Below are 252,901 nucleotides of genomic sequence, written 5' to 3' on the forward strand. Positions count from 1 at the left end.
CATTGCCAGTGGATCTGTGTGCAGATTGAGAAATACTCACAGGCCAGTCTCACGCTGGCTCCCGTTAGGCCTTTCTTACCACCGGGGTCCCTCGGGTCTTCCCTGCACATGAGTCAGGTCGTTCTAGCAGCCCGGACCCTTCCCCATGGCTTTCTCAGTGCCGAGGTCGCCCCATTAGATTCCCACTGGTCAGCCACTCATCCCATCTGGAATTGCAACCTTGGGCAAGAAACGCTGAGTTTTCCCCATGTTTCCTTCCAAGTTTACTGCTTCAACCTGACAAAGTCATGGTTTTTGCACAGCCGCCACACCCCACAATTGAGTTCACCCCCTCAGGCAACAAAGCCTGGCTTGGTGCTAGAAAGACTGGGAGGCTTGGGGATGAGGGAAGCCCAGGCAGTGAAACTAGACTCCAACGCTTCTCGACTGAAGCTCTAGAAGTTTTACAAAAATCAACAATTTTCAATTTCTTGTCTGTATGTGGTCAATTATCAGAGCCCCAAAATGTTTTTTTCCCCCCAAGGAGGAATGGCCGACCTCTTCACACTGCCATAGCCGGATCTCCCTGGTACCCTTATTGTCTACTCTTGAATGTCTGAAATATTTGACACACACACACACACACACACACACACACACACATTAAAGGATGATAGCGGGGGTAAAATTAGGTTTCCTCAAGCAAATCTAATTTCAAGGAAAAACATAAAAGTGAAAACACTTTAAAAAAAATGGAAGTCAATTGCTCAAGTAGCTATTCTGTGGAGGATTGATTTTTACCATCAATATTTTTCAGCACAGAAGCTACAGTTGGCAAGCGCAGCCCCAGAGCGCAATGCGGGGTGCATGCATGCATCTAGACGATTCTACTAGTAAATTTGCACGCGTGTGGCATGCCAAATACTTTAGGCAGATTACTTTGAAATGATTCCAAAAATTTTCAAAGACTACCCATTCCATCTAAGTATTCGAAAATAAAAAATTACCTCATTGGTCTAGAATTTGTAACTTTATCACCACCTCCCCATTTTTATTTAGGGAGAGTGCCTGAAAATCCCTTTCATAAATAAAGGCATTAAGTAAGGTGTTAATTCACAGATGACACCATGGTTCTTTGAATATACCTAAACATGAAGAAAATTTATATTGTTTTGTTTCCAATCCTTTTCTTTAAAAGAAATCATGTTTCTCTTCACTGTCTGGGATAGACTTTGTAGTCTGGGAAATGTATGCATTCAAGAATATACAATGACTAACCATTGTTGGAGAAAACTTCTCACAGAACCATGTTCTTCAATGCCTAAATGCCTTATATTTTACAAAAAGGAATAATGTATCTTATATTTTTAACAGTCCAACGATATCTAGGAAACAACTTTACCAACTCTTAAGTTCACAAATATTTTCAATCATTAGAATTTAACATTTGAGGGTCAAAAATAGTTTCTTCAAATCAAAGAATGTTAGAGCTAAAAAGGAGAGGGCTCGTCTAAAAGCAGTCCCAGCTGAAAATTATCACAGTTAAAATATCATTATAGTGCAAATTATTAATTTCTTAACCCCAGAAGAGCTAAAAGACTGATGTGCAGTACTAGCCAAGACAGAAGGGTTCAAACATTTGCCTTAATGACCCATTTATTAACATTCTTGAATTTCTCTTCATCTCCAAAACAAATATTGGTATAATTATAATGTATTATTAATTTACTGGTTGTATTACATGATGACAATAGCATGCTGTAAACCCCTCAAACATACCATATGTTCACATGACCTAAGTCCCAAGGACAGGAAAGTGGGAGCAGGTTAACAACATTTTGTATTCCTCTGGAACCGGTTGGGGCAAGAACTTTTATCTGTTTATGTTGCTGGCTGGCTTCTCCCAGAGTGCTCAAATGTTCCTTCCTTCAGCAACCACGCCCCCTCGTCCCATCTGCCTGCCAGGCCCACGTCAGGACCCCGAGCAGTCCTCACACGTCCCCAGTAACGTGGACAGCCTGTCTCTCCCACTTGACTGTGAATTTCTCAAGCCTCAGACCCTCCACGGCCTCCACATTTTTAGCAGAAAGCTCCTGGCAATCTCACAGAAAATTCCCAGAATTTTCCTCCACCCAAATCCACCTGCTGTCTGCATCTCCTCTCTTCCATCACTCCTGTCCCAATGAAGGAGTCCTTCCTAGCTAAGGCCAATCCCTCCGTCTGTGTTCGGACTCATCGGTTCTCCCTCCTGGGGAGCTCCTCTCCCCACTCTGCAGCCTCTCCGTCCAGTCGGCATTCACACGCACTTAAGCCTCCCACCTTACGCCAGTTCTCCCTCTGCCCTACTTTCCTGTTAACACCCTCTTCCCCTTTACAATCTAATTTCTCAGAAGAATTACCTACAAACACAATCTCCACTTGCTCATCACCTCCTCAACCCACTGAACAACATGGCCGTCGTTCCCACCATTCCGCCAACACTGCTCTAAGTCAAAGCCAACGCCCTGGTCCCCAAACGCAGGCAGGTCTTAAAACTCGCACCAGAGCGGAAACACTTCACACTTTGCCCTCCTTACCTTCTTGAAACAATCCGTGGCTTCGTAACACCCCCGTGCCTGATACTGCCATCCACTCTGCCAGGATTCATCACAACTCCTAACATCCGTACAGAACTACAGATTTTGTACAGCATTTCCACACGTGGTACATTATTCATTTAATAAATATTATGAATGAATGTGTCACTTGAGCCTCACGACCCCATGTTTACTAGGTAGGTGTTACTTCAGAGATGAGAAAAATCAGTCCCAAAGTAATTTTGTTACGGTCACACAGAAAGGGTCAAAATCAGTACTCCCATCCATCTCTCAACTTCGAAACCCACGATCGCTCCAATACTGCTATCATATGAACAGTTAAAAATATTCGAGGTTCCACAGCTAAGAAAAAATGAGCCATGACCGATTATCTTGCTGAAATACCAAGAGCCCAATAATAAATAATGTCACCTCTGGGGGGGGGGGGGGACGGGGAAGGCTGGCTAAAATCTCTCCGATCCTCTTTTCATACATTATCTTAAGCATCTATTAAATTGTTTATACTTAACATTTCCAAGACTCAAATAGTATCCTCACAGCAGACATCCGGCGAACACTTGAAGACATTCGCTTCAGTAGTTGATCAACTGCTGCTATAAACAACATGTGTAAGTCATCTCTCCCCTTCTAAAGAAAAAGTCAGCAGCTGTTTGCTAAAAAAAAATTTTTTTTTTTATTGTGGATGAAGACATTGCCAACTCACATATATCACTTTTATTTGGAGTTTTTTTTTTTTTTTTTTTTTTTTTGCCTTGCAGTGCTCCTGAGAAATTCAGAAACGCATTGACTTTAGCTCTATGAAACACAACCCAGTATTATGACTGGGTTGTAAATGTCCCACATTTAGTTATTTCCCTAGAAATCAAAAGACAACTGATCAATTTTAAGTAGATAAACCTTAATAAGTTAAAAAGTAAACAATGGCAAATAATCACAAATGTCAGAACATTAAAAGTACCATTCATTACTTTTTCCATAGGAATATATAAAATATCAGTTATACTTGATATTTACAAAATTAAAGATATTTTTTGTTGATGGAAAATACTTTAAACATGATATATGAAAAACTTCACTAGCTTTAGAAATCAAGTTCAAATGCTTTAAGTCTTTGACTCATAATAGCACTTTCTCAATAATTCTCAACATACCCCTGTCCCTGAAGACAGTTTATTTTTCACCTAATGAATGAATAAGTATTTTGAGAGTCTTTCCCTCCCTTTCAATTAACCATTCAAAGGTTAAAATAAAGTGGAGGCTTTATTCGGAGGGGGGATATTTAATGTTTTAACTGGATGATTTTAAGGAAGTCATTTACTTGACCCATGTTTTCGTTTTTTTTTTTTCTTTTAATAATGGCAGAAACTAAAACTCAAACCACCATATGATACAGAATTATACTAAAATCAAATTCAATGTCTGGCTGGATTTTCTATTATAGTATTAGCAGTTGAAAACCATTAGGAATGTTGTGAAAAACTGTGGCAGCTAAAGCAAAATTCAACCACAAATTCTAGTAAGTTTGTTGAGAAGTAAACAGCAAAATCACTGTAGTTAAAATACTGCAATAAAATTCCCGTTAGCAATGTCCTAGTGCTGACATTAGAATTATATGCTTCATCACTGTATGGTTACTAAGAAGATTCTTTGAGCAGATGGTTCATCTCTGACACAACTTAGCTGTAGAAAAGTAGATGAGTTATGTCTGGTTTAGATCAACGAACACTTAGCATGCATACCAGAGAGCTATAGATTCAGTAATGATACAACTGAAACATTAGGTACTACAGCTTTAGTTCAAGGTCACATAATTAAATAGCAGCCATGTAAGGTCATCCTGTGATGTTTAGATATGCAATCAACCCATAACATCTTTCAAACTTATGTTAAACTAATGGGTGAAGGGAGACAGGCTGTTCTGAATAAGGAAATATTCGAAATGTCATAAAAGGCATATAAAATATGATGACATGCTAAATACCTACTAAATTTTAATTTTTAAATTAAAAGAGAAAAAAATGTTTGCATGCTCTATTTCTCCAAAATGAAGGATCATGTGTCTTCTTTTTTAACTTACAAATTTTTATTTCAGATGCTTCACACTGAAAAGAAACTTTAATGGCAAACAGTGAATAATTAAGGGTGGCCAGCGAAAGTTTCTTTGAAAAGATCATATAAAACCTAAGAGTAATAATTTCATAGAGAAATAATAATGGGCAAAACACACAAGAGGCAGTTTGACAGTTCTAATATAGAACTGGTATGACAACTTCCTTTAAAGTATACTAAAGAATGACAATGTAAATAAATTAACTAAGGAGACAGGAGATGTTATGAAGTAGCGATGTCTCGGTTATTAAATTCTTCATAAAAATCAGTTTTACTCATTGATACCTAGACTTCTCTTCTAAATACAGTTAGAAAGTATACAGTAATCACAGCAAAATTTACAAATAATCAAATTTAGTCCTGGCCAGAGCCAGGACTATTTACATATTTGGATTAGTATCATTTCCACCTTTCTTTGTACCCAGATGTTTCTGTTTTAAAAGCATATTGAAATTTACAAAATTTGCAAGAAATGTATTTAAATGTACAACTTCAACAACTAATACGAACATGACATCCTGATTAAATTAAGTTCCAACTCAGGATTTTTTATGATGGGTTCTTAAAAAATAAATACTCCCTTACTCTTAAGTTCCCAACACCTGATGCTAGTGTTACTGAAGTAATGTCACTGCCCTCAGTGACCCTGAGGATGAGAATGGCCAGTTTCTGGACTGACATATTGCACCTCTCATACTGACACCTCAGAGAGGGCCAGGAGGTGTCATGTTTAGGGATATTGCTAATTATAGTTCCATAAATGCAGCTGTTATAACACTTACATAAAAGTTGTGCACATGTGTGTAGGAAAACAATGAGTTTTAAGATACCTTTAAAAAGAGACCTTATGTCTTAAAACAAAAACACAGACCCACAATATGTACTTGACAATAAAGGGAACTGCTAATATATGCAACAACTCAAATGGATCTCAGGGGCAACATACTAAGTGAAAAAATATGTTATTCTCAAAATGTTACATACTATGATTCCATTTTTATAGCACTCCTGAAGTGACGAAATCATAGAGATGGAGAGCAGTTAGTGGTTGCCAGAGGTTACGGCGGGGGCTAGGGAAGGAGGTGGCTGCGATTATAAAAGGGTGTCATGAGGGGTTCTTGATGTATCTGAGAGTAGTGGTGGTCACATGAATCTACACATGTGATAAAATTGCATAGAACCAAATACACACATTCCACCCCAGGACAACTGTGTACTACCTCCCAGGGACAGCCTTGCTCTTGGCCTGTCTACCTACGCAAAGTCCTCTAAAGATGATCATGGTACACTTCAGATCAATTTTCTCCACTATGCAGGTAAGCCACTACTATTATTTTCTTCTTCCTTTTCTTTTTTCTTTTTTTCTTTTTTGGTAAATCTCTGAATTATCTTTAAAAGACAAATGACATGTCTTCAGTTTAAATGAACTTGAAAGTCAGAAAAGGAAATAAAGAGTGAAAATATACCTAGTAGTATTTTTGTCTTTTTATTTTTCTGATTTAAGTTAAGATTAAAAAGCAAATGTTTCTAGCTTAAATTAGGTCAAATGAGAGAAGGAAAAAAGCAGATAATATAGCAAACACTTTATCTTGTGACACCTGCAATTCCTAAAAGCATTAACGATATATTTATTAATTTTAGAGAAAGTACAACTGCAAACAAATACATGACTTTTTCCAAAAGGCCACTTTGTGATAAAGTACATAAATATAGTGTTCATGGTTTCTTTAAAGTGCTATGTATGTCTTCTCTGGCTTGAGAATCATCTACTGTTTTAAAAGGTCTTTCAGCACAGCTCCAGCACTGTTGTCAGGTGACACTGGCAAAGGTTTAAATGTGGGTAACACATCTGAGATGGGTTTCAAAAGAAGATGCCCAGGCCCGCCAGGCCCAAGTCCAGCTGGGTTAATAAGGGGCACAGCCGCGGAGCGGGGAGCCAAGAAAGGATTCAAATCGGTTCTTCTACCAGACCTGGATTCTGTTGTATCTAAACAATAAAATACAAATTATTTAGTCTCCTATATGTTATTTAGTCAACACTATACATGTGTTTTAGGATCCCAGATTTCGCCCCCCAATAAATTTACTTCATACGCTGCTGGGTTCTGAATCTGACAAGCAGGGCCTGTGAAATACGGAACCGTGAAAGGACAGGACAAGAGAAAGAAATGGGAGAAAGGAAAGGGGAGAGAAGAGTATCTGAGTGTAGAGCTAATACTTCACATTAATAGTGTGCAACACATTTTGTTGTTTTGTATTTAAATATCGATTATATAACTGATAAATTTCATTTACTATTGAAGGGGAACAAAAGTTTTGCCTTTTGGGATATCGATATTTAAGCTGGTTATTAAGAAAAGACTTAGAAAGAACTTCGGTCCTCTCTGCCCTTTCCTGCCCAAGGGATTCAGAGGGAAAGACGTACTCCAGGAAGATCTGAGAGTGCGCGCCCTCAGCAACCTAATTTTAATTGAGTATTGTAAACAGGAGGGCTTCTAGCAGGGGCCTGTTGGGAATACGCCCCGTGCTGCAATGCTTCTGGGCTGCCTTGCAAGAATTTGCCTGCCACTATGTTCTACTCTTCTTCGACCACCTATAAATCGCACACTCTCACTTTCAAAATCTCTACCCACCGTCTCTTTCCATTTTCCAACAATGTCATATATAGCCAATGTTGCCTCACTGCCTTTGGAATCTTCATGCTTATGTGAATCAAAAGTTTGATTTTATCCTTTTAATCTGTCTCTGCTGATCTTCAGCTAGAAGATCTTAGAAAGTGGGAGGAAACTTACTCCATTTTTTAGTCTCCACACTATAATAATACCTTTTAAAAGTGTTTTCTAAGTTATAAGGCAAACTCTATTAACTATTTACCTGTAAAAGGACTTGAGAACTTGATTTTCCCCCAAATAGTCATGATGATCATGAAAAACACTGGCACCCATATTTCAAGGATAATAAGACTTTATATTAATTTACCAAAAGAAAATAATATATGCATTACATTACTTGATCATCTTTTAGACATTCAAAGGTTTGAAAACAAGTCTCAATTAGATATCTTCTCTATAAAGTTAGGCTTTACAATTAGTTCTTATTGGAATAGGTCATTGGTTTATGTCCTAATATCTTAGTGGATGAACTGTGTTCTTATCACCCACTAACAATTTCATCGTTAAGAGACCAGCAGCCCCTCAGAGGCGCCCCCTTCAGCACTGGGAATCTCAAATAAGGAGCCAGCAGAGTGAGTGCGGTCAGCACTAACATAATGGCCAGGTGGAGAGCCAGAGAGAAAGAGCAAATGGGGCGATCATTTTACAAACATAACCAATGTGCCGCATCCTTGAAATGAATAATAAAATGAAAAAGAAAAAAGAAAAAAAAGAGGCCTCTAAGACAAAGAAAGCACCGAAACAAATTAATCAAATCTACTTACACAATTAAGTACCCCTGGGTCCTCAAGCTGTACTCTCCTGTGAATGACAACTTCTCAAGCTGAGAAAACTTATGATGATACTTAGTAAGCTCTTAGGCTAGCCACACAACTTCCAAATTCAGGATTAAAAAGACTCAAATTGCCTTTTTTTTCATGCAAACCCTGTACTAACTGAGAACATCAGTGGTTTTATCTCAGATCAAGCTGGGCACATGACCTGATACCTGAATGGGGGAGAGCAGGAAAGAGGGAGGAAAGCTGAGAGGGGGAAGGGATGGAGAGCGGGGTAAGGGGGTAAAGAGAAGGGGAGACTCTGCCATAATGAATTTTGGAAACTGGCTTTAAGATGCGGCAACCTACTGTAACAAGAAAAAAGTGTTTTTAGGATGGTCTACGCCTGTAGATGAAGTTAAGACTTTCCACTAAATTTAGCAGCTAAACCTCTTATCTAAAGAACAAATAAATGTTACCATTTTCTCTTCCTATAAAAATTCATGAAAATAGAAATATTTGTTAAAATGACTAAGCAAGTTTTTAAAATTTCAGAATGTAAATTATTTAATGTTTTATCCACATTAAATATCTAATGTGATATATACTTAAGCGTATATAATAACATAGATATACCTTTACAGTCCAATTAGCAAACAAACGTGTTAGTCTGAATTAATATATGGAGATTTCAGGAAAAAAAGAGACTTTACAATAAAGAATCTATTTATAATTTAAAGGACAGACTTAAATTTCAACTGAAGAAATTTTACTGCATGCTAATGTAGGGGATATGAACGTAAATAAGACCCTTACAGAAGCGAGGGACGGAAAACTGTGCACGTATGCAGAGCCGCCGAACCATCTCGACATGCAAGGATGCTTCGTAAATCCTGGATGTCAGAGCCAGGTTACTACACTACTCTTGTAAATATTATTAACACACCAAGGTTTGGTTATTGAGTATAACACTCAGATTTTCACAGAGAAAAACTCTTGAACTATAAACCACACTTCTAACTCTTACTAGCAATAAGCACCATTAGTGAAGAAGGAAGACGGGTGACCAGGCAAAGGCCACCAGTTCACCACCACTGCCAAGAGTAACTCAAAGTGGCTTATCCGGAGAGGGAAAAATTACACCAATAGGCAAAGGGAAAATAGTTTCCTACTGTTTAAATTAATCTAAGCCAATTAAAATATCAGGTTGCTACAAGAATATATGAAGTCAAAATATAATGCCTTATTGGAATTTTGGAAGAAGTCACACAGCACATTTTCAAAAACACTAACATTCAAATTTTTAAATTGAAGAAAAAATAAATAAATTTTACCTTTAAAATTTTCTGGTACATTTGTATCTAGTTTTCTCCTTGTTGGTGAATCAAGAGGTTTCATATCATAAATAGAAAGCTTTGGTGGTGGAACAGCTGGATGAGATTCCGTTTCTAGAAATTTGACAAAAAGTTCTGAAAAAGACTAAGAAGAAAACATTTGGAAAAAAAAGAAAACATTTTAGTTATATTAGGCATGTATTAAAATTATATTCACTACAACTTAAAAAAATACCAGCTATTCTAATTAAATATTAAAAACTAATCATGCCATCTGAATCATTTTTTTGAATCATTTCTTTATAACTAAGCTTTATGAACAATTAAAACTGCAAGTGCTTCAGTTATGTAGACATTATGCAAAAACTTTAACTTAATTTTTGATGATAGCGCTTTACAAATCTATACTCAGAATCAGCTACCTGATAACACTTAAGATTTCTTGCCACAAATGACACTTAAAACAGTAAGTCTTAAATTATTTTAAGAACTGTTTACATAGACATACATGAAAACTTACAGGGACAGAAAACAAATATTAAACAGTCACATTTTTCTAAAGTAAACCCAGTAATGACTATAGCAAAAGCTCAAAGTAATTCTATCAGATTAAAATAATGTCGTGTAGACCTTTCTTTTAAATTAAGTTTTCCGCCATCCAATTTCAAATAGGGTTTATCTTTAGCTAGCTGAGGGTTAAGTCATCTATCCTTAGTTTCCCCTTTTGAAAATAAAGAAACTCCACATTCTCACAGTGCTACTCAAGTCAATTGATATTCATCTTAAACCTACTAACATAACAGTCACTATATTTTCATGCTTATTAACTACCTCCTTCTACAAAAATGGAATCATTGAGGACAGGTACTTTATCTGATTTGTTGCTGCATTACCAGTCCTTAGAACAGAAAGGTACACGGCAGGTGCTCAATAAGTATTTACTGTCTCAATGACTACATATAGATAGATACATGCAAAATATAAAGTTGCTATCTTTAAGAATCTCATAATTTAGTAGTAAAACAAATAATTGTGTTTCTGCAGCATCACGATCAAATACAAATAAAGGAACAGTTAATACTTTGAAAAATAAAAATAAATTAAAGTTAGTGCTAGCTTCAGCAGCACATACACTAAAAATTAAAACCTATATTCAATAAACTTATTAAAACTGCTTATTATCATTAAGCTAATCAAGTCTTTGGATCTTAATTTCCATAACTTCAAAATAGAAGGGCTATATAAAATAACTTTAAAAGAAATCTGATTCTTTGCAAATGAATGCAATGTACAATCATCTCACCATTCATAGTCAGTAAAAATAAAATCAGCACTTACACTATTAAGCATAGATTGTTGATTTGGTCTCAGAGGTGTGTTGGGGACACTTTTTGATCCTCCTCCAAGCCACCCAGTCATCCATCTGGTAACACCGCCCTGATCTTCGTTCAACAACTGAGAAATTATTTTAAGACAGAAAAATATTATCAGTACAAGATATGAAAAAATATAAACCATTTTTTACATGATTTCAAATGGTATCAAACCATGCTTTTCAAATCCAATTTCTAGTAAATGATTCCTACTGACGGAGGGTACAAATACAATGAAATGTCATCCCAAACACTATCTTGGTAAAAATTTGAAAACTGTCATGTCTCAAAATTTAGCATTCTGATAAGAGAGGTAGCTTATATGTTACAAAACATTTAAACTAATATTATACAAATTTAGAGTGTTCCAGTCAAGATGGTGGAGTAGGTAAACACCGTGCTTGCCTCCTCCCATGACCACATCAAAATTACAACAAAATTGTAGAACAATCAGCCTGGGGAACCAAATGAAGACTAGCTGAATGGAAGTCCTATAACTATGGTTATAAAGAAGAAACCACATTGAGACTGGAGGGAATGGCAGAGATGCAAAACAGGCTGGCCACACACGTGTGGCAGTTGAAAACTGGGACGAATAGCTCAGCTACAGAGGTACCCCCTGAGGAATGAGGGGTCCCAGCCTCGCACCAGGCTCCAGGGGCCGGAGAACCAGTGCCAGGAAGAGGAGTCCAAACAACATCTGGCTGTGAAAAACTGGGGATTCTGTCTGTCCAGGTGAGACCAAAGGCTGCTGGAAACCCAGGTGTCGGCTGGACGAGCCTGCACACAGACTCACTGACTCACAGGCACTCACTCGAGGCTCCAGTAGAGGGACAGAGGCTTGGGAGTTGTCAGAGACATACAGGGAAAAACTGAGTTGTATGGATTCAGGGCAAAGGCTGGAGGGACAGCCACCATTGTCCCTGTGCTGAGCCCTCGTCCCACACAGCTGGCAGGCAAGTGCTATATTTCATGTGTTGAGCCCTCCCTGACGACGGCCAAATCTATATCAGCATTAGCCTGGTGAACCCCACTTGTGCCACCATGGTGACTCCCTGAAACCCTGCCTCACCCGACTTGCACACTGCCTGAGGCTTTTCAGTGGCTGAGCCCTATGGGCAGCTGGTAGGCAGCAGCAGGCCTCAGGGTACACTGCGACTTTTGCCGAGGTGCCTCAGACCCAGCACCAGTGGCACCCAGCCTCAATTTGCAGTGCCATCTCTCCCACGCACTTCCAGGTCCCACACAGGCAGCTATGAACCACGGATCAACTTTGTAGCTCCTCCGAGGAAGCCTCAGCAGGTAACAGGCAGCAGCTGACCTTGGCCTGCATTGAAGTCCCTCCCAAGAGGCCCCAGAACACACCTGGAGGCCAGCTTCAGACCACCACAGAGCTCTACCTGATTAGCCCCACAAGTAGCACCCCCAAAGGGTGGTCTCCCAGCAGGGAGCAGAGCTCGCTGGAGCAATCCCACTGTCGGATCAGCCACAGCACAGGAGCTCATACACTGTGGGTGTGGCCAGTCAACCTGAAGGTCAATTCTACACACTATCGTGTCAACAGCAATCAAGGTTCAACTACAACAAGAGGGCATACACAACCCACACAAGGGAAACTCCTAGAGCACTGGGTACAGGTGATCAGGAAGACTGCACCGCTGGGCCCCACGGGGCACCCACTATATAAGGCCACCTGGCCAAGACTGAGAGATATAGCAGATCTAATTAATATATAGAAACAAACACAGAGAGGCTGAGCTTAGTGACAACTTCAACAAAGAGACAGTAAGCATAAAAAAGGACACAGAAACCATAAAAAGAACCAGTCAGAAATGAAGACTACAATAACTGAAATGAAGAATACACTAGAAGGAATCAACAGCAGATTAAATGAATCAGAGGACTGATTCAGTGACTTGGAAGACAAGGCGGCAGCAAACACCCAATCAGAACAACAAAAATAAAAAAGAATTTTAAAAAATGAGGATAGTTCAAGGGACCTCTGGGTCATCAAGTTTAACATTTGCACCATGGGGTATCAGAAAGAGAAGAAAGAGAGGAAGGGATTGAGAACCTATCTGAAGAAATAATGAATGAAAACTTCCCTAACCTGGCAAAGGAAATAGTCTTACAAGTCCAGAAAGCACAGAGAGTCCCAAAGAAGATGAACCCAAACTGATCCACACCAAGACACACCATAATTAAAATTCCAAAGATTAAAGACAAAGAGAGAATCCTAAAAGCAGCAAAAAAAAGGCAGTTACTTACAAGGGAGCTCCTCTAAGATTGTCAGCTGATTTCTCAACAGAAACTTTGCAGGCCAGAAGGGACTGGCATGAAATATTCAAAGTGATGAAAAGCAAGCACCTACAACTAAGACTACTCTAACCAGCAAAGCTATCACTTAAAATTGAAGGAGTGGTAAAGAGCTTCCCACACAGGAAAAAGCTAAAGGAGTTCATCATTGCCAAAGTGGTATTACAAGAAATGCTAAAGGAATTTCTTTAAGAAGAAGAAAAAAAAAGAGATAAAAAATATGAATAATAAAATGGCGATAAGTATGTACCTATCGATAATCACTTTAAATGTAAATGAATTAAATGCTCCAATCAATTAACTATCTAGCTGAATAGTTAAGAAAACAAGACCCATACATATGCTGTCTAAAAGAGACCTACTTCAGATTGAAAAGATATACACAGACTAAAAGCAAAGAGATGGAAAAAATATATTTCATGCTAATGGAAATGAAAAAAAAAAAAAAGCTGGGAGAGAAATACTCATATCATACTCATATCAGACAAAATAGACTTTAAGAGACTATAAGAAACAAAAGACAAAAGACATTACATAATGCTAACGGATCAATCCAACAAGAGGATATAATCCTTGTAAACATTTATGGCCCCAACGGAGGAGCACCTAAATATATAAAGCAAATATCGACCAACATAAAGGGAGACATCGACAGAAATACAGTCATAGTAGGGGACTTAACACCCCACTGACATCAATGTATACAGATCTTCTAGACACCAGAATCAAGAAGGAAACAGCGCCCTTAAATGACTCACTAGACCAGATGGATTTAATTGGTATTTTTAGAACATTTCACACCAAAGTAGGAAAATTTACAATCTTTTCAAGTGCACATAGAACATTTTCCAAGATAGATCACATGTTAGGCCACAAAACAAGTCTCATTAAATTTATGAAGACTGAAATCATATCAAGCATCTTCTTTGACCACAATGGTATGAAACTAGAAATCAGTCATAAGAAAAAAACTGAAAAACGCATAAACATGTGGAGGCTAAATAACATGACACTAAACAATGAATGGTTTAACAATGAGAACAAGGAAAATGGTCAAAGTTACCTTAAGACAAATTCAAATGAAAACACAAGTACCCAAAATCTATGGGATAGAGCGAAAGCAGTCCTAAGAGGGAAATTCATAGCAAAACAGGCCTACTTCAAGAAACAAGAAAAATCTCAAATAAATAATCTGACCTTATACCTAAAGGAACTAGAAAAAGAACAAAGCCCAAAGTGAACAAAAAGAAGAAAATGATAAAGATCAGAATGGAAATAAACAAAATAGAGTCTAAAAATACAATACAAAAGATCAATGAAATCAAGAGCTCGTTTTTTGAAATGACAAACAAAATTGATAAACCTTTAACTAGAATCATAAAGAAAAAGAGAGGACACAAAATAATTAAGTTAGAAATGAAACAGAGTGACAACTGACACCACAGAAATACAAAGGATTATAAGAAAATACTATAAACGATTACATGCCAACAAATTGGACAATCTGGAAGAAAGAAATGGACAAATTCCTAGTAACATAATAATCTTCCAACAGTAAATTAAGAAGAAACAGAAAATCTGAATGGACTGATGACTACTAATGAAATAGAATTAGTAATCAAAAAACTCCCAACAAACAAAAAAGTTCTGGACCACACAGTTCACAGGTGAATTTTACCAAACATCAAAGACAAATGAACACCTATCCTTTTCAAAGTATTCCAAAAAATTTAAGAGGAGGGAAGGCTCCCAAGCTCATGTTGTGAGGCCAGCATTATCCTGATTCTAAAACCAGACAGGACACTACAGAAAAAAATAGAAAATTAGAGGCCAATATTCCTGATGAACATATATGCAAAAGGTGTCAGCAAAATATTAGCAAACCAAATTTAGCAATACATTAAAAAGAGCATACATCATGATTAAATGGGATTTTATTCTTGAGATGCAAGGCTGGTTCAATATCTGTAATTCAATTAACATGATACATCGCATAAACAAAATGAAGAATAAAAATCAAATAATCATATCAATAGATGAAGAAAAAGCATCTGACAAAATCCAGCATCCATTTATGATAAAAACTCACAGCAAAGTAGGACTAGAGGGAACATACCTCAACATAATAAAGGCCATACATAAGACAAACACACAACTAACATCATACTCAATAGGGAAAAGCTGAAAGTGCTTTCCTTAAGATTAGGAACAAAACAAAGATTTTCACTTTCACTACTTTTATTCAATATAGTATAGGAAGTCCTAGCCACAGCAATCAGACAAGAAAAATAAATAAAAGGTATCAAAATTAGAAAAGAACAAGTAAAACTCATTATTTGCAGATGACACGATACTATATATAGAGAACCCCAAAGAGTCCACAAAACTATTAGAACTAATAAATGAATTCGGTAAAATAGCAGGATACGAAGTTAATATTCAGAAATCAGTTACATTTTTATACGGCTATAATGAGTTTCAGAAAGAAAAATTAAAACCACCTCATTTACAACTGCATAAAAAAATTTTCTAGGAATAAATTTAACCAAGGAGGTAAAAGACCTGTATTCAGAAAAGTGTAAGACATTGATGAAAAAAACTGAAAATACATATAAATGGAAGCATATACCATGCTCATGGATAGGAATAATTAACTGTTAAAATGTCTATACTACCCAAAGCAATCTATAGATTCAATGTAATCCTTATCAAAATACTAGTGGCATTTTTCATAGAACTACAGCAAATAATCCTAAAATTCATATGGAACCACAAAAGACTCTGAATGGTCACAGCAATCTTGAGAAAGAAGAACAGAGTTGGAGGTATCAAACTACCTCGCATCAGATTACACTACAAGGCTACAATAAAAACAAAAAAAAACAAAAAAAAAAACATGGTACTGGCATAAAAACACACACATAGATCAATGGAACAAAACAGAGAGTCCAGAAATAAACCGATGCCTATGTGTCTACGGCCATGCCACCCTGAACAAGCCCGATCCCATCTGATCTCGGAAGCTAAGCAGGGTTGGGTCTGGTCAGTACTTGGATGGGAGACTACCTAGGAAGACCAGGTGCTGTAGGTGTAAAAAAAATATTTTTTAATAATAATAAGGGACTGCAATCTGTGAGGTCAACCAAGGGTTGCCTCACCTAAACACAAACAAACAAAAAAACAAAACAAAACAGAAACCCCCGATGCTTATGTGGTCAATTAATCTATTATGAAGGAGGCAAGACTATACATTGGGGTAAAGACAGTCCATTCAATAAAAGGCGTTGGAAAAATTGGATAGATATGTGCAAAAAAACAAAACTAGACTATCTTCTTTACTATATACAAGAATAAACTCAATTAAAACTCTTAAAAGAAAACATAGGCATTAAACTCTCCACCATTACTGTTAGTAATTTTTTCTGATATTATCTCCTCTGGCAAAGGAAACAACAAAAAAAATAAGCAAATGGGACTACCTCAAACTAAAAGTTTTTGCACAGCAAAGGAAACCATCGGCAAAACAAAAAGACAACCTACCGAATGGTAGAAGATATTCCCCAATGATACATCCAATAAGGGTTAATGTCCAAAATTTATAAAGAACTCATACGACTTAACAGCAAAAAAACGAATGATCCAATTAAAAACTGGGCAGAGGACCTGAAGAGACATTTCTTCAAGGAGGACATACAGATGGCCAAGAGATATATGAAAAGATGCTCAAGGTCACTAATCATCAGAGAAATGCAAAACAATGAAATAGCACGTCACACCTGTCAGAGTGGCCATCATCAATAAGTCAACAAACGAGTGTGGGCAAGGATGTGGCGAAGAGGGAACCCTCGTGCGCTGCAGACGGGACTGTGAACTGGTGAAGCCACTACAGAAAACAGTATGAAGGTTCCTCCAAAAATTAAAAATAGAACTATCTTATGACCCAGCAATTCCACTTCTGGGTATTTATCCCAAGAAATCCAAAACACATTCCAAGATATATGCACCCCTATGTTCACTGCAGCTTTATTTACCATAGTCAAGATACGGAAGCAATCTAAGTGCCCATCAATAGATGACTGAATAAAGATGATGTGGGGCATGTATACAATGGATTACTCAGCCATAAAAAAATTTGAAATCCTACCCTGAGAGATGACATGAATGGACCTAGAGGGTATTATGCTGAGTGAAATGTCAGAGAACAAACAAAACAGAAACAGACTCACATATAAACTTTTAGTTGCTAGATTTGAGGTGGGGGGGCGGGCATTGAGAGGGCTGAGTGAAAAAGTTTTAGAAAGGGATTAAGAAGTACAAATTGGCAGTATCAAAACAGTCACTGGGACCTAAAAGTACAACATAGGAAATATAGTCAATAATACTGTAATAACTACGTATGGTGCCAGGTGGGTACTAGACTTATGAAGGCGAATCACTTCGTAAATTATATAAATGTCTAACCACTATGCTGTAAACCTAAAACTAATATACGATAATACTGAACGTTACCTGTTACTGAAAAAAAATTTTAAATATAGCCACTTAATGCTATGAATGTCCTATACGGGCTAATTTAGCACCATCCTACAAATTTGGATATGCAGTACTTACTAATTTCCATTTTGAATTGTTTTTTTGACTCACATGTCAGAAAAGCTAAATGACTGACCCAGGGACATAGAGCGAAAACATGGAGGATTTGGAATTTGAATCTGAATCTATCGAATTCCAAAGCTCATGCTCTTAGTCACTATGAAGTTACTCAACATGGCACCTTTCACACCTCCATATCTTCATATGTAGGACTGTTTCTGCCTCAACACTCTTCCTAACTTCTACTTGGCTTTCAAACTCACTGCAAACATTACCTACCTAGGAACAACACTGAAGTAAAATTAAAAAAAAATAAATATATCAACAGAGAAACACAAATCAAAATCATGAGATGCCACTTCATACACACTAGGATGCTATTACCAGTTTACAAAGAGAAGAAAAGAGGAGAAAATAGAGAAAAGAAGAGAAAAAAGAAAAGAAAGAAAAAAGAATAAGTGTTGGCGAGGATGTGGAGAAATCAGAACCCTTACTCACTGCTGGTGGGAACATAAAACAGTTCAGCAACTGTGGAAAACAGTATAGCAATTCCTCAAAAAATTAAATACAGAATTACCATATGACCCAGCAATTCTACTTCTGGGTTTATATCCAAAAGAATTAAAAACAAGGACTCAAACAGACATCTGTATAGCCATGTTCACAGCAGCACTATTTATAACAGTGAAAAGGTAGAAGCAACCAAAGTGTCCATCGCTGATGGACGAATAAACAAAATATAGTATATGAATACAATGAAATATTAATACATTTAACATACTCAAAAAGGAAATATTGACACATGCTACTAAATGGATGAATCCTGAAGACCTACGCTATGTGAAATAAGCCAGACACAAGAGGATAAATATCACACGGTCGCCAGTGGCTGGTGAGGGTCATGGGGAGGAGAACTAGTGTTTACAGGATATTGAGTTTAAATTGGGAAGATGAAAAAGTTCTGAAAATGGATGGTGATGACGGTTGAAACAACAATGTGAATGAATACCACTGAACTGTACACTTAAAAATGGTTAAAATGGTAAGTTTTTGTTAAGTTTTATCACAATAAAAAATAAATTTTAAAAAGCAAAAAAGAAAAAAATTACACAAATTGGATAAATCCACTTCTTCACTGTAATAGGAAATGATTCCATTTCCACATTATTAAAAAATTGTATTCCAGGAAAAGTTATATAATATACAAGGAAAGAAAATTTTATACAACACCACTGTTTTGGTTATAACTGCATTTAGAATGGCTCACATTGTCCACTTACTTGTTCCATTTCCTCCCTTTTGATACCCAGGATGCTTCCCATTAATCGTAATACTTCATGACGCTTATTTTTCGGCGTGTGGAAATGTCCAATGAAGAGATTTCTCATTAGGACTCTACAAAAATGAAGGCAGAAACTGCTCAACTAACTCAACAAGTTATCCCAATACTTGGTGTACCCAAATAATAAACACTAACCATATAAATATTTCATTGTACTTAAACAATACTTAATTATAAAAAACACTAAACGATATTTTCAAGTAACTTTAGAAAAAATCTCGACATGTCTAACTAAGAATACTTCAAACAACCCAAAATGTATAGCTTTTAAAACATCACTTATTGGCTATCCACTTTCTTCAACCGAATAACAACTGAGGTGGTCCTCATCAGAACTGCTCAGTGCCTGTCTGGGTTGATGTCAACCTTCAGGAGACACTTCAGATTTTTCCCTCCCCACCTTAAACAGCAATGACAGTTTGTGTGCTTAATGGTCATGCTTATATTTCTCCATTAGCGTTTATTAAAAATTTGCTAATAATATTGAAATCTTTAAAATATTAATGATATATTTCATATATATCTAGATGTCAGACTTCATACATGAGCAAAATATGTTCAATTAAGGACAGTAAAGAGTGAAAAAGAATGGTAAGAAAAAACTTTTTTTCTAAGTGTGGTGGTGATGTTTTAACTCTTCCATATGGTTTTTAAAAAAAGAATTTGAGCTGGGAAAATCTATTTAAGCAAGAGAAGAGGAATTATTCTACTGACCCCTCATTAAAACTACCCACAGCTCATCACTATGTAGGAAAAAGAAAAGGCTTTTTAAAAACTCAATCACATATAAACATCACATGCAGAAGTTTTTACCATAAAAGTAATCTCCATAAAATACATAAAAGTTAAAAGGCAGAGCATACTTGTCCACTTTTCCTTCTGTGCTATTTACTAAGTTCATTAATTTCTTTTGTACATCATCCAGCATTTCTTGTCGGAGCTCATCTGTTATAAAACATGTGAAAAAAGACAGTCATTAACTGATTAAAATAGCACGAATGAATACATAATGAGATTTAAGACATCTTTTCCGAGAATTCTGAATACATGCACTTATTCTAATTAGGAATATTCAATTACTTCCACCTCTTCTTTGGTTCAGGTAAGCAGGCTTTCTGGTACATAGGTTACCCGGAGGCCAGAGTATGCATTAATTCACATGGTTTACCCTCAATAATCAATCCTTTAACAGAAAATTTAAATACTAGAAAAGAAAAACAAATAGGTTTCCATTGTCTTCAGAAACTTAATAGCAAAAAAGAGATTTTCACCACCGCTTCCTTGCATGAAACATTTCCACAGCCACCCTTTAATGGAAGGAAACAGAAAAGGACAATTTTAGATTTTCCTTTTTCCATTTTCCTGGCTGTACTCCGCCTTCTGGTGAGCTAAGAAAGTATCTAACACAACTAAGGCCATGGCTCGGGGTGTAGCTGATAGGGCAAATTCTGGGGAAAATAAATTGCAAAATACAATCCATATTACTGGTTCTAACATACTAATCAAGACACTACAATTTAGGACGAAGGATGTTTGGACTATTTTATTTTAAAATTCTTATTTAAAAAGGAAGCAATATATGTAAAATCTTGGTGGAATTCTTGGAACTTGAGCAATATTAAAGGCAAAATCTAGGATTATGACAGGAAATAGCCTATTCATAAATTCAACCACGCCCCTGGGCCAAGGATTTCTGGACCACAGAGTTCACGCCTACCACCTCAGACATGGACAGTGTGAGCTGAGAGATGCTCATTAACTTCAGGCTACACTGTAAATTTCATTCTGAAAGAAATGAATAGAAGGCTGCTTTGCGACAAAGCTCTATTTTTCAAATCAAGAAACACATCCAAACACTAGACGCTGACCTCTACCCACAAACCTACTCTGAGTTATGCTGCATTTTCCTAGCAGTAGCTGGATACGAGTTCCTTTGTCAGATATTGCAAATATTTTCTCCCTTTCTGTGGGTTGTCATTTCACTCTTGATGGTATCCTTTGAAGTGAAATTTTTTTCATTTTGTTGCAGTCCAATTTATTTTTCCTTTTGTTATGCTTTTAGTGTCATATCTAAAAAATCACTGCCTAGCTCAACTTCATTGAGATTTACTCCTTTGTTTTGTTCTAAGAGTTTTACAGTTTTACTTCTAAAATGTAGCTCTCATTACGACCCATTTTGAGTTAATTTTTGTGCACGGTGTAAGGCAGGGGTCCAATTTCATTCTTGTGCATGTGGATATCCAGTTTTTCCAGTACCATATGTTGAAAAAACTATTCTTTTGCACTCTTGTTGAAAACCTATTGACTATAAATGTATGCTTTATTTCTGGACTTTCAATCCCCACTGCAAGACTTCTGTAAATGATTTTTCTTCTGCCTGGAAAGCGCCTTTCCATTGGCACTAACTATTAACTCCTATTTACCCTTTATATCTCCGTTCCTAAATCACTTTCTCAAAATTTCCTCTGAACCTTACAGATTTAGGCCAGGTTCATCTGCTTCATGTTTTTATTCTGTCTTGTACAAGCCTGAAATTCTGACTTACAATGCTAAATGTATATATAAAATTGTCCAGTTTAACTGTTTGCAATGGCTTATGGTTTTTCTAAATTGCAAAAATCTGAATTGCCAAACATAATTCATATAATAGGCTAACTTTACCAAAATAGAGATGGTTGCCATAACCATATTATAAAAGTGAGGTTTGTGTTCGGAAAATCTACTACAAACGTTTCCTTTCCTGTCTTTCCAGTAAGGAATTTAAGCTTGGACGTTTAAAAAAAAAAGAGAGAGAGAGAGAGAGAACAAGACTATTATTAAAGTCCAAGTCAGTAAAAGACGTTTTAGATTCTTAAGGTGCACGTATATGCTATGACCACATGGTGCTGTCCGGGCCCCTTCTAGTACTATGTTCTGAATGTAATAAAACTCTCAACTATTTATAGTAAATTAACCATTCTGAACTAACCATCCCATGCACAAATTAAAGTAAGAGCCAGAGTAAAGATGGGCATGGTCTTCTCTTAACTTCCCTCCCTCCTTCCCAAAGCAGCAGGGAAACAGAAGTCGAACTTATCCCAGGCCTACCTTCCCTTTCTCTAAGATCTTCCTTCTCCTACCTTTCTTCTACCACTAATGATTTTTTATATTGTTTAAATGTCAAAAATGATAATTTTCTAGATATTTTGGGTTATATAAAATTAATTAAAATTAATTTCGCCTGTATCCTTTTACTTTTTAATGTGGCTACTTAAAAATTTTAAATTTTACATGTGGCTTCCATTGTATTTTTATTGGATAGCACTGCTTTGTAGCAGAACCAGGATGTAACCAGTACACTATGATTGTCTCTTATCAAAAAAGAAAAGACAATACTGAATGGTAAATGGACATCTTCAGAGTAAAATTCATGAAGCAAAGAGTGGATTCTGATAAAAATGATTTTAGGAAGACGAACTGGAAAAATATAACTTTGCTCTATGAAAAACTAATAAAAAATCTGTCTTAAAATTCAAGTCAGAAAATTTTTTCCTGATGAAAATTCAATATTGGTATCATTTTGAATAAAATCTCTGTGTTCTGAAAGGCAGGATCAAAACATACTTAAGGGCAAAATAATAGGGTAAAAGTTTCTTAAACTCATTATGAGAACACAAGTTAGTCCTGAGCTAATGTGATAGAGAACTGATAACTCTGCATGCCTTGCAGGCAATGAAGAAAGCTGTTTTGAATTCAAGTAGTTTAAATATATTCTGATATTTGAGTCTAGGAAAAACCCTCAGAATTTGGGGGAAGAAGTTGGAAGGCTAGTAGTAACCAGGAAAGGTTTAGAAAAGAAAGTCAAATACTGACTTCAAAGGTCTCTACAGACTCTTTCTCTCCAGGAACCCTTATTCTCCTCCCATCAGAGATTCTGAATATTTCTCCACAAAAACTGAACACTAATTCAAACCACAATTTGAAATCATAACTGTATTTATATGGGCAGGCAAAATACAGTTATTCAGAAATGAGTTTTTGGCCAAATAAAATATCCCTGTGAAATAATCTAACATGCTCAAAAAATTCCTTCAAAGTTAAAAAAAAAAAGGCAGTGGGGGGTACATTTTAAAGTTGAGCAATAAAGCAACTGAGATTTAATCTCGTTTAGAAAAAGAGTTACTCTGAACATATGATATCCTAAAATCTGCCATATCGGAGCTTCTCTCAGTAATGCCTAGAGATTGCACCATGGCCTTCATCACTTGATTTAAAATCAAAACAACATAAAATGTAACTGACTACAACAAATCAGCACATCATAATTTTACATTTTATTTGTGATTAGCAACACTGCACTATAATACTATCTTCAGAGAACATCGTAAAATTAAGTCACACTCTTACAAAGTCATTTGGCTATTTCATGACTAAGCTCCTCTGGACAAGAGTCAGCCCGGTTTAATAGCCACCTAAGAACAGTGGTTGGAGCAAGACTTGAGAGTTAGGAGACCTGCATATGAATTATAGTCCTGTCACAAGACCTGGATATGAATCATGGTTCAGTCACTAGGGCCAGACTTTGTTGCCTATTTTGCAAAATAAGCATGCTTATCTCAAAGGATTTTTTAGAATCTACTAAGTGATTAAATGTGATTTCTCTAAATAGTAAAGTGCTATATAAAGCATTAGTATTCATTCATTTGATTTCTTAAAATATCATCTTTCAACCTAGCCCTATCCAATATCAATAATATGTGTTACTTCGGTTAACATTAACATTGATAGTTTCTCCTCTATTTTGCCTTATTTGTCATCTTTACGAACCAAGGCAAAGGAGTCAGTAGAAGAAAAAAATGTGAGAAAGCTGATTTCATTTACATATATTTCAGAAAATAAACTGGGTGTAGTATCTTACTTATACCGGCTACCTAAAAAAATTAATTTAAATCTCATACATTAAATCCAACATAATGAAATTTCGCCTCTTTATTTAAATATAATCAAAGCGAAAGCTAGAAATTAGTCTTTTCATCACAGAATTACAATGTATACAAGATCACTTTCATCATAACACCAAATGACATTTTTAAAAGGCATCTTGAATTCACTTATATTTGAAGTTAAGAGATTAGCATCTGCTTTATCTTTTAACTCAATTTTTTCAACTATATTGGAGACAATTTTAAGATGTAGAATACATGGTGAATACTTTTTCCATAATTATAATTATTAATTGCTAAGTGAAAGGTAATTTTTGAAATTCCACTTCCTAGCAATGAACTCAGACGAATTTTATTAATAATAGTATAACCTCATTATTTTAAATTTTACTGGATCAGAATCAGTGATTAAACTGAAATGTCAATGCTAAAGGACACTAGAGTATTTATACAGTTAGAGTTACTATGTGCATTTGAAAATATTTTGTAGAAATATTTTCAATGTAACCAGATCAAATTTATTTTCCCTCTCCACAGTCCTCCCTCAATCCTTTGGTATGAATTCAGTCATTTGTACTGTATTTTTTCATATCAAAACAAAAAAAATTTTTTAAAGATGGAACACTGTGAGTCAGGGTTATATATTTAAGTTTTAAAGGTTCACATAGGCCAGTCATATCCCCACCCAAAGGACTGCAATTTCATCATTGAAAAGTCATTATAATAATTTTGCCACTTGCTGAAAGTCATCAGTACTATAGAAAATATACTAATGACAAAAAGCTTTCTAGGCTGCAGACTGAACCTCAACTCATTTCTGAAAGCTCCCTGTTGCAAATCGGCACAGAGTAAATCCGGCACTCGAAATGTTTTTTTCAGCCCACATAAGGTTATTATATTTTTTTAGAAAACCTTAAATGAGGTGCCACATTTACATATTGGAATATTTCACACAGAAGTCTAGGTTTCCAGTGTCCCTTGAGAGATCTGAAGATCTGGCCACACTGGGCCCGCATTCTTACATGGCAGCAGGTGGGTGGAGCTGAGGACTGCTGCCCCTATGAGGAACTCTCCAATTCACCACAGTCTGCTCAGTTAGTTGCTCTTTTATATTACGATTTGGGCCCCAGTTTACAATTTGTGTTTGTGATCCATACTCATAGTTTCATTTCTTCATACAGTAACCTACTTCTAACTTCTACCCACTCTGCACTCAGCACACCCCACCCCGCCCCCCCCCCACTCTTATGGTCATTACCAGTTCACACAATCTTCGGCCAGTTTCCAGATTATGCCACATCGCTTCACATGAATTCCTCCCTCTCTAGAATGCTCTTCCCCAACTCCCTGCCTGCTTAGCTGTTCCTATCCACCACGCGAGTGAGGTCAAGTATGGCCTTCACGGGCCTTTCCTACCTCGCCGCGCCGCCACTGCCAAGTAGAATGGCCTGCTCCTTGCTTTATGGACACCTCGCTGCACGTGTGTGTTTACGTGCAGCCTGCCCCTCTATGTGGGACGGTAAGCCTCCTGAACACGGGACCTTGTCCCCTATCTTCGTAGCTCTAGTGCCTAGTTTAGTGCTACTACATAACAGAAAACGATGAATTTTTGAAAAATAAATTAAAGAATGACTGATTTTTCTCTGGGAAGGGAGACTATCTGGGAAAAACAACACAGGACAAAAAGAATAAATGATTTATGTTCTGAATTACTCATCCATATGAGGGAAAAGACACAAAACATTAATTCAAAACATTCCTGTCACAACATAATTTACTTTTTCCTTTATACTTAGAAGAATTAATAAAACACACATGTAAAAATATAACCATTAAGTTGAAAAGGGCTTAATTATTTATCTAACTGATACAAAATTTTTAACTAAAATTTTGGCATTGTGTAGTATGCCCAGATGTTTATATCATCACAAATAATTTTTTTTAACCATTTATGGCAATTTAGAAAACTGCATCTGGTATTTCTTATATGTTTCCTCTAAAATCACCACTTCTGCCAAAAACATCTATAAAGAAATCCCTCAAAAGGTTTGGGTAACAAAGCGTCTGGGAATGTATTTGGCCTATGTTCAACAGGACATTATATGTTTTCTTGTATAAATCATGTCCTGGAAAACGGGAATGTCTTTATTTAAAATAAAAACTCTACCAGCCAGCACCATAAAGGTAGTTCCATGAAAAGCATTTTAAACTTCTTTCATATTTGTAGTTTTAAAATCATTTTTATGCTTCATATTACAGGTTTACTAGGTCTCATTTTATACATTCTTCTAGATTTTCTGGGGAAAAAAATACTAAGGAAATTTTCCATTCTCAACTCATAGAACACTTTTTTAAAAGCGGTCACCAAACCCTCCTTTAAAAAAACCAGTAATTGGGCATAAAGATACAGGTATAAACTAGGAGGCAGACCAAAAAATTTTCCCAGTGCTAGAATCTAAACTTATATCGCTTATGAAAACTTACTGTTCTTTGTGTACTACAAAATTCACCACCCTTTTGAATAAGTTATCAAAACAAAAACTATTTTGTACTTTCGACTTCAATTTTATATCATTTTCAATTAAGCAGGAATTTTTCTCAAGGGTGATGGTAAAGAACAAGAAGCATAAGAAGGAAAATGTCAAATTTGGCCATAAATATAGCAAGGTAAAACATCTTTTAATGGTTCAGTTGTAGTCTAGGTTTCTATAGGTGTATATTTCCCCACAAATGACAATTCTATAGAAATACGAACTCTGATCAACTAAGAATAGTTAATGAAAGACACTATTCTATGTTTCATAGAGAGCTAGCATCTTGAGTTTGAAAAATCAATAAAAATATAAGATGGCATGTGAAAAAAGTCTTTGGAGCAATATTGAAACAGAACACTTTCAGGTAAAATGTTGCAAGAATAATTTCTAAAAGGAAGAAAGACTTAATTCTACTAGTCAACACGATCTATTAAAATATAGCACCTATAATATCTTGGGGTTTTCTTTCATTGCTACTTTGTCTTGGTGGGGGAGAGGGAGAAAGATGTTCTTAAACTTTCAGGGTGAAACCCTACTACTGGTTTAGGGCTCTGCTCAAGTTCCTTTCCTCCGTGGAATGCCCCTGACCCTCCCCGGTCTTCCTGGGGAACGAAACATGCACTGTCTTATGACCACAGCTGTGCACCACTGTCTTAAGACTATGAACCTAGTGTGTCTGTGCTCTGTGTTACTTTCTCGAAACAAGGATTCCTAACATGTCACACAGCATCTAAAATGAAGCCAAGTAGTGGTTCCCATTAGTACTTAATGCCTCATAAGGCATTTTCATACTTTTCATACAAAGCCTGTAAATATCTTGAACTCATAAGTGCAGTCGCACATACGTGGGACTAACAAGTATGTATTCTAAGAACGACTGAAATCATAAGTAATTTACTGTTTTAACACTGATATTATATGCAAAAGCTCCCTTTTCATATCTGACCAGACTGAATCGTTTCATCTTTGATAGCAATGACATAATGAAACGTTTCAAATAGAAAATCACTTTTTAAAGTGAGTTTCCTAATAATTGTTTAAATGTTGAAACTGCATATCAACTAATCATCAGTCTGCAGATGCTTAGAGATAAAACAATACTTTGCTTCTACAATTCAAGTCTCTATGTACTTCCTTGCAACAAAAGCCAATCTGTCCTTTTCAAAATTGTTTCTCCTGGCAAATATTTTTGCTGTCTGGCCAAGTTTTGTGTTAAAAATAAAGTACAGTATTACAACATCAATCAACATTTAAAGTACTTAATGATCTATGAAAGAAAATATACAATGATCTTTTGAAACAACCAAGTCAAAATTTTATTTATATTATCAAATCAAGAGTGCAGCTTTGAGAAAATGAAATTACATTTTTGTTAAGAGATATAAAAGCAATATCAAGCATTTAGGTAATAAAAGAAAACAGATTGTTAAGAAGAACTGTAAATGGCAAGAATAGCTTAAAGACAGCAGAACGAACTATTTACTCCCCTTCCTGTCTGTGCAGTACTGGCCTCTTGCCTGCCCTTTCAAATACCAGTGGTATAAGCATGAACAAGAGCCTTTTCTGTAGCTAATGTGGGGTCCACAAAACCAGTGCAAAGTTGCTGTGCATTTACAATGAATATTAATTGTACGTCTTACATGAATAGGGACCTAAGTCACCTAAGTCTTGTCATTTATAATCAAAATCTGAAAATATTCTACTACTGGGGGCTTAAATGGGTGCCCCAAGTACTAAGCAGTACAAGGACTTTCATAATATTTAGCAACTACAATGAGTCATAGAATATTTTATCTTACCATCATCATCTGCTGAAAATGACTCAGGTAGATGTCTAAAGGGGGATGGGACGTTAAATATTATAATAGCGTGACATACAGCACTGAGCTGTCACAGATCAATGAATTGGTTCAGAATACTGGCTTTTCACATCCATTAGTCTAGCCCTACCCTAAGATATCAATTCTTTGGCTAATCCTTTGGGTGCCTAGTGTGTCTCCTCTGGGTTGCTCACGTCTTCTAGATCAACCGTCCCCAATCTCTTTGGTACCAGGGACCAGTGTTCCTATGAGACTCTAATGCCTGATATCTCAAGTGGAAGTGAGGTGGGGATGCTAGCTCTGGGGAGCAGCTGCAAATACAAAGCTTTGCTCGCTCGCCTTGCTGCTCACCTCCTGCTGTGCGGCCTACTTCCTAACAGGCCACAGGCTGGTATCAGTGCGCAGCCTGGGGGTTGGGGACTCCAGTTAGATAATGCTGTAGCTGCATTGGCCTTCAACCTAACTAGACTGTTTTCCAAATAAATGCTGCCTCCATATAAGGGCAACCATTTCAACATGTAGGATACAACAGAGGATACCATCCTGTCTTCAAAGGAGATGGAGATACACACAACAAATATAGGTCAGATTATAAATATCCACTTTCCTGTCAGGAAGAAATCAGTAACATGGAAAGAACATGACCTTTGGTCAAGGGTCATGCAGGTGAATGCTGCATGTCATGCTATTATAATATTTAACGTCATATCCCCCCACTTTGGACATCTACCTGAGTCATTTTCAGCAGATGATGGTAAGATAAAAAATTCTATGACTTATTGAAGTTGCTGAATATTATCAAAGTCCCTCCATTACTTAGTACTTGTTCAGGCATCTATTTAAAGAGGAGAGTTCAAATCTCAGTTTAACCTATAAAATGGAATACCGCCTACTTGTAAAGAATAAATGAGGGAAGACTAAATAATACAGTGTGTTATGTAAAATGTCCATGATACTCACTATATAACTGTTTCCTTGCTGCCTATTTCCATCCCCTGTACCAGATTTAGAGTTCTAAGGCTAGCCAAGTCTTACATAGTAAACAGAAGACTTTTAGTTGGGCAGTAATTTGCCTCATAATCAAGTTATCTTGAGGAAAACTACATCGAATGATCTATCTTACTGTTTTCTGTATTCCTAAAAATCATCTCGTGTCTCCTACTGGATTTAGGCCAACTTACTGGGCTTGTCCTTTGGTGCCCACGTTTTGCTGGTCCTGGTCTGCTGCCTCCTCAGCATCTGAGTCACGGTTTCTGTAGTCTGACAGTACCTCTGCTGTACCACTTTCTATTTTTGCTTATTTCTAATTTCTATTTATTTTAGGTGGTACTTCTTAGTCCATTAACTACGTGTATAGGTGCTCACAGTGCAAGTTGGTGCATTTCTAAATTCCACTACCACCTTTACAGTAACTTTAAATATTACCTACTAAATGCAACCCTAGAATGGCTTTGGCTTCCTGGGGCAGCTTAAATCAGAGATTGAATGAGGATATGCCATCTTTGTCAGCTGTTAGATTCAACAAAGCACTTATGAACCATCTGATTATCTGAGGTCCAACTGAAAATCCTAAACACAGGACTCACCTTAGGGAACTGACAGGGCTTATGAGAAACCTTACAAGCATCAAAAAATACATGATGAGTGCCCTGTATGTAAAGCACCATCTACAATCATAAAAAGCTAGTTCTAACCAGATATTCATTATACAAAAACAGTACTCCTTTACTTGGCAATGCTGCACACTCTAACACTTCGGATGGCTTTAGGCAGGATGAACATGGACTGAATAAGGAGAAGTCATAACCATAATAGGTCAGTTCAGTCCAATCAACCTCCTTGATGGTCAACAGGGTGACAGCCAACACACCTGGTCTGACTCAATACCAAGGAAAACTAACTGGACAGCCAGGGCTGACTTAACAACTCTGGTTTCACTAAGATCATATTCAAATTGGAGCAAACTGGTCATGGGAGATGGAAACAGAAGTCACCTACCAGTGGAAGTTGGTCTCACCCAACTGTTCTGCCCCCTGGGGAAAGACTACATTTGATTCAACACCAGTGTTGTAGGGGGACAAAAAGGAAAAGAAAAAGACCTACTTTGTTTTTTAAGTTCTTCCATTTGTTCTTCCTTTAAATCTAACTGTTCCGTGAGTCTTGATGCTGCATCCAATGCAGCATTTGCTTCATCCAAACGCTCCTGGAGATGGAAAGTTCATTAAAAAGCAGCACGAAACACTATTTCACAAATTACAGGGCTGGAAGACATCTTAGAATCAATCAACGCTTTTTAGTTCAGTCGATGAAGCTACTCCTCTGTGACGTTGGGCAAGGTCACACAAACAATAAGTGTCAAAGAAAGAACCCACACTTCACAACACAATATGGTCTCTTTTAGAGTAATTAATTAGAAAAGGAAGATGCCACAGAAAGACAACATGGTGACAAAAGTAAAAAAAATATATATATATCAATAATAAGAGAACAAAAGCCATTAAAAGCAGATACAAAAAGTCAAGATATTCTTTTCAATTTTTGCAAGCCTGATGGGTTCACAGTGATGTTTCGTTATTATTTTATTAATTTTTATTTCCATAAATACTAGCAAACTTAAGCACTTTTTCATGTTTACAGGACAGCTACACCTGCTATTCTGTGAAAACCTCTCTGCGTCCCTTGCCCGTTTTCCATTGAGCTGTCTTCTGTCCGTTTGTAAGAGCACCTTCATGGTAGATACGAACCCTTTGCCATCGGTGCCACACATTTCATGTGGCAGACCTGCCAAATGTCCATCGACTGAATAATATCTTTTGCCATGCAAAAGTGTTTAAAGTGAATATAGTCAAACATGGCTACTTTGTTTTTATAGCTTCTTAAGTTTTAGTCTTGGTCAGGCTCCTCCTTGCCCCTAGACTGTACATGTGGTCTATTAGACGTTCTTAAAAGATATTTAATTTTTTAAAAAATTTACCTCTTCAAAATAATGTTTCTCAGTGAGGAGTGCTTTTGACATTCCTGGCTCCTGACCACTAAATGCCAGAAGTCCCAGGCAGTCACTGTAACAACCAAGGATACCCCCAGACTTCCGGGACCACTCTCAGCTGAGAATCCTCACTTTAATACAATTGGAATTTACTTTTGTATATGATGTAAGATGGGGGTCCAATTTTTATTTTCTTCCATATAGACAGCCAGTTGTGCCAACATCATTTATTAGATAATATATCTCTTTTCCCATTAAATTCAAATTGGTTTAGTTTAGGGTTTAGTTTTAAACTCTTGAATATATCTTGGGCTCTATTTCTAGGTTGTTCTCTGTTCCACTGATCTACTCAATATGGTATTGATTTATGGCTCTGCTTGATATTTGGTAGGCGAGTCCCTCCTCACCGCTGTTCTTTCACACAATTATTTTGGATACTCTAGAGTATTCACCAATGTAAATTTCAGGTCAACTTTTACCATCTTGAATCAGAGCGTGACAGCTTTTTTGATGTGTCATCTTGGATAGGTCAGAGTCCCCAGTTATTCAATCAAACACAATCTAGATGTTTCTGTGAAGGTATTTTACAGTACAATCAAAACATTCCTAATCAGTTTAATTTAAGGAAGACACATTATCCTAGATAATCGTGTGGGCTTGCTTGAATCAGCTTAAAGTACTCAAAAGCAGGGTGGAGGCTTCCCCAAAAGACAGAAGAAATTCCTTCTGTGGACAGCAAGTTTGGCATGTAATCATGGAGTTCCATCCTGCTTGTGGGGTTCTTTCCTAACCACCTGGGAACTGCAGCTTTGGCCTCGGCCTCTGAGTTCTAGTCGGCCTGTGCTATGATCTTCCCAGTGTCACAAATTTCGAACTTGCTTAGCCAACCCCCAAAATCACACTGCCAATTCCTTGTAATAAATCTGTTAGGTGTGTATCCATATATCACACACATATATCAATGATTACATGTATATGTTAGTATATATGTGTTCATACATAAAATGTTTAATATTTGAAACCTGCAAAGCTAAATGTAGTATAAAGAAAATTTAAATAAGCTTTTAAATGATTTTTTTTAACCTCATACCATTTACATTTAAGAAACTATTAAAACTTAAAACTACATCAAGACTTCAAAAATTCAGTTAGATTTTGTTATTCCTTCTACCATCTGTTTGGTTTTTATTTCATTAATTTCAGCTTTTATCTATTAATTCCCTCTTCAGTTTCTTCTGATTTATTTTGTTCTTTTTCTAAACATATGTTACCTTTTAAATAAAAAAAAAATAAAGCTAGTTTAAAAAGAAAATGTGACTTCCATTCCAATAATATGACAGACTATATACTCCAGATCCACTGGAAATAACTAAAAGTGTGAGATAAAATATCTTTTTAAATGTATTAATGAGCTGACCAGAGAGTAAGCATATAGGTCAATAAACATATTAAAAGATGCTTGATTGACCTCAACGGTAGTCAGAGAAATGCAAATTAAAACCATAAGAAGCTAGCCCTTCCCCTGCCACACTGGCAAAAATGTAAACTATTCTGATAATGCCCAGTGTTGCCAGGGAGGCAGAACAAGAACTCTCATGCACACTGGCAGGAGTAAATGAGCACAACTGTCAACATCTAATAAAGTTGAAATTGCTCACACATATCCCACGACTTGACAATTCCAATCAGGACACACACCTGAAAGAAACTCCTGTACATGTACACCAGAAGGTATAAACAAAGAAGTTCAAAACCACATTGTTTGTATCAGAAAATGAAATGTCCTTTAGCAATAAAACAGGTAAATTACATATGCATGTAATGAATAGAGCAGTGAAAACAATAAACTGCACACGGTAACATCACTGAAACTCATGACATAATACTAAGCAAAAAAAGCAAGTCACAGAACAATGATTCAATTTATATAGTTCAAAATTCCATTTATACAGTGTTCAAAAATATGTCAAACAAACTGTATTGTTTGGAGTGCAAATTGGTATGTGATAAAACCATTAAAAAAATTTAAAAACCAAGGGGGTAACAAAGATAAAATTTTGTAGTGGGTTACCCAGGGCATGATGAGAAGAGGAGGAGACGTGGAGGAGAGAACAAGGAGCTTCAAAGAATGGCGTTCCATTTCTTACGCTGTGTGGTGAGCATGTGGGTATCTGCAGTATTGCTATCCTTATACTTCATACATATTATCTATATATTTAATAAAGATTTTAAACCTTTAAAGGAAACGCAGCTTCCCTTATTTGGAATATTAATGTGCTTGAACGGCATATTCACCACTAATGTGACATGTAAAGAAATTGTATTACTTTCCACCAGCTATCTATTACCAGAGTCTACGTATGACTTAGAAAGTTTATCCTAAATCTAAAAGCAGGTCGCTTTCATGTCATATATCTTCATGAGGGTTTGTTTTATTTAAATCTTATATATAATTTTTGTATGTATGACATGCAACATAATAAATAAAGAGAAACATTTTAAAGGGTTATGCTGCAAGAGAAAAAGATCTAATGGGATAATATACATTATTCTAACCCATGTGAAATACAATATGCAATATATTTTGAAAAGAGAAAATTATAAAGTTAAAATTGTAGGTTTTCTTCTCGTGATCTCTAAGATACTCATCTATGCTAACAATTCTAAATCTCCTGCCCTCTCATGTTTGTCGTGTCTACTCTAAACTATAAGTCGCACGAGGAAAACCCTGAGTGTCCTGCTCCCTCTTATGCCCCAGCACAGGGTACAGGTGAGTCATTCAAACAATATTTACTAAATTATTTGTTTAGAAGGTTATTTCCAAGACAAAGATTCTATAAGTAATTGTTTCATTAATAATAAAATTACAAGGAAAAATTATTTCGACCAACCTGTAATGACAGCACTTTTCCTTCCAGATTTTCGGCTTTTTTCTTCCATTCAGCTGCGAGCTGTTGGTTCTTTTCTAGTTCAGCAGAATACATAGCTTTTTCCTCTAAAAAAGAAAAAAAAGTTACTTAAATGCATATGACTGAATCAAAGAAGCTAATCTTAAAAGGCTACATACTGTAAGATTCCAACCGTAATGACAATTCTGGAAAAGGCAAAACTATGATGGCAATAAAAAGATGAGTGTTTGCAGGAGATGATGAGGGGGATGAACAGGCAGAGCACGGAGGACTTTTAGGGCCGTGAAAATACTCTGTATGACATCATCGTGACGGAAATGTGTCATTACACATTTGTCCGAATCCCCTGAATGCACGACACCGAGAGCGAAGCCTCGGGTGAACTACGTACAAACTTTGGGTGACGATGTGTCAGTGTAGGCTCAACGAGAAAATCATATACCCGTAGTGGTAACATCCACTGGATCGGTTTCCTCTGCCTAAATCCTTCTTCGTCTTGTGCATCTTGCAAACTCTTCACCCCTTCAGAACTGCACTCACATATTTCCTCTTTGGCAAAGCTTTCCCTACGGCCTCGGTACCATATTACTTTGCACACACGTCCACTCTAGCTAGCATTATATAGAGTTGGCTTAGAGAAATATTATACTTAAAATTCAAGATTTCAACCATGAGTAACCCTGAAGGTGTACATTCATACGAGTTTAAACTTCAGCCTAGACACTTACCTACAACCCCTGTCACTTCGTTGGCTTCATACCCCCTCACCACCCTCCTGCTTCCCGCTAGCAGTTAATTCACTGCAATGATTACTGAACGTATGAGGAGACAAGCGGATGGGTGAAAGAACTAAAGGGGGTACATCGGAAGATAGGAGCTAGATGTGAAAAAGCATATTGTTATTGGGGTAAAACTTCTCTGGTCGCTGTTACTGTGTTTCCAGAAAAGTATTTTTCACCTAACTAGAAAATGGATTTACTGCAAAGTATAGACGAAGAGCTAAGGACAAGTTCATCAGTACTTCAAAGGTCAGTAGTTACTGATGATTAACTCTTGGAAGTGGGTTCAATCTCCAATATCGCAGCACTAGACCGTCTTTTCTACACGTGGGCCTCTCTCGTCCTTTGTATTCCCCTCTTCATCACATGATCCTTTCTATGAGACCCTCACACCTTCCCCAATGGTCACCTTAACTGGTCATGATACTAAACCAAAATTTTAAATACTATAGTTTATGTTCTGCAGTCTTAATTGTAAAAGCAGTCTAAATTAACTTAACGACTACTTATCTTTTCCTCCTACAGATGGGTAACTTTTCAAAGACATCCCTACGCCTAATCAAAAATAGCACTCAAATAAGCCAACATTCCCTGTAACAACAGTAATTTTTCTGCACAGAAAGCCTGACCGTACAACGTACCTTGCTGAAAATGCTCTAGTACCATCTGCAGGTTGGAGAGTGACAGAGCATACTGCTTTACTTGTTCCTGGGACACAGAAAGCTGCAGGGCAGTCTCATCCCTTTGCTTAGAGACTATATTCAGTTGTTCCTGTAATGACTCTACCTGCAAACTGGCTTGATGGCTTCAAACAAACAAAAAATAAAAATCAGACTGTTTCTATTTAGGTACTTTACAAGTTGAAACATCTTCCCTACATTTTACTGGATTAAATGCAAATTAGATTTCAAAGTATTTAGATCACTTTAATAAGATGAAGCCCCTTCTCTACTTTTTTTTTTTGTGGTAAAATATACATAATAAGATTTATCATTTTAACCATTTTTAAGCATATAGAGTCCAGTGGCTCTAACGAAGTTCATGCACGCTTGCACAATCACTACCATCCATCTCCAGAACTTTTTTCATCTTCCCAAGCTGAAACTCCACACTCATTAAACGATAACTCCCCTTCCCCCAGCAACTATAATTCCACATTCTGTCTCTATGATTTTGACCTTCCCTACATTTTATTGCATTAAATTCAAGTGAGAGTTCAAAGAATCTTGAAGAGTACCCCTGATCTTGGTTCTGTTTTTGTTAATTCGACCATCCTTTTTGTGAAAGTGACTCTGAATATAAATGGCAGTCAATTTAAATACAGTATTGGGCTAAACAAGAAATGCCACTATAAAAAAAATTTACAAATACCTCACAACTTGCATGTTTCCAGGCTAAAACTCTATGAAGTAATTTATCATAAAACTATAAGTTGTAAGGGACCTTGGAAGTCATTTTGTCCAGCTTCCAACCCAACAAGCAATGAATTCTATGAAGCGCCTTTGCTTTTAAAACTTGCAATCATGGTGAAGTCAAGACTTTCCTAAGATTAGCCCATTGATTAACTGCTCTGATTACTAGTTGCCTTTTATCATCACCTTCCTGCTTATACTAAATAACCCCTACACCTGCCCCAAATAATAACTCAGAGTTCCCTAAGAGATTTATATAGCATATACCCAGGCTTATGTCACTGATGTACTTCCTTAATGTATAACTATTACATACAAAATAGAGCTATAGTCTTTCCTAGGTTTTTAACATCCACGTAAATTCTTATTCAAGAGCAGCCCATCGAAGCCCTTTAAGAGCAGCTAACTTTGAAGAAACTTTACCCAATAGCACCCTCTTGTGGAAAGAGGAGTAAATTGATAATGAGGGGACGAATGTCATCAAATGTCCCTGGGTTTTATTTAACTTTGTTAGTGAGCAAATCACTCAAAGGGTGATTTTAAGAATGAAATGAGTTGTGATGTCATTCAAAAAATTAATAAAGTTCCCGTTATTACTATTGTTAAGGGCTCAAAACACCATAATCTGGTTTGTAGATTTGAGTTACTACTTATGTAACAAATATTTCCTGATGATCTATCAAACCTATGTGTAAGAATATATGCTGTGGGAAGAGGACAAAATAAATGGTATCATTTCTACCCTAAGTGACCTTACATTCCATTAGGTGGGACGAAGTGTAAGATGGTCAACAATTACCTGTACCCTAAAGTAAAATATAAGTGCCCTATCAAAGACTAAATAAAACATTCTTTATTAAGGAACGGCTTCTAATTTGAGGAAACCGAATTCTTTTATTTGAGTAGCTGTGATGAATGGGAAAACTGTGAGGGATCAGGCCTACTTTCAGGTAGAAGGATATGAAATGAAAAAGCAGGGGACAAAGAAAAAAAGCAGCTGTTTCTGAGAAACTGAGTAATATAGTTTGGCTGAATGATGGTATACTGTGTAGCCATAAAGTGATCTGGCGTAACTGTACTGATATTCATATTAAGTAGATAGAAACAGGATACAAAACAGTATGAATAGCATGATCTCTATTTTGCTTTAAAATATAGATATATACATACATATGTATGTGTATATATAATATATGCACACACATATAGAAGTATATGAAGGCTCACAAAAAAGATTATTTCTGGGTGGGTGGGAATGCAACTTTATGTTCTTTTTGGTTTATATGATTTTCCCAAAATGGAAAATAAAATGTTTTGTAGTAAGGAAAAAAAAGAAAAACAAGGCATTTTATTGAGAGAAATAAAATTTTAAATTATTATAAGCAGGGACCTGGTTACTCATTAATTTATTAGAACCAAGAGTTAATTCATACTGACCTAGGTCCCTCCCTTCTTAGAGCCAAACCTTGTTCAACATTAGGTCATTTGATTAAAAAAAAAAAAAATCATATAAATTAGATTATTTGAAAGCCTAAAAGGCTAATTAAATCAGTCAGAATTTAAGTCTATACTTCTAAAATGATGAAGCAATTAGAGTAATGGTTACAATTCGGAGAAAGCTCAGCTTGAATGCCAGATCTGGTCAGGAGCTACGTACCCGAGTATGAAACCCACACATCGTGTGTGTGCCTGACCTCAGGAAGGTCACTACCAAACCTCTTTACCCTAACTTTATTCATCTGTAAAATGGAGATATTAACTTTTGTGAATAAAATGAGGTGACATATGAAAAATACTTACTGAGTCTTAAAGTCAAGAAGTTTTGGTTAAGATTAATGCTAAAAAAAAAAAAGAGAAAATTACCTTGCATTTTCCATTGCGTCAGAGGATGAAACAAGCTTTTCCTCCAACACTGTGACTTTCTTTCTTAGTTTAGCCTCTCTATCTTCTGCAGCCAAAGCTTCCCGAGTATAAGAATCTTCTGTTTCTAAAAGATGGTTACGTAATCTCTCTAGCTCCTGGTTTAAACGTAACTCTTTGTCACGTAAATGTTGAACCTAAATAGAGGATGTTTCTTTATTTTTCTTCTACAAAATTCACCCTCCCACCCACATCCATCCCACAAGCCAGTTGTTATCAAAATTTTTCCCCATTGTTAAAGTATTTAATTGTGTACAAATCTCTCATACAGATGTGTTTATGCTGGGAAAAGTTTCCTCAAATCATCCTGAATATTCATTTGAAAGGTTTACATAAGATCTCATTCCTTGTGGCTATTACGGAAAATGGAATTATACAAAGTATTAGGCTTTTTGTGACAGACCACTTTTTCAGGAAATCTAATTTCTTCTATATTTTATGAGTAGGAAATTTTTCTTATGTCCAAGATATGCCATAATTTTTACCTTTTTTTAATTAAAAAAAAATTAAGGTATAATTTGGTTTCAGGTATACAACATGATGATTCAATCCTGGTTTTTGCTTTTGAAAACGGAAATAAAATACACTCTGGGAGATCAAAATCCTACTTAGCACATCGGAGGAAGACTAAGAAAAAAATCGACCAAGAAATTCACTTTAAATGGTACTCTTTACGGTTTTCTTACTTAAATTACTCAACTTGGTGTTCGAATTACTGTTTCTCTGAAGTGAAAGCGTACCTCGTTCTGCACAGCAGTGCTTTCCATTTGTTTCTGTTTCAGGGCCAACATGACTTGGTCTCTCTCCTTTTGAAACATAACTGTCTTCTCCTGCAGTGACTTAACTGTATTTAAAAGCTGGTTTAACTCCCCAGCCTTGCCCTTTTGGAAAGAAATAACTTTAGGTTTAATGAAAAATACATTTTAGAAAGACAGTTCTTCCTTAATTAAAAATATAGTTAACCATGTCAAGAACATCAAAAAAGGAAGGTCTGAGAAACCGTCACAATTTAAAGGAGCCTACGAACCAAGATGACTATAATATGCTATCCTGAATGGCATCCTGCGACAGGAAAAGGACATATGGTAAAAATTAAGGAAATTTAAATAAAGTATAAACTTTAATTAATGACAATGTATCGATATTGGTTCATTAGTTGTTACAAGTGGACCACCATAATGTCAGGTATGAAAAATAAGGGAAACTGGGTGTGAGGTATGTGGGAACCCTACTATCTTTGCAACTTTTCGAATAATCTAATAAACAAAAGTTTATTAGAAATGTTCTAAAAAGAAGTCAAAAGACACAATCTCTTCAAATTTACCCTAAACAAAATGTTTACAAACTTCCAAATCACTCAAAAAAGTGTGTGTGTGTGTGTGTGCGCGTGCGTGTGTCCCCATTCCTCAGGCATACACGACTGCTGTTAGAGAGAGTAAGAGTGTCAAGATGCTAGGAGAGGAGCAAGGGGAAGTCATTTCATATGCACAGTCTATTTTAAAAGAACATTTTGGCAACAATTTCACAAACGAAGGCAAGTCTGGAATGGCATCTTGCTACATGGCTGTGAAAATTTATTCCTGAATGCATTCCATACAAGCACAATATATTAAAGATAGAATCAAAAAGATAACGCTTCATTGCAAAAATTGAGCCACGAATTTACGATGCTAGCTCAAATTCTAAATACGCCCTGCTGGGTAGTGAGGCCAGGCCAATATTTTCCAAGTAGATATTCAGTGAAAACATTTCTTTCATAATTACAGAGAAAGAACAAATGCTTGAAAAATTAAAGAAAGTTGAAGATCTCTTGTTGAGAACATCTCTTACTCCCTAAAAAGAGATATGTTATTTATTGTATTCAACATATAATAAAGGTATCCTTCAATTTATATAGCGTATTGGAAGAAATCAGCTTATGCTAATGACCCTCAAGTACAACTTAACTTTGGGACCTTCCTGAATCTTAATTAAATCTTAATTAAATCTGCACTTTAGATCTAGAAATGTCGATGAAATAGAACTAAGCTCTACAACATGCTACAACTACAAAAGGGAAATATACATTGAAAAAGAATACTTCACTGTTCTACATTCCTCTATTATAATCTTACAGCCCTAAGACACTACACCTAATTTTGGTTAGTGAGCAATCGAAAGCTGCTTCTCATTAAGAGTCTTCTTCATACTAAGTACAGACCTGCACCACAAGAAGCTAAGAAGCTGTATGTGAGGGAGGCGGACACCCCAACACTATCGGTGTACCTACATAATCACATGGCAACAGAGGAGAGATGGGGTAAGACTTTTCTTACCAAGTAGAAACTACAAGTATTCCCAAACTTTAATTCAAGACTCCAAGAAAATTTAATTGGAAAAGAAGTGAAATCCTTTTGTATGTTGTTCCTGGCAGCACATAAATGCTCAGGAAGCACTTGATGACTATTGTCATTTCTCTTCCATACTTCTACTACTGAAAGCACAGAAATCAGAGTAATAAAGCACTATCAAAACAGCCCTATCACAGTACGCTATACTAGGTCTTCAATACATTATTAAAATCAACTGCACGTAAAAATTTAAATATATCATAAAACTACTGATATTTTACATATATAACTGCTACAATCCTCCATTTGATGACTGAACAAACAAACCAGTAAGGTCAAAACACACCCAGAATCGCACCAGTGACAGAGCTGAGAATAGAACATTTACTAACCCTACTGTGTGAAAGCACCACTCGCAGTTAGCCCTTTGCGGATATCAAGTTGTGACTGATCCATAAAACCAATTTAATGGGTCATCCAGCACTTCGTTTTTTAAAATAGAGTATCACATACAGTAAGGGAATTTCTGATTCCTGAAACTTTTCAGTTTTATACATATAGACACACACACACACGTGCTTACTGTGTCACAAAATAAATTTATTTCTTACTGTAGATCATCGTCGAAGATGTAGTGTGTGTTTCAGAGTTCCATATTATATCTAAGAACCTCTAAAATGTCGACCCCTCCCAACAGCTACTGAAATATGTCTAAAATTTAGTTAGACTGCACCAACTCCAAAATTCCCTCTTGGAACACATTTCTATTTTCTACAGAAAAATATTAATTGCTACTAAACTTTTTCTATTTAACAGCCTGTAAAAAACTAATCTCGTACTAAAAAATATTTGGAACTATCTAGTAATTTGGGGGAGAAACTTCCAGATGCCTCTGAAGACTATTTATTTAAAAGGAATCAGAATACCTTGAAATAAGTGTTTCTAAATGAACAAACTCATATTCCCCTTCAAAGATGACATCAATAAAGTTAACGCACTAAAAAATTTCCTCCACTCTGACTTCCCTCTGTATATAACGCCCCATCCAGAACATACCTGCTCTTTTTCTTTCAGTAGTTGCTCAAAAGCTAGAGACTTCTCCTTCACTGAAAGGCACTCAAACTCCTTTTCTCGCAGCATCACAGAAAACTTTGTATTAGTCTCTTGTAATGCTTGATATTCTGTTTCCTTTTCCCTGGTTGTTTCTACTATTTTTTCATTTTCTTTTTTTAGTTCACAAATGTCCATTTCTAAAATTACTATTCTCTCCTTCAGGTTTGTTACTGCCTGTCTCAAAAGTTCATTTTCATTCACCTTGTTTGTGAAATTTTCATTTAAAGAAAGTAACTGATCACTTTTGGCTTTGATTAAGAGGTCTTTATCTCTAAGAGACTTTTGTAAGACATCTTGTTTCTCCTTTAGTTGCTTAATTTCTGAATCCGTTTGTTCGTGTTCTCTTCTTTCCAGCTCTGAGGTAGCAGCGACTGAATTAGACAACCTGTGATTATTTTCCTGGAGAATTCTAATTGTTGCATCTTTCTCCTGCAGTGACTTTCTTAGCTCTTCTATCTCTTGCTGAGAAGACTCACTCGATATATCAGACTTAACCGTTCCAAGAGACTCTGCTGATTGCGAAGTAAGCAATGATCCAGATCCAGAAGAGAGCTGAGGTGAAATAATATCAAGTTTTCCTAAAAGAAGATCTTTGGTATTGCAAAGCTGACCTATGCTGTGCTGAACCTGTGCTAATTCCTGCCCAAAATTTTTGAGTTTGGTTTCATTCTGCTCATAACTTTGGATCAGGCCGGTATAGTCCACTTGTAACTTAGAATTATTGTCACTGTCAACCAACACTTGTGCCTGAAGTTGATGAAGTTCTTCCTGAAGCTGGGCTGATTCGTGTTGCATATTTTGTACTGTGGTCATCACCTGCTGTTTCCATTCTTCCATTTTCTTTACTTGTTGTTTTAATTTATCGCGTTCCTGCAGAAGCTCCTCAAACTGATTACTATTAACACCTCCGACCTCGCTACTAGTGCCAGATGTTTGTAAAACCGTCACTAAGGTCTGGCATTTTTGACTTAGTGCATCTATTTCAATGTCTTTTTCTCGAATGATACGTGATAAATTCTGAACGGTTTCTCTAAACATATCTTGGGGATTACTTTCAAATTTAGTGGACAATTTTTTATTTTCGTCTTGCAATTTACTGAGGGCTGCTTCTTTGGCAGCAATTATATCAATCACCTTGTGATATTCTGTTTTGAGATGGCTATTTTCCCTGGTCTTTTCACTCAGAACAGCTAACAGTTTTTCTTGTTCCATAGCATAGGCCTGGAGCTGCTGTTGAAGGTAAACAACATCCTGGGTGTAGGAAGCTGAAGAAATTCTAGCGTGAAGACCCTGTATCTCCAAATCTTTCTGCTGGATAATCTGCATTAGTTTACCAACCTCATCTTTAGACAACTGATCAATCTGTTTAGTTAAAGAGATATTCTTTTCATTTAGAAGTTTAATCTCCAATTCTCGTTCTTTTATTCCTTTTACTAATCTTTCGGTTTCGGCTTTAGACAAATCATGCTTTTCACTTCCATTTTCTATATTAAGGCTCTGGACTTTGGTTTCTTGGAAAATATCAGAATTCTCTGTTTGAATGTCCTGTCTTTCTTCATGCAACTGGGTTTTGATTTCTTCGATTGTTTTTTGCAAAGTCTTAATTGCCTCATCTTTCTCTAAGAAGAGTTGGGTGTGCGTGACGTTCATTTGCTCATGCTGGTATTTAAACTCATCTATTTCCTTCTTCTGCTCCTGTAAAGACTGAAGTAGTTGCATCTTACTCTGGTTTTGATCTTCAATGATCTTTTGGTGATGTTTTATTTCCTCTTCAAGTTTATCCTTTATTACATTCAGCTGAGACACCTCCGACACCAGTTCTGCCACACAATCGAGGGCTTTCGGCTCAGCCGCAGGTGCAGCTCGACTCTGCTGTTCCCTGAGTCGTTCCAGTTCTTCTTTCAGGTGATTGTTTTCCTCTTTCATAGATCCGAGACTTCTGTCTTTTTCCTCTATGGTTTGTTTCAAGTTTTCATTTTTTCTTAAGGCCTGAGTATTTTTAGTTAATTCCTCCTGGAGCTCTGAACTTCTCTCTTTAAGGTTTTCAATAAAAATTTCTTTCTCATTTATAAGTTCTGTCAGTTGCTTCCGTTCTTCTAAACTAGATGACAAAATTGACTTAGTCTCTTTATGATCAATATCCATCTGTTCGATATTCTTTTTGAGTCGTGCTATTTCCGTGTCTTTCTCTTGATTGAGTTTAATTAAACGCTCATGTTCCAACTGTAAAACAGAGGCACTCAAATTCCGTGCACTTGACAGTTCTTCAATGGTCTGCTCATACTTCTTTGCTTCTTCCAAAAGCCTCTTTTCAGCCTGACACAATTCTTCTTCCAACTGTCCTTTTTCCCTTTTTAGAGCTTCCACAATAGTGTTCTGTTCCATAGAAACCCGACTGTTACCAGCAACAGATTCTTGCAACTGACGTCTGACATCTTCACATGCTAAAACCAACTTTTCATTTTCCATTTTGAGATCAAAAGCAACTTTCTTTAAATTTTCATTGAGCTGTTCTATTTCTGAAAGATTCTGCTTTAAGCTCCTCACTTCAGCTTCCCTTTCTTTAAGTAAATCATCCCTAAAATTACTGTTAGAGTCCTGACCAAGAACCTGAGTTAACTCATCCCTAACTCTAGAAAGCTCCTCCTCATTTCGTTTAATGTGTTCCTTAAGTTCGAAGTTCTCCTTCTGGATGTTTAAATTATTGTTTTGTGACTTATTTAGTTGATCTACTAAATCTTCTACTTTATTCTCCAGCTTCTGCTTCGTTAAATGCAAGTCATTTTGAAACACTTCACTTTGAATTAACTTTTCTTTCTGCATGTCTAACTCTTTAGTAATGTTCATATTATCATCTTCGAGTTCATGGACTCTCTTTTTTTCATCATTTAGATCTTTTTTCAGTTTACTGATGATGCTATCTCCCTCATTTTGTTGTTTTGATAGCTGGTCTTTTATCAAAATCATGTGCTGAAACAAAAATTAATTTGCATGGTGACTTTGAAACATTCTTTTATCTTAGTACTTACAGAAAATTTTATAAAATGTCATGCATAATAATCCTCAGATATTTCTAATCCTTCTTAAAACAATTTTTTTTTAAAATCCCAACAAAATTATTTATTAATATTTTATAACAAATCTATTTTATCATTTTGGAGATTAGAATTGAAAACTAAAGAAAGTAAATGATATATGTTGTTTTTTTTTACAACTCTTAAACACTGGGCATGAGTCAAAAAAACTACAGCCAATGGAGCAGATCAGGCCTGCTGCCTGTTTCTATAAGCAAAGCTTTACTGGAACAGAGCTGCACTCAATTGTTTATATACCATGACAACAGAGTTGATTTGAGTGGTTGCAACTAAGATGATGTGGCCTGCAAAGCCAAGAATATTTACTACCTAACGCTTAACAGTAAACGTTTGCCAACCTCTAGGACTAGAGCACCAATGAAACTAAAATATTAATGAAAACACAAAATTAAATCACCAGTCCCCATTGTTTGTTAATCTGGTGTTCAATCTACTGAGTGGAACGTGCTGCCACACTGTCTGTATTTGTTACCTTTGTAGCTTCTTGGTTCTGTTTATCCAATTCTTCTAACTCGGCTATCAGTTCTTCCTTTTCAGTGATACACTGATTGAGTTCTTGTTCCTTTGCCTCCAAATTAAGTCTTAAATCTTGTAATTTCAAATCCAAATCCATGTCTCTTGTAGCTGTAGTTTTAACTACTTCATATTCATTGTTCAATTTTAAAAGTGATATCTGAAGTTCTTCCTTAAATGATAAAAGGGGGAAAAAAACAACAACACATAGTATAATTGGAAGAAGAGACACTAAAAGATTAAAAATATATATATACACACAAAACTTGGGAATCTATTTTAAATGTTCTGTGCTGGAAACATTATTGCATAATACCTCAGCAATGGCATACAAAATTCAACAAACTACAGCCTTCATTCATATACAAAATACTTCTCTAACCCTAGACGTGGCGCAAAAACCGGAGTTTGCCGTCTAGCTCCAACTTCACACAAAACTTTCCCGTGTGGAGGCTTCCTGATCCCATCTCCACTGCTGCTTCTCCTTTTCCTCCACTGCTGCTTCTCCTTTTCCTCCCCTCCCACCACACACATATTTTTTTTCTAATGGATCCCTTTACTTCCACTCCCTAACATCTAGTTACCAACGGCCACAGACAAAAATGTAGAAAAATCTACGCTAATTCAATCTAAAGTTTGTCATTTCTAATGAGAATATAAAAGGCTTCTTTTCCCTCATTAAAGAAATTTTTCGTGTTATTGGCTTCTGTCAGAATAAAACCTCTTCTTGACCCAAGAAAGTACCCTCCTTTCTCTACCTCCTAAGCTAAGCACTTACAAGGTTCCCCTTTATCAAACCTAACCTTCCTAAAGATATACCTGTCATTTTTAAAGTACATTTTATGTTGTTTTATAAGTATTTAATGCTTTTCCTCTAAAATCTCAGAAGAAAAGCTCAATATTGCTGTAAAGCCTTCTCTCATTGATATTTTAAAAAATCAAATTCTATGGTGTCTACTTTAAAGTGAATAGGAATCTCAAATTAAGTGAATAAGAATCTCAAATTTCCACAAGTAGTCTAATACATACCCTACAAAAGACTAATGAAAACTATATTAGAATATCTGCCTCAAAATTCTCATTGTTCTTCCAACTGAAAAGTTTATTTTGAAATACACAACTGAAAAATGGGAATACTATCATCCTATGTCTTTCTAGAATTATCGGTACAATTAGGACAATCACAACTTTTTTTTTTCAGGTAGATGTTAATAATACATTATATGGCCTTGCAGACACTTCTGGCGTTCTTCACCAGTAAGCAGACCCATAGCAGACATGATTCAAGGAAGGGTTACAATGGACTACTTAACATCAAAAGAAAGGAGAAACAGCTCTCAGGAATAGTTACAGAATCCAAAAATACCATGAAAAAGTTATAGACCTTATCGGATATGTGTAGAGATCTGCAAACTACAAAATACCCCTAGCCAGTTCCAGAAAGAAATAACTGAAAAGAGCAGAATGCAATGGAAGCAGAAAAGAGCAGAGGAACTGTACATAATATAGTAATAAGAAATGACTGGGAGACACTACTGGCATTTAGTGAGTAGCAAGAGTGGGGGCCCTACAATGCACAGGGCAGTGTACACAAGTAAGAATTTTACCATCGCAATACCAACAAGTGTCCTTTTGAGAAACTGTCTAAATGCTAATGGAAAAATTATATAAAATATAATGTTAAACATTATATAAAATATGTTAAAGTATGCATGGTATGTTCATATTTCTATTTTTTTAAAGCTGTTCATATATATATAATCATACATGCATGGATATAATCTGGAAGGACATACAAGAAACTGGGAGGAAACAATGCCTCTGGGTAAAGGCCAACCAACACAGGTGTGAAGGAATTACATCTGTACTGCCTGAAGTTTTTCAGTATGTATTATTGATTATGTACATGAGTAAATATATGTTATTTTTTTTTTAAAGTACGATTTTACATTGAGACACTGGCCTGTAATAATACCAGCTTATAACTATCCTATATTTAAACTCCTGCCTTAGCCAAGGAATTATCAAGTGGTACAAACATAAAAATACCTCTCCCCATACCCAACATTGCATTATAAAATCTTATCCCATCCCTACTACCAATATACACAAGAGAGCCTATTTCCACCACTGAGAATGTCCCTCTTTACCCTTTACCACTAAGAAATTCCTGTCCGCCACTCTACACACATTCTGGAGCATAGAAGCAGTAAGTACAGTCATGACAGGACACCATTCCAGATTCCCTACCCACCTGTGTAGGCTGCTGCTGTCAGACTTCATCTGAAACCACAACAGAGCCTTAACCTACCTTTTCTGCTCTTATCTGTATGCCTACGAGCTCATCTCTAAATGCACATTCTGCCCGGCCTCTCTGCACCTTGCCCAAGTACTTCACCCTGGCCTGACAGACATCAATAAGACCAGCTTTATCCTCAAGACTCTCAAGAACTAAACACTCACTATGATATGAACTGGCCCTCAGCTGTGATCTATACATAATACACCATCTTAATTCTGCCCACATTTTTATTGCACCCACCTTTTCTTGACTCAATAAGGAATTCTCTTTTTCTAAACCTTGGACATGCATTTTAAGTTTCAGATTGTCTTCAGCGAGATTGTTATCCTACAAACATGTTAAAAACAATGTGTATTCAGATAACAGAAAATTTCGCGTTTACAAAAAAGCAGGCAAGCTATACAGTTGTGCATTTCTACTCATCATTTCTTTAGTGGTATATAAAAATTATATGCATGCAACACTGGGCCACCTAAAGCTAGTCACTCATTTTATAGACATTAGTAAAGAGGATTTCTTTATTATATTTGAAAAAATATATACTTACATTTACAAAATCACCTGTAATCACCAGAAAGAGAAACAACTCTCTGAATATCATAAAGAGAAATCGAAATGCATCCCTCACTTTGGGGAGATCTGCTTCCACTATCTCTACATATGGAATATTTGTCAAATTAATTTTCAAAGAGGTATGTATACTTGCATTTTTCAATTATGCAACTTTTCAAATTGTCAATGTATGATGCAAAAGTTTCTGTTATTAATCAGCAAACATAAAATTACTACGATAAAAGTTCCTACAATAAGTTCACATGAATGTGTAAAAAAGACACAAAATAAGCAACTATAATAATCAAAATACTTTCTTGGTAAACCAATGCCAAAAGCTTTCTCTCTTGAGTTTACCTGGTTTAAATTACTCAGTCTCATTATTTCATTTTCGGCATCTGTAAAAACAATGGATCTGACATTAAAATTATTTAAAATACCTTAATAATTATCTCCTAAAATTAAAGTCAGAAGTGAAATGCAATTAAAATAAAGCATATTTATAAGCACAATTAGCAAGCCCTCACAGTTCTTAGGTGAAATGTTATTTTTGTTATTTTTGTATTTCTATTTTGACTATACCAAAGAAATCATAATATAAATGCCAGTTAGAAACTATGTTAAAATCCAATTCTATGGAACAGTATAAGAAAGAATTATAATTGTATTCTGAGTCATAAGTTACTGCCTTCATAAAAACATTAACAACTATTTCAAAATGAGTTGGTTTGTTTGTGTAGCAGGAAATAGAGTAAGGACTAAAATTGGGGGAAAAAACTAAAAAAAAATGTGTATTTGGACCACAAAAATAAAATAATCTATCAATTATCTGAAGTGACTTAGGCATGAGTACTAATAAAAGACCATTCAATATGGTATTCTGGATAGATCCATAAATAGAAGAGGTTCTAGAAGAAAGAATTTCATGAGTTCAACTGAAATAATTCATTCTATGTTCATTCAGGAAATAGTGAACATTTACTATGAGGTCAGTTGCTAGACAAGATGGAAAAATTTAGCCCCTGCTCTACTAGACCAAAAAGGGCAAACGCCTAATGCAGATGTGGTGAGGTGGGGGGAGGTGAGTGGGGCCAGGGAAGCCACAGCATTAGGTACCTTCCAGGGGATTTGACACCTGTGCTGAATCTTAATACACAAATAAGAGTCGGGGGAAAGAAAGAGAGGCGCTCCACACAGAGAAAGCGGCAAATGCAAAAGCGAGATAGCTGGGAGAACACTGATGGCTTAAGCTGCTACACAGAAAAGTTCAAAATAGCTACAGCTTAGAATGTTAGGAAACTAGGAAGAGCTGAAACTGAAGAGGGAGACAGGGACCAGATCATGACAGACGTTATATGTCCGAGACGTTCAAACATTATCCTCAAGTTCACAAGAAGCCACAAAGTACTAAAATCAGGAGAGTAACCTGCTTTGCATTTCTGAGAAATCATTCTAGCTGCAGAAAGAAAAAAACTGTTTGAAGAAGGAATCATGGAGACCAGAGAATAATTACAGCTAACACTTTTATAATGCTTATTGGGGGCTAGACAGGGTTCTAAAGAGAACTTTGCAGCTGGTAACTTAAAAAACCCTCATTTCTACAACTATGAAGAAGATATTACCCAAGCCATATAGATGAAAAAAAAAAACCTAAGCACAGTGATGTTAATTAACCTGCCCAAGGTCAGCTAGTTAGTGACGGTGGAGCTGGATTCCAACCCCGTCATGTTCTTACCCACGACGCTATTCTACTCCACTCAAGACTGTGACAATCAACCAAACAGAAATGATGACTAGCTGAAGTTATTCAGTGGCAGTGTAAATAAAAAAAAGGGGAAGACCTAAGGCAGTAGATTTGTGTTTAAAGTAAATAAACTCATAGCAATCACCCAGTACATTGAATAAATACATTTATTTTGAAAAGAGCAGAGCTACTTTGAAGTCAAAGGGGAAAGAAGCCCAGTATGCCATGCGCAGCCTTCTCTCTGCATCCGCAGAAGCTCCCAGGGCTGAGGCACCCATGAGAAACCATGAGAAACCCTTGAGCCTCTGTCAAGGACTACATTACTGAAATGTACCTGAACCAGAGAGGAGCTAGGGAAAGAGAACCTATAAAACTTGCTAGGTAATGTCTTCAAATTTTGCTTTGGGAGACTGGTAAATGCTACCAATTACTAAGTTAGGGAAAGGAAGAGAGAAAAGGATATGGTAACTTTACTTTGAAAGTAACCTGAACTTGAATTTATAGAGTTGGCCATTCAGGCCAGGAGCTCATAATAAACACCTAGGCAAAGAATAAAAATTGGGGATGGAGGTAAGGAGGGGAGACAGGTCTCACAAGCACACAAGGGCTAGAAACCTCCAGAACAAGAATGAATGAGCTCATAAAGTGAGAGTTTATATTGTGAGAAGAGGACAAAATGCAAAATAAAACGCATCTTTTCAGTTATGAGCTCCCACTATATTTTCCTGGCAGGAATGAATACTGCTATTTGGCCTATTTCATTTCATACTTAAGTTTTATAACACAGAATACTGCTCTGGGAATTAAATATCATCCAGAGCACGGAAAATGGTGGAAGACTTATGGCTCTTATCATTTTCAGGACTACTTAGATACAGGAGATCATTTCAAAGGGTAACACAGGATTTTGAAAAAAGTGGGCTGCATTCCCCCATTGGAGTATCTAGGCCCTACTGAGTTATAGAAAATATTTGGTTCTGCATAGATTAACAGAAATAAACCTATTTCTCTTCCCAACAAATGTCTATATAAACATTTCTCAGAAATCTACATGGCCTCCTAAATCAATGAGTTCCACAAAATACTTAAAGGTTGAGAAAAGGACGTTGAGAGACACCCAGACAACACTTAATACTTTTTAGAACGAAATTCCCATTTGTGATCTATTATGGCACTGAACATAAACCAAACAATTCTATTCAAATTCCACATAGCCATTTCCATGAATACTCCATTTCCACAAAATTCTAGTTGTCTCTAAAAACAAACAGTATGCAATGAAACATCAATCAGAAATAAGTTCCAAACATTTATACCAGACAGTGCTTGTTGTAGTCTGAACACTTCTTTTTCTACGGATGTACTCTGTGGATGAATCCTTTCCCTTTCTGTCACAGTGTCACTTTGCAATTTGGTACATTCCAATTTCAAGCTTTCACATTCTTTAATTATTTGTCTGTTTTCCATGTTCAGGCGTTCCTGTTCCTTCCTCAAAACATCTCTGTCATTTTCTGCAAAGGATAATGTTTTACTTATGTCTTTTATTTTATCCTCAAGTTCTTCAATTTTTTTTGTAGACTCTACTTTTTCAGTTTGTAGACTCTGAATAGTTTTTTGCATCTCATGGATTTTAGAGTGATCAGTTACTGCAATTCCTGAGCCACCTAGAATGTAAACATAAAATCAAGGACAACAGAGATCAAGTGTCAAAAGTTAAGTATCTTGCTACACACAACTAAGAGATTTCATAGGCTTCGGAACTTAAAAGGACTAAAAAGAAAAGTTAAAAACAAGATAACACAGAAGTCCTAAAAGAAAGGCCCAGATCCAAATCACTGACAACAGTAAATGCCAGTGAGGATGTGGAGCAGCAGGAACTCTCACTTGTCTCTGGTGGGAACGTAAAACAGTGGAGCCACTTTGGAAGACAGTTTGTGATTTCTTTCAAAACCATACATACTCTTATCATACAATCCAGCAATCATACTCCTTTACTCAGAGGAGCTAAAAAGTTATATCCACAGAAAAACCCAAACACAGATGTTTATAGCAGCTTTACTCATAATTGCCAAAATTTGGAAGCAATCAAGATGTACTTCGGTAGGTGAATGCATTAATAAACTGTACTATATCCAGGCAATGGAATTTATTCAGTGCTAAAAAGAAATGAGCTATCAAGCCATGAAAAGATATGGAGGAAACTTAAATGCACATGACTGAGTGAAAGAAGCCAATCTGAAAAGGCTACGTACTGTAAGATTCCAACCATAATGGCAATTCTGGAAAAGGCAAAACTATGGTGGCAATAAAAAGATGAGTGTTTGCAGGAGATAACAAGGGGGATGAACAGGCAGAGCACAGAGGACTTTCAGGGCCGCGAAAATACTCCATATGACATCATCACGACGGAAATGTGTCATTACACATTTGTCCGAATCCCCTGAAAGCACAACACCGAGAGTGAAGCCTTGGGCGAACTATGGATTTTGGGTGACAGCGATGAGTCAGTGTAGCAGGGAGGGCAGAGGGTATACAGGAAATCCCTGTACCTCCTTCTCAATTTATTATAAACCTAAACATGCTCTAAAAAATTTAACTTTAAAAAAAAGTTAAATTACTACAATAGACAAAGCATTTTAAAATAAATAATCAAGGAAAGCTATGACTTGGATCAAATACTAAAAACCTTATGTATTTGAATTTGAAAGAAAGTGAAAATATACCAAACGATTCAGAAAAAGGTCTCTGTATTATAACCATTTATCACAAAGGCAAAAGGACCTTTCCGTTTTTGCAGAATCTTGACAATAGTGGTGCCAGTGCGAACGTCTGGCAGATTAGCAGAACTAGTCATTTACTCAAACTAGTCATTTACTCATTCTTTAGAACTTTGTCCAAGTTTATATCAGTCTCCTGATCTTACAATGCTATGTTTGTCATTTAATTATGTCACCTAATATGTTAAATTAATGAAATTAATAACCTTGTTGTAACAGGTTTTCCAGTTCTTCAATTCGTTCTTCATAGTCACTTAATTCTTCTCGATGCCGACGAGTTATTTCTGTCAATTTCTGTTGGTGTGCATTCTGCAACACTGACATTTCATGTTGATGATTATCAATTTCCTGACTTCTGTTCTGTTTAAGTTCCTTAAAAAATGAAAACAAAGTTAACCATATTTATAGTCAATGAATTTATCTAAGCTATTTCACTGTTGCCCAAAAGTCTATCATTAAAAGTAATACTCTGAACATGTTAAGACTGAAAAGAATTTAAACGTGGGCCCAAAATTTGGATAAATCTGAGACTCTACCCTTTCCTTTCTTGATCTTAAAAACAATTTTTCTACTTTTAATGAGGGACCACCAAGAAAAAACAAAAAGAGATTAGCAAAAATATCTTTTTCCCGTAGACATATTACACCAACATCAGTGTCAACCTTCTGGCCAATCAGTATCTGCTGTACCATCACCCCGTCCTCTCCCTCAGTCCTTCCTTCCACCAGCTTTGATGGGACTCCCCGACCTGTCAACCAAGCTACCTAGATCCCCAAAAGTTGAGACCACCCGTCTCTCTTCTAGGCAGGTGTTGAGCTGAGTTGGGAACATTAGCTGGACCAGCAGCATTATGATAGCTGCACCCTGAAGAATCTGTCTCCTGTGTCCTGCTTCCTGGATTCCTGATGTTGTACCCGTTCCTGTCTTACCTGAGGCCAAAATGCTCAACTCTTCCTTCAATCCTGTGAACAAACTACCCTTGATTCTTCCAGTAAATCTTTTACTTCACCTAGCTGAGGTGGTTTTTGTTGCTTGTGACCAAGAATTTTAATCTATAAATTAGCTTTTAGTTCGTGAGAACACAAGTGAAGTTATTCTTTAATCCTATACACTTATGTGGCAATACCTGGCAAGGAACTTTACATTTAAATTTCAAAACAATCCTACAAAGGAGGTATTATAATGATGTCTATCTCACTGATGAAAAAACGGAAGTTTGTAAAGGTTAAGTAAATTGCCCACAGTAACACACCTGGTAAATAAATAGCAGAACCAGGATTCACATAGGTCTGAGTCAGGAACCCACCCATACCAGTACTGTAATAACAAAACCCAAAACTAAAAGTTCTATACCTAACAATAATTTACAAACTAAAAACATTCCTTGCCATGACGAGTATATGTAATTAAGACTTTTCTTGAAGGAAATAATTGACACAAACTAGCAAATTACCATCATTAAGAAAAAATTACTTATAGTAAATAATATTAGCATTTTACTTTTGTCAATATCCTTTAACTCTAAACCTTGAATTCTTTTTTAATAAAAACCATTTTTTGAGATAACAGTGGAAAACAGACACTTGGAAAATATAAACCACATAATATATGTTCAAAAACAAATGATTTTGCAAAGGAATATTTTTACATAGTGTACTTGTCATAAAAAATAGATACAAAACAGTAAACAATGAACATCATAATCTATATAATTATTTTTACAACTGAGTCTTTTATTAATTTAGGCTTATAATTTCATAAGCAAAATTTAAATGTATAATCACAATTGTTTCAGCAATCTGTCTTACCTTAATGATATTTTGTAGTTTGCATATTTCACTTTGATCAGAGCTATTTGATCCTTGTGCTTTAGAAGTCTAGATCAAAAAAACAATTAGAAAATTATATTTTCTTATAAAAGAGAAAGCTGCAGACTGACTTTATTAAAAGATACTTTTCAAAAAAGGGGCATTTCCCAGACAAATTCTGATTAAAGAATGCCAAGCACTTTTAAGGAATGTAGTCCAATAGTAAATAATACACAATAAATAAAAGATACCATTCAAAGTATGTTAACTAATTAGGGAGACAACATTTTTACAAAATAAAAAAAATACCAGAGTATATTTTACTTACTTAACAAAACGTAAATTTGATGATAATCAAGCAGCTTCCTAAAAGATAATTTCTAAAATGAAGTTACCAAACATTAAAGCTAATAATAACTGTAAAAATCTTTTAAAAATGATTTTACCCAGGTTTCTACCCCAATGTAGACTAACCTTTGGTTTGACAAGTAAATAAAAGAACTTTGGGATTCTTCTCATTCAAAGTAGTATGTTGTTCATTTACCTTTACTATCATTTACTATAGTGTTAAGGAACTGAAAGCTACCCTCTGGATGAAAGGAACATAGTATAATGAAAAGAACACAGGATTTGGACTCAAAAGATGTCTGAATCACAACTTACTATGACAATGGCTGTATTACTTACAAACTTTTAATTTTGCTCCTCTGCAAAACAGAATAAATATCTCACATAGTTATTAAGAATATATAGTATATATTGGGGTAGTATATATGGAAACATCTTGTAAAATATAATGCAAATATAAACATTAACTTTTATTATGTCTCGCTAGAAAAGTCCCTTGAAAGGTCTCAATTATGCCTTTTGCACCTTTATATCCCAGAACAGGTCTGTCACATAGTAGGCATTCAAGATATGCTGAAGTAAACATATCTAAAATCTATCTCTTTCCTGTGAAATCTTGCCCTAAGCAATGTTTCCTAAAATGTATTCCTCATATTATCAGAGCCACCTGGGGTCTTTGCTTGAAAGCTGTAGAGCTTCCAACACCCAAAAGCAGACGACCAAATCCTAATCTCTCAAGGGAGGACATGGAATCCACAGCAGGTCAAGTTTCCCAGGTCATGCCTGAACACGCACAAAGTATAAGAACTACTACTTTTTAGAGGTAAGATGGTCAAATAGATCGTTCGGTTATTAGGAATGTCTACAACTTGGGAAGCAAGATCATTTTAATTGGGATTTCTCCTTTACACAATTAGATTACACACACAGAAAGACAGAAAATAAACACTTTACTTATATATTTTATTTTTCTCTACATTGGTGAAATTAAATCTACATGAATAATGTTCCAGTTTAATTTGGGTCTCATGTCTATCAACAACCTTAGTAGTTTATACAAAATCTGATACATGTAAGACAAAAAAGCGTTCCTTGGGACAAAGTTTACAGCTGCAAATAGCAAGGATTTAATTTCTAATGCCCAAGAAACACCACAAAATAGCTTAACAAATTATAATACTAATTACTAGATTTTCATTTTACTTATAATTAATGCAAACGGGAACCTCAGACAACATCCAGCAGTGAGGCTTCGGGACTCCAGGGAAAAAGGTGCTGGTTCAACCATAGCAATTCCATTTTTATCTCTTTGAAGCCTTGGGCTAGAAACTTTCTATTTTATTTTAAAACATGGCTCTGTTGCTTTAAATTTCTTTGAAAATTTCTTCCATACATTGTACAGAAGGGGAAACAGGAAGAGAGAGAACGATGACCTGACTAAGATCACTTAGAAAGTTATTGGCAGAATTAGAATACACGTTTCAATTTCCTAGTCCTGGGTTCTCTATGATACCAAAAGATCTATACGAAGCACCAGTATTTTCACCATAGTTTTCAAAAACTCATTAAAATTTTACCTACTTGAGCAATATGCCTCCAATGGCCAACTTCAGATTCAAGTCTTGAAACTTCGTTTGACAATCTGTTTATTTCTTGTTGTGAAGAAATTATGTCACCAAAGTCCATGTCATCATCGTGGAAAGCTGAAGCATGATGACTGACACCGTAACTGAATGAAGATGATGCAGTGCTTGTGGGCACACCACCAACTCCTGAATTTACTGACTGTGCAGCTGACTGCAGCTTCAGCAACTGGTCCTGCAGTGCAATCTGTCTTGCTTTAAGATGGCTGATTTCTACCTATATATTTATAATCCACATTTTAAAGAAGGTATTTTAAAATAACCATATTATAAATAAAATAAAATAACCATATTATAGATGAATAATGTTAAAAGTTATAATAATTTAAGATTATCTCATGATGGTACTCTATCAACTGAATCTAAGTCTTCTATAACATCCCAATCGTAATATTTTTATTTAAAAAGCAAATAAAGTTACAACGGTTAAAGCATAGATAATGTTTTGAATAGTATAAAGATCAGAATTTCATTCATGGTAACTTAAGTAATGAATTCCTCAGTTAAACATGGGTTTACTATCTTCTATATACCAGGCAATTTCTTACAGTTCTGTTTGTGATTGTCATGAACCTCAAACGGTGAGACCGTGAAAGCTGTATCAGTCTATGCACTGGAAAGTTCCTTTGAACATCTGTTGGAAGAGTCTTATGTAATTGAGTATGGCTGGATTTAAGCTTAAAATACATCATGAGTTAGAAGTAACTTTGTAGTGGTCTGTACAACTCTGCTGAAAGAATGCTTTGATTTATTAATCCAATCTTCTCAGATAAGATAATACAGGAAGCCTGTGGTTAATTAGTCCATGAATCTTAGAAGGAAATCATGTCTTGAAAGAGACATTGGCTTTAGCCTTAGCAAAGAGGGGGCAGTGAAAATTTGATTCTACTAAGGGAGACAACAGTATAAAAATCCTGAAACCCTGAGCAGAGAGCTGTGATTGAAGGCTGGCAATATCAAGTCATTGTCCAAAAGAAGTTACGAACACAAGACTTAACCAGAATCCCAGAGCCATTCCAAGGGAGAGATTACTCGAAACATAAAGGTAAGCTACAGAGAACTAAAATAAGCTTTCTATAAAATACTTAAACTAGTCCAGAAGACACTCTACCACAACTGAGGAAGATCTGATACTGAAGAGACAGCTAACAAATAACAGTATTTCTATATATGTAATATCAAGCAATTAGACAAAAACCAAACATAACTATGTCATATGTCATAACAAACAGAGTTTTTATATCAGAGCCCCTTCTCTAATGGAGGTTTATAGCAGTGCATAATTCATTCATTTTTCATAATTCATAATTCATTCATAATTGCATTCGTTTTCCCATAAATGACATGAGACAAGTTGGATCTTTAGGGAATATGAACATCACAAAGAGATCAACAAATAGATTCAAAAAAAGCAGATCCAAAGATTCTGCTAAAGTACTGTCATATATTATCTTTCATTCTAGTAAAAAGTACTGAAATCCACAATTGTTTTCAAATGTAGTTATAATATAAAGTTCTCATTATACAACAAATATTTATATCAAATTGAAGAGTTAAAAAGTACAAGTTCTAATAAAAAAGAGACATTTCTAAACATGAATGCTTAATTTGTCCTCTAATATCAATAGTTAAGTAGAAATAAAATGCCAAAGTTTTCTAAAGTAGTGTTTTCAACTAGGATATAAGCATCAGAATCATCTATGGAGTTTTCGAAAAACACCAATACCAGGGCCCCTTACTAGTAGGCTAAACGAGAATCTCCTGGATGACATAAGCATCTGTGTTTTTTAAAAGTGTCACTCATTATTCAGCTGTAAACCCTTGGGTAGGAACTACTGCTCTACTGTAACCTCTATTAAGTCAGTTCTGCTCAAAGTGTGGTCTGTGGACTGATGCCAAGAATGTCTGCTACAGTCCAGGTAAAGATGAGCACAGAAATTGAAAGACTTAAAGGTTTAAAGGCTTTTAAAGCAATTTGACAGGGTAATCTGTTGAGCCTTAAAAAAAAAAAGTGGGCTTTTAACTTAATTTGAACTTGTAATTTTCTTTTTTATGTTCATTTTATATTTGTACTAATTCATTTTTATTCTATTTTATGAATCAATTCCCAACAGATTAGAAATTTAAGCTCTTCTTTAAATGTTTATATTTATCATCAATGTAGTTTAATTTTTCATCATATGTCACTAAAGGAATGAGAAATCAGTACATCTAAATTTAAAAACCCAAACATAAATTTATGATACAAATGAACATTTAATCAACAAAATAAAAAACATCCAAATGATCTGGATAATAAAACAAGAAATGGATCAATTAAGTAGAAGTATTTACTGAATTCTAGTTATGTACTGAACACTAAAGAGAATTCATGAGTTCTCATGAAACATGGAGACATAGTCTATATTTTAAGGATTTATGATAACACTGGTTAAATTATCTAGTATCTATTACAAGTACTACAAAGAAAAAATAAGCCAATTTCAAATAATTATTTCTATCAAACAAAGGGAAAATATGAATAGCACAGTATAAAATATTTCATGGAGACATAGTCTATATTTTAAGGATTTATGATAACACTGGTTAAATTATCTAGTATCTATTACAAGTACTACAAAGAAAAAATAAGCCAATTTCAAATAATTATTTCTATCAAACAAAGGGAAAATATGAATAGCACAGTATAAAATATTTCATATTCTTTTCCATGGAAAATCAAGTAAATGCCAATATAGCATTTATTACACTTAGAGTTAAAATCATTTTTTTAAAAAAGATATGTCATTAGCAATGATGGCATTGATTTAAAAGAATTTTAGGCAAACAGATGAGAAATTAAGTTTCATAAAATTAGAAATTATAAGCAACAGATACCTAAAGATATTTTACCCAAGGACTTTTCTTATACACTTTTCTTTTGGAAAGCATAAACTCAACTCCACAAAGGTTATGTTAATGTAAACGTAATAAAAAAAGCTTACAGAGTTCTTGTTGGTGCTATCAAACCAACCTGGGAATTATTAACTTCAACAACCTTTTAATATTCTTATGGATCTAAATGTAGCTTGATTTATATTATAACTCTTAAACACTTCCTAAATACCTTACAGTGAAGTAAGTATGAAATGAGTGAAATAATTTACCTCTTTCTGCTGTAACTGATTTCGATAACTTGTAGACTGCTGCTTTATTTGAAGCTCTGAAGCTTCATGTTTCTCTTCTAGATCGGTACAAAGTTTTTTAAGTCTCTCATTCTAGAAGCAGAGAAAAAGGTATTTTCAACAAAAAGCTAAAAAGTAAAACATGTTAGTAACAGCTACATGCATGACATTATGAAAAACATATTGCTTTGTATAAAAAAAATGTAAAATATAGGGCTGACAGAATTCTAGCCTTTAAAATATACTTTTGATTAAAGTTATAAGGGCGATAAGCATGTTTATAGAGATTACGTGTAATTCTGAACAAAAGTAGGGAAAAAAAATCTTGCTTAGTTGGGTTTTCTGCTAAGAAAAAGCCATTGATCAATATTTCCCCCATCTTTGTACACCAGTGTCTAGCATATAACAGGCAATAAGTGTCTTGTAAATTCATAAACTAGATTACATGTTTGAACTTTGTTTTCTCCCCAAACAGAACTTTCTAAAAGAAATCTCTTTTAAAAAGACTTCTGGCTAAAGTACAGGTGGGAGGCCAAAGCCTCACAAAACCTCAGGCACCTCTGAAAAGTCCAGTTTGAAAGCCACTCAGTTTGAAAAGCTAGTTAGAAGTACACAAAATAGTCTAAGAATAATTCAATGAATCTAGATTCATAGTCCTTTAAGATGTTGGCATATATGGAAAAAATTACTTAAATTTTATGTACAAAAATATTAAATCATCTTAACCTATCATTCTTTGACATTTGAATGATTAAGTACATAATGGAGCAAGAGAAATGGACACTAAAACTTTCTGCAAAAAGTTATTTATAAATTATTAAAGATAACAATTTACTAAGAATTCTAATATATCTACAAACACAGTTTAACAATGATAACTGAAAATAAGGACACTGATGGTGAAAAAGAAAGCTCCTGCTAGAAGGTGAAGACTTGCACTTTGCGAGTGTCATCTGTTTTCTTCTTAAATTCTAGAAATTCCTTCCATCAACAGATATGAAAATTATGATCCAGGGAGATTATATGAATTTCCAGAGAAAATCTGTGGAATAAACTAAAGAAAAAATTGCAAAATACACAAATCCTAGTTTGGGAGTATAGACTCCAGAAATCTAATATGGACCTTGGCTACCTTGAAAAAATATTAGTAAGAAACAGGACCTGTGGTCACACAACTAATTACCTGCTATTGGTTACTTTCGAGCTGTTAACATGAAAGATGCCACATACATAGGTGAAGAAACACAGTATAGTGACATCAAAACCGACTCCTAAAAGTCTACCCTAGGCTTTTTCACATAAAAATACCTAAGGCTATTTGTTACTCTGATTAATAACTAGAGCTCAGACTTTCAATGTGGCCAATACCTAACTGGTTCTCTCCTCATCTCCTTAGCCATATGAGAGAAAGATAAAGCACACAAAGGGCAGATTCTATTCATGTGGCTGATCAGTAACCAGGAGTTGTCAGTGGCCATTTTCTATTACGTGGAATACAAATCAGAGAGCACTTGTCTGAAAGGAGAAAAGAACAAAGAAGAGAGAGATTTCTGATGGCCTCCAGTTCTGGCTGCAGCCCCTTCCTAAAGACTGGCTATAACTTCTGCCCTTGTAATACATGAGACCCTCACAGCCTTAAATTAGTCCATCCTGCTTAACTCTTGTTATACCTTGAAGGTGTAATGGAACCAATTTTTAACTCGTGAGTTTCTTTTTTGAGTAGTCCTAACTATCTATAATAATTGGTGTTTATGATTTTTCTCCTTTCTTAGAGGTCTTCCAAACAAGAGAAAATTTACTCATTTTTTTTTTTTAACAGAATGAAACTCATTTTATGTTACAATTTCCATAGAGGACATTGGGTCCTTTTATAAGTCTAAGAACAATCATGGGATCATACTGATCTTGTGTGTGTGTGGCTTTTTATTATGGTGACATTGGTTAACAAAATCCACTAAGTTTCAAGTGTACAATTCAACAGTAAGATCTTGTGTTTTTTATATCTTGAAATGTTTTATTTTTATCATCCAAGAATTATTTTATATCATTATTCATCAATTATTCCCAACTATGCTAAAAAACAAATAATAAGAAAACAAAAGACTGGCAGAATCACCTAGAAGAATGATGCAATAGCGAAATGACCAGCTTTCTGCCTGCACTGCCCAAAGTATTGCATCATCTTTTAAAAAGAAAAAGGCACCCTGCAGATATCATCTTGTAGTCTTTTTGTTTGTTTTGTTTTGTTTTTGCTTTCATTGAGCACAGTTGAAAATTCAGAATTTTCATTTTTCAAAGAGAAGATAACAGAAGAAAATATTTCATAGTTTATTAGACAACTAAAGAGATAAATGCAGAGAAACAGAAACACCACTCTGGCCTAACAGTTATGGTGAAATTGGGTCAGAAGCAAAGTCTCAGACAAGACTTCAAATAATAATACTATAGATGAGTTTTTTCCAACTCAAGAATTGATGAGTATTTGAATACAAATATCACAATACATTTCTAATAACAAAGAGGAAATAGGATGATCTCATCAACTTAGTCATTCAATATGAAAAAATATTATCTCGTGATATTTTTTGACAAGGACCTAAACCACCCCACACTTTGCTAAATGGATCTACGACAGTATTCTTTCACTATATATGATATTTGTATGCCAACATTTTCTTGATGTAGTTCATACATGGAAAAATGCTGAAGGCCGATGTGCACCCAAAGTGACTGGGAGAAAATAGATGACATAAAAACAAAAAAATTCAGTGGATTGATCACTTTAAGTGGTATTTATAAAGCCAAAAATAAAAAACGTTGAGTAGTCCTAACGATCTATAATGACTGATATTGATGACTTTTCTTCTTTCTTAGGAAAGAAGCAAAGACAACAGCCACTGTCTCTTCAACAAAATCATGAGCCATCGAAGTTTTCAAAAGTACTGATTTTAATACATAAGTCAAGAACCAGAATTAGTGATAAGCTAAAATCTATTTAGAGATGTAAGTGAATCTGAAATCAGTATTTACAAGATAAGATACATCCCAGTTCATGTGTAAGAGTTAATAAGCAGTTAATTACATTTAAAGAACACTGCGTATTTTGAGTATTTTTTCAAAACCAGAAACACAAAGAATAAAAATTTGGATTTGTTATAGAAGTTCTTATTAAAATTTCTAACGGTTTCTCACTATCACTTTATTCTTACTTCTATAAATTACCTGTAAAATGATTTAATATTAAAAAATAAGAGTCCATTGGATCCACATGGTAAATTTAACGACTATTTTTCTTGACATAGAGGGTTTCAAGTAGCCTAGTAGGTTAGTTGCTGTTACTTGCAACTGAAGAAATCTAACTAACTGAACGAGGTTCAAAAATTAACACCTATAAGTAAATCTAATTTCCTCTGGAAAACACATTGTCCTCTATCTATACAAAACCTTCCTAAATAGAATTATATATGGTAAGTTTCCTGACAGCTTCAATTCTATCTTCAACTATTCTTATTGTACAGTCACATAAGGGGTAAAGTATGAAATGCTTATGTACTGACATAAGGCAAGAATCATGTACAGTCAAAACCTTAGAAAATAAAGCCCTTGAAAAGTCCAATAGTCTTGTACCTGAGTAGCTCACACTACTTTGAATAAGCACCAAATGAGGAAGCTGGCTTTCATTTGGGGATGTGTTATACTAAAAATATATATTTCTAAACACTAGAGTCATACTTGCCATATAGTCAATGATAACACTAGGAGAGATTAGAATTGAGATCAACAGAGGGACAGAAAAGTTCTATCTCCCTTTTCAAGCTCAATACAGAGCACTCATTAGGCAGGTTAACCCTATTTACTACCCCCCTTCTCCCCTGCAATGTACACTAGAGAATTTACCTCAATTAATGCCACTACACACATCTGTGCCATTTAATTTTTCTCAGTGGGCCTGTATTTCTTTAGGATTTCTTTAGGGATTATAAATACAATTTCCTATCTGGGCCTTACAAAGAAAGAAGCAATTGAGTTTATCTGTTGCTCAGCACCTACTTATTAGATAATTAAGCTAAGTCCTCTTAAGTGCCACCATATTGCCATGTTCTGCTGCAGTTCCTCTTGAGAGGTCCCTCTACTTTCAAATTTCACAGTCTCACCTTGGTAATCCAGACCAGAAATGAAAAATGCTTGTTGTCGGTAAATATTTTCTTACATTTAAATTCAATTTTTTTATGGGCTCAACAGAGAGGAAAACTTGCTTAACACAGTTCTCTAAGATTATCTATTGCTGAAACGCTATTAAGTGTTCCCCCACGGCTCTTATCCAAAGGCTGACTAGTTGAATGTCTAGTGCTTTACAATAGATCCCACTTTAAATCCTTTCGTTTCTTTTACGGCTTTCCTTTGAACCCTTTCCAAGTTTGCCTCATCCCTTTTAAGTACAATGTCCACAGCTAGTCACCACGAGGCACTGACTAATAGTGAAAAACATAATAAAATTAATTTGCTATTCCTATATTAACCTCTTAGTATACAAATATCACACTTTTTAATGTTAGGGAATTAAAATGCTCTAGATTAAACAGAATTGCATTTTCATATTATACTGAAATGATCTACTGCAATTAGAACATAGTAAATCCTTAATAATGATAAATTGTTGCCACTAGTATTTCTACATTTGGCGGTTTTCCTATTTCAAAGTGTAGCAATATGTAAATATATTCATCTAAAGATAGTCCTTTAAAAAAGTTAAAGAAGAAATAAAAAGTGGTAAACAGGGCATTAAAAAGAGAGGACTGAAATAAAAGTGTGAATAACTTTCATGGCTTCGAAAAAGAAAAGTCTAAGTTCAATAGTAGTCTTTAATTTTCCTTACCTCTGATCTTAAGATTGAATGAATGGCTTCAATTTCCTTTCTCCTAGAATTAGGTAATTCTGCTACAAAAGAAACAGCATACACTGAATATATGATGAATACCATATACATTAATAAAAAAGCATTTTAAAGAAAATACATTTCACTGAGCTTTAAACAGAATGGTATGCCAATCTGAGTACAAATTCAGAAAACAAATATCACTTAATTTTTATCACAATTTTCTACTGTCACAGATATTCTTTATTGTCACATAAGTCATTCTTTTTGCCCATCTTCTATACCCTAGGACATCTGTTTTTACCCCTTGTTAAGTATTCATTAAATTTTTGTTATGGAAATTTAAATGAACTGTACTCTGACTCTATTTTTAAGTCATTTACAAACCAATAAATTAGGTGTTAAGTCCTATTTTAATACAAAGGGAAAACTAAAGCATTAAGCAACTTTACAGCTTTTTAATCAGTCAGCAAAATTTTTACTGAGCATCTACTATGTACCAAGAAAGATGCCACGTACTAGTAATATAAGGAAAAATAAAATACAGTTCCTACCCTAGGTATCAAGGAAAGAGATAAAGTAGGACAGAGAGATCACCTGCAATCAACTCAACCTGCCATAGAGTGAGAATGGTTTCACCAAGTACCTGGCGTGTGAGCAGAGATGTACAGAAAAAATTGTTTTCCAGTCAAAGAAGGGTAGAAGAGGAAGTAGAAAAGGAAGAACTTTCCATGCAGAGGCTTGAAGCTGTGTAGGTATCTCACAATGTTCCCTGTGGCAGAAGCTCTGAGTGCAAGCACGCATGTGTACGTCAATGAGCATAAGTATGGCAATCAAAGAGAAGAGGAGCGAACAAGAGGTAAGACTGGAAAAGGCACGTTGAACCCAGACAAGACAGGTTTCTGGTTTCCTGAAACTAAGAGGTTTGGATTTTATTCAGGAAGCAATAGAGTCAAGAAATTTTAAGGCACACTTGTTTTTAGAAAAGTAACTAGCAACACACCAGAAAATGGAATGGAGTTAGGAGAACTGGGCAATAGGATGTGAAAGAGAAATAGTGCATGGGAAAGATAATGGGGATCTGAACTAAAGAAACGGGATTAATAAAGGAAAGGACAAATATAAGAAGCAATTCTAGCACAGGGTGAACAAAATTTGGTGAACAACTGGAAGTAGGGAATGAGTAAGAAGCAAAATAAAGTTGATAAAGATATTAACTCTAGGAAACTGGGTATATGGTGAGACCATTAAGACCGAAAATATGAGAGCACATTTGGTGGGAAGAACAAAATGAATTCTGCTTTAAGCCTGCAAGACATCCAGGTTGGGGAGATGCATATTTTCTGGCTTAGGGTCCAAGGAATTGCCAACTGTTCCCCCCTATGTAGGATTCAAGGAGATTAGTCGCTTCTCATGTTATCCAACCCTTCTCTGCTTCTGACTGCCCTCAAGGTCACATGACCATTTCCTGAACATGGAAAGAATCCCTTTCACTCCCATCCCCAACCTGCCCCACCTGACGCACCTTTCACCAAAGAGGTATCCCAAGCAGTAAAATGGATTTGGACAGTCTCCAATTTTCCTCCTCTCCAAATAGTCCCAATAAAATTCTAAATATAAATACTATTCTTTTTATCAAACTATCTTTATTTTGACCAAATAAACATGAAGGCTCAATTCAACAAGGATTTAAAAAATTAAATGAGAATGCTAATTCATTAATGTATAAGAAATAAAATTGTCAAAGGAACTACTCTCATCCAAAAGACCATCCCATTTTCTCTCTGGAGGCCGACCTAGTTTGAAATTAAAGAACTCTTTTGATCTAAATACTATTTGCTGAAAGAAATATCAGGAAATCAAAGTAGTAATTAACCGTCGATTACCATGGAATTCTGGGTCACTCACTATTCGTAGTAAACATGAGGACTTAAAAAATGAGTGAAGGTTGCTAAGGATATCCAAAGACTAGAGGATCTTTCTCGTTCTACTATCTAAACATGGGGGGGTGGGGTGGGGAATTAGGTAGCCCCTCCCCCCAAAAAACATTTTCAGCTGGAACGCTGTGTCACCAGAATAAGCAAAAATACAAATAATAAAAACATAGCCGTTTCACTAACTACATTAAAGCCAGAGAAAACATCACTAAATACTTTGTTACTCCAATTGTTACAAAAATCGAGGAAAACAACTAAAAAGTGACTATGTGTCATACACAAATCATTTTTTTTGAACTGCCAGTATAAAGGAAGAGGATCAAAATCAGTTCCGTCCCCCAAATTAAGGACGAAGTAAGCGGTGGGCGTGGATGAACCAAACAAAAATAAACTCTACTCAACACAGAAGTTTCGCTCTGCTTTGAGATACCCAGAGCATTTAAAGGGAGGAGAACCAGAACTCTTCTCCCGGACCCCAGTGGTCTCTTCGTCAGACAAAATAGGTGAAGAAGAGGCAAAAAAAAAAAAAAAAAGAGTGTAAAGAAAAAAGGGCGGAGTGACACTCCTCTGCGACCCGTCCACGTCTCCTGACGGATGGAAGTTGGGACCAAACGGACGCTCCCAGGGTCCCAGAAAATCCCTCCCTCCCATCGCTCCAGCTGTTACCTTCCACTTCCTCCGTGCCCTCCATCAGCATATCCTTCGTAAAGTTTGAAATCTGGCCAGTGAGGGAAGCCAGGCTGCCCCCAACTTGACCCAGAGACTGGCCCAAGCCGGAGCCGAGGCCCCCAAGCCAGGACGACATCGCTGCAGGTTAGACAACAACCTGCTTGGCTCCGAGAAAAACGTCCAGCGTCGTCGAACGATTCCGCCAGATATCCTCGAACCGCTGCTTTCGCGAGACTAGTGCAAATCAGAACACTCTGGATTCTATAACACAATGTAGCGTTCCTATGCAACGCCGGCTTCGGGGGGGGTCTCCCACCAAGGGCCCGACTCTGCCCAGAGATGCAGAGGCCTGGCCTGGGACTTTACCAGGGGCCCGGCTTCTGTGACACAGTCACCTCCGCGGGGCCTCTGGTCATTCCCACGACTTGCAACTGTCTAGGTTAAACCACTTCTTGGTTGGGCCACTTCTTCCTCTGCTTTAGTGACTTCCCCCAGTTCTGCAGGTAACTCCTGCCAACTCGACGCCGGCCGCCATGACACCCAGTCGAACGCGGCAACGGACCATAGAGAGGAGCCGCGGTGGTGTAGAAGGGCCCTGCGGAGCCGGCGGACGTGTCCCTGGCGCAAGGGAGCGTGGGATCGCGGAGGACCCGGAGCGGTAGGCTGCGGCTGCAGGCTCCGGTTAAGGTCAAGGGTAGGCTCCACGTAGCCCTCCCGCTTTGGCCGCGCGGGGAATACCTGAAGGAATCCACGGTGACGCGGCGCTCTGCACGCAGCAGTAGTGTTTCAGGCAGAGCCGATCCTCAGTGGCTGCTTCCCCCGAAGTCGACATAGCCCAGGAACCCCGTGGACACTCTCAATGTGTTGTTGGAACCCGAGTTTTAATTCTGACCACACCCGTGAAGACAGCGGTGTGAGGAGTCTTGGAGGGGTCGCTCCACCGCTTCTTTACATAACTTATCACACTTTACTGTATCGATTATTCGACATGTCAAGGGCTGCGCTGTGCCGGGCGCTATGGTAGGAGCCGAGGATGCACGGGAAGGATGGGTTGCAAATTCAAGTGTCCAAGAGGGAAACACATTTACATGAATTATCTTCTGTAGTAGAAATTTTCTCTGGTGACTTTCCAGGTCACTGTTTAAACCCTGCCTTCCTTAATATACGAAGAGCTTTATTCATGAAGCTTACTTAACTCATGAATTAACACAGACCACCTTTCCCCCAAAACGACTCATTAAAGGACATCATGGCAACTTACCATAGAGAAATTGCCGTTCTAATGTAAACTCCTACGGCGTTGGTGGCACTTGCTGTGCAAATTCGGACCCTTCCCAGACCTGTTACACAAATCAGTGCATGCACACACCAGTGTCCCGCCTTGTTTGCTTTCCTCTCTAAAGGAAGAAAGGCTACGTGACTCACAAGCAATTGCTGCAGTGGTACTAGGACACACATACCTGGCCAGGGAGGACACTGCATTTTGTGCTTTGGATAGGTCTGCAGCACTAAGTAGACCGGTATCTTTCTCTTTTATTCCCTACCAGAGATTGCATTCTGGTACCAGAGATTGCACTATTTGAGAATGGAACTTTTGAAAATGCCTCTAGTAGTTGGAATCTGATGGCACCAGACAATAGCAGCTCTCCCTGAAATCTGAATGAATTTAAAAGAAAATTTGCATCTCATTCTGAAAGTGTTTACTAAACATTTTCCATGTGTTCATTTGAAAGACATCATTGCCCAGGGGTTGGATGTACACACTCCTGGGCCTGACAGCCTAGATCTTTCACTTAGTTGTATGACCTTGGGTAGGCTACTTAACCTCTCTGTGCATTAGTTTCTCATTTGTAGGATAGGGAACGTTAATAAAAGTGCCATTCCACAGTCCTCCGCTTGGAACCTAATACCTCTTTGGTACTCCGAGGATTAGATGTTATTGGTCTTGGTATTTTTTTCACCACATTTTCTAACAGGTTATTGCTGATACACACACACACACACACACACACACACACACACACAACTATTGAGTTTCTGTATATTTATTATGGATCTGGTTGACTTACTGACCTCCCTTGTTAGTTTTAGTAGAGTTTAAGTTCATTTCCTTGGGTTGTCTAGGTATACGGTCATTTCAGCAAATAATTTGGCATCTTTCCAAATATTTACACATATTATTCTCTGTAATAACATGTTGACAATCATGACATTTCACTTAAAGGTAATTGGAGTGATGGGGCTAAGCACCTTTGGGAAAGCTGGACTCAAAAACAGAGAGGTTGAAGGCCAAGTGAACAGCTAAGATGTTATTGCACGTGATTTTACATGAGATGATGTCCTGGAGTAAAAATGGCTGAGAAAGACAAAAGGGGTATAACTAGGCGAGCTCTAAATATTAATCGCTTCAGTTTATGTGGATTAACAAAATATGATACTAAGGTTTCAAAACTGAACCGTAGTTGTCTGATAGTGAAAATAATTGCATAGATGTAACAGGAAGAAAACAAAAATGCACAAGTGGGTAGTTGGGAGCCTTGACTAAAATTCTCATCTGAGATAGGTTAAACAATATCTTTACTGTTAAACATTCAGCCAGGTTTTTGGGGTTTGCTTAAGGTGGGCACTGGCATGCTCTTTGGTAGAAGATGTAGTTAATGAGCCTTTTAAAAGATTTTTTTTTTAAAGGCTTAGGAATATTCTAGAAAGTGGAGCCACAGTGCTTGGTGTAGTAAAATATAAATACAGTCTATATTTACCTTTGTAATACCTCACGATTAAGATTTTGCTTACATCCTAATTTCATCTTTTGTTCACTACCTCCTAGCCTCTTCGGACTTCTCTGTGCCTCAGAAACAAGCCACCAGCCCCCACAGCAGAGCCATGCTTGCTGTTTCCTCGGGCAGGTATCGCGGCACACCTTTGCATGACTGCCTCAGCACTTTTCAGATGTGTTTGTCACCTCTGCAGAGACCTTTCTTGAACTCAAACTGAAGCAGCCCTCCCTCTCGGTCACATTCTATCACATTATCCTGTTTTATTGCCTTTCTTTCTATCTCACAGAACAAGCACAGCTCTTTCCATATTATGAAGTCATGCTCGTTAATTTAAATGTTTCCTCTACCTAACAGCCAACTAGAATGCAAACCCCATGAGAGCAGACTGTCTTACTCAGGGCTGTTTCCAGGTTCCCAGAACCATGTCTGGCACATAGCAGGTGCTCAAATGTTTTGCTGAGTGAGTGAGTGGATGACACAGGAATTGTTTCTCTCTAGCGACCCAGAAGACAGAGGGTGGCTGGGGTTCCTGACACGAGGAGAACTGGAACAATCTTGGAGAGAACAGGATGCAGCAAATGGTGGTAGTCCAGATGAGAGTCCTTTTAGCAGGGGATAACCAATTAACCTAGGGACAAGGATCTTGAAAAGGCAAAGAAAGGGAGGCAAGTGGGGAGTATGACAGAATGCCTGGAGGTGGGAGAGGGCCTGGTTTATCTAAAGACTCGTAAGAAGGCCTGTTAGGACCACAGTGTATAAAGGGGAAACGTCAAGAGTACAGACTGAAGAGGTCAGCTGGATGCAAATTACTGACAAAATGAACCTATAAAATTACTTACAAAATGAGCATTTGGTAGCACAGGTACAAAATTGGTCAAAAGCATCCTAAAATATGCAATCTTAAGGACAAACTCCCAAATTCCCTTTTATAAAAGATAGTTTTTAGCAAACATGTCAAATGGGTGTTTGAATCAACTCATTTCATAAGGCCCACAGATGACTGTTTAGATCATTTGGTGGTATCCAAATTAAATGAATTGGGCCTTCTAAGCACCATGCTATGAAGTGCCCCACCCTAATTAAAGCTAAAATGGATATACAACCCTTGTTATACAATTTGAGAATTCTACATGCATCAGTCAGCTCAGGTGGATTCTAATTATTACAGTCAGATTCTGGTGTCCAGAGTTGGATAAAATGAGGAAACACCAAGCACTCTTAAAAATTGTTATTAATGTGGTCTGGCTCTCAAGGTTAAAAAATACTTGAGCCAACGTTTAAAAATTAATTTCAAATAAAAATGTAGGATACTTAGCTTCCCTTAGACAAGATCAGATCAGGTAATAATGGGCCATTTGGCAGAAATTCGCTGGCACATAGCATCACTGGGCTCCCTGACCTGCCTTACTCATCATCACAGTCCATGAAACAATGCTTCTCCAACTTCACTCTGCACGTGGAAAACCCTAGGGATCCTGTTAAAAACACAGCTTCTCATTCAGTATGGTCTGAAACTGCATTTCCGAAGGTTCTCGGGTGGCGCAGATGCTTCTGGTTCTCCAACCAAACTCTGAATGGTGAGGCTATGAATTAATAATAAACACAAATAAAAAAGCAAACATTATCTTTATTTAATAATCTTTGATACTTAAAATACAACTCATCAAACATCCACATTAACAACAGAATCCTCAGTGTTCAACAGTGCTTTGGAAGCCCAGCTTTTCTACAGACCAGACAGGAAGGCCTGTGTGTAAAAACAGCACAACTCAGAGGGGCACACACAGAAGGGCTGCAGAGTCGAGTCCTGAGCAAACGGCGCTGTCACAGTGCACTTGTGTCATGGCCAAAAGACAATGCTTTTCATTTCAGATGGTTTTTGTACTTGAATTTCAGATAGTTTATACAGAACAGTAATTTTTAAAAAGTTTTTCCTAATAGTCCAGTGTTGTAGAAATTAGATGATCAAATTCAAATGTATGTTTTCCTCTTTCAAAAAAAAAGCACTTAAAAAAATTCCTGGAAACATTCACCTTTGAACTATGCAAGAGACAACTGAAATGCTCCCTAAATCAATCAGGAATTTCCACATATATTTCACTATTGCTTCCCATTCCTTGTCTATGAGTCCGTAGTCTTAAAATATTTATCAATAGCACTATTATTAAACATGCCAATTGCTGTAAACTTAGAAGTGATATTACTACAGCATTAATTCTTAAAATGCCAGACCTCTCTGGAAAAAAAAAATAGCAAAGGTTTTCTTCAAAGTAAAAAAATCAAAATTCAAGAATTAACTAACCATGTTAATAATCTTTTCATTCATAAAAGCAAAATGGAATAAAAATATTTTTGTTATGTGTAAGACTTTAAAAAGCAATACAAGCTAGTTTTTTAGCAAAAGATGCTGGTTTTAAAGGAATGAAGGAACGTTTTTATTTGAAAATATGAAAAATTGTTTACACTGATGAGGATTAGTTGATCCAATCTGGATTGTCTTAATTAAAATCACATTTATAACACCTCCATACTCATCAGGGCCTAGATACAACAATTTACTTTGAAAGTAGTGGCCACAAGCCTCTCCAACTGCAGATCAAGTCATCGATATTAATTATTGAATCCTCTTAAGAATTTAAAACACCAAGATTTACTTTTCAACTGAAGATATTTCAATTATTATCATATTTTACTTATGCACTGCATCAATCTTTTTAATTTGTTGCATAGGTTCAATGGACCAAATTTAAGATATTTAGTAAATCTTGGCACTAGTCCGATACTGTTTTAAAATAGTATCAAATACGCTGACATTAACAATATGATTTAGGCTCCGACTGGAATAAAATTTACTTTATTCGACTTAATATTAAATAAAACAATGTGGACTACTGGTAGTTTTGCCTATAATGGTTCTCAACTAGTTTTGAGCTTTTTCCTCGTTAACTTTGGCATAAATAAAGTCTTAAGAAAAATCAAGTTTTAAAGAAAAAAAAAGCACCTTCTTAAATATTCTGTGAATTTTAAGTTTTTTTGGCCAAGATCTTAGTTTACCTACAGCAACCTCTTAAAGCAATTTACAGTACTAAAATATCTGTAAGATAATTACTGTGAAAAATGTATATTGATGGTTTTAGAGCACAGGCTAAGTACTCTGAATTTTAAAACATAAATTATTAAATCCAAGACATCTAAAAATATGAAAGTGGCATTTCCCAAAGCCTGTTTAAACTTGTAACACTAGCATCACCACTGTGTTTTATCCTGGTAATACAAACTATACATTAGAAAAATGATACCAATAGTTTAAATATTAAACATTAAGGTGTTCCCAATTGGTAAAACAGAATGGAAATCTTTATACAAATAAAGTTGTTAGCAGACAGTTATTGTGAATTTCATTTTTCCTGACTTTCCTGCAGGAGGTTTAAGTAAACAGAAGTTCCTGATGTGTGAACTGTAGCTTTGTATAACTTTTAAATTTTCTGATCCTGTATCTATGAGCATTGGCATCTTTTCATACTGGCCAATCATTGGAATCTAAATGTTCAGTTATATTTAGGCCAATCCAAACAGGATGGCAATTTACTAATGCTTCTGGATCTGTCTGCCAATTATAACAATTTCACAACAAACTAAATTTCACATTCAAATATATCCAGTGTGTGCTCAGCTCTGCTTTTTAAAAAATCTCTAGTAAGTGAAGGTCAACATGCCATATTTCTTTAAGGGCATTAACAAGGGTGTGTAATATAAAAACTTTATAAACTCTAAGATTAAAACTTATGCATATTCATTTTCTAATTATTATTTTAGGGAGCTTATCAATTCAAGTGTATGAAAAGTTTAATGTAATCTTTCAATGGGGAAAGATAAAGGCCAAATACTCATGGAAAATATGACTAGCATATTTTGGTTTGTAATTCTTTAGGGAAATGTACTAACATTCCTAGCAGGTGTCAAGTTTTATAATTCTGAAACATTTTCAATTGGCATAAGAAAACTAATTTTATGTGAGGGAAACTTCCGAGGACTTCATTTGGCACAAAACAAATAAAAAATCTGTCTCTATCCAAGAGAAAACTATATCATAATCATAAATAAAAGGCATTTTCTCATCTCTTTTCACTTAGCAATAAATCCTAGATCAAAAACACTTCCCTGATAAAAATGTGTGCAGCCACACGCCAGTATGGCAACATACTATACTTTAATTTTTTAAGTTGTTAGCTGAAATTTCTTCTTAAATTTTAACTTATGAACAATTCAACATTCAAGAGGGCTTGCTTCAAAAGGGTGTGGAGAATGAGGGATGGAGAGTAGATAACAGAACCTAAAACACCTATTTCAGAGGAACATGGTTAATTTTCACCGAAATCGTACCACTGTATTGACCTAGCAAGAAACTCTCTGTGCATCCCAATTAAAGAATGTTTATCAAAACTAAAGACTTTCTTATTTACAGACCCATTAAGTACTGTGTGACTTCTATGACTCTCAAGCTATTTAAACATGATGCAAGTATTAAATCACAGTATAAATTTAAATATATTTTTGTTATTAAATTATTTTCAGGTCCCAGATTATCACCTCTGGCAAGCTATACCTACGAGAAGATGTACAGCAGAAACAGACCACCTACATTCCATGACTCAGCTGTAAATAGAACAGACAGCTCCAGTCACAAGAAAAATAAAGCTGCTACTAAAACTGAAGGCCAAATTTGTCTATCATACATTCATGGTGGGTATTACATGTTGTCTTATAACAGAAGGAAACTTGCTTGCATACCATGCTTCTGTTCTCAACTGGAAAGGAAAGGAAGTAACAAGGTGCTGGAAGGAGGGTTACAATGCTGCAAAGTCCTGGCATAACTGAGAGGACATTCATTAAGCATCTGGGAAAGCACGTGCTCACGCATTTAAAAAATGTTCATTTATTCTTAAATATTTGTGCAGAGCTGATTTCAGAGTTTAGGAATGCACCAGAATCATGAAATAATGATCCCATCTTGGGGGACTTAAAAAACGAAACCTCAAGAAAGATTAAAACCTTTTAAAAGAGTTGTAGAAAAAGAATTCAAACCAAGTAGAAGAGAAATTGTAATCGGAGACAATAACATGAGAAAACTCCCCAAAAGCATGATAACAGATGGACAGAAACAGCTTATCCTTCTGGAACCGTTACTATTATCAACATAGAGAAGAGACACTTAACCTAAAAGGTTAATTTGGTTAATGAGAAATAGAAACAACTATTAGATGATGAAAGTGAGCTAAGTTACCTACATGGAAGGGAGAAAAACAAAACAAAATGTATGGAAAAAGCAAGAGCTAATTAGTTGGTCTGCAAAAAGATCCAAGAAAAATGCCCTAATTACAGCCATGTTAGATATTGCACACTCAAAAATGAAAAAGGAACATTTAGAAAACTATTTTAAATTTTTTAATTGCTGAATGCCTCTTTGGCTAGTATTTGGAGGATCATTATTTAGTCCCACACCTGACATGTTTCTACTTTCTCATCTTTTATGTTTGCAAACCACCTAAAAGTCTTACTTCCTCTGTGAACATTGTTCTCTTTGACACATTACTGAAATGGACCCTATGCTGTAATCACACAGGATAATGTTGGAAAACATGAATATCTAAGTGATTTGTAAAAGGTATTATTTTTTTCCTTCCATTTTGAAATTATTTCTAACAGTTTCTAAAGACATGGTCACAGCTGCCTGAAGCATGTCTTCTTCACTCATAGCATCACCTGTTGGGACAGAAAACACATATTTCTTAGAAATTTCTGGAAAACTCTTAGGCATCAAAAGGTAAGCCCTTAGAAAATGTATTTCTACTTGACTACTATAGTTTCTTTTTGATTTTTTTTTTGAAATTTACAATAGTAAAATTTACTCACAGTTTTAAGTTTTGACAAATGCATAGCGTTGAATAACCACCATCGCCGCCCAAATAAAGAACTGTTCCACTGTCCCCCAAAATTCCCTCATGCTGCCCCTTTGTGGTCAATCCCTAAACCCTAATCCTAGACAAGCACTACTGTGTTCTCTGCCCTATAGTTTCCCTTTTCCTGCATGTCAGCATAAACGGAAGGATACAATATGTATGTGGCTTTTCGAATGTGGCTTCTTTCACTTAGCATAATGCATTTATTTTCAAAACAAATGCACTATGCTAAGTGAAAGATGATTTAACTTGGTTGTGTATATCAGCAATTCGTTACTTTAAAAAATTGTTTTGAAGTAAGTATATATTCACCAAGTTGTAAAGATAGTTCAGACAGGACCTGTGTACACTTACACTCAGTTTCACCTAATCTTACATAACCATAGCTCAAAGCGAAACCTGGATATGGACACTGGCACAATGTCGTGTGTAGTTCTAGGGTATTTTAGCACGTGTAGATTTGTGTAACCACCACCACTACCACGACAGAAGTGTTACAGAACCATCAAGATCCCCCTCCTGCTACCCCTTTATAGTCACACCTACTTCTCTCTCCCCCACCTTCCCTAACTGCAGGAGACCACCAAATTGTTCTCCATCTCTAAATAGCTGTCATTTTTAGAACGTCACACAAATAGAATCACATGGTATGAGAACTGCTGAGGCTGTTTATTCTTTTTTTCTTTTTTTGAATCAAGCATAATGCCCTTGAGATTTATCCAAGTTGCTGCGCATATCAACAGTTGGTTTCTTTTTAATCCTGAGTAGTATTCCATGGTGTGGATGTACTAGTTTATTTAACCATTCACCTCCTATAGGGCATTTCAGTTGTCTCCAGTTTTTGATTATGACATAAAAAGCTGCTATGAACATTCACATACAGGTTTTTGCATGGAAGGAAGTTTTCAATTCTTTGAGATAAATGCCCAGGAGTATAAATGCTAGGTTGTATGGTCAGCATATGTTCAGTTTTTAAGGAAACTGCCAAATCATTTTCCAGAGTGGCTGTACCAGTTCCATTGAAATGTAGAAACCTGACCTCCCTTCATATCACTTTACTCTCTCCTATTTATAATTGCCTTAAATATGTCTTATTTATACACTAAAAGCCAAATCGATGTTATAATTTTTGCTACAACCATCAAACATAATTTAGAAAACTCAAAAGGAGAGTAAAGTCTATTGTGTTTATCCATGTTCTTATTCTTTCTATTGTTCTTTTTTCCTTCCTGATGTTCCTGATGTTCACTGCTACTTAGAGAACTTCCTTTAGCCATTCTTTTAGAGGAAGCCTAGTATGGCAAATTCCCTAATTTCCTCCTTCATTTCTGAAGGAAATATTCACTAGATACAGAACTCTGGGTTGAGTTCTTTTCTTTCAGCACCTGAAAAATGCTGTGCCATTTCCTTCTCACCTCCATGATTTCAGATGCGAAATCTGCTGTCATGCAAATTGCTGTAAAGTGTTTCTAGCTGGTTTCAGGATTTTTTTTTTTTTGTCTTGTTTTCAGAAGCTAGACTACGGTGTGTCTTGGTATGGATTTCTTTGGGTTCACCTTGTTTGAGGTCCACTCAACTTCTTGAATCTGTAGGTTTATATCTTTTCCCAAATTTGGAGAATTTTTAGCCATTATCTCTTCGAATACTTTTTTAACCCCACCCCCTTTCTCATCTCCTTCCTGGAATCCCACGGCACAAATGTTAGATCTTTTATTATAGTCCCACAGGTCTCGAAGGCTCTCCTAATTTTTCCAGTCTAATTTTCTCTGTTGCTCAGACTGAGTAATTTCTGTTGTCCTGCTTTCAAGATCACGAATTCTTTCCTGTCTTCCATTTACCTGTTGGATCTACTCAATGAATTTTAGAATTTTGATTATCGTTATTTTTTAGTTCTACAATTTCCATTTGGTTCTTCTTTATATCTTGTTTATTGCCTAAGGTTTTCTATGTTTTCATTTGTTTTAAGATGTTCATAATTACTCATTGTAGCATTTTTATGATGGCTGCTTTAACAATCCTTGTCAGATAATTCTAACATTAGTGTTATCTTGGAGATAGTGTCTGTTGTCTTCTGTCATTTGAGTTGAAATTTTCCTGGCTCTTGGTATGACAGGAGATTTTCAATTGAATCCTGGACATTTTGGGAATTCTAAGACTGTGAATCTTACTTTATCTCCTCCGACACAGCACCAGTGGGGGGAAATGGGTGTTGCCTTGCTGCTGCCAGACAGGAGAGTGTGTGTGATCACTACTGCTCAACACACGTGGGAGTTCTGGCTTCCCACTGTCCTCCACTGATACCTGCCTGACCGGACGGCGAGGGAGGCCTGGTTACTGTTTATCACCTACACTGTGGGGGTGGCCTCGTTGTTGCCTCAAATCAGTGACAACCCTGAATCTCCCCTAGGCCTCTTATGACACAACACAGGCAGGAGGCCTGGGTGCAAGTCCAGGCTCCCCGTCACCACTGACACCATGGAAACGGGGGACTCACTGTCTCTTGGAAAGAATGAATCCCAGCCCCATTTCGCTTTCTCTGACAACACCCTGGCCAGGTGGGGATACAAGTCGAGGCTCCCACTTGGCCTTTGCTTACAGGGTGAGGTGGCAATAGGGCCAGTTTATTTACCTAGTCCAGTTTGGCTGGAGTAGTGTTTATCTAAAAGTTTTTGTCTTGCTAGGTGGTCCCTTCTGACTATATAGAGCAGGTATTCCTTGGGGCTTTTTTCTTGGTGTGTTCCTGTGGCTTCTCAACAGATAAGGCAAAAGGAAATCCCAGGCCACTCACCACTATGTCACTTTTCTGGTTTTGAGCTTCCTAGCCAGTCTCTCTCCCCTGAATCTTTCAGATTCTTATGTTTGTTTTATATAGATGTCCAAGGTTGTTACCTATACTTAGCAGGAGTAGGAAAACATACCAGTTCACTCCGTTTTATTGCTGACATGGTCCACTGTTTGGATGTACTGCAGTTGGTGCATCCATTCACCAATTGAAGGACAATATTTAGGCGGTTTCCAGTTTGGGGCATTATGAATAAAACTGTTATGAACATACACATACAGGCTTTTGTGTGACCCTCACTTTTCTTTCCTCTTGGTTACATATCCAGGAGTGGAACTACTGGATCGATGGTTCAGTGTACTTCAAGTTTATAAGAAAATACTAGCCTCTTTTCCAAAGGTGCTATGCCATTCTACATTTTCACTAATAACACACGAGAGTCCCAGTTGCTCTGATCGTTGCCAGCATTTGATATTACCAATTTTATTTTCTCGTTAAGCCATTCTCACAGATGTGTAATCTCGCTGTGGTTTTAATTTGCATTTACCTAATGAGTAGTGATGTCGAACATTATTTATTTGTCATCCATTTTACTCGTCATCCATCATATTTTATTTGGTGAAGTATCTGTTCAAATCCTTTGTCCTTTTTTTTGAGTTGTTTTCTTATTTCAGTTTTGACAAATCTTTACATATTCTGCTTAGAAGTCTTTTGTCACATACAATTTCTTTTACACTCAACCTCTACTACTAATAATTGGCCAAAGTTTAAGACGTATTAAACCAAGGCCTGATGTGTAACTCTGGACTTCCTTTTGATATTTAGACTACACTCATGTGTTTTTAGTTTTCCAGGTGGTAAAATGTATTTATTTTCCATCTACTAATATTCATGATCCCTGAGGAACTTTTATAGAATGTACTAATTACTGTGAAGTTGCAAGTACTATTTGTAATATTAAAACAAAACATTGAGTGCTCTAGTCTGTCTACTCCTTAATCCAAAGAAATTTAGTAGATTACAAATTCGTTCAAGAGTTTCAATACTGATTAAAGCCAAAATCACAGAGCCTATATGTCAAACAAAGTGTGCAGATAACAACTGTGATAAGGTCAGAGGCGTACCTAGGTCACTGCCAAGTGCTCCTGAAATAGTGGTCGGCCTTTCACATGGGTGTGAAAGCTGTCCTGGTGGATCCTGCTGCTGCTGCTGCTGCTGCTGCTGCCTGAAACATACAAAAGAGAATGTACATTAGAAAAACAAAACCTCTAAGAATAAACATGCTATGAGAAATACTATTCACACAGAAAATGAATGGTTCAACAAAACAAAAAGAATCACCGGCATGAACACCAGAAAAAAAATGCAAGAGCAATCAATCTGATATATATCAGTTAAAAGTATCCCACTTCTGATCCTAGGAAACCTAGATATAAAATTTGAATTTATCAAAGAAATTAATAAGCAGGTATTTTTACCACAAATTAATACATCGTATAAAAGGATTCACTGGTAGCTATTTGTATGCAAACGTGTTGGTTTACAGATCCTTAATATTGTGAGAAGTCACTGAAAATAAGCACCTTTAAGGAGATAAAGCATCTGAAATCACCGGTGAGTTAACACAATCTTTCCATGGCTGGCTCCTTCCAGTCACTCAGATCCGAGCTTAAATATCTCCTCTGCGATACCTTTCCTGTCCACCCTAAAGCAGTCCCCTGGCATTCTCACTATCTCATCACTTCGTTTTAATTTTCAGCATAAATTTATCACCATCTGGTGTCTTCTGTGTCCCTCTTTAGAGTATAAGCTAACAAAAGTACACACCTTATCTTTGTTCTCCAAGGGCATACAACCACCTCTCACACACACAGTAGGCATTCACCAAATACTTTGTGAATGAAAGAAATGAAAACTACTTAACATGCATTATCAAGTATCAGTCATATCTATTGCATTAAAATACATTCTCTCCATGTTTCTTTAAACAGGAAAAACAATGTCATAAATATCCATACTTTAAAACATTGAAACATGATGGTTATGATATGTGTAGGAGAGTGTCCTTGTACTTGGAAAATATACACTGAAGTATTGAGAGTTAATGAGAACTCATGTCTGCAAGTGACTCTCTAAATGGTTCAGAAACGTCAACAATTGGGGAACTGGGTGAAGTGTGGCAGGAGCTCTGTGAACTATTTCTGCATCTGTGTATATTTAAAATAATTTCACAAATACATATATATGCTGAAAATTAAAAAGTTAAAAACAGCTCACAATCAGAGTAAGAAAACATAGTTTTCAAAACGATGCATAAAAGGATTTTTAAAGAAACTAGAATTTTAAAATTACCAGGAAAACTGTTAATAGAATAGCACATTTTTTCCTGGGGTCTCTCTTAATCGTGTTCTAAATATGAGTAAGCAACACACACAAAAATGCAGCCAGTGGGGAATCGCACTTTCTCCCAGCGGGCCTTTGAGCCAGCGGACCGACGTTCACACGGGTTTATGATTCTCTGACGTGCACGGTTAATGCACACGTGGGCAGTATGCTCCCACTAGCATACCCTGATTCTGGAACGCAGCACGAGAAAGACAGGCTGGGAGTTATGGAGATTTCCTGGCACACTGGGTATCTCTCCATGCCTCTTTCCCCTCCAGTCAAGAAAACATCAGAATGCATGGGAGTGAGTGATAGATGAGGCAGTGACTTTAGAGAGGTAACTTTTACTCTACCTTAAATTCACGAAAAGCAAGAAATGAATTGCCAATCTTGAATCACTTCTGACACCTTTCAAATGTGATGACACTATGAGATAGACCACGTTTGAAGAGCACTCGGCATCCAGTCCCACCATGCCCTCTACTGTGCCTTCAGTGTCACAGAGGCTGGAAAGCCGAAAACTACACGTCTTAAATCGTTTTATAGCTAGGACTCTGGCAGCCAATGAAGCACTCTCATGAGACTTAAAAGGCAGAAACGAGGCACAGCCACCGTGCCGCTGCTTTCATTGTTCTCTGCGAGCAAGTAAAGCCATGGAGGTGTCAGTCCCAGAATTCCGCCCCATGCCTTCATGTTCCCATGTCTTTGTGTCTAGTCAACGGGGGTGGCAGCCTCCAGATCCTGGGATCGCAGCTATAGCACTGTGTTCTTAAACTTGCTATCCTGATCCTCTCGGCTGGGGCGGTGGTCACAGCTCTTCAAACGAGCTGGGGTTCTGGAGGCCTGGCCTGTCCCGGCCTCCATTCCAGCTTTTCCTAAGATTGCATAAGGGCTCAATTTCCATATTACATAACTTTACTGCTCAAAATGCCTCAAATAATTTGTTTCTTAAACTGAACCCTGATAAACTATGTCATGCCACTGAGGTGATGTCTCAAGTATTAAGCAATCAAAAAATCATAGCAATCAATCAATCAATCTATATATATATATATATATATATATATATATATATATATATATGAAAAAAGAGTCATAGCAATCCATGACCACAAAAACAGCATTTGTTTCCCTCCTTGATGGGATACACTTTTTGTGACAGAAAAAAAGAATCTGCATCATTTCAGAGTTACACCTGGGAAGACATTAATGCTGCTAAAAACATCTCCCTGTGGCACACTTTACAGTTTACAAAATAGTTTGAGACATTATTTTGATGCTCATAACATGTGACTAAAGGCGGGTTTTACAGCGACATAGCTGATTGAGCATTGTTTTGCCTGGGGTTTTATGACAGGTAAAATGGATTTAGAGATTACTACTGGAAAAAAAAATATCACGGCTATGAAAATATTTAACAACTTTATTCATAACCTGTGAATCTGTAACAGGTAGATTTTTGACGGTATTTTTCTGCTTTACATATGAATACTGTGGTTACAACAGTAAATATGATGCTTCAAATACTCTACAGGAAAAAAATACCCTAGCAATTTGAATGAGTGACAGGTTGACAGCAGGGTCAGTCTGGAGAGGGTCAGAAGAAGAAAGAGTTAGCTTGGTACCATCAGAGCCAAGTTTCCAAATGTGGAAGCTAGAGAGACAAGGACCCACTAGGCTAAGTAATCAGGATTCTAATGAAAGGCAAATATTAGTTTCTCAGCCCCTTTATTGAGGCCTACAAGATTTTAAATGCTAGCCACTGTTAAAAAGAAACACCAAGTCAGCTCTTAACTCTTCTTAACAATCCATTACTCTTTAATATTCTTCAGTTCTTAAGTTCCCACCATATTTTTAAGGTCAAACCAAAAGACAGAGGATGAAAAGCTGAAGCCGGAAACTGTCATTTGAGTACCCTCCTCCCCAATCAACTACCCTCCAACTGGGAAGGAGCCAAACCAATGCACAAACACTTTAGAAGAGTGCAAGGTTGACTAAAACAGCTGCATTAGTTATCACTGGCACTGTGCTTGTTACAACTTAGCCATTACAGAATGTTACTGCATTACTCTTTCTACTATAAAAAGTTTTAAGATGTTTTCCTTTTCTTAGATATATTTGTGAATTTTTAGTTTCTCTATAAAGAAACAACGTCTGAAAAAAACATGGTAGAAGCATTACTTGGGAATTGTTCCGAATGCAGTTTAGGAATCTGTACCAAGAGCTTAAAAAATGTTCATGTCATTTAATCCAATAATCTGATATCCTCGGAATGATTAGAAGAAATGATGAGAAGTTTGAGACATAGCGTCGGTACGAGGATTTCTTGTACTATTAATTATAACAGCAAAGATCAAACCATTCAGACATAAATTATGACGCATGCATTCATTTTATGAAATATCATGTAGCCTATTTACAAAGAATACTTACTATCACAGGAAAATGAGTACAGCTAATATACACTTGTGTCTTTGTGGCTAGGTAGTCAAAATACTAACAACAGTTATTAAAGGACAGTAGAATCCTTTACTTTTGATATGTCTTAGAACAAATTTTCTAGGATGTTAATTTTTATCTAATCGAGTAGTTTCATTTTTAACACTATTTGATATTACAGAATTAGTATTAATAACTATCACATGATAATTAACATTGTTATGTAACAATAGCATTTGGCTATGTTAAAAAAAAAAAGCCTGTATATTTTGGAGACACATACTGACATAAATATGGATTAAATAACATACTAATTTAGATTTATTATAAAATAAACCCAGCAGGGTGCGGAGGAGTGAAGAGCATGGGAGCTGGGGGCATAAAAAACAAGACTGCCCATGCGCCGATGTCTGTTACATCTGGGCAATACGTAAGCATGGGTTTGTTATGCTGGCTTCTCTACTCTCGTAAAAATTTGAAGTTTATCATAATAAAAAAACTAAGTCAATTTTAAAAATTTAAAGGAAGTGAAAAGCACTAATAAGCACTATTTTGAAATTTTATATATAATTAAACCCATTAATCTATCACTGAATAAAGACTAGAAATATCTCACATTAAGATGTCAGATGATCAGAACTTTCCTTCATATACTTCTGAGCTGTTACTTAAGGGAAAAAAAAACAGAAAACAAGGTAAATATTATCTTCATTACACCATCAAATGTACAGTGCTCCAATATTTTAAATACAGCTAAAATGCTGCTAATTATGACTGTAAGTTGCTTCTCAGTTGACGAGATGTTGAAATTTGAGAATATGTGCATCTTAGAACTGATGAAATACAGTAAATTACAGGCCAGATTCAGCCAGTGGCCTTTTGATTTGTGATCTGAGATCTGAATATCTATTACAGATCTTATAATCTTTAAGGTGAATTTTTAGCATTAAAAAAAGAGAAAGAGGGGAAGACTTGTGAATAATAGTCACTGGAAAGGATGGCATTTTATGGGATGAGATTTCTATTTTGAGAGCATTTATAAAACTGGGCACAAAGTTAGGTTTTAGGGGCTGATGATTCAGATTTATAGTCTGGCCTTATATCCCTAATGCTGACAGGCCTGTAGTACCCCAATGTGGCAACAAGCAGAGCAATTAACCACCACCTGTATTTGTAAGTGTGCTTCCCTACCAAAAAATGCTCTTTTTCCTGAAAGAAGAACTTTGCAGGATTAGATAACCTAGAAGCACATTCAAAAGATCACTAGACTGTTCTTGCTTTGACTCAATTCCATTTTTCTATTTTCCTTTTGATGACTGAAATTTTACAGCATTTCCTTCACCCTGTTTCATATAAATTTAATTAGCAGTGGGACAAAATTTTCCTAAAAGTACATTTTGTTTGTATAAATTTAAAAAAAAAAAAAAGCCAAAAACCAAAAAACATTCCGATGTTCAAAGGATTAGGCAGTAACTAGTCTTTGAAAAAAAAAAGAGAGAGAATCCTAAATAAAACAGTTTAATCCAAAGCTGTAAGTTCACAAATAGACAAAATAGCCAAAGTAAATATTGAATATGCAATTTTAATATTGTACCAACTACTTTACTTTTCAAAGTAGGCTTCCCTTCTCTTCCGTAGCTCTTCTGAAGTAAGATGTGTACCTGATGTCTGTGGAATATCTTGAGATATATTTCTGGAACTACCTGAAAACAAAAGAAAGCACAACAAAAACAATCATTTTATTTACCAGTTAAAGCAACATATGTTTATATTTATGTGAACAAGCTTTTAAAAAGTTTTCTTCTTAAAAACATTCTGCTACTATTCTGTAAATGTAAGAAAGGCTCTGAAAACCTCAGGGAAAATCTGAATAAGGCAGTTCAAATGTAATCTGGGTCCACTACAACCAAGCGGTGACCCACTGTAGTTATTAGATGTGAGGATTTACGCCCAGCACGAAGTGGGCAGAAGAGCCGCTAACAACGCTCTTGTGTGCTCTAACTCATTAGAAGCAACTTAAAGCGGATGATCTAAAACAATCTATCTCTGTGTCCTATCCTCAAACACATGGGTCCTGTAACAACTTAAGTATGCTTCCATGGTCTCACTTGATAATTGCACCAACCAGAGATTCTGCACAAATTGTGAAATGAAGTGGTAAGAAGAGCGAATCACACAAAAATATTTAAAATTATAAAAGCTGGTGTTTGTCCTTTGTTGGGCTGATCCAGCAGGGCTCTACTAATTGAAAATTGGACTGCACACCATATAGAGAAATCAGAAGAATGAGACATTCAGGATAAAACAGAAGGTAAAAAGTATAATCTTGATATTAATAAAACCTTAATTTTATTTAGATATTTAAGGAATTCAATGAGTAATTTCATTAGGAAATAGAAGGCAAATTCACATAAATTAGATAAAAACGAAACTATAAAAGAAACGCCTTACACTTTTATGGAAGCCACTTTGAGCTACATCCCAAACATTTCCCTTCACCTGGGTCCCCTATGGGATATGTCTCACTCTCCTCTGCTGATGGGCTTATATCACTATGACAGCAGCCCATCAAAGTGGGCTTAAGCTGTCAGCTGCACAGCCACTTATGTTAGATTTTTGTAAAATCAATTTATAGTCTTTGTCCAGGCCTCCCTTTTTGTCCAATAGCATACACTTGTGTAATAGCTGGTCTGAATAAGCTCCCCACACCACTTCTGCCCACAAAGGTTAACCTCAGTTTATTGTTGTGCTAGTGCAATATTAAAACCAAATGGAACAATCAGAAATAAAAATGTAATTAGTCCTAATATAACATAGGTTGTAAAAAAAAAAAAAAGAGCTGATTGCACATAGCTATTGCTTCTGTAGTTACCACCAAAGAATAGCTCATTACCACCAGAGGAACCAAGAATTATCCAACTCGATTCTTCGACAATGAAAAAACCAAGTCAGAATGTTTATACCTTGCATACTGAGCTGAATAGCCCTGCGGAGATCTGCTTCTTCATCTTCCATGTCAATTTGTTGGCGACTTAGTGCCAAAGCCCGCTGCAAATCCTCCTCGTCGTCGTCTAACATTCCTGTCCCATCATTTGTCTCTAAGACTCGCTCCAGATCGGTTTTCTGTACTCTGAAGAATGAAAGCACTGATAATAACTGCAGATCGGTCTTGTATTTTAGATATAAAGATACTTATAAAGCAAAGATTTTACGTAAGTCAAAACTTACACATTTTCTTGCAAACAAAGTCTAATAATATTAAGATTGTATTGTGATGTGACTCTAAGTTAATATATTGAAGTAATTCGAATAATTGATTCGAGTTTGAACCAACAAACTTCTCTAAAATATAAAGGTCTAAAAAACCCCACCAACAATAAAAAGGGCCACACATTCAATATTAGCAAGAAAATGAAATTCTTGTAACGAAATACCATCATATATTCCATAGTGCAGGCATAATTTTACCTCTGTTCTTTTAGTTGTGCTAATTCTTCCCCAATAAGTTTTGGTCGCTGCATCTGCTGGACCCTGATCATCTGCAGGAGTTGGTCAGCTTCACAGTCTGGCAGCTCACCCTTAACAACAAATATAGAATAACCTAAAAAAAAGGCAAAAATAAACTAAAACAGCTAGTAGGAGATTCATAATCGATTAAAAATGATAATGGATAGAGAGGCAGCACAAACTGAGGAGTCAGAAAGACCTGAGTTCAAATAATGATTTGTATCCTTACTGGCAGGATGATACATGACAAATTACTTTTAAATCTTTGAGTCTGAATCTCCTCACTCACGAAGTGGGACCGTCTCATAGAGAGATGATGAGAAATTACGAGTGTCTGTAATGGGCCCTCCTAAAACAGTGCCTGACCACATGGGATGCTCACTAAATGGTAACAGGCAGGTAAAGGACTGGGTAAGACCAAGGGATCTGGGATCACGCTGCTTGTGTTTTAATCCCGGCTCCTCCCTTTCCTAGCTGCGTGGTCGCTGGTAAAGCACGTTACCCATCTATGTATTGGTTTCTTCAGTTGTTAAACAAATGATACCTTCCTCATGGGGCTATTGTAAGGACACAACCAGATAATGAATATCATAATGTGTAATGTGAGTAAAATGAGTCATCTGGAGAAACAGATGCCCCTCTCACCCTGAGCTCCACCCTCCAACTGAAACAAGGCCGGTCTGAGAAGCTAATACCCAACATCTAGTCAAGGTATTAAAAGTGTGCCCTATCTTTCCAAAGAAATACACTGATTCTGTGTAATTTTTATAAATATGATTCTAGAAAGCCAGGGTTTCCCCAGCTGGATACTCCACACAAAAACTGAATAATGGTGGGCTACATCTAAGCCATTCTAATCAATTTACATTTTTCTATCATAAAATTTTCTTAAACTTTGGCATTTATTACTGCATATCCTTGTGAGCACAGACAGATAATGAAACAAATAATAAAAAATAAAAACATATAATGAAACAAACAAGGATTAAAAGGAGTATTAGTGAAAAAACTCAAAACAATAAAAATAAGTAACAAGTTAATAAACTTAACTTTTTTGGTTTTACAAGGACAAGTGTGTTCAGAGTTCAGATGGTTTAACATGTTTTGAGTCAGTAAGTCATTTTTAGATCCTAGAATAAATGTCAGCTCACCATGGCATCCCATGAAGAGCATCACGAAGAGCAGACACTCTGTCTTATTCAGGTGATACTGTAATGGTCTCAGGTTTTACTTAAGACTAGATTTCACCCTAAGTAGGCTAGGATGCTGGTGAAGGGTGAAGGGTGAGGGTGTGCCATAAACTGCATTATATTTTTTGAAAAGCACTCTGGGCTTCTTTATCAATATAATATATGGGAACCAGAGCGCAAGAAGAGTGATCCTTACTGAAATGGAAAACCTGAGGGATAGCACGGATGGGAAGGAAAAAAAATTTTGTAGTCTTTTGTAGTCTTTCAAAATGTTAACTTTGAAATACTTTCTGGACTTCCAAGTGGAGATGTCAAAGTTACAAGTTTGGTGTTCAAGGTAGATATCTAGGCAGAAGATAAAAGTTCGGGAATTACTGGCATACAGATCTTAGAGATTTTAAAATAATGAGACAGCACATAGTCAAGAAGCTGTCCAAGGACTGAACTCTGGATCACTTCAATAGTTAGAGATTGGAAAGAGTAAGATCCACGAAAGGAATCTGAATGAAGCAGCCAACGAAATATGAGGAAAATCAGAGAACTGTGGTGTAGATGGTATTGCAAGAAGGGAAGATATAGTTAGAGACCAAGGTTTAGGGATAAAAGAGATGGAAGTATAGAAAATCAAAGAAATTACAATACTATAATCTTATATGTCAATTGAAAAGAACTATGTGATGACCAACCCATTAGCAGTAAGCGTACCAGCGCCCAGACTGTGATCTCTAAAGGCCATTACTAAAAGGGCAGGAAATTTATATAAGATAAGCCTGAAAATTCTGGTTATAAGATAAAGAAAGGCTTTAAAAAGCTACAGGGGTCATTTTGAATTTGGGAGTCAAGTTCGAAAGTTTCCCATGGTCCAAGATGGCACAATTAGGGTATCAACATCAATGTTATAATGGACTGAAACACATGAACTATGTTTTAATGGGTTAGTTTACAATGACACTATAGAAAAAATAACGAACAACTAATCGGTTGCCTTTGGAAGAAAGACACTATGAAACAAATTCATTTAAAAAACTGGCAGAAGTAAAGAAATATTTATCCTGCTTTGACTATATGACTATACTTCAGGATAATCAATTAATTGATCTGGGAAAATTTATTTGTATAGAAGTCTTTCAGCTAATAAATGAAGGAATAAGGAGAATTCAATATCACCATTTTGCAATCCTAAATAAAATAATGTTCTAGGCATTGATCATCAATAGCTACTCAGATCACACAAAGAGAGACAACCAGGCATCAAGTGCCACGCCACTTGTAAAGAGTCTTCTGTCCCCTCAAATCAACCTGAATGTGATCAAGCCTCTTGATCTGAGGACTAAGCTACTGGGAATCCAGGACTGAGAGAGAAAAACAAAAAGGTAATCAGCAAAATCCAGAAGGTGGGAAACAGAGCAAATGACCCATTTTCTTGTAAAAAATAAATCAAAGAAAAAATATAGAAGAGATGAAACCTACTGCTATTTTTAAGAGACATTCCAATCCAAATTCAATCAACAAACTTTATTCCAACCTGGATTTAACTGTGAAAAACATAAAGAGACAACCAAGAAGAGTGGAGATCTGAATACTGACTGGGTATTTGATATTACGAAAGCAGTCATTAACTTTTTTAGGTGCGATTATGGTATCGTGGCTATTTTTTAAAGAGTCCTTGCTTTTAAAATTTTTAATTTAAAAAGTTTACAGAGAAAATGACAGATGCCTAGTATTTGCTCAAAATAAACAGGAGAAGGAAGTGGGTAGGATATACATAGAACAAGACTGGCCATGAGCTATTGAAGCTCGGTGAAGGATACATGAGGATTCATTATGTTATTTTCTATACTTTATATTTATTTGAAATGTTCAATAAGTTTTATTTTGTACTGTTTAAAAGAGGGTATAATCAACTATACTCTTAAATAAGATGAGGTCAAATGAAAAACTGAGAATTGAATACTGGCATTGGCAAGTGCAGAGGCCACTGGTGACACTGAGGAGAGGGCTTTTCAGTGACCCGTTGTGACAGTGTAAACTAAACGAGTTCACGAATGGGAGATAACACACTGGAGGCAATTCTAAGGAGAAAATAAAAATGGGAAGCAGCTGGAGTTTCCTGGATAGAGAGGCCTTTTCTTTTTGATCAATGGAGATAAAGAGCTTATTTCTCTGCTCACAGGAATAACACAGGAGAGAGGGGGAAACTGATCATGCAGGAGTGGAGACAGAAAGAGGAGGACGCTAGCTCTCTTTCAATTGCTTCTGTTTTCTCAGTAGAATATAAAGGAAGGCCATAAGCTAGGAGTCAGGGAGGGAGAAGGGAGTGGTTAGAAGTTTGAATAGATAAGCTGTGAAATAACCATCACAGAGAGTAAGTGAACTTACTAAAAAATTACAGTAGGAATGGCAAGTAGCACTAAAGGTTCATTTGCAATTTGTGATCATAAATTTAAAGCAAAATCAGTCATCATATTTTATGTTTTCTTTAGTCATGTTCAGCTGCTCCAGTACAAGAATGGACGAGACCAAGACTGGTTTTAACTAGGTTTGGAATCTTATCATGAAATTATGATGGAGGGAGAGAAGAAAGAAGTCGAATGGAGTGATTATGATGGATTACAGAAAATAAGTAGGGTAAGGAAGTAAGGAAGACTATAAGGGGAGTGTTTGTGCATTGTGATAGGGTTTAAATTATTGTTTGAATGGAAAAAATAAGAGAAAATGTGGTACAAAGATAGGAAACAAGTCAAAGAATACGATGCTTGCAGTTGCAGGTGGCAGAATTATTGGTAACGGCAAGGCGAGAGTGAAAAAAATGATCTTTGGAAGAAGCAAAGTATTGGATTGGATTGATTTTTGATATAGAAATTACTAAGAATGCTGAAAGGAGGTGAAGCAGAAAGAAGACAGTAAGTCAGATCCTAAAATCTTCAATGGAAAAGGGGGAGGAGTACAGATAACTGCAGAAGAGCAGAGGGTAGAGTTCAAACTAGTGGCCTGTATTTCAAAAGAGGTGGAGCTTTTAGGGAAAAACAGTGGCCTAGAAGAGGCAACGAGAAACAAGAAGAATACCTGGTCTTCTCCCTGGCCCTGTGGCTTGTGGGGTATGGAAGAAAAAAGAGCCATTACTTAGAGGAGCTGCAAAGGATCTTCGGGGGAGGGCCAGGTGTCAGTGAGAACTCTGAGCAGTATCCGTCAAATCACAACCTCGAGTTCACCGTGTAAAACAAAGATTATTTCACTGCCATTGCCATAAAAACAGTATTGTTATACTTATATCTAATGAGCTAGCTTTATTTAGCTACTTTGAAAGACAATATTATAAAATTTTCCATCTTTATTTACCTTCCTGTTGTAATTGAGCCAAGAAAAGTGCAAGGTATGTGTCTGATATTAATTCTGGACCCGTCAAGAGAGAATTCAAGTTGAACCACTGGGAAAAAAATTGCCAAAATTTAAGTTAGTGTACATTATAATTAATAAAGAAGTTTCACATATTAAGAATAGATATAACCCATCTAAATTCAGTATGACTGTCTAAACACTGGAAGCATGTCAAACCAAGATTTTTAAAAAAGTGATTAAATAATGTGATTTAAAAAAATAAGTTTCCTTTAGCCATAAACTTTAAATACCTCCCATCAAAAGAACAGAAACTGATAGTAGTTTAAAGTATCAGTTTTGATAGCGATAATTTAATCCTTTTCCAAAGTAGGCCTAGAAGCACAATCTAATCACATTACATTGGAGTGGAAGAAAAATGACAACTACATAACATTTTCCCGCTACTGATAATTTTGGTCAAAGATTTCAACTGTGAGAAAGCCAGATATTCCAGGAAAAGAATTTGTAATCACAAATTCATTTTAAAAAGATCACTAATCCACCATCATGTGTCATTAACACCATTTAGTCACTATTTCAAAGGAGTCCAATTTAACTTGCGAGACACAAAAAGTTTCAAGAGTTACTGTCAGCATCATGACCGACGACTTCTCCTGAATTTTGACATAAATCACAATACTTTTTATGGTTATCTTTTCCATTAAACACAGACCTCATACAATTTTAACAAAAATATAAATTAGAGCCAAAGAAAATACACCAAAATTTGACATATCCTGTACCTGTCAAAGATAAAGTAATTTAAAATGTAGAAATTCAATTTTGAAGAACTAAAATTTCAAAACCTTTCACAATAGACATGTTTATATGCAAATCAATATAAATGAACTTCTGTAATCGAAGCCCTCAGATTTTAAAAAATCCAGTGATTATACAAAAAAAGTAAAGAATTCTGGATCATAATTTTAAGAGATATAAATAAAACCCAGAGGTTAACTAATCTCGGCACTGTCCTGCCTGGCTTTTCCCGAGAGCTGATTTCCAGCCGGATCACCTCTACTGCACCACAGCTCCTCCTTACGTGCTCTGAGGTCCTGAGGGGGGACCTGAAGAAATAATTACTTAAGACGAAGCTGCTTCCATGTGGCTGACTTAAAAGATAACAGCAAGGTCTTTTGTTTTTGAATTCTCTTTTACTGATTTAATTCAATGCACTATTTCCTGACCTCATTTTCTTTTTTGTATTATTTTACTTTTTAAAACAGCTTTATTGAGGTATCATTGACGTGCAATAATTTGCACATATTTAGAGTGTACGACCTGCAAAGAATTAACATACGCATACACTTACGAAACCATCACGTCCAAGAGTGAACATACTCATCACTGCCAAGTCTCCTGTGGCCTTGGAATCCTCTTTCACTCTCCCTCAACCTCCTCATCCCCATGATTGATTTGCTTTCTGACACTACAGATAAGTTTGCATTTTCCAGACTTTCATATAAATGGAACCATACTGTATGTAGTACTTTGTGTCTACCTTCTTTCACTCAGCATAATTATTTGGAGACTCACCTACATTGTTGCATGTATCAATAGTTAATTCCTTTTTATTGTATTAGCTCACTTTCAATAACACTCTTTCAAAGATTCAAAATTCTAAAAAAAGGACTTTAAGTAATTCTGCTTCTAAAATATACAAAGACCATTGGTAATTATTTTTAGAAATAACATATTGGGTACATTTCTTTATCTTAAAAAAGGCCTGCTAAAGACGCATTCCATGTCCTGTTTTTTTAAGTGTAATGATTTTCATGTGGATATATGTGTTATGTGGCATTTTTGAATGTGACTAATCTTGTTAAGCTAAAGCAACATGTTTGAAACTCTTATTCATGCTGAACAGTTTCAAGCTTTTTGATACTACCATGATAAATACAAATCTATAAATGGAATAGTTAGCTGACAGAACATATTTATCACATAAAACACACAGTAACCTTGTGTGCATTGTCTTAAAGAGAATTTTTCATATGATACAGCTAACCTGTTTATGGTTGTCACATATAAATATATAAGGGAAATTGACATTGTCTTTTAAAAGTAAATTTCTCTCTGTCATGATTGAAACCATGGCCCCCATCCGACATTACTGTTGAGTTTCTTCATCTTAAGGCACTAATCCTTTAAATTTCAGTTGCAAATGGAGTGCAGAATGAGAAAAAAGACAGGGAAGGAGAAGAAACATTACCTGTTTTCCTAGTTTCCTAACTGTAAACCAGTGTTCTTTATAATTGCATATAAATGACCTTTCATTTCTAGAAAAGAAAAAAAAAAATACAGACCCAATATTAAGTTGAAATATTAGAGTTCATAATCATTTAGTTTCTCTACTGGTAAGCATTACACAAAACCTATGATGATTTAGAATTATGTTTATAGTTAAGTATCACTGATTTTTAAAATTATAAAACAGAATGAATCTCTCTGCATATTATTGATGCTATGCAAAAACAATGGCATCACACAGCATTAAAGGATCAGCTTTGCGCCACCAGATACCAAGCTGCCAGGAAGGGGACATCCTTAGAGGGCCCGTGTTCATGGATATCCCCAAAAGGTGAAATAGGATATGAAACAGAGCACATCAAAATGAAGGCATTTGAAATACATTTTTCTTAAGAAATTATAACTTTAACAATCAAATATAAGGAAAGAAATGTAGGAAAAGCAAAATAAAATCTTACATGGGATCGATCCCAAGCCTCTGATACTCTGGACTGTTGAACAGGATTAGTTCTAAACCCCAAACTTTCAAGGCATTGCTTATAACCTGTGAAAAAAAAAATTGTAAGTATTCATGGGCTAAACCATTCAATTCCAAATGTAAGTAGGGTAGCCAGGTTAGTTGTGCAAACGATTGTACTATTCACATATCAATTTCCCCAGAAAGCTATGGGGTTTTTTTTGTTTTTCTTTTTTTTTAGGCAAGGCAACCTTTGGTTGACCTCACAGATTACAAGGACCTTATCAGCTTACAATTCCTCATTATTATAATTTTTTTTACACCTACAGCACCTGCTCTTCCTAAGTGGTCTCCCATCCAAGTACTAACCAGACCTGACCTTGCTTAGCTTCCGAGATCAGACGGAATTGGACTTTTTCAGGGTGGTGTGGCTGTAGTCAGAAAGCTATGGTTTTTAATAAGTATGTGCAGGTGTATAGCTATATCATTAAATCTATAAATAACCTATAAATATAGCATTAGAAGAGTGCTTTTCAACATTAGGTTTCTGGGCTATTCCAGAGAACCACACAATTCCTAGATAAAATTGCCTCAAAAATCTAGATGTATATTCATATCTACTAAGTGCTATCCTTAAAACCAGTCCACTATATATACATACATAAATACATATATACATATACAAATACATATACATATATGTACATATATGGAAATTTGGCTGCTATGGGTCCTGCTTTAGAAAAGTTATATTTCGATTTTATGTCAGTAATAGTAATAATTATATGTCTATTAAAATGAGTTTTTCTAGAGATTTAAACTGAAGCTTCCATAGATTTTAAACTTCTATTAACATAGGTCTGTAATTAAAAATAACAGTAATAACGAAACATGCTTATTTCGAACTGCCTGGGGAAAAGGAAGGAAGATTTCTGAATGACAACCTATCCTCCAAGGTAGCCAAAAAAACAGCAACTGAACCAGGTAGAAACAGAGATAAAAAAAAAAAAAGTGAATGCAATGGATGAATGTAGTGGGCAAATGTGAATCAGCACCAAGGGCAGCACCAAGGGCAGCACCGAGGGCAGCACCCAGGGCAGCCCGGCACAGAAAACAGCAAGGGCTGGGCCGCCCGCTGTAGTTGTTATCTGATGCAGACCGCAGGAAGCAATGAATGGAAATGCTGGTGAATGGAGGAGTCCAGAACAATACATGCGGAATGCAAACAAAGACATCTGCAGAAATAGGTCCCTCAAGAGAGGTTCTGAAAAAGCACTGGATATACCTCCCAGGCGTCAGACTGAAAGACCCACAGATAAAATAGTTTCATAAGTAATACAGCTTCCTTTGAATTCTATGGGTGAATATATGCTAAAATAATAACAATAATAATAATAATAAAGCAAAAGCCGAAAACCATAATAAAGGAATCCAGTCCTGGTAAGCTAACTTAAAGAGAAGGTAGCAAGGTGTTGCATGTTCTCAAATTTAGACAGGTGATAGTAAGTTTAAAAGATTGTGACTTACTGGAATTAAGATTATTAGCATCTAGATGCAAATTAAATATCCTTTCAAACAGCCCTACTCTAAAATGAAGATTCTACAATCCTAATTTTCATGTTTATCTATATAAAAATCTAGTACTCTGGAGTACAATCGTATATTCTCAGACAATCTATTGGAGGAAATTCAGTGACTGTGAAAATATACTCATATCAACCATACATTGAGCTTGAACAGTGCCTGGGACATAAATAACACTCAGTACTTGTCTGGGACTACTTACTTGAATAGAGAAAAAACCACTGTCATCCATATTTCCAGAAGGCTGCTGTTCAGTTTGGAAAGGTCGTTGAGGCAGGGGTTGAGGGCGGGGAGAGAAAGATAAAAACTGTCATTAGCATACATATTTAAAATAACATCTCGTGCAGTCCTATTTACAAAGTCAAGAGTACATTATAATTAACAAGTCAGATCCCAATAGAAAGAATGGTTTATCTTTTTTCTAAACGATACCCACATTAAAAAAACAAAAACAAAAACCATGATTTGGTGAGTTTAAAATCAGTACCTGTAAAAATGTGCGATAGTCTTCACTAGTAACTCCTCCTTCTGCCATTCTCATTCTCTCTTCTTCGTCTAGCTGATGCGCAATAGAAGACAGTTCCACAGGGCTAAAATATTCTCCTTGCAGCAGATTATTCAGGCAATGCTGAGCACAGAGCGAGCCTTCTTGCTAATATTTCCGAAAGAAAAATTCAAATGTGATTCGTTAAACAGATTGGTACAATGTCTTTCCTCAAAGAGAAATTTAATCATTAACTTCTTAACACTGTCAAACTGAACCTTTTTAGCTTTAAACAAATATGATTAACATAAAGTACATGCATTTTCCTTGAATATTTTATAATTCTACATTAATGAAACTACAATAATTTAGCTATGATCAAAACCTTAAGAATGACTCATATTAAACATTATCTATCAAATATATCAAATATATCAAATTTCATATTTTGCTAAAAATTACTCCCTCATTTTCAGTGCCTAACATAAATTCATCTTTAAAGATTCCATGGTAATTTACTAATGCCGAAAGGGAATTTTAATCCCTAGAACATTGGTTCTTTCAACAAGACAATCTCTACTTGGTCTAAGTGCTTGTTCAGGTAATTTCATATCTCAAGAACTGACAAGAACTGATATAGGTAAGAAAAATTCTGTTGGACAATAAGACTTGTAGCTGCAGAGTCAAGGTCCTCTGCAGAGAGCTCTGTAGATAAGGTGCACACGGTGTGGTGCAATGAGCGAGGCTGTCCAAAAAGCAGCCCTGGAGCTCACTTCTGAACAAGCCGGCAAGGGAGCCTGCACCCAAGCCCAGCTCCCCATGGGATCGTTGATTTCCTGTTAGAAGGGGGAGTATAATGTCCCATGGGCCCCAGAGTCTTTGGGTGCTGGGCAGCTGGCTTTCTTACACATATGGCAACCCAAATCTATGTCTAGACTGCACTGAGAAGCCTGCTTATCACCCCCTCCCTCCTTACAACACTGCTGTTTTCCCATGCTTGCCTATTAAGGGAGAGTCACAGGGGGGATGAGATCCCTCCTGTGAACACAGACCCAGGGTTTACCTCTCTGCGCGATGATGGCAGACAGGAGAACACTTTCTTCTCCTGCTACCCCAAAGCTCTAAATTTCATAGACCTTTCCCCACTAAAGTATACTCCTTAACCCAGCCTGTCTGACACCCTGCAATTGTTCTGAGCTATGTTACACAATAGTTAGTGATCCCAAAGAGCAACATGTTATTTTTTCTGATGAATTAAAGTTCGAGGAACAAAATTCAGCTGCTGAAAAAGACACAGGGAATATATATATATATATATATATATATATATATATATATATATATATATATATAATGGAATAGGAAGGAGCGCTGAGATAGTTTGAGTCTGAATGGGGGCTGAGATAAATTTATCTTCATAACCTATGAAATGAGTAGCTTATAGTAAAGAAGAAACCATCTACCCCTCAAGGTGAAGTCACAACAGTGAGAGGACTCGTCTCCACCTCTTCTCCTTCTATTGTATTCCTACCACCAGAAAGCAACTTCTGCTGAATACTACACTGTGAACCAAAGTATATACAGATGTCCTATTATATTCTACTGAAAAATGGACAAGACAAACCAGCATTCATAAGAGGCTAGCCAAATGGCTAAAAACTACGAAAAGGTGCTCAACTTCATTACTATTAGGGAAATGTATATTAAAACCTCAATGTATTACTACTACTACACACTCTCCAGAATGGCTAAAATATTGAGGGAGGACTAGAGACATCAAAACTATTATTTACTATGGACACAACCTAAATGCCCATCAATAGACAACTGGATAAAGAAAATGTGGTACCTATATACAACAGAGTATTACTCAGTCATAAAAAAGAATAAACTTTAAAATTTTGATGACATGCATGGACCTAGAGGGTAATATACTAAGTGAAGTAAGCAGACTGAGAAAGACAAATACCATATTATCTTACTTATATGTAGAACTTACAGAACAAAATAAACGAACAAAACAGAGACAGACTCACAGATACAGAGAACAAACTAATGGTTGCCAGAGGGGAGGGAGGTTGGGTGGGCTGGGTGAAAAAAGTGAAGGTATTAAGAAATACAAATTGGTAGTTACGAAGCAGTCACGGGGATGCAAAGTATGGCCTAGAGAACATAGTCAATGATATCTGAATAACTATGTAGAGTGCCAGGTGAGTACTTGACTAATTGGGGGATCACTTCATAAATTATATAAATGTCTAACCACTATGCTGTACATCTGAAACTAATAAAAAATAATATCAAATGTCAACTCTAATTGAAATAAACAGAAAAAAAGGTTATTCTTAAAAACGAAACAAAACAAAAACTATTTGCAGTGTCTACTCAAGCTTAATATATATACATTCTGTGATCTAGCAATTCCACTACTAGGTAGAGAATGCAAACAAAACATGCAAACATACATTCATCAAAAGACGTGTGTAAGAATGTTAATAGAAACAGTGCTTATTCATAATGGCCCCCAAAGTGGAAACTACTGAAATGCTCATCACAACAGAATGGCTAAATTGTGTTTTATTGACAAAGGAATAATACATAACAGTGAGAACGAATTAATTATAACTACTTGCAACAATATAGATGAATCTCTCAAATAATGTTAAAAAGAAGACAGACTCAAAAGAGTATACACTATGATTCCATTTGTGAAAGTTCAAAAACAGGCAAAATTAGTCTACGATATTAGATCAGGATAGTGGCTACCCTCACAGGGCGAAGGGAGAGTCAGTATCTGGAAGAGGGCATAAGAAGCGCTTAGCGGATGCAGAGGAGTAAACATTATTCGACCTAAGTATTAACTACATGTGTGTTTACTTTGTGAGAATTCGCTGAGCTGTACTCTTATGACGTAGTGTCCCTACCTGTGTTGTATTTAATAAAAGAAAAAAAATTCAAGCAACAAAAAAGCCTCTGCTAAGATACGGCTATTGCACACATCAAGAGCTACCTAATACTGTGACCAGACAATGGACTTTCTGGGAACAGTCCTAATGCAAATTTTCTGTCCTGCTATTATGGTACATGCCTCAGTTTGGGGCCCTCAAACTACCATTACCATATTTAACACTATATAGAGAAATAATGACACCCACATATCTGATTTAAAAAAATTCTCTATAAAAAATTAGCTTTAAAATATGAAAAATAAAGTCTACGGCCATGCCACCCTGAACAAGCCTGATTCTGTCTGATCTCAGAAGCTACGTAGGGTGGGCCTAGTTAGTTCTTGGATGGGAGACCACCTAGGAAGACCAGGTGCTATAGGCGTAAAAAATAAAAAATAAGGGATTGTAAGCTGACGAGGTCCTTGCTATCTGTGAGGTCAATCAAGGGTTGCCTTGCCTAAAATAAAAAAAAAAATAGTAAAAATAAAAAATAAAATAAAATATGAAAAATAAGCACTTAAAAATCAAACCTTATCTAAGTAAAACTATTGCTGTAGGAAATATTGTTCTGTACTTCTATGATTTAATCGAAGGTAAGAACAAATTGTTCAGTTCGAATTTAAAATCACATTTTAAAGTGACAAGATGAATCCAAACCTACGTGGAACAAAAAAATTGCACAGTGGCCCCTCCTGAGATCCTGCACTCTCCCAGCCCCCACGAGCTAACCCCAGCTGCTGCTTTCTCATCAGCTTGAACCACAGCTGCATAGAAGTTCGCTTTGCTGCAGTGGAAGTTCAAAGGTATTGAAATTCCATGATTTCAAGCCCAAACTTTATTGTCTTGGGATTAGAGGACGAACAAACTGCATCTCCAGTTTTACGAAGAGATTTTATAAAATCACAAAAAGAAACGGCACCAAATCATTCCCCCACTGCCCTCAAAGTTGTCAGGCCCAACCTGAACCCAGTGTAAATTCCCAGAGACATTACTGACTACAGCAGAAAGTGGTCATGAACTAAGGGTATGCTCTGAAATGGCCTAACTGGGGCCACCTCATTGACGAAGCAGCCCTTTTTCCCATCTGAGTGATAATAAGGTCCCACCCCTTATTGAGGTTCAGCAAACACAAGCATCCAAACAGCAGCAATGGCTGGCACTTCTACAGCACTATGTGCCATGCAGCATTCGAGGCACTGAGCTCTGAGGCAGACACTTTATTATCCTCACACCACAGAGGAGGAAACTGGAGCACAGCGACAGTATGTAACTTACCCAGGATCATACAGGTAGTAAATAGCAGAGCGGGGCTTCAAACCCAGGTCAGAGGCTTCGAGTCTGTGCTATTACCACTTCCTCAAGCCACTTACGTGGAATTTGGTTATTACTAAACCTCAAATATCCTGAAGAACCAACAATCACAAAAAGGCATAATAGATGTCATATAATCAATGCTCGGCATCTCTTCAGTATTTTTACTAATTTTAAATATAATCCCAACGAGTTTGGTTATCATTCTCAGTTTACGTTACATAAAAATACCAATTCGGATGGCACAGTGACCTCACCAAAAGCAATCAGCAATAAATGTGATAACAATGACAGAACACAGGCACCATAACTAAAAACAAAATGAAACAAAACCAAAAAGCAGTTAATGGTCATTTAATATTAGGGTTTAAGTTAGGGATTAGCAAACTCTACTCCCTGGGCCAAATCCAACCTGTACCAGTAGCTAAGAATCATTTTTATATTTTCAGGTGGTTGGGAAAACACAAGAATATGTGAAACCATAAATGATCCGCAAACCCTAAAATCTTTGCATAAAAATTAATTTGGACAAACAGCACCATATAAATCTTAGATGCTCAAAGAACTCACCTGATTAATTTATTGAGCATGAACTATGTGTCAGGCAAAATCTTAAATACTGGGGCATATATCAGAAAACAATTTGTTTAGTTTACATTTTATCGTAATAAAGGGTACTCAAAGTGACAACTCTGAATATGGGGAAACCAGCATTCCAAAGGGAAGTGATTGCAGGGCCCTTCGTTAGAGCCACAGTTGGTTCTCTGGCTCTCGAAACCCAGGACCTAGCAGAGGTTAAATGAATGTGGTGGAGAAGTAAACATGTTGGAAAATGGCACATTAAACTCAAGCGTCCCTCGAATGGACTATGTATGATTAACAATGGGCCCTATGTTTATAGGTGCTTTCCATACACTTGAAATATGTCTTAAAAACTTCAACTTAGGAGCTTTCATTTGCTAAGAACACGTAAATTGATAAAACATATTCCTGAAGTACCTTTAAGCCTATGTACATGCTGATAACTGAGAAACTTCTTTAGCCTAAATAGATTTTCATTAGGCTATTGCAGAGCTGGATTCCATGGTTTAGTAGTTACATTCATTGAAATGTATCCAAAACAGGTAACAATCTACATCATTAAAATACATATTGTATAATTCTCCAGAAATGGTGTGGAAAATGTTTAAAGTCTTCCATGTTGAAACATTTTGTCCTACACCAAAGCTTCTGAAAATTAGTGATACCAATATGTGCATGCAGAGTTCTCTTCATCCAATCTCCTCTGCCACGCTATGAAATTTCTCCTGTCCAAGTTTCATAAATCATGTCAATCAAGTAAAGATTCGTGATAACTATCACTGACTCCTTCCTCCTGAGGCATTAAAATTAGTCTATTTTAGTGCCAAAACTTTCTGAAATGTTTTCTGTAAAGCATTTCATTGAATAATGTGTTTAGATTTATGCTGTGCCTCTCATCTACATTTGATTACTTTGACTGTCGTTTTTTCTTTTTTTAATAAATGATTATTTACAAGTATTTAACAAAACAAAATCCTTTTGCTCCTACTAAAGAAGAGACTCATTGGCAATCCTTTCCAAACAAGAAATGTTTATGAAACAAGACATGTGTCTAAGTTGTCCTGAGGGAGGTTTCACTCACACCCAAATGGCTTGATAATTGTATGAGAGAAAAGACGAGTTTCTCCGCATGCCACAAACATTATCTTTAAGCGCGTGGTCATCGAAGAATCAAAACAAAACAGGCTGGGCGGACCACAACATCACTGCAGTCCACCCACCAGAATACCTAGGAAGAAAGCTGGCTTCCAGATCCGGAAAGATGGGACTGCCAAAAGAAACGAAACTCAAATATTTCGTAACAAACACTCTGTGACGACTTCCCCGTTTAGGGGTGCACGGGGTTCCCTACTTTACGTATCTAAGTGTCAGGCCCTCCAGGTCCCTGCATTCGAGAGACTCACAGACCCAGTGCAGAAGAACATGAATACAACCCCAGGAAGCAAAGTGCATGACAGATTCCAATATAGAATTGAGGAGCCCAGAGAAGTAAAAGTTAATTCTGCCAGGGGTAAAACTGGGCGACTTGGGAAGAAGGATCGAGGGAGGTGTCCGAGACATGACTAGCTAGAACCTATGGAGAGTAAGGAGAGGGGACTGGAGAAGGAATCCCACGGAAAGTAGAAGGCAATCGCAGAAGCAAGCGCACTCGGTGCCACCCCCTCCCCGGTGCCCCGAGGTGCCCCCGGCCCTGCCTTCACTCCCTCCCCGGCTACCCGGACGTCCTGGGCCCAGGGCTCCTCGGACATCTTGGGTACGGGCCTCAGGGGCGAAGGGTGCGGTGGGGGCTTCGGTTAAGCTCCCCTTCGGAGGAAGCTCCTCTCGCCCGGCGAGATCGGGCTGGGGGCCACTCGGGCGCCACACAGTTCTCCAGGAGGTGGCGATACTCCGCCCCACGCCCCCCACCACGCCTCACACAGGTCCCCCCAGAACGCGGACACTCACTTTCTCGTGGAAGATGGACTCCATGTTTATTTGTCTGGAGCCAACGGCCCCCGCGCCGAAACACCCCCCTCCCGCTCCGCCCCCGGCCCTACCCCTCCTCCCACTCTGCCCCGCCCCGCCCCGCCCCGCCCCTGCCCACGTGCCTAGCGCAGACCAATCACTCCCGAGGATGGGGGTCACGTGGAGCGAAGAGCAAGCGATCACCGGGGCAGTAAACGCGGGCACACGTGACCTTTGTATCGCGTCCTCCCATCGTCTGTTACCTGGGCGGCTGGAGGATGCTGCAGCGCCGCCTGCGGTGTGGAAGATCTTCTCTACTTCCCACCCATTGCTGTGGATTCTCAGGCTTCTAGGGATCTGGATAAGGACCACCCAGGTTCTTTTTGTTTTCCACTTTACTTTGTACTTTCTACTTATTATATCTGATTACAGTTATTTAATATCTTCCTTCTCCACTCCCACTGAAAGCCTCCTTAAGAAACAGGCATCATTACATCCCCCAATACCTAGCATTTGTGTAAAAATGTTACTGTTTATATAGGGCTTACTTTGGGGTAGGCACTCTTCTAAGTGCTTTGCATATATTAATGAATTTAATACAACAATGTGTTGAAGCAGGCATTGTTATCCCTATTTTATACATAATGAATTGAGGCACAGAGAGGTTAAGAACAGCACAGTGTCCAAGTTCAACCAGTAGGGCTGGGGTCCAAATCTAGATGCCTTGTTAGTAGTGTATGTGTTCTAGTCCTGAAGAGGAAGCACCGGTTGAGGGAGGTGAAAAGTCCAGTAGAGTAAGGAAGTAAGTGGTGTGATGAAAGCTGAAGGCATAGGATAGGAACAGATCTTGTAAGTAATTATGTTAATGGTTAGAGATTTTACACACACACACACACACACACACACACACACACGTTAAGTAATGGTCTAGAGCAGAGGGTCCCCAATCCCTAGGCCACAGACTAGTACCCCTCTGTGGCCTGTTAGGAACCAGGTCGCACAGTATGAGGTGAGCAGTGAGCCGGCAAGTGAAACTTCATCTGTATTTGCAGCCTCTCCTCAGCAGTAGCATCACCGCCGCAGCTCCACCTAAGACCATCGGGCATTAGATTCTCATAGGAGCATCGGTCCCTGGTGCAAAAAAGATTTGGGACCGCTGGTCTAAAGTTCAGGAGACTGGTTTGGCCATAGAATGGGAAGTTGTTGACATAGAAAAGGCAACCGAAACCACAGGAGTGAATATAATCATCTCGGGGGAAAAGGAAGAGATTAGGAATTGGGTCTAGAGCAGAGCCTAGGGGGTAGAGAAGAACTAGTTCAGAAGAAGAGAGGAAAAGCAGGAGAGTGTACTATTCTGGAAGCCCTGGACAGGGACTGTTTCATGAAGCAGACAGCATCAATTGCTGCCAAGAGATCCAGCAACAATAAGAACAAGAGCCTACTAAATGTTGTTGCTATGGAGACCACTGGCGGCTTTGGTGAGTGCAGGTTCAGAAGAACAGAAGGGGCAGCAGGAGGTAAGGGAATGCAGACCGCTAGTGAGGACCAGGTGCCTAGGGAAGGATTCTGTTACCACTTACTGAATGTCTCTGTGTGCATCGTCCTGTGCTGTGTTGGGAAAACAGTCGGTGTTCTTAAGGACTTGTGGTCTCTAACTAGGGAAACAAATCATGGTCTCGTGAACTGAAGAAATATGTGAAACAGTTTTTCTGATTTCTTTTTAAAGATAAATATAGCAAATCTGTGGAAGAATATAATGGAAACCTAGAGGTTACCTGTTTGAGACAAGAAACGAACTGGGTAAATAGGAGACAGGAGTGGGAAGGGGAATTTTCACTGTACGGTTTTATTCTTGATTTTCAAACTATATTAATGTATCACTTATTCAGAAAAAGTATGTGATTGTAATCATTTCCTAGGGCTGCTGTAGCAAATTACCACAGAGAAACTGTTGTGGCTTAAAACAACAGTTTATTCTCTCACTATTCTTAAGTCCAGATGTCTGAACCCAATATGTCAGCCAGCCCGTGCTCCGAAGTCTTTAGGGGAGGATCTTTCCTTGCTACTTCTAGCTTCTGGTGGCTCCTAGCAGTTGGCTTGTGGCCACATAACTCTCGTCTCTGCCAGTGTCTTCACATGGCCTTCTGCCTTCTGTCTCTCTGGGTCTTCTGGTACAAGGGTTGGATTTAGGTACTACCTTAATCCAGAGTGGTTTCATGTGAGAGCTTTAACCAATAACGTTGGCAAAGACCTTATTTCCAAATAAGGGTGGACTTGAATTTTCTCCAGTGATTAATCACTAGGATATATGCCACCCAAAGGGCCTTATTGTTTTGTTCACTGTTAAATCCTCATTGCCTAAAACAGTACCTGACAATATTTAATAATGTTGAATTAAACCAGTCATCTCATTAGGCCTTTCTGATCTATTGAGCATGTGATGAATAAATAGCAAGCAAGCATAAAGTGGAAAGATGGAATGCAGGTTCTGGTTTGGGCTTTGTCCCTGAAGCCATGTATGACTTGGGTGTTAGATTTGTTGCAGTTCCTATTCTGACAACTCCATTAGACATTCAGTACATCTTAAACTTTAACTTCGTAAGATAACATATATGGTCCTTCTGAACCCAATGACCATACTCTCCAGGAAGCATCTTCTGCTATCCAACTAATTAGAAGTCCCTGTCCCTCTTATGAGTTACTGTATACGCCTCTATCATACATGGTGCCTTTTATACAGTATCATACTTGGTTTAATCATACATCTTTTCCAGTACCTTTTAAATGTCTTGATGGCAGGGCCCATGTCTTATTTGACTTCCTGTGTCCAGTAGTTGATATCTTTCAAATGAATTAATGAAGCCAGATGTCTGGGAATCAGTCTCGACTCTTTTTCCGCAGCTCTTCCCCGTCACCTCTTGTTCCAATTAGTCCCCAAATGCTATGTATTCATTCCTCTCTGCCCTTTCTTCATTGTTCCTACTTAGTTCAAGCTATCTTGATTTCATGTGTATTCCAGTTTGAGGATGTCCGAACTGGTCTTCTGATTCCAGTCTTGGTATGTTCAATTCATAGCGCTGTCAGTGATCTCTCAAAAATGCAGATCTCATCAGTTCTTTCATTTAACAAATGGAGTGCTACTATGTATTGGGCACTGGAACTACAATCATGAAAAACACAAACAGCCCCACCTTCATGGAATTTATATTTGTAAGGATATTTACATTACACAAATCTTACTGTAGTTACAGTCCTTTAGTAGCTTCCCATTGCTGGCTTACAAAGCCCTTTGTGACCTGGACTGACCGGCTGTCTGACTTTATCTCCTGGAATTTCTTCTGCTCTAGTCACACCATTTCCCTTGACTTCCAGAAAGTCCTCTGATGAGAAGTCCTTTGTGCTACAACTATACCTTATTCATACCTGTATTAAAGCACTTGTTACATCCTACTAGAATTATTTACATGCTACTCAGAGGAGTCTTTTTCTATCAAACTTTGGTATGGAACAGTGGATACATTAATTTTTTTGACTAATTGGCACGAAAAAATATAATAATAATTCAGGAGGAGGGAGGTTGCTGAGCTACTCAGGAAAGAGTTCCTGGAGACAGGAAGATGGATTAGAAGCACTTCCAGTAGACTTCTGTGTCACCTTGGACAATTCCGTTTTTCTCTAATCTATTTCACTGAAATTTTATGTTAACAAGTGAGATTTCACAAAGATATTTCTATATTCTTGAACATTGTACCTTTTAAACTGACATTTTGTTACCAAAAACCAAATAGCTGAACAGAATTTTAAACATTTGACATTTTAAAATTAATGTCAGTTTCAGCGTACTAAACATTCTATACCCACAAGTTTCCATAAGCCCCTTTGTAATTCTTCCTTCTAAGCCCCTTCTGTACCCTGGGCCTCCAGGCAATCACTGATCTTTGCTAACAGTTTGCAGTTCCTAACATTTTATATAAACAGAATCACATAGCACAAGCTCTTTTTGCCTGGCTTTTTTCATTCAGGATTAATCTGAAATTCATCTCTGTTGAATCAATCATTTCTTTTTATTACTGAGTAGTACTCAATTATAAGGATTTAACGCATCCATTCATTTGTGGATGAACATTGTGGTTATCTCTAATTTTTTGCAAATTACAAATAAAGCTATGAACATTCATGGAAAAGTCTGTGTGTGGATGTGTGCTTTCATATCTGTTGGGTGATACCTGAGAGGAATGGCTGGGTCACATGGTAAACACGTTTAACTTGAAACAGCTTCCTTTTAACTACTCTAATAGGTGTTTAATGGTGTCTCATTACTTTAGATTTGCATTCCCCTAGTGCCTGCTAATTTTAAACACCTTTTCATGTGCTTATTTTCTACCTTCATATCTTTTCTTGTGAAGTGTTAAAATCTTTTGCTTATTTAAAAAATTGCATTGTTGTCTATGGCCACGCCACCCCGAACAAGCCTGATGTCTGATCTCGGAAGCTAAGCAGAGTTGGGCTGGATTAGTACTTGGATGGGAGAGACCACCTAGGACCAGGTGCTGTAGGCGTAAAAAATTTTAAAAAATAAGGGATGGTAAGCTGACAAGGTCCTTGCAATCTGTGAGGTCAACCAAGGGTTGCCTCACCTAAAAAAAATAAATAAAAATAAATAGATAAAAATCATGTTGTCTTCCTAAGTTATGAGTCCTTCACATATTCTAGATATGATTTTTTGTGTATGTTTTGTAAATATTTTCTCCCAGTCTATACCCGCATTTTCATTTTAACTGTTTTTTGAAAAGTTTTTAATTTCTATAAAGTACAATTTCATGATTTTTAAAACTACTTTATGCATTATATGTTACATTTAAGAAATCTTGCCAAAAGTCACTATAATTTTCAGCTACATGATTTTTAGCAAATAAAATCTTAGTATCATCCTTTTAAAGCTCCTTTTAAGTACATAGTTTGAAAAAATTTTTCTGAAAAATATCTGAGGAAAAAATTGGCTATTAGTTAATAGTACTGTGATCTAAAATGAGTAACAGAAAATCAAATGCTAATTGTAAATTTCACATTGGTGTACAAAATCAGGCACTTGATAATTATTTTTAAAGCTAGTGTTTATTACTTCAAATGTGCAAGATTACTTCAGCATTAAATGAATCACTCTCCAAATTCTTCAAATTAAATAATGTTTTTATTTCTGTCATAATTGTAAAAATGTGAACATTCTGTAATTCAACCACAGCTTTTACTTCCAGGTGACTTCTTCATGGGGTCTCAATTCCCTGTGTGGAAAGAAAAAATTAAGGAAAAAGTATAAATAAAACTTTTATGAGGGGATAAAAGGGAAAGTCAAAATAATATGAATTCAATATTTTATATTCTATTAAATTGACCCATTTAAAAAAGTTAGGTTTGACATATTCATTCTATTCTCTCGTAATTTCACTTTTATCATCTTTTCAATTATATTTTTCCAGATTAAAGAACTGTAATTTCAAAGTTTATCCTCATCTGAAAGCTATTACCCTCTCCACAAGTTCGTTTAATGTTGTCTAGGGGTTCCCAACCCCCAGTACAGGTCTGTGGCCTGTTAAGAACCAGGCCGCAAAGCAGGAGGTGAGTGAAGCTTCATCTGTATCTGCAGCCGCTCCCCAGTGCTAGAACTGCCTCAGCTCCACCTCAGATCATCAGGCATTAGGTTCTCATAGGAGCACTGGTGCCTGGTGCAAAAAAGCTTGGGGGACTGCTGCTCTAGGTCCTTTCTAGTTCATTTGCTCTTTCTTGAGATCCTTGACTGTGAACCTCCTCTACACTGACTGTGGCTGCTTGTGCCTTGAGCTTCCTCCCACCCAGCTGCACACCCAGTGGCAGACACTCTGTCTTGCTAACTCTAACTCTCCGCTGCCAGAGGAGCCATCCACATTGACACAACGGGACCAGGTGGTTATCAGTTGTCTTTTGATTATTCAATCACAATGTCTAAGGCTCTCAAACAGCACCAAGCCAATACACTAGTACCATTTATTTCAGCCACACTATGCCTTAAGTAAGACAGTATGTGATAATATATGTGAAAACTGTATATAGAGTAGGATTTGGTGAGTTAGTTTAAAATACTATTTCTACATTAAAATGCCACTTGAATTTTTTTTTAAAAAAGCAGATCTGAAGTACCCTGTTCATAAACTGAAGACCTGTTTACATTCCAAATGTAATCATACATTTTTATGCAAGGATCAAACAACAATCAAGACTACAAAATAATATCACTTACATCTAAGTCCTTGGGAGGAAATTACCCCTTCTGTTTATTTTTGGCATACATGATATTAAGAATACTTCCAAAGCTGGCTAATTGCTGGTTTAAAAAATGCCCGAACTAACCTTTTAAATAACAAACTCTTGTTGCGGAAGGCAGTTAGCTTTTCATCATTCTTTCTGTCTAGGTAACATCCAACGACAAATCCCATAGGGACAAGTACATGTACCCAGTGGTCACGTACAATCTGAATTAAGTTCATCGTGAACGCTAAAAAAAGAAAAAAAAAAGAAAAAAAAAGTCATAAATATAACTGCCTTTGAAATATCTTTTAAATTGCATCTGAAACAGGAAGATAGCCTGAATATAAGAATAGATGTTAAAAGCATAAGCCTCTTTCAATTTGCTTGGCATCAGAATATAGTATACTACTTAAAATCTACTTGATGAAGATCATATAGGTGACAATAATTAGTATAAAAATTACACTGTACTAAAATCAATTTATTACTTTTTCTTCCTGGTTCCATCAGTGATCTTATATGATATAGTGCAGAGAAATGGAGTATTAAAAAATTCTACCTACAAAAGCTGAGCATGCGTACACATGTAGTACTGACTCAAAACTTTTACATGTTTAAAATATTTTTAGAACCTCTCAGAATAGAGAATAATACTATTTTGCCAGAAGCAGAATTCTTTAGAAAAAGCTATAATTATTGAAAACTAAATGTTCAATTAGCAATAATCTTGTCTCAGATAAACTCCATTGGCTATGCTACTGCCACTGTGCAAAGCTGAAAACTAATTTTTGAAAGGAAATGAAAAGATTCAAGAGAAATTTTAAACAACAACCATATTCAATAAGGTCACAATAGATCTGAATGTCAATTAAATGACTCTACAAAAGATAAGGAGAGAAGGGAATTTACTTTTATAGAATGACTACCGGGTACCAGAGACATCACACAGTCCTATAAATAATATGTAATAACTATTATTCTCATTATAGATAAGAAAACAGCTTAATCCAAATACATATTAAGTGCAGAGCTGGAATTCAAACTCAGCTTCGCTCCAAAGCTCTTGATGCCTTCTATTACATCCCAATGCCTGAGAGACCCCTCCCAGAACTGATATTTATGGTACTTAAGAGCCTTTACGTTCTAAGACTTTCCAAAAGGTAGAGGAGGAATAGAAGAATCAGAAGTCATAATGGAAAATAAATTTGCACTAATTCATAAAAACATAGCTGAATCGTCAGTTTTCTGTAAAAACTTGCACCTAAAGATGAAATAAAAATACATCCTCATGCACACGAATCTAAAATGAGTAAATCATATAGAATGGCTGAGAAGACTTATGATGAAACACCAGAAAGAGAATAGTCATGTGAAGGGGATTCGTTCTGAGAAATGCATTAGGCAATTTTGTCATTGTGCAAACACCAGAGTGCACTTACACAAATAGAGATGCTATAACCTACTACACACCTCGGCTCTATAGTATAGCCTATTGCTCCTGGGCTACAAACCCATACAGCATGTTACTGTACTGAATACTATAGCAACTGTAACACAATAGTATCTGTGTATCTAAACATATCAAAACATATATAAGGTGTACAGTAAAAATAAGCTATAAAAGATTTTTTTAAAATGGTACAGTTGTATAGGGCACTTACCACGAGTGGAGCCTGCAGGGCTGGAAGTGGCTCTGGGTGAGTCAGTGAGAGAGTGGTGAGTGCATGTGAAGGTCTAGGACATTCCCTCACACTGTAGACTTTGAAACACTGTCCCACAAGCCCTCCCCCACTGCTTCCTTGGAAACATGGAGGAGAAACTGGCTGGGGGAGGCATGGATTGCCATCACAGTGAGTGTGGGGGGGGAGTGAGAGGTGGCCTGAGGATCAGCAGGAACGAGAAATCAAGATGGAGAGATAAAGGAACACAGGGCATTGTCACGGCCGTGTGGTTTTGGCTACTGCATGTTGGATTATGGAACTTCATGGTACTCTTAAAAAAAGGGGGGGGGGCGGGTGTTAACACAGAGAAAGTGTAGAACTGAGGACTGAACTTTTTGACTTTGGAAATTTGTTTCTGTCTCCATTGACCCTATCTGGCATAACTCTCTCTGGCACTGAATCAAAAGAAGAAATAAAACTTATCTATGCTTTACTTCATTAAACCTGGTTATTTACAAAGTATAAGGACAGGCTGGCTCCACACTAACGCAGAAAGCTTTTACTAAAGCGGCAGTGGCACTTAATACTTGTTCAGGTAGCTCCTGTGAACCTGTGTCCTTGCCCAGGGTCTTAGGTCCTTGACAAAGAATTTACAGCAATGTGCCCTGAACACCATCAATCGAGACCTGGGCGGGCTGCAGCGCCCTGAGTACGCAGCGCAGGGGGCCAGGCTGCTCTGTGCAGGAGCAGGTCAGTGTCTGACTGGCCGGGATGTGATCTGTGCACTCGAAATTGAGGTGCTGGGAGTGAGGGAATCTACTGCAAAGCCCCACAGATACCGCTCCTGTCAGAGAAAAAAACATTTCTCCTAAAGCACATATCCTTCCTACAGGATATTCCATAATTTTACCGGAAATTCAGCTCCATTATAATCTTATGGGACCACCATCATATATGTGTTCTGTCGCTGATCGAAATGTCATTATGCAGCACGTGACTGTACATTACTGTCAACAAAAGTACTCAACACTAAATTGTGCTGGGATTATGCAGCTTAGATTCCTGCCTCTCCTCTAAGATATTGGCTGTCACACTTATACAGCCTACTTCTTTATTTTTCAATCTTTAATCACTTACTCATCTCTAAAGGCACTGGGTTAGGAAATGGCCATGAAGTTAAAAATTGCACAATTACAGGCAGATCTCGACAATATTGAGGGTTTGATTCCAGACCAGACAATAAAGCGAGTGTCTCATTAAAGTGAGTTATAATCTTTTTGCTAGTGGAGGGTGTAAGCCTCCAATTTGTAAACAAAATGCAATATCTGTGAAGCACAATAAAACAAAGTGCAATAAAACTAGGTATGCCTGTACTACATACTGTCTTTCATAAAGCTTAATATTTACACATGGTAAGTTCCAGCCTGAATATCATTGATCTGGAAAGTTATGATGCAATTAAATAAGATGTTTAAAATACATAATTTACAATTTAGTCTTAATTTTAAGTTTTAGTCTACACTCTACAGTTGGAATTCTCAAACTTGACTGCACATCAAAATTGCTTAAGGAGTCTTTCTCAAAACAGGTACTCCTTGGCTCTACTTCTGGAGTGGAGCTGAAAAAATCTGTATAGGTGATAGAACTCAGATGATTTGTTGCAAATAGTTCTTGGACATATAAATGAAAATGTAACTACTATCCTATTTTCTAGAAGATGGTGGTTCTCTTAGCATTGTTTGCATTGAGATCCTTAAGTGCTTTTTGATAAACACTTAGGTACTTTTTCTGATTCTGACCAATGCCCACCAAGTTAGCCACCTGTTTTATAAACTTAAACCACCCAAGTATGAGAATAACAATGTGTGCCTTAATCAAATAGGTTATGTAACTTTGAAAGCACTCAACTGCAAAATACTAGACAACATAGATCTCTGTAGAAGTCCAGTGGTCCTCTATTATTTCACCTGTCCTTATTAGGTTCCTTAAATTTCTTAACAGCTGTCAAGACTAACCTTCAGCACAAAGGTAAGATATTGTTTGTATTTAACAAAAAAGTACTTGCTCTCAGCTCAAAACTGTTTTAAGTCTGTGGCCACCTGTGGGCTATAAGCCATTCACTATTAGCATGCCTCCAACAGAGCCAGAAGCTGATTTTGTTTGACTCTACTCTGAGCAGAAGAGATCAGACGTGTCCCTGAGGCTCTTGCTGCCTAAAGGTCTCACAGAGACTACAGGTAAAGATAGTAGGACAGATAGATAAAAGGATTCTGTATATTCAGAATCCAGAGTCGAATTCAACCACCATGAAGGAAGCCTGATTCTGTCCCCAAGAGGTAAATGACAAATATTAGTCTCAGAGGCGTTTCATATTACAACTGTCCAATCTATTTATTCAATGGACTTAGGGAACAGTGGCACTGAACATAATTTATCCTGTACATTTCACTACAAGCAATGACCAGGGAGGATGATGATTTATGGACATTAAAGAACTGAGCTAGAATGAATCCCTGGAGAACGGCTAGAAGGAGAAGCATAGGTAGGTTTTCAGGCTCTTGGTCATGGGCCCAAGAGCATAAGGGATGGGTAAAGGGCAATGAGGACCTGAGACAGCTTCCAATGAGACAAGCCTAGGTTTGAAGAGTGATATCCACAGGGGTGCCCATGAGGGCACTGTACATATTAGTGTCTTCTTTATATGAAAACTCTCAAGAAAAATGTTTATCTTTACCTCAGAACTGGGAGTAGCTACAGCATTACTGAGAAAAAAAATTTTTTATCTTATGGACTCAAGGAATCACGTTAACTGATCAAGTTTTGTTGCCTACCTCTAGGAAGAGCTGACTTCTAAAGCACTCTCTGTAAGACAATGCTTTTCGTAATCACCAACTCATGTAATCCTTACAGTACTACACAACTATTAACTAATATAACATCCCCAATGCAGTACATATTTTTTTCAGATGAGGAAATTCAGGGACAATCAACTTGCCTAAGGTCACAGATGCAGTAAGTGGCAGGGCTGGGATTAACAGGCAGCCTGGCTCCAGGTCCAAGCTCTTTATTTTGTGCTTTACTGTCTCCTACAGTAAGCACAGGGGTAAACATTTGTTTACCTCACTCTTGGCTTTATCTTATTTTTCCCAATACATATTATTTTCTTCAACCCAATTTTTTTCTGCTTAACTTCTAAAAAGGAAACGATCTGGTGTGTATTTTTGTAAGTCACTCCGAATTCACGTTGGAGAAATATAAATGACTAGACATAAATATATATAAGTATGTGTTTACATATGATACATATATTTATATATTCAAATATATGTTCACACACACACATATACACATATATTCTCTAACTGGTCCCCACAGCATTTTATACATATTGATCAAAAAGTGGTGATTTAATCTATTGAAGCAAGTACTGGATGCATGAAGGAAACTAAACTCCTTGAAGTCTGAAACCACGTCTTAATAACATAAATACTGCCAAGAAATTAAGCACAATTTAAACATTACGGTTTTATGAAGTGCACATTTTGTGGACTGGTAGGCTCAAGAGGGTTTGAGATTTAGAAGAGAGAGATCAGGTTGGCTTCCAATCCTTAGCAAAGAAGCAGACACAGTGCTGGAACCTGGATGAATCTAAGATGCTCCTTCCCTGCTTCTGCCCAAGAGTGTGAACCCCGTCGGTTTCCTTTCCCGTCCGACCGGCGGCGGGCGCTGGGTGATCGCTAAAGACGTTTTTCATTACCAGAGCCTCAGAGTACCTTTTCCAAAAGTTGCCGGAAGGGAAACGGTCCGCCTGAATAAACCCACCTCCCTTTCCATTTCCTGGCTCCTTCGCTCAGAAGCCCTTGGAGGCCGACCGCTCTAGACCCGGGCAGGCCCGGACCACCCCATTCACACTCCACCCCTATGGCTTCCCTAGAGGTGCACTCTCCCGCCTGCACCACACTGACCCGCAGCGCCTTAGCCGCCCTGGACCCCGGACCCACCTGCGGTCTCGGTGCCAATGACGACCCCACCACCAAGGGCAACGGCGAGCCCAGCCTCCAGCGCCGGCGGAAGCCTGGGTCTCGGGACCTGCCATTCACCGCGCCCGCTCGAAGAGAGGGGTGGCACAGGAAGACCGTACCTCTTCTTCTTCTTAATGTTTGACTTTTCTCATATTTACTTTAGATTTCACACGTTGTAAGTTATTTTCAAATAAAATTTAGGCCCCAGGTGACGAGACTTGTTGATGTACGCTCCATCTCCTTCCTACAATTTCGTCCCGACCCCCCCTCAAGATGGTATCGCCTGGGGTCTTCCCCGCCTCGGCGGATCGCCTCCAGTTTCAAAATGGCGACCGCCATTGCGGGTTTTGCTTCCTGATCGTCACGGCCGCTGCTGAGCGAACGCCAGCCTTTCTCGCTTTTGAACTTGGCTGGGCTCGATTAGGGGTTGGGAAGAGCAGTGGACGGCGTTGGGGGAGGATTGACGAGGCAAGTGAGGGTGGAGGAAAGGAGCGCGCCTTCGGATGGGGGAGGAGGCGTCCTCGGCCCTCGGGGAGAGTCTGGCTCCAACTCCGAGCCAGTCTCCGCTCGGATGTGCTTCAGGGGTTTCGGTTGCGACTGTCCTGGTCGTTCTTGGCAGAAGTGCTCAGAGAGGGGAAGAGAAGCGATTTCTCCTTGGGCCTAAAGCCCGCGGTCCTTTGTGGCCGTCCGTACGATTTCCTCCCATGCTCTTCCCTCCCCTTTGCTGTCCCCATCAGCCTTTCCAGGCACTCGGCGCCGGAGGGGTTAATCCGACGCCAGCGTTGGTTCCTTAGCCTCGGCTGCTGTGTTTTCAGCTTCCTTGCTCGGGGTTTCGCGGCTTTCTCAGGTTGAGAGACCACGAGGCTGCTAAGCACTGGGAACAAAGTCTGCGTCCTTTTTTCGTTAATCGTCTCGGCCCCCTGCGTCTCGAGGGCGCTTCCACCATCACTCTGTTTTACGTGCCGTTCAGTAAACTGGAGGTCAGACTAGCCATAACCCCAGCAAGTCTGGCCTCCTGTGACCTGGCGACCCTGAGTTACCAATTGCCCATCCCTTCATATTTTACTTTATAACCCCTTTTATCCTGTTAGGAAACAGCTGCTCTCCCCGTAACTGACCCGGAAGAGACTCTGCACTCAGTGAGATGGAGGGCCAACCCAGAATTCTTCCTTTTTCCCTTGGATTTTGCATAGTTCCCTTTAGTTATCATTAATATGGACAAGGTCATTATTGAAAGAGCAAGTAACTATGATAGATAATTGAGACGAAGTAATATGGGTCAGAATCATTGCCCTGAAGGAATTTGAGGCATAGTTAGGGTTCATTTCCTTCTTTCAGTGCACATTTATTTCGCTTTGAGTTCTGTGCTTGGTTGGTATTGGTGATAAAAAGATGATCACTTTTATTCTTCGCCTATACGTTCAACATCCCTTCAACAAATACTCTTTGTGACTAGTGTGTGTTAGGTGAAAATGAGGAACTGCTTGAGGCCACCAAAAAGCATTACTAAGGAATAAATGCTTGAGCTGGGTCATGTACGTTCAAAAAGAATTTACTAGGTTCAAGTGAAGGTCATTCCTGGATTGAGTACAGGGACTAGATTATTGAGAAATTTTGGCATACTTAGGGAGAATGGGAAAATAAATTTGCTTGAGCATGCAGTGTAAGGGTGAAGCAAGAGGGAGGTTGACTTCCAACTAAGGAATTTAGATTTTATTCAGTAGTTAGCAGGAAGCCAGTGAATACCTTGCACAGGAAGGGTCATGAGTATATTTGTTTCATCCATCCATCCATTCATCCATTCATTCATTCATTCATTCATTCATTTATTTTTAGGATGACAGCTGTATGGAGGATGAGCTTGCAACAGGAAAACTAGATGAGAGAAAATTGCGATCATTCAGGTAAGGTAATTAGTGCCTTAATTGAGGAAGTCTAGTAAAGGATGTCAGAGAGACATTTCTGAAAAGTCAAGTAGGATTCAACTGGTGGCAGCCAATTTGGTGGTAAGAGAGTCGTGACCCCAGAGATTTTAGTCTAGGAGACTGCATGGTTGATGATGCCATTAAAATCAAGCCTAAGACGTATGTGAAAATAGAATGGTGCCAGTGGTGCTCTGCAGTCCGAAGCATTCATTTTCGAGTCTAGACCTGTGGCGCTATTACAGTAGCCAGAGCTACATGTAGCTATTGAGCACTTGAAGTTGTGGTTAGAGCAAATCACCTTGTGCTGTAAATATGAAATACACAGTGAGTTTCAAAGACTCAGTACAAAAAAACAATATAAACTATCTCAATAATTTTTTAATAACGACTACATGTTGAAATGATATTTGAGATATATTGGGTTAAATAAAATATGTTAAAATTAATTTCATCTGGAAAACTTTTCACTGTGGCTATGAAAAACTTAAAAGTACATTTGTTGCTTGCATTATATTTTTGTTGGCCTAGATTATTGTAGCCTAGACCGGTGATAGAGGAGTTAGTATGGAGATAGAATTTGAGCTGAGTCTTAAGATGATAGTGAGCAGTGATGTTAGGCCAGCTTGCTGGCACCCTCCATTGCCAGTGAAGGTATTCAGGTTTTTGTTTTTTGTTTTTTTCAAGCAGTAGGAAGCCTTCAGAGATTTCTGAGCAGGGGATCATATGTGCAGGGGTATTTCTGAAGATTAATCTGGCAGGAATGTTTAGATTGAGATGAAGGGGAGAAAGGCTGGAGGCTGAGAAGCAGAGAAACCCAAATGTAAGGTAATGAGGCCATGCATTAAGGTATTGGCAGTATGAATGGAAAGGGAATGATATATGTACAAGGCATGCTGAGGGAAGACTAATTAGGACTTGGAAACAGACTGTTCAGGAAGAAGTAAAGGAAGGAATTCAATGTGTAGAGCTTCATCCTTGGTTGCTTAGATAACAACTAATGAATTCATGTCATAGAGTTATAACAAGTACATTTGGGGCTAAAGAAATTTAGTCTTAAAATAGAACCAGCAAAGTTGAAAGGAGGAAGTGGTCTACTAAATACTCTCCGTTTTTATTCTTCTGCTGTCTGTATCTTCTTATCTAATCAATCATACATACCAGCCAATTTTCTTAACGTACAGAATTACCTGTATCGTGTCATCTTCTTCCTTGATAATGGATCTTAAAATGTTTCTTCGTTGCCTGTAGAACTAGTTCCAAAGTTTCCAAGGCCTTTCATTACCTGGCCCTTTTCTATTCATGTGCTTGGGTAGCTTTTTCACTGGTCATCTGGAAGTTTTTGTTTTGTGCCTTTGATCACATTTTGAATATCTTTTCTCTTTGTTTCTTTCTACCCAGGTCCTCACAATCCTTAACAAATCATTTAAGATCCCACTTTCTTTTTTTAAAATGATTTTCAATAACATAAGCTAATGTCAATTTAAAAAATACTGTTTCCTAAATTGCATATTTCAGCCCCTGATCGTAACCAGTTTGGTATATTATTATTTATTTTTGTCTTTTATTATTTATTTTATTATCCCTGTTTGTTTTATGTAAGCTTAAGCTTCCTCAAGTTGTCATGTTTCTTTTTTTAAAAAAGGACCATATATTATACTACTTGCTGCTCATGGTGCTCATCTTAGGCCAAGACATAGAAATTTAGCACCATAAGTAAAAACTGAAGTAATTCATTATGCCGTATTCATGAGACTTATTTCTTTATTTTTTAGATTTATAAAGAACTCTTCCTTTGAATTCACAGTGTTTCATCCTATATACGATTGAGATATCGGTAAGTAACGAATGTCTAATAAAGATGTACCTTTATTACATTATAAGCAATCGTAATAAAAATACCTTTCATCTGTTGAAATTAAGATCTGTCTGCAAAAAAGTTTTAACATGGACTCATTCAGTTATACCTACAAGAGACTTTGTATTTTCAATTCATAATGTAAATAAAGTGGGAGGCGTAGGGTAGATGTGAGTAGAAAATGAATTTCTCTTAGGCCGTTAATTTAATGTGCTGTGTGTGTTACATGCCACTGAGTTGGCTCCAACTCCTGGAGACCCTGTGAATGAGTGACGTCCACAGCGTCCTGTCCCCCATAGCCCTGCTCAACTCCTGTAGACTCCTGCCTGTGGCTGCTTTTATTGAGCCATTCCATCTCATATTTGGTCTTCCTCCTTTCCTGCTGCCTTCTATTTTTCCCAGCATTATTGTCTTTTCCTAAGAATCTTGCCTTTCATGATGGCAGGAGGACAGTAGGATAGCGTCAATTTTGTCATTTTTGCCTCCAGTGACGTTTCAGGTTTAATTTGACCTACTTATTCACCTTTCTGGCCATCGAGGGTATCCATAGAGTTCTCCTCCAACACCATAGTTCAAGCGAATCACTTTTTTTCCTATCAATCAGCCATCTTCACTGTCCAACTTTCACATCTACACATAGTAATTGAGAATACAAGGGTGTGTATTGGCCTTGGTCTCTAGTGACATATCTTTGCTCTTGGCGATCTTTCCTATTTCTTTCATTGCTCCCCTTCCTAGTGTCAGCCTTCTCTTGATTTCTTGATTGCAGTCTCCATTTGAATGGATGACTGAACTAAGGTAAGCAACATCTTTAACAATTTTAATGTCTTCATTGTGTTAAAGTTGTGTATTTCTTCTGTAGTCATGATTTTTGTCTTTTGGATGTTCAAGTACAATCTTGCTTTGTCACTTTCTTATTTCGCTTTCATCAGAAGTTGTTTCAGATCATGGCTACTTTCTGCTATTAAGATGGCGTTATCTGCATATACTGTTACTGATATTTCTTCTACCAATTTTCATTATTCCTTCTTCCGAGTCTAGCCAAGTTTTTCATATATGTTCTGCATGCAGAGTAAACAAAAGGGAGGTAAAATGCATGCTTGTCCGACTCCTTTGCCTGTAGGAAATCATTCCATCTCTCCATATTCTGTCCTGACAGTGGCTTCCTGTCCACAATACAGTTTATGTGTCAGGACAGTTAAGTGGTGAGTCACACCCATTTCTTTCAGAGCAACCCATAGCTTTTCATGGTCTACAGAGTCAAAGGCTTTACTATAATCTATAAACAGACTAACCTTTCGAAAGCCTTTGGAGCACTCAGTGTCCACTGAATGCTCGCAGTTAGATCTTGAGTGCCGCGTCCTTTTCTGAATCCAGCTTGAACATCCTGCATTCTTTGCTCCATATAAGATAGAAGCCTTTGTTGCATCACCTTGAGCATCACTTCACTTCACGGGAAATTAGAGTAGTTATCCTGCAGTAACCGCACTTCTTGGCATCTTCTTCCTTGAAAATTGGAATGAATATTGAACGTTTCCTATTTGTTGACATATTCTTGTTAGGATTTCGAAAGATTTAGTCTCTGTGGGTTGAAATAATTCTATTGGCATACCATCTACCCTTGGTGATTTATTTCTTCCCTATACTTTTGGGGCAGCTTTCACTTCACTTTCTAACATTTCAGGTTCTTCCTCAGAGGAATCGTCTTCAAATTATCTGTCATACTTTTGTCTCTTCTACATAGATTTTCAGTATTCTATTTCCACCTTCCTTTTAGTTTCTCTTGGTCAGATAATGTGCTTCCTTGTTGGTTGTTCAGAAGTCCTAGTCTATTTTTAAATTTTCCCCTTATTTCTTGGATCTTCTGGTAGAGATCACTTGTTTTTCATTTGTTGTTCTATCTACTTATATCGACTATCATAATTCTCTTTACGTCCACATGGTAGTTGAAAAACGGCATTCAGGATTCTAACCTATTTTTGTCACCTTTTACTTTTGCCTCTTGCCTGTCTCTAACAATTTTTAGTGTTTCTTCTGTTTTCCATCTCTATTTCTTTACTTTTTACTCTTGGCATTGTCTTTTCATATTCTTCTCTAATTCTTAAGTTTCAGTCCACAGTTCTGGTTCTTGGTCAGGTAAGTTTAACAATGCAGGTCTCTTTTCCTTATGTGGACTTTAAGTCCATCGGGAATGTTAGTTGTGTTATTTCGGCACTTTGATTCTTTTAGTGCTCTCCTTCAGCTTCGCTCTAATGTTTGATATTGACAGTTCGTGGTCAGTACCACAGTCTTCTCTGGGTTTTGGTAGACAGAGTACAGCTTTCCCATCTCTTCCTTCCAATTGCATAGTCTGTTTGATTTCTATATTGGCCATCTGGTGATGTCCATTTATATAGAGTTGTTGCTTCAGTTGTTTGAAGCATGTGTTTGTGATGGACAGCTTGTTGGCTTCACAGAAATCTATAAGCCAATCTCCTGCTGCGTTTCTGACCCCCAGTCTAAATTTTTTGACATTTGATTCTTCTTTACTTTTTCCTGCTTTTGATTTCCAGTCACCTATAATTATCAGCATGTTTTGTTTCGGTGTGTGATTAATATCTTCTTGGATGCTTGCATAAAAGCTTCAGTTTCATCTTCAGCTCTTGTGATTGGAGCATAGACTTGGTTACGTTCATCAGTTTTCCTAGAAGTCTGGTTGGTGTTACTTGGTCAGATCTTGCATGGTAGCCACTAACTTCCTGTGTCACATCGTGCCTCAGTGTTAAAGCCTCTTCATTTCTTCTGAGTTTGTCATGTCCAGAGTAGAAGACCTAGTAGTTGCTGATTTCAGTCCATTTTACTTCTCTAACCCCAAGCACTGCAATGTTTAGACGTTCCGTTTCTTGCTTTACAATGTCCAGTTTACCTTGGTTCATGCTTCTTATGTTCCGTGTTCCAGTTTTATGTGTTACGAAGCATCGCACTTTCCTTTGGCCTTTGTGCCTTCAGATGTCCCTTCAGCTTTGGTCTAGTCGCGTCATTAGCAACAGTGGTGGTTGTCCTTGTTCTCTGCTCTTCCCCAGTGACTGAGTGCTTTCTGACCTGGGAGTCTCATCTTTCAGTACTATCTCATATTTTGTTTTGGTCTCTCTCATCATAGGGTTTTTAAGGTAAAAATGAAATATATAAAAAGAAAAGAAAATGCAGCAGTGATTCACCATTGCTTTCTCCTGCGCAGTGTGTGGGTCCAAACCACGTGCTCAGGTCCATGGTGTTGCAGTCACCAGACACCTATGAAATATAAACACCCCTGCAGTAATAATTGTGGTATAAGAACCTTTTCGACAGGGAGAATTTCTTAGCTCCAATGCTGTGTTTGTATATAGTTTTCATCAGACAGAGAATTAGTGTTTTTGTACTTCTCAAATAGGAATACTTATTCACTTATTTGTACCTTACACATAGGAGCACAATAAGTCAATATATTTTTAATTTTAACTTGTTTTAACAACCGTTGATTTTAAAAACCACTATGTGCAAGAAATGTGCTAATATACTAGGGATGCAAAAATACATCAAGCCTAGTCCTGCACTCAGAGGTATCTCCAAGCAAGAGGAAATGCATATAAATAGGTAATTGTTAATGGTGTGATAAGGGCATTAAGCTCATTTAATACTAGCCATGCTTTATTTATTCACGTAAGAAGCATTTATGACCACCACCGTGTGTTGGGCACTGTGGAGGCATTGGACTGTAATTGCGATCAAAATAGATGAGGTCCCTACTTTCATGGAGTCCATATTCTAGTGTGCCGATTAGGAGGAGATCAGGGAATGACAAAGCGAGTCAATAACAGGTATCCAAGCACTAAGCCTTATGAGGGAAACAGAATGATGTCATAGGGTGTAACCGGGGTGGGGAAGGACTTTAGGGTGATCAGAAAATGTCTCTGAGATAAATTTGAGGCAGGGAAAATACACAAACTAGTTAGAAACCCTGGTGACAGTAGAGATAGAAAGAAATTAGAGAAATATAAAGGAGGTAAAAATGCAAGACTTACTGATGGATTAGATGTGGGAACAAAGTAAGGACAGGAATCCAGGACAATGCCATCAGAGACCGGATGATATTTAAAGCTATGGGACTGGATGAGATGATCTAGAGAGTGAAAAGAAAGAAGTCCTGCTGAAAAGTGCTGCCGAATTAGAGATTGAGGAGAAAAAGAGGAATTAACAAAGGAAATTGGGAAGTGGCAGTTAGAGTCAAGGAAAACGAAGAGAGCGTTGACAGAAGCAGAGAGCAGGGCGTTTCAAGGAGGACGGAGCAGTCAATTCTATCAAATGCTGCAATTTCCAGTAAATTAAGGCCGGAGAAATGTCCGTTGGCTTAAGTCGTACAGAGGTTTGTCAGTGACTGGCGAAAGCGTTTCCAGTGATGTGGTAGAAAAAGGCGCCTGATTGGGTAGTGTGAATGGGAAAGGAGACACATTTATGGGCAAATATTCTGAGAAATTCTCTCTGAAACGGGAGCATAGAAATGATGAAGTGGTTGCAGAAGATTATAGGATTAAGAGAGGGTTCTTTTAAGCTGGGAAATTCTGGAATATCTTATTTTGCTAATAGGAATGGTGCATTGGTGATACGTCGATGATACAGAGAGAGGGAGAGCTCACAGAGGGAGTGGCCTTGGTAGAAGCGGAGCTGATTATTCCCTGTAATGGGAGACACGACAGTGCACGTGCAGATAGGTTAATAGGTGTGGCGTTTGGAAAATGAGGAGGTACTATCTACTTTTATTTTCTAATTGAAGAATGAGGTGAGATGAGCAGCTAAGTGGGGTGGAGGGAGGGTGCACGACGCTTGAGCAGAGAAGGGATGTAAAATAATAGTCTCAAAGATGGAAGGTCAACCTACTAAGAAAATTAGGACCGATAGTTAGTACTTAGTGCCTGTGTGAGATCTTTGGCTAGGAATTTAAAGAGCAAACAACACAACTGTGTGATTGTGTCCCCAATCTGTCCCCCTCCCCCTCCACCCCGCAGCATTCAGCTGCTGGAATAGACAAGACAGAGTGAATGGTTGGAGTCAGTCAGGGTTGGGGTTTGCTGGGCTGGCACAGAGAAGGACTGGAGGAGTCTACCTCTGCCACAAGAGGACATTGTCCCCAATGGAGGCTCCTTGTCAGCTGGGGTCCCAGAGTGAAGATGACACAGAGCAGAGCTGTGGCCACCCTTGAAGGACAGCTGGCAAACATAAGACACATCTCTGTTGTTTGAAGCCATTGAGACCTGGGTGTCGCATGCTGGCTGATAATACCTGTGGCTGTTGAAAGTCTTTGAAGGGCACCTGAGAGCTGTTTCTCAGTCTTCGGCTGCCGCTGGGGGCAGTAGATGATCGTCAGTGAAATGTTATGCCTCTGGATGTGGCGGCCCTTGCTAGATGCTCAGTTAACAGTGGCTCTGATCATGACCTGCCGTTTCTGCACACAGACCAGACTGACGGTCATCTGGGCTGCGAGGCAGGTGTTCCTCTGACGGCAGTGGACAACGTGCAGGCTTAAAGCAGCCTTGGGGACGCTCCTCCATGAATTTGTGGCCAGTGACCCTCTCCTCACTGCCTGCTTTCCTCCCCAGCCCCCCGCCAGAGCTGTGTAGAGGGAGGCTGCTTAGATGCGACTCCATGGTCCACTGTTTGCGGTCCCAAGGTCAGGTACATTCAGCTGGCTGCAGCAGGAGAGAACACGCAGAGGAGCCGTGGCGTGTCTCTCTCACTTCTCCTTGCCTGTGATTTTTCCTTTCACTGAGCCAGTGTCATTCTCTTTTATTCCAGACCTCCCTTTCCCTTCGTTATTTCACTTCTGTCCCCTGCAGTCAAATCTGGCACGGGGGCCCGGAGCACCCGCCTAGCACTGGCCTTGTTGTGCTGGTGGTCTTCAGAGTTTTGGCTCTCAGCACCAATTTCCCTCTCAGTGCCCAACACACACGAGATAGACAGTGGGTGCTCGGTAAAGACAGGTTCTGCTCTCCTCAAGAAAAAAAAAAAAAAGACTGGCGAAGCAAGATACTTGAGAGAGTTTGCAAAATAATCATGACGGGGTCACAAAGCCACAGGAAGGGCATGGCTGGAGCCCGAGGGCAGGGAAAAAGTCGTCGGCGGATGAGAGAGACTGGTAAGGCCAAAGGATTTTTGCAGTGAGAACCCTAGTGTGAGTGAGGTGGCAGTGAGAGTGAGGCTCGAAACTGAAATTTTGAAAGTGGTACAGCTTCTTGGTAGCGATTAGGTCTGGGGGCCGAGTGAAACGAAGGTTATTGGAGTTGAGAAAGTCAAGGAACTAAGAGTTCAGTATTGAAGTTACTGAGAGGAAGACTGAGTCAGATTGACAGTGTCAGCAATGAGAAGGAAATAAGGAAGGCTTGGGGACCTAACTGGGTGGCATGAGACTAGGTATTTGAAGGAGGAAGGAGTAGACAGAGTTTGGAAGCTGCAGCAGGAGAAAGGATCCCATACTTTCCGCTTTTGAACTGTAGGCAGTAGAAGAGGGAATAAGCCTCTTGAGAAGATCGTAGGAAAGACAGTGTCACTTGAGAACAGCCAGGTCTCTGAAGATGAGCAGGTAGAGAGAACCCTTGGAGAAGAGGTTGGAGTAACGGGTGAATCATAGTTCTAGAGGGTATGCTGGAAGGACTTGGTGGGGAGAGGGGGCAGGGGGTTGTGTCCAACTAGGAGATGTAAATATTGGTGATAACGGATAGCTAGGAGTCTTGGAGTTTCGGCTGTGGCTGAGGAGAACGAGATGGGAAATGTAGTAGGACCTGTCCCCGGACAGCCTGTTACAAAGACAAGGTGTCAGTTTACCTTATTTTGTTGATAGGACTTTGGGCAGGTAGTCATAGATCATTAGGCTTACAGTGACCTCTCCTACATGCATGGTTAGCCAGGAAAGGCTAATTTAGCTTTTAAGGAGCTAAGATCAGAGATGTTTCTTGAGACCTGTATTATAACATCTGTTTAAGAGCATACAATTCTAGTTCTATGCCTTAGATCCCAACAGATGTGCTCATGTAATATCTTCTTGAAATGTATGTGGTAGGCTCCCCAGCATAAATTCCAGCGTTTTTTAATGTATGTATTAATGCTTGTCTTGTTTAGGCTGGGTTGCGTGGGTGAAAAAAGGGTAATTAACTTGCCCAGAACACAGAGGAGTAGATTCAGATCTGGGTCTGTCTGAGTCCAAAGGCCACTGCTTTTCATCAGACCCCACTAGGAAGCCACAGAAGGACTCATTGTAAACAAGAGTGTGTAGAATCATGCTTGTACTTTTAAACTTGGCAGAGATGAAAATGGGTCTTTTAAATGTTTGCTTTCCATGTTTATGGAATTTCTGTTCACTTAGAAATTTGACATAATTTTAATTTGTTATGTATGTTAGACTGTACTTTAATGCTTAAATTACATTTTTATTTTTATGAAAGAACCTTTTGGACCAAAAAAATGACATCTATTATCAAGTTAACTACCCTCTCTGGGGTTCAAGAAGAGTCTGCTCTTTGTTATCTCCTCCAAGTCGACGAGTTTAGATTTTTATTGGACTGTGGCTGGGATGAGCATTTCTCTATGGATATTATAGATTCCCTGAGGAAGTAAGTTACTTTTGTTATTTCTAGATTTTCAGAAAATCAACTTCTCTTTTCTATACTGTAATACCATATTCATGTTACACAGTATTTGCTTTTTGGCCCTAATTTAGTTTTTAGAAAAAGACTTAGTTTTATTTATGCCAAAGAGCCAAACAGTGACTATTTTCACTTGTAAAGTTTGGTTGACTTATAAGCTGTGTTATTTGAAATTTGGCCAGATCTTAAGTTAATTGTTACTTGGCTAATGAATCTCTGTAGAAATTTTTGCACCCTAATTCTAGGAAAAAAGCAAGATTTAAGTTTATAAGAATTTGAAGAGTGGAAAAACCTACCATGTGAAAGTTCTGCTGTCAGAGTACATTATCTTTTTATATCTTTTGATGCTAGAGGTTAAGAATTGGTGCTTAGAATAATGACCATGAGATACAAAAGGATACTAACCCATCAAAGAAAAATTCAGTTATGTTTGCAGTCATGTACTAATTATGAAAGGAAAGAAGACTTAAACATTTAAAAAACTTGGAAGGTTTAGCAAAAATCTTTTTTCTTGTTAATTTTTTTGTCAGTCAGAGCATATGCTTCATTAAGTTTTACTTAATGCTGTCAGTCACCATGATAAAAAGCTAGGGCAAAAATTCATAATAAATATGTAGCTGTGTAAATATCTTTTCTTTAATTTCTGAAATTCCAAGTTGAGTTCTTAAACTTAAATTGATGGTATAAAAGATAGCCATTTGAAATCAGCTTACATGTGGTGTATGCTGTTTCTTTTACTTTTCTTTATTAAATGTGTCTAGACATTATATATTTACTGCAACTTATACCATAATTTGGACATGTATGCAGGACAGGGCTAGTAATAATCAAAATTCATAGGTATCATGCTTTCAGCTTAGTTTTGCTCTTTCACTCCAGCATAGTCTTTCTTCAATTCAGAATAATGAGGGAAATCAGAATCGATGACTTAGTTTTGTGTGTCCCGCCTTCATCCTTAAAACAAGATTCGAAAGCGTTGTTTTGTTTGTGCCCTAGGCATGTCCACCAGATTGACGCAGTACTGCTGTCCCACCCGGATCCGCTCCACCTTGGTGCTCTCCCATATGCCGTCGGAAAGCTGGGTCTGAACTGTGCTATCTACGCAACCATTCCTGTTTATAAAATGGGACAGATGTTCATGTATGACCTTTATCAGGTAATCTGGGCAATTAAACAATTTCTTTAACACTCTGCAGTGATGATTCTTAACCTCTTATTTGTGTTCTTCCTTTAGTCTCGACACAATACAGAAGACTTTACACTGTTTACATTAGATGATGTGGACGCAGCCTTTGACAAAATACAGCAGTTAAAATTCTCTCAGATTGTGAATTTGAAAGGTAAAAAATGTCTCCAGTAGTAAATGATTGGACTAATGGGGTTTAACCTACTGTAAAGTACAAGGGGAATTTGTCATAAAAATTGTAGGCACTACAAAATAGTAACAAAATGTTAATAACTCAGGCCTTTTCCCATTTAACTTGGAAAAGGCTTGTTCAGTGTTTACCGTGTGCAGTGGGGCCACACCCTCCTGTGGGAGCTCACAGTTAGGCCGTGACTGAATGCAGCGACTGAAGTAAATGCAGTGCCCTGATAGCGCAGGGTAGAAAATGGCTGAATCCTAGAATCGAGCATAAAAGTTCATTATTTAATTTGGTCAAGAGGTTGCATATTAAGTATATACTTAGCATCTATAGAGAGAATTGTATTAAAGATTTTCAGAAATGAACCCTGGCATTGAAAAAAATGTTGCAACAGTGGAATCTGAAGATTTAGCCAAGAAGTAACAGTGGCCTCAACAGTTTTGTTTGTACTTAATTTTTCTTTAGGAAAAATTCTTTAGTGTAATGAGATTTGAATTGTCATATCAGAGGTTAGCAAAATTGGAAACACTTGATAATTTTGTGTACAATATAAATATTAAAATTTGTTAGTTCATACTAAATAATTTAATAGTACTAGTGATTTTAAGTTGGATCTCTAGCCTTCTATTCCTAAGCACAAATAAGTCTACAAGAATACATAATAAAATGACAAGAGCGTTTGCTTCCAGGAGGGAATGGAGTAGCTGAGGGACAGGAGAGTGAGACTTGCATTTCACTGGATGCCTTTTTATTTTTGAATTTTAATTTTGTATCGTTGTATATACTGCCTATTAAAAACTAGCTTACGAATAAATCACCTTCTTTTAGGGTTGTAAAAGAAATCTGAGTGTTGTCATTATCTTGTGAATGTAGGTAAAGGACATGGCTTGTCTATCACACCTCTGCCAGCCGGTCATATGATAGGTGGAACAATATGGAAAATAGTCAAAGATGGAGAAGAAGAAATTGTTTATGCAGTCGATTTCAACCACAAGAGGGAGATGTAGGTATATCAAGAGAAAAGCTAATGGAAATTCAATTGGTATTACTTTATACTTTGGAGGGAAAATTAGAAACAAAGTTGTTTTTTTAACCATAAATCTAGAATAATTTAAAAGCACCAAATAGTAAATATTTTCAAAATTACTTAATTATTTGCATTGTAAGGGAAAGTTATGATATAGGAGAGAAAAGATATATTTGAAAGTACAGTGAGTATCCACTGTATAAAACAGATATCCTCCCGGAGATGTTGCAAGAGAGATTAATTTTTATACATCAAACTCTATATGCTCTTGACCTACTCATTAAAGGAAATTTGTGATTTTTTTTGGTATAATCAGTAATTACCATCTAATATAACTATATTTAAAGTCAGACTCTTGAAAAGGAGACACATAGTTTAATTTTAAAGATTTCATTTTGTACTCATAGAATGTTATATTGATTATATCTGAATGATGATACTCTGGAAGATCTTCATTTTCTTTCTTTTTTTTTTAATTTACTAGATTTTCTTATCAACGAGCATGTATGCTTTTATAGTTGGAGGTGGAAAAAACCTTATAAAACAAGTTGCTTATATTTTATGTAAGATAAGCTATTGTTTATTTGAAGTGATACAAAATATTTCTCCTCTTCAACTTTGTTATAGCCACTTAAATGGATGTTCCTTGGAAATGCTAAGCAGACCCTCCCTACTTATCACAGATTCATTTAATGCTACGTACGTGCAGCCGAGGAGAAAACAGAGAGATGAGCAGCTTCTGAGTATGTATTACGTGGGGTCCTTTTTAAAGAGCTGCAGAAGTGTGTGGTAGCATGAATTACTATTTGTTCTGTTCTGGTTGACGTTTTTCTTGTCATAATAGATTCGCTAACTCTAGTATTTTTGAAAAACTATTATAGAACCACATCAATATTTTGTACAAAGAGATGTGTTAGTTGGTTTGAATTTAACTTTTGTGGGATAGGTACAAAGAGTGGCTTCTCCCAAGCACTCTCTGGTACATGTCTAGAGAATGCCAATATATATAAAAATTTCATATAAATCTGTTAGAAAAACATTTATACTCTTGAAGGGAAATGAGAATAAAGGAGATAAATGAAGGTGCCAGTAGTTGACAATTTTGGCATTGGGTGTGATATGCTTTAACCTAGAACTCTTGGTTCTGAGCTGTTCTCGGCTGCTTCTGCATTGGCTGGAGTTGCTTTACCTTGTATTGCTTTTTTATAAGCTATGTGGAATTTCAGCAGGGAAAGTTGGATTCCACTTATAAACATGTTCGAAAACATTGCCTTCACCTAACACTTAAAAAGTATCACCTATATACTATGTTAGACTAACTTTAAGAAGTTCTTCAATTCTTGTTTTTGCCAGAGTTTGATTTTACTAAATGTTTTCAGTACTTTCATCTAGAGCAAGGAAATCTATTTAAAAATATTTATAAATATATATTTGTGGGAAAAGAGAATATGATCTGTATTTTACTCTATAGGCATACATATATACGAAATATGTGCGTATTAATATAAAGTACGTGTGTGTGCAGGCGTGCACGTTGTGTGCGTGTGTAAATTTGGGAATTATTTATAATGAAGTTCACTAAGGTGGACAGGCGACACTGGAGTAAACTGGAAACCCTGGGCTGGTTGCGTTTGGCCACTCATGGAATTTTTGCAGTGTGCCATACAGATAACATTTTCTCTGTGCACTCTGGGTGAAAAAGGTTGGAAGCCACTGATTTATAGTTTTTCAATGAAAAAAAATTGAGAGTTAATGGCATTATTTTTTACTCCTAGAAAGATATATTCACAGAATAAAAAATATTTGTAATAGCCTGAATGAAAGCTTTTTATTTTTTGCCTGGCTTAGTAATTGCTTATTTATAAGTTATATAATAAAAATTTTATAATAAAATTTTTATAATAAAAACATGGATATAAAGTTATCTTTAATTTTGTAGCAAAGTATTGTTATTTTCTATAGGGATTTTACATTCTGTTTTCTAGCAAATGTCCTGGAAACACTTCGAGGTGATGGCAATGTATTAATAGCAGTGGACACTGCAGGCAGAGTTTTGGAACTTGCTCAACTCCTTGATCAGATTTGGAGAACTAAGGATGCAGGATTGGGTGTTTACTCATTGGCTCTCCTAAATAATGTCAGTTACAACGTGGTGGAATTTTCTAAGTCCCAGGTTTGTTTCCCGTTACCAGTTGTAATGAAGTTTGCTACGGAGCCTGGGCTTGTGGAAAACAATGTCTTAATTGCTCTTTGGGTTTTATTTTTCTGTTGAAGAGATTGATGATGATGATAATGATGATCATAACAATAATAATAGAAGCTAAAAATGTGCCACTTAGCTATTTTTCAGGCTTTACATGTATTATTTCATTTAATCCTTATATACCCTATGAAGTAGGTTCTGTTTTTCCCTCCATTTTACATATTAGACAAGTTGCTTCTCCTCTAACACTTAGTATCACAATTTGTAAAATAAGGACAAAAAAATAGAACTAACTTTATAAGATAGAAATGTTAGAATCCAATTTTTTCTTCTTTGAATAAGCTCTTAATCTTGAAATAGCAATCTCTGAGTTAAGATCCTCATTTAGAACTTATACGCAGCCTTCTCAGTTATTTAAAGTAACCTATTAGTTAAACAATGCAAAATTGGATTTTTAGGGGTGAACACTGGGGCGGCAGGATTTAATGGGGGAACAGAAGCAGAAAATAACCTGGTACAAATTTAAGGCAACCAGTGGGGGGAAAAGACTTAAGATAGACGTTGAACGTCTTGTAGGATACACTGAAGTTAAAATACAGCATTTTTTAATTATTGTTTTCTTTCCCTCCCATATTAGGTAGAATGGATGAGCGATAAATTGATGAGATGTTTTGAAGACAAAAGAAATAATCCATTTCAGTTTCGCCATCTCTCTTTATGTCACGGTCTTTCTGATTTGGCTCGAGTACCTAGCCCTAAAGTAGTACTTGCCAGCCAACCTGACCTGGAATGTGGATTTTCAAGGGATCTCTTTATTCAGTGGTGTCAGGACCCTAAAAACTCAATCATTCTAACTTACAGAACTACTCCTGGGACTTTAGCACGTTTCCTAATTGATAATCCTTCTGATAAAATTCCAGAAATAGAGGTAAGTGCGTGTACGCGGACTTGATCTTAACACTGTTTGGGGAATACATTATGCATGATGTATAAAAATCAGTGACCAAAAATAAAACTCAAAATTGTTTCAAGATCTTTATTAGAATAACGGAATAAGAGAGCCTTTCATAGCACAAATGTCAGAGCTCCTTAATTGGAAATTCTCATTTTTTTTCCCTGTCTTTATTGAAATACAATAGACAACTAGTTGCCTGCGTTTACATTGTACAATTCAATGAGTTTTTTTTCCAGTTACGGTCGTCATACAACACACCAGCCTCAGCTGCACAGCATATTGATCAGAGATCCACACGACTCACAAAGCGATCACCCCACCAAATCTGGCACCCCTCCCCCTCACATGTTCATTCCAACATTATTTTTTTGTTGTTGCTACCAAATTTTATTTATTATTTTTAATATTTATTTAAATTCATGGTTAGACATCTCTATAGTTCATAAAACGATCCCTCCAATTGCTCCTTCCCTTCCCTGGCCCTCCACCTAGCCATCATGTTGACGCTAACTGCGTTCTCTCTGCGTGCTCCCCATGCCTGTGACCAACTATCAACTAATATGTACTTCTTTAACCCTTCACCCCATTCTCCCACCCTCCCACCGCCCCCCGTCCATCACCAAATTGTCCACTGTATTAGTGAGTCTGTTTTGATTAGTTTGTTCTTTTTGTTCCTTAGATTCCGCATATAAGTGAAATCATGGTATTTATCTTTCTCTGTCAGACTTATTTCACTCAGCATAGTAACCTCTAGGTTCATCTATGTCGTTGCAAACGGTAGGATTTCATTTTTTTAATGGCTGAGTAACCATCATTATTAACCATCTTCCCCATGCCATACTTTACATCTCCATGTCTACTCTGCAACCATTCACCTGCCTCTCAATCCCTTTGCCCTCTTTCCTCCCCTAACCCCACTCCCATCGAGTATTCCTCAGAATATTCTCTGTGAGTTTATTTCTGCTTTTGTTGTTGTTGTTGTTGTTATTGTTGGTTTTATTCTTTAGATTCCACATGGACGTGAAATCATGTGATATTTATCTTTCTCTATTTGACCCATCAAGGCAATGTCTTTTTCCATCTACTTCCTTTTAGTCTGTGTGTGTCTTCTTATCTGAAGTGAGTCTCTTGTAGGGAGTATATGTAAGGATCTTGTTTTCTTGTCCATTCAGCCACTCTGTCTTTTGGTTGGAGCACTTAATTATTTTCCGTTTGAGGTACTTGTTGATAGGAATGTAGTTGTTGCTGTCTTTATTCCTGTTTTTGATACATGTTTCTTCTTAAAGAAGTCCCACCAACATTTCCTGTAATACTGGCTTGGTGGTGATAAATTCCTTTAACTTATTTTTGTCTGGGAAGCTCTTTATCTGCCCTTCAACTCTAAATGATAGCTTTTCTGGATAAACTATTCTTGGTTGTAGATCCTGGGTTTTCATCACGTCAAATATTTTGTGCTAAGCCCTTCTGTCCTGCATAGTTTCTTTTGAGAAATCAGCCAGTTTTATGGGTGCTTCCTTTTAGGTAACTGACTGCTTTTCTCTTGCTGCTTTTAAGCTTATTCCGTTGTATTTAACCTTTGGCATTTTAATTATGTGTCTTGGTGTGGGCTTCTTTGGGTTCCTGGTTTTTGGAAATCTCTGAGTATCCTGAGGTTTTTTGTCTATTTCCTATACCAGGTTAGGGAAGTTTTCCATCATTATTTCTTCAAATAGCTGTTCTACATCTTGTTTTCCTTTGGGTACTCTGATGACACGGATATTTTTACCTTTAGTAGTGTCCCATAGGCTCCTTAAATTATTATTATAGTCTTAGCTTCTTTTTCCTTGCCATTCTGATTGAGTGTCCTTGGCTTTCCCATCCTCTATCTAGGTCATTTGATCCTCTTCTTTATTCACTTTGTTTATTCGGTTTCATATACTTATCATCTCAGATAATGTGTTCTTCATTTCTGACTGGTTCCCTTTTATAATTTCCATTTCCATTTTTGTTTTTTATCTCTTCATTGAAGTTCTCAGTGAATTCATCTACCCTTCTCATAAGTTCATTGAGCATCTTTATAACCAGTGTTTTGAACTCTGTATCTGTTAGACTGCTTAACTCCATTATTTCTAGATCTCTCTTCTATTCTCTCATATGATTTCTTCTGCTTTGTCTTCCCATTTTGGCTGCCTTTCCATGTCTGTTCCTATGTACTAAGCAAAGCTTCTAAGTCTCCCGGTCTTGTTGCTATGGCTTTGTGTAGTAGGTATGCAGTGGCACAGTCCTGAGTGGTTCACTTGCAGGCCAAATTTAGCCCAAGCCTGTGCCCCTCCAAGGCCACCTATCAAAATAGCAAGCAATGCACAGATGTTGTGCTTATAGTTGCCTCAAAAGACCACACCGGAAACTGAGGCCAGGTGGCAGCAGTATGAGTCTTGGCGCTGTGCAGCAAGGAGCATCTGACTCGCTTAGGATACACCTGCATGTGGCTTGGGTAGGGCTGCGAGTTGGAGGAGGCAGAGTTTCTGGGAATCCTCTGGGTGGAGAGACCTCTGTTATCCAGTCTGATGACGTCTCTGCTGTGGCAATGCTGAGTCTGCACCCTGGGAGCGGGGAGGGCTCAACAGAGGAACAACGGATACTGCCGGCACTTCGGCCTGGGAGAGAGCTTAGCTTTGGTCCTCATTCTGACAACTTTGTGTCCTCCTGTAAGTCCCTGAGCAGCCGAACCAGCATTGCAGGTCAGAACAAGCAGGTCTGTCACACCGGAAGTCCGCTCGCGGACGTGGCCCCTTTAAGAGGAGTCTGTGTTTGGCGCTGCCGCCGGCTCCGTCCCACTCAGCCACTCGGACCTGCACCCTGTCCTTTCATCTTAGTTCTCTCCCTAGTTGTATGGCTCGTTCATTTAGTTCCCAGGTGATTTTCCCTTGCTGTTTGCTCCTTGTGTCTGTCACAACTTTTGCCAGAGGAATGAATAGAGCCTCTGTCATCTACGCCATTTTTGCCCCTTGGAAATTCTCATTCTTGAACCCTTGCGTGGTAATCCCCGGACCCACACCCAGGCGGTATACATATACACTGTCTTCTCAATCCCCCTTTGAAAAGTTCCTTCCACGCTCTTTCCTCAGTTGGAATCCGGCTGTTCCCTAATGGTGCTCTTTCTCGTGCAGCCCTCTCAAATAGATGCTCTTTTTTTTCCTCTTTCATTTTTCGCGTAATTTGTGCCACACTTGACAGTACGCTAACCACTTCTTGTTCCTGATATTTACTGATCCCTTGGTTATTCTCTGGCATTCATTGGTGACTCTGGACCCTGGTTGACAGCCTTCCTGTCCACTCATACTCTGGCCTCCATTCTTGACTTTAGCACTCATATCCATCTGGTTTCCTGGCCCTCTTTCTTGACTCTAGTTTTTAGTGACCTTTTCCTCCAGTCTCCCTCAGCCATGCTTTCCCACGATCATGCCCTTAACCTCTTAACCTTATTATGATTCTCTGCATCCCTTCCTCGTGCATCGCGCTGTGATCGTACAGCTGGCTTGCTTTCTCACTGCCACGCCAACAGTTCATTGGTCCCCTTGGGACTTTGAGTTCACAAACCTCACCACTTTTACTGTCCATCATTCCTCCAGCTTTGAAAAGTCAGTGGCCCGTCATTATTTTTTAAACACCTTTAATTCTCCTATCCTTCTATCTGTTCTCAGCTGGCGAAGCCTTGACTTTGAACTGTTTGCTTAGTTCTATCTATACCCAAGCAACTTCATGGTACTGGAGTTAAATACTGCGTGGATGGGTTTTCCCTTATATTTACGACCTCACATATCAAAAGGGGACCCAACACTAGCACTCAGCATTCCGTGAGCTATTCTTTTTTTGTACTTTATGGTAGGACAATTTTATACCTCCTTTCTTCTCAAAAATCCTACAATTCCATCTCAGTTCTTATGGATGGGACATGATCTTGTTTTAAACTCAACTGAGAGGTGGAAGTAGTCAGGTAGAATTTCCCTTCTCAGCACTAATAGCCTAACCTATTTCTGCATCTGCATTTGCTGCCTTATCTCCTGTTACAGGAGCAAGACAATTAGTCAAACGGTTACCTTATGCCAAAAAATCATTTTGCTAATAACCCACCCATTAAATTGATCAATTTTTCCAAAACTAGTCTCATTAACTTAGTTTATAGCAATTGATACTGAACAGGTTAATAACTGCTAGAGTTGTACAAAGTTTCAGATGACTGCTTTTCATTTTGTCTTCATAGTAGCCATTTTAAGGAATGTTTAATTTGTTAAAAACTGAGTAATAAGAGTATCTATTAACTGGACTTAAGAAAAGCATAATAATAGGAACTAAAATCTAATATACATTCACTATAAATACAGATTTGTTGAGGAAGGATTTGGAGCAAGGATACCAAAGTGAAATACTGTCTTTTGGTTTATTTAATAGCTTAGAAATATGCAGTTAAAAGAACTGAGAAATACTTGAAATGGTTTCATCAGATATGAAGTACTGTATTAGGAAATATTAATTACTAGAAATTCAATTAAGGCTGATATGCCGTTTGAGGAATTAATAAAAAGAACATTTAAAATGGTTTAAATTTCAAAATGAAAATGGTGTGTTAGAGTTTAAACTTGAAATGTTAGGTTTTCGATTTTTTTAATAAGCAATACTTAATGTTCTTTCCCCTCTCACCTCGTTAGAGGTTTTTCCTCTGCAGTTACCCCTTTTCTGTCCATTATCTATCACTTTTCCTCTATTTGGTCACATCCAAAACAACTTTTACTGTGACTCCTCTTCTACTCCCAAACTTCCTCTTCTCTGAGTCTTCCTCATCTTAGGGAATAGCAGTACTTTCCACTTACTGACTCAAGCCAAAAGTCTAGAAATTAAAAAAAAAAAATGTTCCTTGAATATATACTGAAAAGTGTGCATATTGTAAACATGCACTGTGATGACTTTTCACAAGTCGAACACAGTTGTCTAGCCTGTATCTAGATCCTTTCCAATGGTGACCTCTATCCTGACTTGTAATGTACAGGTTACTGAAACTTATTTTCAATTCCTTACCTTTCTCTCAACACCCATATTCAGTCTAGCAGCAAGTCCTATTGGCTCGACCTCCAGATCCATCCTACTCTGTCTACTTTTTTCCAGCTCCGCTACCATCGTCCCGGCCACCATCCTAGCCACTGCTGAATGCACTGGCCTGGACTCTGCAGAGTTTCTTAACAGGTTTCTCTATTTTTATTTTTATACTCTTAATCCTTCTTCTCATAGCAGCCAAAGAGTTCTCTGTCTCTCTCTCTTTATTGTGGTAAACAAAATAAAACAAAACAAAAACCACACACAACAAAATTCACTTTCTAACCATTTTTAAGGGTCCAGCACAGCAGTGTTAACTATATGAACTTTCCATCTTACCAAACTGAAACTACCCATTGAACAACTCCCAGAGGCATCTTTTCGACATTCATCATTTCATGTCACTCCCTTGCCGATACCCTCCAGTGTCTTCCTTCTGCTCTCTGAATAAAATCAAAACTCCTTCCCCTGGCTTTTAAGGTCCCACGTGACCCGATTTCTAACCCTTTCTGACCTCATCTCATTCCACCGTCTCTGTGCTCTGCACTGCTGCGCTGCAGCACACAGAGCCTCTGCACCAGGCGTTCCTTTTGCATATAATGTTCTTTCCCAGCTTTGCACTTGGCTGGCTTCTTGTCACTCAAGTCTCAGTTCAAAGGTCACCTCGGGTCGGCCCCCTCTGACTGCCAATCTAAAATACCTACTCAGTTGCCGATGCATCACCTTTAAGTACTGTTCCTAGCACTCATTACTGTCCGGTATTTTCCTTGTTGTCTTCCTTTTTCCACCAGCAACTAGAATACAAGTTCCATGAGAAAGGGGATCTTGGGTTTTTTTAAATCTCTAGCACACAGAAAAATGTTGGTGGAATTCAGGAATGAGCAAATTAGTGAATATATAATAAACCTGATTTCTTACCATGTTTATTGCTCTCTTGAGTTAACTCCTTTAAAAAGAGCAAATATAGTAAATGAATAAGGCTTAATAAATTGGAATAGATTTGATTAGGAAAAGGAATAACTTGGAGGTAATAGAGTGAAGGAGTAGGAAGAAAAATATCTTAAGGTTGATTATTCTAGAACTCTGTTTCTGAATATAGTCATTAATTTTAGGTATCTTAAATGAAAAATAAGATAGAGAGCAAAATTTATTATAGCAACAGGCATAACCTAAATTATGTGGTAAATGTTCTGTTGAAATTTATATGCAAGTTAGACAGGCATCTGTATAAGTTCCCACCAGTGCATTTATAAAGGAAAATAATGACACTTTTCGAAACAATTTATTTTCAAGTAAAATATGGGATGCCATTTGTATACATGTATATCACTCATTCATGCTATACACTAGAATAACTTGATTTTGTTTTAATTTTTTTGTTACTTTTTATTTTGAAATAATTTCACAGTTAACAGAAAAGTCATAAAAATCGTATACCCAGATTCCCCAGTTGTCAGCATTTTACTGGATTTATCTTATTTCTGCTATGTGTACACAATATTAGGGTTTTTTTTCTGAATTATTTGAAACTGCAGATGTTCCATCATCTCTAAATGTAGCAGTGTCCATTACCTAAAAACAGGGACACGCTCCTGCAAACCATAGTGCATCCATTGAATCAAGGAAATGAGCATTGATAACATGCTACCATTTCATCCACTGACCCCATTCATCTTTTGCTAATTAGCCTTTCCTTTTTTATTTGGGATCCCATCCAGGATCACACATTGCATTTAATTGTCATGCCTGTTGACATTTTTGAAGGATATACGTTCTTAATTTTTTCCCTATTCACATACTATATACTTTTTTTTTTTTTAAAGAATTTGGACCAAATTATCTACATATTCTGAAACTAGCTTTTTTATGAGTCTTTCTTGAGTAGTATAAGTAGATACAGATTTACCTTACATATTAATTTGTATGTTACAAACAAATAAATGAATTCTTTTTAGTAATTTTATAATACATAGTACATATGTACTGTGATTATTTAATCCAGTGGTTCTCAAAAGTATGGTGTGAGGACCCCTTGGGGGCCTGAGACCCTTCAGGGGATCCACAAGGTGGAAACTTTTTCATGACAACGTTAAGGGTTTATTTGCCTTCTCACGTCCCTTACGAGTGAAAGCAGTGGCAGGTAGCGTGCCTGGCGCCTTAGCGTGTACTGAGGCAGTGGCACGAAACTGTGCTCGTAGTCACTGCATTTTTCATTGCTACATCCTTGTTTAAAAAAAAGTCAGTTTCACTTACAAATGTCCTTGATGAAGCAGTAAAAGTTATTATTTTACTCAATTCTTTTAGTAAAAGATTTTTAATCTGGGTGACAAGATAGGAAGTATGTGTAAAGCACTTGTGTCGCATATCAAGTACAGTGGTTGTCTCGAAGAAAAGCACTTGTATAATTGTTTGAGTGTGAGCTGAACTAGCCATTTTTTTTCTTGGAACACCATTTTTACTTGAAATAATGACATGATTATTCAGACTTAGATATTTTTCTCAAAAAGGAATAAGTTGAGCTGGTCACTTTAAGGTAAACAGTATAACATTTATTGCTTAAACTTGATAAAGTTCAAACTTTCACATGAAAATTAGAATTTTAGAAAATGTATACCCATCACGGTGAGATTGATAGCTTAACCGTAAAAGACTTTTCTGATGAGATTGGTGGTGATATTGGCAAATGTGATTTTTCAAATATTGTCAGCATTTGTAAGATCTATGTAACCTGGTAATTCAATATTTTGTAAATCACCAATGCATGATGTTACAAAATAGTGCGTGAATGAAAGATCCATTCAAAGTACGAGATAAATCAATATGTTTCATATAACAGAGTACCAAAAGTCATTGGTATGGCTTTGATCCTGTATTACAAATAATCTTTAAGAAACTACCACTTTTTGAGTTTTAATATAATATCAAGAAGAATCTTCATAAGAATATTCATATTTAAATATTTTTCCTTTTCAACTGTACAGCTGTATGAGGCTAGATTTTTTTTCACGTACTTTAACAAAACCAGCATATTGCAAGAGATCAAATGCAGAAGCAGATGTGAGAATCCAGCTGTTTGCTATTAAGCCAGATGTTTAAAGAGATTTGCAAAAATGCAAAATAATGCTATTATTTCCCCTTAATTGTTTTTTACTTTGGAAAATATAATTATCTTTTGTAAACATATGTTAATGTTAACATGTAGTGGTTTTATTATTTTTTAATGAACAGATTAATATTTAAAAATTTTTAAATTTTCTAATGTGGTAAATATTGATAACTAGACAAAAAATGAAGCCCTGTATACATAAACTAATGTTTTATGTCAGTTATATTTTAATTTAAAATATTAAAAGCTTTTGCGAGTTCTCAGTAATTTTTAAGACTCTAAGGCAATCCTGAATCAAAAAGTTTGAGAAGTACTGATGTAATCAGTTTGTGTTGATGGATTTTAAAATGTGTCTAGTTTTTTGCTATTATAGACATTGCTTCAGTGTATTTATAATTTCTTTCACATTGTGTGATTCTTTCAATAGGATAAATTTCTACGAGTAAATATGCTATGTTAAATGACAAGCACGTAAATGTTGTCAAATCACCTTCTGACATAGTTGTACTAATGTGGATGAAGGCACCCTTTTCTCATATAGTAGTTAGTGTTGCCAGTCTCATAGATTAAAAAATGGCATTACATTTTTAAAAATTTACATTTTTCAAAAGTCATTAGCGAAATTAGATCTGTCTTCATGGTTATTCGTTACTATTTTGTAAAGTGCTTTTATTATATATCTTTTGTCCTTGTTTGATGTGTTGGTCATCTTTTTCTTAACTGATTTATAAGAGGTCTTAGGAAAAAGTAGCTTTGGATAGTCATACAGTGCCACAAATAACTTAAAATTTCTTTAAACATTATGAGATTTAAAATGTCAAACCGATTTTATTTTTTTCATATTGCCGTATTTATTCATCTTTTTTTTATGGCTTTTGGATTTTAATGTCATATATAGGCCCCACCTTCGCCAAATTATAAAAATACTTTTCTGTATTTTCTTTTTTCGATTGGTGATTTTTTAAACCAGTTCGATTTACCTTAAACCCATTCTAGAAATGTGACAGCTCAATTTTAGTACTAATCTAAATAGGATCGGTAAGTGCACGTAACAGAAACTGGAATAATTTCCAGAGGAAAATTAAGTTTAAAAATGATGACTCAGTTTCGAGATGGGATGTATCTCCCACCCCACTGCCTTAACTCCCTAATATTGATATTTCCTTTTGTCCACTATTTTTCTTTAGTTGAGGAAACGTGTGAAGCTTGAAGGGAAAGAACTTGAAGAGTACTTGGAAAAAGAGAAACTAAAGAAAGAAGCTGCTAAAAAGCTTGAGCAGTCAAAAGAGTGAGTTATTTTCCTACAAATTATAAATTTATATATGTAATTTGAGAAAAACTTATTTCTAATATAAAAAAGTCTAATTGAAAATACTTAACTTTTAATTTCATTATTTTTGTTACATCTTTGAAATGATGCTAGAATATCAAATTCTTTCAGTGCTGATATTAATATGTATTTATTAACTGGCAGTTAATGCTGTGTTTTACAAAATATCAACCTAGTAATATTGATAATTTTGTTATTCAATTAGTATTCAGTATTAGAAAACAATTTTATAAACATTAATTCAGAATCTTTTGGGGAGACTTTATGACCTTCATCTACTCCAAAATCATCCTAGGGCTGATATAGATTCCAGTGATGAGAGCGATGTTGAGGAAGATATTGATCAGCCATCAGCCCATAAGACTAAGCATGACCTGATGATGAAAGGTGAAGGCAGTCGTAAAGGAAGTTTCTTCAAACAGGCTAAAAAGTCTTATCCTATGTTTCCTGCCCCAGAAGAAAGAATTAAATGGGATGAATATGGAGAAATTATCAAGTATGTAAGCAAAACAAGCTTTTCTTTCTTATGCATTAGAGGTATTAAATGTGTTTGAGCTCAGTGAATTTGGTCTTTCTGGTTGTAGTGCACTTGTTAGTTTCTGAGTACCTTGGCTTGTAGAAGACTTGTAGTTTGAAACTTAAAAATAGATCCAGGAACATAAAGAGAATTAGTATTAAAAGAATGCCGTAGTTTTATTTTTTTAGATTTGTGAAAAGTTTAGAAAGATGATCAAGACTTTAAAAAAAGAGAGAGAAGGGACATGCATTGGAGAAAGACTTAGGATAGGAAGAACCTTTGACGGATGGGATGCTGTTAAGTTTGGGAAATGGGTTATATCTCAAATAGTGCTGTATACATGTTTTAGTTACAAGAGAAATATAAGATAGCATGAGTGGATTTTCCCTGGGGAAAATCCATAAAATCTAGACCCACTATTAGGAAAAAAAAAAAAAAAATCACGTGTTCTAACCTCACATTTGAAAACACTGCTCTCCTGTATAAAGACTCTTGAGGGTTCCCATCACTTTCAGGTAAATGTCAAATGCCTTGGCAAGCGCATGACGTCTTTCGTGATCTGGTTTCTCCTCACTTTTCTGTTATGTGTCATTGTACTTCTGTCATGCCAGTGTGCGTTCTCCACCCTGGCGGGCCCGGTGGGCCCGGCCTTCTCAGTTTCCTCCCGCTCGGCTTTTTTATGTTATGCCTTTGCATGTGTTTTTCCTTCCGCCTCGTTTCACCTCCCCACCCTAGGTGTCCAGGCTGCTGAATCTGGCCTCACAAACTACTGGAAACCTTTCCTGTTTCTTCCGTGCTACTGCGATACAGTTAGGCCCCCCTTGTACTTTCTTCGTACTTTCATAATGCTATCTTGAACATATAGTGGACTTAGGTCATGCCTGGATTTAATTAGGAAAACTCCACTATCTACTCGGCTCTCTAAAATAGTAGAGAGGAAAAATAACAATCTAACCAGCATTGGTGAGTTTGCTTACTATTCCACTTAATTAGTGGGCAGTCTGTTTAGCATGTTCTTTAGCTTCAATTTCCTTATCTGAAAAATGGGGGTAAGAATGAAATGAGGTTGTGTTTCTAAGGCACTTAGCATAGAACCCGACTCATATAAATGCACTGTAAGTGGTTACTACTGCTGTTGTTATTATGTGGTTTGCAGTGTAGACATAGTGGATTCCAGGGGCTAAGAAGCTGCTGCAGCAGCCTAGGCATTGGGTAACAGAGCCTGGGATTCTAGAGGGGAGTGTGACTGGATTTGGGTGGCCTAGATAATTATCGTAAGGTAGAGAAAACATTTTAAAAGTTTTTTTGATGTTGGAAGTAAAAATGGGAAGATAGATGTGTTAGTAGTTCATTGAAATAAAGATGAAGGCTTTTGAGGGAGCTAATGATTTTGCATCTCGGTCTTGTCTTAAAGAGTACTGCTTAATGGTCTCGAGGAGCATAATATATGCATTCAGTCAGCTGATAATGGGTATCAAGAAGCTGCACTGGCTTTGGATCAAATGCATATTTAAATCTTCAGCTGTAAGAGGGGCTTAGAAATTATGCCATCTACTGGTTAGTTATATATAAGATTAACTTAATTGTTACTACTTCTAATTCGAGACTTATTATTTAGACCAGAGGATTTCTTAGTGCCGGAACTTCAAGCTACCGAAGAAGAAAAAAGCAAATTAGAATCTGGGTTGACAAATGGAGATGAACCTATGGATCAGGATTTATCTGATGTTCCCACTAAGTGTATTTCTATGACAGAGTCTATTGAAATCAAGTAAGTGCTTTCATTGCCTTTTGAAAATAGGTAACATTTGAAGCACTTGAATTATATAATTTAAGCTGTTTCAAAAGTGAAATTTCTGAATATCCTCTAGTAGGTTTGTACTTTTAAAATTTAATGTCCTTTTTCCATGTAAGGACTTGTATGGTGGTATTTTCTCTTTATTAATTATATTTGAATGCTAAAGTAATTGAATTGTTGGTGAGGAGAGGGTTAAACATTAAATTGTATCTTTATGTGAAGAAACATGCTTTTTGGCCTTTTTAGTATATCTGGTAGCAGGTGATGTTATACAGTTCACAAGTTTAATTTTCCTAAGTGCTTGTTTCATAAAATATACTCCTTGACTTAAACATCTCTAGCGCCCTAATTTCTTAAAAATACTATTTTGATCTGAAGTAGTTAAGAAACCTTTTTTCCTTTTCCATGTGGTACAGTTAATAACACCAGTAAATCATCATTTTGGGATTTTAAAAAACTCATTAGAGAGTAAACTGGTTTATTGTTTATTGATATCTTTTAGTATATATTCTTGGGTGTAGCTAAGGCCTAAATAATGCATATTATCACAACAAAATTTCCTCCGGAATGGCTGTACCAGTTTATATTTTCACTAGCAGAGCAAGAGGCTTCCTTCATCCCTGTTTCCTCACTAACGTTTAACATTATCTAACTCTTCCAAGTTTTATAGTCTGATCAGTATAAAATAGTATATCAGTGCTGTTTAAATTTGTTTTACTGTGATTATTGAGTTCGATTATCTCTTCAAATGCTCGTTACCTCTTCTGTTTTTTCTTCTGTAAAGTCCATGTTTATGTCCTTTATGCATATGTCCTTTTTGTTACTGATTTTCAGGAGTTCATTATATATTCTGGGTATTATCTGGTTAATTTCAGGCAATGCAAATAATATTGTCTCCCATTATGTTATTTGTTTATAAGAGTTGTCCATGGCCTACTTCATTTAAAAAAATCTTTAATTTCAGCGAAATAATAAAATATTTCCTATTATTTTGGGGGGTTCGGAAAAGTAATAATCATATCTAATTACAGAGCCAGGGTTACCTACATAGACTATGAAGGACGCTCTGATGGAGATTCCATTAAAAAGATCATCAATCAGATGAAGCCACGACAGTTGATCATTGTCCATGGACCACCTGAGGCCAGTCAAGATCTTGCAGAGTGCTGCCGTGCATTTGGTGGAAAAGATATTAAAGTGTACATGCCAAAGCTACATGAAACTGTTGACGCCACTAGTGAAACTCACATCTACCAGGTAAATACGCTGGCATTTGAGTCACAAAGAAGAAAGTACATTCTGTTGCAGATCAGGACAGATAAATGAGGAACGCAGTGGTGAGTGAGACAGACCTGGCACCCCGCCTTAGCAGAGCTTTCAGTCTGTGGGGCTTATAACAAGGAAATAGTACTTAGCACACCGTTACACCTCTGATAAAGCACAGGATGCCGTGAGACCCCAACCCAGATGCGGAGGCTTCAGAAGATTTCCTGGAGGAAGCGAGGAAGCGATAACTAAGCTGAATCCGGAAGGTGGTTCGTTGGGTTGTCAGGGCCGTGTGTAGAATAGGAAAGAGAGGGAGAAAGAGTGTTCCAGGCCGAGGGGACAACATTGGTGAGAGCATGCGGGTGGGAGGAGTGGTGAGGGTTCACAAGTTCAGAAGTTTTAAGCGAAGTCACAGATGTCAGGGTTCTACTCCTGATTGAAAAAAAAAAAAAGGGAATAGGCACAGAAAACAGGAATAGAGGGGAGATGAACTCTTATTTGGTAATGGGACGTGGTGTCAGTTAAGGCAAGAGTGTTGTCTATATTCGTTTGGAAAAAAGTGGATTAGAATTCATTCTGAGGCAGAAAAATCATTCTGAGCAGAGCAGGAGGAACCACCATTCTTAGAATATGGTGGTGTGAAACTGCATGGTGTATTGAGAAAACTGTAAGCAGCTCAGTGCTCTTTGAAGCAGCATCAAGTTTTAGAGAACAGGACTTAGCAGTGGCTTTCAACCTTGGCTGCACATAAGAATCGGCAGGGAAGCTTTGCAGGGAGTCGGAGTCTTAGTCTCACTTGTTACATTAGAATCACTGGAAGTAGGGCCCCTGGCATTGATACTTATTTTTTTTTAATTGCCACATGGTTCCAGTGTGCAGTCAGGTTTAAGGACCTTCACTTTGGAAAGTAGACAGGGGTCCAGTAACCCTACAGGTCATTAGGTCATCACTAGCCATGGTCAAGATGAGATCAGTGAAAGATTTTCAAATTTCAACATACATCACTAGAGTTAGAAAAATTATAATAACAGACAGCTTGTATTTGTTCATTTACACCCTGTGGGATTTATTTCTCTTCCTCCCCTTTGCCTATCTAGGTGAGACTAAAAGACTCCCTTGTTAGCTCCCTTCAGTTTTGTAAGGCAAAAGATGCTGAATTAGCTTGGATAGATGGTGTCTTAGACATGAGAGTTTCCAAAGTGGACACAGGAGTTATTTTAGAAGAAGGAGAACTAAAGGATGATGGAGAAGATTCGGAAATGCAAGTGGACGCCCCTTCGGATTCTAGCGTCATAGCACAACAGAAGGCCATGAAAAGTCTGTTTGGAGATGATGAGAAAGAAACAGGGGAAGAAAGTGAGATCATTCCCACTCTGGAACCCTTGCCACCCAACGAGGTGAGAAAGCGCGCCGCTTCCATCTTCTCCTTAATTTGTCCTCCTTCAAATTCTCCTTTTTATGTTTTAAAGCATTTAAACTGTGTGTCATATGTAGACAGATTTTGAAGTTTTTAAAAATTACTAATGGTTATGTTTCTGTGTGTGCGTGTGTGTATCCTGTATGGTTAGGGAATAATAACTCAAACCTGTAGCAAATCTTATACGATACATAATTGTTTCACGATATGTTTTCTCAGTGTGGGTTTTTAAAGATTAAATTTTGACGATTGTGAGGATCGCCTGCCTGCTTCTAATCGGGAGATTATTAGTTTTCTAATGTCATACCCCTGTATTCCACTTCTGTGTGTTCTCAAGTCAGTTAAAATCACTTTTGGTTTTGATATACTTAGAAATCTTTTATTAAGTATAGATATAATTCTACTCTAGTATTGACATATTCTCAAGAGATGTCTACTTAATTAGCAAAGGTTTCAGGTAATTAATTACAACAGTATTAAATCTATAAGAGTCCTTCATGCGTGTCAAGTGATCTCTTTAGCCCTTCTATGCAGTAAAGAATGGAGAGACAGCCTCTGTCATTGGATTCATTTCTAATACGACTCTTGGAGTTGAGAGGAGTTAGAATTATTTTCTTCGTGCTAAATTTGCACTCTTCAAAGCGTATTCAAAGTCGCAGCATTAAGTTGAACCACTTGCCTTTCTGATACTAAAACCCATAGCATCTACTGCCTTCTCTCTGAGGGAGGTGAAAAAATGGAAGTGGGATCGGGAGAAAATCATCCCCTGACCTAAGCAAAGGACTAAGCAAAATATTTTGGTTCCGCTCTGCCTACTGGCACCCTGGTTGACCCCCTTAGGCAAGCGGGTAAGTAGAGAGCATAACATTACCAAATGTCTCTCCGCTGTTATGAGGCATGACTAATAAACCTGATTGTGAAACATTCCCAAAATGTGAAGGGCTTTGTAATGTTAAATAATGAGGTAAGATTCAGAATAACAACGTGGAATGTGATTTACAGTCTTGAAATGATCTGTTAAAGGACTTCAGGGAATAAATGTCTTAAAGATCGTGTGTGATTTCACTTTATTCAGTACAACTGTGTGTCTGGTATTCCATTTTAAGTTATTCTTTTCCCTGTAACTTTATCTAAGGTTCCTGGACATCAGTCAGTTTTTATGAACGAACCAAGACTATCAGACTTCAAACAAGTTCTTTTACGGGAGGGAATTCAAGCTGAGTTCGTAGGAGGGGTACTCGTCTGCAACAACCAAGTAGCAGTCCGTAGAGTAAGTGTGTGTTTAGCAAAGGCTGAACTGAGCAGATGCTTCCGCTGTTTTGTCATTTTGAAGTCTGTAATTCTTGATTGGTAATTTCACAAAACTAGAAATCAGAAATTTGTATTCATAATGATGACCTTGAAGACTTGTAAAAATTACTCTCAAAGACATAATTTTATTGTAAATTTTTATTTGTTCTATGACATTTATGTCTGTCTAAAATTCATAACTTGAGTATTATATCCACGTTCTGTGAATCAAAGCAGCCCGTTTCCTGACCAATCATAAAGTAATCTAGTTAATATATTTTGGTTATTATGCCTGCCTATTAATGGATAGAAAATGTACTAACAAACTTTTTTGTTTTTACTTGGTTTCTAGACGGAAACTGGACGCATTGGATTAGAAGGCTGCCTTTGTCAAGATTTTTATAGGATAAGAGACCTTTTATATGAACAGTATGCCATTGTGTAAAGGACATGTCAAGAAGTATCTGTTCGACCTTTCTAAGAAAAAGAGGATTCTTATCTTATTCTAAGCTTTTGTGTTTTTTTTTTTTTTTTGTAATATACAAAAAGAATCTGACAGGAAAACTTAACATGCAGTAAATTTTTAATACTGTAAATAGAGAGCATTTTGCTAATGTTCAAATGAGCATCCTACCTTTTGGCTTTGCCTGATAGGGATCCTAACATGTGTACAGGCCTGAGAGTCGAAGGGGATTGGTTTCCTTTACAGACCCCTTATTCTAGAGGGCTTCTTACTTGAATAAAACAGTGCAACTTAGCAAACCAGTTCCTGGCCTTAGGGAAACATATTTGCATGAGTTCTTGCAAACTGTTTCTTACCATTTTCTGGAATGTAAAGTGAAAATTATTTAGAAAAGATGTACTATTGGGAACAAAAACTGGTAAAAGTTTTTGTAGGCCTACCTAGTTATAAAAAAATCAAAGAGTTATGTATTATAACTCTCCTTCTGAATTCTAATATGCAGTTGTCTTCACATGGAGTGTATCTACTCAATGCTTCTGTTGCCCAGTGATGCTCTTCCGTGTGAGGTTGTACACGTTTGGTTTGAAATCAGTTTTTATTTCTGCCATTTCTCGTTCTATCAAGTTTTTATTGTTTCTCAATCTGAATTATAATACCATCATTTGAATACACACAGTTCAAAAGAACTCCATGTGTTATGGTCTTAAGTGTTCTGTATACGTTTAGATACATCTTTACTATCAACTAAGTTACTGTATTGGAAAGTTATTTAGTGCTCTCTTTTCAAGGAAATGTAGAATCTCACAATTTTATAAGTTAACAGTATAATTTAATTAAAAGACGTAACTTTTTTATCTCTTAGGCTTGTTTTCTCCAAAGGTTGCCCAAGCTGTGGTTGGATTTTATATACATTACTACAAAAATAATACCAAAGTTGGATAAAATCATTCTTTCTGTATTCACATCTTTTGGGGGCTGGCAGCCCTGGCATAGTATAAACCACTTGTGTTTAAGAGTAAAAACTGAATATATGCAAGTTTCATTGAACTTCAAAATGAAAATCATGCCGCTCTATTATAATCTGTCGATGCCTTTTTAAAATGTAGCTTAATCATGACAAACCTTGATGTTTATTTCTGAAGTATTTAAGCCCTCCTCTTTACACTTAGCTAGCATTTTTAGAAGGATCAGTCTTTTTATTTAACTTATGTAAAAACTAGGTATAGTGTAATCTCGTGATATCAGACTAGAATTAATAGTTCTATTTCTAATGCTTACAAAGCATTTCGTGTGGATTATTGTGCTAATGCAAAGTTTACAGCCTTCTGATACTGAAAACCAGGTACAATGTTATATAAAACATAATATACAAAACAGTTTTACAGAAGATGGAGATAAAGAGTATGTTTTCTTTGCAGAGCTTTGAAAAAAATTCACTTAAATTCTTAGTACTGAATAGAGTAAGCCTAAAATTCTTTTTATTCTCCAGGGGAAAGAAAGTCTGCATTTGTTTCATGGCTAAAAGCATTTGGTTATACCGATACTGAAAAATCGTTTTATGCCTAGCCTTTTTATTGTACTATGAACAGGAATTAAATTTTAAAGTACTGCTTGAAGATGGCTGTGCTAACTAATGTCAATACTTTTACCTGTTTCTAGATGACAATATTACTAAAATTTCTAAAGTGGAGACATTTCTTTAGCCTCAGTTACTTAAGAAAAATATAAAATTTAAGAACTGTGAGATAAATCATGAACTCAGAGGAACTTTCAGATATTTACTGTTTAGAAGCAAATACAAGTGGAACATCAGCTGATCTCTATAAATAATTAGGTTAAAAAAATTTGTAGCGTTTGTTGTAGTGGGATTATAACTGTCAAATATCATTGCAAACTTTTTAAATTTTTATAAACCAGTAGGTGGTCTGAAACGGAAGTGAGGAAATCAATTTTCTAAAAAAAATTGAGATAGATTCATGTATTGTAAAATTCACTCTTTTAAAGTGTACAATTCATTGGTTTTTAGTGTATTTACAGAGTTGTACAACCATTATCACTATTTAATTCCAGGACATTTTCATTACCCCAAGAAGAAACTTCATACCTGTTAGCAGACACTTCCCATTCTCCCTTTTCCCTGGCCCCGGGCAACCATTAATCTACTCTCTGTCTCTATGAATTTGCCTGTTCTGGATAGTTCAGAAAAATGGAATCGTGTAATATGTGGCCTTTTGTATGTGACTTCTTTCACTTTACTTAGTAGTTTCAAGATTCATCAGTGTGATAACATGTATTGGTATCTTTTCTATGGCTGAATAATATTCTGTTGTGTGGCTAGACCACATTTTGCTTATCTGTTCATCAGTCGATGGACATTTGGGTTGATTCCATTTTTTTGGATATTATGAACAATGCTGCTGTGAACATTTGTGTACAAATTTCTTCTTTGGACATATGTTTTAAATTTTCTTGGGTATATATCTAAGAGTAGGATTGCTGGATCACATGGTAACTGTGAAACTACTGGACTGTTTTTCAAAGTGGCTACACCATTTTACATTCCCACCAGCAGTGTCTGAGGGTTCCAGATTTTCCACATTCTCAGCAATACTTGTTACTCGCCATCTTTTTTATTTTCTCAATCCTCTTGTGCGTGAAGAGGTACCTCATTATGGTTTTGATTTGTATTTCCCTAATGATGTTGAGTATCTTTTCTGTACTTATTGGACATTTGTATATCTTTTTTGGAGAAATGTCTGCTCAGATCTCTTGCCTATTTTTTAACTGGGTTCTTTATCTTTCTATTATTGAATTTTAAGAGGTTTTTTAATATAGTTTGGTTAGTAAATCTTTATCAGATACATGTTTTGCAAATATTTTCTCCATTTTATGTGTCCACATTCTTGATAGTGTCCTTTGAAGCACAAAAGTTTTTGATTATCTAATTTATCTGTTTTTTTGTTTTTGTTTTTGTTTTTTTACCTTTAGTTCCATATGCTATTGGTGTCATATCTTAGAAACTATTACTTCATTCAAGGTCACAAAGATTTATTCCTGTTTTTTAGCTTTAACTCTAAGTCTTTGATTCATTTTGAGTTAATTTTTATATATGATATGAAGTAGGGGTCCCTTTTTATTCTTTTGCTTGTGGATATCCAGTTGTCACAGCATCATTTGTTTAAAAGACTATTTCTTCATCAGATTTTCTTGCCACTTTTGTTAAAAATAAGTTGCCTGTAAATGTATAAGTTTGTTGTTGGACCCTAAATCCTATATTAGTGGTCCGTATATCTAACTTTATGCCAGTACCATATTGTCTTGATTGCTGTAGCTTTGTATTAAGTTTTGGAGTCAACAAATGTGAGTCCTCCAACGTTGTTCTCTTTCAAGATTGTTTTGGCTGTTCTGGTTTCCTTGCATTTCTATGTGAATTTTAGATCAGCTTGTGAATTTTTGCAAAAACGAAAAGCTATAGGGAGAAAAAAGTGGTTGAAATTTACAGCTTAAACTCTTAGAATGTTGTGGCTGATCGGAACTATTGAATTCATCCAGGTCAACACACTTAGTCTAGTTTTGAGTGAATGGGCCTGTAGAAGGGAAGGGATTTGCTTGAGAGCCAAATAGCCGGTCAGAGACAGAGTTGGAATTGGAGCCCAGCCTTAGAGAGTACATTCATTCAGTACTGAATGGAGAAATCTCGAATCTTCGACTAGATGAATTCTACAGTCTCTTTCAGCCATAACATTCTGAGATTGTAAGCTGTAAGTTTCAACTTTTTTCTTCATTGCCGTGCTGATTTAGTTCCTTAGTTTACATTCACTTTGCTTAGGAATAATATGTTCAGTTTATCTTCTCTTAAGAATAGCACCTGACAAACGGTTACTTAGGACAATAGCATGCTGAGAGAGACTAGTTTTAATTTTATATGATGGCCAGTAATGGTTGGGGGAGGGTGGGAGAGGCAAATGTCACCTGTACTTTTCTTGGGTTGTAAAGTTCTAGAGTTTTATCAGAAGGTTATTGTCCTTTAAATATTAATAAACTGATCACCACTTAAGTCAAGGATGTACATAGTGGTTAGTAATTCAGTGACCGAGAGGCTGGCTGTGTGTGTTTTGGCGGTGGGGTGGTTCCCTTTCACCTCCAACCCCCCTGTTTGTTCAGCCATTTGATAGCTGGAAAACAAATGTGTGATTGAAGAGAGAAGGAATATTCAGATCTGCCTACCTGGGCAAGGATCCTGCTTTTCTCTCACTTTAACCACCTCAATCGTGTTTATGAGAAAAGACCAAAAATTACTCAAATAAATTTTAAAACCCAAGGCTTTGCTGGAAGTAAGGATATCTCTGTTTCTCTTCTGTTCCTCTTCTCCCCGCCCCCCCAACACACACTTTTCAAGCCCATTTCATTTTAGTTCTTGAAGTCAAAATGAGATTTCAGGTACAAAATAGAAGTTTGGAGAGTTTTACATCTCTTTTCTGTAGTTGAAGAGAACCAAACATGTATGTGCTCCTTTTTTGTGACATTGTTAATGAATTCAGTGAAGCCTACTCAAATTTTGATAGTGATAAATAATCTCAAGCGCTATACAAAGGATCCATAAGGACTTCCTATTATTTTCTGAAGTTTTGTTGATTTTTGTGTTCAATATACAATTTATTATATGTATTTTTCCATGAAATGATTGTGATACTTTTTAAAAAGCTATTACTAAATTGTACATTCAGAACTAGTGAAGTCCTTCAAACAGATCTCTGTGGGAAGCTATTTTTATTCCAAGGGTACTGTAGCTGTCATTCTCTTAAATGTTTTTAGAGCTCTCATTTCTTTTCAGATTCATTTACCAAACTTATGAGAAATATAAATTATTTTAGAAAAACAGTCTTGGTCCATTACCACTGGACTCTAAATGACGACAACAAAATTAACTCTTTTTCTATAGACAGAAATTTGCTACCATAGAAGATTTTTAATATTAAGAAATTATTCAGTACAAACTATAATTAAAATAAAAGTAGTATATACCAGAAATCATAAAGATACTCTAATTTCCAATATCATGGTTCAGGTTAAATATCATAATTATATATCAAAGTTTGCAAGTCTAATGAGATTGTATACATCCTTTATCAGTTATAATAAATTACCCTAAATGGAGAGGGTTCAGATTCTCAAGGTTTCCCAGTATCTTGTATATGTGATTTTTTTCAAGAAGAAAAACTTGCAGGCAGAAGTATATTAAAATTTAGAATATTGTGCATTTTTAACTTTTAAGCAGAATTTTATATCCACATTATTGCCCATTAAAAAGTTTTCACATTTATTTCCATTATTCTTTTGAATAGTTTTACCTGAGATAATGAAACCATTAAGGAGAGAGTTTTCTAGTCACATAAAAACTAGTGAAATAAATTCCTAATAGGTAAAAGACCACTTCCGTGCATCTTATTTTTTAACTGATTTTGAAATAATTTTAAACAGAAAAGTTAACAAGAATAGTTTAAAAGATACTATGTCCTTCCCCTAGATTCCTGTTTTAACAATTTGCTGTTTGCACCTTATCATTCTATCTATATGCCTATTATTTTTTTAACTAGTAGATACTAAGTTGCAGTTATGATGTCCCATTAACCTGATACACATGCATGTGTATTTTTTAAAAACAAGGACTCCTGCATAACAACAGTGCTTCCGTCAAAATCAGAAAACCAACACTGATGAAACTCTGCCATTTAATCCACAAACAACATTAGAATGTTACCAATTACTCCAAAAACGTCCTTATAACAACCCTTTTTGTTCTAGGACCCAATCCAGGACGCTGTATATGTTTAGCTATGTGTTCTCTTCAGTCTTCCTTCGTCTGGAGCACTTCCTCAGTTTTCCCTTGTTTCCGTTTGTTTTGTTTTTTATGACGGTTTTGAAGAGTGCTGGCCGGTTACTTTGTATTATGACCCCTGCTTTGGTTTTGTCCGATGTTTCTTCATGATTAGATTAAGGCTATGGATTTTCGATAGAAATACCAGAGAAGTGATGTGTTCTTTATATCATATCAGGAAGCACATGGTTAATTTTGACATTACTGATCATTTTTAAGTTGGTTATGTGTACTAGGTTTCTCCACTGTAAAGTTAATAGGTAGTCTGTACTTATTAGTTAATGAGGGGTAAGTATTTTGTGGGGAGCTATTTTGAGACTCAATATCCTGTTCTTTATAAATTCTTATCCTCTAGTTTTAGCATCCACTTATGATTCTTAACCAGTAGCAGTTACTGCCAGATGGCGATTTTCTAATGACACTGTTGTTTCTACAATTAATTGGCATTCTAGTGTAAATACTGTCCCTTCTCCACATTGACTTATTGATTATATTAGTGCAGATTTTTTTTTTATGATCTATCTACTATCATGATTTATTTCGATGCTCCACTTGACCTAGGTTTGGCTAGTTGGAGCACTTTCAGGCTGGCTTCTACATTCTTTTAACATGTCCTTGGGTATTTTGTTTTTAAATCATAACTTTATAAATTTATAGTTCAGTAGTGTTAAGTGTATTCATGTTGTTGTCCAACAGATCTCTAGAACTTTTCATCTTGCAAAATTGAAACTCTGTATTACTAAACACACATTTTCCGTCCCACCCCACCTCCCAGCCCTTGTAACCACCTTTCTACTATCTGCTTCTGTGGTTTTGACAGCTTTAGATAGTTCATGAGTGGAATTACACAGTATTTGTCCTTTTGTGACTCCTTATTTCACTTAGCATGATGTTCTGGAGGTTCATCCGTGTTGTAGCGTATGACGGGATTTCCTTATTTTAAGACCGCATAATGTACGTGTACCACATCTTCATCCATTCACTTATTGGTGGACATTTGGCTTGCTCCCCCTGCTTGGCTGTCGTGAATCGTGCTGTGATGGATATGGGTGTGCAAATATCTGAGATCCTGCTTCCAGTTCTTTTGGATATATATCCAGTGGGATCGGTGAGTCATACGGTAATTCTATTTTTAATTTCTCAAGGAACTTTCAAATGTTTTCCATAATGGCTGCTTATCCCTATGGTTCTTGGAGCACTTCCTTCCTTTCAGGAACCACAAGATAGTCCAGGTTCTGTCCTGTTTTTTCCCTGCCAGTCTTGGGACCAGCCACTGTGCCAGACGGTCCCGGTTTGCTGTAAGGGAGAACCGTGTTTAGAACCGAGGTCCGGGAGCTAGGTTGCGCTCATTGCCGCTGTGCCATCGTTGCCACCAGGTCCTTGCAGCGGACAGTTAGGAAATATGCACATCTGTGCTCGTTCCCGCGTCCACCCATCTGCGTGTATATTAAAAGCCACGACTTCACTCCAATCTCTGCTTCCGTCTCTTGTCCACAAAGTTTATTCTAGACCCCCCCTTTTCCATATTTTCACTTCCTTTATTCTATAGTAAAAAATGGGGCTCCTATAACCCTCAATATTTTCACTTACTTGTTCACTTCCTGTGACTAACCGGTCTGACCACAGGGCTGGCTGCTTTGCTCTAAGCCCCCTGCACATGACTGCCGCAAGGGCTGAGTTTCCTCCCACCCCCCAGTTCATGGCAGCGCCTGCCCACTAAACCCTGTAGCGGCTCTTTTAAAGAAGGCACCTTTGGCTCAGATGGCAATGCCACAAGAGAGATTTTGTTTCAATGTACATGGTGGCTGTCAATGGTGAAATAAGCAGAGATGCCAAAGGTTTCTACTTTAAATGGGACCGTATAGTCTCTGGGTATCTGTCTTGCTTATTCTGTTACAATATCTTCCTCATTCCTTTCTACTTTATAGCTAAACCAGACAAAATAAAGATCACTGTGGAGTGGGGTTAGAGGAGGAGAGTAGAAAAAGAAGGAGGCGGAAACCCAGTCTTGAGGGGAGTGATGGGTGTGGCAGGGGGGTACCACACAGCAAGCGCAACCTGAAATGCTCTCTGAGCTAAAACGCTTCAGCAGTTAAAGAGCTTAAGTTCTGTGTTTATATTATTTTATAACTGTCCTTGCAAAAACCTTTGCCTGTCAGTTCATCATTTGGATCATCCACCCCCTTAACTCTTAAGTCTTAGGAGTGTCAGGACCAAGTTCACTATATTGAGTGCTGAGGTGTTCTTTTATTAAACAGTTATTCAATCTTAACAATTTTTAGTGGGAGGAATAATATCATCTGCCTCTGGACAAATGATTCCTTAGTAAGCTCAGGATGGAGTCCAGTTATGTAACACATGCGGGAACCTTATAATAATTAATAGAACTTATTCCTACTTGTGAGAAAATGGAGCCTGCGGCCACAATTTTTTTCCATTTGAGATTTGGTTTACCTAATGGGAATTGCTCAAGTGCTTTTTTACTAAAAACTAACTGAGCCCCTAGCAAAAGAAGCTGACACTAAGTATTTTCTATGTTACTAGGCACCGTGCCGAGGACGTTACATGCATTATCTCATTTGACCGTGATCGTGGGTGGAATGGGCCCTTTCATCACCCCATTTCACTGAGGAGGAAACTGAAGCTTACAGTCTCTCGTTAGTCCTGCCATTCTCACCCATAATAGCCTTATAGTCTATACTGGCTTTGATACATGATCGGTAAGAGTTCTTTAGTTCCGAGGAAAAGAAACCGTCTCTGGCTAACTTAGGAAAAAAGGGAGTGTATTGGGACAATAATGCTAGGTAGCTCTGGGGATCCAGGCAGCAGGCCCAACGCTCTCAAGGCTCCCCAAAGAAAATGCATCAACTACAATGTGGGTCCCTCAACATAGAAGGTCACGAGGGAAATCCATCGTTGGCCTGGCTTTTGTTAAATGCCGACTCTCTGGCTAGAGAAGAGAAGAGCACCTTGACTGTCAGTTTTACCAAGATTAGACACAGATAGGAAGATGTCACAAGAATTTGAGGGCCTGCCACCACAAGGTGGAAGGCAGAGACACACCATCAACGAAAACTCGCCCAATAGAAGGTGTAGTAGACAAGGGCACGGGCTCTGGAGTTAAGGGATCTGGAACTAAGGGCACCACTCTGTGCTGGACTCAGTTACTTTATATCCGCACTTCTAGGGTCTCATGAAGATTAAATGAAGTGAGCCATGCAAAGCACTTGGAGTGTCTGGCACACAGTAAGTACCTCAGTACATGTTAACATGTTAGGGCTCCTTCACATACATCACCTCGTTTATTATAATCCTAAAGGCTAGGTATCGCCTTCATTTTCTTTCTTTTTGGGGGGCTGGGAGTGCGGCGAGGCAACCCTTGGCTGACCTCACAGATTGCAAGGACCTTGGCTGTTTACAATTCCTTATTTTTTAGGCCTACAGCACCTGGTCTTCCTAGGCGGTCTCCCATCCAAGTACTAACCAGGCCTGACCCTGCTTAGCTTCCAAGATCAGACAGGATCGAGCTTGTTCAGGGTGACATGGCCATAGAATCACCTCTGTTTTCACAAAGAGAAACTGACTGGGGAAGACTAAGTGGCTTGTTCAAAGCCACACAGCTGATCAATAGTGAATCGGGGGCTTTTACTCTGCCACTTGACCTACAAAGAGGTGTTCTAACTTTATTCTTTTAGCTTCTAGCTATGATTTAATATAACTTTCAATGTATTACTCATAATTTCTTATAAATAACAGTGGGATTTATACCATATGACCTAATATAGAACTAAGACGTTTTTATCTTAAAACATTTTCTAGGACAATTTAAATGCAGCAAACTTTCTGGTTTGATCAAAGTAATAATGCATTAATTTAGAGACGCTGAATCTTTTCTCATTGTTATTGCTAATTTTATGCTATTCCCATGATTTACAGAAAACAGGTAGCCTTTGGTCAAAAATGAGAAAGTCCACAGTCTGCATAAAAATCTTGGGACATATTTATCCAGGAATACTTACATATTGATTTCAAAAAACCATCTTAACACATTTGCGTAAAATCGTTATCGATAAGAGGTAGAGGTAAGGGTTGGGTTAGGATTTAGTCAGGTAGGTTTCTAATCTCTCTAAAGCTGTTTGATGAACATGTGTTAGTCTGAATTAGTAGGCTCTGGCCCCATCTTACCCTACCTGACATTTTTATAAGTTTTCTGGTTGAGGATATTGGTGGCAGGTTAAGAAAATTTGCAAATGACCTGCCACTGAAAGAAGTAGCTCTTGTATGAAAAGACAGAATTGGGACCTACAGAGATCCTGACAAGTTTGGACAATGGTTAAGAAAATGAAATTTCACCTTTCTTTCTAAACCAATGACACAAATACATGGTGGAGAGAAAAGGCCTAGAATTCTTGGTTTAAAAAAAAAAAGCATTTACCGGACTATGAAGATGGCTGCCAAAAACGTTAACGACTTGGGGTCACATTCCTAATAGACTAATGGACTCTAATTACTAATAGATTGTTTATGATGACGATGGTGCTGGTCCTGCTTCATTCCACCATTAGGACTCCTTAGAGCTCTTCAAGCAGTAAACATTTTTCTACTCTTTTTTACTTTTCCCTTTAATAATTAATACACATTGAAAATTTAGAGGGTATAGAAAAGCATAAAAGACAAGAAAAAGTCCTATACCAAATGCAGTACTTTTATCATTTTGGCCTATTTCCAGCTTTATTCAATGAAATGTTTATGTAAATAATATGTATACAATTTTTTATTGTGCCTTTAGAGGAAATTTCCTGATGTTTATAACCATCTTTTAATCACTACAAATATTGCATCATGTGGGTGTATCATTATTTAGCTCTTCTCAATTGTTGGATGTTTTTCAATTTTTCTCAGTAATCTGAACTACAGACAGATTTATTCATAGTCGCGCATCATGGTTATTTTCATGCTAGCGCACAATTGCAAATAGCTTAAATACTACTTTTAAGGACATTAGTTAGTATCTGAGTGAGGTCCAGGAGAGAGGACCAGCCTGTTGAATGACTTGGAAACCACAGCAAACAGGAAGCCGGGATATAGTTTGGAGTATGCAGTAGGGCTTATTTTTGGAAAAGAGGGTACCTTACAACGAAACGAGCTAAGAATGAATGCATCCGAGATGCTGACTCTCAGGGAAGCTGCTGTGTTTTTCAGGTTCCCAGTAGTGACCTGGCTTTATGTAGTCGACATGTAGTAAACCCTCTTTCTTTGGAGGAGTAAAGTCTTCGACATTCAACTAAATGAGATTGTCAGTAGTCTACCTGCCACTTACCCCCAAACGCAATCGTTCCAAGAATTTGCTTCCAGTGCCAGTAGCTTATATGTGAATTCTCTGTATTTATCTTTCCTTCTCTTGCTGCCTTTTTTTTTTTCAAGGCTTCTCTCAAAACTTGAGAGAAATTTGACCCTGAAGGGGAGAACAAATTTTAAAGAAGCTTTGTTACAACTCTTACTCTTTTCATTACCTTTTTTGCTAATAATTATTAAAAATACGTGTCACAGTGGGAATAAGCAAGGCCGTCGTGGCATCTGTACAAAAGTCACCCACCAACGTCAGCCTCCGGCAGCCATCCCAAGAGGTACCAGTGCTTAAGTTCTTCATTCCATGACTTCGGTTTCCTGAAAAGCGAGGCCGATGTTAGCATATTTAGCTCCCAAGTACCCAGACAGGATTAACTTCCATTGGCAATCTGTGGAAATGAAGGAAAAAATAAATGTATAACAACAGAGTACGTTACACACTATTTAGTACACTACAGAGGGAAATGATCTGTGTTGCCCTTTGGTTGCTGACCCAGAAGGAAAACGACTCTCGTTGGACGCTTACTATTTATCACACGCTTGCTGTGAATTATTTGATTTAAACCTCACAGCAGCCTATGCCAAATCTAACAAGTTATCCCCACTTTATATAATCTTAGGAAGTGAAGACTCAGAGGCTAGGAATTTCTCTGTCAATCACCAATAAATACTGTAGCTAGAATACAAATTTCTGAGTATTCCAAAGCCCACACTTGGAGTAAGATAGATTAAAGATTTCAGAAGAGTGGCTATGGCTGTAGACTTATCCCAGTGTGGCAGTGAATCGGTAATCAGGAAATGGAAAAGGTCGGTCGTATGGATTGAAATGCCATGAAGATGCTCATAAAACAAGATAAGCATATTTTCTTTCAGAGAAGGAAACCTCCAATGTTTTTCCATTGCGTTGAAACTTCAGAATCTGTATATTTCCAGGGCTTTTACTTGCATTCCTCAGCACCATTTCAAAATAGAAACCATGGTCGTCTTAGTTGAGGCTGATGTCTAATCTAGAGCCATGTGATGCTCCCTCTGGAGTCACGCGATGCTCCCTCTGTTCTAACTGGTTTTGGAGCAGGCCCCTGCTTCCCCTGTCCTGTTCTGGGGCGTCCTGCGGCTGGCAGGGCTGCTCCTGACAGATTCAACGTCCTGAGATCTCCGCCTTTGGCATAAAGCAGGGAAAGGACTAATGTCAAATGCAAATTCAGAAACCAAGGAAACCTATGAACTCGAACTCGTCAGGGAGAGATGCACAAAATGATCAGTGGGCCTTTGGAATTGCTGACCTCAACTTCTGTTTCCTTTTCTGGCTGCGAATGGCTGTGAAGGCACCGATAGCTAAGGGAGATAGGGGACCTGACATTTGGTTTTACTATAATACCACAATAGCAAATTTAATTAACACTGAGCATCCATGAATAAGAAGTTGATTACGGTATATCCAGACTGTGGAATATTTAGCATCTATTTTTAAAAATAACTTTGATACATACTGACCATATTATATTAAAATAACAAAAAATAAGTTACAGAGTTGAAGTTATGATTACATTTCTGCAAAAGCATATATGCAAATGGCTGACGAGAGATTTTAACCCAGGTCAGCATTAAAGATGAAAATTTTCCAGTTTTCAGTTTATGAATTTTACTAGGTTTTTTTTTTTCCCCCTTTTGTTTCAATGAGTAGCATGAAAGGATGATGTTATGGATGCCACCTGAAAATTCCCACCTCCCCTTTCCTCAGATGGCCATTGTACAATGCGGGGGCGGGGCAGAGAGCAGTAGGGGAGGTGATGGGGAGAGAAGGGAGGAGGGAGACAGAGCTGGGAGTTAGAGACGGCCGCGTGGAAGCATCCCCCCAGAGCACCACTGCCCTCGGCTTTCCCTGGCCTCCCATAGCCTACCCTTGCAATAAACGGACCCCTGCCTTTGAAGACATCACAGTTCAGCCCAATCTATGCCTGTCTCATTTCCAATACATGATTCATCACCCTTTCAAAATTGTAAAGTCTGGACAAGTTACGGTATTTAATACGGCATCAGGTGAGATGTTTAAACACGTACACTTGTTTTGGCACTAGTATTTTAGGTCTTATCCCCAGCTTAACCACTCGAAATGGATGGAAAACATGATGAGTGAGAACAAATGAGTGTCTCAGTGTAGAAAGAACACTGCCTGGAGATTTGCAAAGCTTGATAACTGCTCGTTTCTATGGGACGTTGGCCAAGTCTCTGGTCTTCGCTAATCCTCAGTGTGTCCTTAAAATGGACCCGGGGTGGGCTTAGTCTGGGTAATTTATAAGACCCTTTTCTACATTATGATTCTATCATCCAAATTAAATATATTGTGAAACTTAGGGCCTGGCGTTCCATTTTTTTAGATCCCAGATATTGTAGGGAATAGGTAATAAAAGCAAGACCTGGCAAACGAATGCCTTTCAGGCTCCCACAGCTCTCGTCCCGCCCACGGCCCTCCCCTTCCTCATTACCATTATGACCCAGGGGGCAGAAAACCTTACGTTGATTCAGCCCACCATTTTCAGCAAAGGGGAAAACTGCTCACATAATTTTTGCATTTGCAACCAACATTCCTTTGTTGGATGGATTTACTAGAGATCTCAAATCTGAACTGGGGAAAAAGCCTTTCTTGGACAAATGGCTGTTCCCTGGAGGTATCCTCATACAGAAACCACATTTCTCAATGGTGGGCTCACCTAATGGCTTCAACCTAACATCTAGTCTTAAAAAGGGTAATTAGTGAGAGTTATTAAAAACTCACCATCTTACTCATTTTTGAAAATTCATCCAGGGCTTCAGAAAACATTAATTTCTCTTTCTTTCATGAAATAACCTAAGAAAATGAGATATTCCTTAGAAATAATAGAAGTCCTATAAAGAGAGATGGAGGTGATAAATCTTTAGTGCTCCAAGTAATCTAGCTTCCTATTCTTAGCCCGAAGTCAGGCATAGAATCTAAAGAAGATATATAAAAATTCGAGGGATGTAAAAAATATATCTATATAGTCTTCTATATCTATAGATCTTCTATAGAAATCTCTATAGAAAGAATAAGTATTCCAAAAAAATGGAGAAAGAAATGTAAAAGAGGGCCTTTTTTTACTGTGAGGAATTTGGCTAAGAAAAGACACCATTTGGAGAAATTATTTTCTGAAAAGTACACCGTGAAGCAACTGAAAGATGCTTTGATTAGGAAAATAACCCAAGGACCAAATCCTATCCTATGTAATGCTTAGGGAATTGCTCCCATCCACTCTGGAACAGTCTGTGGCTTCTGGAATAATCTGTGATAAGGAAATTTAGAATTAGAAATAGAATTGTGTTAACACCCATCACTGTGCCTTCCCTGAGTCTATTGACTGTTAAGCCTCAAGTCACCCCAACAGTGGGCTGAGTGCAAGTCAGCATCATCTATTGAAGGCTGTCTCTACGCAGGGTGCTGGACTAGTCGTTCTGGGGGAGAAAAGATTCGGCACGGTCCTTGGCACTGGGTAGTTACATTTAAGAACACGGGCACAGCAGTTTCCTAAATTGATCAGAACTGTGTTGATTAGATAGGTGCCCAAAAGCAGGGTGATGGAGAGAGAGGGGGAAGTGGGGGACCACCACTGAGCACCTCATGCTGGCCGGGTAGCTGGGGTTGGGCTGAGCCAACCTAGGAAAGAAACGGAGGCTGGGGCCTGCACGGCTTCACCTTTGTCTGTTAGCAAATGTAAAGGAGGAATGTGAGGGAGCTTGACTGCTGACCTACTGTGTGCCTGAGAAAATGCTCTTTCTAAATGAAAGGCGTTGCTTTACAGGGCGGAGGTGGGAGGTTCCCTCACAACGTGAAACATGGTAGGATGAGCACGAGCTGGGGTTTCTGACCATGAGTGTGAGTTTAGAGCCAAACAGTAAGTAGATGGGCCGAGTTCTGGTATAAATCACACCACTTCAAGGCATGGTGATGAATTTCCACCAGTGCGCAAAGAAGTCACGGGGTCTGGAGTCTGAGTTCTGGCTGTGGGACCCAGGCCCGTGGCCTCTACTTTGGTTTTCTCAACTGAATAATGAGGATGATGAATGAAACAGACTTCTGGATGTAGTTCTGCACACCCAGCAGCCATCTCCCCTTCTCCTAACAGCACCTGGCTTGGTCTCGCAGAGATCCATCCTTTCCTGGCTCTCATGTCATTTGACCAGAAAAGGGGTGACCACACCTGCAGCCACAGCGGTTGGTTCAGGGTTAGGAATGTGACTCAGGCCAGGCCAAAGAGACCCAGCATCGGACTTTTATTGAAACTGGTGGTAAAGGACCTTGCTTTCCACCGGGCTGCTAAACTGGTAGGATCTAATCCGGGGCAGGGTTGGGGAGGCAGGTGCAGTGGTCATCTTTGATCCTTTGCAACTTCTTGGGAATAGCCTGTCTGAGAATGAAGCCAACACAGAAGAAAGCTAAAGATATGAGAGAGAGAGAGAGAGAGAGAGAGAGAGAGAGAGAGAGAGAGTGTGCCAGCATCGTGATGGTATTGTTTGAGGTCCTCTGAACCCTGCTTCCCTCCAAACTTCTTACATGAACCAATGACGTATTTTTTTGTTTTGTTTTGTTTTGTTGAAGGGAGTTTGAGCTGGTTTTTCTGAAACTCACAATAGAAGGATTCTAACTAAGGAGTACCAACCCCGTAAGACCAAACAATGGTGACAGCCATGCAAATGTTTATTAGTTTTCATTTTTCTCTAAACCTCAGCTTCTCTGATTTGCAAACTGGCGCAGATACTTGCCCTGCTTACCTCACAGGTTTACTGGGGAAGGGTGGGGGGAATCTAACAGGATGGATAGGCGAGCCCTTTGAAAATCAGAATATCCCACAACTGTATCACTAACTGACTTTCTCTCAAATCAAGATTCTTTGGGAAATTCTGAGTGGAAATATTGCCAAATCAGAGTTTTTTTCTTTTCTTTTCCTTTTCTTATCATCAAGAGAAGCACTAGCCAGGCCCTGTGAAGAGGAGAGCACGTTGAGTTTCTGATTTCTAAAGGTTTCCTAATGATAGGGAAAAGGATGAATTATTGGAAAGGGGTAGGACCGAGGTTGAATTAAAATTTGCTGATGCTTGATCTGGAAAATTCTTTAGACATTGAATCCAGGAAATACAATGCCATTGGTGACATATGGGAAGGCAAGGGACAGGCGGGACAAGGGGAGCTTGGTTGGACCCCCGTTTGGGCCTCCTTTGGGGCCACCTTGGCTGCTGCTCTCTCCCCATCTCCCTCTCTGCTCCATTCCCCTCTACCCTTGTCCCTCCATTTCTGAAAGACCCTGGTGGGGTCTTTTATGTCACAGCGAAGGCATTTTCTCTTTAGGGTGCATCTCTGAAGGAAAAGTGACAATGCAGGTGAGCTCGCCCCTCCCGCCCCTCCCACAGTCTCCTACAGATCTTGCAAAGTGAAGGCGTTCCCAACCTCATGCTTCCAATGGCAATGTCAGGGGGCTTACCTGGCCTTTGTCTGTCTTTAATGTCCCAACTACTGCTCTTCAAGTCACAGCCCAGGAAACAAATATGCCTCCACTGAAATATGGAGCCATCATCCTGAAGCTAAAACGAGCTCAAGGTTCATTAATTCTGTTCCTACTCTGTCCGCACATGCTGAATTCATATATGCACCTCTAAGTATAAAGCAATTTCCCGTTTTCCCAACGAAAAGATTTAAACCATCCCTAAACTAAACCAACCAACCAATCAACCGAACGAAAGCTAACGTAAATATATACATTTTTAGGGAATAATTGTTTATAACAATTGATTTTTTAAATGCGCACTTGTATGTCTAACAGTCACATGTCCTATAAAAGAACACGTTAGGTTAGAAATTCGCTGTTTTCCATGTTCGTGTTTCACGGAGCGACTTCATTCAGGCGCTGCTCGTGGCTCGCTGGCACCTGCACCTTTGTCCTTGCTCCTTCGAGTCCTCTCGCAGTTCCCACCTGACTACCTCGCTACCGGAGATGCAGCGTCTTTAGGAACCGTGGCCGATGCCGTCGTTGGAAACAATTCCTCCTGTGGACGCATATTCACGATCACTGCATCGTAAGTACTAAATGCATTGCCTTATGGTGGGGGCAGGGGGTGTTGCTTAAAATAACACGAATTTATTATTTTAGAGTTCTGGGGGTCAGAAGCTGACAGAGTCTCACGGGGCTAAAACCCAGGTGTCAGCGGGGCCATGTTCTTTCTGGAGCTTCGAAGGGAAAATCCGTTTTCGTGCCTGCTCCAGCTTCTGGAAGCTTCTGCGTTCCTGGCGCCCGCGCCCCAGCCACGCTGCATTGCTCCAACCTCTGCTTTTGCTGTCACATCTTCTCTACCCGCTGCCTTTCTCTTGTAAGGACCCTTGGGATGACAGTGGGTCCACTTGGATATCCAGGATGACCTCCCTACCTCGGGATCTTTAATTACACCTGCCATGTCCCTTTTGCCATGGAAGAGACCATGGTCACAGGTTCCGGGAATTAGGAAGTGGACACGGAGTGGGGCGCTGTTTTGCCCACCACGGAGAGGGAGTGTAAGGGGTACAGGACTTCAGTGTAGACTCTCGGGACTGGGTAGAACTGGGTCTGCAAGCCTAAGACGGGTGTAGACAGGCACCCAGGATGCTTGAATGTTTTAGTGGTCCTTAAAAGGTTACTTAAAAAAAAAAATCTCACATGATTCTAAAGCCCTTCCCCTTAAGGACTAAATCTGTGTTAAATGTCTTTGTCCACCTTTTAGAACTGTTTCTACCAAGCGATTATCAGGATCTTGATACACATCTCAAGTTAGCCTTGACTTATTTTTTTTTCAGATTGATTTATCTTCTCAAAACAGTATTTTAATTTTCAAAATAACAAGAAAGCTTCATATAATGCGCTAGATTTTGTGAGGATCTGGATACAAGGCAACTCCTGAGGAGCAATATGGGGGAAATCTTGATACATCCTCATATGTATAGAACAGTAGCTTCGTCAGCAGGAGAACTTATACTTTACATTATATTTACCTGCCAATTATGAATCTAACAGCTGCTATGTGATAGGTCGAGAGGTCATTGGTGATTATTTACATGCCAGAAACAAAAAGTATTAACGAGTTCCCCACGCCCCACCCACATAAGAAAGGGTACTTTACTATGTGGGCAGCTCTGGGCCTGCGGAGTCCGCACGGTAATTGTGATGGGGATAGAAGTGCAGGACTTTTAAGGGCGAAGAAAATGTAGATTGAGTTATTTCCAAAAGGGCAGAGATCTGTGTGCAAGAGAAAGAGGGTGGATCCTGAAATGGGAGGAACTGAGAAAAACAGAGACATGCCATTGAAGGGGCCCAGGGTAGGCACCACCTAGTGAGTAAGTAGGAGCGCTGAGATTTGGGGGTGTCCACTCTCTTTCTCTCCTTTCCCTGGGGCTCATTCCTGCTTTCCATCTCTGCCCTTCCAGCATCCCTGCCTCACCACGCCTACTGCATAGCGACAAGCCCTCCCGTCTGCTCTCTGAGCTGACTGCCTGCCACTGGAGCATCCCAAAGGGGCACCAGGCAAACGTCTGACCCCCCGGAAGCACTGACCGACCGACTGGTGTCTCTGTCTGCCAGGCCGGCCTGCCCACTCCCTCTCCTTACACACCCCTTAGGGGGTGCTGTGCAGAGGAAAACATGTAGGGTTTGCTGTCAGAACATGTCTCGGAAACCATTTGTCCGTGTTTTCCACGTGACCTTGAATACATAACCTACGCTAAGCTCACAGTTTCCCAATCTATAAAATGGAGACCGTATCCCATTTCATCAATTCCAAGAAGCGCATTTTCCCACATTTCAGCACCCCTGAAATGGGGATGAGTCTTGGGTTAGCCTGGACATTTCGTGACTCAGTTTTCCCATCTGTAAAATTTGGGGTTATAATAGTATCTACTTTATATTATTGGGAGGATTAAAAGAGGTTATAGTTGTAAAACACGAAGAACGATGTCTGGTGAATAAGGGCTCAATAATGCTACTGTTCTTGTTATTGACATTACCCGAATAATTCCGACTTTGTGCAGATCACACAATCGACCCTCAGAAGGATGTTCCGCTACATCATCTCCACGCCTCCTGTTACCCTTCCGCCGTCCTAGGTACCACCCACATCTCCCTCATTCGTCCACTCGTTCACTCGTCGCGTATTCGTTCATCGAATTCTATCTATTTCGGGGGACAGTTCGGTCTCCTTCTGTGCCACCGTTGCCTTCGGGCTCAGTAGGAATCCCAAATCAATCTTTCTTCCTCGACCTCCTCCCTTCCAGTTCAACGGTATCTCAAGGACATTAGGGTGAAGTGAGGCTGGCAGGTGAGGGAACGGAGGCCCAGAAAGGGAGGTCACACAGTGAGCGTGACTTAGATCCCCTCATTCTCAGCCGCCACCTGCCCGTCCTCTGCAACATCAGTGCAGCTGGTCGGAGGTCCCCGGAAAGGAAGGCGGGGAGCAGGGCCACGCCCACCCTCAGGCCGAGAAGTGCCTTCTCACCCACCCTCAGGCCGTGAGGCGCCTTCTCACCCACCCTCAGGCCGTGAGGCGCCTTCTCAAGTGGCTTCTCCAGCTCATGACCGACCCTCCCTCCTGTGAGTGCTGTCAGCTAAAGGTGGCACCAGCCTTTTGCAGATGGCAGCTACAGATGAGCCACCGGTCGGAAGGTTGCCCTAATCCTGCTCTCCCCTGCTCTAATTCCCTACAAATAATCTCCCCAGGCCGGCCTTAGCCTACTTACCCGGGGCTGGAAGGCACATGAGGTAAGCCACTTGGCTTAATGACAGAGCGGCCAGGCTCTGAACGCACGGCATGTCACTAGCACGCACCACCTAGAAACGTGGGTGCTGGTACTCCCGTTCCACAGGCCAGAAGGTCCCAGGCCACACACGGGGTTTGCATGTCGACACTGCACCGTGAAGCTGGACGTGAGAAGATGAGGCCTGCATTGTGAGATGTTAACTATTTATGAGGTCCGTCCTGAGCTCCTGGAGCCTTCCTGAGTTTTGTGCTAATGAATGAGTGAGTTGCATGCCTGGCTGCAGCCCCTGAGGGGAATGCCTGGTTAGTTTTCCTGAAGTGACAGTTGGAGTGTGCCTGCTCATAAGCACCGCTAAAGGGTTATTTGCAGAAAAGCACAATGGAGCCCCCCTGAGCTTGACTCCCGCACACACTCGCGCAGGCCAGCTCGTGGGCAGGTGGGTGGCTGGACCACCTGTGGCAGAAGAGCTGACTTGATTTGTCCAAGGCATGAGATGTCCATGTGTTCAACAGACACTGACAAAGCACCTACTATGTGCCAGACACTATTGCAAGAGGCTCACCAATGCTAGTTCTCACAGCAACTCACACTCTCTGGCTCTCCTGTTCTTAAGCGATGCACTGAACAGCCACCGTTGAATGTCACTCCATCCGCAGCCCTTAGCAATGGGCATGGCCTCTCCCCCGAAGATGCCAACTGCAACATCAACCCCTGAAGTGTAAGGCACAAACACAACAGCATTGAAAACAAAGTACTGCTAGAGCTCCCAGGACCTCCGAGAAAGAGGGATATCTGATTTAATTTAATGTATATATATCTTTCGTTCAGTTTTATTTATTTGCTTGCCCATCTATTGTCTGTATACTCACACTAGAAAGTAAGTTCCATAAAAGCAGGAACTTTGGTCACTTCTGTATCCTTAGCACTGACAATAGCCCCTGGCATATAGTAGGTGCTCAATACGTTGTTTAAAAAATGTGGCAAGTTAAAGATGGCTGTAAAGTCTTGGCTAATTTTCCCTTTGAAAGGTGGCGGAATTCTCCCTACTCGGGATCCAGGCTTGCTTCAGCAACTTGCCGGGCGAATGCCCAGAGGCAGAGGGGAGCTCTGGGGCTTCCGAAGCGGAGTCTAAGAAGCTTTACAGGATCCACCTGCGTTTTTTGAAACTCCTCCTTCTGGGATGCTCCTCAGAATCTGGTCTCCTTGCTCTGTACAGTCCGAGGTACGTGAAGAGGCCACGTGTGGGTACTGCGGTCAACAGCCCCCGCTGAGCTCCCAGCTGACAGGCAGTGTCAACTGCTGGCCACAGGAGTGAGCCAGTTTGGCCGTCCCACCCAGGTGAGCAGTCGGATGACCTCAGCTCCAGCCAGTGTGTGACCACAATTACACGAGAGACTGTGAGAACTTCCCAGCTGAGCCCAGTCAACCTTAATTAAGAACCAAGAGAGGAGTGTGGGTATGTGGCGGGGGTCGGGGCAGCCATCTGATAAGAAGGGGGGTGGCAGCATGCTCATGATAAAACGGCATGTGTGCTCTAGTCTCATTTAGGAAAGAGCACGTGTGTGTGTGTGGGCATGCATGAAGAGGGGCTCGGTGGTTATCTCACGACGGTGACACCCCTTTGACCTCTACTCCCTTCTTTATATTTTAATGGATTGTTCAAGTTCTTCACAATGAGTATATATTATTTACATAATCATATACAATAAGCAAGGTTATTTGAGGGCAGAGTGGGAGGAAAATAATAAATTAAGCACAAGGTTTTTCTACAACACAGTCGATGGCCTTGAAGATGATCACAGCTATTTCCTTTCAGTGGTAGAATTTAAAAGATTTCAGTTTTCATCACTGGGCTTCTGTTCAGATCCAGGCTCAGGTGAGGTTAAGGAACTGTCCCAGCACTGTCAGGCTAGGATATCAGTCAGGGCTCCTATCTGCAACGTAAACCAGCTCTGGCTGATTTAAGCAGAAAAGACATGTATTAAGAGGCCATTGGGCATTTATTCATGATAAAAATTCTCAGTGAACTAGGAATAAATGAGAACTTATTCACCTTAACAAAGAGCATCTACAAAAACCTACAGCTGATGTATCTAATGGTGAGAGACTGGTCACTTCCCACCGAAAACTGGGGAAAAGGCAAGGATGTCTCTCTCCCCTCTCCTAGTGAACATCCTACTCAGTGCGATAAGAAAAAGAAATAAGAGGCAGAAAGACAGGGAAGAAAACTGTAGGCAATATGATTGTCTACACAGAAAATCTCAAAGAGTTTATAAAGACACTATTAGATCTCGCAAGTGAGTTAAGCAAGAATGCAGGATATAAGGTCAACATTGCAATTTATTTATTTCAATATTTATATGCTAGCAATGCACAAATGGAAATGGAAAATTTTTCAATGGTACCATTTATAATAGCACCAAAACCCTGAAACACTTAAGAATAATGTGTAAGATTTGTAAGCTAACAACTATGATATATTGATGAGAGAAAGTAAAGATGTAAATAAATGAGATATACTATGTCCCTGGATCAAAATACAAAATATTATCTAGAGGCCAATTCTTCCTAAATTGATCTTCAGATTCAACGCAATCTCAATCAAAATCTCATCAAACTTCTTTGGAAAAAATGACAAGCTGATTCTAATATTTATGTGGAAAAGCAAAGAACTTAAATTTGGCCAAAATGACTTATAAAAAAAGAGCATGTTGTAGTACTCATAAACCTGATTTCAAGACCTACTATAATAATCAGTACAGTATGGTATTGGTAAAAGGATAGACATAGATGAAGAGAACAGAAAATAAAACTCAGATATAGACCCGTACATAAATCAATTGATTTTTTACATAAGTGCCAAAATAATTCAATGGAGAAAGGATAGTCTTTTCAACAATTGGTGCCATTGGGCATCCATATGCAAAAACAAAACAAAAAACAAAAAAGAAACACAAAACTCCTCAACCCATACTATATACAAAAATTAACTTGCTAACGCATCATAGACCTAAATGTAAAAGCCAAAATTATAAAACTTCTAGAAGAAAACAGGAGAAAGTCTTTGATTCTTTAGGTTAGACAAATATTTCTTAGGACATAAAAAGAACGAATCATTAAAAAATAATGATAAAATGAATTTTATCCAAATTAAAAACTTCTGCATTTTGAAAGAAACGTATATGAAAATATAAAAGACAAGCCAAGACTGGGAGAAAATATTTGCAAAAAACAGATCTGAGAAAGGACTGGTAACCAGAATATAGAAAGAACTCTAAAAATTTAACGAGAAAATAAACAACTCAATAAAAATGTAGCAAAAGAATTGAACAGATGCTTCAACAAAGAAGATATATGGGTGACAAATAATCACATGAAAATATGCTCAACAACATAATTAGGCAAATGGAAATTAAAACCATAATGAGATCCCAATACCCCTACTGAAATGGCTCACATTTTAAAAACTTTGCAATATCAAATGCTGGTGAGGATATGGAGCAACTGGAACTCTCATACCTTGCTGGTGGAAATGCCAAGTGGTGTAGCCACTTTGGACAACAGTTTGGCAGTTTCTTAAAATTATACATATATTTACCATATGATTCAGCAATTGAACTCTTTTATATTTACCCAAAGGAAATGAAGACAGAGTCCATACAAAAATCTACATCTAAAAGTTTATAGCAACTTTATTCATATCTCCCCAAACAGGAAACAACCTAAATGTCCATCAATTGGTGAATTGATTAATAAATTCTGACCCATTCATAAAATAGAATATGACTCAGCAGTATTAAGCTAAGTAAAAAGAAGCCAGACTCAAAAGGCACCATTTATATGACAAAAAAAAAAAACAAGCCAAACTACAGAGAAAGAAATCATGTCAGTCATTGCAAGGGTTTGTAGGGGATTGGCCACAAAGAGGCACATGGAAATTTTTTGACATGAAAAGAAATATTCTATACATCGATTGTCAGGTTGTTATGCAACTATATAATTTTACAAAATTCATGAAACTGTACACTTACAAAGGATGAATATCACTGCATGTAAGATGTACCCCAATATAAATAGTCAACGAGTACCCGAAAAGGTATTCGGCATCACTAATAATCAGAGAAATGGAAATTAAAATCACGTGAGACATCGCCTCACACTTGTTAGAATGATTATTATCAAAAAGAGAACATGCTGGTGAGGGTGTGGAGAAAAGGGAACCCCTGTGCACTTTTGGTGGGAACGTAAATTGGTACAGCCACTATGGAAAACGGTTTTAAAGTTCCTCGATAAAATTAAGAATAGAACTACTATATGAGCTAGCAATCCCACTTCTGGGTATATATCTGAAGGAAATGAAAAAACTAACTTGAAAACATATCTGGCCCCCTCACCCACGCTCATTGCAGCAATAGCCACGACATAGAAACAACCTAAGTGTCCATCGATGGATGAATAAGGAAAATCTTATTTATATGTATACATATATACGATGGTTTATTGTTCAGTCATGAAAAAAAAGAAAAGCCTGCCATTTGTGACCACATGGATGGACCTTGAGGGCATTCTCCTAAGTAAAATAAGTCAAACGGAGGAAGACAAATACCGTATGATCTCACTTGTATGTGGAATCTAAAAATATTGGACTCATAGAAACAGAGTAGAATGGTGGCTGCCAGGGACCATGGGGTGGGGGAAATGGAGAGATAGGTCAAAGGGTACAAACTGTCAGGCATAAGGTCCAGAGATCTAATGCACAGCATGGTGACTACCATTTGCAACACTGTGTTGTACACTTTGAAGTTGTTGTCAGAGTAGGGCTTTAACATTGTCACCGTAACACCACCAAAATGGTAATTATGTGAGGCGAAGGATGTGTTAACCGACCGAACTGTGGTCAACATTTCCCAGTCTTTCTATACATGTATCAAATCACCACAATGTGTTCCTTAAACTTAGACAATAACATGTGTCAACTATTATTTCAATAAAGCTAGGAAAAATATATCTTGACAAATGTCAAAGAAGGGGGTCATTAGTAGGGCCAGAGAACCTGGTTTTGAGACTACATGGCCAGAGTCGTACCAGACACTGGACTTTGCCATTGTCAGTGGATTTCCCATCAGGAAAACAGAAGGCACCCCAGGTTTTCAAGCAGAGAGGAACTTAACCCATTGGCTGAATGATGGGTATGTGGGGCTGGGCCATGTGCCTGTGGCTTAATTGGCAAGTGAGATGGGCAGTGGGAGCATCAGGTATTTTCAATTTCTATAGTGGGAGGCAGGTTCCACCTTTTCAAGTGAGGGATTCACCACGAAATAAAGGAAATCAATGCTAGAGGCCAAAATAAAATGACAAATATACACCGTAGCTATGAAAGTTAGGTTTCCAACCCTTATCTTTCCAGACCTTACAGACCAAAGCCAAGCTCTTAATCACTACATGACAAGTCTTGAGTCGATGCCCACACTTTGCTCCCAAGACTCAGAGCCACTTAGTCTGGAATGGGTTAAAAACTGTGGCCCCACAACGACAAGCCAAGCCCTACGACACATTCTCTCCATCGTCACACATTCTCTCCATCATGAGTGGGGAGAGCTCTGGGCTTCCCAGCGGCTTCAGCTGCTCCTCTGAGCCCTGCCCACACTGAGATCACATCTGGGCCCTTCGGCACCGTGTGTGTCTTTAGTCAGGAATGTCCCCTTTTCGCTTGGGAGCAGTGAGGTCCCCAGAGAAGAGGAGGAGGAGCAGGAGGGGTGCCCCTTGGCTGGGCGCAGGGATCTGGAGGCTGGAGCTTTGAGCAGCATCAGTGTCTGATGGAACAAGGAGAAGGAGGTCAGGGTGAGTTGAGGAAGGGTCGAGGTCAAGTTGAGGTTTTGAAATAAAAGCCTTTTATTGCCCTCTGTCCGCTACCCCTGTTCCCAGAGAGGAACCGCCTCAAGGTAGCCCAGGTGTTCGCCTACCTCTCATCTCAGCCTCTGTTGAGCCTCCCGAGCTGCTCAGCGCTGTCTTCTACCTGCCTCCGGCAATATCTGGATCTCCTCCTACCTTGTTCTTATTAACTCCCAGCACATCCAGCCTCCAAACACCCACACACCTACCAAACGACACCTGCGGCCTTCTTTTCAAACGGAATAACACAGCTGGTAGAAAGGCATGACCTCCCTAATTCAAAACCAACAAACCCTGGGAGGAAGCTTAAGGTAAAAAGAAACTTGAGAAGAGCTGAGACGAAAAAGAAAGATGCCAGGAGCCTCTTGGATGGACACCCGCCCACCATTCTCCACCCGCGCTTCCTCTCCTCATATAAGGAGGCCGAAGTGGCCAGAGACACACCTCGCCATCCTCCTGTGCAACAAAGCGTGTGCTCCAGTCCTGGTCAATGAGAGGAGCTTCTTTGTTGTTATCTTCTGGGCATAACATTCTTTCCCAATAACGGGAGACGCATTCTCCAGGCAGACGATGTCTTGTGATGTCTTGTCCGGCTTGTGGTGTTGGACCTGTGGCAGCCGTCTTGTGACCGTATGGACAAGCCTAGGACTAAGCTATTACGCTTGAGGAGGGCTGAACAGAAACATGAAAAAGAGTCTGGGTCCCTGATGGCATGGCTGCGAATCAAGCCTGGGCCTTGACTAATGCAGGTGTTCTAATCATATCAGGTAATAAAACCGCCGTGGTTTAATCCTCTTGCAGTTAGTTGGGTGTTTTGGTCTGTACAGCTGAAAGTATTCTGACGAACACATAAATAAGCCAGCATTTGCCCGATTCTCCAGTGTGTTAGGAGCTTTACAAGGTAATTACATTATCCCCATTTTACATTTGAGGAAACGGGGGCTGTGTGCACCAGGTCACATATTAAATGTCAGCGGCAGGACTCTAAGCTAGTGTGACTTAAAAAGAAGTCTTATTGAGTGCTTACTACGTGTCAGGCACTCTGCAGAGGGGACAGGTCAGTCCGGCCTTCATGGACGTCCCATCCAGTACAGGAGGCTGGCAACAAACAAGTGAACACATAAGCAGGGTGATTGTACATCAGCGATAATTGCTAAAAAGGTAACTGATAGGGCGGTAAGACGAGAAGCGATCGGGGGAAGGCTTGGTTGAGCAGTCACAGCTGAACCAAGTTTTGGGAGATGTGAAGGAGCTGCCATCGCCAGCTGAAGCCCCAGGGGACGGCCTTCCGGGCAGAGAGCAACCAGTGCAAGGTCTCTGAGGCAGCAGATAGCCAGGGATGCTGAGGAGCTGAAAGAATGCCATTGTGACCGGGGCCTGGTAAGCAACCGGGAGAGCAGAGATGGCTAAGGTCGGAGAGAGACAGGAGCTAGATGCTCTAGGGTCCCTAGGCCACGATAAAGGGTGAGGTGAGGAGTCACCGAAAGGTTTTACACAGGGAAGAGACATCTGATGTGTGTTTTCGACAGGCCTCTCTAGTTGATGTGCAGACGTTGGATTGTAAGGAGTAAGAGTAGAGGCAGCAAGACCAGGCCGGAGGCTGTTGGGTGTGGCCTGGGGGGAGGTTGATCGAGGCTTGGAATTGGGAGGGGTTCTGGAGGGGGGTAAACAGATTCCAACCAGGTTCCCAAGGCGCAAGCAACAGGACTTGCCAGGGACGGATGTGCATGTGCGAGAAAAGGAGAAGGGAGGAGTACATGCTGAGCCCTAGGGTTGGGGCTTGGGCATCTGGGTGGATGGCGATGCCTCACGGGAGAGGAAGGGATTTGGGGCAAATGCAAGGGTTCTGTTCTGGAGTCCAGAGCTGGTGTTCTCATTCTACTCCGTTGCCTCCTTAAAGTTAATAAAATATGAACCTTATATTTGGAATTATTGCTGCCATTGGGCAAATTTGAGTCGGGGGGTGATGGGTGGTAATGGGAAGCATGAAAGGACTCCGGGTGTAGCGGAAGCTCTGAGGGGCTTTCTTATCACCTCCACGGGGCTTACCAAGCACGGCTTCCGGGAAGCGACCACTGGGTTCATTAAATGAGCACAGCGTGAGCCCCGTGTCTTAGACAGGGCTCCCCCAGGAGCGGATCCAGAGACGAGAGCGTGAGTGCACGTAGTCTGGGCGCTGGGAGGCGACCTCAGGAAGCGCCGATAGGAGAGCAGGGGATGCGAGAGGAGACAGGGACAGGGGCAAGACGGAGCTGGCCGATGGACATGGCACTACTGTGGGCCGCCGGGGCGGGGTCCCGCTGGGATAGGCGGGGTCCTGCTGCGACAGGCAGGGTCCTGCCGGGACGTGCGGGGTCCTGCCGGGACAGTCTGGGAGAGGCACGGAGCATGCATGGGAACTGTCCCAGCCGAGGGGCAAAACGCTGGGCTGTTCGTCCTTTACATCCGGTTCCCAGGCCGAGGGGGGGTGGCAACTCCAACTCCTTCCCCTCACGCTGGCCCTCAGGGAAAGCCCTCAGGCGGGACACGGGACACCGCAGGTGCTGGCGGGAGGAAGCCCTCGTCGCTGTGCTAGAATGGGGAGCAGCTGAGGAGATATGGCGAGGGAGCCCAAGAGCTTCTGCTACAGCCGCATCAGCAAAATGCTTTCGCTTTTGTTAACCCTTCGGAGTAAGTCTCGAAATCGCTAGACAACACTGTTCAAAGGTTAGTCAACAGATCAGTGCCACAAACTCTTACTTGTCACAGTAAAGAATTTGTAAACCAACCCGCTGCCTCCTCCATTGAGCAAGTCTCGTTATAGAAGAGTCGGCTGATCTAGGCAGTGTGCCTAGTGGTGGAAACTGATTGACATTCGGGCTCACGCTTCTTATCTTATTGCATTCTGGTAGCAAGCACTTCTCAGAGCAGCATTTTCTGCAGCACTGTGCTGGACTGTGAGCTCCTCGAGGACAGACGCTGTGACTGACATATTCATCTACGTCTCCCCAGGGCCTGGCACGGAGTCCAGTACAGAGGAGGCTCTTGGTGAATCAGTACTGCACTACTCGACAGGTGAGGAGACAGGGACATAGACGGGGGGCCTGATCCCTCTAAGCCTCAGCGCTGCCTCCTGGCCCGGCATCTGTTTGGGATGAGCTCTCTCCTAGGATAGTGGCATTGAGTGCAATCAAGCACAGGGTCATTCACCCCTCCCCCACCCCGCCCCCCACACTTTAAGAATTGTGTGTTGGGCTGTGTCCATCCCTGGGGACCAGTCATGTAGCCAAAGCTCTTCCCCATCCCGCTTCTGCCTGGACCCAGGCTGCTTCCTGTTCCTAGGGCCACGATGAGTAACTAGGTGGCCGCCACTGACCGCTCGGTTCCTCCCCTCCCGCTAGCGCCCCGGTCGCTAGGTTTAAGAACGTTTTCTGTTCCTACTTGTGGTGCACGGCCTGAGCACCACCCACAGCAGGGGCAAGGGTGGAGGGGAGGCACAGTTCCAGGTTGGGGCTGAGCTAGGAAGAGCCTCTGCTAAAGATGGCATTACCCGGGGTGTGTCAGGTGTAAGGGGAAGACAAGGTCAAGGCCCGAAAGGCAGTGTCAAGTACCAGAGGCAAAGAGGATGGGAACCAAGGGCATAAACCACAGTGCCGTAGCGGGGAGGATCAAGAGTAGGACAGTGGGGTACTGGGGGGCAGGGCACAGACCAAGGTTATAAACGGCCCAAGAGCTCCGGGCCTCTTCCTTGCCTCCTTGCTCTCCACGCTTTGCAAGCACATCTGATCCAGTGTCAGAAACACCGGCTTAAGACGCCAAGAGACAAACAGCAGCTGAAAAGCTGGGTGCCTGTGGCTGTGACTTAACTACCTCTCAGCAAACACAGTGAATCAACGGGCGGACCTGATGACTGACACTAGGCTTTTCCAGTGGAGGAGTTTGTCAGGGCGCTCCTGAGAGGAAAAGGAAACAGGGCTTGCGTCTCAGGTGCCCCTTGCCCTGGCCTCACGTGGCTGAGAACTGTGGAGGGGCAGCAGAGGGGCGGGGCAACCTGGTGCCACTTGGGTGCCCAATGCGAGCCTCGGTGACACGGAGCACCCCGTCCCCTGCAGTGGATCCCAGAGGGGATTTGCACAGTGGAGTCGCCCCAGGAGGCGGCAGGCTCTTCACGCCCTCTGACTGGCAGTCAGGGAGCACTGCGGGGGGGGGGGGCACCCCCATCGGCACCCCCCAAGTGTGCCAGCACCAATGGCTTCACAGACGGCAGACCCCAGGAGGGCCCGGGACTGAAGAACCCAAGAAGAGTATGAGTATGCAGGGGGCCACCTGGGCTAGAGGAGCTGTGCAAGGTGAAGGTGGGGTGCGGTGCTGGAGCTTACGGGGAGGGAGGCCCCCCCCACCTGCACATGGGGCCGTGGCTGAGGAAATCTCAGGGACCACTGGGGTCAAACCCCAAGAGTTCGCAACTTCCCTAAGGAAATGAGGACCCCTAACTGGCACACCTCAGCCTCAAGAGAGTCCTTCTGCATTGTTTTTGTGGCCTTTAGGGTTGGGGGGCTCTGTGGGTGGATTTCTTTCTAAAGGATCTGAACGATTGCATTACACTCAGTATCGGGGGCTACTGCTCCCAGCTCTCTGGCCTGCCAGGAATCCCCCGGGGCCCTGTTTGGTGCCCTCTGAGGCCGCATGGGGACATCACCGGCCCCAGGCACTTCCTGCCCTCTGTACAGACCCCTGGTTTTAGAGGAGGGATGAGTGAGGGCTCCTCAGGTCCACCCCTGTGGGCGGCCATTTTTCCTTCTCTGTTTCCTTGAGCAACATCTTTCCCTTCTTTCTGTCTTCTTAACCCCACCAAAGAGAACACACTTGGAAGCAATGTCTTTTAGCAGTAGACCCCATGCTGCTCCCCCCAAATACTCTGGGCTTTCTCTTTTCTGTCTCTTGGAACCAAAGAGTGAAGAAGGCATATCCTGGGTGTCCCATCCCACCTACGGAAGGCCCCGGAAACGACCACCGCCCACCACATTCGACACATGCGCTGTTCTGACCCACTGAGTTTCCAGCTCGCTTTGGTGAAGCTTGTGACGAGACCAGGCCTAGAACCCACTGTGGCAATCCCCTTTGAAAGCTCTCGCTGCCTTCAGGGCTCCAGCAAGTACAAAACCCCAGCCTCCACCAGCTTTTACGAAACGTCAGATGTCAGACACGACCTGTCTGCTAAAACAAGGTTATTTTGCATGCATAGATTTTCCTCTTGGCTGATGTCTTGCTACATTTCCAGAATCCTGAGGGAGAGTGGCGAGACCATCTCTGGTCCGCGGCTCCATAAACATTAGGCCTGAGAAATAATGCAGAGAAACTCCTCGCAGGTCTGCAGATGTGGTCTTGGCAGGTTCTGATGAAGCGACTTCTAAGGTGACACTCTGCTAAGCTAGTACTGAACTGAAAGAGGTTGGCTCAGAAGCGGATTTCTCAGAGCTGGAGGGAAGCTGCCCCCCACCCCCACCGCCACCCCCGCAGTTGCCAAGGGCCCCCCAACCCAGGCAGAAGTGCTGAATGTGTAAGTTGCATCATTTTTAAAAATGAGCCGACTCCGAAACTCTGGCTTCAAAGAGCTCAGCCTCAAAACAGCAGCGGGAAGCCGTCAGGGGAGGCTCACCTGTGATCACGCCACACGGGGGTTGGGGGGTGGGGTGGGGGGGGTGGTTCCCTCGCTCTCTCTGTCGTTCCAGCCATGGGAAACAGCAGATCGCAGGCACAGGTCCTGCTGGGGCCCAGAAGGCCAGCACTCGGATGGCAATGCAGGGCGTACAGAGGCCAGAGGGTATGAACAGTAATAAAGGTCAGGAATGAGGGTGAGGGTCGTGTTTGCATGAATAGAGAGAGACTGACACATCGTAAACACGCAGTAAATCTCCATTGAATGAGTGAATGAATGAACGAATGACTCAATGAATGCCTAATATATGCCGAGAACTGTTCGAAGTCCCGGGGGTACAGCCATGAACAAACAAAACAGACTTTCCCCATGGACTCTCCATTCTAGAGGCAGAGGAAACAAGAAACATACCAAATACAGACATCGTTCGTAGCACGCATTGGACTGTGTGTTCCCCTTAAGTCTATGGTTGTGTCCCCTCAAAATACATACTGAAGTCCCAACCCCCAGTACTTCAGAAAGTGACCTATTTTGGAACAGGACTGTTGCAGATGTAATCAGTCCAGATGAGGTGGGGTGGGGCGGGCCCTTAATCCAGAATGGCTGGTGTCCTTACCAGAAGAGGGAAGACGATGTGGGATAGGCACAGAAGGCTGTGTGACAACAGAGGCACACGCTGAAGTGATGCCGGGAAGCCAGGGAAGGCCAAGGGTCAATGGCCACCACCGGGAACTGGGAACCGGCAAGGGAGGCTTCTAGCCGGAGTCTCAGAGGGAGCATGGCCCTGCTGACACTGTAAATTCCAGACTTCTAGCCTCCAGAATGATGAGAGAATATATTTCTGTTAAGTTACCCAGTTCGTGGTACTTTGTCACGGCAGCTCTAGCCTGCCGCGGCCCAGTTAAATGCCTGAGCTGGCGTTTTCAGGCCGCTGTGCTGAGCGCAGGCCGCGTCACGTGGTTTCCTGATCGGGGTTCTTTTCCGAGGTGCTCGTGATAATTTCACCGCCAGACTGACCAAGAAAAAGTGACCTGTCTCTCTTGGCAAGCCCTGGCCCTCCCTGGCTCTCTGGGACAACTCTCAATGGCTGGCTAGCCAGGCACTGTGAGACAAAGAAGGAATAATTCCCTGAAACCCCACTATGTCTCTGGTGAGGGGCATTGCAAAGGAGACCCAGCCTCTCACAAGCCCGGCAGAGAGTCATAGAGTTGGCATTCAATAAATACTTCGCCAACAAACTTTTTAGACTTAAATTAGTTGGGGTAGTGGGTTGAACAGTGACCTCCCAAAAGATATGTCTGGGTACAGATCCTCGGAGCCCATTGCCTCAATTTGCGAAGAAGGTCCTCGTAGATGTGCTTAAGTTTAAGGATCCTGACATGACATTCTTCTGGACTCACGGGACAGGGCTCTAAATCCAGTGACAAGTGTCCTTATAAGGGACAGAGGAGGAGAAGAGATGGACACACAGAAGGGGCAGAGACGTGAAGGCGGAGGCAGAGAACGGCGCACGCGGCCACGAACCAGCGAAGCTGAGCACGGACATCCGGCTGAGGCTGGAAGAGCAAGGGACAGATGCTCCCGCGGAGCTGTTGGAGGGAGTGTGGCCCTGCGGACACCTTGACTTTGGACTTCTGGCCTCCAGAACTGTGAGGGGATGAATGCCTGTTGTGTTAAGCCACCCGGTCGGTGGTAATTCATGATGGCAGTCTCAGGAAAACAGTAGAGTTGTAGCCCTAACTACAGGAAGAGCCAGTCCTCATGGTGACCGAAGCCACTAAAAGCTGAAGAAAGCCTCTGGGGGCATCGAGTTGTTGCCTGCACTGGGGAGGGTTCAATTCTCAGAAGGGCCAGGGCGTGTTAGAGCTGCTGGGCATGGAAATAGAACCCAGACAGAAAAAGCGATTAGCCAAGCCTGGGGGTTTGTGTCCCTTTGGTCTGGCTCTTGTTTGTTTATCCTATTTTGTCATTTGTCCAATACTAGTTAGCATTTCTGATGAAAACTTTTTTTCTTCCATGAGGAGGTCCCCATTGAGAGAAGTGGCTTAGTTATGGGTCCATCTCAGGGGGATGCTCTCTTTACAGACAGTTCCCTGGCCTTCTTGGGGTCCCACTGGCGGGAGCACAGCCCCTCTCAGCTGCCAGCAGCATAGTTCACTTTAGTTTCTGGACAGCTGGCTCGGCGTGGGTGGCCCAAGGCAGGTTCCTTGCCTCCCTGCCGAGCGGCTCCTCCTGCAGACAGCAGGGTGCAGCACCATCTGGCTTCTGAGACATTTGGAACAAGATGGTCCAGACCAAGGCCAGGCCTTCTGCCCCGCGGTTCCTTACCAGCTGGCCTTGCCAGCCATCCCACACACGCACAGCCCGGGTTTGAACAGGAGAGCTTAGCTTCCCGCCTCTGCCTTCCTCACTCACATCTGCTTTCCTCGACCCAGGATTCTTCTGATTGATTGAAGAAACAGAAAATGTTGATTTAGCCTAGAAAGGAGAAGACATAAAGCCCATGAACACAGCCTTGACTGTGATAAAGAGTTGCATAGAATATTGACTGACCCAGAGGAGGCGGATTCAAGAGACGGATTTTAGCTTGGTGTGTAAACACAAATGTGATGAACGATCAGAATGCGGTGAATGTGCACGGGACGCTTTCCACACACTCTGCCGAAGGAGCGGGTCACGGCGCTTTCCCAGACTCTGACCCAAGGCCAGCCAGCCCTGTGGCTGAACAGTGACCAATCAGGTGCTCCCCCTTCAGAATTGGAACTAAGAGACAGAGATTCCTCAGCTGGGGCGGGAGCTTGCAGGAGGCGCTGCCCATGCCCCACGCCTGTCCCCTCCGCCCTCATCTCTGCACACCCACGCAGCTATTGGGCGCACCTGCACATGCCATCTGAGGACTTTGGTCTGGATGTGGAAGCTTAGCCCATACACAAGACAAGCCAGAAGTGCCTGAGACTATGCAACTCTAGGAGCAGCCCTTGGTGTGAGCAGACCTGGCGGGTGAAAACCCAGCCTCCTCAGCCCTCTGCTGGGATAACTCTGTTCTCCAGTTTCCCCGCAGGATGGAGGTTCAGTTGCCCATGGTGGTAACTTGCTTGATAATATCCTCTCTATTGACTTCCTTCTACTCTGTCTTTCTCATCCCCCTAGTGTTTGGGGGGAACTCCCAAATCTACCACTTACCCAGAATCCTTTCGTCAGGGTCTGCCCCTGGAACAAACCCAACTAACATGGCTAGACTGACTAGGTCGTGTAGACTTGAAGCTGGAGCCCATCTTGGGTCAGACATGAACATGAAGCCAAGTTAACAGAAAGATGGTCCCAAAGAAGACAATTGTGAGGGCCCCTTAGAGACAAGGAAATAGAAGTCACAAGGCACCTGAGAAATCGAGGGAACAGCTCTGCCCTCGCATACCCACGGTCCCCCTTCCCTACGCTGTACATTTTCTGTTTGTTACAGCTCGAAGCTTAACCACAACAATGAACTCTATGTAACTTGACAATGAGCTTGGCACTATCATAACAGCTACATTGACGGGGTTGCCACATTTAGAAACGAGAAATCCAGAATTCCCAGTTAAATTGGGGACATGCTCTTACCAAATATTTACTTACCGGAAATTTAAATTTAACTGCGTGCCCTGCATCTTATCTGACAACCTGATATACTACGCATAAGGCAAATACTCTTATTAGCATCTTACAGATGAAGAAGAACCAGAACAATTAAATAACTTACCCAGGTTCACACTGCTGCTCAGTGGTGGGGCTGGGCAGTCTGACTCCAGAACTTTCCCTCTCAGCTGTCTTGGTTGAGCCTTGACCGGTTTCACACCATCTCAAAGGAGTGAGTTCCCTGTCATGTATTTATTTTCAAGGTCAAGCAGCTGAGGACATAGTAGATTTGACATTTCATTCCTGCCTGGGAAATCATTAAGGCAAGAAAGGTGAGCTCATGAGCTGCCTCCGTGGAGGAGCGAATGGAAGCTGCCGCTGTGTGGGGACCAGAGCTGGTCCCGGCGAGGATGCGTGGGTTTTCCCGTGGACCCGCCGTGGGCCATTGGTAAATGACCGCCTGCCCTGGTTCGTCTGGACAAGGCCAGTGTAGGCCTGTTGTTTAGTTCCATTCAAACAGACCGGATGGGTTCGGGAGACCTCTAGATGGTACTCGTAGCTTCCACCATGTCTCATCTGATCATCTGAGACACATGTGGACATTTTAAATTATGGTTAAATCTGGAAGTTTCCTGGGAATGTCTGTCTTTCATTGTTGCACGATTAGACCAACACTTTTCTTTCCAGACAGCACACAGGGCACTCACAAATAAATAAAGTTCATTATGATGCGAGTGACCAGGGAAAGCCAACTGCTGTCAGCCTTGCCTGATGGCGGGAGAAAGTCTTCGATGCTGCTGATCCAGTGGCCAGTTGTGCCAATGACCTGTAGCAACAGGCTGTGTCGTGGCCTGCAAAATGCTTGAAGCCACTGGGCTGGCAAGTCAGTGTCAGTAGAAAATATAGGAAATGGTAGGTTAGGCGTGTGGGCAATACGCGCTCAGCAGTCCTGTGCCGGAGCGTGCAGAGGGATGCCCGAGCGCTCCTGCTGCAGAGGTACTTACTGTCCCTTATCAGACAGCGTAACTCTACTCACTCGCTGCGTTGTTCGGTAATGCTTTTCATGTTTTTCAGCAAACCCTTCCAGCCATAATGTGCTCAAAAGCATTCGCATGCATATTTAATGAAAACCTAAGCGCCACATTTCCGCGCCTCTAAGAAGTTGATGACGAACACATACCTAGCACAAAATGTTGATGTGTACCGAGACTCCCCAGGGGCCATCGTCACCGACCACACAGAAACTGTGGAAGAAGCAGTGACATCCACTGCGAGAGGCGGGGATTATTTTTAGGAGATGGTGCCCCGAGAGGATGACTTAACACGTACAGCTGTGGCAAAGCCCACTTACACATCATGCAGGGAACCAGGCCTTTTTGTTTCTATCAAACGATTGTTCTTTAAAATTAATCTAACCCATTTGGGGAGGCAAAGGACTTACATAGACATTTCTCCAAAGAAGATATACAAATGGCCAAAAAGCTCACGTAAAGATTCTGAATGTCACTTTGGTGCGAGTCAAAAACGCAATGAGATGCCGCCTCATATCCATCGGGGTGGCTGTTATCGGCAACCAAAAGATAGCAAGCGTTGGTAAGGTCGTGGAGAAATTGGAACACTTGCGTACTGCTGATGGGAATGTGAAATGGTCCAGCCACTACGGAAAATGGTATGACAGCTCCTCGAGAAGTTAAACATAGAATTACCGTATGCTCCAGCAATTCCACTTCTAGATATAAACCCCAAGGCGTTGCAATCAGGGACCCAAACAGGTAATCGTATAGCCAGGTTCACGAGAGCATTATTCATAATAGCCGAAAGGTGGAAACAACCCAAACGTCCATCAGCAGATGAGCAGATAAACAAAATGTGGTGTATACATACAATGGACTATTATTTAGCTTAGAGAAGAATGAAATTCTGATAACATGCTACAACATGGATGAACCTTGAGGACGTTATGCTAAGTGAAATTAGCCAGACGGGAAAAGACAGATATGGTATGATTCTACTTCCATGAAGTATCTAGAAAACAGAAAGAAAGTAGAATAGTGGTTACCGGAAGCTGGAGGAAGAGAGAAATGGGGAGTTAGTGTTTAATGGGTACGGAGTTTTAGTTGGAGATAATAAAAAAGTGCTGGAGACAGACTATGCTGATGGTCATATAACAATATGAAGGTCCCTAACGCCAAAAATGGTCGAAATGGAAAATTTTACGTTATGTATATTGTACCACGATAAAAATTAATCTTGCTCATTTTTATTCTAAGTTTTCTTGTACAAAGAGAAGTGCTAACTGTTAATGTGTGGGCTTCATTGACGACAACTTTGTTAATAGTTAAACGATGCCAATTTGCTATCAACGCCATCTGATGTTTTAGTAGATCAGTTAACTTTAATGAAACAAAGCGTTAGGGAGTCTATTCTGCCAAAGTTTAAAACATCCAAAATTAATGTAAACACTATTGTAAATTTAGTTAAAATATCCAGCAGTGGAGATAAAATCGTTCTTGTGGTGTCAATACAAATACATATTTTGGCGAAACACAGCTTCATAATAAAAATGGTCTGTTTACTAAATTAAATGATCAACCAGCAATGACCTTGGAATGGGCTGTGATGCACGTGTCATTTCTAATTCATTCAAACCAGCTGTGATATTCTACCAACTGAAATAGACGCTGAAGTTGTGAAACATTACAAACATTTTTATTTATACTCGGAGTAACTGTGATGAAGCCAATGTGGTATTAAAAAAATACTTCGGCCTGGGAGTACAGGCTTTCTTTCCTTGCTGCAAGTCATCTTTGCTGCAAATCAGATGTTAGGAACACTTGAGCTTTTGTGGAAAGATTTTCATTGGGCAAATCAGCTCAAGAGTCTGGTCCCTGAGTGACGGTACCAGACAAAAATTAAGTTTCTGTAAAGATTATACCATGCATTCTGCATGAAACACACATTGCTAAGGAGGCCTGTATGCATGAAACCAAATCGACTGTATTCTCCGGAGGATTTTAAAAAAATTATCAAGGGCAAATTTTGACTCCCCTGGGACTTCAGTGTGTTGGTTTCAGAACATGGGCCCCACGTTCTCTGAGCAGCAGTCACACGTGAGGCAGCGGAAAGCAAGGCAGAAAGCAACACCCAGAATCGTCTCCCTGAGAGCTGAGTCTCGTTACTAGAGAGTTCTAGGCCGGGGAGAAGTTCTGGAAACTTCTGCTGTTGCAGACTCTAGGCCACCTTGGACCCAGAACCAGCTTTCACGCCCTGTCATTCCTGAGGTCCAGCTCTTCTGCGTGTCCTGAGTTCTCCTGTCTCTGAATTCTGACCCTGAGTCCCTTGAACTCCTGAAATAGAATCTGTGCCTAGCAACCGAAGAGCCGGACGGCATGGAGTCTCCGAAGCCCACTACTGACTCAGAGAAAGGCTCTTGTCCCAGAAGAGAAGAGACTGGCGCTGGCTGTTGTGTGCCCAAGGGAAGGTGGGTGGACCATTCACAAAACTGGCAAGGCCCTACTAAGTTTTAAACTTATCAGTGTGCGTTAAAATAGACAGTCATTAAACCAGAGAGTAGGGAAGTAATGAAGATCTAAATCATACTATCAGCTTGAGAGAGAGCTCTTGCTTGACCTCTGCATGCCTCAGTCTTCTCCTCCGCAAAACGGGAATCCTTTTAATTCAAGTGGGTGGTTGTGAGAATAAAATCATACAGACACAATCAAAATGTTTTGAAAAGTACAAAGTGTAATACAAAATGCAAGGGTTTTACCCAAGTTGATTTACAAAGGCGCTTACTCAGAAACACACGTACCAAGGGCCTTCAGTATTTAGGGATAAAGTGGTCCAGTGGGTGGAGGTATAGCCAGGCCTTACTGTCTCACACAGGGTTGGCAGATCTGTTTGGGCTGCGTATAGACCACCTGCTTTGAATTTGTCATTTATTAGAAAGAGGAAACTAGCTAGAAGAGGTAAACCCAAGTGAGAAAAATTAATTGCCGACCTCTTATTATAATTGCCTTTGTTGCTCAAGATTAATAAATCATAGGTCATAAAAATGATATGATGATTTCAGAGTTTAAAATTTGAGTATCAATAAGTGCAAAGAACAAATCTTGAGTGTTTCTTGTTTGTTCACCTAGCAGGATTTGTGTTTGAATTGGCTTATTTGAGATTGAGTTTGATTTGCATGCTCCATTATCAACCACCCAAGATGACATTCAATTCAACTCAGTAGATATTGACTGAGTTTCTATCTTGCTCCCAAGCTGGGGATATACAGGTGCACGAGACAAATTTCCTCACCCTTAGGTTGCACAGAGGCTCTTGGAGATCAGCCCCAGCCTTGGCCCTGGGGTCTGAAGGAGACGGGTGGCCAAAACCTGTGGACATACACACCCAACATGCTTCAGAATGGATTCTGGCCAAGGATTTCCATGGAACTGGCATCAGCAGAGGTGGGCGCCCAGGGCTGAAACCGTTCCTTCCAATAGCTACAGAACCCTCTAGACCCTTAAGGACATCCTGAATCAAGAGTCTGATATTTAAAATGACAGCCACTCATCACGTTTGAAGGGCAGACATCTGAAATTAGAAAACCCAAAGATCAAGAAAGCAGAGGATGATATTTGGTGTGTTTTCATAAGGCAATATGTTTTACGATATTATGCTCATCTGCATAATGGCTGGAGAAATTTTTTTTAGACATCCACCGAAACCCCAAACCAATTTTCAGCCTGAATACTCTCCATGATTTCGCTCCAGATACTGAACAGATGGGTTCTGAGTAGAGTTTTCCCGAATCTGAGCACCAGAAACTCGTCCAGCTCAGAAATACAATAAGTAGGACTCACAGCTAAGTACAAAAATACTGATTTTTAAAAGAATTTTATCCCTCCAAAGATCACAAAATACTCACCCTAAGCTGCCTGCAAGTGTGAGTTTCTTTAGGGACTCCCAGTTTCCTTCGGCCAGAGGATTCGATTTTGCCCTTTGGGGGAGGAAAGAATCTCCTTTTAAGCCGTTAGCACCAAGAGGCATAGAGTTTCAGAGCTGGATGACACCTTAGATTTGGTCCAATGTCCTCCCTTTAATTTCCATTTCCAGAACTTTTCCGACTTTCCCAAGGTGAGATTCTATACCCATTAAACAGTATCTCTCCATTTTACCCTCCGCCCCAGCCACTGGCAACCACCTTTCTGCTTTCTGTCTCTATGAATTCGACTACTCTAAGTATCTCATATAAGTGAAATTATACAGCATTTGTCCTTTTCCTGTGGCTTATTTCACTTAGCAGCGTAACGTCCTCAAGTTTCATCCATTTTGTAGCATGTGATCAGATTTCCCCCCTTTCACAGGTTGCATAATATTCCACTGTATGGATAGACTACGTTTATTTATCCATTCTTCAGTTGATGCATGGATAACATTTGGGTTGTTTCCACTTTTTGGCAAATGCTTCTATGAAAATTAGTGTACAAATATCTATATAAGTTCCTACTTTTAATGATTTTGGGTATATACCCCGAAGTGGAAAATACTGAATATGGTTTAATTTTTTGGATGTTTTTAATATTTTTTAGAAACTGCTATGATGTTTTCCATACTGGCTGCACCATTTTACATTCCCACCAGCAGTGCACAAGGGTTCTAATTTCTCCACCTCATCACAAACACTTGTTATTTTCTGTTTTTTAGTGGGGGGGGGGGGTTGTTTGTTTTTTAAGTAGCCATCCTAATGTATATGAGGTTGTATCTCGCCGTGGTTTTGATTTGCATTTCCCTCATGATTAGTGATGCTGAGCATCTCTTCAGGTACTCATCGGCCATCTGTAAATCTTTGGAGAAATGTCTATTCTAGCCCTTTGCCTGCTTTCAAATTGGGTTGTTTATTTTGTTGTTTGTTTTGTTGTTGTTGTCTATGCAGCCATAGAAAGGCTGCAATCATCCAAAGACACTCTAGATAGTGGTAGAGCCAGAATCAGAATTTAGGGGTCCCAGTACCACGACTTCATTCTTACAAGGAGGAAACTGAGGCGCAGAGGTGAGGAGACTCACATCTACTAATTAGAGCTATAGCCTTTGGGGCACGATCTAGCAGTGATAATCTCCACCTGCTGCGTCTTGATGAGTGTGGAGCCTAGTTTCTCAGCCTTGGTGTTACAGACTAAATTGTGTGTCCCTTCCTCAAATCCACATGTTGAAGTCCTAACTCCCAATGTGACTGTATTGGGAGACTGGGCCTTTAAGGAGGTAATCAAAGGTAAAATGAAGTCACATGGGTGGGCCCTAATCCAATAGAACTAGTGTCCTTATAAGGGAAGAAACGCCGGCACTCTCTCTTTCTGTGTGTGTGTGCACAGAGGAAAGGCCGTGTGAGGACGTGGCAAGAAGGTGGCTGTCTGCATGGCAGGAAGCAAGGCCTAGCTGGAAACCAGCCCTGCCAGGACCTTGATTTTGGACTTCCTGCCTCTAGAACTGAGAAAATAAAATTCTGTTGTTGAAACCACAGTCTGTGGTCTCCTACTATGGTAGCCTGAGCCGACTAATACACCTGGATTAACAGAGTTCCCAGATGGAGAAGGATCCAGAGAGAAGTGCCAGGGTGGGTATAGAGTCAAGGTGGCCACAGGTGATCACGGCGGTGGTGAGCTGGGTCTCACAGTGGGTGTGCCCAAGTTAAATTTGTCTGGAATCTTGTAGGCTTCAATCTAATGTCCAAGTAATCTCCTCTTGGCAGAACATAATTTCCTGATGTTGAAAATAAACAGCCTCACAAAGCCTACGAAAGGAACCCCAAAGGCTTCCTGGATATTGAATGGCTCTCACCGAAAAGTATTCTGATGATTTAAGAGTCCCAGACATGTGCATATTAGATTTCCCTCAAAGTGAGTATGGTTTTACCACCGGTATTGAACTTTTCTTCTTCCGTTCTCTTCTCTGTGATCTCTGGTTTGAGTGGTTTTTTCTCTCGGCCGCTTCTGATGTCTAAGTCAGCGTTTCCCCTCCCTGTTACCAGATTAACTGCCAGATTCCTGTCAAAGCCCCTTATTTCTATAAGATCTAGTTATATTTCAGATGGTCTTGACCGTAAGGCAAAAGGGATCTAGAACACAAGGGCCAGTGGGAAGAGGAGGAAGCTGAGAGTCGCTGTGGATGGGGCGTTGCTGGGGTGGGGAGCAGGGTCGTCATGGGGCTGGTTCTTAAGGATGGGCCTAGGGCCGAGGCTGGAATGCCAAGCGGGAACCTGAGGCAGAACCCTAACCAGGTGGTAGAAATGGATTCCAAGCCCTCGGAGTTGCCCAGCCTGGTGTCTGCAGAGGATTAATCTTCTGAGCCACCGACTTCCTCCTTCCTGCCCCTCACACAGCTCCGTTTTCTCCATTTTTCTTCCTGTGCTCATCTCATCCTACCCATTCAGTCTCTCTGTTTCATGTTACGTACCCTTTCATCACTCTGTCTTGGCTTGTCTGCTGACCGGAGACTCTCAGGACAGTGTCGCAGCCCTGGGACTTCTCTCAGTCATAGGCAGGATCCCAGCAGGAGTTAGGGGCTGGCTGAAGCTCACCTGTCTCAGCTTCCCAGAGTGAACTCTGGCACACACCCCAGAGATGCTGAAGTTTTCACCTGTTGTCAGGAACGAGGCGGGGTGGGAATTCTAGACGGAAGGCATAAGAAAGCAGCGAAGTTGGAATTTACGCTCAGGAAGTTCGGACTCCAAACCTAATGCTCACTTTACTACAATATGTCTCAAAATCTAATGTGTGTCTGAATCTTCTCATGTAGATTCCGATGGGGTGTGGCCCTAAGTTTCTGCATTTACGACAAATTCTCAGGTGACACGGATGCTGTTGTTCATGCTCTTTGAATAATAGCCCAACCTCCCGCCCCCTAAAAAAGAGAAAAAGAATAGCAGGGACCCCCGGCATCACATTAAGGAAGGGGTATCTGTGCCGGCATTGCAGCGACCGCAGAAGCCTGGACCATTCTGGAGCACCGCGGGTCTCCAGTCACACCTGGCTCCACCTCTTTCTGCTTCTCCTCAGGCTTGAATCCATAGCACTGAGGTTCCCAAGCTTGAGCTCCTGTGGAATCACCTGGAGGGCTTGGAAAAACACAGCGCGCTGGGCCCCACTCCCAGAATTTCTGATTCAGTGGGTCCGAGGTAGGGCCCAAGACTCTGGATTTCTGTAAGTTTCCAGGTAATGCTGTTGCTGCAGGTCTGAGGACCAGACTTTGAAACCATTGTTGCAGAGTAACTGATACTGGGGTGTACAGTAGAGGGTCAGACGGCCTTGGGTTTAAACCTGATTCTGCCTCTACGAACAATATGGTACTGGATAAGTCCCTCCTAGTCTCTGAGATCCAATTTTCCTGTCTACAAAACAGTGATACTGCACCTCACTGCAGGGGGGTGCTGAGCAGATGAGAGAGAATGCTTGTGAGTGCTTTCACACACATTTGTCCTTGAGGTAAGAACTCCCCGGCTGTCTCAGCGATGAAAAAGTGGCTTGAGTCTGTTTATCAGTTGTTTCAGTTGCTTGAGTTACCCTTTTCATGGAATTGAGTAAATTAACCAAACACATAGGCAGATTTTTTTTTTTTTTCCAGGACACTGTTTGGAAAAGTGACATCTAGGAGACCTGCATCTGAAACATCGAGGTGGGGGCCTCTCAAACACTTATGTGCATGCAGATCCCTTGGGGATCTTGTTCCGGTGCAGATTTTTACACAGTAGGTCTGGGATGAGGCTTGAGAACGTGCATGTTGAATAGGTCCCCAGGTCATGCCGACAGTTGCTGGGCTCAGGACCACACTTGGAGTAGCGAGGATTCTAGAACAACATCAGCATATTATAGGACACGGGGAAGTGAGTATAATCTTGTAGGGCTGAAGAAGGGGACTCCACGGCTAAAAATAAAGGACCCCGTGCAGGGGAAAATAACGATCTCGGGAGCATTTCCTCGGGGATGCTGGCTTGGGGAACTGTCTCAAGCCTCCTTAGGGCCTCGCTGTCCACACCATAGCCTCCTGCTTCTGCTGGCTCAGGGCCTCTGCAGCCTTAACTTAAGAATCCAGGAAGGAAGGGCGGGCGGCAGACTCTGGGTCAGCCTGACACTCACCTGAGTCTCCTGTCTGAGCCTGATCCCCAGGTTCCTCAGGTGTCTGCAGACCTACCCTATAAGTTCCTAAGGTGACCATCTGGAAAATTAAAGTTTGAAAGCTCTCATCTCAGTGATCAGGCTTCATCTTTGGCCTTTTAAATTTCAGCTGTAGCTCCAACGAGGGAGAGATCAACAACCTCACAGGCCAACCCTACACCTTTTCATGGGGATATAAAGGGAAGCAGAGGGGCCTCCGACTCCCACCGCCACCACATACAGTCTGGGTGAGTCTGGGAAAATCATTTCACTTTCGGTTAAATTTTTTTTTTTAAATAGCTGCTCATCTGTAAAATGAGAAAAATAATATCTGTCCTAATATTGGGTCATTATGAGCCTGGATGACCCACTGGGTCCAGAAGCAATTTGGAAATTGTAAATTTGCAAATGCAAAGGATTATCATAAAAAAAAAAAAAAAACAGAAAAGCTTAGGGCAAAACTTTGTCAACTTATGAAAAATTTATTTTATGCAGGCCTTGGCCATAGGCACACTGGGATAGATGCAGAGAACAATAAAAAATAAATTTAAAAATAAAATATATACTGGTGTCAGTCCTAACTGAATCCAACCATAAATTCACATAACCTTTGAATTCTGACCACCTCCATGAAAGCCAGCTTGGTATGAATATCTCTCCCTCAAAAATTGTTTGTATTGTTAAGTGTACATTAGCACGTACAAGAGCTAGACAGTAACACATAACAAACAGCACAGGACTTTCCCAATGTAAGAATCAGTAGAGTTTCAAAAGCCAATGAGTTGTTTGGAACTTAGCTCATTTCACAACACCAATGTTGTAAATATTGCTTGAATTCCTGAGCTAGCCCCCAGACCCATTTAAGTCTTAACATAGCTAAAACCCAACTGTACTAAAAAGTAAAAGCAATGATGTGTGAAGAGCATTGTGGTTTACAAAACATTTCTGTATTCACTAATTTTTACTTCCCATTTTGAAGATGAGGAAACTGAGGCTTAGAGAGTTTTCAATGAATAAAAATTATGAAATCAGTAAGTAACAGGTCAAGAGCTCGACTCTGGTCTGCTGATTTCAAGACTGCTGCATATGTATGGTCTTCCGGAATCCATTCTCTACGAGCAGGATTCTAAGGGTTCCATCTTGAAATTGCCACGTGCATACCTACCCCTGCATCCACAAGATTTGGGTACTCTCCTTTACCTGCCTAGTCTCCCACCTGCCAGTGGGGGATTCAGTAAGACAGGGTTGAAGGCAGAAGGATTAGTCAGGACCGAGACACTACCTTTGTAGCTTTTCAGGGATACCTTTTGCCCCTTGGGCTCCTAGTTACACTTTAATTCTGAGGGCTTCTGTCCCATCTCTAATGGGAAGCAAAGTTACTCTCTAAGTAAGAAAATGAGTGTGTTGCTTAGGATTCATTTTGGCTGCTGCTGACACTTGAAATAATATTGGCCTATATAAGATGGAAGACTGTTTTTCTCCCACCTGCAGTCTGAGGGGAGGTAATATAGAGATGATATATATGATAGTTTCAGGAACTCCTCTAACGAGCCTCTATGCAAAGTGATTGGCACATAGACTATATTTATCACATTGTAGCTATTCTTATAATACATGGTCTGGCACACTTCCCAGCACACAGGGTTCAATAAAAATTAGCACTCTTTCCTTTATAAGTGTTGGTGGTCATCTCCTTCCCCCTGTTAGGTCTGGGCTGTAATACAGAGTGTGAGCTAGGGCGGGGGAAATTCTCCATAAGCATCTGTGAATGGATTTGTCCTGAGAGGTCCCTTTCCACTTTCAGCCTTGCTTCCCCTTTAGGACTCTGCCAGGCAAGACCCCAAGCTCAGGGGGTAGTCCCCATTTCTCAGTAACACTTCCTGCCAGTCATGAGGTAGAGTGCGTATCCCAAAGGGAAAAGATGAAGCCCCTAACTTCAGAAGTGTCTCTACCCAATGGGGACAAATAACGCCAACTGATTTGGGTTGAGGCTGGGACTCAGGAACAGCACGTCAGCTAGAACCATCTGCTTCAGCAATTCATTGTGGTCCTCTGAGGTCTGACTCGTCCCAAATAGCTCCCGGGTTTCCTGGGTTACCTACTCCCCTCCCCCACCCGTGCTGACCTGAATCCAGGCCACTGTTGATACAGAGGTCCTCACCAGTATTAGGCTCATGGGTAGTTAGAATGACTTTGTTTTTGTGTTTTGTTTTGTTTTGTTATTAAGCAGGAAATCAGTTCTCAGCCAATTCTAGAAATTCATCTTGTTAAACACATTGAACTAAGGAAAAGGAGGATAAAAAGCATTTCTGAACAAATGGAGTGAACAGGCCAAGTCAGGAGATGGCTTCCTTCCACGTCTCTGCAAAATGCAGGAAGCATGCTTCTCCTGGCCCCGGAGTCGTGGAGCTGGGAGTTGTCATCCCCCTGTCCCCCAATATCCGTCTCCCTCGTTGCCCTAGGCCAGGCTGAGTCTGGACTTTATTTTCCACCAAGGACACCTGAGGAACCTGGGGATCAGGCTCAGACAGGACACTCAGGTGAGTGTCAGGCCGACCCAGAGTCTGCCGCCCGCCCTTCCTTCCTGGATTCTTAAGTTAAGGCTGCAGAGGCCCTGAACCGGCAGAAGCTAGAGGCTGCGGTGTGGACAGCGAGGCCCCAAGGAGGCTTGAGACAGTTCCCCAAGCCAGCATCCCCGAGGAAATGCTCCCGAGATCGTTACTTTCCCCTGCACGGGGTCCTTTATTTTTAGCCGTGGAGTCCCCTTCTTCAGCCCTGCAGGATTATCCTCACTTCCTCATGTCCCATAAGCCCAGACTCCTTCTGGGTGTGTGGGAGGGAGCAATATTTCCCGCCAGCAGCCCGAACGCAAAACTTTTTGAAGTAAATCTTGGAGAATTCTAGTGAACTGGTATATTCTGTACTCTCGCACACTTTCTGTAAAAGCAAAAATTAAATGGTGCTTTGGAACCCGGTATCTTCGGGTGTTTTCACCACAGCCCAGGGAGATGCACGCTTCCTTCATCACACACAGACCTCGTCGGGCAAGATTTGTTTTTACTGCACCCAGCTCTCCATTCAAATGTTCAGTGCAAATCCGGTTCCAAATGACAATATCTCTCTGCAGCTGTGATGATGGGAGGCTCTTGAGAGTTTCTAATATGGAAGGGATGGTAAAGGGATTATAATGGCAAGGTATTCTTTATTCCCAACTTATGTGTAGGCTGTCGTTGACAGTCTATCTGATTTGTGTATTAGTTATCCATCGAGGCGAAACACATTACCCCCAAACACAGCAGCTCGAACAACTTTTATTACCTCATACTTGCTGTGGGTCAGGAACCAAGAGTGGCACAGCCCAGGGCTTCTGGGTCAGGGTCTCTCAGGAGGTTTCGGTCAAGCTGTTGGCCAGCGCTGTAGCCACCCGAAGACGTGACTCAAGTGGGAGATCGGCTTCCACACGCACACCTATGGTTGTTGGCAGTCCTTGGTCCCTCGCCACGTGGGCCTGTCCACAGTGCCGTCTCGTGACGTGACATTGGGTTCCCCAGAGTGAGTAATCTGAGAGAGACTGAGGCCCAAGGCAGAAACCACAGACTCTTTATAACCTAATCTCAGAGGTGGTGGCCTATAGTTTCGCCATATTCTATTCGTTAGGAACAAGTCGCTCAATCCAGACCGCACCCAAGGGAAGGGAGGAAATGAGGGTGTGAGAACCAGGAGGCAGTGGTCCTTGGGGCCACGTTAAATGCTGCCTTCTAGTTTCTACCTTTTCCTATTCCAGTGCATCCCAAATACTTCAGGGGTTTCTTCGGCTTCATCATTACCCTGGCATTCCTACTATTTTTTCTTTAAAGTTAGAAGTTCCTGAACCACAAATTCTCCTACAAGAGAGTTCTTAGGGGTCAAAGTCTTGGCACTGGGCAGGGAATTCTATCCTGCGGTTTTCGGGTCTTTATCTTCCATGGCTTGGGGAAAAACGTTTCACAAAGTGGATTTTCCAGACAACTGCGGGCTTTTCCTTTTAAGCATCCAGATTCTTTTCATACTGCACAGACAATCCGTGTTATCCTGGCATATAATTCCTGAGACCATTGACATTAGATTACAAAAGGAAAGGCATGTATACATGACTCGATTTCTCAGGAATCACAATCCCACAATGTCACCGGTTTCTTATTAATGTCCCTACACATTAAGCTAAATATCTTTATAAGTTAAGCTAAAATCTCTTTCACTTGACTATTGATTTTTGTACTGGTTGGAGCAATTGATGAAGGAGCCTCAAGAATCATTTTTTCTTATTTCTAAAGGACTGGACTATGTCTTAGCTATGGGCCACCATTGAATGAAACACTTTTTTTTTTTTTAAAGGTAAATATGATCTTTTATTCCAAGCTGAGAGGCGATTCAAGCACATAGGTAACAGAATTCCTATGCATTTGAACGACAAATCTATTCGAGGGTAAACTTAGACACACCAAGACAGGACTGAAAAAGCTGGGACAAGCAGAGAGCAGTCGGTTTACACCCCTGCAGACCGAGATGAAACACAGGCAGTGACTGCCGTGCGAGGGTAGATTCTAAATGATCTAGAAATGATCCCTTTGCCAAAAATTCCGATATGAAAAGGGAATAAAGTTAGGACAAGGTATAAACACATCGTGGTGTGAAAGAAACACTTCATTCTGTAGGTTGCTGCAGACATGCATTTCCTTCAAAAGAAACACCAATTTCTTAGTTTTTGTCTCTCTCTCTTCGCTTTTGTTGCAGCCCTAAAAGTTAGCTCCTTTTATGCTCTTATTCTTTGAGGCAGTGGGGCCCAGGGGCTGTTGGCGGCAGCTCTGGAGCTGTCCAGTCTTGGGTCCGCCGCTAACTGGGTATAGGTCTGTGAGCGACTCATTTGATCTCCCCGGCTTCAGTTTCCTCATCTGTAAAATGGGGCTTGTTACGGTTCCTACTAATAGGGCTGCTGTGAAGATTAAACTTTGTTTATACCTTGTCCTAACTTTACATGGCATGATCCATGTAAAGTTTTTAAGAAAGTTCCTGGAACACAGTAGGTGCTCAATAAATGTTAGAGGTCATGGACATAATGACTAATGACAAGGCCCTACGAAGAGCAGGTGCTGACCATTGACAGGTGTGCTCATGGGCATCCTGGTGTCCAAATTCTTGTCACAACTACGGGGAAAATCACTGCGTGTCTGGCCTTCAGGTTTGGCTTGTGAGTAGAAACACGAGGAGTCGACTCTATTAAGTGCTTCCGGCTGCAGCAAAGAAAGCCGGGAGCCTGACGTGACCTTTCTCTAGGGATTCAAGTCCTCGTTGGAAACCAGGACTGCGGCACAGGTGCGTCCTGACACGTCTCAGAGGTGTGGATTTGGGGGCTGTCGGCCCTTGAACGAAATGGCTTGGCCACCAGCGTGCTTGGAATGCGAATGTTCCGCGTTGCATTTCCTGCCTCTAGTTTGCAGCATTTTTTTGCCGTCTCCTCCTCTGCCAGCGGCTGCTTGCTGTAATTGCCGGCGTGCCTGCTCCCAGCACTCCCTTCCTTCTCCTCATTTCCTGCTTCCACGGGCTGGGGAACCTGTACGGTTTCACAAACTTATGGGAATTTCCTGTAAAAGACGAGGCTTTGAGGGCGAGCCTAAGAGCTGTGCCATGAGCAAAGCCTCGAGCTGGTTTAGGCGACGTACCCTGGCGGAGACAGCAGAGGGCAAGGGGTTGGCCTGGACGTAAACGAAATTTTTTTTAAAGTTCTGTTTAAAAAATTATCATACAATAAATTTGGCTCTTCTAGTGAACAGCTCTCTAAATTTGAACACATTTATGTAACCACCGTCACAGTCAGGATGCAGTACAGTTCCGTGACCCCAAAAAACTCCCCGTATAGCCATGTCCTCCCCCACCCAGAAGCCTGGGTAACCACTGATCTGTTCGCCATCACCGCGGTTTTGTTTTGTTTTGTTTTGTTTTTCTGAGAAAGTCACGTAGATGAAATCATGCAGTTTGCAACCCTTTGAGTCTGCCTTCCCTCACTCTGTACAATGTTCCCGAGATTCTTCCAAGTCATGTCTATCAATAGCTCATTCCTTTTTATTGCCAAGTAGAATTCCATTGTATTGTTTAACTCTGAGGAGCATTTGGGTTTTTCCAGCTTTGGGCTGTCACAAACGAAGCTGCTATGAACATTCGTGTGCAGGTTTTTGTGTGAGGGACCTCAGTTTTCACTTTTCTGAGGTACATGTCCAGGAGTGAGATTGCTGAGTCATAGTGAAAGCACACAGTTAGTTTTATGAGAGACCGCTCATCACCCAGAGAGGCTGGACCACTCTGCATTCCCACCAGCAGTCTTCCAGATGCCCTGCTTCCTGGTCGGCACTTGAAGTTGTCTGTCTTTTTTATCGTAGTCATCCTAGTGGGTATGAAGTGAAATTCAGTATGGTTTCGACGAGCACTTTTCTAATGGCTAAGGATTTTGAACGTCTCTTTGTGTGCTCATTTTTTTAAAAAAAATTAAGTTTATTGGGGTAACATTGGTTAATGCAGTTATATAATTTTCAGGTGTATATTATCATTTGACATCTGTATATTCTATTGTGTGTTTACCCCCAAAGTCCAGCTTCCTTTATACACTTCACCTTCCCCCTACCCCCCAATATTTGACCCCCTTTAACCATCTATCTACCCTCTCCTCCCCCACCCCCTACCCTCTGATAACCACTAGTCTATTGACCATGTCCATGAGTCTCTGTTAGTTTGTCGATTTTAGGTTTATATCCCACATATAAGCGATATCATGTGATTTTCAATTTTTTTCATCGGGCTTATTTTGCTTAGCATGATTATCTTGAGGTCCATCCATGTTGACACAAATGGCAGTATTTCACCTCTTCTTATGGCTGAGTCATAGTCCATTGTATATATGTACCATAACTTCTTTATCCAATCATCTGTCGTAGGACACTTCTGTTGCTTCCATGTCCTGTCCACTGTGAGTAATGCTGCTATGAACAACAGTGTGCAAATATCTTTTCCGATATGGGTTTTTTCATGTGCTCATTTGCCATTCTTATATCCTCTTTGGTGAAATGCCTATTCAAGTCCTTTCTTGTTTTTTAAAGGGGTAGTTGGTTTTCTTACAGTTGAGTTTTAAGAGTTCTTTATGTATTTTGCATACAAGTTCTTTGTCCGACCTGAGATCCATGAATGCTTAAGCAAATTACTTAAGCATCCGAACCTCCCCCTTCCTAAATGTGGATAATGTGGTTTTCTCTATCTGCTTTGTAGTGTAGCTCTGAGGATCAAATGCTAAAGGCAAGTGAAATACTGGATGTTGGGAAGGGACCACCATAGCTGTTTGGATTACCCAGGTTCATTTGCTAATGAGTATTTATTTGCTTAATGGTATGCTCCTTCCAAGCCTGTACTTGACAGATTAAAAAGATTCAAGTTAAAGGGGAACCGTGTGGAGAAATGGTTTCTGCTGACAAGGTATGCCCTTTCATCTCAGCCGCCCCTGGAACACAATTTCTTCTCCAAGAGCTCTTGAAGGCTCATGGAGGAAGGTGCTAGAGGCCAGGTGGTGGTTGAGCAGCCGGCGTCAGAAGCTGCTCTGCACACAGTCTTTTCAAGCTTCAGAACGCAGCTGCTGTTGACCGTGACCAGAGCCCAGTGCTCCTGTTGAGAGAGGGTCACATGTCACAATTGAGCATTAAAGAGCGATGTGATAGGAAGTGACTCTTTCCCAAGGGAAAGGAAGATTACTAGACCCCACCCTCCAGTTCCCATGGCTTCGCAGGGTCCCTTGTGAGCGAGCCCAAGCACGAGAGTAGCTAAGAGGCGGCGGCAGCGGCAGAATATGCAGCACCCACATCGCAGGAGTGCTCACCTGTGTCCTAGCAGAGCCTACTTATATTGTAGTCGTGAGCACAGTGGTGGCCTCCCCACTGTCCCTTGGTCCCTCCGTCCCTCCCGCAGTTCCCGTAGAACTTCAGTTTGAATTATTAACTTCGATTCATGGGGTCATCCCGAGGCCTTTGGGAGTAATCCCATTTGTCCTGCCAGTGACTGGTTCTGGAACGAGCATGATCAGGTTCTGCCAGTGAGAGATGCAAGAAGAAGTTTGCCGAAGTTCCCTGGAAGAACGTTCTGTGCTCTGGGGAAGGGTGAGAAGCCAGGTCCATTCTCTCTGTCTCGCTCTGTCTGCTTGTCTGTCTCTCCGTCTTTGTCTCTCTCTCCTTTGCTGGGGAGCTAGTAGCCATGACCACAGGGGCCCAGGCTTGGAATGAGTTCACTGCTAAGTTTGGATGTACAGAGATCTGGAAAGTACGTGAGTCCTGCATTCTGCCTTTGAGACTCAAAACTGACCATCCCCGAAGCCCACCCTGTCTGGATGTCTTCTCATGAAGGTGACGACCCTCTCCCAGTGTAATTCACTTTGCGTTGAGTCCCTTATTATTTGCAGCCCCAAACACAGTAACTGTTATAAGCTGTGCCCCTCACCACACATAGGAGTCCTCCTGGCTGGTTAGACTTCGGGGGTGTAGAGAGGATCTGGGGGTGGGGGAGAAAGGAAGCACATGGAAGAAAGAGACAGTGACCTCTTTTTGCTTCAATGCCCTGAGATTAAGAGAGTTTTACGGACTGAGTCTCCGTTTTTTCCATTTTAACATGGAAGAATTAAAAATCACCTAAATCTTATTAACTTGGGTTAAGTAGGGGAGAGCCTGAAATAGGCATCTATTCAAAGGAATGCAGTTTTATTGTTTCGATGTGAACAGTAACTCAACATGGGGTAGAGGTCCTGCTGGCCTGCTTTAGGGAAGACGCAATTAACATATTGTTGCTATGCCAACACTAATAATTTCTTTGGGGATTTTTCTTCACATATATCGCCACTGTGGCTGAGTCAATGGCGTAAACGAGGTAACAGAGGCGGTGGAGGGGGGTTAACCTATTTCAGGGAACAGAGCGTTTTCAAGGACTCAGGGCAGGGGCCATTGGCAGAACAAGCGCTGCTAATTATGCATTCGACGCAGCAGGCGCTGCCCCGCCAACCCTGGCACGGCCCAAATGTTCACAGATTTTCAATCCGAGGAATCCAGACGAAGGATGCTGCACGGAACGTGCACCCGAAAGGCCGGCGCGCGCCTGGCCTCGCGCACTCACGGGCGCCTCCAACACAGCACACGCGAGACGCCGCTGAGAAACTCGCTTCTGCCCTGTGCGTTCTCACAGGACTTCTCGTTGCTGGGAATGTGGCTGCATTTGGGCTCTTTCGGTAACCACGGGTTACCAAGGCAGCCTGTGTGTGTGTGTGTGTGTGTGTGTGTGTGTGTGTGTGTGTGTGAGAGAGAGAGAGAGAGAGAGAGAGACAGAGAGAGAGAGAGAGAGAGAGAGAGAGAGAATGAGAAAGAGAGAATGAGAATGAGAATGAGAGAGGGAGGGGAAGGGAAGGAGAGAGGGAGAGGCAGAGCTGGCAGGAGCTCCCTCCGCTTGCTCATGGTGGTTTCTCACAAGCCCTCCAACCCCTGAAAAGACTATGAGTCCTTAATCCTGACCCCACAGGCCAGTTTTCCTCGCTGACCTCTGACAATGTTACCTGAAACCCTGAAGCCAGGAGCACATGAGGCCGCTGCTTTCCTCAGCAGATAAGGACTCGCTCATTTTAAGAAAGGCAGCCATCTAAGTTTATAGGTGCAGGTGCGGGAAGACCTTCTACTAAACAGGAAATGACCGGCAGAGGGGTCGCCCCAGCATGTGCCAGGTGTTGGAAGCATTTCCCTGAGCTCCCTGAGATGCAGGTTTCCCACTTTCTTTCTTCGTCAGGTGTGACTTGTGTCACTATGTGTCAGGCACTGTGCAGTGTGGATACGAGTTTGAATGAAACGCAGAACCTGCCCCGGAGGAGGGGGGGCGTTATGTGTAATCACACACACGCGGCTCCAACGTGTGCTGGGACATAGCTGGAATTTGAAGGTCAAGGAGGTGTCCCGAGCACAGGAGGGAGAGCGGACAGCACCGCATGGCAGTGGGAGGTGGCTGGTTTGGGGACCAGGGACAGCCCCAGCCTGGCCTGCGGTGCAGGGTGGACGCCCACAGGCCCTGCGGGTTGTTCTTTGCTAATGGAAACAGGCCTCCTTGGAAGGTGGCCTTGTCTACCTTCCTTGTCTTGGGGCCTGAGAAAATCAGGATGGAAAGTCCTGGATCATTTTTAAGAAAGCCAAGGGCCTCCTACAGGTGCTCACGTGGACAAGTCCAACAATTTGACCATCTAATGATGCGGTTAGTTGGCGCAAAGCCGTGAAAGGCCATGAGTTCACAAAGAGATGCACGTGGGAACAATTAACCTAACACTGAACAAAAGGTAGTCAAATGGTTTGAGATGGACGACTAGTAGGGTGTTTTTACTTTTTACTCTAATAAGCAAGGGAGTATTCATTTTATGAGTTCATTTGATTAGGCGTGTGACTGGTTATCATGAGTGTGTGTGTGAGTGAGCGTGCGTGCGTGTGCGCGCCTCGGCTTCACGCTCGGCCCCCCTCTGCCCTGCATCGCGCAGGGCCAGCCCCCACACGCTGCATTTCCCCGGCCCCCGGCTGGGTGCGGCCAGTGGGGGTGAGGCCGGAGAGTGGGAGGAAAGAAGAAACCAGGCTGTTTCTCCCCGGCACCAGCTGCGTCCCCTCCCTGCATCGCTTCCACAGCTATAGCTGCCGCCTCGTTGGAGCCGCCGCGGTGACAGCTTCCTCTGCGGGCCCCCCGCCCTGGACCCCGGCAGCACCTTCTCCTTCCTCGTCCGACCAGCCCAAAGGTGCTAGCGCTGGCCTCTCATTAGCGAACCCCGGGTTACCTCGCTACCTACCCTGTTCGGCTTCTCAGCTATATAACCAAGGTCTTTTGATAAATTCTCTTTGTTTAAGTTACTGAAATGACCTCCATTTTCCTGGTTAGTATCTGATAGACTATGTCATTGTTTCTATCTGCATAAGCAGGGAAGAATCAACACCAGAAACTGTGAGTAAACCAAATAATCTCAGAATAAACAGACACAGTCGCGAGGGCAGGGAGGGTGGATGAGCATTGGGGTCACATAAAATCCAGGCCGAACCGACCCACGGCTGACCGGCACCGGTGGGCACGTGCACGCAGCAAAGAGAAAGGGGGTTCGACAGGCTGTTCCTCAGTGACAAATTTGTCAAGTGTCCCGAGGGGAGGAGCTCCCTTTGCACATTTGATCTCACAAGTAGGAGATGACATTTTTAGGTGGTCTTACATTAATTATAACCATATTATAATGAGAATATGTTAAGTTTCAAATAACATTGTCAGACCGGGTCAATGCATCCCAATAGGACAACGCGTTAGATGCTATCAGGTCAGAGACTTCTAAAGGTAGAATCTTCCGGCAAAGACATGGAGAGCGGCAGGTGCCATCAGTGCCCTGCCCGGCTCCCCTCAACACATATCGCCCCCTCACTCATCGCTGGACAGCTTCCGTCCTGAGCCCTGCCACTCTGCCTGAGGGCTGTCCCCGCTTGGCCCACATGGGGCAGCTGGGGGGCGTCACTCTCCAGGGCAGCCCTCAACCAACATCCGATGAGAATGGCAGATAAACATTCTAACACCCCTTCTTCCCTCTTGGGGTGACTCTGAGGTGTGACCTGCACGTCTCCTTTATTTCCGGTCAGGGCTATGCCCGGTCACCCACAGCAGGAACCCACTCGCCTCTCTGATTTTTCCCTTCCCGGTTTCACTTCCCTTAACCTACCAGGTGAACCTTAGACGCACCTCCCGAAGGAATTCCTTCTGCTCTCATCCTTGTCTCAGGGTCTGCTTCTAGAGAGCCCAGACTAAGGCACCATTTAAAAAAGTAAATTCGTTGGAATCAGCTTAGATTAAGAGAAAAGTCGCATAGATGATACAGAGAATTCTGACCTACTCTTCACCCAATATCTTCCAATACTGATGTCTGCTTTTTTTTTCTTTTTCTTTTTCTTTTTTTTTTTTTTTACAGCTTTATCGAGGTATTTAATGTGTACAATTCGGTGAGTTTGGAAATATGCCAACACCCAGGATCCCATGGCTACGATCAAGGCGACAGACACCTCCAACATCTTCCGAAGCACCTTTGTATCCCCTCCACCTTTATGTGCTTGTTGCTTGGTACAAACGTTTAATGTGACAGCCACCCTCTTAACAGATTTTGAAGTGCACAGCTCATATGGTTAACTATAGGTGCTCTCTTGTACAGAAGATCTGTAGCACTTACGCATCTTGCATAACTGAAACCTTATACTCATCCATTACCTGGTCATTTGTAATTTGTCAAAACTAAGAGATTAACATTGGCACGTTACTATTAAACAAACTGTGAATTTTATTCAGATTCTACCAGGTTTTCTGGTAACGTTCTCTTCCTGTTCCAGGGTCCCATCCAGGGTCCCATGCTGTGTGTAATCACACGTCTCCTCAGTCTCCTCTGGTTGGTGACAGTTCCTCAGTCTTTCCTTGCTGTGCGTGACCTTGACCGTTTTGAGGAGCGCTCAGGTATTTAGTAGAATGTCCATCCGTCACTGTTTGTCTGATGGTTTTCTCATGGTTGGGCCAGAGTGGTGGGTTTGAGGGAAGAATACCTCACAGATGATGTGCCCTTCTCACTACATCGCCTCAGGGAGGACGACAATTTTTAAAACTTACAGAAAAAAAATCCATAAAAAAAACATGCTTAAAATTCCCAAGTTATCACAAGCGAAAGTTTTGTTTTTTTTTTTTTTTTTTAATCAAAAGGGACCCAGCCTGGAGACCTGGGACTCATCTTTGAGTCACCTTATGTTGTATATTGGCTCAGCTTCTCTGAGAAGGTGTCCTCCGTCTTCGGCTCTGGTAAGACTAATGACTCCCCAGGAAGGAGTAAAATATTACTGAAATCCTCGGATGATATAAGAATGCAATGAAGAATAAATAAATGTGGCAATAATCCTGAGAAGGTGATATATCCAGTACAGTATAATGAATTAAGGCCGCGGTGTGTCAGTTTTAGAGTTGGCATAAGTGAGTGTGGTCATGCGTTGTGTAACCATTGCATTTTTAAAAGTTTTGGTCCACATTTGAAATACTTAAAGTATTCAAAAAAAATCAAATGCATTATTTATGATTGCATTTCAAATTGTTTCAGAATATTTAATTCATCATATTTATAATTTTAAAAAATTGGTTTTCTGAATTCTGTTAATTAGATGAAAGTGTAACAAATTCAGCATTAAGGAAAGTCCACACAATTGTGGGGGTTTCTTGTCCCCCAAAGCAAAGCCCTTTGGGTGTTCAATCATCTGTCAGTGGTTATAATGGAACTAACTGTCTCCCCACTTTATTGTTAGAGATGTTAGCTTTTAGGCCACTGAAATACTAAGGGACTCTCGTGGATGCTTTTAGGCATTTCACATCTTTCGTCTCATTTTACCCTCACAAAAACCTGGTGGCATTATCTTCATTTGACACATGAGAAAACTTACTATAATTTAGAATGTATTCAGCTGTAAGAAAGAGAATACGAGACCAAAAATGACTTAAAAAGCAATAGATTTATCGTCTCCTTGAAAAGTAATCCTACTGGGTTACAGGGCTAGTTAATTCGGGGCTCCCCGGCGCCAGGTTTCCTGTGACTCTCTGGACCACTCCACATGGTCACAAGGCTGCAGTATTTCCAGGCATCTGTAGTGTCATGGACGTCGGTTTCTCCTGTGGTGCTTTTGGTACCAGGGAGGAAATCCTCTGTCCACAGTACCATGTGACATTTCCTCGTTGGCCAGGGTTGAGTCTTGTGTTCAGGTCCGAGACAAAGCTCCAACAGAGGGGTGGAGTTATATGACTGACACGGGCCAGTCAGCCTTCACCCCTGGGGCAGGGAAGGTGAACACCCCGCCTAGCCAGCGGGGGAGATGGGCGCAGGCAGAGGTGGCTGTGAGAAGGTGTGGGGAGGGGCATGGCTCGCCTAAGCTCACGCTGCCAAGCCAGGGCTGGCATCTTAGGTTGTACCTTATGCTCTTAGCATTTCCCAACAGACCCCTCTGAGTCCTTGGAATGGGGTGGCCCCTTTAAATGGTCTTTGATTTGGAAAGAGCCTCCAGGGACTTGAGGGCCAATCTCTCTCTCACCACCCAGCAAAGGTGGATTTAAACTTTTCAGAACAAAGCATTGTCTCGCTGCTTCCCAGAGGCTGCCACGGTTCCTGACGCCCCAAGGTCCACACCTTCTATTGCAGAGGTGAGAAGGCTGAGACAAGGGCAGGAAAAGGGGGCCACAAAGTGAGGTGACTGGAATCAGGGCCATCAATGCCCGATTCATGATATGCTGCTCTTTCTACTATACCTGGCCGTTTTGCAGGCGGATACTAACAAAAGTGAGCGTGTGCGGGAGGCACTTTAGAGCAACATTTAAGAGTGTGGAACTAAACTGCTTGGTTTGTATCCTGGCTCAGCCACTTATCAGGTAGGTGACCTTGGGCAACTTACATAACCTTTCTCATCTTCAGTTTCCTCATCTGAAAAATAGGTATTTTAACAGGACCACTTCTTCGGGCTGTTGTGAGCAATAAATGGGTGAGTCCATGCAAAGGCTTTGGAGCAAAAACGTCGGATAATAAGTAAGATTTTTGGTTCTTATTCTGCTCCTACTGTGTGTCCAGCTCTATGTTTTGCAGCCATCATGGGGTGTAACATCTCTATTATTAGCAGACTCATTTTACATTAAAGCGCAGATGTGCGAAAGCGACTTACACAGGGTCCTGTAGCTGAGGCCACGCTGAGTGTCGGACCCTCATCTGCCTGGCTCCAGAAGCCGGCTCTAAATCACGTTGCTCTTCGGTCACCCTCCCCTCAGTATCCTGCCCTCTGCGTCCTCTACCGCAGATAAAGGAAGCCAGGCTAGTGTGGTCGGCACCCGGTTCATGGTTACGCACCGTGAGACGGGAGCTAGGATGCGGGGACCTTTCCACTGCCCTGCGCTGCCCTTTGCCCTGCAGGGAGAGAGGCTCTTCAGGCTCCGGGAGCAGGATTTGTCTCAGCCACCCTGATTGTCAAGTAGTTCTTCCTTGTGTCCGACCAAAATCTGTCCAGCTTTCAATAATGCCCAGCTATGTTTGCTGAATCTTCAGAGAGGCCTTTTTCTCCAAAGAGGTCTATTCAAATCTTTAGCTTATGAGTCGATGAGCCCTGCCACCTGCCCCCTGGCTCTGGCCTGTTTATCCCCACATGTCACTTCAGCACCTTCCTTTGAGGATGTGGCCAAGGGCTTCCTATGCCACCTTCAGGGTCAAGGGGTCTCTAGGGAATGTCCACTCCCGCCACGGTCTCGGCAGAGCTTAGCAGAGTCTGGTTTCTCCCTGGTCCGGAAATGAGGCGTCTCCTTCCATCTTTTTCCTCCATGTTTCCCAGACTCCCCACCTTCCACCTGGCCAGGGAGTCCTGTGACTAGTCCTAAAATGCGAACTGGGCGTGAAAAGAGTGTCCTCTAAGGCAGCCACTAGTCACGTGTAGTGTAGCTATTTAAATTGATTACAAGTAAATGAAATTTAAAACTCAGTTCTTCGGCTGCACTAGCCATGTTTTGAGTGCTCGATAGCCACATGTGGCTAGCGGCTTCTCTCCTGGACAGAGTGGAGGTAGACCATTTCCAGCCCTGCAGACAGGTCTATTCGATGGCACTACCTGCGGTTCTCAAACTCAGATTTGTTAAAACACCAAATATCGGCTCTCAACCACCAGAATAATCATGCACCCCAGGCTGCCTGGGCTGCGTCTCCACCTGTCTGTAAGTTCCGAGCAGGAGCAACTGCAGTTCTAACCCTGATCGCTGTCCTTCCCCAAGAATGAATATAAAACAAGAAGCCACTCCAATGTCACCTAGGACATTGGACTTTTGTTGTGGTTTCCTTTCCACCTTGAGCTTTCTAAGACTCACTGGTACCTGGTACCTTCTTATTTGGAGACACTGTGTGGGGAACACAGGAAAGCACAGGACTTGGCTTTAAAAGATTCAGATTCAAGTCCCTTTGTGACCCTGGGCATTGCCCCTCTGAGTTCAATAATGGGGTAATAAGGGTCATGTTACTCACTTTATAAAGCTGCTTTATGCTCAAGTGGTATAGTATGTGAATTTTGTTTATAAATCACAGAGTGCTGTCTAAAAGTCAGGCCCGGTAGCTCGGTGTGTAACGATTAGCGGAGGCTATGTTCAGTCAGAGTGATTTGTTTACATGCCCATCTCTCATCAGCCTGAGTGCTCCTTGAGGCAGGTTCTTACTCATCTACTAATCTTTGGGCCCCCTAGTGCTTGACTTGAGGTCCAGCAAATAATTATACTAATAATGATTATTATACTAATACATACAAAAGCATTTATTACACGAAAGCATTTATTATGTTTCAGGTGTTGTTCTAATGTATTAATTCATTTAATTCCTCCTGCATTCCCATGAGGTACGTATTATTGTTATGAAATTACATAATAATGGGTGCCCAGTAAATATTTATTATACCGTCTAGGGAAGGACTTTCTCCAATTTCAACATGCATAGGAATCGTATGGGGATTTTGATCTTGCTAAAATACACATCCCGATTCAGCAGGGCCGGAGTAGGGCCTGGGATCCTGCATTTCCAACAGGCTCTCACGTGACGCTGCCAAGCAGCAGACTGTACAGTGAGTATCAAAGCTCTAGATCGTTTAACATATCACCAAATTAAAAGCATCCCTTGTGAGGTGGGGGCAGGGGTGGGAAACACCCTAGAAAAAAAATAACTCGCTTCTCACTTGGGAGTGAGAGGGTTTACAGATCCTTTGGATAGACATTCTTCAAGGGGATGATGAAGCGAGTCAACTAAAGGCAGCTTTTCAAGTCTTATTGGAACAATCTGTTCTCATGGTTTCCAGGAAAGGAGCAGGGAAGACACTTTTCCAGATTAGGGGATGGGGCCACACATCGGACCTCAACAGGGACCCCAGCAACTCCTTCCAGGTCACCTGGAATCTGCCATCCACAGAGGGCCGTGAGGCCTTTCCATGTCAAGCCACAGGTACAGGTGGACCTGAGGCCAGTGTCCCATGTGGGTGGAGTAATGTTCAAGGGTAGTGGGAGGAAGCATGTGAATGAATCACGGCCTCAGAGTCAGACAGAGCTGGGTTCAAATCCGGCATCACCACTTGCTGGCTGTTCAACCCATGGCAAGTGTCTTATCCTTGCAGGTCTGTTTTTCCACTGCGGCGTAGATATTATACTGGGTTTGATGAGGAAACGGAAGCTTCCGAGGATTTAAAACAGACCAACTTTAATTCGAGGAATTCATTACATAGGAGATGGCAGAGCTGGGAAGCCATTGGGGGAGGGCGAAGTAACCCAGAGATCAGCAGGAAGACCACAGTGGGCTGGAGGGCCCAGGGAGGAGGCAGCGTTACTGCAGCCCAGGGGTTGGGTCACCAGGGTGGGGCTGGGGTCACAGCCCTCGCCAGGATGCTACCTGAGCAAGGAGGGAGAAGGAAAAATACTCCTGCTTCTCCCTTTCCCCCTACCATCCAATCTCCTGCCATTGCCCTCCTTGGCTGAACCTAACGCTGGGCCTCACCCCCTCACGTGACCACCACACTAAGTCTAGTAATCGTCGGTAACCATACAAACTAACCACAATATTATTGACTATGTTCCCCTTCACTTTTCGATGTTCTGTTCTTAGGCACATACACGCTAATAATCATTGTGTGTTCTTTGAAACTGACCCCTTTACCATTATGCAATAATGCCCCTCTTTAACCCTGAAGACTTTTCTTGCTCTGTTATCTGCTGTCTAAAATTAATATAAATACCCTGTTTTATTTTGATTAGTATTAGCAATGTATATCTTTCTCCATCCATTTACTTATCACCTATATGTGTTTTCATATTTGTTGATCTTGAGAAGGAATATACCAGTTGGGAAGACTCTCTGTGCTTAATTGAGCCCAAATTTATAAATTAGAGTCTAGCAGCCCTTTTTTTGAGGGGAAAGGGGAGCATGTATCTCACCCACACTTTTTGCACATCAGGGAAAAGCCACAGATTGAGCTGCCAACTCTTCTGCACCGGATCCCTAATCCTGAGCCAAACTTTCTAGAGGAGGCCCTGACCCATAGGCTAAAACCTACCCTGTCCAATTGGAGCCACACAGCTATATCCTCATTTGCATCTTTATGACCAATCAATGATCCATAATGGCCAATCAGGATACGAGATTCCAACCAATCTGGACAGTGTTATGTGGACCAATCAAACTGCAAATTTGGATTCCTCATTTGCATGAAAACAGACCAATCCAGACGAGGGTGAGCACTTTCTCTATATAAGGGGGCCTCCTATTTTTCTCTGGGGGGCATACTTTTAGTTTTCCTTGAAGGTTGCTTTTCCTGGTTTGCAAATGCTCAGCTGATAAAGTTTCTGTTTTTACTGCAGCAAAGATTGAGGGCTCCTGTTGATATTGGGTTGATGGCAATGACCTTTTGTTCACATATTTATTGTAAGTTTCTTATATTAAATGTATAGTTGGGTTTTGTTTTCTGATCCACTCTGACAACCTGTCTTTTAATTAAAATACTTCGACCATTGATGTTCAAAGTGATTACTGATGTAGTTGGATCAATATCTACCACATTTGTTACCATTTTCTATTTGTTCTTGTTCTTTGTGCATATTTTTGTCTTCCATTCTTTCTGCTTTTTGCAGGTTTAGTTGAGCATTTTATATGGTTTTATTTTCGCATATCAGTTGTATGTTTTTTTATTAACTTTTTTTCTTAGTTAATTGCCCTAAAGTTTGCAGGTAATATACATTTACAGTTAATCCAAGTCCACTTTCAAATAATACTATACTGCTTCACAAGTCTGTGAGTACTTTATAATAACAAAATTATCCAAATTTCCCCCTCCCATCCCTTGTATTATTGCTGTTATTCATTTCACTTATATATTTCACAGTCCTTGGATATTCTGTTCTTCCTCCCCCCCCACCCCTTTAGTTTTTATTTACTTTCAATTATTTCTTCTCTAGTACTCTTTCTTTCTTTGACTAGATCTGAATTTCTGACCAATATCCTTTTCCTTCTCTCTAAAAAACTTCTTTTTAACATTTCTTGCAAGGCAAGTCTACTGGCAACAAATTTTCTCAGTTTTTGTTTGTCTGAGTCTTTATTTCTCATTAATTTCTGAAGGATAATTATGCAGGGTACAGAACTCTAGGTTGGTGGGTTTTTTCTCTCAACACTTTAAGTATTTAACTTAACTCCCTTCTTGCTGTGTGATTTCTGGGGAGAAATGTGTATGTGATTCTTATCTTTGTTCCTTCACAGGTAAATTTTTTTCCCTCCTGCTTTTTCTAGATTTTTTTTAAATATTTGATTTTCTACAGTTTGAAAATGATATGCCTAACTGTAGGTTTTTGTTGTTGTTGCTATTGTTTTGTTTTGTTTTTTGTTTTTTTGGTTTTTGGTTTTTTGCACTTGTTATGCTTCGTGTTCTCTTAGCTTCCTGGATCTGTGGTTTGGTTTCTGACATTAATTTGGCAAAATTCTCTGTCATTATTATTTCGGATATTTCTTCTGTTCTTCCCTCTTCCTTCTCCTTCTGGTATTTCCATTACAACTTTTTGTAGTTGTCTCACAGTCCTTGCATATTCTGTTCTTTCTTTCCCCTTTGTTCCCTTTGCTTTTCACTTTTGGAGGCATCTATTGCTACCTCCTCAAGCTTAGAGATTCGTTCCTCAGCCATGTCCAGTCTACTAGTAAGCCTATCAAAGGCATTCTTCATTTCTGTTACAGTTCTTTTCATTCCTGGCATTTATTTTTAGTTCTTTCTTAGGATTTCTATCTTTCTGTTTACATTGCCCATCTGTTCTTGCTTGCTGTCTACTGTACCAATTAGTGCTCTTAGCGTATTAATAATGGTTGTTTTAAATTCCCAGCAGCCTGATAATTCAAACATTACTGCCATATTCGAATCTGGTTTTGATGTTTGTTCTGTCTCTTTAAACTGTGCATTTTGCTTTTTGGCATGTCTTTTTCTTGATAACTGGACGTGATAGAAAAGAAATTGCTGTAGGTAGGCCTTTAGTAATATAATGGTAAGGTGTGTGCGGAGTGGGGGCGGGGAGCATGTGTAGTCCTATAATTAGAGCCCAGTCTTTTTCGTGAGGCTATACTTCTGGATTATGAACTTCACATATGCTTCTGCTTTTTTCTCCCTCCCCCTTAGGTGGGGCCAAAGGGGGCTGGTTTGGGTATTTTCCTTCTCCCATGTAGATAGCTAGAGCTACATAAAAGTGTAGGGGCTTCCCTATGACTAGGTTGCCTGGATTTTTTAACTCTCAGACTTGTCCACACTGAGTCTCCAGCAATTTGCTAATTACAGTCCTGGTTTCCCTACCCCAGCACTGCTTCCCTCAGAGGTTGCAGCTTGTGAGTTTCTGTTCTGATAAGTTGTGATTCTCTATATTTATCTGTTGGTCTCTCCAATTTGGGAGTTTGCCCTGTGACCTCACTTTTACGGCTCTGAGGAGAGTTGCAAATTTTTCAGTGTGTTCAGCTTTTTACTTGTTAGAATGGAGTGGTGACTTCCAAGCTTCTTACACCCCAGACCGGAAACAGGAAGCTTCCCTCCTCTAGTTTTAACTGAGCATTTTTTGTTATTCCATTTTCTCTCTCCTCTTAACATATCGGTTTAACTCAGTTTCTTTCAGTGGTTGTCCTAGAGTTCACAAAATGCATTTCTAATAAATGTTAAGTACGCTTTCAAATAATACGAATAGCACTTCACAGGTAGTGCAGGTACCTTTTCCTCAGTTTCTTTCTTCCAACCCCTGTGCCGTTGCTGTCATTCATTTCACTCATCCATATGCTATAGTCATACGATGCATCATCACTATTGTTGTTTTAAACAAAGCTATCAGGTAAGAATAAGAAAATTTAAAGATTTAGTTTTACCTTCATTCGTTCCTACTTTGACATTCTTCTTTGTGTAAATTAAGTGTCTGACCTTTATCATTTTCTATCTGCCTGTAGAACTTTTTATTTTATTTTATTTTATTTTTTTGCACAGAAGGTCTACTGGTGATGAATTCTCTGTTTTTGTTAGAGAAAGTCCTTATGACTCCTTTATTTTTGAAGAATAATTTCATTGGATATAGAATTCTAGGTTTGTGGGGTTTTTTTTTTTCCCCTCAGCATTTTAAATATTCCACTCCATTTTCTTCTTACTTGCATTGTCTATTTTGAGAAGTCCACTGTAATGCTTATCTTTGTTCCTTATAGTCAAGATATATTCCCCACTCTGGCTTCTTTCAAGATTTTCTTTTTGGATTGGATTTTCTGTAGTTTGAATGTGATGTGCCTAGATCTGGGGATATTTTGTTTGCTTGCTTGCTTGCTTGTTTATTTTGGTATTTAGTCTACTGAACTCCCTAGATCTGTGGTTTGGACAGTTTTGGCCGTTATTACTTCAAATGCTTCTTCTCCATTTTCTCTTTCTTGTTCTTCTGGTAGTTTAATAATGCATATGTTACACCTTTTGATGTTGTCCAACAGTTCTTGGATGTTTGGTTCTGTTTTTCTCATACTTTTTTCCTCTTTGCATTTTAGTTATTGACCTGTCTCCAAGCTCACGGAGTCTTTCCTTGGCTGTACCTGGTCTCCTGGTGAGCTCATCAAAGGCATTCCTCATTCTCTTACACTGTTTTTGATATCCGCCATATCTTTTGAATTCTTTCTTAGAGTTTTCATCTCTCTGCTTACATTACCCATGTGTTCTTGTATGTTGCCTACTTTTTCTACTAGAGCACTCAGCACATTAATCATATTTATTTTCACTCTCTGCCTGATAGCCAACATGTACATCATGTCAGAGTCTGGTGCTGCTGATGGCTTTGTCAGACTGTTTTCTCTTGCCTTCTGTCGTGCTTTGTCATTTCTTGTTGAAAGTCAGGCATGTATTGGGTAACAGGTACTGAGGTAAATAGGCCTTTAGTGTGAGAATTCATGAAAAATTTTTGAGAGTTGTGTTTAATATTTGCTGCAACTACATGTTACAGTGGTTTCACATTCTTCTGGTGGTTTCGTTTTTGTCTCTTCTTGAATTGGGCTTCCCTAAGCACTCCTCCTTAGACTGTCTGTGTCCTGAAGCTCCTTCCACTGTAATCCACTGTTATTATACTGGAACTCTCTCAGTGGATGGCTTTGATATTCATTAGCGTTGTGACTGTGGACATGTCTCTTCACCGAGCCCGATTCGTAATCTCTAAAATAAGAATAATGGCTCCTTGTAGGGCAGGGCAAGGCAGTACTGAGGACTAAATGAAATCCCAAGCATTGTGTGGTATAGACAAGGTTCTTCATTGACTTGATGGGCACATTTGGCTCTAAATCATTAATTGCTACTGGTTTCATTGGGTGGTGACCAAAGTATGGCCTTGCCTCCCTCAACCCTATAGTTAGAATCAGAACTCATCTCTCCGCATCCCAGTGGCTCAGCTGTATAAATGCCTCAACAGGCAAGTTTCTTAAAAATAAATGAAGTATGCCTTCCGGGTACCCCAGGTGCTTTAAGTAGAGCCTGATGACATATTTTAGAACAGGACCTGCCGGAACCAAGTCCCTCTCTTGAGAAAATAATAACCTTCCTAATTGCGCATTGACCCCAGATACATTCTCCCAAGTAAATAATACTCTGTTCAGAAGCATCCTAATTAGGTATTTACCTCAGAGATTGCAATGGCTTCATCCTGCTCCCAAGGGAAGTATTAGGCATCATATTTGGGCCAACAGAACTGAAAAACAAACCAGCATCAAGAAAATAAATCCTACCAATGATTTACCATGGGAAGTCAGAGGGCTGGGGCTCTGGAGCCATTAGGAGCCATTAGCCAACTGTGGGGTCAAGCAACCTCCCTGCTTGAATAGAAGCAGCCCCCCTCAAAGATAGCCACAAGTTGGGCCAAGAGGCAGCCCCTCCTTGTCCTGCTTCGCGGGGATTAGGAGTTGTTGCTCTGCTGGGGAGTGTCTTGTGTCCAGTCACAGATTGCTCATACAACAGCTGACCTATGAGCTGGGCTGTGGTTATTAAGAATCATGTTCAGTGCAAGGGGAAGGGTTTTTTCAGGGTCCTTCTCCCAGTTCTCATCGTCTCTGTGTCCCTGGCGGTCCCTAAAGAGGCCAGGGAGACTGGGACAGCCTTGCTAGAGGATGGACGGTCACCTGCTCCCCACTCACTATCTTATTTTCTCCTCTCTCTTCATCTCTCTCTGCCTTTTACTTCTACCTCCTTCTCTTCTTCTTCTTTCTGTTACCTGGTTCCTTTCTGCCTTCGACAATCCCCTTCTCCTCTGTCTTCCCTGTCTCTCCTCCCTCTGCCTCTTTCTCCTCTACTCACTTTTACTTCCCTGCTCCTCTGGAACTCCGGGAAGTTCTCGCCCATCCTCACCATTCACATGGCGAATGTCCCCTGGCTGGGCGGTGGTACCCCTGGCAGGCTCTCTGGTGCTGGGAAAATCACGAGCATTTGGGAAAATTAACTTCAGCCTCTCCCAGGAACTGACTGGAGATTCTCTTCAAACCTCATTCTTTTGCTTGCAGACACCATCAACTGTGCCTCAGGGTCAAAGTCATAAAGTTCTCGAGGCTGAACATTTCTCCAGATCCATTATGAGGTACCCAGGGGCTGCCCTTGAGAGCTTATAGGTTGTACAGTTAGAGGTGAAGGGTGGTGAGACTTCTCAGCACACTGGGGACAACCAGAGGTCACAGTCAATGGGGGGGGTGCACTTTGGTCTCCTTCCCATCTCGGCTTGCTCTGCAGTGGCCCACAGAATATGCCCCTTTATCCTCACTCTCAGAGCCATTGTTCCCCCACATGGAAGCCTTTATCAGCATGGGCCTAGTTGAAGGAAACTTGGAGGTTCTTCCATCTGTAATTCTTAACCTGGGTTTCTACGGACTGGAGGTTTGTATTGTCTGCTCGGGCTGCCATAACAACACACCACAGACCGGGCAGTGTACACAACAGAAACATATTTTCTCACAGTCCTTGGGGCTGGAAGCCCAAGATCAAGGTGTCAGTAGGGCTGATTTCTTCTGACGCCTCTCTCCTCGGCTTGGAGATGGCTGCCCTCTCTCTGTATTTCCTCTGTGTATGTTTGTGTACAAATCTCCTCTTATACAGACACCAGTCATACTGAATTAGGGCCCACTCCAATAACCTCATTTTAATTTTACCTCTTGAAAGACTCTATTTTCAAACACAGTCACATTCTAAGGTACTAGGGGTTAGTAATTAAACCTGAATTTTGGGAGACACGATTCAGCCCATAACAGAGTTGATGGATAAAATTAGGGGGAGATGGAAAGGGAAAAACTACATTTTAATTTTCACTACCCTCTAACCGAAATGTAACATTTCCTTTCTACATTACAAATGTGGACAATAAGCCATAGTTGCATTAGCAGCACCTGTGACGTTGTCTCTAATAAAAATCACAAATATGTTTACATCAAATTATGGTTATCACAGACATCCTGAAATATTGTTTACGTTCATAGATACTTTGAAATTACAGTTATTATACCCATTGCTGGGTCTTGTTCTTCACTGAACTTATTAAAAAGTATATATGTTATTATATAACAAAGTTATTTTTTCAATATGTTGATAATTTTATGACAATATAATTGATTTATCTTGTAAACTTTATTTTATTCAAAACATTATCCTGAGGAGGGGTTCATAAGCCTTGCTGAACTTCAAAAGGAAATTCAAAAGGGATCCATAGTATATAAAAGACCCTGGACCTAGTTTAAACCTCCATTTTCACAAGGAAGGAAAATGGAGCCCAAAGAGGGTAATTCACTTGTCCATTGTCACACAGCTGCTGAGTGGGGCTTGAGCTCAGACCTTACAGTTCCTAGTCCACTGTTTGGTCCACTCTATCACATTTACTAGTTCTCTTCTGAAGACTGGTATAAAATCATTAGCCATGATATAAAATTTCAAAATACCTTCGATTAGGAGTATGCTCCATACAACCCCCAGATGTGCAACCTTCATAGTCATCCTTTTGTTTAATAGCTGAGGGGCCTAGTTCCCTTCCTGAGAGGTGGAAGAAAGCCCAGCCCTTAACTGCTCCCCCTCCCAACATCTTAGGGAGACCTTGGAGAGCTGCTTCTACAAATGGGTACTGGTTTTCTCTGATCATCCCATCTAGGGAAACCGACTGCTCCTGGTGTGCCTGGGACTCTCCCAGCACTGGAGCAGAATGTCCCGTGACTGGGAAACCTCTCCTTCCTGGACAAGTCAGCCTCTTGCCTGGACAGCTGCTTCACCCTCTGCGTGATTCTCCAAGGGCCAGCTAAACCCAGGATGTCTCTTGATTTGCGATTTCTCTGAGGACTTGAGAACTAAATTGTGGGGAAGAGAGCAACCTGTTATCTGAATGGATCTCAAGGCTCCTGGCTGCCTGGGACCCTAGCGCATGGGCTGGTTCTTTCTCTCCGTGGTCCCCGGCCTGTTGCTCCCTGGCGTAGGTCAGTGTGTAGGAGCTCACCCACTCTTTCCCCACCAGAGGACCCTGACTGTGGCCCTCTGCCCTCTTTGGGTCCAGATCACTTATGTCCTTCCCTCTTCATAGTCAATATCCTGATCTTTCTCAAAGGTGCTCTCTTGCAATGAAGACTGGCTCTCACATTATACAGCACAGCTTAGCTTTTAATTCTCACACTCTCCAACTTGGCTTCACCTCTGCACAGCAAGAAGATTCTGTGACATGGTTTTCTCAAAACAATCAGAGCTTCCGTCCCTCCAGGGGTGACTTCTGCAGCAATTCCTGGAGCAAGGCTGTGTTAACAGAGTTTATTCTGCTCCTAACTCCTCGGGCGATTGAAAATGCACTTGCATCATTGTTGCAGGCATTCATTTATTCACTTGAGATACATTTATTGAGACCTACCACCTGCAGGGCACTGAGCTGGGATGTGTAGAAGCCAAAATGAACGAGATTAACACTGGCTCTCTGATAGTTCTATGCCAGTGAGGGAGACAGACCATCGATAGCAACCATCCTGTGATGTGGCCAGGGTTATACGGTGCAGCCTTCCAGGTGTTAGATGAACCGACTGAGGACATGTTCATTCTGCCCTGGTGATGGGGTGGGGGGCGAGGAAGAGAAGACATCGTGCCATGACGCTCAAAGAGTGGCGTCTGGACCATCACATCAGTCACCTGGGAACTTTTTGCAAGTGCAAATTATCAGCCCAACCCAGACCCCCTAAATCAGCATATCTGGGGCAGGGCCCAGCAGTCCGTGAGCTAAGAAGCCCTGAAGAGAATTTTAGAACCACTCAAGTTTAAGAGCCGGTGGAGCAGTAGGTGTTATTCATGTTCTCCCTGGTGCCCTTTACAGGTTAGTATGAGCACCTCTCAGCTCCTGCAAGTGTTGGCTGCTAACCCCTCGCAGCTGCCCCCTTCTCTAGAGAATTGCCTTCTGCCAGGAGCAGCCTCACCTGGGAGGTTATCTCTCTTCCCCTCCCCGCAGATAATAGCCGAGACTGACGTGGGCTACAAAGGGCCGCTGTCTTTGCCTCGATTCTGTGTGAGTGGCTAGCTCTGGGGTGCAGTGTATGATTCAGATTCAGAGCTCCCTGTAGGCTCCGACTGGAGTTCATTGTCAGATGAGTCCACGTTCTTGCTCAGCTTGTTCTGTCCCTAATCCTGCTTTACTCACACCCTTCTCTTGAGGTCGCCCCAGTAAATCACTTGAACAAGAGACCCCCTATCTCAGCTCTGCTTCCAGGGACCAAAGCCAGAAGCTTCACTGAGTAAAGAAGGCTTGAACATGTCTGGAGGAATAAATAAAGCCCTGTCAATCAGAAAAGCAAAGAAGAACATCCAGGCAGAGGGAACCGAATGTGCAAAAGCGCGGAGGTGGGATCAGCATGGTGAGTTGTCTCGCCACTGCTTGTTTTGAGTGGCTGGGACATGGGGTGCCCGGGGAGCCCAATCCGAAAGCTTTCTAAGTCCTACAAAGGAGTACTGATTTGTAACCCATGAGCATTGGGATGCCACTGAGAGGTAAGGCAGGATGGAGTGCAATTCTATTTGCATTTTGGACAAATTACTCTGGCAACAGTGCAGAGATAGACTAGAGAGCAGAGAGACCATTTAGGAGGAAATTTCAGTACTCCAATTATAAATGATGGGGACCAGACCGAAGGTATCGATGGAGGAGGATCGAGACGAGAAGATACATTGGTGAGAGATATGGAAAGTAGAATTACCATGTGTGGGCTCACGTTTGTGTAGGTAGGGGTGGTTGACAGACAGGGAGGCACTGAGATGACCCCCAGATATCCCTGGTGAACACTGAGACCATGAGATACCCCAGTGTGCACAGAGATATCCCCAGTGTGCGCAGAGAGGGGTGATGTGGGGGAGAAGCCCAGGTTCTGTGAGGAGTCATGAGTTATGCAATGGGCATGTTGAATGATGGGATCTGTGAGAAGTGAGGAAGGCTGAGGATGCCTGTGTGGCATAGAGGTGACACTTGAGTTTCTAGGGGGGAAGTGGGCAAGTTGACACCCTAGGAGAACCAGGATTAAGCACCAAGGGGAGGACAAGAAGGAGATGGAAACACAGCAGCCCTGGGTTTGAGGAGAACGCGATGTCATGGGAATCAAGACAGAGTAGAAAGTAGAGGGAGAGCGGTCCTTTGAGTCACGTGCCCTGCGGTGTGAACACTGTCCACTGGGTGTGGTCATGAGCCGCTTTAGTGTTTTTCAGTGGCATGGGGAGTGAGGTTCAGGGGACATCAAATGGCTGGGAATGAGTGAGGCGGAGGAAGTATAGAGGTACAGGAGCAATTTCATGAAGCCTGGCTGTGATGGGAAGGAGACAGCCGGCACCCCTCTGATCCCCGGCATCGCGCCCCAGAGTCCTCCTCAGGACCAGTAGCATGCCATGCAGCCAGCCAGCCGCAGCTGGCTTCAGGCTGTGCATCCAGCTGAAGCATAACCACCTACACACAGGAGATTCTAAGGGTGACCTCAACCTCATGCACCCCAACTTCCACCCCCTGAGCTACCTGCCTACACAGAGGGTGATGACATAGAGGGCGATGAGAAGCTCGTAGACAGAGATGCATATATAACACATTCTAAAATTTTCAACTCCATACCTCAACCAGGTAGGTATCAGCAGATATCTTTGTTCATACCCAGACAGAAAGGTGATAATTTAATATGGCTGACATGATTGGAACATGCATTTTTCACTGGTGGAGACAGAATATGCTTTCCAAGGCAGTTTTTGGCAAAGCTTTAAAGAGAGGGCTTCACCAGTCACTTCCGATTCCCTGGCTGTGTATTAGAACCATCAATCATGATGAACTCTCTTGACGTTGATGGGAATGCCATCGGTGCTTCTACAGGATTCTCCCTGTACCTCAGCTCTAAATAGCAAGATTATTATTTTTGACATGTTATTCAAGCAGGGAATTTTTTTTTTTAACCTCTATTGCTTCCTGTCTTGGAAACCCTCACCTTACTGTAAGCACTTCTCCTTCTGGTCCACCCAAGGAGACTCAGTTCACTTCAGACTAATTAGGGGTTGGGCTTAATTAGAGGTGTTCTAAAATTTTCGCAAAGATTGCAGCATGTCTCTCCTGACATTGAATATATATATATATATATATATCTTTTTCCTGAGGCCAGGAGCACTGTGTGCTTGGGGTTTGCCACAAATCCAACAAGTTGCTGCGGCTCCCATGAGCTTTCCGTGGGGGCAGTGCTGGTCATCTTGGCGACCTGTGAAGTGGGCCTTCTTAAATCACAAAGGGGATATAAAAACACCACTCAGCTATTATCTTCTTTGACCAAGAAGGTCTGTGACTCAGAAGAGCAAGCGCACGTGTCCCAAGCCAGCCCCCTAAAATGAGCATTCCCTGAGGACTAGTGTGATTAAAGGGCTCCATGGAGAGGCAAGGAACGAGAGAGCGAATGAGTGGAGGGGGCCGTAGGCGTGGGCTGGGACGGGGGAGGAGAGAGCAAGAGAGCACCAGTTCCCCCAGGCTGGGGTGCAGAGCAGAGCCCCTCTGCCTGGTGGAATCTAGTTTCAGTCTCCAGTGCCACAGTTTTGTCTAATCAGCCTTGACCCTGACCTTGGCATCAAAGACTCCTTCCTGACAACCCTCCCCGTGAGTTCTATTGCTAGCCTGTCTTACCAGTTCAGCAATTACTGGGTCCCTGTTATGTGTCTACTTTGGGCTCGTTCCCCCCAGGAGTGACCTGGTAAAGCAGGTCTGTGCAGGCGGCAGGGTTCAAATCAACCCATCACACAGTCTTGGTTATAAGATCAGGAGATGATAGAAGCTATAATGGGGTAAACAGGGTTTGGGATGACAGTATTTATTGAGTTTTCTTCATCTGCACTGTCTCCCATCCCCACCGCCACTTCCAAGGAAAGAGAGCCTGGGTCTAGTGAGTGAGTTAACGAAAAGTTGAGTGAATGAATGAATGCCGTCTAACTGTACTTCTCTTGCTTTGATACACACAGCTCTAGTTTTCTGAGAAGGTCCCGGGAAGCTAGAAGAAGGATCTAGGAAGCTAGACGAAGCAGCTTACACCAGCACGAGCTGGAACTCCCAAGGGGCCTGCTGGCACCATTGGTTGGCTTAGTGGTGAGTAAAGCCTTGGTCAAGTGACCTCGGGAAGGTGATGTTTGTCCAGGGTCTGCTGAACCAGGAGCCACCTCCCCCACCCTCCAGCCGCTGTCTTCCCGCTGTTCCCTTCAGATCCGGGTCTGTGTACAGATGGCAGGTGGCGAGCCATGGGGGATTTTTCTTTCAGTCCCAGATGCCAGGAGATCTGGATTCCAGCCCTGCCTTTGCCCAGATGACCTCAGGGAGGCCTCTTTGTGGGCCCCAGTGTCCTCATCCCTGAGATGACAGGGTTTTTTAGATGACCTCTGAGGGCCTTTCCAGCTCCCAGTTTGAGCAGACATTTTACCTTCCCTGAAGTTTGGCGTCGCCATTCTTCAGAAGCTCCCTTAGGGGCGGGTCTGTGCCGAATAGTAGTTTGTGATTTGAAACACCTTGGCGGGGTGCGGAGGGGCTTTGTTCAATTAAGACTTTCTGATGATCTATCTGTTGTGCCTTTTCAATCCACTTTCTGCTGCCGGTAATCGAGGGGAGAGTGGAATTCCAAAGTAAGGAAATCGCAGGCAGAACAAACCTGCAGGTCTGTGCCAAGTGGGTCCTTAGTGCTAATGCCAGCCGTTTGCAGTGATCTGCCTTCTGGGTAAGTGGTAGGATTGTGCCTCCTGACCTCCACGTGGTTGGGTGGGGCCATGTGATAGTTATGGCCAATTAGCGTGAGTAGAAGTGATGTACATCTCTTCCAGGCCAGAGCATTTAGGTGAAAGTGGAAATGCTTTGAGGTGTTGACAGTGTTTGAGAAGGAGTCTGCTCTGTCAGTCCAATCTGCTCTGAATGGCCATGGTAAGCAGAGCCTCCAGCTGACCCTGCATAGACAGGTAGGCGTGTATCATGAGACAGAAATACCCTTTGTTAGCTTCGGTGACTGAGATTTTGGGGTTGTTTGTTACTGCAGCATAACCCTGCTGTGTCCTGACTGTTACACAAACCTAGATTCTCCCAAGAGCAGTGGAGGATGTGCTTGCTTTCCCCTGGGCAACTTTCATTAATCCTTCATTGGTAAGAGTGTGAAACACAAAATACCCACCTGGAAGCCTACCTGGGTCTTCCTTTCCCATCTGCAGTGGGCGGTGCTCAAGAATAAAGATGCCTTGGAAATACACTCTGAATGTGAAAGTCTGTGCAAATTCGTGCTGCACCAGGCTGGACACCTTAGGATGCAGAGCCTATGTGTCCTCTGCCTCATCTCCGCAGCTCGTACCCCAGCACAGGACTTTCTTTCTTCTACTAGGCCCTTTCTGAGGCAGAGAGATGAGAGAGCGGTCTCAGAGAGGAAAGCAAGACAGCTTGATCTTTCAGGGAGAAGTGTGAACACTTTCTCCAACTTATTACGTTACCTGCTAGGCAAAAAATAAATATTCATTAGGAAATTACCTGTAAGAGCCCCATGTGAGGGATGAGAACTTGTTGTCTGCAGTGATGTTGGTAGAGGACATGATTTACTATGGATAGTATCAAGGGAGATTATTATTGAAGTCCAACCCACTGTTTGCCTCAGCTTTTTATTACCAGAGAAAGCTAATTACATGTATAAGAATTTTAATGTCCAATCAAGACCCCATGGTGGATGATTTCAGAAAAGCAATTATATGGACTTAGGAAGAAATTTTAGCAGAAAATTTCCTGTTGAGAAGACTCTACACATTTAAGTCTTTCATGTACCATCGGATTGGCTCATTATCCCTAAAGCAGAATTTGAGATGTGTCCAGTTTAGGATCAACTGGTACTTCACTTAGCAAAAGCTGTCTGTGCCATTATAATTATCATTGATCGAATTTATGTGACTCCCTGGACATGTCCCGTTGGTACGGGGGTCCTTGGCGGCTCCAGGTTTGATGTTACCAAGCTTAGATTCAAGGCCCACGTCGCCTGCCTTCCAGCTCTGAAACCTTAAACAAGTCAGTTTACTTCTCTGAGACTTCATTTCTTCATCCACAAAATGTAGATAAATTTACCTCCTTTTTAAGGTGGTTGTGAAAGCCTCTGCTTCTAAGGGGCAGTTCCGGTCATGTTCTCCCACTGAAAATTGTTCGTTGGCTTCACATTGTTTTGCTGCATTGTCCAGTATGGTAGCCACTGACCACTATGAGAGGCACCAGACTGCCCCCTTTCTGAGGCCAGATTTAGGAAAGACACCTTTCCCAGCAGCACTCATCCTGTCCCTCAACCCAGTAGGAGCCACCAGAGGGGAACAAGGACTCTGAACTTGCCAGTGGCCTTAGCACCAAGGTGACAGTGTTGGATAGGAAGGTCCGCAAAACAGCTGGTCAAGAGTCCCCTTTGGATGCCAGCTCCTGAACTGCCATGTGTTTTGGGAGAAAGTGTCAGTGTGCGGGGACGGGGGTGGCATGGATGGGGGTCGGGTCATTTTGGTGTGTGACCCCCCTCGCCTAAGCATAAAATCAAAGGCGCTTTTATTTAGAAAGGCAGTTCAGAGCTGTCCCAGCTCAACAGGATCAGGATGACCGGGCTTGAGTCCTACGCAGTTAGGAGGGGCCGCCAGAGGTGGTGGCGGGTTGCATGTGGGGAGACTGTGGTCATCACGAGGTACTTGGTTTTCTGCCCCACCCTCAGAACAAACAAGTTGTGAGGACAGAAATCCTCGTGCCCAGACATGAATCAGCACACCCGGTGATTCTAAGAACCCCCAGGCCATGACTAAGTTTCCTTTGAGCCAAGCAGACAGAGCCTCAATGCAGAGATTCGGGTAATTAACATAATTTGGGTAATTAATTGGCCTGCTTTGGTCTCATCTGGACTATACCGGCCTCGCGAACGTCTGAGATGCAATTAGAAGTTGTTATATGGCTCCCTATCGACCCGCGTGCGGGAGACTGAGTTCACCTAGCGAGATGACTTCATCTGGCTTATAGAGTGAGATCCAGTGTCTATATTTTCAGTCCTGTGCTGTGTGGAGAACAGTAGACAGTAGGAAGCCACGAGACCGGCTTGTGATAATCCCAAGGCAATTTATACAGGGGGCAGGCAGTCAAGCTAGATGATCTTAAAGATCCCGTCCATATTAGTCTACTAGGGCTGCTGTAACAAAGAACCACAGGCTGGGGGACTTACCAACAGGTTAAGTCCTAGAGGCCAGAAGTCCAAGATCAAGGTGTCAGGACAGTTGGTTTCTCCCATGGTCTCCCTCCTTGGCTTGTAGGTGGCTGCCTTCTCCTTGTAGCGTCACATGACCTCTCCTCTGTGAGTGTCTGTCCTAGTCTCCTCTCTTGTAAGGACACCAGTCATATTGGATTAGGGCCCACCCTAGTGACCTTATTTTAACTTACTTACATCTTTAAAGATCCTATCTATAAATACAGTCACATGCTGAGATACTAGGGGTTAGGACTTCAACCTAGGACTCTATGGGGGCACAATTCAGCCTATAACTCCACCTAATCCCAAGGTTCAGAGGTTCTGGGTCTTCCTGCTGCTGCTAACCCCCCATGAACCTAGGAGTGCCGTTCTCTCTCTGGGCTTCAGTTCTCCAATCTCCTCTGCGTTCCTCAACTGGGAGGCACAATCAGGTAATGTACAAGAAAGTGCTTTGTCAACTCCCCAATAGTGGTCTCAGGAGGGGCATTTTGGAAATGTGTGAGTTCACGCTTTGGGTTGTCACGATAGTTGGGGGATCTCACGGCATTTAGTTGGGAGGAGCCAGGGAGAAGTCCCGTTTCAGGAGGGACAGTCCCACACTATGAATCGTCCTCCGTCACTCATGACTTTCCAATGTCCTCTGTGCATCGCGTAGGTGAAAAAAAAAACAACACATAAACCATCCAAACCTCTAACCTAATTCTGTTTTACGTATAAACATAAAGCATTTCTTTTTGTAAAGTTTGAATGCACGCTTTTTAGGGAAGGCTCTACCACGCAAATTGAAGGAAGGTTGTGCTGTATTTTGTTTGGAACTTGATCGAAAATTATTCGCCCCTTTAGAGGATTCGTGTTACCTATAACACGCATTTAGAAAACAGGTCTCTAATGCAACATTGTTCACGGCGCTTCCATCGTGGATACAACATATACCACTTCGCACATGTCTTTCCATCCTAGTTAGAGACGCAGGTGTTTACTTCACAGGCCTCCTAGTGTAGCTGTGAAGTAGAGTACCCTCATTTCCTTTCCTTACGTCCTTTCTATCATAGCCAGGGCATTACATAATTTTTTGAAATTCTAGGTTGAATAGTTATATTATCTGTGAATTTCATTTAAAGACGTTAAAGGGAAGGGCACGTATTTTAAACAAGGCCCTAACATAGGGGTTGAGAAAGCCTCTAAGGCAGCGTCCGAGTGCCAGCTTTTGCTGGGGTGGTCAACAGCGGCAGTTCGGGGATTTCTTTGGCCCCTGGCACTGTCGCGCCTGACACAGGCCAGGGTGATCTGCTTGCAGTGAAGCACCCTCAGAAGGAAGGGGACGTCTTTGTTTTTGTCATTTCTCCTGCCTCTAATGTCAGCCTTGGGCCTCTACTCATTACTTCGGACACGGGGCTGGTCACTGGTGAGGCCTCACCCTGTTGCCCGGCACCGGGAACCTGTGGGTGTGGAGGGCATGGCTGAGAGAACAGCCCCTCTGGGCCCGGCCACCCGTGCCAAGAGGCTGGGCCACCTGGGCTGGGTCATCGCTAGTGACGTCGCGGGCCGTGTGCGGCATCACGGTCTGCGCCGCAGCCCCCCACCCCGCCCCCACCCCCCCCACCCCGCGCTTGTTTGTGCTCCAGTTGGGTTCCAGGCCGGGCTTCCAGCCCCTCCCAGCCTCGGGGCCTCGGGCTTAATTAGCGGCACAACACTTAAATGAGGTCTGGCTCCCCTGGGATGGCCACCTTCCCGCAGGTGCCGCCGCTAAGCAGGCAGCTCCTGCCCTAACCTCTTGCCCTGGCGCAGGTTACTCTTCCTGGCCTCAGTGCTCCAGGTGAGTGGAAGTCCCCCAAGAGTGAGGCCTCCTTGGCATCGCGCCAGAAATGGGCCTGAGGGGGTCCTTCCGAGGCCGGCTCTGTGTTTCTGGTACCTCTCTCTCAATCCGGTCTCAACCTCCTCCAAGTCATGCTCCCCGGGCCTCCAGAAGAACCGCCCACCCCCTCACAAAGCCATACCCCCTCCTTGGCACCCACCCTGCCTGCACAGCAGCTCCTCAGCTTCTGCAGAGAGATACCTCCACGTGTGGGCCACCTGCCCCTGTGCTTGTCAAAATGCAGGTTTCCAGGTCCTACCCGGGACCTACACAATCACAGTTTCTAAAGGTGAGGCCCTGGGGTCAGTATCTTAATACGACCTCCCTCGGAGATTCTGTGTCCTTTAAATTTGGGAAACCCTGGCCTGCAGAATGAAGGCCAGATGTCTTGATGGCCCTTGTGGCCTTCGTGGCTGGGCTCTGGTCTACCTATCTAGCCTCGTTTTTCACAGCGGGACTTTTCATTGCTCGCACACTCTGAACCCTTCGTTGATCACATGCATCGCGGGCCCTACCCTTTCCCAGTTCCTCACACTGCCCGCTCTTCTGCCTGGAAGAGCGTTCTCTCCTTCCTCCCTTGCAAACACCTACACGTCTTTTAAGGCAAGCTCAAATAGCAACCCCTGTCCTGACTCCCTCCCGGTAAGTATTTGTTGCCAAAGCACCACGACATACCATGATTATGGCACTTCTCACCCTCTTCCAGCCTCTTCCCTTAATCCTTACCTGGCAACCCTACCCTCATCCCCCTGCGTTGTCAGCCATTGAAGGCAGGGGGAGTGTCTTATTTATCTTTAAAACCCTAGCAACTAACACCATTCCTGGTACATAGTGGGTGCTCAGTAAATATTTATGTAACTTTAAATGGTCTCTTGGACTAATTTCCCATCTCTTCTTAATTGGGCTTCTGCCTCAGGCTGCTGGGCTTCATTTAAAACTTGGTCATTAAAAAAAGCAGTTCCTTTGTTTCCTCCGCGTGGCTCATATTTAGCCAAAGAGATTTATTTCTCCAATAAACCCTGCTCTCCAGACAGCCACATGCATCTGCTCCTCCTGCTGAGAAATGAAAGGCAGTCACAGGATGCACCTCGAGCTCCTATGCTGGTGAATACAGCGGGGAAAAAAGACCAGGAACCTTCTTTAAACCTCACTGCAGTTGTCGATCAAGGTCACGTCCCCGGCGTTTGTTTCCCGTGTTTGCAGGGTTAAATGAGATTCCTTAGGGGGAAGAAAACCTCAGCATTCTTTTATTTGATCTATTGACTGCTTTAATTGCTTTCTGAGATGGTGGCTAACCCACCAGGGAATGTAGAGATGACTGGCGTGGTTGTTAGAGAACCCGATAGGCTCCAAGCTCCGAGCTCTAGGAATGCAGAAAGGGGACCCAAGACTGCTGGAGAATTCCTGCCTGACATTGTGAATTTGGGTACGAATTCAGCCTTAAGAGGCGGGGTTGAAACCCATCCGATGTCTCCAGCACAGATCTCTTCCTTTCTGTTTTTTTTCCTGGTGGAGAATTTTATATCTCTAAGAATTCCTGCTGCTACACTGTTTTCATAGATGCAAACCAACTGATCTGGTAGAGAGGCTACTGTATTCTTTGCCAGCTTATCTCCAGCAGAATTAAGGGGCTTTGCGGGGAGGGAAGGAGGGATGGCCAACACTAAACGGACTGGCTAGGTGCTGAGTTGGACACCAACGATACGCTCACACTCCTGTGCCAGAGAACTCATTCTCAGGCAGCCCACTCCATTTTCGGATTGCTCTGCTGGCCACTTTTCTCACGTTTCGGATATCCCCATCTCTGTAACTTCTAAGGGGTGGCCTCGCTTGTGCCTTCTTGGGTATCATGTAGAGAAAGTCTTCAAAGATGTGACTAACCATCCTCAGTTCCTATACCTCTATGGGTGATGGGAAGCCACATTACTTTTACCCTTTGTCCATATGATGGAGATATTCTGATAACGAGCCATTTGGGGAGAGCTCCCCAGTGGTATAGTTCACTTACTTCTCCCCTGGATGGGCACATGACTGCTGTGTATATCAAAGTGATGCCTGTCACTACCTCGGTACTTGTGTGGGATTCAATATTTATCAGATGGACATAAGGATAGATGGATGAATGGGTAGGTGGTAGAATAAATAAATGGATGAATGAATGAAATTATGACTCAGTAAGTAGGGAAAACCAACTTGGAAATATTTAGATCGATCAATGTCATGGAACCTCTTCTATACCAATATTGTGTTGGGTAGAGGAAGGGAATGCTGAGGGAAAGTGAGTGTTTGCAAAGAAGTATAGGTACAATCTTTGTCCTAATGTGGAGAGAAGCTGGACCCAAGCCCACGAAAACAGTCTCCTCCCTCTCTAAATCTGATGTTTATTGATATCTGTCATACAGCAAGTCACCAGAAACATAACTTGGGCTCATAGAAATTCCAGTTTGGGATTGAAAGAAGTTAGGAGAAAGAGATATTAGTGAATAATTGGTCAAACCGCCTCTTTTATAGTGAGGACCTGGAAATAAAAGTAACTTATCCAAAGTCACACAGAGGGTTAGCGCCAGAGCCGATACTGGAATCTTTGTCTTTTCACTCCCTGTCTAACACGTCTTTCCAATATGTTTTCTTTCCTCAGAGACTATTTGTTTGATCCACATTTGTCTGCTTGGTATTGGCCTCGCAGTCCTGGCTGGCTTTGATTCCATAGACATCTTCCTTTCACTCACTCACTTACTCTCTCTCTCTCTCTTTCTCTCCATCCACCCACACTTGGGAATATTTACATCAAGCTCTGTGCAAAGTTTTGGGGATAGATGAATGAAACATGGGCCCTATTGTGGAAGAGTCTAGCAGGGCAGAGGGACCCACAAACAAAAGGCAATGTACTCAAGCTATTAAATGGGTGCGTGAGTGCCCAGAGGAAAGAATAGCTGTGTCTGCTTGGGAGCACAGAGAGGGCCTCCAGGCCTGATAACAATAGAATGGATCTTGAAGGATGGGTAGGAGTTTGCCGATGGATAAGTAGGGGAAGGCATTTGAAGCAGAGAAAAGCTACTTGCTTGGGTGTAGGATGCTTGAAAAGACCCAGTATAGCTCGGGGTGGGAGAAGCCATGTGGAATGCAACTACACATGTGGACCAGGGCCACCTTTCTATAGGGTCCCCCAAGGCCCAAGGGAGAGTGTAGGATGGCCTTAGCATTTTGTGATTATTTGTTCTTGTGTCCTGATGAAAAGTTGGTAAGTGAGAACCTGAAAAATGAGTCCATCTGAGGGATAACTCTTTAAAAAATCTGATTTTAATGCAATAGCTATGGAGTGAACCACAGGTCTTCTAACTAGTTGTGGGAAGTGTGATGTTTTGTAGAGATTTAGATTGCTTGGCTTTCTCTTTGGCCATGTGTATGTTCTAAATAACTTTCACAATGCTTTGTGTGTATATTATAAATAACTTCTAGGTCAGTCTCTTTGGTTTTTATGTAAGGTTTACAACAATTGCCATTGGAAGCCCGTACGGAATTGAAGAAAGATAGAATGATTTAAATTTAAAGATGGGTCAGATATGACCTGTGATCAATTTTCAGTAGCTGTTGTACACTTGGGTTTCAGAGACATTAAGGAAAGCTTGTAAACTACCTAACAGAGCACTTAACAATCTAATACATAAGAAATACAACGCCACTGTCAGAAGCCTTGATGGAGGTCGGAGGGAGCCAGAGAAGTAATTTGTGTAATAAATCCTGTGAATTCCCATTACTTTTTTTTTTTTCAGAGAGGCTAAAAATAGAAGCCCCAGATAAATATTATATCAGAGGTAGAAAAGAGAAAACACTGGAATAAATTTGAAATGAGTTGCTTGATGGCCTAAACTGACAATATAGAAATTAGGATCAGAGGTTACAGGCACAGGGGATACTGTCATGTTTACTACGGAGCCATATTTGATTTGGAAAAACTTCCAAAGGGGTAGTTGGGGAAAAAATGTTGCTTAGAAACAAATCAAAGTAAACATGGTAAAGGCCCAGGGAAGTATGAATTTAGTTATGACTTGGTTAATGTCTCCCAGACACTTATAGTCTGACTTCCTTATGATCATTAATGCCTGTGATTGAAAGTGTCTTAAGTTCTGATGTCTCAAACCATCTGGCTTCCTTGGACGCTTGGCTTATTTCATCTCCTGCCTCATGTGGCACTGTTATTGACCCCTCCTTCCTCGAAATGTGTCTTTTTTAGCTCTCAAGACACCTGTATCTCATTCTTTTCTTCCACTTCTCATCCTCGAGTTCTCAGCATCCTTTGCTGGACCCTTTTCTCCACTCGTACTTGGATGTTGATGTCCGCCGAAGGCTGACCTTCCCTCTCATCTCTTCTCACTCCATACACTCAGAGCAACTTTGAAACCCCCAAATGTCTGTCCTCACCCAATCTATGTCTCATTCCCATATTTTCACATTCTTTCTAGAGCTGTGCTGTTCGACATAGTTGCTGCTAGCCACATGTGGCTATTTAAATTAAAAATCTTAAAATAAAATGTAATTCAGTTCTTCATCCACCTAAGCTACATTTTAAGGGCTTGATAGCTGCATATGGCTATTGTGTTGGACAAGCCACATAAAATCCATCTCAACAGGCTTAAATAAGAAAGGGAGTTGATTGAGCCATGTAGCTAAATGGTCCAAAAGAAGGGTGAGGTTTGCATAAGGCTTGGTCCAGGAACTCAGCATTGTTACCAGAGGTCATCTCTTTACTGCGTACATGGTATTAACTTCCTTCGAATGCTAGCACCACTCGTGGAAGCAAGGCAGCTGCCAGCAATCGTCTTCCTCTCTCTGGTTCTAAGGGGGATAGAGGATCTTTGTCTAAGCATTTTTACTGGAAGTGTTGAGATCCACTTTGGTTGGACCGGTCTAGGCTGTGTGTGCCTGTGCCCGAACCAATCGCCATGGTCAGGGGCACGGAAAGCATTGACTGGCTTAGTCCCGTGGTCCATCCCTCCAGCCGGAATCGTTTAGAATAAGCTTTTCCTGACTCACAAGGGTCCTCAGGCAGAAATTGGGAGTTTCAGGGGAGACAGAAGAGGAACGTGGATGCTGAGTGGGTGCCTACCCACAGATATCTGATGGAGAGGGGACGGCATAATTTTAAAAGGAGACAGGAAAGTGGAGTTGGTATCGAATGTCCTTCCCTTTCAGGACTTAGGTACGGGGCTTACTGGAAGAAAGCCAAGAAGGAGCGGCTGCGGGGCCATGCTTCCTCTGGGTACCCCGCCCTCGACTGAGCGGGAGAGGGCTCCCTCCCCCCACAGGTTTCCTAAGGAAAGGCTTTGCTTCTCAGGCGCAGAAATGATGGAATTTTCTGGGGTGTTCAGAGGACCAGCAAATGGAGTGAGTTGTTCTTTCAAAGCCTAAAATAGAATGAGGAGAATGTGCGTTGTCCATTTACTTTGAGATATATGTGTATATATATATATTTCCTCAATTTGGGGAAAGAAATACAAAGAATCAAGGGAGGGGATGAAAGCGGGAAGAGATATTTCAATGGAACACAGCAGACTGGCAAAAAGTAAAACTGCTTTTATGATGGCACAAGAAATTATAAGCGCCCAAACTGGAATAGACAGTTTTTCTATGATTCTTACACTGCTTTATTTTATTTATTTGCCGATAATCCATGTGACCTGTAAGGACGGCACTATTTTCTCGAGTGTTCTGGCCAAAATGCACTTCATTTCATGGCACAGGAGTTAGTTAAGCCATGTCTTCTTAGCAAGTGTGAATTAAGGCAAGGATTCAAATGGATCAGACCCAAACGGCTTCCTTTTATAACTATGTGAAATGGGTATCTTAAGCGTGGAGTCAGAGCAGCCTCACAAACTCTATTAACAAATAGTCACTTTACTCAAAAAGCCTTATAAACCCCATTTAGCGCTAAGTATTTGTCACACCTGGAGGGTCTCCAATTTTCTTTAAGTGACGTGGTGCTGGGAAAATTGCTTAGAGCGTGTTGAAATTCCCTCTGCGCAAATGCAGAAAAATATTCTTCTCTGCAGTTGCTTAAGATGATTTTTTCAAAGCCAAGGCATTTGAAAGGTGTCTACTATGAGAAACCTTCCTGACAGTTACTTAGGAAACTCTGAGAAGTGGCGGAATAGGGGAACGGTCACTGTTACGGACTAAATTGTATTCCTTAAAAAGATATGTTGAAGTCCGAACCCCCAGTACTTATGAATGACACCTTATTTGCAAATAGGGACTTTGGAGATGGAATCGAATTCAAATGAGATCATACCAAATTGGAGCGGGCCCTAATCCAGTCTTTGGTGTCTTTATAAGAAGAGATCCTTTGGACACAGAGAGAAGAAGATGGGTTGACAGCGGCAGAGGTTGGAGTGGTGCGGCTTCAAGCCAAGCAATGCCACGGACTCCTGCAGCCACCTAAGCTAGGAAGAAGCAAGGTAGGATTCTTCCCTAGACCCTTCAAATGGCACATGGCCCTGTCGACATCTTGATCTTGGACTTCTGGCCTCCGAAACTGAGACAGAATCAATTTCTGTTGTTTTAAGCCTCCTGGTTTATGGTGCTTTTTTATGGCAGCCTGAAAAAAAAACTCATACAGCCACATGGGTCCTATAGTCTCTCTCAGACAGAGCAAGACACAGGTCTCTTTCCTTTCTGGCTCTTCAGAGAAGCACAGGTCCTAAACTGCCAGACTGACTCAATGTGACCTCAGGAAAATCCAACCTTGCCAGAGTCACTATGTTACTGACCTTCAACAATCAAGAACCTCCAACTTTTAAAGTTAAGTCTCATCAAGCAAACAACACGCTTCAGTTAGAGTAGGAGATATTCGGATAGAGAATACAGGATCCGGTTTTCTGGGCATGAATTAAGTCCTGAGCTCAAGAGCATCTGCATGTTTGGGTAGAAGGGCATTGACTCCAATCTTGCTTCTGAAACGTAATTCCTAGGGCCTTGGATAAGACTCTTCAGCTCTGCGCACCTCAGGCTCCTCAGCTGTAAAATAGGTCTGTAATTCCCGCCCTGCCAGTTTCTTAGGGCTGTTTGGGGATCAGATGAGAGAGAATGTGAGTGAACCAGTCTGAAATGCAAATCGTACGCATATCTAAGGCACTGGTTTTACCAGGGTGGGCAGCCACAAAATCCCATTTCTTAGCGAGGGAGGCGGAAAAGTGTGAGATTTAATAACAATGTGTCTTTCAGGCAGAGCTCAGAAGGGATCTGCTTCCGGTCAGCCAGTAAAACCAGACATCTGTAGTTGGCACTGGGGTCTCTGAAACTGAACGCTCCGCCCCATCCCTGTCTTCTCGCTGCAATGCCTTACCCACCCCCACCAGCCTCACACCTGTTCTTCTCGAAGTCACTTTTATAATGCAGGAAATTTCCGCCTATCCTTCTCCCCTTCTCCATTCCTGTTTCTCTCTCTGTTCTTCCCTCTCCCCCACCCTCTTTCTTTCAAACCCCCCTCTTTCCTTTGAAAAGTTTCAAGTAGAATGAATTCAGTGTTCTCAGACAAGTCTTCACATAAAGAGCTCACTATGCACTTCAGCCAGAAATTATCTCCTTTGAAGAATCTCTACTTTAATCTCCTCCAAGGCAGGTTTTTGTGGTGTTAGAACAAAATGACACAATACTCTTCAAACTAAAAGCCTTATTAAGTGGCATTGAGAAAATCTTGCAAGTTCCTCTTTTTATCTTCCTCGTAATTAGAGGCTTAATTAATTGTGTGAGTTTATATAATTTTTAATAGCGTTTGGTTTTTAGGACTAATTAAATATTCCAGAATAATTATCTCAACTTTTGGGGGGATAGTTATCATCTCTTATTGTCGTCGTGATTTAAAAAATACGTCTTGGCTGAGTTAAAACATTTTGCTATATAATGCATGTCTCAGTGGGTTTGAAACCAACACACCTGAGCCAACGGTCTTTCATGGCAGATACAGTCACAGCAGGTGACCTCGGCCTGGGGGAGCATCTGTTTCATCTGAGGTTTCTTGTGATGCAATGAAAAGCTTGATTGTTTCTGGGAGACCTGTTTCAAGACCTGATTACAGGTCTGGGGGAGAGACAATTGGATTAGATCATGTTGTATCATCTCCCCATGGAGATAATAACCACCATCTCAGGCTGGAAACCCTCCATCCCTTACTAACTGTGGGACTTCAGAAAGTTGGGGAGGGGGGTCACTGGGTTCTCAGCAGGGGAGGTGAGTGTAGCAGTTCTTGGCCTTACCCTTTGTCATCCGCATAAGAGAATGAATGTGAACAGCCTAAAATCAAATTGCAAAGCTCCATACGAATGGGAAAGGCTACTCTCAGTGTAGTAAACACTCTTAGACCTGAATGGGGTGGGGGACATCCCCCGTACCATTGCTTTTTTTGACTGGAACTTTAAGTGAATCCCCAGCCCAGCCCCTCCCCAGGAGCTGGCCTTGACATTCTGATCCAGTGGGACCCTGTGGTCCTCCTGCCACGCCTCCCCCCATTGACGTGCACCAACCCCAAAGAAGGCGAGGGTCTCCCTCAGCCCACTTAGTCCTTCAGTTTTGCTGCCCCCGCTGCCGCTTCCGTGGCTCTGCTGCTCCTGTGGCAGCTCTGGTCTTGCTGGCCGAAAGCAAAGCCTTAGAGGACCAGCCGAGGGGTAGACTGCCCCCACCTCTGGCACCTTCGGCACTCTGCCGCCACTCCAGCCATAAGTGAAAACCTACCTGTGGTCCAAGCCACTACCACCTGCAGCACTGTGAGTTCTCGGGGATGCTGGTAACTACACTTCTTCACTTCCACCTCACCAGAAAGGTCGGCAGGAAACAAAGGTTGACACCGGGATACACATCTTACTCCTGTCCAATCTCTCCTCTTTTCCAAGGACCGAAGAAGCAAAGGGGCTCTGTGTCTGGCCCTGTGCCTGGCTCTGGGACTTGGATGGGGCCCTGCATAAGTGAGGTGCTCAGAGGTGCTCGCCCCACCCACTGAAGCCCTCACTCTCCTTCTCCAGCACTCTCGTTCATGGGGCTGGTAGGGGGAGAAGCAGTGGGGACACAGTGACCCCAGGAAGCTTTGGGGAGACTGTTCAGCAGATGGTCCTCACTCCTGCATCTACCTGTACCCTTAGTGCAATCTTCCAGCACAAAGCAGAACCCCCTCGCCTCTACGGGCAGCTCTGATGCAGCCCCCCAGGGTACACGAAAATCGTCTGCACTCATCCTTTTCCCCCACGCAGTTCTAGGGTGTGGGTTCCATTAGGAAATTGATAATAAAAGGCATATTGGTCACACTGGAACCTGTTCAAGGGGGGCAGGAATTGAACTTGGGCTTAAGGATCCAGGAAATACAAGGTTTTCTGTGAGCTCTTCAGTTTGGACACATATCCAGAGTCTTCCCCGCCCCACCCTCTTTTCCCACTGTCCTGGGCCTCTTCAGTCAGTCAAAACATCTCTAGGACTTCTTCCAAGCCCATGCCCTGGTGTCTGACCCCGCCGTCAGGCCTCATTTCACACCTGGCTTCCTTCAACTCTTTTTTCCTTCCTGATCTGCCCTCATCATTCCATCTTTCCACACACACTGCACAGTGTTCTCTTTAAAAGCTGAATCTGACCAGGTCACTCACCTATGCAGAAATCCCAAGGAGTCTGTTATTGTCTCCAGGAAACACCCAGAGTCCGTCCGTGGCCTGACCCCCAAGTGGCAGGCTTCTCCTGGAGCACATTAGCCACCCCCACCCCTACCCCCACCCCAATCACGTTCCCTTCTGCCGTGGTACTGTCATTCCTCAATTCAGGGGTCACCTTATTTTTTCTCTGTGTAACATTTCTGAAATTCAGACATGTCGGAAATTGACATATACTCTCAATTTTTTGGTTTCCTCCCTGGAAAATAATAAATTGTCAATAAATTGTTAATAAATCATGGGCGCATCATATAATCAATAGTGCGTTGGATCAGAGGAGCCAGCGTGGCGCGTGGAGGAAAGTGACAATTGGGTTGGCTGGTCTGGAAGGCCACGGAGAGAGATGTTGTACTCTGGAATTCAGACTTTATCTAGTGGACCCCCACCCCGCCCCACCCCTGCCACCTCTGGAAAGGCATGGGAAGGGTCAAATTGCTGTTTAGGCAAGATCTGTCTGAAAGTCCTGTGAAGAATGGATTGGAAAATGATGAGAATGGAAGGAAAACAGGAGAGAGAACCAGACCTTACAAGCAGAAATTTCTAGAAGATGTTTTGTAGACAAATATTAAAGTGATGATCTATTAATGAATGGTTAAGTACAGAACAAGGGCAGGCCAACTTTTCCCATAAAGGAACAGATAGTAAATACTTTAGACTCCGCAGGCCATTCTGTGTCAGTCACAACTACGCAACTCTGCCAGTGCAGCAGTATGAACGCAGCCAAGACAATTTGTAAATGAATGGGTGTGGCTGTGTTCCAATAAAACTTTATCAACAATATGTTCTATGGGTCATAGTTTGCCAGCCTCTGGTAATGGCAGAGTGATACTCGGAATATTTTCTTAACCAGAATTCCGTAGTAGTTAGAATCTAGAATTTATACTGTGGGTATCAGTCAGGGTCCTTGACCGAAAGTTTGAAGAGAAAGGGCCTGTTAATAAAGGCACCAGCACCTACAGGTACTAAGAAGGGGTGTCGACCCATCATGGGGAAGCCATCACCACCACAAGACCGGAAGGGGAGGGGGAGGGAGTGGTGTTTCTGGAGCCACTTGCCGAAAGCTGAGGCTGTGGTGGGACAAACCACCGTGGGACTGTACCCAAGTCAGGAAGTGAGGAAGGGTGGGGACAGACACTCCAAGCTCTCTCTCTCTCTGCAGTTTGTTTTTCCCAGAGTCGATATTTGCTCCGTCGCCCATCCTCACCCTCATTTTGCTTCTGGCTCATCCTCCTGCCTCCAGACACTTAGGTATCTCAAACTAATGAATGTCTTCAAGATATTCCAGAATGACATGATTCTGACTCCACAAGAACATTACTAGAAACAATAAGCAAATACAGTGAAGTTTCTGAATACAAAATCAACATTCAAAAATCCATAGCATTTCTAGACTCTAATAATAAAGTGTCAGAAAAAGAAGTGGAAAAAAAATAATTCCTTTTGCAATTATAAGAAAAAGAATACAATGCCTAGGAATAAATCGAACGTGACATGTGAAGGACCTATATAATGAAAATTTATAAGACCCTATTAAAAGAGATAAAAGAAGATACAAAGAAATGGAAAGATATTCTGTGTTGGATTGGTAGAATCAACATACTTCAAATGGCCATATTACCTAAAGCATTATACAGATTTAATGCAATCCCCATCAAATTCTCATTGGCATTTTTTAAAGAAATAGAGCAAAAAATAATGAAATTTGTATGGAAACACAAAAGACTCCAAATTGCCAAATCCATCCTGAGAAAAAAGAAGGAGACTGGAGGTATCACTCTGTCCAACTTCAAATTATACTACAAAGTGACAGTAATCAAAACGGCATGGTATTGGCAGCAAAACAGACACATGAACCAGTGGAACAGAATCGAGAGTCCAGAAGTAAACCCATATTCATATGGGCAAATAATTTTTGGAAAAAAAAGCCAAAAATATACAGTAAAGAAGGAAAGCCTCTTTGATAAATAGTGCTGGGAAAACTGGAAGGCCACCTACAAAAAATGAAACCAGACTGTTGTCTATCACCACACACCCGAATTAACTCAAAATGGATTAAGGACCTAAATATAAGATCTGAAACAATAAGATGCATAGAAGAAAACATTGAAACTAAACTCGAGGACCTTGGACTTAAAGAGTATTTTATGAATTTCACCTCAAAGGCAAGGGAAGTAAAAGCTAAAATAAATGAATGGGACTACATCAAACTAAAAAGCTCTGCAACAGCAAAAGAAATTGTCAACAAGGTAAAGAGACAACCATCTGAATGGGAAAATATATTTGTAAGCAACACCTCCAATAAGGGCCTAATATCCAAAATATACAAAGAAATCATACGACTAACAATAAAAAACAAACGATCCAATCAAAAATTAGGCAGAGGACCCGAACAGACGCTTCTCCCTAGAGGACATACAAATGGCTGACAAATATTTGAAAAGATGCTCATCATCACTAGCTATTAGGGAAATGAAAATCAAAACCACAATGAGATACCATCTCACACCTGTTAGAATAGCTATAAGAAACAGGACAAGTAATAACAAATGTTGGAGAGGACGCGGAGAAAAAGGAACCCTCATACACTGCTGGTGGGACTGCAAATTGGTACAGCCACTATAGAAAACAGTATGGAGTTTTCTCTAAAAACTAAGATTTGATCTAACATATGATCCAACAATCCCTCTACTGGGTATTTACCCCAAAGACTTGAAAACCCATATTCGAAAAGATATTTGCACACTGATGTTCATAGAGCATTATTCACAGTGGCCAGGACATGGAAGCAACTGAAGTGTCCTACGATAGATGATTGGCTAAAGAAGCTGTGGCACATATGTGTAATTCGATATGCTCAGCCATATACTCAGCCATAAGAAGAGATGAAATACTGCGACAACTTGGATGGATCTTGAGATAATCAAGTGAAATAAGCCAGACAGAAAAAGTTGAAAATCACATGATATCACTTATATGTGGGATATAAACTTAACAGCAACCAATAAACAGGACAAACAGAGACTCATGGACATGGACTATAGACTAGTGGTTACCAGAGGGTAGTGGGGAGGAGGGAGGGTGGAGGTAGGTGGGGTAAAGGGGGTTAAATATGTGGTGATAGAAAGAAATCTAACTATGGGAGGTGAATACACAACGTAAATATACATATTCCTTATTGCTAAAGTGTACAGCTGACATTTATTGGAATTCGTTAACCAATGTCACCATAAAATCAATTAATTAATTAACAAATAAACAAATAAATAGGTAAGTAAATAAATTTAAAATTAAAAAAAAAAGGCAGGGGGGAGATATTCTCAAAAGGCTGTTCCATAATCCTCCTTCGGTAATTAAGTGCAACGTCCAGTCCTTTCTATCCATCAAGCATCTCCCCCACCTGAACCTCGCATCTACTTGCTATTTATATCCTCTTGGTGTAACATTCAGAGATGCGGGGCACAGTTGTAGGTAGCGTGGATAGCTTGGTAACTAAGGTAATTAAGACTCAAGGAACTCAAAATCTAGTAGAAGGTATCGACCTGCTAACAAGCCAGAATAGGGATTCGAACACTCTATACACGAGGTGTGAACCAAGAGCCAGGAGAACACAGAGGAAGGAGGGCCTAATTCTGACTGGCCCAAGGGAAGGCTTTGCAGATCTGGGTGACGTTCGAATTGAACCTCGAAGGGTGGAGTAGAGCTTTTCCAGGAACAGGAAATAGTTCCAGCGGAGGCACAAGTGGTGTGTGTCGGGCTCTGCTCTCCCTGCCAAGACAATGGAGTCTGATTCCGAAGGCGCGGAGGCCTGAATCAAAACAAATAACCATCGAGCCCTAGACCTTAAATACTAAACTTTCATTTTAAAATGAAAAACAAAACAGAACTCTGAAATGCAGTCCTCTTGCCTTCTCTGCTCTGACATGCGCCTCAGCGTCAGCTCCAGCTCCGTCTCAGAAACAGACCCCCCCTTACCAGCCCCCACTTTCGTTCAGCTCCTTTTTTTTTCCCACTAAAACTATTCTTCCAAACAGTCGAATATGAATTTTGGATCTCATTTATCTATTTCTACTTATGATCAACTGCAGTTGGAAGATTTGCATGATGGAAAGTGAGAAGATGAAATCGTCTTCTCCTTGGAGAAATAATTTGTGCACCTGCAATTCAGAAATCATTCCAAGTTCATGCTTCGTGAGAAAAGTTACAAATTGCTCCCTGGAATGGAGCTCCCGTACCCTCCACAAGCGACCTTCCTTGCGTCTGGGTGCGTTAACAGCTGGAACACCCCCTCGCTGTGGCCTTGGGGAAGGGAAGGAGGAGTCATGGGTCAAGGTCACTGTTAGGGCATTCATTCATTCACTTAATAAATATTTATTAACAATGAATAAAGTGCCCAGCGACAGGAAAGATGTATGAAGAGATATACTCATGTGCTTTGGAAAAACACATCTTCCCCCACCAGATGCCTGTCTAATTCGCTGCTCTATTGCTAGCTCTTATAACAGTGTGCTGGGGGGGCAGGGGGTGTCAATCAATATTTACCAAATGAATGACTAAAAGGATAAAAACATTTGTGTTTTAATGGAAAGAAGATTAGAAACCTAGGTTCGAATCCTAGAATCCGATTATGAGCAAGCCACTTTCTTTATCTGTGAAAAAGGATTTCCGTAACCTATTGAAAGTTAAGGCTTCGATCCTAGCGCTATGGAACATGCACAGGTTCATGTCATGTCTCTGCGTATGTCCATCTTTCTAAACGGTTCACGAAACTCATCTAACAAAATATAAACGTCATGGTTTCTAAAATGTTGCCATCCACTCTGTGGGCCCCGGATAAGACTAATTAATACTAGAAACCGGGAAACTGGGAATCCAACAGAATAGAGGTGGTAAAATGTAGAACAAGTAACTGTTTTTTTTCCCCCTCTGCTGTTGGCATGGTGTCGGAGAGCCAGAGGAAGAACAGAGAAGCCCCACCGATTCTCGCTCCGCCACGCACGCACGGACTGCACCAGTCGATGGAACTTTCTCTAGCCCCCTCATTACACAATCCGGAAAGTGAAGTGATCAGCAGAGAGCTGGGCTCGCCACCCCCACCCCCTTTGCTTTTTGGTCAAGTGAGTGCTGACAATGGCCAGCGAGCCCGCGCTTCCTGGGCAGTTATAACAGTTTAGATAATAGGCCCACAGACGTCAGCCCTGCATTTATCTGCTGACAATGGCTCAGTTCTGCACTGCAGCATTATTTGAAGCCCACTTTGAAACAAACGCGCCTTGAAACACATACAAATGTGCACCTCCCACCCCCAGCCCCGCCGGAAACTTTGAAAGATACCTCTGCGAAACCAAGCTGGGCTCTAATGAGATGGGGGTTTTCCTGAACACGAGCCAGAGGCCGGCAGAATCTTAATCAATCAACTCAAACGCCTGGGGAGCTGGAGATGCAGGGGCAGAGCATGGACGCCACGTCCTGCCTGCCTTGCAGAGTTCCAGCTGATACCGCTTTTCCCAGGCTTGGCCAGAAGTGTAGGCAGAGCGGGTGTGTGGCCTGAGATGTTTCACAATGTCCTGTTTAGATGGAAATCTCCTCCTCCTCCCTCCTGATAATCTCCTTTCATGCCCGAAGTATCCAACTTCAGGCCGCTCTTTTAAATTGTAGAAAAACTGGGTCCCTTAACCCTCTCTGTAAGTAACAGCAGACATGCTATTGTCATCGCCATCATCACCATGTGTGCCTTGGGTACTAGTTACAGTTTTAAGGGGCTCTCCTTGTTCTGTTACTTGACCCTTGCCATACTCCTATTGAGGTACGTGAGGCAGAGACTCTCACCTTTATAGATAAGGAAACGGAGACTCGGATGGGTTAAATGATGAGCTCACAGTCACCAGCAAACACACTTTGGAACCAAAGACTCTTAAGGTTGAGACTGACTCCAAGTTCGTCTCGTCCCAGGCATCTCTTCTGTAATAACCTAGAGAGACGGTTGCTTACCTGTCTAGCTGGATACTTCTGGCGATGCGCTCGCTTCCTCGCTAGATCACTGCTCCATCCGCCTGTTAACTCTCAGTGTAGTCTTTGTGTTACGGAACCCACGTGTGCCTTCCTATATCTTACAACCATCCTGTATCTTACATCCATCCCATATCTTACATCCAGCGCTCCGGTGCCCTGTTCCATGGAATAGGTTGAGTCCTTCTCTGATGATCTTTCCTATGTCTAAGGATAATTTTTTTTAGGTGAGGCAACCCTTGGTTGACCTCACAGATTGCAAGGACCTTGTCCGCTTACAATCCCTTATTTTTTATTTTTTTATGTCTATTGCGGCTGGTCTTCCTAGCTGGTCTCCCATCCAAGTACTAACCAGGCCCGACCCTGCTTAGCTTCCAAGATCATACAGAATCGGGCTTGTTCAGGGTAGCATGGCTGTAGACAGGACAATTCTTATGCCTTCCACTTTCAGACCTTCTTCTTTAAGCCAAACAATTCCCCAAAGTTTTGAGATACTCTCACTAACATCGTGAATGTGTTTGTTTAAAAATGGAACCGTCAGAATGTAACATGAAATCCTACCTGTGGCCTGAGAAGTAAGCGTAGAACAGGTACTCTCGCCTCCTTGGATTAGGTCCCCGTGCTTGTGTTAATGCCACCAGAGCCTGCATAATTTCTTTTATCTAGCTTTTACCTAGAATAATGGGATACAGGAAAGGCAAGATTAGATAAAAAGGATCTTGGAATAATGACACAGGACAAGTGAAATTGGATAGGAAATCAAGAAAGTATGGAAGGCCGCAGTGGAGGTCACCCTGGGGACAGTACTGTAGAGACCTTGGGAGTGCTGGGCTGCTAAAAAGGGCTCTCAGAGAGACTAAGAGGGGCTTGGATCAGCTATGCAGCCACTTCCTCTGCCATCCCCTGCCAGGCCCCAAGTTCTGGAAACACATTTGCTAAGCTGCTTCAGTCTCCCACCTTGTGGTTGCCAGGGTGACTGAGGACGCGACAGCAGAAATGGCTAGCGGTCCACCCAAATCTGTTCTCCCCCACCATTAGTTACAGAGTTATAGCTGGAATGGTGGCCACGTAACTAGAGATGACATTTCCCAGTCCTCTTTACAGATAGGTGTGGCTGTGTGATGTTCTCACCAGTGGACGGTGAGCCACGTGCTGGTCAAGGCCTCAGGAATCGGGCAGGGCTCCTCTGTGTTCTTCTCTCCCTCTGCGAACCTCGCTGTAAGAATCTCTGCCTTGACAGGCTGCCCCCATTTATGCGCATGTGGTGGAGAGAGGTCCAGGTACAGAGCCACCTCTGAGAACGAAATTCCTGAACATAACAGGGAAGAGGGCTCTGGGAGGAAGCCTGGGGTCCCGTTGAGTTGTCATGAAGAGGTGTGAGGTGCTGTGGCCCCTGCTGTGGAGTGATGCCCCTCCCAGAACCTGTAAAGTGAGATCAGCCAGGGACTCAAGATCTTGTTCCTTTCAATTATTTGAAGCTGGGCTCTGCTCATCTAGTGGGATGAAGGGGACTCTCATTTTGGACTTGGGGTGCTGGTCAGCTCTGATCTAAGAGGGGGACCTGCTACTCCTCTGTGCACTCAGCAGAACCTCAGCAGTCAGCCCTTACTCTGTCCAACTGGGGTGTCTCATGCGCATCTGGCTGCAAGTCACCTCTGCTGGCTTGCGAGGGGGACCTGTCAGGACCAGCCAGGAGCAGGGGCCTATCGAATGCCTCCTCTGTCCCCAGAACTTGTACCAATTGTTCTCTGCCCTTTCTCCCATTTTGATCCAGTCATTTGTTTAATTCGTATCTGGATTCATCTCAAAAGGATTTTAAGGTAAATTTGTTTTTCAATGCTCATGGAAACCCTGTGAGGTAAGGATCAGCATTTCCATTTTAAAGACCTTGGACTGCCATTTAGAGGGGACAGAACACAGCTACTGGGCGCCGCTAACGGCAGAATGGGGATCGGAACACAGGTCCTTTTGACTCCAAATTGCATTCTCTCTCCCCCTCCCAATAGATTTTTCAAAGAAAATTACGAAGCATTTGATACAGATAAAAGAACCTATGTAACGTATATGCAGGTTATAATGGATAACAATAAATGCCACCTATGAACTGGCCCCCGTGGGCTCTCCACGGGCCACACGGCTTCCACAGGAACACTGCCGGGGACCTGCCAGGAGCCAAGCTGAGCCGAGAGCTTTATTTTTGTCCTGTGACTCTCAGGTCCCTTGGGAGGCAGGCGGTGCCTCCTCAGCACGCAGATGGGGAGACCGATGTGCTGGGTGTCCCCTAGTCAGGCCAAGGAAGAGATGGTGACTGACATTCATAGAGCCCAGGGCTTCCCCATCTGCTGCTTGTCACACCCTCTGGGGACATTTTTGGAAAAAATGTAGATCTCTGAGCTCCGTCTCTGACCTTAAAGATAAGAGTTTCCAGAACTGCAGCTCAGGAAGAAGTTTCTTCGAAACTCCCCAGGCGACTCCGATGCAGTTGGCCTGCACACTGAGTCGGGGAACTAAAGCAGTCTAGCACCGTGCCATGCTGAGCGGCTGGACCATGCCGGGTGACGGGGCGAGGCGAGGACGGAGTCGCAGAGCCGCAGAGCCGCAGGCAAACCTCCTCACTCGGCTTGAGCTACTCATGGTTCTCCGTGAGCTGCAGCCTGTGGGAGGGCCTCGGGGACCTCCAGACACAAACGTGAAAACCCTTCCCCCCCTGGCAAAGGGTGCTCCACCTCAAAAGCTGTCATCGTTATTTAATAAGTGAGTATCGAGGGTTTCTAATGTTTTGTGTTTATAAGGTAAAATGAGCCCATCGCTAGAATTTGCTAAGGGCTCTAGTTCAGCATTCTGCTAAGGAGTCTGGCTGCCCCCCAGCTCTTGGCAGCAGAGATGCTGGGAATCCTGCAGCTCTGTGGAGCAGCCACACTGCCAGCATCCCATTGGGGCCGCCTTGGGCTGGCTGTGCTTTTCAGCTTCTCCAGTAACCGTGGAGTCGGTGGTGGGTCATTTGGTTAACCCTGCCGCGCGCAATGATAACTGTTTACATCAACTGTTGGGGGAGTCTATAATTTTCTAATAACTAGTCGCTGACACTGTAGATGTTATGATGCACCTGCAGACTGTCTGCATCCTTGTTGGGAGGCTGGGTGTGAGCATGCACCTCGGGCTCCTGCGGCTTTGCTTGGATGGTGGCATTGCACGTTAGCACACAGTTCCTTTCCCATTGGAAATTGGGAGGGGTTGGGGCAGGTAGACCATGGGATCTTTTATCCAAGTGAGTCACCAAAGTTTGAGAACCATTGGCCTACTAGAGGCATCAACTCTTAGAACTGGGAGGGATCTCGGTCCCGTGGTCAGGGAGCCTCAGAATTTGCCATGGTTTCTTTAACAAACTAGACCCAAGTGGCAATTTCTTCCACTTTCTAAGACACAGGCCAGGAACACGGACAGTGGCTGCCTGCCCAATAACGTGATATTTCATTTACAGCAGCCCAAGAGCGTAGCTTGTGTGTGTTAACACTGGATTATTTCTCTTCATAGTTAGCTGCCTCCTCGCTTCACTGTTTCCATGGCAACACTTCTCAAACACCACTTCATACTCTGAATACACAATGTAAACAATCTGCAGTCGAACATTTCCAATTTAGGGGTCTGGAGCCAGAGCCAGCAGGCCTGCAGTAGGGATACAAGAGAGACTCCAGTCCCGCGAAGCTCCCGAGGATGCTGGGGGCCTCGCTGCGAGGAATGTCTGGGCCACGTGTTCGGTCACTCGCTAAGTTCTCTGCTGTTGCTTTCGTGGGCATTTAGTGTACGGGGGGCTCAGGGCGACTTACGGAACCGGCAGGGACTTTCCCATCACTTACGGATGAAGAAACTACGACTCCAGGACGTGAAGCGACGTTCCTGTTGTCACGGTCTGTGGCGGAGTGGACGACCTGACACGGGCTTGTCCCGGAGCCGTGAGAGCTTGTCCAGCGCGCGGCCCCTCGGCGCCCCATGCGCGGGGCAGACCGCGTCGGTCCGTCTTGGTATACTTCGCCATTGAAGCTAGATTCATTTTACTCAATTCCAGCGCAATGCTCTGGGAAGCCGCTGCCAGCCCATCCGAACGGCGTGCGAGGGGACGTTCCGTGGCCATTCCAGCACCACCGGCGCCAGACCCAGTACTGCGGAGGGAACGGCATGAGTACGGGTCCCTCCTGGGTTCCCGAGGCCTGGAGACCGGAGAAGCGCGAAGAAAAAGCAGGAGGAACGTAACTGGGGGTGGGGGGTGGGGTGGGGGGGGTGGGGGCGGGGTGGGGGGCGGGGGGCGCCTTCTGTGTGCCAGACGCTGACTGTGCTTGGTGCTTCCACGCGCGTCACCTTGTTTAACCTTCGAATCTCATCAAATCCCATTCAAGGGGAGCCAGGGTGGGCTCAGTCCCAACGACAGTCACACGGACAGGCAGAGCCAGGTGGAGGATGTTAGAGAGCAATCAAGTGTGGACGCAGCCAGAGGCAGAAGACAAAGCAAGTTCACGAGGAGCTCTGAGGAGTGGATGAGGAAACCAAGGCCGAAAGACAAACCCGAGGGACAGCGGTGAGGCCAAAAATGGGAGACCAAGCCCAGTGCTGGAAACCAAGTTTGGGAGCACAGCAGATGTGCCCCGGGATTGCACCCCGAGGGCAGCTAGTGTCCCTAGCTCACCTCCATGGGCTCTGGGGCTCCAACGGGCACGCAAGACTCCATGGATGGCAGGAAACTCTCAAGGAGAGATTACCCCCATGTTCTTAGCCAGGAAACTGAGGCACAAAGGGATTCGCACTCTCAGAGCCATCGAACCTGCGAGGCCCATGTGAGATTGGGGATCGAGTCTGCGGGCTCCAGTCCTGCTCTTCGCTTTCTGGATCTCTCCTCATGGCAGATTTTTTCCTTCTGTTCAGAGTTATAGATAAATAAGGTGGAGGGGGCAGCATGGACAGTCCCTGGAGGTTTGGGGTCTCAGGAGAAGCACAGCTCACGGGCAGAAGTAGAGAGGGGTGGGGTGAAGAGGAGGCACCCTAGGGAGGCAGGTGACGGTGGAGGGCGTCCTCTCTTTTCCAGGATTCTAATGACAGGGTGATAGTTAGAGTCCAGAGACACCTGACTTGGGGCTTCTCAGCAGCTGGTGGCAACATTTTTCGAGCCTCGTCCCTTGAGAATCGCGTCTTCTAAACTTGCTGGCTGTAGGAATGTTCCCTGAGGCAGCCAAACCAGCACCCACTTCAGCCTCAGGAAAAGGCGCTGATTCATCCAGGCAGGGCTGTCTGGAGAAAAGAGACATGTCCTTCTCCCCTCAGCCCACAGGGGCACCCCTGATGGGTGCTGCGAGGGGCTTCTCTCTACTTAAGCAAACAGGGAGACCTGAATAGACCCTTCTCCCAGGAGGACATACAGATGGCCAAGAGACATATGAAAAGATGCTCAACATCATTAATCATTGGGGAAGTGCAGATCAAAACCACAGTGAGCTATCACCTCACACCTGTCAGAATGGTATCACCAATAAATCAATAAATAACAAGTGTTGGCAAAGATGTGGAGAAAAGGGAACCCTTGTGTGCTGTTGGTGGGTTTGTAAACTGGTGAACTCTCGTGTGGAGGTTCCTCAGAAAATTAAAAATAGAGCTGCCGTAAGACCCAGGAGTTCCACTTATGGGTTATTTATCCAAAGAAAAGCAAAACGCTAATTAAAAGGTATGTACACCCCTGTATTCACTGCAGCATTATTTACAATAGCCAAGATATGGAAGCAACCTAGGTGTCCACCAACAGATGAATGGATAAAGAAGATGCGGTGCATACATACAATGGACAATCACTCAGCCATAAAAAAAGAATGAAATGTTGCCATTTGTGACAACACGGATGGATCTAGAGAGTATTATGCTAGGGAAGTAAGTCAAACAGAGAAAGACAAATACCATATGATTTTGCTTATATGTGGAATTTTTAAAAAAATGAATCAACAAAACAAAACAGAAACAGACTCGTAGATAAAGAAAACAAGCTGACGGTTGCCAAAGGGAAGGGGGATGAGGAGGATGGGTGAAATTTAAAAAAAAAAAAAGTATTGCCCTCGAATACTTGAAAACGAGAAAACAAACAAAACCCAAAGAACAAAGTGCCATAGACTGGGGGGCTTATAAACAACAGAAATGTATCCCTCGCAGTTCTGGCGGTGGACGTCTGAGATGAGGGCGCCCGCGGGTCTGGCTCTGGTGAGGGCCCCTCTTCCAGTCCCAGCGGGCAGACCCCTCCTTGCAGCCTCGCGTGGCAGACAGCAGAGAGGGGACGTAGACTCTCGTATGACTCTCACAAGGGCACTGGTCCCATTCCTCAGGCCTCTACTCTCACTACCGCATCCGATCTCTCCCGAAGGCTTTACCTCCCCACGCATCAGGCAAAGCTTCGACATATGAATTTGGTGGTGGTGGGGCGGGGAGATGAGGGTGGGGTGTGGGGGGGGGAGTGGCCACAAACATTAAAAAAAAAAGAAAAAAGAAAACAGAGACTCAGTCTGCTGTCTAGAGAATGGCTCGGGACCCCATTACAGGCATTTTTTTTAAATCAAAGGAGCTCTTTTTATTCCCAGGCTCTACCCACACGTAGTAATGCACACATTTTCCACATCGTGATAAGCATGACGAGGAGGATCGTTGGCTTTTTAAAAAAATGGAAACCCTCAGACCTTTCCTTTCAACTTCTTAGCAAGCCTAACATCCTTTGATTTCTGAGCAAATGATCACATGATTGCAGTGTCTTTAGCGATGAACCAAAGGCCTCGTGGAGTGGAAGAGATAGCTTGTTTGGGAAAATGCTACCAGTAGGGGGTCCTACGGGGTGTGCTGCTATTCCTAAGGGTCAAGACTTTGGGAAGTGGAGGGTTTCCAATTTAGCAGCCAACCGGACTTCAGAGCAGTGGAGGGATGGAGTCTGTCATTTGCCCATTTTAAACAAGCGGGCTGTACGTGAGGCTCACCCCTAATGCAGTTGGTGCAGTTTCTGCCTCTCTACCTGCATCCCAGGGCACCTGAGCCGGCTCCACTCACCGATTGGGGCCCCTGTTGCTCCTTCAAGTCTGTTTTTGCTGGTTACAAAAGTGTGCACTGGGGGTAGGGGTGTGTCTGCTGTCCATTCTCTTACTTACAGCCTATCAGGTTTCCTCATGATGGCAGGTGGGGTTCACCTGATCTGTAAGTGTCTCTGGGAGCCAGGCCTGGGCCCCAGGTGTCTCTTCGGAAACGTGTGCTCAGCTGGTCCCGCCTGGTGACCATGGAACAGAGGAGAGGGGACACTGAGAGCAGACCTCCCTCCCCCTTATGTCATCAGAGAAGCCCTTTCTATGATGTCCCCTTGTGCAGTGGGAAGAGCTACAAGCCAGGAGACCAAGGCCTGGCTCCACCACTGACTCGTTGTGGCCCTGGGAAAGTCATGTCTCTTTTCTGTTTCCCCATCTGTAAAACTCAGGGATCAGGGCACATCGGTGTTCCTCAAAACACAGGTTCTACAAGGATGCTAACCGGCCATAGGAGCACAAAGGGTTCCAGGCCAAATAAGTTTGAGAACTGTGGAATTCCACAAAATAAATGATGCTCATTGATGTGGATCTTCTCCAAGCCTTTAATATATCTTGCAGATCTTCAAAAGGGGATTCTAGCATAAGGTATTTCCAAAATTTATTTAAATATAAAACCTTTAAACTCATTTATCATCAGCATTAAAATTGTCTTTCTCTCCTTGGAGAGGCAACAAGATGTTGATCATCATTTTTGGGGGGAGTCTAAGGGCGTTTGCTCCCTTTAGTTTATTTCTAAAATATAAATAGTCCTTGGTGGGGTCTTCAGCGTGGGGTGAAGATTCACCTTAAACCATAGATTCTTTAAAGCCCTTAGAAAGTGGATTTTGGGGAAGGGGTCCCAGTCCTCCAGAATTTGTATTCAAAATCCAATGTGTACAGTTTGTATTCTCTCCTAGGGGACAGAGTTTATAGCATTCATTGGACTTTTAAAGGCATCTGTACCCCAAAGGTGGTGAATCACCGCATTTAGACTCTTACCCCCATAGAGAGTAAGTGCGGTTTTATACGAATTTGGATGTGAGGACATACTGGGGGAGACTTTGATATCTTGATGGGATTCAAGGCAGTGGAGGAACAGGGAACAAAGTAAAATGACAGGAGAGTGGACAGAAGACGAGGCAAACGAGAGGTCAGCAGCAACTCCATCCTGGGCATCTGTAATTTCTTCCTGGTCCCGCTGTGAGCGCTTCGAAGAATCGTCACGCAGTTCTTAGTTATGGAACTTGGCTGTTGAATATTAATGCTTTGTGGCAGAGAGAACATTGCTGCTGTCTCGGAAAGGCTCCATCTCTTACAGGGGATGGGGGGCTCCATTAGTTAAGTTGTTGCTCAAGGGCACGAACGTCCTGGAAGCATGTGTCTCCTCAAGGCGAGACACACTCTCCTCCTCAAAGTCACCAAGGTCGCCACCTTGGGCGGCCTCTGTGCAAACCAGAGAGCGATGCTGGGAAGCTGAGACTCGGCTCCCCCTCATTACAGGGCACAGTCCGCAGACACAAATGTGTCCCAAGGCAGAGGGGCCTTCACGAGATGACCAAGAGAAGGTTCTGGTGGAACCGAGACCAGAAGATGAGAAGTCTGAATCCGCAGAGGGAGCCCATTTGGTGTTAATTCAAAAGAAGTCTTCTAAAGTTCACTCTGCTAACTGTCTTTTGATCACTGGCCTTTGAAACAGAACCCTAATCATAAGTTTCTACATTAGCATTTACCAGTAGTAGCCTGAGGGATTAGAACTCTCCCTAAGGCTCACGTGCAGGACCCGGCACAGGGTGGTGTTAGCAGTTGGCAGAGGGAAGAGCGTGTGTGTTCATCTCAAAAGCTCTTTTCCTTTTCTCCTTGGACATCCGCTAAAGTGTCTGCATTTTCCTACCCTGAAATATCTCCACCCTGTAGGTAAGAATTTGCTCTAGAGTTTGCTTTCAGAACCTGGTTAAAAACGGGGAGAGAAAGAAGAGGCCCCAGAGCTAACCAACGGCATTCATCAGAAATCCTTTAAATTAATTTAAAACGCTGAGTCATACAGACCCATCAACATTGCATAACAGCCATTAAAGTATTAGTATTACTTTGGGGGGCACTTTATTATGCAACCCAGTGGTAAATCTCCTCTGGGGACTTTTTTTTTTTTTTAATTCCTCCAAAGAGTTGCAGTTCACTAATTTATTTTCTAAATGGGCTGCGTGTGTGTTGATCCTGGCTTCCTATTCAGCTTTTTTCCTCAGTGCAAGGAGGGAGGGCCACGTGAAAGTTGGTATCTAGCATTAAAGCCATGCTGGATATTTTAAAAACACTTTGAGTTGTATACAAAGGCAGAGCCACCAGTCCATTCATTTAGCAAGTGTTCACTGTTGGCTTGTATGTTGGGGGGTGGGGGAGGATGGGAGGGGAGGGGTTAGCTCTGCACCTGGACTGAGAACTCTGAGCTTCGATCTTGCTTTGCCTTTTCTGGGTTTCAGTTTCCCCATCTATAAAAGGAAGGTTTATTCTTGAGGTGGGACGGTTAAGAGCAGGGATGCTGGACCCAGACTGCCTGGCTTTGAACCCTAGCTGCGTCAGTTACCAGCTCTGTGACTTTGGGCGAGTCACTTAACCATTCAGAGCCTTGGGTCCTTCATCTGCAAACTGATAATTCTAATGGTGCTTACCTCCCAGAGTCATTGGGATTAAATGGGTCGATAGATATAAAGTGC

The 252,901-nt window shown here is 40.7% G+C and overlaps 4 protein-coding genes, 1 non-coding gene and 4 pseudogenes across 14 annotated transcripts; 2 read left to right on the forward strand and 7 right to left on the reverse strand.

Annotated features, from left to right (window-relative positions):
- Nucleotides 1-3,300: 3,300 nt before the first annotated feature.
- Nucleotides 3,301-67,796, reverse strand: TRIP11 (thyroid hormone receptor interactor 11). Of its 4 annotated transcripts, none has more exons than XM_016145450.2 (21): nt 67,221-67,796; nt 64,618-64,676; nt 59,724-59,834; nt 56,516-56,794; nt 54,587-54,655; nt 52,985-53,150; nt 51,318-51,665; nt 48,615-48,655; nt 47,946-48,032; nt 45,363-45,575; nt 41,739-44,765; nt 39,093-39,233; nt 38,296-38,489; nt 35,662-35,825; nt 34,224-34,327; nt 30,450-30,549; nt 19,934-20,015; nt 19,009-19,123; nt 10,785-10,901; nt 9,447-9,591; nt 3,301-6,672 (listed from the first exon to the last, which is right to left on the reverse strand). In XM_016145450.2, the coding sequence occupies exons 1-21, from the start codon at nt 67,357-67,359 to the stop codon at nt 6,452-6,454; spliced, it is 5,922 nt and encodes a 1,973-aa protein (XP_016000936.2). In that variant the 5' UTR covers nt 67,360-67,796; the 3' UTR covers nt 3,301-6,451. The 4 variants fall into 4 exon arrangements, with proteins under 4 accessions (XP_016000936.2, XP_036074262.1, XP_016000934.2 ...); XM_036218369.1 differs by having other exon boundaries at nt 51,318-51,512; nt 64,618-64,679; XM_016145448.2 differs by having other exon boundaries at nt 64,618-64,679.
- Nucleotides 16,108-16,226, forward strand: LOC118601205. Its single transcript, XR_004950268.1, has one exon. It is a non-coding gene; the product is annotated as a 5S ribosomal RNA (ribosomal RNA).
- A 3,332-nt stretch (nt 67,797-71,128) lies between the features above and the next one.
- ATXN3 (ataxin 3) lies at nt 71,129-103,290 on the reverse strand. Of its 5 annotated transcripts, none has more exons than XM_036218371.1 (11): nt 103,202-103,290; nt 96,420-96,584; nt 96,135-96,179; nt 94,350-94,435; nt 93,854-93,920; nt 91,603-91,690; nt 87,035-87,167; nt 86,530-86,696; nt 85,173-85,269; nt 79,867-79,967; nt 71,129-71,583 (listed from the first exon to the last, which is right to left on the reverse strand). In XM_036218371.1, the coding sequence occupies exons 1-11, from the start codon at nt 103,223-103,225 to the stop codon at nt 71,495-71,497; spliced, it is 1,062 nt and encodes a 353-aa protein (XP_036074264.1). In that variant the 5' UTR covers nt 103,226-103,290; the 3' UTR covers nt 71,129-71,494. The 5 variants fall into 5 exon arrangements, with proteins under 5 accessions (XP_036074264.1, XP_016000938.2, XP_036074263.1 ...); XM_016145452.2 differs by lacking the exon at nt 71,129-71,583 and adding an exon at nt 71,608-75,763; XM_036218370.1 differs by lacking the exon at nt 71,129-71,583 and adding an exon at nt 71,608-75,763 and having other exon boundaries at nt 79,867-79,963; nt 85,172-85,269.
- Nucleotides 94,669-94,787, reverse strand: LOC118600772 (annotated as a pseudogene).
- A 5,080-nt stretch (nt 103,291-108,370) lies between the features above and the next one.
- Nucleotides 108,371-115,255, reverse strand: NDUFB1 (NADH:ubiquinone oxidoreductase subunit B1). Its single transcript, XM_016145455.2, is given in 4 exon segments — nt 108,371-108,483; nt 109,586-109,730; nt 115,146-115,170; nt 115,172-115,255. Coding segments are annotated over 4 exon segments (276 nt in total). The 5' UTR covers nt 115,241-115,255; the 3' UTR covers nt 108,371-108,446.
- LOC118601039 lies at nt 110,130-110,259 on the reverse strand (annotated as a pseudogene).
- A 1,745-nt stretch (nt 115,256-117,000) lies between the features above and the next one.
- On the forward strand, nt 117,001-150,020 carry CPSF2 (cleavage and polyadenylation specific factor 2). 3 transcript variants are annotated; one of them, XM_016145454.2, is made up of 16 exons: nt 117,001-117,070; nt 118,864-118,925; nt 126,398-126,565; nt 127,595-127,754; nt 127,833-127,938; nt 128,836-128,965; nt 129,617-129,732; nt 130,975-131,162; nt 131,830-132,120; nt 141,511-141,611; nt 141,949-142,149; nt 143,789-143,941; nt 145,000-145,225; nt 146,332-146,631; nt 147,787-147,921; nt 148,294-150,020. In XM_016145454.2, exons 3-16 carry the CDS (start codon nt 126,417-126,419, stop codon nt 148,384-148,386), a joined length of 2,349 nt encoding a protein of 782 aa, XP_016000940.1. In that variant the 5' UTR covers nt 117,001-117,070; nt 118,864-118,925; nt 126,398-126,416; the 3' UTR covers nt 148,387-150,020. The 3 variants fall into 3 exon arrangements, with proteins under 3 accessions (XP_016000940.1, XP_036094903.1, XP_036094901.1); XM_036239008.1 differs by lacking the exons at nt 117,001-117,070; nt 118,864-118,925 and adding an exon at nt 119,723-119,744; XM_036239010.1 differs by lacking the exons at nt 146,332-146,631; nt 147,787-147,921; nt 148,294-150,020 and adding an exon at nt 119,685-119,744 and having other exon boundaries at nt 145,000-145,688.
- Nucleotides 150,021-157,717: 7,697 nt separating this feature from the next.
- Nucleotides 157,718-157,836, reverse strand: LOC118601302 (annotated as a pseudogene).
- Nucleotides 157,837-243,420: 85,584 nt separating this feature from the next.
- On the reverse strand, nt 243,421-243,539 carry LOC118600909 (annotated as a pseudogene).
- Nucleotides 243,540-252,901: the final 9,362 nt, after the last annotated feature.

This window comes from Rousettus aegyptiacus, unplaced genomic scaffold (assembly GCF_014176215.1).
Source record: "Rousettus aegyptiacus isolate mRouAeg1 unplaced genomic scaffold, mRouAeg1.p scaffold_m13_p_3, whole genome shotgun sequence".
Lineage (NCBI taxonomy): Eukaryota > Metazoa > Chordata > Mammalia > Chiroptera > Pteropodidae > Rousettus > Rousettus aegyptiacus.

Excerpts from the sequence above, each read along its gene's own strand:
- TRIP11 (XM_016145448.2), bottom strand. The coding sequence starts at position 67,359 with ATGTCGTCCTGGCTTGGGGGCCTCGGCTCCGGCTTGGGCCAGTCTCTG. Across the intron at positions 54,656-56,515 it reads ATTGGAGGCATATTGCTCAA|ACTTCTAAAGCACAAGGATC; the intron begins GTAGGTAAAATT and ends TTTTTGATCTAG. Across the intron at positions 35,826-38,295 it reads GACGCAATGGAAAATGCAAG|CCATCAAGCCAGTTTGCAGG; the intron begins GTAATTTTCTCT and ends GTTTGTTTGAAG.
- ATXN3 (XM_016145452.2), bottom strand. The coding sequence starts at position 103,225 with ATGGAGTCCATCTTCCACGAGAAA. Across the intron at positions 85,270-86,529 it reads TATTCAGCTCAGTATGCAAG|GTAGTTCCAGAAATATATCT; the intron begins GTATAAACATTC and ends TTTTGTTTTCAG. Across the intron at positions 75,764-79,866 it reads AGCACTTGGCAGTGACCTAG|GTGATGCTATGAGTGAAGAA; the intron begins GTACGCCTCTGA and ends CTGTCCCAACAG.
- CPSF2 (XM_036239008.1), top strand. Across the intron at positions 126,566-127,594 it reads ATTATAGATTCCCTGAGGAA|GCATGTCCACCAGATTGACG; the intron begins GTAAGTTACTTT and ends TTTGTGCCCTAG. Across the intron at positions 147,922-148,293 it reads ACCAAGTAGCAGTCCGTAGA|ACGGAAACTGGACGCATTGG; the intron begins GTAAGTGTGTGT and ends CTTGGTTTCTAG.